The following is a 282,985-nucleotide window of genomic DNA, read 5'->3' on the forward strand; positions in this document are numbered from 1 at the left end:
AATGCTTAAAAAAACAAAACATTTGATTTTCTAACTTTGTCACAAGTTTGGGGTCTTACTGAGGTGACAGTTATTCTTCGTGGGATCCATAACAAACATGAACACCATTACAACTCACAGAGTCCAAATAAAGATGAAGACTTCAACATAATCCTGTACATAATATACAGAATACAGTCGTTTTACATCTTAAAAGTCTGTTTATGCAACCTCACTGTTTCAGTGCTGCCCCCTGCTGACTGTGGGTGGAAATTGCAGCTCACTTCACTCAGAAATGAACTGACTGAACAGAAATATCAGGGATTATAAAACAGAAAAATGAAGAGGGATGAAGAGGCAAAAGACGAATGTTATGTGATCGGAAAAACACAGAAAAGAAAAGTCGCCTCCATTCAGTGATGAACATGAAACAAAAATCCATTCTACATTCAACAAAGCATCGATTTATGCTTTCCCCCTTACTTTTATACTATTTACTAGGATTTATACCGTGAATAAACACAGTAAAGATTTATGTCAGCTCTAAAAAGGTTACGATTACATATATCACTGATTTCACTCTACACACACTCTCTGCTCACAGGATCCTTTTTATTCCCTACAGCTGAAAGAAAACCAGAAAACAAGAAATCTCTTTACCTTTGTGACAATGTTTGCTAAAACCTCGCTATAAATACACCTGACAGTTACTGTGGCTCCTGTTAGAGCTGAATACGAGTGGCTTGTCCTCAAAATAATGAAAATACCTGAAAGAAATCTCCTCGCTGCGGGATATTGTGTGGTTTGATTGGATGTGACAGCGGTGTTGAAGTGTTTTCTGTGTTTTCGAACCCTCAGACGATGATTCGGAGTCCGACCCGCTGGCTCCCATGATCACCTGGAAGGACTTCCAGAGGCTGATGCCGTGGGAGATCGTCATCCTGGTGGGAGGAGGCTACGCCCTGGCTGCTGGCTGCAAGGTGTGTGTGTGTGTGTGTGTGTGTGTGTGTGTGTGTCTCATGATGCACCTATACTCTTGTTTTTATCCTATTAAAACCATATTGCATTGAAAAGTCCTAGATATTTAGTTTTCTTTAAGATATTAAATTGATACTGGACTCTTGATTTGTTCTGACTTGACTTGCTGTTCTACATTTAGACTTGAGACTTGGCTTGAGACTTGTGCTTCAAGACTTGAGACTTGTGCTTCAAGACTTGAGACTGACTTGGGACTCGAGCGAAGTTGACTTAGTCTCACCTCTGTCTGTCAAAACCTCCTGCACTGGAATGAATGACTTCCGATTTACACCAAACCAGCGAAGCGTAACCAATGAAGATCCTGACGTGTATCGTAATACCAGTGTGTGTGTGTGTGTGTGTGTGTGTGTGTGTGTGTGTGTGTGTGTGTGTGTGTGTGTGCAGGTGTCGGGTCTGTCGGTGTGGATCGGCAGGCAGCTGGAGCCGATGAGCGGTCTCCCTCCCTGGGCCGTCACCCTGCTGGCCTGCTTGCTGGTGTCAGCCGTCACCGAGTTCGCCTCCAACCCGGCGACTCTCACCGTCTTCCTGCCCATCCTGTCTGCACTGGTACCACACACACACACACACACACACACACACACACACACACACACACACACACACACTCCTTCACACTCTTATTCTCTCTCTATTTACCTGCTTCTTGTTATTAATGATGATGAGAAATAGTTAATGATAAGGAGAGATGGAAGAGAGACCAACTGGTGTATTAACATTGAATACAGTGAATTATGATCTACTGTGCGATGTTGAAACATTTGATTATTTAAGTACATAATAAGTAAATAATTTGATTATTTAAAGTCCCCATGAAATGAACTCCCATTACTTTTACTACTTGGATCTTTAACAGCGACCTCATGCTGCACCAGGAGGCGTAAATGAAAAATTCCAACCAATAAAACATCACAGATTTTTGAACAGTCCCGCCCCTCCGCCCCTCCCATCCAATAAAACTGCCTCTCTCTCTCCCAGACTGATCTCCCATTGGTTTAGACTTTTGAATGATCCCTGACTGTGTTATGTCCCGCCCCAACATCCTTTTCCAACAGGAAACACATCAAATCAAGGAAGTAAAGATGCTGTTTCATGGGGTCTTTAAGTAATAATTTGCGACATTTTCACATAAATAAATGTGTTGCTCCCCCCAAAGAAAGAGTTTGGAAATAAGAGTTTGTTTGGAATAAACAGAAGAAGAAGAACCGGGTAGTTAGCATGAGCAGCGATAGCCGCCATGGCTGAACAGACAGAGAGAAGAGAAACTCAAACTGCATCAACACTCCCTCTTTTCCTAACCTCTCTCTCTCTCTCTCTCTCTCTCTCTCTCTCTCTCTCTCTCTCCTCCCTCCTCCAGTCAGAGACGCTCCACATCAACCCCCTCCACACTCTCATTCCCTCCACCATGTGTGTGTCGTTTGGGGTCATGCTTCCAGTGGGGAACCCCCCCAACGCCATCGTCTTCAGTTACGGCCACGTGCAGATCAGCGACATGGTACCACACACACACACACACACACACACACACAGACAAAGAGTCATCATAACACAACACACACTCTCTCCCTGCACCTGCAGCATCAAAGGGCTTGTGGGTACAGTGTGTCAAAGACCTGTTGTGTAATAGCGAACGCAGAATAGGCAGTTTTCATTTCTTAACTCTTGACATTCAGACTTAAAGCTGCAAAATTTTCCTGTGTTATCAGTGTAAATCACAAAGTGGAAGAAGTGGAAGAAGAGAGTCCCATCCTCTCTAATTGTGACTCCGTACATTCGCCATGTTTGCCCAAATTATTATTATTATTAGCTCATTGTTTGGGTGTCAGGTATGGTCAGGGGTGGGAAGTGGAAGTGGCAAATTGAAACTTGAAGGAACTTAAACTTAAACGTATAGGAACCTAAACTTAAACTTAAAGGAACTTAAACGTAAAGTACCAAGTTTTGGAAGATTGTCCCGTTGGGTCAACTTTCCCATTAAGTGATGAGAACATAGACATCAAAATCATCCATGTGTTTCTAGTAGATCATTGGCTCCAGTGCTCCATGCTAACACTTTAGCATACACTATGTTGAGTGCTATGCTAACACGCTCCATGCTAAGAATCATGTGTGTTTGTGTGACTTGTGTGACTTTAACCCGAGGTCTCTACAGAACACCTGACCGTATTTCCATTTGTCTATTCTGATGAATTTACATCACTCTATCCCCCCCCTTACCCCTGCTCCTCTCCGGTGTCGCCGTCTCCAGGTGAAAGCCGGTTTCGGGGTGAACCTGATTGGCGTGGCGGTGGTGATGTTGGCCATCACCACGTGGGGCGTCCCGCTCTTCAACCTCACCGAGTTCCCCGCCTGGGCGCTGGCCAGGAACGCCACCGGGAGCTTATAACCACCGAGAAGCCAGCGGCACGAAGAGAGGGGAATAATCACTGAGAGAGAGAGAGCGAGAGAGAGAGAGCGAGAGAGAGAGAGAGAGAGAGAGAGAGAGAGAGAGAGAGGGATGGGGGAGTGTGTGTGTGGAAAGACAGCAAAAAACGACAAATGGCGTCTCAAGAGGGAGACTTTGCTCAGAAATCAGCCCTTATGTAGACCGATTACCTGTAGACCTGATGGAGGAAGAGGGAAGGATGGAGGGAAGAGGAGGGAGAAGAGAGAGAGAGAGAGAGAGAGAGAGAGAGAGAGAGGGAGAGGGGGGGAGACCCACTACCTGTTGCATAAATATAAGAGCTATAGAGTTGTATTTTCATCTGCCACAAGGAGGCGCTGCTGCGTATCCGATGCAGCCAGCCCAGCGCTGCCCCGGTGCTCAGAGCGTTTGGTTCATTTTGCTTCCTTGGTAAAAGTTAATTCTCACTAGGAGGGATGCAAAATGCCTTCCTCAAAACATCCACAGGGGGGCGCTCTGACCTCAAACAAAAGCATATTTAAGCATATTTAAAAGCATATTTTCTTTTCATTCCTGTTTGTCTGTAAGATATCTGAGAAATTCACAAACAGATTTGTCTGAAACTGGCGGACAGATTGCTCTCTGCCCAAAGATCTGTTGATTAGATTTTGGTTATGATCTGGATTTCTGCCATTAGAGGATTATCGTTTTGGTTTTTTTTGCCTTAACTATTATGCTGTGTTCATGTGCTGGTGGGAACGTCCAACATCCAAGCATCCAAGTCAGCTGCTAAACAGCGCTGCTTTCACGTGCTATTTTGTCAGAAAATCAATCCTGGAAGACAAACAATAAACAAAAAGAAACCGTTACAGAGGCTGCAGCTTTGAATTTGGAGAATTGTTCGCTCTACTGAGTGACTTCTGTGAAATGAGTCGTATCTATCCAATACTTTGAGAATCACCCAATCAAAGGTGCTGATATGACAGGATTTATGATAAATTATGAAGTTTTTATAAGCTGCTTGAAATCGGTGATATCGACCCAATCGGTGCTTTCAGAGAGACATCATGCCTTCCTAAGCTAATGAGCGTATGTGGCTGCTGGCACATAACATGTTACTGCATGCTTGCTAAACTAAAGCTGCAGTTATGCTATGTAACTAGTTGGTTGAGAGAGGTTTGTTTATTTAATATAGTACTGTAGTTCCACTGTGCAACGTTCAGGAAAGAATTGATTGCTGTATTAATGCAGGATAGATCCATGAATACAACGGCTGCTAATGTACTGTAGACATTACTCAACACTACTCTCTTACTGAAAATACCAAACATCTCGTTGTCTTGTATATATATGAATGTATATGTGCCTTGTTCAGTGTTGGTGGAGGTTTGAGATCTACTGAGTGACTTCTAGTTTGATGGACTATCAGTGAAATGAGTTGTAGCTATCCAATACTTAGAGAATTGGCCAATCAAAGGTGCTGATATGACAGGATAGAAAAGACAGGATGTTACAGAAAGCAGTTAGAACCAGGGAGGGGCGATTTTTAACAGGGGAGAATGCCTTATGTTTTGGTGAGAAATACACAGAAGAAGAATAAAATCACCTAATGGCCTAACGGCGAAAATTGCCGATGTCAATATGACGGCCTGCATCAACGTTGAAAATCCGTGTAAATGCAGCACCAAAATCAAAGTTGAGACGACGTCGAGCTGCGATCTGCATCGTGAATCAGGACCTAAATACTGTATCTTTCTGTCAGTTCAGAACAGTTTCCAAAGCTGATTTAATATGAATTTTTACCAGTGATACTGTGCCATAATATACTGTGAGAACGTTTTTGCTTAGGTTGGGTTGCCATCTGTCAAATTCTTGCTGGGCATTTTTATCCAAAGCGCCTTGCAGTACCATGAGTGCCTATTTTTTAGCATAGGAGGTCCCAGTGGGAATCGAACCGCCAATCCTGGCAGTGTTAGTGCCTTGCTGTACCTGTTGAGCAGTGCAGGATGTTTCACCACAAAACTCCCTGAGTGACTGGACTCTCAAAATCAACAGATTATATAATGGATTCAATGCTGTGCTGTAACTGGAAACGATCCCTCTGTGTTTTGTTTTATGTTTTTTTTTTTTTTTTCGCTGTTTCTCTTCCACGTCCTTGTACCCCAGACTCAATTAGCAAATCAAGAATGTAACTGTACTGCAAGATGAAGTACTGTACAATGTGCAATGTATAGAAAGTCCCAGGTTTAAGCCTGACAACCACACACATAGTACGTTTTTTTTTTTTTATTCAAAGGATGCTCATATCCGCTGTATTCTGGCTGAAACTAAACTTTCATGCTGAATTGTCTGTTTTATGGTAACTGGAATTCTGAGGTCAAAAGCTGCTCTCACATCATCTAAAATGCTTTGTTTTCTTGTAGCCTTTTTTTTTTCATCAATTTTGACTTTGAAGACTTGTAGAATTGAGTGAGACCCGCTCCTGCACTTCTGATGACTAATTTTCTGTGTACGCCACCAGGTAAAATCAGATATGATCGTAAGACTTTTCTATAAATGAGGTCCCGGACTGTCCGCTCTTTATTTACTCACTTGACTTTGGCTTGGAGGTCCGACGCTGCATTCACGTGCTTTCAGATATATTGTAAAAATGGAATTTGAAGTTCGGGAAATTAGCTGGTTAAGTTGCAGGACGTTCCTTGTTTGTGTATCATTTGTTTTCCGGGTTTGATTTTCTGACAAAATAGCATGTGAAAGCAACGCTGTTTAACAGCCGACTTGGAAGTCCCGGATGTCGGACTTTCCCACTAGCATGTGAACGCATCAAGAAAGCTCCATTTGGAAGGTTGCAGAGGTGCAGAAAACTCAAGACCCCTCTCTGTTCTGAGTTGTTTTGAACGCAGCACCCAAAGCATTTAGTAGAAACTACAGAGAGAGAGAGAGAGAAAGAGATAGAGAGAGAGAGAGACATATATATATATATATAGAGAGAGAGCAGGGTTTGTATGGTAGTTTGTTCAATCAACTGTCAAATCACGATAGCTGTTTGCTGGCGGCGACTGGGCTCACGCAAAACATTCACAGTACTGTGCGACTATGTAAAAGATATGCTTTATATTTTTACACAAATTCAAAATGTAATTTGTGCCTTTTTTTTTTATATCACATCTTAATGTAGGACAGAATCTGAAGCCTGCATTTTCCGTTGTTTTGTTTTTGTAATTTATTCAGTTCTGCTCAAGTTTTCATACGTCTTGATGGTGCTCCGGCGGTGACCTTTGACCCCGGAGCCACACACCTTTGTAAATACATGCAGATTTGTAATATAAAAATAATGTGCCTTCACATGTTTTCAAATGAGCTGTAATATTCAGAAATGATGTGTGTTTACCTTGATGTTTCATTCATATCCAACTCAGCCACAGAATAGGGTTAAGATGATAAAACATAACAATACATGTATGATAATAAAACCACTAAAACATCAAAACTGGGTTTGGTTTATTTGCAAACAACATCAAAAAACAGTCACGTCCTGAGATTTATGGAAGACTGAGAGTGCCACAATGATAAGTAAATGAATAAAAGAATAAATGTGGAAGTATAAAGAGGAATAAAAAAAAATTGGAAAATATATACAGAAAAAGATTGATAAAAATGAATATAGAAATATGAATTGGTGTGAATCAGAATTTATTTAATGCTTTAATTTTTCCACATTAATTTTTTTGTATATTTATTGTCACATTATTTGTTAATTTATTTCCATATATATTGATTTTAATATATTTTTTAAAATGTATTTCCATATACATTTATTTTTATATATGTTTTTATATGTATTTATTCATTTATTTCCATATATATTTCTCTGTTCATTTCTGCTTTTTCTGAGGAGCCCAAACTGTCAATCAACTTGTTTTGGTCCGCCCACTAAGTCCGAGTAATCATGGTGCGTTCAAGACAACTGGGAACTGGGAAACTCCCCACTCGGAATTCCCACTTTCCACCAAGTGGTGGCGCTCTGCTCTCATAGGAGAACAGTGGTGTAGTCTGTTGTTTAATGGACAGCTGACAAGACGGGCACATTTTTCGCTACTTCTGCTACAAATTTGATCCCATCTTAAAAATACGAAAATGCATTAGTTGATAATAATGACAATATGTAAAATATACAATGACTAAAACTAGGTTTGCTTAAAAAGAAGATCAAACAATGTACATTTATTTCTGGGAAACAAATGTAGAAAACAAAATAGATGTTTAGTTTAGAGTGGTGAGATTAATAAAATACCAAATGAAACAAAGGTCAATAATCAACAAAAGACTTTCAGATAAACAACAATAACTCGATTCTGTCTAGTTAAATGTCTCATTCACTTCATTTTCCAAATAAAATGTCCACGTTCTTATACATGTGTGATGATGAAAACCATGGTCAGTCTTTCCTACACATAGAATACACTATTTACCGTGAGATTAGTAAACCTATATGAAAATCCAAACATTAATATGCTCACTTTAAGGTGTGTGTGTGTGTGTGTGTGTGTGTGATCCTGAACAGAGTGAACTATCATTTCAGCAGCTGTCTTTGGGCAGCGGTGTGAATGTTTCTCTACACAGGAGGCGACTCTCCCTCCTCTACCTGACACAGAGATGCTGAGGAACCAAACAAACCAAACCCAGACCCAGACCCAAACCCAAGCCCAAACCCAAACCCAAACCCAGGGTAGAGGGGTTCAGTGAAGGTAGAGTGGAAGGTGTGGAGGTGGATCAGTGTGTCAGAGGAGACTCTGTAGAAGGACAGAGTGCCAGCAGCCCAGTCCAGATACACTGCTACTCTGTTAGAGTCAGAGGAGGGGAAGATTCGTGTGTCTGTTTCTCTGTTATCGTGAAAGGCAGAGTAACTTTTACGAGAGCAGTACAGATTCCAGGTCTTGTCATTCCCTCCAAGCCAGCAGTCAGCACCCCTTCCTCTCCGTCTGATTCCTCTGTATGCCACTCCTATATCAACCTTTCCTTTCCACTCAACCTCCCAGTAACAGCGCCCGGTCAGACCATCTTTACACAGCACCTGTTGATAGTTGTAAAATCTCTCGGGGTGATTGCGATATCGGCACTTCTCTCTCACCAGTGTCGCCTTTTTGTTGCCCTCAGACAGAGCTAGGTTGCTGTTTACTGTGTTTGGGTCCAGTGTAAGTTCACAGGTATCTGATGGGGAGACACAGACACAAAAACATAATTCACAGTAGGAACTGCAACTACACCATCTTAATAGTTGAGTGTCTGTTGCTTTGTTTTAAGAATAAAACTAAATACAAACTTACACTTCCTCAGACCTGATTTCAACCACTGCGCTCCACCATGGTCCACACTGGGGGTAAGGGGATAAACAAAGTCAGACCAGCATATTCTCTTTGATAATGGAAACATGGCCAACAGTATTACACAGCTTTACAGTATTACTGAGAAAATGGCTGCCGACTCTAATTAGACATTGCCACTGCCTGTCAGCAAGCCTCTCCAGACCTGAGAGAGTCCAGTCTCCAGTGTGGATCCTCCAGTCCAGCAGAGAGCAGCTTCATTCCTGAGGCTCCTGGATGATTGTAGCTCAGGTCCAGCTCTCTCAGATGGGAGGGGTTGGAGCTCAGAGCTGAGGCCAGAGAAGCACAGCCTTCCTCTGTGAGCAGACAGCCTGATAACCTACACACAAACACACACACACACACACACACACACACACACACACACACACACACACACACACACACACAAAGCAGCAACAAATAGCAGCACATAGTTGGGTTTTCTTCCACCAATGTATAGTTTGTTACTTATAGTTTATTATTAAGGATTGCTTTTGTCTGCCTTTGTCCACAGGAGTTTTCTATTAAAGAGTCCCTAGCCCTTATTGTAATGCAGTCAGATGCTAGCAAAACTGTAATTGTCTTGAATATCAACAGTTGACCCAGTGATTTGCTTTGTGTTTTCATTTGGTCCAGTTTAAGAGTTTCCAACTCAATTTGTGACAGAATCTTCAAAGTCCTTTCTGGTATTTTAGGTCTCAACAACAGGGACAATAAGGAGAGGGAATAATGAAAATATCCTCATGGAAATTAATTCACAGGGGCCAGAAAGTAGTGCTAAATGTTGCTATCCTGGCTAGTTTGAAATTCCATTGAGCAGAGAAAATGATACAGAGGTTAGGTGCTGTATCTTCACTGACATTAACCTGAAAGTAAACCAACATTTTAATGTTCAGTAATACTGACCTGAGAGTCTCCAGTCTACAGTGCGGACTCCCCAGTCCAGCAGAGAGCAGCTTCACTCCTGAATCCTGCAGGTCGTTGTTACTCAGGTCCAGCTCTTTCAGACTAGAGGACTGGGAGCTGAGAACTGAGGCCAGAGCTTCACAGCTTCTCTCTGACAGCTTGCAGACACTCAGCCTCAATGGAGATGAAAAGATATGAAAATGTTATTCTTTTATAGGGCTGTCAAATCAAATTCCAAGATAAGATAAGGTCTTCTATATCCTGGGCTGACCTTGAAAAAGTTGTCCATGCCTTTATCTCTTCACATTTATAGTAACAGTAATTTGCTCCAAAACCAGTCCTTGTTGGACTGGTTTGGGACCACTGGAAGGACACTCAGCTTATGCTCCATCTCATAGGGAACTAAGAGGTCTGCAATGTAACTCAGGGCAAAACCTACCCATACTTTAAACATGCTCAGTGAAATCTTAAATGTACAACCTTTGATTCATGGAATTGCGCCCCCCACTGACATTGCATTGCCCCATTTCTGTACTTGTTTTGTTAATATTGTGTTGGAGAGGGTGGTGGGGTCAAGTGCAACAGTGCCATCTCTAGCTGAGAATATAAGCAAGGGTGGGGGCAGGACAGACTGACCTCTTGAAAGTTTGTGAAATGAGTGCAAATACGCATTCCGTGCATGAAAAGTGGCAGAAATACTTTTTCGCTCCACAAAAGGATTAGGTGAACGAGACACAACGGAAAACAGGTATGTAGTCTGACATTGCAATAGCATGGTGGAAAGTAAGGGTGTTGTGGTTAGGGAGAGCACAGAGATCTGGTGGGATACAGATCTACTTGATTCTGGCAGTATTGTCACCCTGGTATGACCTGATTTGGCTCCCAAGCCCTATGGCCGCCCTATCCAGATCTCCTGTGTCTGTGGGGATTCCCAAAGTTACCCCACCGCCCTCCTTTGTGTCCAGAATATGCAAGGTAGGTTTGTAGTCACTTGGTTGGTAGTAGATGAACTGCCTGTCCCCGTCCTGGTTGGCCTGGGCTGCCCAATCTTTGACCGACTCTGGACCCCGCGACCTTTGATTCATACGCCCTGGAGACGGACCCACCAGAGGAAGGTATCTGGGCTGAGCTCAATCTCCCCAGCAAATGAGGAAGAGTAGGTTGCATCTCAGGACGAAGCCCCAGTGGAGGTCTTCTCTGAGTTTCCTCCTGCTGATAACTCCATGGACCCACACAGAGGTCAAGCCAGTGGTGGACGATTATTGCCAGGCATGTAGCATCAGCCAGAAGACAGCACCCAAGGTAGTCTACCAACACTCCTTGATACCGCTACCCATTATTGACGTACCATTTAAGAGAAAAGCAATGGATATAGTGGGCCCCCTCCTTAAGTCCAGCCAGGGCCACCGCTATATGGTAGTCTAGTAGATTACACTACCTGCTACCCAGAGGCCTTATCTCTACGAGCTGCGAGCGCCAAAGCAGTTGCCTGAGAGATGTTCCTTGTCTTCAGTAGGGTAAGCGTAGGTTTGTGTCAAACACAATCGGCAGTGTTTGCAGGTGGGAAGCCAGCAAGGGAACCTGTCCTCGTCGTTGCAGGAGTGACTCCTATTGGTTAGGGTGGCTGTTCAGCGGGGGGTATGGTCCGATTTGCGCGAACACATGAGACAAGCACAACTAGCTCAGGAGAGGATATATAACCGAGGGGCTCAAATCTGGGAATGCCACCCTAGCGAGGTAGTTATGGTACTCATCCCATTTTCAGAGTATGAATTCCTAGCCAGGTAGCAGGACCCCTATGAAGTGATTGAGCTCCTACGTGAAGTCAACTACAAAGTGAGACAATGGACGTAAACCCACCCAGATCTACCATATAAATCTGTTAAGGAAGTTGAAAACCTGGTGCAGGAGACATGCCTCGCTCTGTCCACTAACGTTCACTTAGAGAGCTTGTGAACTGGTACCGGGATGTGTTCTCCAACCCCCCCAGATGCACAACAGTCATACAACACGAGATAATCACCAAACCGAGAAAGAAAGTCAGGCTGCGGCACTATAGCACACCACAGGCAAAACGAGGTTCATCTCCACCCTCGACCTGACAAAAGGCTACTGGCAGGTTCCACTGACAAAGGAATCCAGGGAGAAAACAGTCTTCTCGACCACTGGCGGCTTATACCAGTACAATGTCCTGCCATTTGGAGTCCACGGAGAGCCCGCCACATTCCAGAGAATGATGGACTGGATTCTGAGACCACACCCAGAATATGCAGCAGCTTATCTGGACGATATTGTTATTCACAGCCCCGATTGGAAGACTCATTTCCACCATCTGACAGCCGTCCTGCACACCCTGAGAAGCAGCAGCTTGATGGCCAAACCCACAATTCCGACTCAGCCTGGAAGAGGTGGAGTACCTCAGTTTCGTCATCAGAAGAGGTGCAGTCAACCCCAAGTACCTGAAGATGGAAGCCATTGCCAATTGGCCAAGGCCAACCACAAAAAAACACAGGTAAAAACATTCCTTGGTCTAGTAGGATACTACCAACACTTTATTCCATATTTTGCTTCCACATTCAGTTAAGTTTTAATTTTTAGCATAAGTTTTCCTTATTTAGCCATGACCAAAGCCTTTCCCTAACCTTAACCAAATTGTTTTTCGTTGCTTAAACCTAACTGTAACCGTAACCCTAAACTTAAATCCAGTTGTTTTAGTTGCCTAACCTTAACCTTAACCATAACCGTAACCCAAACCTTAACCAAAGTTGTTTTACTTGCCTAAACGGTTAGCTAACCTTTTCACATGACGAACAGGTGAAAATGGTGTCTCCAATTGGTGTTATTGTCACAGAATCCAATTCTTGCTGTTGTCACATTATCCAATTTGTGAGGAACGTAATCTTCACATAATTCATGTCCACAACATGTAGTCTGCATTTCAGACTTTGTGCTCATTTCACAAAGTTTTATGAGGTCACTTTGGGGCAGGATGGCTATGGTGGCAGAGATTGGAGCTGGACTGCAGACGGATAAGTTGAAGTTGGCAACTGACCATCTAAAATTATACCATAATGATAATGATGTCAGACTCTACATCTACTGATCCTCCAACAACTAAGAAACGCTGCAGGGAGAAGAAACTTGTTCATGAGCGTTCCTGCCACCAGATCAGTATTGGCTCAGCATTCATCAAATGGAAAGCACTAAAAACTAAACTAAAAAAAAGCTGTTCACATTCTGGGGCGTATATTTTTATAATTCCTCTCACAGCCATGAGAAAGTGCATAAGAGCACAAATCAAGCATACATCTAACTGGTAACCAGTGGAGAGATGCTAAACTTGGGGATATATAATCTCTTCCTAGCACTAGTTCAAATCTTAGCTGCTCTATTCTGAACAAGCTGGAAATTCCTTTTCCAATTAAATTGAACATTACTAAATGGCTCTTAAATCCAGATGTTAAATTAGCAGGTTCGCCTTTCACATGTTCAGGAATACTGACCTGAGAGTTTCCAGTCTACAGTGTGGACTCTCCAGTCCAGCAGAGAGCAGCTTCATTCCTGAGTCTCCTGGATGATTGTAGCTCAGGTCCAGCTCTCTCAGATGGGAGGGGTTGGAGTTCAGAGCTGAGGCCAGAGAAGCACAGCCTTCCTCTGTGACCAGACAACCTGATAACCTACACACACACACTCCAATATCAACAGCTGATCCAGTGATCTACTTTGTGTTTTCATTTGGTCCAGCTTGAGAGTTCCCAACTCAATTTGTGACAGAATCTTCAAAGTCCTTTCTGGTATTTTAGGTCTCACCGACAGAGGCAGTAAGGAGAGGGAATAATGAAAATATCCTCATGGAAAGTAATTCACAGGGGCCAGAAAGTAGTGCTAAATGTTGCTATCCTGGCTGGCTTGAAAATCAAATAAGCAGACAAAGTCATGTAGAGGTTAGGTAGATATTGTATCTTCACTGACACTAACCTGCATGTAAACCAAAATTTAAATGTTCATGTGTTGAACAGGTTCAGTAATACTGACCTGAGAGTTTCCAGTCTACAGTGTGGACTCCCCAGTCCAGCAGAGAGCAGCTTCAGTCCTGAATCCTGCAGCTCGTTGTTACTCAGATCCAGATTTCTCAGACTAGAGGACTGGGAGCTGAGAACTGAGGCCAGAGCTTCACAGCTTCTCTCTGACAGCTTACAGACACTCAGCCTCAATGGAGATGAAAACATATGAAAATGTCATTCTCTTATTTAATGTGACTGATATCTGTTTTGTTAAGCACTGCTTTGTGTATATGTAAAGCTGGATGAGAAGAATACTGATTTTGGAAATTTTCAAGATTTCCTTTCCATTGAAATTCAACATTACTAAATGGCTCTTAAATCTCAATGTTAAACTTGCAGGATCACCATTCACATGTTCTGCAATACTGACCTGAGAGTTTCCAGTCTACAGTGTGGACTCTCCAGTCCAGCAGAGAGCAGCTTCACTGCTGAATCCTGCAGCTCGTTGTTACTCAGGTCCAGATCTCTCAGACTAGAGGACTGGGAGCTGAGAACTGACGACAACGTCTTACAGCATTTCTCTGTGAGCATGTTTTGATTCAACCTGAGAAAGTGGGTAGAAACATTTTCCTTTCATTTTTTAGGCGTTGAGCTGAACACCTACAAAAAGTAACTCGCTGTCCGTGAGCAGGAAGGGGTTCAGTTTCTTATTCAAGAACATTTTGGCAGGGAACATTCGGTGTTTCAGAGATCAAACATGTCACACTCTAACCCTGCAAACCCTTTTAATAGCATTAAAGTAACAGAGTAGAAAAGAAGAGAAAGGCAACACATTTTTATCGTACATTGTTTATACCATACAAAATGATTAAAGCACAACATTTATATGACTACAAATAAAACAAAAACACAAAACACAGATGTAAAAGACATAATGCAATGGTACAGTTACAACATATTGTTACACAAAAGCATTATAATCTGATCTCACCTGAGAGTCTCCAGTCTACAGTGTGGACTCCCCAGTCCAGCAGAGAGCAGCTTCACTCCTGAATCCTGCAGGTCGTTGTTACTCAGGTCCAGCTCTCTCAGACTAGAGGACTGGGAGCTGAGAACTGAGGCCAGAGCTTCACAGCTTCTCTCTGACAGCTTACAGCCACTCAGCCTGAAGAAATATAATAACTTATTACGATAAATAACTTTAAAATGCTTCTACTTTTTCTTATGCAAAAATGATCACATTTAATATATTTAATCTATCCAGTTTTCTAAGCACCTACAAAGATTTGCTGTAGGCTTTGACCACTGGCAGCAGCCTCAGAAGACCCTCCTCTGAAGCAGAGTATTTCTTCAGGTCAAACACGTCCAGCTCTTTTTGTGATGACAGTAACATGAAGACCAGAGCCGACCACTGAGCAGGGGAGAGTTTGTTTGTGGAGAGACTTCCTGATCTCAGGTACTGTTGGATCTCCTTCACTAGAGAACGGTCATTCAGCTCATTCAGACAGTGGAAGAGATTGATGCTTCTCTCTGGAGATGTATTCTCCCTGATCTTCTTCTTGATGTATTGCACTGTTTCGTGTTTGGTCTGTGAGCTACTTCCTGTCTCTTTCAGCAGGTCTCGTAGGAGAGTCTGATTGGTCTCCAGTGAAAGGCCCAGGAGGAAGCGGAGGAACAAGTCCAGGTGTCCATTTGGACTCTGTAAGGCCTTGTCCACAGCACTCTGGTAGAAATGTTTCATATTTCTTAATGGTTGGTAGGTTAGCTGTTTTTCTCTTAGTAGATTGACACCAGTGTTGATGAATGACAGAAAGACATAAACAGCAGCCAGAAACTCCTGAATGCTCAGATGGACAAAGCAGAACACCTTGTCCTGGTTCAGCCCACTCTCCTCTTTAAAGATCTGTGTGAACACTCCTGAGTACACTGAGGCTGCTCTGATATCAATGCCACACTCTGTCAGGTCGGCTTCATAGAAGATCAGGTTGCCTTTCTCCAGCTGCTCAAAAGCCAGTTTTCCCAGAGAGAGAATCATCTTCCTGGTCTCTGTATTCCAGAGAGAGAGATCTGTCTCAGCTCTCCCATGATACTTGACGTTCCCCTGTATGGACTGAACCACCAGGAAGTGGATGTACATCTCAGTCAGGGTCTTGGGCAGGTCTCCTCTCTCACTGGTTTTCAACACATGCTCCAGAACTGCAGCAGTGATCCAGCAGAAGACTGGGATGTGGCACATGATGTAGAGGCTTTGTGAAGTCTTGATGTGGGAGATGATTCTGTTGGCCTGCTCCTCATCTTTGAATCTCTTCCTGAAGTACTCTTCCTTCTGTGGGTCAGTGAACCCTCTCACCTCTGTCACCATGTCAATGCACTCAGGAGGGATCTGATTGGCTGCTGCAGGTCGTGTGGTTATCCAGAGGCAAGCAGAGGGCAGCAGTTTCCCCTTGATGAGGTTTGTCAGCAGCACGTCCACTGAGGTTGACTCTGTAACATCAGTCAGGATCTCGTTGTTCTGGAAGTCTAGAGGAAGTCGGCACTCATCCAGACCGTCAAAGATGAACACAACCTGGAACTCGTCAAACCTGCAGATTCCTGCTTCTTTGGTCTCAGTATAGAAGTGATGAAGAAGTTCCACCAAGCTGCACTTTTTCCCTTTCAGCAGATTCAGCTCTCGGAAAGTGAATGGAAATGTGAACTGAATATCCTGGTTGGCTTTGTCTTCAGCCCAGTCCAGAGCGAACTTCTGTGTTAAGACTGTTTTACCAATGCCAGCCACTCCCTTTGTCATCACTGTTCTGATTGGTTTGTCTCTTCCTGGTAAGGGTTTAAAGATGTCTTCACATTTGATTGTTGTTTCTGGTGTTGCTGGTGTCCTGCATGCTGTTTCAATCTGTCTGACCTCATGTTCATCATTGACCCCTCCACTCCCTCCCTCTGTGATGAAGAGCTCTGTGTAGATCTGATTCAGGAGTGTTGGGTATCCTGCTTTAGCAATTCCCTCAAACAAACACTGAAACGTCTGCTTCAGATTAGATTTGAGTTTACACTGGCACACTGCAGCAGGAGTTTCTAAATGAACAAAAAACAAAGAACATCAATGAATGGATGTTACACTAAATGTGAGAAATGTAAACATTTATGAGTGAATGTATATTTTTCCCAACTCCATTGTATCTGTTCAGCTCATCAATGATGGGTGTGTATTTAACTCATCACTGATGGGTAGTCAAACAGGTCCTGACTTTGTGCACAGCTCAGTGTGGAAGCTAACTGTTGTGGAAGTCTTTATTAATGTGCACCACTGTGTTCAGCAATTCAAATCCAAATTACCAAATCAACTGCTCACTGCTATGCTGATGATACCCAACTTTACATACCTATTAATCCTAACGACTGCTCACAAATTGCAAAACTAGAAGCATGCATACAAACCCTTGTACATTTCGTCAAGAATCAATGACTCTAATGTCCTGTTTTCTGGCCAACCAAACTCCCTTGTCCTCCCTTCACTGGCTCCCATTTCAAGCCATATCTGACTTCAAAGTGCTCCTGCTAATCGTTACAAGGGCTCATGCTGTCATATTTTTCTGACCTTATCGTCCCTTATGTACCCCCTCATGTCCTGCAATTGCAGGATGCTGGTTTTCTTACTGTCCCCAGCAGAGTTAAGTAATGTAAACATCTCCCATTTGTTAAACCTGTTAAAAGCCTCTTACTGCTCTGCAGAGAGTCAGCCAGCTCCTCCTGCTTCATTCTCCTCAGGAAGTGCAGTGTGATCTGCAGAAAAGCCTCTCTGCTGCTCCTCCTCCGGTCTTCCTCCTCACCGTCCACCACCTCCTCATCCTCACTCTGCCTCTCTAAGCATTGTGGGTAAGGTGGACTCAGAACCCTCTGGAACTTCTTCAGCTCGTTCTTCACAAAAGTGACAATGTTCTCCTCAAGCAGCTGGAACAGATGAATTAAACTTTCATATAACATACAATCCATCCTACTTTGGTCTTTGGAGTGTAGCGTGGAGACTACTATGACCAGCATGGTTGTTTTTCATTTAATTTGAAGCTGAAGTAAATGGTGTTATTGTACATTTACACACCTTAAATATGGGGTCCAGGTCTGTTTGATGCTCCTGGTCAGACTGACCACTGGGAAGATCTGACCTCTCCTGGTGGACACTGTGGAGAAAACATGATGTAGGTCTACAGATAACAACACACACACACACACACACACACACACACTCACTTCTGCTCAGTAGACTTGGAGAATAACAAACATAACAAAACAATAACAAAGTGTGCTACTTAAATTGCCATCTGCTATTGGCTGATCTTTGGTGCCAGGTAATGTCACCACCTATTGTACTCAAAGGAAGGTGACATCACCTGGAACCAAAGACCTTTAGGTGTCATGCTTTTCACAGATTTGGGTTTGGGGTTTAGTTACTCTTTAAAGTCTTGCCTTTGCTCAGTAGAGTGGTGTCCATGTTTGAACTCAATAGGTTCCTCAATAGACCGGTCACTCTTCATGGACACACAGCTGGGTTCAGGGGAGTCTGGTCTCTCCTGCTGGATCCTGGAAGACAGAGAGGAAGAAATTATCTTTTAGTCAACCAGCCATAGTAGCTGGTGGATACACAGATATTATTTCCACCCAGTCACAGTTACACATATAGAGATAAATCCTAGAAATGCATGCTGTCATAGGCTTTCATGAATGTGTTTTCAAATTTACTCAGGATGTTTTACAATTAAATATGACATAAGACAGAGAGATAATAACAAATAATAACAAAACAATAACAAAGCATGCTACTGAAATTGCCACCTGCTATTGACTGATCATTGGTGCGAAGTGATGTCATCACCTGTTGCAGTCTATAGAAGGTGACATCACCTGACTCCAAAGATCAGCCAATAGCAGATGGCAATTTCAGTAGCATGTGTTTTACCTTTAGGTGTCATGCTTTTCACAGATTTGGGTTTGGGGTTTAGTTACTCTTTAAATTCTTGCCTTTGCTCAGTAGAGTGGTGTCCATGTTTGAACTCAATAGGTTCCTCAATAGACCGGTCACTCTTCATGGACACACAGCTGGGTTCAGGAGAGTCTGGTCTCTCCTGCTGGATCCTGGAAGACAGAGAGGAAGAAATTAACTTTCAGGCAACCAGCCACAGTAGCTGGTGGATACACAGCAAACCAGTCACATTTACACATATAGAAATAAATCTTAGAAATGTATGCTGTCATATTAAAGGTTCAATATTATTCATTTTTCATGAACATGTTTCATGAACTTGTTTCTGATATTATATAATTTAATTATTATTATTGCAGAATGTACTTCTAGTTGTTTTACATACATAAAGTCTTGTTAACAGGGTATTTCTCAAATAAATTTGAAGAACATATTATCACACGTAGAACATCCGCAACACTGGGCCCTGACTGGTGCAGTAGCCCCCCACCCCCACCCCACCTTCTTTATCAATACATGAACATTTTAATTCCTGTCATACAGCCCTTGTGTGCCCTTACTACTGTTTACTTGCAATGTGGGTAATCTAGGAACTAAAGCATAGGTCATTGTTACACTGATTAAAAGTCACTGAATAAGAGAGTCAGATAAATGAAAATGCAAAGTCATGTTAAGCTTCCACAGTCTGACAGTGGAAATTTGTCCTCAATGCAATGACATGAATGGAAACTTCTCTGTTGTTTTCAGGCAGACACAGACTACACAGACTAAATACAACCAAACCTCTTACTTCTCCTCAGTAGAGCTAGATAATAACAAACTCATCTGTTTTAAAGTCTTGCCTTTGCTCAGTAGAGTGGCGTCCATGTTTGAACTCAATAGGTTCCTCAATAGACCGGTCACTCTTCATGGACACACAGCTGGGTTCAGGGGAGTCTGGTCTCTCCTGCTGGATCCTGGAAGACAGAGAGGAAGAAATTATCTTTTAGTCAACCAGCCACAGTAGCTGGTGGATACACAGATATTATTTCCAACCAGTCACAGTTACACATATAGAGATAAATCCTAGAAATTCATGCTGTCATAGGTTTTCATGAATGTGTTTTCAAATTTACTCAGGATGTTTTACAATTAAATAAGATTTTGCTAACAGGGCATTTCTCAAATAAATTTGAAGAATAAATGATTACACATAGAACATTCACAACACTGGGCCTGGCGGACAGCCCCCCCACCCCTACCGGCCCCAACGGCACCTTTATCAATACATGAAAATTTAAATTCCTGTCATACGGCACCTTTACTGGCAACTGGTTGCGTCTCCTGTTGGTTAGGCCTACGTTTAATGTGGGTACTCAACTGAAGCGTACGCTATTGTTACACTGATTAAAAGTCACTTTGAATAACCCTAACCCAAACCCCTAACCCTAACCCTAACCCTAACCCTAACCTCAGATAAATGAAAATGCAAAGTCATGTTAAACTCCCACAGTCTGACAGTGGAAATTTGTCCTCAATCCAATGACATGAATGCAAACTTGTTTTCAGGCAGGCGGCATGTACACAGACTAAATCCAACCAAATCTAATGTAGACAATCAACATGCTGTGAAAGTGCTGTGTCTAAAACTTCTGTAAATCTAACAAACCACTAGGGGGCGCTCAGCAGTTAATTAGAAAACCACACATAATATACAGTACATTCTAGTCACCCTAACTTCAACCACAGTGATTCATTTTATCAAAATATAACAAAAGTGGAATTAAGGATGATCAGAAATCTTTCAAAGCAGTTTTGATAAATAGAGCTATTGACCTGAATAAACATGAATAAACAGCCCACATAAAATAAATTAGGTATCAAAGTCCCGATCAATATCAGTTATCAAGCCAATATAAAATATAAAACATTAAACCAATGTCCGATATTTGAGTCCAATCCAAAGTCTGTGGCGAGAGAAATCAGATATCAGGAAGTAGTTTTATTATGAGTCTATTAATATGGTGAAATTTACATCATCACCTACTGTGAGCTGATTAAAACGTTACAGCAAATAAAGTTCATGACTGTAACGTTAACACACAAACACTGATGTGTACAGCAAACTGAAATCCACAGAAGTGTTTTTATGTTTTGAACCTAAACAGTGAGTTTCCTCACATACCTTCACCCCCTAATCACAAATGGAGGCTTTTATTGTCTCAATACCGTCAAATCAATCAACAGTAAACATGAATAGGCTGAAGAACAATACACTATAAACTGTAATGTAAAGTGTTGGCTATACATTACCTTTTCATGATGGAAATAACCTGCCGCCACAATGAGGGTTTAAAGTGAAAGTAGACTAGTGACTTGATACTGAGAGAGAGAGAGAGAGAGAGAGAGAGAGAGAGAGAGAGAGAGAGGAGAGAGAGAGAGAGAGAGAGAGAGAGAGAGAAAGTAATCAGTCTCAGACAAAAACTTTTAATTTGATCTCATTCCTGTCTCATCAGGAAAAAACAAAATATTTAAATCTAATCCTGGGTTTTAAATAAAAGTTGAAAGCTGTCTACACATTTATCATTTAATTATCTGCATGATGACAATATATATAGTCTACTACTGCCATTTTTGGCAGTGTTATTGTAGAATTACTATTACTCTCATATTTGTATGCCTTTAAAAAACAGTTTGCTAAAAATAGTGGTGTTTCATGTAAGGCTGAAAGTCAATACGAGACAGCGATTAAATTATTAGCCTGTTATTATGTTATGAAGGTCAGCATACCAATACACAGAGAATAGGTTGTTTCTTATTAAGAGAAAACATTAGAAACTCAAATGAAGAGAATTCCCTAAATCACATAGGATTACACTTACTGAAGTTATTCCCATGAGTGTCAGTCCCACCAGCAGGTCTCTTGTGTCTTGGCCAGGTCTCTCTAGGAAAAGATCTTTAATTTAATCTCAGTTGGACTACCTCGTTTGCAGTCTGCAGGCTGCTGTCACATCCTCATAACTTCAGTATCAAAGTCTAATCCAGTCTAAACTTGTGTGCCAAGAAATATCAGAGCAGTTAGTGCAGTTTTATTATGACTTTATCAAAAGGTGAAAATGAGCCACATCATCTACAGAGCAGCCTTTCTGATTAAATCAGGTTGTAAAAGCCTTAGTACAATAGATAAACAATCTTTGTGCCGGCATCGTTAACACCCAAATGTTGTGTTTGAGTAGTATGATGAAAAAATGTTTACAGGCTGAAACAAGAACAGCTACAGCTTTCAGTGACAATGGCCATTCATTTCCTTTTCTAATCAGCCAATGACAAGAGTGACTCAAGCTGAAGAGTGTTCTGCAGCTCAGGACCAAAATAACACAGCACCTTTTTAGTGCGGCACCTTATTGCTTCACTAAAAGGACCAAAGCGGGCTGAGAGGCTGGCATCACTTTCCACACATCAGTACAGAGTAGAAGATAGAGGCTGGTTCATGTAGCCCAGTGGTTCTCAAACTTTTTCTGTCACTTTGACATTTGTAGAATAAAGTGGACAGTTTACCTTTCATTGTAACTGCACACGTTCTATGTCAAAACACTCCTGCAGACCTGTACTTTCACTCTCTGCACCCTAGGTCATAGCAGGTCAAAATCAGCCAAATTAAGCCACTGATTATTAACACTCATGTTTGTAAATGGATGCATGAAATGAATTGTAAATGATGCAGTTGGGCTGTGTGGCCAAGCTCTTAGCAGCTACTTGAGCTGGAGGGGTGTGTCTGCATGTGTTTAGGTGGAGTCATTGATTTGATAATTGGACATGTAAATGTTCATGAATGTGTAAATACCTGCCTTTGCCTAGCTGTGATTAAATAGAATACTCTGCTAAAATCACCCAACTTCTACTTTGTGATTCTAGAATTTACCCATAATTTTCAAGTTAATATGGAGGTATGAAATAAAAACAAGCATGATATAGCCTACAGCCCTACATCATATTAAGTGGAGTAGCACAGTATGTAGCAGTAGAGTCGTACTGTATAATGACTGCAACAAGTTGCTCTTCTACATCATCTTATCATAAATTAAAACAATATTTTGAGGCAATGTGAACCAACCACAAACCTGAAAGACACTTCTTTGTATTGCATACTATGCCTTGAAATTAATTCAGTCCCCTTCACTTCTTTCTTTGTTGTAATCATTTAGTTGAAAGTTACCTTTCCTACCTACCTGTAACAGCACAAGTTCTACACACTAACATCCTGATGGACCAAGACACATCTACCCTTTTTTCCCACTTTGCAACTTTGCTACTATAAGTATTCTATGCATTATTTATTATTTCTGTTTATATTTAATATCTAATTTGTCACATTTTCACTCACATCACACACTTTTTCAGTCATACCTGTCGTTGAAACCAGTAAAATAACAATTTTACAGTGTGAAAAAGACTTGACTTGAGACTATTGTGTGTGTTTCGAATGTGTGTCTTAGATACTTTATTCTACAAATGTCACAGTGTTCGAGTATGGCTGACTTTGAGGGCCTGCCATGATTTTTCTTAAACAGCTTGGACCTAAATGTTAGTGTAGTGAAAGTAGGCTACAGGTCTGCAGGAGTGTTTTGACATAGAACTTGTGCAGTTACAATAAAAGGTAAACTGTACAGTGTCAGTGAATTTGACGATTAAATGCAAAGTAATTGGTTTAAAACAGTATTTATACATGTTTAAAATATCGCGCTTTTATTTTGAAGGCAAAACGCCCAAACCGACGTTTTATTTTCTGTAGCTAACACATTTCCGCCAGCCTAACTTGCGGTCAGGTTTTTTCAGAATAAAAGCGTAGTTTCTACAAATCCACAATACTCAAATACTGACTAAAAATACTTTTGTACAAAAAACAAATGCTCATGTAGCAAAATGCAACTATACAATCTGTACAAAGTTTTTCCATGATAATAACCGTTGTAATGATTTAGTTGAAAGTTCCCCTCAACACTTAGACAGAGATTTCTGGACTACATAGGCTACACAGATTAAACACGACACAGGTCACCTTTCATTGTAACTGCACAAGTTCTAGCCTATGTCGAAGTATAGTTACATTTTGTTGTATTTTTTTAAATTGTTTTCTTGAGCAAAAATAAAAACATTTTTAGTTAATATTTCAGTTTAGTGGATTTGTAGAAATTACGCTTTTATTCTGAAAAAACGGACCGGAAGTGTTATTCTTATTTAAACTGACGGAACACAAGCTTCGAAACGACAACAGTCGAGAGAAGAAGTCTCTGCGTTTTTCTCCAAAGAAAACAGAACTAGAGGTGAGTACAGCAGATAATATTTACTGTGTTTAAACAGAGAGCGATAACACAGACTTGAAAACCTCCCGTGTTCAGTTTTTACCGGCAATATGTGCAATATAACGTTGTCGAAATACGTTTCGCTATTAGTAGAGAAAAAGAAGTCCAAAAAGAGACTCCACTGGCGTTTCAGGCAGTCTTCAAGTGAAAAAGAGCAGAGCTAAGGAGTGTCCAGTAATTTAAAAAGCCTTTATCAGCATGGCTAAACCAACAGGAAGATTAAAAAAGCCAACATGTTTGGAGCAGCATGGTCTTCATCAGGCCGTCAGCTGAACACAGGTGAGACCTTACCTATATAGACATCGAGACCCAGAGGAAAATACAGGCTGGATCATCTGGTAGAGAGAAACACAGGAAATGTTTGTCAAAAAACTAAAAGCACAGCAAAGCAAGATAGCAAACAAACATAATGGCACAGAGAGAAACACATGAATATAAAGAAATACAATAGACAATGTAATAGTGAGGACACAGGGTTCATAGTCTAACAAAATAGCTGAAGGTAAAATGATAAAAAAATAAATACAAAATCAGATCAACCATAAAATGAAAACTTCAGCATCATATGTTAAAGTTGTACCCTCTTTTCTAATTTCGGCCCCGATCGTACTAGCTCCTCCTGACCCATTCAGTAGCTTTTCCCTTTTTTTAAAAGTAGCTCGTCTCCTCCCTATGCTTTGGCGGATCAATGAAACGAGCGAGCAAACTTGTTCAACTAGTAAACTTGCTACCTACCTCTTGTGGGACATGTAACCTCCAGCGGGAGAAATGTGGCAAAGCAAGACTGGTAACCGACGACACTTCGCTTTATGCACGTTTAGTTTAACCATTAGCTTTTGTGTACGGTTTGTCCTTAAGGGCTTCCGTCGCCCAGTAGGTTTGCGGTGTGTGTTTACAAAATGTGTTGCGGTTTCTGTCACCCTCTAGTGGTCGGAAAATCGCTTAGTGTAGCCATAACATCATTATTATTGTAAAATAGATAATATCACAATCCAAAATTTGGTCCAAATTACTTGAATCTATTACTCACACATTTTAAGCTATAGCTTGGCTTTTGACTGGACCATTGCTACGAAACCTGCCGGGCTCCTCAGTAATCCTGTTTGGAACATTCCTACCACGTTTCGTCCCAATCTGAGGAAGTAAGTGTCACAGAACTTGAATGGACAGAACGGTTAGGCTGTTCCGATGTGAACCATTGGACTATCTTCTTACTTACAGCAAGTCACTGAGCTGAGAGGTTTTACAGCAAGAACCAACTGAAGCAGCTTCTGTCTCCTTGCTGCCATGGTTTGCTAACATGCTAATGTTGACTGAAAGAGCAAGGAGAGAGGTGCAGTCTTTGATAAAGCTACGTTAGCCGCGTTGCTAGCAACCACCTACTAACACCCCAGCAACCACTAGTAAATGCTTAGCAACCACCTAGAAACACCCTAGCAACCACTTGAAATCACTTAGCAACCACCTAGAGACACTCTAGCAACCACTAGTAAATGCTTAGCAACCACCTAGAGACAACCTAGCAAGCACTTAAAATTGCAAAAGCTCCTCTTCAGTTAAATTGGCCCGTTGAGCCCGAAACTCTATAATCGCCGCTTGCGGCTATATTTAGGGGCCGGCAGCAGCTTCGCATGAAAAGTGACCAAACTTGGCACATGGCTCCAGTCCAATGCCAAACGACACTCACTAAAGTCTGAGGCACACAGTCCAGATGGTGGCGCTACAGCAGCAGTCTAAAGTTCAAGTTCAAAGTTCTTTGTTTGCTGTAAGTCTCTTTTTCCTCTTAACGCTACATCTGGCCGGCCCCGTCTATGACTGCTTGCAGTCCTAGTTTTATGTGTGCCATTGTTCCAATAATCTACCTTTTTATATATATATATATATATATATTTATTTTTGAAGCTATTATCATTGAAGATTTCTGTATAACAATGTTGTTATTTCACACTTTCACTTTAGGTCTCGGTGTCTAGATATGTCCGCTGCCAGCAGTCTCCTATCTGAAGAGCAGTTTCTGTGCTCCATCTGTCTGGATGTGTTCACTGATCCAGTCACCATACCATGTGGACACAACTTCTGCAAAAACTGCATCACACTGCACTGGGATATTAGTGTCCAGTGCCAGTGTCCCATGTGTAATAAGCTTTTCAACAGAAGACCTGAGCTGCATGTCAATACTTTCATATCAGAGATGGCTGCTCAGTTCAGAAAGTCAGCTCAGATGAAAGCCAGCAGCTGCCCAGACCAACGATGTGCCAAACCAGGAGAAGTTCCCTGTGACGTCTGCACTGGGACCAAACTGAAGGCCCTGAAGTCCTGCCTGGTGTGTCTGGCCTCCTACTGTGAGACTCACCTGGAGCCTCATCAGAGAATGACGGGCCTGAAAAGACACAAGCTGATCGATCCTGTGGAGAACCTGGAAGGCAGGATGTGTAAGAAGCATGACAGACCGCTGGAGCTGTTCTGCAAGACGGACCAGATGTGTGTATGTCTGCTCTGCACTGTTTTAGACCACAAGTCACATCACTTTGTCCCTCTGAAGGAAGGATGTGAAGGAAAGAAGGCTGAGCTGGGGAAGACGGAGGCTGAAATTCAGCAGAAGATCCAGGAGAGACGACTGAAGATTCAGGAGATCAAACACTCAGTAGAGCTCAGCGAGGAAGATGCAGACAGAGAGATAGCAGACAGTGTGCGGGTCTTCACCGCTCTGATGCAGTCTGTGGAGAGAGGCCAGGCTGAGCTCATTGAGACGATCCAAGAGAAGCAGAAAACAACAGAGAAACAGGCTGAAGGCTTCATCAAAGAGCTGGAACAGGAAATCTCTGAGCTGATGAAGAGAACCGCTGAGGTGGAGCAGCTCTCACACACTGAAGACCACCTCCACCTCCTCCAAAGCTTCCCATCCCTGAACACTCCTCCACACACCAAGGACTGGACAGAGGTCAGTGTCCATCGCTCATCATATGAGGGGACTGTGAGGAGAGCTGTGGCTCAGCTGGAGGAGACTCTCAGGAAAGAGATGGAGAAACTGCTTGCTGTTGAGCTGAAGAGGGTCCAGCAGTATGCAGTGGATATGACTCTGGATCCTGATACAGCACAAGCCTATCTCATCCTGTCTGACAATGGGAAACAAGTAAATCATGGTGATGTAGAGAAGAATCTCCCAGACAACCCAGAGAGATTTTCTGTTTATCCCTGTGTTTTAGGAAAGCAGAGCTTCTCTTCAGGAAGATTTTACTACGAGGTTCAGGTTAAAGGGAAGACTTGGTGGGGTTTAGGAGTGGCCAGAGGGTCGATCAACAGGAAGGGACTAATCACAGTGAGTCCCAAGAATGGCTACTGGTCTGTATGGTTGAGTAATGGAAATGAGTACAAAGCTTTTGCTGGCCCTCCTGTCCTCCTCTCTGTGAAATCGAAGCCTCAGAAGGTGGGGGTGTTTGTGGATTATGAGGAGGGTCTGGTCTCCTTTTATGACGTAGATGCTGCAGCTCTTATCTACTCCTTTACTGGCTGCACCTTCACTGAGAAACTCTACCCATTCTTCAGTCCCTGTGTTAATAATGGCAGTAAAAACTCAGCCCCTATGATCATCTCTCCTGTCAATCACACAGACTAATCATTAGTTTTTCTCAGATAGGATTCATTGATATTTAAGATAAGACATTTATATATTCAAGGGAAGTATATATATGTTTTCCTATTTTTTTTCAGGTAACCTAAGTCATTTTAATGTTGGAGAATTGTAATAAAACGACAAAAAAACTTTCTATTTCTTGGCAAAATGAATGTCTTGTCATAAAGAAACAATGTTAAAGTTAAAGGCCTATTTTACTGCTGTGAATATGATGATTTATTAAAACTAGGTCACTCATCTAGTAGAAATGTGCAATCATTTTTTAAATTGGAGCCCTATTACTAGAGAAAACTGAGAAAACGGCTGTAGTTTCCCCATATCGCTCTTCAGGGGGAATCCTACAACAACCAGAATGCATTGCGCGCGTCACTGACTCTGACGGTGTGTTCACGGCCAGCGTAGCACCAAAGACAAAGTTAGCAGAGACAAAGTAGCATTATATCTTTTCACTGAGGCTTATTTTCATTTACAAAACGTTTTTCCTCATCGAGTCTGGATAAATCGCACCCGATTTCAAAGGATCCTAAAACAAACCAGCGCGCTGGCGTCAGTTGCGTTATGTGGATCAACTGACCGAGTGCTGAACGGTGCCGCTGGATGTATCCGCAAGTTACAGGTAAAGTTAACACAGTCGCTGTTCTGTATTCAGAGTTGGTAAAGTCCGATATAATATTCTGTCAGAAAACAAAGTCAGGTTCACCAAAGCACCGTGAAGTTTGTTGCAGCGCGGAGTTTTCTGTCTGTCCCCCTGACGACCATCACCGGGCGCTCACAGGTGTTCAGTCTCCCCCGGCTGCAGCGCGTCTCTCCCGGCTGACGCTGTGACAGCTCCCGCGGTCGCCCCTCTCCTCCACACTCACCCGGCGGACTTTTGCTGGCAAATGAGCGGGGAGCTCTAGGTGCAGGCAACATGGAGGGAAGATAAACATTATTCATTTGCATATACTACCCATATTGTAATGATACGCTGCTGGTTGAAAATCGGCGAAGTTGCCCTTTAAATACAGCAAACTTTTGACTACGGATTCTGGTTAAAATGGTTATTGCTCCTTTTTTATTTTTTTATTTATATCAAAATATTTGTATGTATCCTGTTACAATTTACTGCTGCAAAAGATGAATTTCTCCACAGGGATCTTTTAAGTTTAATCTAATCTATTCTAATATAATAACTGCACAGTAATGTCATATCGGAAATCAGAAGTATTTGCTAAAATCAATTAAACATGTCTTGGTGATCAATTAAAAATGTGTTATTATTGTCAGATCATTGTACATATTCTGAGCTTTGTATGTTGACACAATTACTGAAGAGCAGTTACTGACTAATAAGTAATTCTGCAGTTTGTTTCTCACATTTAAAGATTTTTGTTTTTGAATGAATAAAAACAAGTGGAACACACTTGTATGGTCACATGACTGCTATTTACCAGAATACTTAAATTATTTAACATTTGACTGATTTCAAAGCTTGAAAAAAGTTATTGTTCTAAAGGTAATTGTTCTGTTCTTTCTGTCTGGATGGGCTCAACAATTCACACAACTTGTGTAAAACCTGAATCACACACACTGGGAGAGGAGGATCACACTCTGAATGAACGACAAATCAAAGAAGCAACAACACACACACTCACACTGTAATGATGAAGATGTAATGAAGACAGAGTTCAGGTGTGTGCTGCTGTATGAACAGCTGCACAGGAAGACTGACGACAATACAGCAGACTGATGCTGTGATGACAACTGGGAAATGAAAGATGTGAATTAAATTGATCTTGTGCCAAAGGAATGTCACTACAATCATGTCTAAAACTGAATTAGATCAGATTGGGTTTAGTTGAGCTGCAGAAAGTCTGAGGAAAATTCCTTTAATGGAATTTATTTAGCCATGCTTGCTGCTGCAAAAAAGTGTAAAAACATAGAGACAAACGTTTCCACACTACATCATCATCAGTGTCTCCTTTAAAACTGAATTAGGCAACAAGAAAGAAAGTCACCCCCTGCCCCTAATGGCACACAGTGAGTTTTAAACTATAATTCAAACAAGAGATATGAATTAAATGTATCTTCTGTTAAAAGTATGTTATTGTAATCGTGATCGAAGCTGAATCTGGCAACAAAACATTACTAATGTAACTGCAGTAAAAGGCGGAGCGACACTGGAAACAGAGGAGAGTTTCAGCGTCACGTTGCGGAATAGAAAGTGAAAGAAACTCAAAACGACAACATTGCTGCAGTCGAGAAAAGTCTCTCTGTTTCTCTCCAAAGAAAACAGAACTAGAGGTGAGTACAGCAGATAATATTTACTGTGTTTAAACAGAGAGCGATAACACAAACCTGAAAACTTCCCGTTTTTCAGTTTGTACCGGCAAGATTTCAATGAAACGCAATATAACTTTGTCAAAATGATTTTTACTATTAGTAGAGAAAAAGAAGTCCAAAAAGAGACTCCACTGGCGTTTCAGGCAGTCTTAAAGTGAAAAAGAGGAGAGCTAAGGAGTGTCCAGTAATTTAAAAAGCCTTTATCAGCATGGCTAAACAGAAACAGGACAGACAAACCCCGTCTTTACCGGTCACATGCAACCATCTACAACACATGCACACGGCGGCTGGCACACACACACACACGCATTTTAATGGCGCCGTGAAATTTGTTCTCCGCATTTTCCCATCTTGGCCCGTCCTTCCTCTGCGGGGCAGGCCAGGAGCGGTGGGCAGCTTTATACAGCGCCCGGGGACCGACTTCTTAATGTTCATCGCTGGTCAGGCGACGATCTTCTTGCATGTTTTTAGTAGGGGTTCTTATCGATGTTATATGGAGGAAACCCCAAGTGAGCACGGGGAGAACATGCAAACTCCACACAGAAAGGCCCTTTTCACGAGATAACCCACCTGGGCACTAGGCACCGAAGGCGTGGGGAGAACATGCCGCCAGTGCCTTTTTAATCTTCCAACAGGAAGGACAGTGTTAATACAACATGTTTAATTCCTTGTATTCTTGTGCTGTCTTTCCTTGTGAATTAATGTATAATGTGTGTGTGTCTGTTTTGCAATAAAAAAAGAAACACAATAGACAAACTGTGGCCACATAGCAACAAACAGAAAGGCACAAAATACCTTAGTTAGACCCATTATCTTCATAATTATCATTACTGTCAGCATTAACATCATTTTCATTGTAACTATAATAGATAATATCAGCTCCTTCATTATTACTTATACTTAAAGGCAAACTGAGCAGGATTTTCCCTCTTGAAATAGCATAAACTCATCCAAAAATGATCCGACTCAATCATGACTTCGGGCCCATTGGTAGTGTGTGACAGTGTGTGTGTCTGCAGAGAGCCTGCTGCCTTCTGCCTGGATTTTATTATTTCTGAATGTTTGGGACGTTTCTGGGCGTCGAACTTTTGGCAGTGGGTGTGTCCGCCTGCAACCAAAACCACTGCTGAATCCTTTTATATCTAAACAATTTATATCTAAACAATTTGGTATGCAGGCTTCTTGGACCTTTACTTTGTTTGAAAGTAGCTGAAGAATTGTCAAAAAAAATTTTAAGCTATTATCATTGAGGAATTCTGTATAACAATGTTATTATTTCACACTTTCACTTTAGGTCTCAGTGTCTAGATATGTCCGCTGCCAGCAGTCTCCTATCTGAAGAGCAGTTCCTGTGCTCCATCTGTCTGGATGTGTTCACTGATCCAGTCTCCACACCATGTGGACACAGCTTCTGCAAAAACTGCATCACACAGCACTGGGATGTTAGTGTCCAGTGCCAGTGTCCCATGTGTAATAACCTTTTCTACAGAAGACCTGAGCTGCATGTCAACACTTTCATATCTGAGATGGCTGCTCAGTTCAGAAAGTTAGCTCAGATGAAAGCCAGCAGCTGCCCAGACCAACGATGTGCCAAACCAGGAGAAGTTTCCTGTGACGTCTGCACTGGAACCAAACTGAAGGCCCTGAAGTCCTGCCTGGTGTGTCTGGCCTCCTACTGTGAGACTCACCTGGAGCCTCATCAGAGAATGACGGGCCTGAAAAAACACAAGCTGATCGATCCTGTGGAGAACCTGGAAGGCAGGATGTGTAAGAAGCATGACAGACCGCTGGAGCTGTTCTGCAAGACGGACCAGATGTGTGTTTGTCAGTTCTGCACTGAGTCAGACCACAAGTCACATCACTTTGTCCCTCTGAAGGAAGGATGTGAAGGAAAGAAGGCTGAGCTGGGGAAGACGGAGGCTGAAATTCAGCAGAAGATCCAGGAGAGACGACTGAAGATTCAGGAGATCAAACACTCAGTAGAGCTCAGCGAGGAAGATGCAGACAGAGAGATAGCAGACAGTGTGCGGGTCTTCACCGCTCTGATGCAGTCTGTGGAGAGAGGCCAGGCTGAGCTCATTGAGACGATCCAAGAGAAGCAGAAAACAACAGAGAAACAGGCTGAAGGCTTCATCAAAGAGCTGGAACAGGAAATCTCTGAGCTGATGAAGAGAACCGCTGAGGTGGAGCAGCTCTCACGCACTGAAGACCACCTCCACCTCCTCCAAAGCTTCCCATCCCTGAACACTCCTCCACACACCAAGGACTGGACAGAGGTCAGTGTCCATCGCTCATCATATGAGGGGACTGTGAGGAGAGCTGTGGCTCAGCTGGAGGAGACTCTCAGGAAAGAGATGGAGAAACTGCTTGTTGTTGAGCTGAAGAGGGTCCAGCAGTATGCAGTGGATGTGACTCTGGATCCTGATACAGCACATCCCGTTCTCATCCTGTCTGATGATGGGAAACAAGTAAATCATGGTGATGTAAGGAAGAATCTCCCAGACAACCCAGAGAGATTTTCTCCTTGTGCCTGTGTCTTAGGAAAGCAGAGCTTCTCTTCAGGAAGATTTTACTACGAGGTTCAGGTTAAAGGGAAGACTGAGTGGGATTTAGGAGTGGTCAGAGGGTCGATCAACAGGAAGGGATACATCACAACGAGTTCCAAGATTGGCTACTGGTCTGTGTGGTTGAGTGATGGAAATGAGTACAAAGCACGTGCTGACCCTCGTGTCCTCCTCTCTGTGAAATCGAAGCCTCAGAAGGTGGGGGTGTTTGTGGATTATGAGGAGGGTCTGGTCTCCTTTTATGACGTAGATGCTGCAGCTCTTATCTACTCCTTTACTGGCTGCACCTTCACTGAGAAACTCTACCCAATCTTCTGTCCCAGTTTTAATTATGGTGGTGAAAACTCCGCCCCTCTGATCATCTCTCCTGTCAATCGCACAGATTAGACTAATCATTAGTTTTTCTCAGATAGGATTCGTTAATATTTAAGATAACACATTTACATATTTAAGGGAAGTACATATATTTTCCTAGATTTTTCAGGTAACTGTTAAGTCATTTTAATGTTGAAGAATAGTAATAAAACAACAAAAAAAACACTTTATAACTTTCTACTTCATGGCAAAATAAATGTCTTGTCATAAAAAAACAATGTGTGTTAAAGTTAAATACAGTAAACGTTTGACTACAGATTCTGGTTAAAATGGTTAATGCTCTTCTCATTTATATTTTTTTTTTCATGTATCCTATTACAATTTACTGCTGCAAAAGATTAATTTCCCTACTGGGATCATTCAAGTATAATATAATCTATTCTAATCTAATAACTCTACACAGTAATGTCATATTGGAAATCAGAAGCATTTGCTAAAATCACTTAAACATGTCTAGGTGATAAATTAAAAATGTGTTATTATTGTCAGATCATTGTACATATTCTGAGCTTTGTATGTTGACACAATTACTGAAGAGCAGTTTATGAATAAGAAGTAATTCTGCAATTTGTTTCTCACATTTAAAGATTTTTTTTTGAATGAATAAAAACAAATGGAACACACTTGTATGGTCACATGACTGCTATTTACCAGAATGCTTAAATTATTTAACATTTGACTGATATCAAAGCTTGAAAAATGTTATTGTTCTAAAGGTAATTGGCAGTTAGAGCACAGAAATGAATCTGGTCTATTCCACACTGATGAGACGCCAAATCATAAGATTAGAAACACAATCAGCTGTTGTCAGCCATTGTTGCCGTGAGCTGTGGACCTCCAATATGGCCGCCAGAGGGCAGCATCCACCAGCTGAAAGCCCTCTATCTTTGCCTTCCTCCTTCCAGAGAGGTGTTGTAAATAAAATATCTTCACGGGTGCTATGAAACTGTTTTGAACATTATAGCCTTTTTAAAGTAATAGGATTGTGTTTTATACTTGTAAGCTGTTAGTAATTAGGAATGTGGGTGCGTGTGTGATGGTAACTTTGTGTAAGGAGCTCAAGGTCAGTCAAATGCAAGATAGGCGCGCAGCTTCTCGAAAACAACTCCTTATTAAGATATGATATAGAACACAGGAAACAACCTGTCAGACACACACCCAAGGCACAGGAGAAATCACTCAAGGTATAACCAAGGTTGTGCAGGATTGTGTGTGTGTCTTATCATCCCTAAAGTTTAGGTCCACCCAAGGATGGAGTCAGACGAGGAAGAGGAGAAGGCCCGAACCAATGAGAAGAGGACAGCACCCAACTTGCACATTTCTTTGTCTGTAATAGCATAAATATACTGGATCAGGAGAAGTTAGGTTGTCAGACTGTGGACTGGCTCTGATGCTGTTATTGGTCAGGGCGAGGCACATTTGATCCAGAATTCTGTAACTGCTTTTTGCTTGCTGAAAGAATCACTAAAGTTTCACTAAAGAACTGTCATTGCGTGTAATTCCTTCCCGGGGGCGAAAAAACAAATGTTACTGGGTGCCTCTGCCAAAAACACTGCTGTTGACCTATCTGCTGACATTTATTGGGTGATGTTGAACCAAGATAACGATCCTTTATTGGAAGAATTTAGAACATGGTCTCCCTGGCTCCGAGCTCTTAATCCCTATCTTCCCCCTCCCGACCCCCTACACTGCACATTGTACTATGACAGAAATGAAGACTGGGTGTATAAAGGGGAATTTGAAGACACCCTCGAGGGTCATACACAGAGTCTGCATGTGGATGGGATATACGTGGGCCCAGGAGGTGTGGCAGCGGCTATACTCCTCCCTGAGGAGTTGAAAGATTGGTATAAAATGTCAGGTTCCGCTGCCCCCCACGTATCACTTGCTCTACATGCAGGACACCAGGCCAAGGAATTAGGGCCTATGGTAAAACAAGCACTCACACTTACTGATTGGCAAGCCACACAAATACCCAGACTCTTCATCTCTCCCTCCTCCAAAATATACAGGATTCAATATCAGACAGATGTTGCTGGGGTGTGTCAACATGACACTCTCACCAGACACCATGGGAGGGAACGCACGGATGGTGATGGCACTTCAGACATGTTACAGACACTCCCAGTCTCACTGTGGTCTACTGGTCCTTTTGATGTGGGTTATTGTCACAACATCAACCCTGTCACTTTCGAAGTAAAAAAGGATCTGAAACCTATCTGGCAACCACAGTATAAACACAGAGTGGAAGCACAACAGGGCATTAAGCCCACCATTGACGGGCTGTTACAGGCCGGGGTTTTAAGACCCACCAATTCACCATTTAACACTCCCATACTCCCGGTTAAAAAACCCTCTGGCACTTACAGGATGGCTCATGATTTGCGGGCCATAAACTCCGTCACCACCTCCCCTGTCACCCCTGTACCCAACCCCCATGCTGCTATGGCGATGCTAAATACATCTCATCGATTCTTTTCTGCTATTGACCTAGCTAATGCTTTTTTCTGTCTACCTCTTGACCCTACTCTACAAGATCTGTTTGCCTTCACTTATGGTGGTCGTAGGCTCACCTACACACGTCTGCCACAAGGTTTCCTTCTATCTCCATCTATTTTCAATGACATTCTACGCATGCAACTGGCGGACCTGGAGGTACCAGACGGCTGTCTGGTGATCCAGTACGTGGACGACATTTTACTAGCTTGTCCGTCTCCACAAACATGCTTACAGCTTACACATGCTGTTTTGTCGCGACTACACACCTGTGGTTATAAAGTCTCTAAGACTAAACTGCAGTGTTGCAGAGCCTCTGTCACTTTCCTGGGCAGAGAAGTTTCTGGCTCGGGAGCTGACATGTCCGCACTTCACAAAGACTCTATTCTTAATCATCCCAAACCTCTTACTGTCAAAGACATGCTTTCTTTTCTGGGGCTCACGGGATACTCCAGACACTTTGTTTCTGACTATGCTGGCGACACTGAATCTCTCAGAGCTATGATCAAAGAGCAAGGCAGCCGTAACACGGGTGCTACGCTTCAGTGGACTCCCCAGGCGGAGTCTGATTTCACCTGCCTTAAGCAAAAGTTATCACAGGCTACGTCACTGGTTTCTGCAGACTACACACAACCTTTCTTTCTCGATGTTTCTGAGAGAAAATCATCTGCTTATGGTGTTCTCTATCAGAAACAAAGGGGGAGTAGGAAGGTACTACTATATTGCAGCATTTTGTTTGATGTACAAGAAAAAAGAGCACCACCATGTGCCAGGTATGCTGCTGCAGTGGCTAAGCTAATTGAAAAAACAGCACACATAGTCATGCACCACCCTTTGACAATTTTGACCTCACATGCGACAGTAACATTTGTCACATCATCAGCCTTCACACTGACACCACTCAGACAAGGAAGGATTTTGAAACAATTGACACAACCACATGTTACATTTATACATGAAGGCATCAACATGGCAGATCAAATTTTAGAGGGAGCACCACACTGCTGTATAGAAGTCTCACAAGATGTGAGCAAAGTACGACCTGACTTAAGTGAAACACCATTAACACAACCAGATGTAGAACTCTTCACGGACGGGTGCTGTTTCAGACATCCATCTTCAGGGTTACAAGCAGGATTTGCTGTGGTTGAGCTCTCCTCAGATGACAAACCTAAAATAGTCAAACAGGAAAAGATGACAGGAAGTGTGTCAGCTCAAAAAGCAGAACTAAGAGCAGTGGTGATAGCCCTACAGTTGAGCGAAGGGAAAGTTGTAAATATATACACAGACTCAGCTTATGTACATAATGCAGTACACAGAGACCTGCAGGGATGGATGCAGGCAGGTTTCAAAACCAGTGGAGGAAAAACTATGGCACATGAAGCACTAATGAGGGAGTTAGCAGATGCATTGCAACTTCCAGGGAAAGTAGCCATAATGAAGGTTAATGGTCACAGTAACCTAGAGGACAGAGAAGCTAAGGGAAATGATGCTGCTGATCAGCCAGCAAAACAAGCCGCAGGATACAATGTAGATATGATAATGATGGTTTCTCACCCTCAAATGTCTGACTATGTAAATATGGAGACAGTCAGAGCAGCACAAGAAAGTGTCTATTATTTATTCTCCTTCTTCAATACTTGTACAGCACTTTGGTCAACCCTGGTTGTTTTAAATGTGCTCTGTAAACAGACTTGACTTGACTTGACTTGACTTGACTTGACTTGACTTGATCACCCCGGCTGTGTCGCCTGAGTGAGGGTGTATGATCATTGAAAGACCCGAAACACCCGATGACCCCAGATTACATCACTGATGATGTGTCCAAATTGCATCGCAAGATGTGTGACAGAACTAATTACTATAATAATAATTCTAATAATAATAATAATAATAATACATTTTATTTATAAGGGCTTTACATGGTACTTAAAGACACTTTACAACAGCTAAGGGAGAAAGAAAATAAATATATAAAATGCATGAAACAATTGATACAAGGTGATGATAATAAATGAAGATGATAAAGTGAGGACATGACTGTGCATATTAAAACAGTAGAATTGAAAAAACAGTGTTTGGCAGTGGAGAAGCAGTGGGGGTCAGATATTGTAGGCAGTTTTGAAGAGGTGGGTTTTGAGATTATTTTTGAATGTAGAGAGTTTTGGAGGACGGTGGAAGGGATGCCATATAGGACGTTGTTACAGTGATCTAGTCTGGAGGATAATCTGGATAATCATGTCCAAAAATGATTCAGGCAACAAGACAATACAAGTTTACCGGTAGTAAGAGGAGGAGCAACGCTGGAAAGACAGGAATGTTTCAGCGTCACATTGCTGAAGTGAAACCTGAAAGTAACTCAGAGAGACAGCACTGCTGCAGTCAAGAAAAGTGTCTCTCTTTCTCTCCAAAGAAAAATATAACTAGGTTCATCAGGCCTTTCTCAACAATACAGCCGAGTCTTAGACGCACACAGGTGAGTACAGCAGATGATATTTACTGTGTTTAAACAGAGAGCAGTGACACATAATTGAGCTGTATCCACATAGGATGTTTCCCTGTGTTCATTATACACTGACACTTGTCAAATTAAGTTTTTGATGAAGTGCAATTTAACAATATATCTCAAAATGACTTTTGCTAATATTCCAATAATCCAACTGTGATATGTTTAAACAGTATTACACTCGAGGGTGTGCTTTACCGTTATTAGTGGCACGACAGTGACGCGGTAAGCGCCTCTGTCCGTAAGCATCACTGAATGAAGCAATAAGCCCCGCGAGGCCGTGGTTTCCAGTGATTTTAGAACAGCTAAGGGGACAACGCCCTTAGCTGTTCTAAAATCACTGTAAACCACGGCCTCGCGGGGCTTATTGCTTTTATAAAACGGTTACTACATATACCTGGCAAGGTTTCATAAAATAAACACACAGCAACAAAAAATGCAATAATTTATTTATAACAAATAATCATTCTTTCGCCAAGCAATGTAGTTCTTCAGCGACATTTAGCGGAATCGTTGCCAAGCAACACACAGACGCAGACACAGACAATTTGTTTGGCGCAGTAATACTGATGTGATGCGGTCATAGGTGTGTGTTTATAGAGTATTTTAAAACTGCTTCGAACGCAGCTCAGCCAATCATAATCAAGGTCCGGAACTATCCGTTTTATAATAAAAGATATAACGTTAATCAAAATGTATTCATATTGTGGGGCAATTCGCTCTCAAAATAAAAAACGTTTTGCTAGTGATATCTCCGTTTCCCTGGAACTACATGGGGTCTGACTAATAACTGGAAAACAATCAGTCACGTCAGTAGACTCCTATGTAATGAAAGCTAGGTTACTACTCCAGCAAGTAGGCCGACCCTTAGCAACGACCTAGCAACAGAGACGATTTCTAGTCCCTGTTGAGTCAGCCAGCTAACTTGAGCTAATGCTTTCTAGAGATCGTGGGATTTCCCAAACTGAATAAATACCACACATATAAACACAAAACTGCCTTGCTAGCTCAATCTTGTTGTAACTAAGATATCTGCTGAAAAAAATAATTTTTCCATGGACAGATTTAGCTACTACGTCCGCGAACTTCACATGTATTTTTAAGCTAGTAGCGCCGTGTCACCGACTCACCGGCACAGCTGATGGAGGATGCCAGAGCGTCTAGTAACATCAAGGCTGAACAGAGTTATATTTAAATATATTGTATTGTATAAAAATATATGTAGTATAATAGTAATATTTTTAGTGATGAGCACGGCTAGGTGTGCTGTCATGCTGATTTGATCACGTTCTAAATGTCTAGTTGACCAATCAGATTGCTTGGTCGGAACTACCTGTTGTATAATTTATATAAATATTTCACAATTCTGTATAACAATGTTGTTATTTCACACTTTCACTTTAGGTCTCAGTGTCTAGATATGTCCGCTGCCAGCTGTCTCATATCTGAAGAGCAGTTTCTGTGCTCCATCTGTCTGGATGTGTTCACTGATCCAGTCTCCATACCATGTGGACACAGCTTCTGCAAAAACTGCATCACACAGCACTGGGATATTAATGCCCCATGCCAGTGTCCCATGTGTAAAGAGGTTTTCAACACAAGACCTGAGCTGCATGTCAGTAGTTTATTATCTGAGATAGCTGCTCAGTTCAGAAAGTCAGCTCAGATGAAAGCCAGCAGCTGCCCAGACCAACGATGTGCCAAACCAGGAGAAGTTCCCTGTGACGTCTGCACTGGGACCAAACTGAAGGCCCTGAAGTCCTGCCTGGTGTGTCTGGCCTCCTACTGTGAGACTCACCTGGAGCCTCATCAGAGAATGACGGGCCTGAAAAGACACAAGCTGATCGATCCTGTGGAGGACCTGGAAGGCAGGATGTGTAAGAAGCATGACAGACCGCTGGAGCTGTTCTGCAAGACGGACCAGATGTGTGTTTGTCAGTTCTGCACTGAGTCAGACCACAAGTCACATCACTTTGTCCCTCTGAAGGAAGGATATGAAGGAAAGAAGGCTGAGCTGGGGAAGATGATCCAGGAGAGACGACTGAAGATTCAGGAGATCAAACACTCAGTAGAGCTCAGCGAGGAAGATGCAGACAGAGAGATAGCAGACAGTGTGCGGGTCTTCACCGCTCTGATGCAGTCTGTGGAGAGAGGCCAGGCTGAGCTCATTGAGACGATCCAAGAGAAGCAGAAAACAACAGAGAAACAGGCTGAAGGCTTCATCAAAGAGCTGGAACAGGAAATCTCTGAGCTGATGAAGAGAACCGCTGAGGTGGAGCAGCTCTCACGCACTGAAGACCACCTCCACCTCCTCCAAAGCTTCCCATCCCTGAACACTCCTCCACACACCAAGGACTGGACAGAGGTCAGTGTCCATCGCTCATCATATGAGGGGACTGTGAGGAGAGCTGTGGCTCAGCTGGAGGAGACTCTCAGGAAAGAGAAGAAGAAGCTGAGTGTTGAGGCTGAGCTGAAGAGGGTCCAGCAGTATGCAGTGGATGTGACTCTGGATCCTGATACAGCACATCCCTATCTCATCCTGTCTGATGATGGGAAACAAGTAAAAGATGGTGATGTAAAGAAGAATCTCCCAGACAACCCAGAGAGATTTTCTTCTTATGCCAATGTTTTAGGAAAGCAGAGCTTCTCTTCAGGAAGATTTTACTACGAGGTTCAGGTTAAAGGGAAGACTTGGTGGGGTTTAGGAGTGGCCAGAGGGTCGATCGACAGGAAGGGAGGAATCAATCCGACTCCCAAGAATGGCTACTGGACTGTAGTGATGGCAAATGGAAATAAGTACAAAGCTCTTGCTGACCCTCCTGTCCTCCTCTCTCTGAAATCGAAGCCTCAGAAGGTGGGGGTGTTTGTGGATTATGAGGAGGGTCTGGTCTCCTTTTATGACGTAGATGCTGCAGCTCTTATCTACTCCTTTACTGGCTGCACCTTCACTGAGAAACTCTACCCAATCTTCAGACCCTGTGTTAATTATGATGGTGAAAACTCCGCCCCTCTGATCATCTCTCCTGTCAATCACACAGATTAGACTAATCATTACTTTTTCTCAGATAGGATTCATTGATATTAAGATAACACATTTATATATAATCAAGGGAAGTATATATGTTTTCCTATTTTTTTCAGGTAACTTAAGTCATTTTAATGTTGAATAATAGTAATAAAACAACAAAAAAACACTTTAGCTTTCTACTTCTTGGCAAAATGAATGTGTTGTCATAAAAAAACAATGTGTGTTAAAGTTAAATATAGTAAACGTTTGACTACAGATTCTGGTTAAAATGGTTAATGCTCTTTTCTCAGTTATATCCTTTTTTTATGTATCCTATTACAATTTAATACTGCAAATGATTAATTTCCCCACAGGGATCATTAAAGTTTAATCTAATCTATTCTGATCTAATAACTCTACACAGTAATGTCATATCAGAAATCAGAAGTATTTGCTAAAATCACTTAAACATGTCTAGGTGATAAATTAAAAATGTGTTATTATTGTCAGATCATTGTACATATTCTGAGCTTTGTATGTTGACAATTACTGAAGAGCAGTTTATGAATAATAAGTAATTCTGCAGTTTGTTTCTCACATTTAAAGATTTTTGTTTTTGAATGAATAAAAATAAATGGATTTAAATGGACCAGAATGCTTAAATTATTTAACATTTGACTGATATCAAGGCTTGAAAAATGTTATTGTTCTAAAGGTAATTGGCAGTTAGAGCACAGAAATGAATCTGGTCTATTCCACACTGATGAGACGCCAAATCATAAGATTAGAAACACAATCAGCTGTTGTCAGCCATTGTTGCCGTGAGCTGTGGACCTCCAATATGGCCGCCAGAGGGCAGCATCCACCAGCTGAAAGCCCTCTATCTTTGCCTTCCTCCTTCCAGAGAGGTCAGAGGTCAGCTACAGAGCAGCACCTCTGGAGCTGGTAGGGATGCAGTGTCTTGCTCAAGGACACTTCAGCAGGCAGATTAGGGGTGAGCGGATCAATACCAGAGTATCAATACTTGTGACACCAGTCGAGAATCAAAATGAGCGATACTGAGGATGAAGAATTTAGTATTTTTCATTATATTTATTGAGGGGTGAAATATAATAATATGCTTTTTTATGCGCTCACGCTCGTGCACATTCACACACACACACACACATACAGAACTGATTCAAATTGTTGGAACTTTTATCTCACACAATGCTATTCTGCACTATTTTTACAGTACAACAGTGATGTTTAAACACTGTTGAGTTTGACATGTTTTAAACAAAACATTAAAATGATGCTTGCATGTCTTTGGTCATCATGTGGTTTTAATTGACATTATTCATGACAAGTACTTGGTATCATAATTGATACCACCGGATCCAACTACAATACTGGATCCAAAAGTAATTGGTTTCATGTGGAATTGAAAATAGCAGTATCTCCCATCCCTAGGGCAACTGTTGTCATGGGGATTGAACCAGAATCCTCTGGTGGAAGGAAGCTCTCTCTAACCACTAGAAAACCTGCTGCCTCAAATGTGACATTTTGAGTGAAACTGGGTGACAGTTTGGGTGAAAATTAGTTTTATAATGTAATGAAAAGAAAAAGTATTAATTAAATGTATCTAGTGGCAAGAGTATGTTACGGATGAGCTTCAAGCCAGCGAAGTCCAGGTCCCTGGTTGTGAAGAGGGGAAAGGTGACTGACATGTTCAGCTTTTCCCTCGGAGGTATCCAGATCCCGTCAGTCACCGAAAAGCCCGTCAAGAGCCTGGGCAAGATTTTCGATTGCACCCTGAAGGACACTGCAGCACTCAGGCGACCAGCAGTGAGTTGGAGGCATGGCTGACAGCGGTGGACAAATCAGGGCTGCCAGAGAAGTTCAAGGCATGGATTTACCAGCATGGCCTCCTACCTCGACTCCTCTGGCCCCTGCCCGTCCTCGAGGTCCCGATGACCACTGTCGAGGGCTTCGAGAGGAAGACCAGCCACTTCCTGCACAGGTGGTTGGGCCTGCCGCGAAGCCTGAGCAGCATCGCCTTGTACGGACACAAGAACAAGCTACGGCTCCCCTTCAGCAGCCTGACAGAAGAGTTCATGGTAACCCGTGCAAGAGAGGCGCTGCTGGACAGAGACTCCACTGACGCCATAAGTCTCCTCGGCTGGCATTGTGGTGAGGACTGGGAGGAAGCGGAGGGCCCAGGCGGCGGTGGATCAGGCCGGGTAACGGCTGTGCCACAGCGTGCCGGTGGGATCTGCGGCGTCTGGACGGGCGGGGCTTGGCAGCATCCCAAGACCTCGCTACGATAAAGCACAAGGGAAAGAGAGACGCCAGCTGGTCCAGGAGGAGGTGCGAGCAGGAGTGGAAAAAGTACAGTAGGATGGTGGGGATGCAGCAGCAGGGCGTGTGGATCAGATGGGAGCAAGCGATGGACTGAACGATCTCTTGGTCAGAGCTCTGGAAGGCTGAACCACTCCGGATTAAGTTCTTGATCGAATCGGACTACAAGATGCTCCCCAGCCCAGCAGCATGCCCACTGTGAGAAGAGGATCCCTGGAGCATATACTTGGAAATGATGCACTTCATTTATTGGAAATGAAGTGCGGAGAAATGACTTGCTGGTATATCTAGATTCCTCATCCATGAAGGCAAAAAACCATGTAAAGAATCTTGGAGTAATTCTTGATGGTGACCTCAGCTTAAAAAAACCACATCAGCAATGTCTGTAAAACAGCTTTCTATCACTTACGTAATATCTCCCGTATCTTTTAGAATTGATTTTAAGATTATTTTATTAGTTTTTAAGTGTCTTCATGGTTTGGCCCCTGTATACCTTAGCAATATGATTGTAAGATATGTTCCAACGAGATGCCTCAGATCATCCAGTAGTAATACACTGGTGGTCCCTTCAACCCGGTTGAAGTGTGGGGAATCTGCTTTTAGTCACTATGGTCCCAAACTTTGGAACTCTCTCCCACAAAATCTGAGAACCATTGATACACTCTGCACTTTTAAAAAGAATCTCAAAACATATTCGTTTAATGTTGCAGCTCAAGTTCCCCGACACCATCGCAGTGACCACACTCAGGCCAGACGCGGTCCTGATGTCTGAAACAACAAGGCAAGCGGTCCTGCTGGAGCTGACCGTTCCCTGGGAAGACCAGACGGAAGAGGCATACGAAAGGAGGAGGGCCAAGTACGAGGGCCTGGCAGGCGAGCGCCGGAGCCGAGGATGGAGGGCTCGATGTCTGCCCATCGAAGTAGGCAGCAGCGGCTTCGCAAGACGGTCTCTCTGCAGGGCCCTCAAGCTCCTTGGCATCACAGGGCTGCATAGCAGAAAAGCCATCAAGACCACCATAGAGGCCGCAGAGAAGGCATCAAGATGGCTGTGGATCAAAAGAGGAGATCCTTGGACCACACAAGCTACTTGGACACAAGCAGGAGCCTGGAGCCCCCTCTATCTCCGCTTTTAAAAAACACCTTAAAACCCTCCTTTATTCCTTGGCCTTTGAATCAACTTGATACGACTGTGTTTTTATGCTTGTGCGTCGCCCTGTGTCTCACAAGTGTGTGTGCACGTGTGTATGAATTATTGTGTGTTCTACCTTTGTATTTTTAACTACATTGAATTGCCTCTGTTGCTTTTTATTACTATTATTTATTCTCCTTCTTCAATACTTGTACAGCACTTTGGTCAACCCTGGTTGTTTTAAATGTGCTCTGTAAACATATATACGTATATTAACGTATATTAAAACAGAATTGAAAAAACAGTGTTTGGCAGTGGAGAAGCAGTGGGGGTCAGATATTGTAGGCAGTTTTGAAGAGGTGGGTTTTGAGATTATTTTTGAATGTAGGGAGTTTTGGAGGACGGTGGAAGGGATGCCATATAGGACGTTGTTACAGTGATCTAGTCTGGAGGATAATCTGGATAATCATGTCCAAAAATGATTCAGGCAACAAGACAATACAAGTTTACCTGTAGTAAGAGGAGGAGCAACGCTGGAAAGACAGCAACGTTTCAGCGTCACATTGCTGAAGTGAAACCTGAAAGTAACTCAGAGAGACAGCACTGCTGCAGTCGAGAAAAGTGTCTCTCTTTCTCTCCAAAGAAAAATAAAACTAGGTTCATCAGGCCTTTCTCAGCAATACAGCCGAGTCTTAGACGCACACAGGTGAGTACAGCAGATGATATTTACTGTGTTTAAACAGAGAGCAGTGACACATAATTGAGCTGTATCCACATAGGATGTTTCCCTGTGTTCATTATACACTGACACTTGTCAAATTAAGTTTTCGATGACGTGCAATTTAACTATATACCTCAAAATGACTTTTGCTAATATTCCAATAATCCAACTGTGATATGTTTAAACAGTATTACACGAGAGGGTGTGCTTTACCGTTATTATTGGCACGACAGTGACGCGGTAAGCGCCTCGGTCCGTAAGCATCACTGAAGTGCCAATAATGACGGTAAAGCACACCCTCGAGTGTAATATTGCGATTATACAACGGTTACTAACAAAATAAAAGATATAATCAAAATGTATTCATATTGTGGGGCAATTCGCTCTCAAAATAAAAAACTTTTTGCTAGTGTTATCTCCGTTTCCCTGGAACTACATGGGGTCTGACTAATAACTGGAAAACAATCAGTCACGTCAGTAGACTCCTATGTAATGAAAGCTAGGTTACTACTCCAGCAAGTAGGCCGGCCCTTAGCAACGACCTAGCAACAGAGACGATTTCTAGTCCCTGTTGAGTCAGACAGCTAACTTGAGCTAATGCTTTCTAGAGATCGTGGGATTTCCCAAACTGAATAAATACCACACATATAAACACAAAACTGCCTTGCTAGCTCAATCTTGTTGTAACTAAGATATCTGCTGAAAAAAATATTTTTTCCATGGACAGATTTAGCTACTACGTCCGCGAACTTCACATGTATTTTTAAGCTAGTAGCGCCGTGTCACCGACTCACCGGCACAGCTGATGGAGGATGCCAGAGCGTCTAGTAACATCAAGGCTGAACAGAGTTATATTTAAATATACCGTATTGTATAATAATATATGTAGTATAATAGTAATATTTTTAGTGATGAGCACGGCTAGGTGTGCTGTCATGCTGATTTGATCACGTTCTAAATGTCTAGTTGACCAATCATATTGCTTGGTCAGAACTACCTGTTGTACGGGCCAGCGCCCTCCTCTGGGCCTGGGCGTGGCTCAAAGCAAGATCTCCCCAAAACTAAAAACTTAAACTAAACTAACAAAAAGGAAGAAAGAGGGTAAAAGGAAAGAAAAAAGGAAGAAGGAGGGTTTGGGTCCCTCCCTGACCCGCACCACCTGTCTCCCGCCGGGGCTTCCGGTTGTGTTGCTGGAGGGCTGGGTGGGGGGCCTCTCGCTCGCCTCTCCGGTGCCCCGGTCTGGCCTCTCTCCTCATTGCCATATAAATGTAATGTTAATTATTAATGGTCATTATTATATTATATTATATTATATTATATTATATTATATTATATTATATTGTATTGTATATAATGATGATAGTGGTAGTAATATTATATTATTATCATATTATTTTATTATTGTTATTATAATGACATTGCCGTTACATCATATATTTATTTTCACTATAACTTCAACATTACCTCTTTTTCTTTCTCTCCGCCCCCGGACTCTTATCATATCATCACATACATCATAAATGCTTGATGTTATTGTCTGTATGTCTGTCCATTATGTCTGTCTTGTTTATCTTCTATGTCACTCTTTTTGTTTGTAATGCTATTTCAACAATAAAAAAATAAAAAAAATAAAAAAAAGAACTACCTGTTGTATAATTTATATAAATATTTCCAAGTTATGTATAACAATGTTGTTATTTCACACTTTCACTTTAGGTCTCAGTGTCTAGATATGTCCGCTGCCAGCTGTCTCCTATCTGAAGAGCAGTTTCTGTGCTCCATCTGTCTGGATGTGTTCACTGATCCAGTCTCCATACCATGTGGACACAACTTCTGCAAAAACTGCATCACACAGCACTGGGATATTAGTGTCCAGTGCCAGTGTCCCATGTGTAAAAAGCTTTTCAACACAAGACCTGAGCTGCATGTCAATACTTTCATATCTGAGATGGCTGCTCAGTTCAGAAAGTCGGCTCAGATGAAAGCCAGCAGCTGTCCAGACCAACGATGTGCCAAACCAGGAGAAGTTCCCTGTGACGTCTGCACTGGAACCAAACTGAAGGCCCTGAAGTCCGACCACAAGTCACATCAATTCGTCCCTCTGAAGGAAGGATATGAAGGAAAGAAGGCTGAGCTGGGGAAGACGGAGGCTGAAATTCAGCAGAAGATCCAGGAGAGACGACTGAAGATTCAGGAGATCAAACACTCAGTAGAGCTCAGCAAGGAAGATGCAGACAGAGAGATAGCAGACAGTGTGCGGGTCTTCACCGCTCTGATGCAGTCTGTGGAGAGAGGCCAGGCTGAGCTCATTGAGACGATCCAAGAGAAGCAGAAAACAACAGAGAAACAGGCTGAAGGCTTCATCAAAGAGCTGGAACAGGAAATCTCTGAGCTGATGAAGAGAACCGCTGAGGTGGAGCAGCTCTCACGCACTGAAGACCACCTCCACCTCCTCCAAAGCTTCCCATCCCTGAACACTCCTCCACACACCAAGGACTGGACAGAGGTCAGTGTCCATCGCTCATCATATGAGGGGACTGTGAGGAGAGCTGTGGCTCAGCTGGAGGAGACTCTCAGGAAAGAGATGGAGAAACTGCTTGATGTTGAGCTGAAGAGGGTCCAGCAGTATGCAGTGGATGTGACTCTGGATCCTGATACAGCACACGCCAATCTCATCCTGTCTGATGATGGGAAACAAGTAAATCATGGTGATGTAGAGAAGAATCTCCCAGACAATCCAGAGAGATTTTCTTATTGTTTCCGTGTTTTAGGAAAGCAGAGCTTCTCTTCAGGAAGATTTTACTACGAGGTTCAGGTTAAAGGGAAGACTTGGTGGGGTTTAGGAGTGGCCAGAGGGTCGATCAACAGGAAGGGAGGAATCAGTCCGAGTCCCAAGAATGGCTACTGGACTGTATGGTTGAGTAATGGAAATGAGTACAAAGCTTTTGCTGACCCTCGTCTCCTCCTCTCTGTGAAATCGAAGCCTCAGAAGGTGGGGGTGTTTGTGGATTATGAGGAGGGTCTGGTCTCCTTTTATGACGTAGATGCTGCAGCTCTTATCTACTCCTTTACTGGCTGCACCTTCACTGAGAAACTCTACCCAATCTTCTGTCCCAGTACTAATGATGGTGGTAAAAACTCCGCCCCTCTGATCATCTCTCCTGCCAATCACACAGATTAGACTAATCATTAGTTTTTCACAGATAGGATTCATTAATATTTAAAATAAAACATTTACATATTCAAGGGAAATATATATGTTTTCCCCTTTTTTAAGGTAACTTAAGTCATTTTAATGATGAAGAAATGTAATAAAACAACAAAAAACAATTTAGAACTTTCTTCTTCTTGGCAAAATAAATGTCATAAAAAAACAATGTTTGTTGAAGTTAAATACAGTAAACATTTGACTACAGAGACTAGCCTAATCCTTTGTTTTTCTCAGATAGGATTCATGGATTCATTCATATTTTCTAGTTAGTTATTAGTTTTCCTAATTTTTTCAGGTAACTGTTAAGTCATTTTAATGTTGAAGAATTGTAATAAAACAACAAAAAGCACTTTATACTTCTTGGCAAAAAAAATTGTCTTGTATTAAAAAAAAACAATGTTTGTTAAAGTTAAATACAGTAAAGGTTTGACTACAGATTCTGGTTAAAATGGTTAATGCTCTTTTCTCATTTATTCACTGTATTCTGATCATTGTATATTGATACAATTACTGAAGAGCAGTTTATGAGTAAGAAGTAATTCTGCTTCTCCGTTTGTTCCTCACATTTTTTTTAATGAATGAATAAAAACAGATGAAACACACTTGTATGGTTACATGACTGCTATTTACCAGAATGCTTAAATTATTTAACATTTGACTGATATCAAAGCTTGAAAAATGTTATTGTTCTAAAGGTAATTGGCAGTTAGAGCACAGAAATGAATCTGGTCTATTCCACACTGATGAGACGCCGAATCATAAGATTAGAAACACAATCAGCTGTTGTCAGCCATTGTTGCCATGAGCTGTGGACCTCCAATATGGCCGCCAGAGGGCAGCATCCACCAGCTGAAAGCCCTCTATAGAATATGATAAGTGATGGTGACAGAAATGTCCTCTGTCAGCAGTCTGCTGTTGAGAGAGCAGTTCCTCTGTTCTTTCTGTCTGGATGGACTCAACAATTCACACAACTTGTGTAAAACCTGAATCACACACACCGGGAGAGGAGGATCACACTCTGAATGAACGACAAATCAAAGAAGCAACAACACACTCACTCACACTGTAATGATGAAGATGTGATGAAGACAGAGTTCAGGTGTGTGCTGCTGTATGAACAGCTGCACAGGAAGACTGACGACAATACAGCAGACTGATGCTGTGATGACAACTGGGAAATTCTCTGTTTGCTTCCCTCCTTCCAGAGAGGTCAGAGGTCAGCTACAGAGCAGCACCTCTGGAGCTGGTAGGGATGCAGTGTCTTGCTCAAGGACACTTCAGCAGGCAGATTAGGGGTGAGCGGATCAATACCAGAGTATCAATACTTGTGACACCAGTCGAGAATCAAAATGAGCGATACTGAGGATGAAGAATTTAGTATTTTACATTTATTGAGGGGTGAAATATAATAACAATATGCTTTTTATGTGTTCACGCTCATGCACATTCGCACACACACACACACACACACACACACACATACAGAACTGATTCAAATTGTTGGAACTTTTATCTCACACAATGCTATTCTGCACTATTTTTACAGTACAACAGTGATGTTTAAACACTGCTGAGTTTGACATGTTTTAAACAAAACATTAAAATGATGCTTGCATGTCTTTGGTCATCATGTGGTTTTAATTGACATTATTCATGACAAGTACTTGACTACAATACTGGATCCAAAAGTACTTGGTTTCATGTGGAATTGAAAATAGCAGTATCTCCCATCCCTAGGGCGGATGCTTGTTGTCATGGGGATTGAACCAGAATCCTCTGGTGGAAGGAAGCTCTCTGTAACCACTAGACAACCTGCTGCCTCACATGTGACATTTTGGGTGAAACTGGTGACAATTTGGGTGAAAATTAGTTTTATAATGTAATTAAAAGAAAATGTATTAATTAAATGTATCTACTGGCAAAAGTATGTTACGGATGAGGTTCAAGCCAGCGAAGTCCAGGTCCCTGGTTGTGAAGAGGGGAAAGGAGAGTGACATGTTCAGCTTTTCCCTCGGAGGTAGGACGAAAAGCAAGAGCCTGGGCAAGATGTTCAGGCGACCAGCAGTGAGTTGGAGGCACGGCTGACAGCGGTGGACAAATCAGGGCTGCCCAGAGAAGTTCAAGGCCTGGATTTACCAGCATGGCCTCCTACCTCGACTCCTCTGGCCCCTGCCCGTCTACGAGGTCCCGATGACCACTGTCGAGGGCTTCGAGAGGAAGACCAGCCACTTCCTGCACAGGTGGTTGGGCCTGCCGCGAAGCCTGAGCAGCATCGCCTTGTACGGACACAAGAACAAGCTACGGCTCCCCTTCAGCAGCCTGACAGAAGAGTTCACGGTAACCCGTGAACCCCTGCTGCCAGATTATTAACTCGCACCAGAATTAGAGATCGCATCACTCCAGCTCTTAAATCTCTCCACTGGCTACCCGTATCTTTTACAATTGATTTTAAGATTCTTTTATTAGTTTTTAAGTGTCTTCATGGTTTGGCCCCTGTATACCTTAGCAATATGATTGTAAGATATGTTCCAACGAGATGCCTCAGATCATCCAATAGTAATGCACTGGTGGTCCCTTCAACCCGGTTGAAGTGTGGGGAATCTGCTTTTAGTCACTATGGTCCCAAACTTTGGAACTCTCTCCCACAAAATCTGAGAACCATTGATACACTCTGCACTTTTAAAAAGAATCTCAAAACATATTCGTTTAATATTGCTTTTAATTAATCACTGTTTTATTGTTCTTCAATTTAGATATCTGCTAATGTTCTGCTTCTATCTCACTGTGTTCTAACTCTGTCTTTTTATTAAGTCTTTTTTGTTACCTGTGTTTGTTTCTCCTCTACTTACTGTAAAGCACTCTGAGCTGCGTTTCATGTCCGAAGGGTGCTATATAAATAAAGCTTATTATTATTATTATTACTGAGTTTTTGCCCGATGGCCCTGGGAGAGGGGCGCTATCACTGGCGTCATGACCAGGTGCTTAGAGCTATAGCTGATGTCATCTGCACAGGGATCTGCCGCAGCAAACATCGCCCAGCAAAGCAGGCCATCACTTTTGTCAAGGCGGGGGAGAATCCACAGCCGCAGCCAAGTCCACCAGGCGGGCTCCTCGTCGCGGCACGGGATTGGCAGCTGAAGGTCGACCTAGGGAGACAGCTCAAGTTCCCCGACACCATCGCAGTGACCACACTCAGGCCAGACGCGGTCCTGATGTCTGAAACAACAAGGCAAGCGGTCCTGCTGGAGCTGACCGTTCCCTGGGAAGACCAGATGGAAGAGGCATACGAAAGGAGGAGGGCCAAGTACGAGGGCCTGGCAGGCGAGCGCCGGAGCCGAGGATGGAGGGCTCGATGTCTGCCCATCGAAGTAGGCAGCAGCGGCTTCGCAAGACGGTCTCTCTGCAGGGCCCTCAAGCTCCTTGGCATCACAGGGCTGCATAGCAGAAAAGCCATCAAGACCACCATAGAGGCCGCAGAGAAGGCATCAAGATGGCTGTGGATCAAAAGAGGAGATCCTTGGACCACACAAGCTACTTGGACACAAGCAGGAGCCTGGAGCCCCCTCTATCTCCGCTTTTAAAAAACACCTTAAAACCCTCCTTTATTCCTTGGCCTTTGAATCAACTTGATACGACTGTGTTTTTATGCTTGTGCGTCGCCCTGTGTCTCACAAGTGTGTGTGCACGTGTGTATGAATTATTGTGTGTTCTACCTTTGTATTTTTAACTACATTGAATTGCCTCTGTTGCTTTTTATTACTATTATTTATTCTCCTTCTTCAATACTTGTACAGCACTTTGGTCAACCCTGGTTGTTTTAAATGTGCTCTGTAAACATATATACGTATATTAACGTATATTAAAACAGAATTGAAAAAACAGTGTTTGGCAGTGGAGAAGCAGTGGGGGTCAGATATTGTAGGCAGTTTTGAAGAGGTGGGTTTTGAGATTATTTTTGAATGTAGGGAGTTTTGGAGGACGGTGGAAGGGATGCCATATAGGACGTTGTTACAGTGATCTAGTCTGGAGGATAATCTGGATAATCATGTCCAAAAATGATTCAGGCAACAAGACAATACAAGTTTACCTGTAGTAAGAGGAGGAGCAACGCTGGAAAGACAGCAACGTTTCAGCGTCACATTGCTGAAGTGAAACCTGAAAGTAACTCAGAGAGACAGCACTGCTGCAGTCAAGAAAAGTGTCTCTCTTTCTCTCCAAAGACAAATAAAACTAGGTTCATCAGGCCTTTCTCAACAATACAGCCGAGTCTTAGACGCACACAGGTGAGTACAGCAGATGATATTTACTGTGTTTAAACAGAGAGCAGTGACACATAATTGAGCTGTATCCACATAGGATGTTTCCCTGTGTTCATTATACACTGACACTTGTCAAATTAAGTTTTCGATGACGTGCAATTTAACTATATACCTCAAAATGACTTTTGCTAATATTCCAATAATCCAACTGTGATATGTTTAAACAGTATTACACGAGAGGGTGTGCTTTACCGTTATTATTGGCACGACAGTGACGCGGTAAGCGCCTCGGTCCGTAAGCATCACTGAAGTGCCAATAATGACGGTAAAGCACACCCTCGAGTGTAATATTGCGATTATACAACGGTTACCAACAAAATAAAAGATATAATCAAAATGTATTCATATTGTGGGGCAATTCGCTCTCAAAATAAAAAACTTTTTGCTAGTGTTATCTCCGTTTCCCTGGAACTGAATAAATACCACACATATAAACACAAAACTGCCTTGCTAGCTCAATCTTGTTGTAACTAAGATATCTGCTGAAAAAAATAATTTTTCCATGGACAGATTTAGCTACTACGTTCGCGAACTTCACATGTATTTTTAAGCTAGTAGCGCCGTGTCACCGACTCACCGGCACAGCTGATGGAGGATGCCAGAGCGTCTAGTAACATCAAGGCTGAACAGAGTTATATTTAAATATACCGTATTGTATAATAATATATGTAGTATAATAGTAATATTTTTAGTGATGAGCACGGCTAGGTGTGCTGTCATGCTGATTTGATCACGTTCTAAATGTCTAGTTGACCAATCATATTGCTTGGTCGGAACTACCTGTTGTATAATTTATATAAATATTTCCCAGTTATGTATAACAATGTTGTTATTTCACACTTTCACTTTAGGTCTCAGTGTCTAGATATGTCCGCTGCCAGCAGTCTCCTATCTGAAGAGCAGTTTCTGTGCTCCATCTGTCTGGATGTGTTCACTGATCCAGTCTCCATACCATGTGGACACAACTTCTGCAAAAACTGCATCACACAGCACTGGGATATTAATGCCCCATGCCAGTGTCCCATGTGTAAAAAGCTTTTCAACACAAGACCTGAGCTGTATGTCAATACTTTCATATCTGAGATGGCTGCTCAGTTCAGAAAGTCAGCTCAGATGAAAGCCAGCAGCTGCCCAGACCAACGATGTGCCAAACCAGGAGAAGTTCCCTGTGACGTCTGCACTGGGACCAAACTGAAGGCCCTGAAGTCCGACCACAAGTCACATCGCTTTGTCCCTCTGAAGGAAGGATATGAAGTAAAGAAGGCTGAGCTGGGGAAGACGGAGGCTGAAATTCAGCAGAAGATCCAGGAGAGACGACTGAAGATTCAGGAGATCAAACACTCAGTAGAGCTCAGCGAGGAAGATGCAGACAGAGAGATAGCAGACAGTGTGCGGGTCTTCACCGCTCTGATGCAGTCTGTGGAGAGAGGCCAGGCTGAGCTCATTGAGACGATCCAAGAGAAGCAGAAAACAACAGAGAAACAGGCTGAAGGCTTCATCAAAGAGCTGGAACAGGAAATCTCTGAGCTGATGAAGAGAACCGCTGAGGTGGAGCAGCTCTCACACACTGAAGACCACCTCCACCTCCTCCAAAGCTTCCCATCCCTGAACACTCCTCCACACACCAAGGACTGGACAGAGGTCAGTGTCCATCGCTCATCATATGAGGGGACTGTGAGGAGAGCTGTGGCTCAGCTGGAGAAGACTCTCAGGAAAGAGATGAAAAAACTGTGTGCTGATGTTGAGCTGAAGAGGGTCCAGCAGTATGCAGTGGATGTGACTCTGGATCCTGATACAGCATATCCCGCTCTCATCCTGTCTGATGATGGGAAACAAGTAAATCATGGAGATGTAAGGAAGAATCTCCCAGACAACCCAGAGAGATTTTCTTATTGTTTCCGTGTTTTAGGAAAGCAGAGCTTCTCTTCAGGAAGATTTTACTACGAGGTTCAGGTTAAAGGGAAGACTTGGTGGGGTTTAGGAGTGGCCAGAGGGTCGATCGACAGGAAGGGAGGAATCAGTCCGAGTCCCAAGAATGGCTACTGGACTGTATGGTTGAGTAATGGAAATGAGTACAAAGCTTTTGCTGACCCTCGTCTCCTCCTCTCTGTGAAATCGAAGCCTCAGAAGGTGGGGGTGTTTGTGGATTATGAGGAGGGTCTGGTCTCCTTTTATGACGTAGATGCTGCAGCTCTTATCTACTCCTTTACTGGCTGCACCTTCACTGAGAAACTCTACCCAATCTTCTGTCCCAGTACTAATGATGGTGGTAAAAACTCCGCCCCTCTGATCATCTCTCCTGCCAATCACACAGATTAGACTAATCATTAGTTTTTCACAGATAGGATTCATTAATATTTAAAATAAAACATTTACATATTCAAGGGAAATATATATGTTTTCCCTTTTTTTAAGGTAACTTAAGTCATTTTAATGATGAAGAAATGTAATAAAACAACAAAAAACAATTTAGAACTTTCTTCTTCTTGACAAAATAAATGTCATAAAAAAACAATGTTTGTTAAAGTTAAATACAGTAAACATTTGACTACAGATTCTGGTTGAAATGGTGAATGCTCTTTTCTCATTTATATCCTGTTTTTATTTATGTAACCTATTACAATTTAATACTGAAAAAGATTAATTTCTCCACAGGAATCATTAAAGTTTAATCTAATCTATTCTAATATAATAACTCTGCACAATAATGTCATATCAGAAATCAGAAGAATTTGTTAAAATCACTTAAACATGTCTAGGTGATAAATTAAAAATGTGTTATTATTGTCAGATCATTGTACATATTCTGAGTTTTGTATGTTGACACAATTACTGAAGAGCAGTTTATGAATAAGAAGTAATTCTGCAATTTGTTTCTCACATTTAAAGATTTTTTGTTTTTGAATGAATAAAAACAAATGGAACACACTTGTATGGTCACATGACTGCTGTTTACCAGAATGCTTAAATTATTTAACATTTGACTGATATCAAAGCTTGAAAAATGTTATTATTCTAAAGGTAATTGGCAGTTAGAGCACAGAAATGAATCTGGTCTATTCCACACTGATGAGACGCCAAATCATAAGATTAGAAACACAATCAGCTGTTGTCAGCCATTGTTGCCATGAGCTGTGGACCTCCAATATGGCCGCCAGAGGGCAGCATCCACCAGCTGAAAGCCCTCTATAGAATATGATAAGTGATGGTGACAGAAATGTCCTCTGTCAGCAGTCTGCTGTTGAGAGAGCAGTTCCTCTGTTCTTTCTGTCTGGATGGACTCAACAATTCACACAACTTGTGTAAAACCTGAATCACACACACCGGGAGAGGAGGATCACACTCTGAATGAACGACAAATCAAAGAAGCAACAACACACACACTCACACTGTAATGATGAAGATGTGATGAAGACAGAGTTCAGGTGTGTGCTGCTGTATGAACAGCTGCACAGGAAGACTGACGACAATACAGCAGACTGATGCTGTGATGACAACTGGGAAATGAAAGATGTGAATTAAATTGATCTTGTGCCAAAGGAATGTCACTACAATCATGTCTAAAACTGAATTAGATCAGATTGGGTTTAGTTGAGCTGCAGAAAGTCTGAGGAAAATTCCTTTAATGGTATTTATTTAGCCATGCTTGGTGCTGCAAAAAAGTGTAAAAACATAGAGACAAACGTTTCCACACTACATCATCATCAGTGTCTTCTTTAAAACTGAATTAGGCAACAAGAAAGAAAGTCACCCGCCGCCCCTAATGGCACACAGTGAGTTTTAAACTATAATTCAAACAAGAGATATGAATTAAATGTATCTTCTGTTAAAAGTATGTTATTGTAATCGTGATCAAAACTGAATTTGGCAACAAAACATTACTAATGTAACTGCAGTAAAAGGCGGAGCGACACTGGAAACAGAGGAGAGTTTCAGCGTCACGTTGCGGAATAGAAAGTGAAAGTAACTCAAAACGACAACATTGCTGCAGTCGAGAAAAGTCTCTCTGTTTCTCTCCAAAGAAAATAGAACTAGAGGTGAGTACAGCAGATAATATTTACTGTGTTTAAACAGAGAGCGATAACACAAACCTGAAAACTTCCCGTTTTTCAGTTTGTACCGGCAAGATTTCAATGAAGCGCAATATAACTTTGTCAAAATGATTTTCGCTATTAGTAGAGAAAAAGAAGTCCAAAAAGAGACTCCACTGGCGTTTAAGGCAGTCTTCAAGTGAAAAAGAGGAGAGCTAAGGAGTGTCCAGTAATTTAAAAAGCCTTTATCAGCATGGCTAAACCAACAGGAAGATTAAAAAAGCCAACATGTTTGGAGCAGCATGGTCTTCATCAGGCCGTCAGCTGAACACAGGTGAGACCTTACCTATATAGCCATCGAGACCCAGAGGAAAATACAGGCTGGATCATCTGGTAGAGAGAAACACAGGAAATGTTTGTCAGAAACTAAAAGCACAGCAAAGCAAGATAACAATAAACATAATGGCACAGAGAAATATAGAGAAACACATGAAATACAAAGAACTACAATAGACAATGTTAATGTAACATGTTTCATTCCTTGTATTCTTGTGCTGTCTTTCCTTGTGAATTAATGTATAATGTGTGTGTGTCTGTTTTGCAAGAAAAAAAGAAACACAATAGACAAACTGTTGTCACATACCAACAACCAGAAAGGCACAAAATTGCTCATTGCTATCAGCATTAACAACATTATCATTGGAATAGATAATATCAGCACCATCATTATTACTAATTCTTAATATTTAATAATTGTCAGTGTAATCAATATAATCTCCATATTCATAAATATGAACACAGTCAACTTCATAACAAATCCACCGCACTACATTATAGTCGTGATAAAACCCTTAAAAATGGCGTTGGGCTGCAGAGAAGAGGGAATGGGAAGTTGTCAACACAGATTTGATAAACTTAGAGGAATGGCAGAGAAGAAGCTAGAGAAACTGGGAGATATTATTTATGATTACAGGGTAGCATGGTTTGGTATTCATGGGAAAAGGAAGAAAGTAGTTTCAGAACCAGTTAAGTCTAGGCGACAGCAGGAGATTGATAGACTTATCCAAGAAAGGAGGCAGCTTAGGAGGCGATGGAGGAAGGTTAGCGACAGCGAGAAAGAGCATCAGTGTCCTTCAGTCAGCACTAGGGAATCGTCTATCAGCTTTAAGGTGAGCAGAAAATCGTAGGAAAAACAGAAGAAAGAAAGAACAAGCTAGGATAGCATTTTACAAAGATTCATACAAATTTGTTAAGACCCTATTTAATAAAGACAAGAGTGGCAGGAGCCAGAAGACCACTTAGAAAAGGTGATACAGATAGATACAGATAGATACAGATAGGGAGAAGAGTAGAGAGTCAGGGCCGCCCCCAGACATCACACCCATTGGGGCAATAAACTATGAAATAGATGTCAGCCCACCAAGTGAAGTGAGGTGCAAAAGGTGGTAAGGCATGCAAGGGCTTCATCAGCCCCAGGCCTAATGGTGTCCCTTACTGAGTATAAAAGCACACCAGATGTATTGAATAACTAATGAACTAATGAAGCTAGCGTGGAAAAAGCAGTTTATTCTTAGATCATGGCATAGAGCAGGAGGGATTCTTATTCCCAAAGAGAAAAACTCTATAGATATAAATCAGTTTCGGCCTATTTGCCTCCTTAATGTTGAAGGGAACATTTTATTTAGTGTGGTGGCACAGAGGCTGTAAAATTACATGGAAAGGAATAGGTTAATTGGCACAACCATGCAAAAAGCCGGAATACCAGGTTTTTTCGGGTGCTTAGAGCATGCAACCATGATTTGGCACCAAATTCAGTCAGCTAAGCAAGAGAAGAGAGATCTTCATGTGGTATCTTTGGACCTTGCTAATGCATTTGGCTCTGTACCACATAATCTATTGTGGGAGGCTTTTGATTTCTTTAGGGTCTTTCTTTAGGTAAGAGCATACTTTCAAGATATTCAGATGTGCTTCCCAATAACAGAGCTTCCTACAGCCTGGCAGCAGCTTGAGACTGGAATTATGGCAGGGTGCACCATTTCTCCCCTAGCTTTCACTATGGCAATGGAGGTAATTATTAGGGCATCAAAGTGGGTGGAAGGGGACATGTATGGATGATATGACTACTGTAACGACTACAGCTCCTTGTACAAAAAGGCTGCTGAATAAATTGAATGATAACATAAATTGGTCTAGGATGACCCAACAAGTCAAGGAGCATATTCATTGTTAAGGGGAAGCTAGCAGGGAAAAGGTTTTACATAGATGAGGAAGCTATACCAACAGTTCTAGAGAAGCCTGTCAGAAGGTGGTATGATACAAATCTGAGTGACAGGGAGCAGGTTGAGGAGAAAAGGCAGCAGCTAGTTGGAGGTATTCAGGACATAGAGAGATCAAGGTTACCAGGACCCCCCCCCCCCCCCCACCCCGACCCCCAACTGCATTAGCTTTGAGGTCAGTCACAATCTTTCTTTGTCATTAAGGTTCAGAGCATTAGGTCACAAATTATATCCCCTGCACAAGACCTCTCTATCACGTCAGTTAATACTGCAGCCCTAAGCCACTTTGAACCCATTTCTCTTTCCTACTTAATAGAATTTGTTTCTCAGATAAGACTTACTAACTGCTCCAGTGATATTATGCTATCTAGACTCTTCAAACAAGCTCTGGACACTGTAGGCTGTATACTCTCTATTATCAATAATTCTCTGTCCCCTGGCACTAAACATGCAATGGTGCATCCGCTCCTTAAAAAGCCCAACCTTGACCCCGCAGTTCCTAACAATTTTCGTCCCATCTCCAAACTCCCATTCCTCTCTCTGTTAGACCTCACCGCAGCCTTTGACACAGTGGACCATATAATTTTGATTAACCGTCTTCAGCACATGGTCGGTATTAATAGCACAGCTCTAGATTGGTTTTCCTCCTATCTTAAAAACATTTTCAGTAAAGATGGAAAACACATCCCCAACCCAGCGTCTGTGTGAGGGAGGGGCTACAGCTTTCCAATTAAGTAAAATAAGGCGTCGTGCCAGGGAGGAAAAGGCTACGGCATCTGATTGTGCAACAGAAACCGTCACCCCAGCAGGGCCCACACTGAATGTGTCAATCATAGGATCTGGGCTGATGTCCTTATTACAAATATAAGAGAATGTCTCAAAGATGGCAGCCTAAAATGGAGCCAATGCTGGGCATGACCAGAACATATGGTATAGGGTGGCTGTGGCCTGATGACACCGGGAGCACGTTGGATCTACATCTGGATATATTCTGGCAAGCCTGCTCTTAGAGAGATGCAGTCTATGGTATACCTTGAATTGAAGTAAACCAGGTCTGATGCAAATCGAGGTTGGATGTATTCTCTCAATAGCAAGTTGCCAGGCTACATCCAAGAGCTCACAACCAAAGTCTTCCTCCCATAACACTTTGGGGTGGTTAAGGGATGGAGAGGCGATCATTTGAATAACCCCATACAGCCTGCTCACAACTCCCCAATGCTCAGGATTCCAATCCAGGCACTCCTCTATCCAGCCACCAGGTGGGAGCGATGGAAATGAAGGGAAATGTTTTCTAACAAAGGCATGGACCTGTAGATATCTGAAAAAGTGTGAGTGTGGGATATTGAATCCTCTTAATAATTGGTCAAAGGACATGAACAAATGTCCTTAAAAAGATCCTTTACCCGCTTAAGTCCATTCCGGTACCATAGCTTAAATGCAGCGTCTATGAGTGAGGGTGGAAAAAGTGCATTTGCTGTAATTGGGAGAGAGGGCAAGGCCTGTGTTCAAAATGGGTTCTGAACTGGGACCATATTCTAAGTGAGCCGTTCAAAATGGGGTTACTTGTCAGGTGTCGTTTACTAAGTGGTAGTGGGGCACACAATACAGAAGGTAAGGACACAGGGTAACAGGAATGTTGCTCCATCTCGGCCCACACTGTTCCACCTCTCTCATAGGATGCAGAGATCCAGTATAATAACTTATGAATGTTGGCTGCCCAGTAGTATTTTAGGAAATTTGGTAGCCCTGAACCTCCCTCCTCTTTCTGTCTCTCTAGATATGCTTTCCTTATCCGAGGTATAGTCTTATTCCAGATAAAGGTAGAAATACACTTATCTAACTCCTTAAAAAAGGACTTTGGGGTGAAAACAGGCACTGTTTGAAATAAAAAATAAAAACCTGGGCATGATTGTCATCTTGACAGAGTTAATTCTACCAGCTCGTGATATAGGAAGCGTTGACCAACGGGTAAGGTCCTGCTTGGCCTTTTCCAGGGCTGGCTTCAAGTTATGACTGAATAGATCTCTGTATCTACGAGTGACCAACACACCGAGATATGAAAAGGTATCACGAGTTACTTTGAATGGATATGCCTCGAATGACATCTGACGAGCCTGGTCGTTAACTGGAAAGAGTACACTCTTTGTAAGGTTGATTTTTGTCACCTGAGATCTTTCCAAAGTTAGTTATAATTTCTAATGCCCTGGGAATTGAGGTGCTAAGGTCAGATAAATAGAGTATGAGGTTGTCCACATACAAGGCTAACTTGTGGGTTTGCCCACCCCTATTTATACCTGCCAGGCCCCCAGCGCCCCTAAGGGCAACCGTGAGTGGCTCGATGGCGAGATCAAACAGAAGGGGGCTCAGTGGACAGCCCTGTCTAGTCCCTCTGTGAAGAGGGAAATATTGAGATATGTCTTATTGGTACGAACTGAGGCCTGGGGTGTAGCATAGAGAACCCTTATCCAGGAACAAAAAGTGGGGCCAAAACCAAACTTCTCTTGTGAAAAGGTACTCATATTCAATTCGATCAAATGCTTTGTGGGAAAATAGAACTTCTGCTGTAGGTGAGACTACCGAAGAGTAAAGAACATTAAATAGCCTCCGTAAATTACCAAAAAGTTGCCGTCCAGTAATAAAGCCGGTCTGATCGGGGTTTATTACTTTATGCATGACCGACTCCAGTCTATTAGCCAGAACATTAGTTATGATTTTTATTAGCAACATGTTTATTTCACAAAAGTCATTTACCACTAGAGCCCCCAGTGTTTTTCCCTTTTTTCGTTTCTTTTTGGGGTTTTTTATGTTTCCTATTGTTCCAATAATCCAACTTTAATATATTTTTAATCTATTATCATTGAAGATTTCTGTATAACAATGTTGTTATTTCACACTTTCACTTTAGGTCTCGGTGTCTAGATATGTCCGCTGCCAGCAGTCTCCTATCTGAAGAGCAGTTTCTGTGCTCCATCTGTCTGGATGTGTTCACTGATCCAGTCACCATACCATGTGGACACAACTTCTGCAAAAACTGCATCACACAGCACTGGGATATTAGTGTCCAGTGCCAGTGTCCCATGTGTAAAAAGCTTTTCAACAGAAGACCTGAGCTGCATGTCAATACTTTCATATCAGAGATGGCTGCTCAGTTCAGAAAGTCAGCTCAGATGGAAGCCAGCAGCTGCCCAGACCAACGATGTGCCAAACCAGGAGAAGTTCCCTGTGACGTCTGCACTGGGACCAAACTGAAGGCCCTGAAGTCCTGCCTGGTGTGTCTGGCCTCCTACTGTGAGACTCACCTGGAGCCTCATCAGAGAATGACGGGCCTGAAAAGACACAAGCTGATCGATCCTGTGAAGAACCTGGAAGGCAGGATGTGTAAGAAGCATGACAGACCGCTGGAGCTGTTCTGCAAGACGGACCAGATGTGTGTTTGTCAGTTCTGCACCGAGTTAGACCACAAGTCACATCAAATTATTCCTCTGATGGAAGGATATGAAGGAAAGAAGGCTGAGCTGGGGAAGATGATCCAGGAGAGACGACTGAAGATTCAGGAGATCAAACACTCAGTAGAGCTCAGCGAGGAAGATGCAGACAGAGAGATAGCAGACAGTGTGCGGGTCTTCACCGCTCTGATGCAGTCTGTGGAGAGAGGCCAGGCTGAGCTCATTGAGACGATCCAAGAGAAGCAGAAAACAACAGAGAAACAGGCTGAAGGCTTCATCAAAGAGCTGGAACAGGAAATCTCTGAGCTGATGAAGAGAACCGCTGAGGTGGAGCAGCTCTCACGCACTGAAGACCACCTCCACCTCCTCCAAAGCTTCCCATCCCTGAACACTCCTCCACACACCAAGGACTGGACAGAGGTCAGTGTCCATCGCTCATCATATGAGGGGACTGTGAGGAGAGCTGTGGCTCAGCTGGAGGAGACTCTCAGGAAAGAGATGGAGAAGCTGTGTGCTGATGTTGAGCTGAAGAGGGTCCAGCAGTATGCAGTGGATGTGACTCTGGATCCTGATACAGCACATCCTGAACTCATCCTGTCTGATGATGGGAAACAAGTAAATCATGGTGATGTAAAGAAGAATCTCCCAGACAACCCAGAGAGATTTTCTGTTTGTCCCCGTGTCTTAGGAAAGCAGAGCTTCTCTTCAGGAAGATTTTACTACGAGGTTCAGGTTAAAGGAAAGACTTGGTGGGGTTTAGGAGTGGCCAGAGGGTCGATCAACAGGAAGGGACTAATCACAGCGAGTTCCAAGAATGGCTACTGGTCTGTGTGGTTGATGAATGGTAATGAGTACAAAGCTAATACTGACCCTCCTGTCCTCCTCTCTCTGAAATCGAAGCCTCAGAAGGTGGGGGTGTTTGTGGATTATGAGGAGGGTCTGGTCTCCTTTTATGACGTAGATGCTGCAGCTCTTATCTACTCCTTTACTGGCTGCAGCTTCACTGAGAAACTCTACCCATTCTTTGGTCTTTATTCTCATGATGGTGGTAAAAACTCCACCCCTCTGATCATCTCTCCTGTCAATCACACAGAATAGACTAGTCATTAGTTTGTCTCAGGATTCATTTATTTTTAAGATAACACACTTACATATTTAATGGAAGTGGAGAAAAATAAAATTTTGGCGATGGTTCACAGAAGAACGTCTGGACTGGGATGCACATTGAAGCACAGGGATCAAGGAGCTGTTCAACAGTTTATTGTGGAATCATGATGAATACATTGGATGGATGCTTTTGTCTATGTAAAAAATCAAGCAAATCAGTAAAATATAATTGCAAGTATTTCAACAAAGGTTATCATTATCCTTCCAACTTACTTCATGTAATACATCCATAACCTTGGTAGTCTCTTCAATGCTGACTATTGATAGGGATCTAAACACAATAAGACAAATTAAACATTAAACGAAATAATGAAATATTAACTGAATATCAAATGGTGGCACTAATCAAAAGTTCAAAAGCCTCCTTTTACATTTGGGAAATACACAACACAGTTCGGAGTGAAGCCTGGAGGGAAGGGCAAGGTGGGAGCGGTGACTGGGGACGATAAGGAGGGTGATGACTTGTGATTTTTAACAGAAGTATATTTCAGTCTGCCAACTCACGTAAACAGATTACTGAGAATGAATGCAAATATATGTACAGAGTTTTGTTTGGCATCTAGGCTCTGATCCTGTCACTCCCTGCGAGTGTACACCTAGCCAAGAGAGCAGGGAGTGACGATAGGGAACTTCCCCCCCGGAGGAGACCATAGAATCAGAGCCTACAGGTGGATGCTGGGGTGGAGGTGGGGATGATGAAATGATGTATGGTTAGCAGCAGCAATGCTGAGCAGCAAAGCAGTCTGAGCAGCGTAGCAGCAGCATGGGAATGCGAAAGTGTGAGGTGCGGGAAGCTTAAATAGACCGCCTTATTGAGAGGGGGGCGCTTGATAAGAGTTGTATGAGTAGTGTGTGAATCACGTGACGGCAGCGCGACTCGAGTTGTCTGCCTGAACTAGCTTCACAGGCTTCGCTTCTTATGTTATTATGTTTATCATTATGTATTTTTTGAGGTAACCTAAGTCATTTTAGCCTTGAAGAATTGCAATAAAACAAGAAAAAAACACTTTATAACTTTCTACTTCTGGGCAAAAAAATGTCTTCTCATTACAAAAATAATGTCTGTAAAAGTTAAATACAGTAAAGGTTTGACTACAGATTCTGGTTAAATGATTAATGCTCTTTTCTCATTTATATCCTGTTTTTTTTTGTGTATCATATTACAATTTACTGCTGCAACAGATTATTTTCCCCACAGGACACATTCAAGTTTAATCTAATCTATTCTAATATAATAACTCTGCACAGTAATGTCATATCAGAAATCAGAAGCATTTGCTATAAACATGTCTAGGTGATCAATTAAAAATGTGTTATTATTGTCAGATCATTGTACATATTCTGAGCTTTGTATGTTGACACAATTACTGAAGAGCAGTTTATGAATAAGAAGTAATTCTGCAATTTGTTTCTCAAATTAAAGATTCTTTTTTTTAATGAATAAAAAGCAAATGGAACACACTTGTATGGTTACATGACTGCTATTTACCAGAATGCTTAAATTATTTAACATTTGACTGATATCAAAGCTTGAAAAATGTTATTATTCTAAAGGTAATTGGCAGTTAGAGCACAGAAATGAATCTGGTCTATTCCACACTGATGAGACGCCAAATCATAAGATTAGAAACACAATCAGCTGTTGTCAGCCATTGTTGCCATGAGCTGTGGACCTCCAATATGGCCGCCAGAGGGCAGCATCCACCAGCTGAAAGCCCTCTATAGAATATGATAAGTGATGGTGACAGAAATGTCCTCTGTCAGCAGTCTGCTGTTGAGAGAGCAGTTCCTCTGTTCTTTCTGTCTGGATGGGCTCAACAATTCACACAACTTGTGTAAAACCTGAATCACACACACTGGGAGAGGAGGATCACACTCTGAATGAACGACAAATCAAAGAAGCAACAACACACACACTCACACTGTAATGATGAAGATGTGATGAAGACAGAGTTCAGGTGTGTGCTGCTGTATGAACAGCTGCACAGGAAGACTGACGACAATACAGCAGACTGATGCTGTGATGACAACTGGGAAATTCTCTGTTTGCTTCCCTCCTTCCAGAGAGGTCAGAGGTCAGCTACAGAGCAGCACCTCTGGAGCTGGTAGGGATGCAGTGTCTTGCTCAAGGACACTTCAGCAGGCAGATTAGGGGTGAGCGGATCAATACCAGAGTATCAATACTTGTGACACCAGTCGAGAATCAAAATGAGCGATACTGAGGATGAAGAATTTAGTATTTTACATTTATTGAGGGGTGAAATATAATAACAATATGCTTTTTATGTGTTCACGCTCATGCACATTCGCACACACACACACACACACACACACACACACATACAGAACTGATTCAAATTGTTGGAACTTTTATCTCACACAATGCTATTCTGCACTATTTTTACAGTACAACAGTGATGTTTAAACACTGCTGAGTTTGACATGTTTTAAACAAAACATTAAAATGATGCTTGCATGTCTTTGGTCATCATGTGGTTTTAATTGACATTATTCATGACAAGTACTTGACTACAATACTGGATCCAAAAGTACTTGGTTTCATGTGGAATTGAAAATAGCAGTATCTCCCATCCCTAGGGCGGATGCTTGTTGTCATGGGGATTGAACCAGAATCCTCTGGTGGAAGGAAGCTCTCTGTAACCACTAGACAACCTGCTGCCTCAAATGTGACATTTTGGGTGAAACTGGTGACAATTTGGGTGAAAATTAGTTTTATAATGTAATTAAAAGAAAATGTATTAATTAAATGTATCTACTGGCAAAAGTATGTTACGGATGAGGTTCAAGCCAGCGAAGTCCAGGTCCCTGGTTGTGAAGAGGGGAAAGGAGAGTGACATGTTCAGCTTTTCCCTCGGAGGTAGGACGAAAAGCAAGAGCCTGGGCAAGATGTTCAGGGGACCAGCAGTGAGTTGGAGGCATGGCTGACAGCGGTGGACAAATCAGGGCTGCCCAGAGAAGTTCAAGTTCTGGATTTACCAGCATGGCCTCCTACCTCGACTCCTCTGGCCCCTGCCCGTCTACGAGGTCCCGATGACCACTGTCGAGGGCTTCGAGAGGAAGACCAGCCACTTCCTGCACAGGTGGTTGGGCCTGCCGCGAAGCCTGAGCAGCATCGCCTTGTACGGACACAAGAACAAGCTACGGCTCCCCTTCAGCAGCCTGACAGAAGAGTTCACGGTAACCCGTGAACCCCTGCTGCCAGATTATTAACTCGCACCAGAATTAGAGATCGCATCACTCCAGCTCTTAAATCTCTCCACTGGCTACCCGTATCTTTTAGAATTGATTTTAAGATTATTTTATTAGTTTTTAAGTGTCTTCATGGTTTGGCCCCTGTATACCTTAGCAATATGATTGTAAGATATGTTCCAACGAGATGCCTCAGATCATCCAATAGTAATGCACTGGTGGTCCCTTCAACCCGGTTGAAGTGTGGGGAATCTGCTTTTAGTCACTATGGTCCCAAACTTTGGAACTCTCTCCCACAAAATCTGAGAACCATTGATACACTCTGCACTTTTAAAAAGAATCTCAAAACATATTCGTTTAATATTGCTTTTAATTAATCGCTGTTTTATTGTTCTTCAATTTAGATATCTGCTAATGTTCTGCTTCTATCTCACTGTGTTTTAACTCTGTCTTTTTATTAAGTCTTTTTTGTTACCTGTGTTTGTTTCTCCTCTACTTACTGTAAAGCACTCTGAGCTGCGTTTCATGTACGAAGGGTGCTATATAAATAAAGCTTATTATTATTATTATTACTGAGTTTTTGCCTGATGGCCCTGGGAGAGGGGCTCTATCACTGGCGTCATGACCAGGTGCTTAGAGCTATAGCTGATGTCATCTGCACAGGGATCTGCCGCAGCAAACATCGCCCAGCAAAGCAGGCCATCACTTTTGTCAAGGCGGGGGAGAATCCACAGCCGCAGCCAAGTCCACCAGGCGGGCTCCTCGTCACGGCACGGGATTGGCAGCTGAAGGTCGACCTAGGGAGACAGCTCAAGTTCCCCGACACCATCGCAGTGACCACACTCAGGCCAGACACGGTCCTGATGTCTGAAACAACAAGGCAAGCGGTCCTGCTGGAGCTGACCGTTCCCTGGGAAGACCAGATGGAAGAGGCATACGAAAGGAGGAGGGCCAAGTACGAGGGCCTGGTAGGCGAGCGCCGGAGCCGAGGATGGAGGGCTCGATGTCTGCCCATCGAAGTAGGCAGCAGCGGCTTCGCAAGACGGTCTCTCTGCAGGGCCCTCAAGCTGCTTGGCATCACAGGGCTGCATAGCAGAAAAGCCATCAAGACCACCATAGAGGCCGCAGAGAAGGCATCAAGATGGCTGTGGATCAAAAGAGGAGATCCGTGGACCACACAAGCTACTTGGACATAAGCAGGAGCCTGGAGCCCCCTCTATCTCCGCTTTTAAAAAACACCTTAAAACCTTCCTTTATTCCTTGGCCTTTGAATCAACTTGATACGACTGTGTTTTTATGCTTGTGCGTCGCACTGTGTCTCACAAGTGTGTGTATGAATTATTGTGTGTTCTACCTTTGTATTTTTAACTACATTGAATTGCCTCTGTTGCTTTTTATTACTATTATTTATTCTCCTTCTTCAATACTTGTACAGCACTTTGGTCAACCCTGGTTGTTTTAAATGTGCTCTATAAACAAACTTGACTTGACTTGACTTGACTTGACTTGACTTGACTTGATCACCCCGGCTGTGTCGCCTGAGTGAGGGTGTATGATCATTGAAAGACCCGAAACACCCGATGACCCCAGATTACATCACTGATGATGTGTCCAAGTTGCATCACAAGATGTGTGACAGAACTAATTACTATAATAATAATTCTAATAATAATAATAATAATAATAATAATAATAATACATTTTATTTATAAGCACTTTACATGGCACTCAAAGACACTTAACAACAGCTAAGGGAGAAAGAAAATAAATATATAAAATGCATGAAACAATTGATACAAGGTGATGATAATAAATGAAGATGATAAAGTGAGGACATGACTGTGCATATTAAAACAGTAGAATTGAAAAAACAGTGTTTGGCAGTGGAGAAGCAGTGGGGGTCAGATATTGTAGGCAGTTTTGAAGAGGTGGGTTTTGAGATTATTTTTGAATGTAGGGAGTTTTGGAGGACGGTGGAAGGGATGCCATATAGGACGTTGTTACAGTGATCTAGTCTGGAGGATAATCTGGATAATCATGTCCAAAAATGATTCAGGCAACAAGACAATACAAGTTTACCTGTAGTAAGAGGAGGAGCAACGCTGGAAAGACCACAATGTTTAAGCGTCACATTGCTGAAGTGAAACCTGAAAGTAACTCAGAGAGACAGCACTGCTGCAGTCGAGAAAAGTGTCTCTCTTTCTCTCCAAAGAAAAATAAAACTAGGTTCATCAGGCCTTTCTCAACAATACAGCCGAGTCTTAGACGCACACAGGTGAGTACAGCAGATGATATTTACTGTGTTTAAACAGAGAGCAGTGACACATAATTGAGCTGTATCCACATAGGATGTTTCCCTGTGTTCATTATACACTGACACTTGTCAAATTAAGTTTTCGATGAAGTGCAATTTAACAATATATCTCAAAATGACTTTTGCTAATATTCCAATAATCCAACTGTGATATGTTTAAGCAGTATTACACTCGAGGGTGTGTTTTACCGTCATTATTGGCACGACAGTGACGCGGTAAGCGCCTCGGTCCGTAAGCATCACTGAATGAAGCAATAAGCCCCGCGAGGCCGTGGTTTACAGCTAAGGGCGTTGTCCCCTTAGCTGTTCTAAAATCACTGGAAACCACGGCCTCGCGGGGCTTATTGCTTTTATAAAACGGTTACTACATATACCTGGCAAGGTTTCATAAAATAAACACACAGCAACAAAAAATGCAATAATTTATTTATAACAAATCATTCTTTCGCCAAGCAATGTAGTTCTTCAGCGACATTTAGCGGAATCGTTGCCAAGCAACACACAGACGCAGACACAGACAATTTGTTTGGCGCAGTAATACTGATGTGATGCGGTCATAGGTGTGCGTTTATAGAGTATTTTAAAACTGCTTCGAACGCAGCTCAGCCAATCATAATCAAGGTCCGGAACTATCCGTTTTATAATAAAAGATATAACGTTAATCAAAATGTATTCATATTGTGGGGCAATTCGCTCTCAAAATAAAAAAACTTTTTGCTAGTGTTATCTCCGTTTCCCTTGAACTACATGGGGTCTGACTAATAACTGGAAAACAATCAGTCACGTCAGTAGACTCTTATGTAATGAAAGCTAGGTTACTACTCCAGCAAGTAGGCCGACCCTTAGCAACGACCTAGCAACAGAGACGATTTCTAGTCCCTGTTGAGTCAGCCAGCTAACTTGAGCTAATGCTTTCTAGAGATCGTGGGATTTCCCAAACTGAATAAATACCACACATATAAACACAAAACTGCCTTGCTAGCTCAATCTTGTTGTAACTAAGATATCTGCTGAAAAAAATATTTTTTCCATGGACAGATTTAGCTACTACGTCCGCGAACTTCACATGTATTTTTAAGCTAGTAGCGCCGTGTCACCGACTCACCGGCACAGCTGATGGAGGATGCCAGAGCGTCTAGTAACATCAAGGCTGAACAGAGTTATATTTAAATATACCGTATTGTATAATAATATATGTAGTATAATAGTAATTTTTTTAGTGATGAGCACGGCTAGGTGTGCTGTCATGCTGATTTGATCACGTTCTAAATGTCTAGTTGACCAATCAGATTGCTTGGTCGGAACTACCTGTTGTATAATTTATATAAATATTTCACAATTCTGTATAACAATGTTGTTATTTCACACTTTCACTTTAGGTCTCAGTGTCTAGATATGTCCGCTGCCAGCAGTCTCCTATCTGAAGAGCAGTTTCTGTGCTCCATCTGTCTGGATGTGTTCACTGATCCAGTCTCCATACCATGTGGACACAGCTTCTGCAAAAACTGCATCACACAGCACTGGGATGTTAGTGTCCAGTGCCAGTGTCCCATGTGTAAAGAGGTTTTTGACAGAAGACCTCTGCTGCGGGTCAATATTTTCATATCTGAGATGGCTGCTCAGTTCAGAAAGTTAGCTCAGATGAAAGCCAGCAGCTGCCCAGACCAACGATGTGCCAAACCAGGAGAAGTTCCCTGTGACGTCTGCACTGGGACCAAACTGAAGGCCCTGAAGTCCTGCCTGGTGTGTCTGGCCTCCTACTGTGAGACTCACCTGGAGCCTCATCAGAGAATGACGGGCCTGAAAAGACACAAGCTGATCGATCCTGTGGAGAACCTGGAAGGCAGGATGTGTAAGAAGCATGACAGACCGCTGGAGCTGTTCTGCAAGACGGACCAGATGTGTGTTTGTCAGTTCTGCACCGAGTTAGACCACAAGTTACATCAAATTATTCCTCTGATGGAAGGATATGAAGGAAAGAAGGCTGAGCTGGGGAAGATGATCCAGGAGAGACGACTGAAGATTCAGGAGATCAAACACTCAGTAGAGCTCAGCGAGGAAGATGCAGACAGAGAGATAGCAGACAGTGTGCGGGTCTTCACCGCTCTGATGCAGTCTGTGGAGAGAGGCCAGGCTGAGCTCATTGAGACGATCCAAGAGAAGCAGAAAACAACAGAGAAACAGGCTGAAGGCTTCATCAAAGAGCTGGAACAGGAAATCTCTGAGCTGATGAAGAGAACCGCTGAGGTGGAGCAGCTCTCACGCACTGAAGACCACCTCCACCTCCTCCAAAGCTTCCCATCCCTGAACACTCCTCCACACACCAAGGACTGGACAGAGGTCAGTGTCCATCGCTCATCATATGAGGGGACTGTGAGGAGAGCTGTGGCTCAGCTGGAGAAGACTCTCAGGAAAGAGATGAAAAAACTGTGTGCTGATGTTGAGCTGAAGAGGGTCCAGCAGTATGCAGTGGATGTGACTCTGGATCCTGATACAGCATATGCCGCTCTCATCCTGTCTGATGATGGGAAACAAGTAAAGTGTGGTGATGTATGGAAGAATCTCCCAGACAACCCAGAGAGATTTTCTTATTGTGCCAATGTTTTAGGAAAGCAGAGCTTCTCTTCAGGAAGATTTTACTACGAGGTTCAGGTTAAAGGGAAGACTGCCTGGGGTTTAGGAGTGGCCAGAGGGTCGATCGACAGGAAGGGAGAAATCACAAGGAGTCCTGAGAAAGGCTACTTGACTGTATGGTTGAGTAATGGAAATGAGTACGAAGCTAATACTGACCCTCCTGTCCTCCTCTCTGTGAAATCGAAGCCTCAGAAGGTGGGGGTGTTTGTGGATTATGAGGAGGGTCTGGTCTCCTTTTATGACGTAGATGCTGCAGCTCTTATCTACTCCTTTACTGGCTGCACCTTCACTGAGAAACTCTACCCATTCTTCAGACCCTGTCTTAATGATGGTGGTAAAAACTCCGCCCCTCTGATCATCTCTCCTGTCAATCACACAGATTAGACTAATCATTCGTTTTTCTCAGATAGGATTCATTGATATTAAGATAACACATTTATATATAATCAAGGGAAGTATATATGTTTTCCTATTTTTTTCAGGTAACTTAAGTCATTTTAATGTTGAATAATAGTAATAAAACAACAAAAAAACACTTTAGCTTTCTACTTCTTGGCAAAATGAATGTGTTGTCATAAAAAAAACAATGTGTGTTAAAGTTAAATATAGTAAACGTTTGACTAGAGATTCTGGTTAAAATGGTTAATGCTCTTTTCTCAGTTATATCCTTTTTTTTATGTATCCTATTACAATTTAATACTGCAAATGATTAATTTCCCCACAGGGATCATCAAAGGTTAATCTAATCTATTCTGATCTAATAACTCTACACAGTAATGTCATATCAGAAATCAGAAGCATTTGCTAAAATCACTTAAACATGTCTAGGTGATAAATTAAAAATGTGTTATTATTGTCAGATCATTGTACATATTCTGAGCTTTGTATGTTGACACAATTACTGAAGAGCAGTTTATGAATAAGAAGTAATTCTGTAATTTGTTTCTCACCTTTAAAGATTTTTTTTTGAATGAATAAAAACAAATGGAACACACTTGTATGGTCACATGACTGCTATTTACCAGAATGCTTAAATTATTTAACATTTGACTGATATCAAAGCTTGAAAAATGTTATTGTTCTAAAGGTAATTGGCAGTTAGAGCACAGAAATGAATCTGGTCTATTCCACACTGATGAGACGCCAAATCATAAGATTAGAAACACAATCAGCTGTTCTCAGCCATTGTTGCCATGAGCTGTGGACCTCCAATATGGCCGCCAGAGGGCAGCATCCACCAGCTGAAAGCCCTCTATAGAATATGATATGATGATATGACAGTGAGTTTTAAACTATAATTCAAACGAGAGATATGAATTAAATTTATCTCCTGTAAAAAGTATGTTACTGTAATCGTGTTCAAAACTGAATCTGGCAACAAAACATTACTAATGTAACTGCAGTAAAAGGCGGAGCGACACTGGAAACAGAGGAGAGTTTCAGCGTCACGTTGCGGAATAGAAAGTGAAAGTAACTCAAAACGACAACATTGCTGCAGTCGACAAAAGTCTCTCTGTTTCTCTCCAAAGAAAATAGAACTAGAGGTGAGTACAGCAGATAATATTTACTGTGTTTAAACAGAGAGCGATAACACAAACCTGAAAACTTCCCGTTTTTCAGTTTGTACCGGCAAGATTTCAATGAAGCGCAATATAACTTTGTCAAAATGATTTTCGCTATTAGTAGAGAAAAAGAAGTCCAAAAAGAGACTCCACTGGCTTAAAGTGAAAAAGAGGAGAGCTAAGGAGTGTCCAGTAATTTAAAAAGCCTTTATCAGCATGGCTAAACCAACAGGAAGATTAAAAAAGCCAACATGTTTGGAGCAGCATGGTCTTCATCAGGCCGTCAGCTGAACACAGGTGAGACCTTACCTATATAGCCATCGAGACCCAGAGGAAAATACAGGCTGGATCATCTGGTAGAGAGAAACACAGGAAATGTTTGTCAGAAACTAAAAGCACAGCAAAGCAAGATAACAATAAACATAATGGCACAGAGAGAAAAACACATGAAATATAAAGAAATACAATAGACAATGTTAATACAACATGTTTAATTCCTTGTATTCTTGTGCTGTCTTTCCTTGTGAATTAATGTATAATGTGTGTGTGTGTCTGTTTTGCAATAAAAAAAGAAACACAATAGACAAACTGTGGCCACATAGCAACAACCAGAAAGGCACAAAATACTATAGTTAGACCCATAATCTTCATAATTATCATATCAGCATTAACATCAATGTAAATATAATCCATAATATCAGCACCATCATTATTACTAATACTTAATAGTTAATAATTGTGATTGTAATCAATATTATCTCTACTATCTCCATGAATATGAACATAGTCAACTTGATAACAAATCCACCACACTCATCATTATAGTCTTGATAAATCACTTGTGGGAAAATGTACAAGAAATATGTGAAATGAATGTGATCATTTAGACCGGTAAAACTGACAGCATCAAAAGAATGGATCCAAAAATCTCACTGTGATGAAGTTTTTGTCGCCTATTTCCACCTCTGACAGAGGCTTCATGTGTTCGATGCCTTCGATTGTCAACAAGGAACACCAAGTCGATATTTGTGACTTTGTGGAGAAACTTCTTCCCAAGTTGTCTTGGAGAGAACGATCTTCTCATGAAAGGAAGCTCAAAGAAACTTGTTTTTAGAGTTTAAATATTTATGAAAGTCCAGTAATTTAGAATATCAAGAAAATATCATCAATGTACCGACCACAGAAAGTAATAAATACAGTAATAAAAAGGAGCATAGGAAAGACATGAGCCCATTGGAACACCAGTCTTCTGTTAGTAAATCTTGTCCCTAAAGATAAAGACATTATTGAATGATCCAGTCAGTTGAAGACAGTAAAAACTGGATATCCACCCAATCAGACAAGAAGTGTTCCAAAGCAGACACGCCCTCATGATAAACGATGTTAGTATAGGCTCTCCACGTTCATGGGAACCAGGAAGTCTGATTGGAGATTATAGAGGCCAGTGATTTTGTCCTGAATATAGGAGGGGGGGGTTTTGCACATATGGTTTAATTAAAAAGTCAATATATTGAGATGCAGGTTCGGTGAGAGTACCACTGCCAGATAAAATAGACGGGTTGTCCCTAGGTTCTTTGTGTATTTTAGGAAGTAAGTAGAATAGTGGGGTGTTCAACTTGTAAGAAGCTAAGTGCATTGTCATTAATCCAACCAGTGTCTCTAGAAATGCTAATAAAGGCTTTTATAATGATTGGAAACTCTTTAGCCTTCCTCTTTTTCACTTTAAGACCACCTTGAACGCCAGTGGAGTCCCTTCTTAGACTTCTTTTTTTCTGCTTATACTTTTCCCATTGTTGAACAACGTGTTTATTTCACATAACTCATTTACCAGTATAGCCCCCAGTGTTTTCCCTTTTTTCCTTTCTTTTTTGTGGAACCCTATTGTAATTGCTGGAATTCCTATTTTTCCCCCGGTATTTTGTGTAATAACTCGTCCATACATTGATACATTTTTGTCCTTTTTGGAATATAGATAGTCCCGTTCAACCGCTGCTGGAATACAAAAAATACCACCAATTGGCCCATAGGGGGCGATATAAGAAGGTCCCAAAGTCTAAGGATCAGCCCCACCGTTCTGTTAGTTGTAGAGATGTGTTCTGCAGATAATCATGCTGAACAATTTTCCCTCGAGGAGCCATAAAGTCTGCCTAATTCATTTTTCCCGTCATTTAGAATTTTTTAAAATACCTTCAAAAATCTTCTTTTCATCATGAACCACAAGTCAGAATGACACCAAATTTGGTATGCAGGTTTCTTATACTTCTCTTATTTTGTTTGGAAGTAGCTCAAGAATCGGTCAAAAAATGGCAGTTATTGACCGATGCAGTGGGATCAGTTTCATTGCTGCCATGCAGCTATATTTTTATGTTTGCTATTGTTCCAGTAATTCAACTTTGATATTTATTTAAGCTATTATCATTGAGGAGTTCTGTATAACAATGTTGTTATTTCACACTTTCACTTTAGGTCTCAGTGTCTAGATATGTCCGCTGCCAGCAGTCTCCTATCTGAAGAGCAGTTTCTGTGCTCCATCTGTCTGGATGTGTTCACTGATCCAGTCTCCACACCATGTGGACACAACTTCTGCAAAACCTGCATCACACAGCACTGGGATATTAGTGTCCAGTGCCAGTGTCCTATGTGTAAAGAGGTTTTCAACAGAAGACCTCTGCTGCGGGTCAATACTTTAATATCTGAGATGGCTGCTCAGTTCAGAAAGTCAGCTCAGATGAAAGCCAGCAGCTGCCCAGACCAACGATGTGCCAAACCAGGAGAAGTTCCCTGTGACGTCTGCACTGGGACCAAACTGAAGGCCCTGAAGTCCTGCCTGGTGTGTCTGGCCTCCTACTGTGAGACTCACCTGGAGCCTCATCAGAGAATGACGGGCCTGAAAAGACACAAGCTGATTGATCCTGTGGAGAACCTGGAAGGCAGGATGTGTAAGAAGCATGACAGACCGCTGGAGCTGTTCTGCAAGACGGACCAGATGTGTGTTTGTCAGTTCTGCACTGAGTCAGACCACAAGTTACATCAATTTGTCCCTCTGAAGGAAGGATATGAAGGACAGAAGGCTGAGCTGGGGAAGACGGAGGCTGAAATTCAGCAGAAGATCCAGGAGAGACGACTGAAGATTCAGGAGATCAAACACTCAGTAGAGCTCAGCAAGGAAGATGCAGACAGAGAGATAGCAGACAGTGTGCGGGTCTTCACCGCTCTGATGCAGTCTGTGGAGAGAGGCCAGGCTGAGCTCATTGAGACGATCCAAGAGAAGCAGAAAACAACAGAGAAACAGGCTGAAGGCTTCATCAAAGAGCTGGAACAGGAAATCTCTGAGCTGATGAAGAGAACCGCTGAGGTGGAACAGCTCTCACGCACTGAAGACCACCTCCACCTCCTCCAAAGCTTCCCATCCCTGAACACTCCTCCACACACCAAGGACTGGACAGAGGTCAGTGTCCATCGCTCATCATATGAGGGGACTGTGAGGAGAGCTGTGGCTCAGCTGGAGGAGACTCTCAGGAAAGAGAAGAAGAAGCTGAGTGTTGATGTTGAGCTGAAGAGGGTCCAGCAGTATGCAGTGGATGTGACTCTGGATCCTGATACAGCACATCCTGAACTCATCCTGTCTGATGATGGGAAACAAGTAAATCATGGTGATGTAAAGAAGAATCTCCCAGACAACCCAGAGAGATTTTCTCATTATGTCCGTGTCTTAGGAAAGCAGAGCTTCTCTTCAGGAAGATTTTACTACGAGGTTCAGGTTAAAGGGAAGACTAAGTGGGGTTTAGGAGTGGCCAGAGAGTCGATCAACAGGAAGGGAAAAATCACACTGAGCCCCAAGAATGGCTACTGGACTGTATGGTTGTGGGATGGGAATGAGTACAAAGCTTTTGCTGACCCTCGTCTCCTCCTCTCTGTGAAAGCGAAGCCTCAGAAGGTGGGGGTGTTTGTGGATTATGAGGAGGGTCTGGTCTCCTTTTATGACGTAGATGCTGCAGCTCTTATCTACTCCTTTACTGGCTGCAGCTTCACTGAGAAACTCTACCCATTCTTCTGTCCCAGTACTAATGATGGTGGTAGAAACTCCGCCCCTCTGATCATCTCTCCTGCCAATCACACAGATTAGACATCATTAATCATTAGTTTTTCACAGATAGGATTCATTAATATTTAAAATAAAACATTTACATATTCAAGGGAAATATATATGTTTTCCCTTTTTTTAAGGTAACTTAAGTCATTTTAATGATGAAGAAATGTAATAAAACAACAAAAAACAATTTAGAACTTTCTTCTTCTTGACAAAATAAATGTCATAAAAAAAACTATGTTTGTTAAAGTTAAATACAGTAAACATTTGACTACAGATTCTGGTTGAAATGGTTAATGCTCTTTTCTCAGTTATATCCTGTTTTTATTTATGTAACCTATTACAATTTAATACTGCAAAAGATTAATTTCCCCACAGGGATCATTAAAGTTTAATCTAATCTATTCTAATATAATAACTCTGCACAATAATGTCATATCAGAAATCAGAAGCATTTGTTAAAATCACTTAAACATGTCTAGGTGATAAATTAAAAATGTGTTATTATTGTCAGATCATTGTACATATTCTGAGCTTTGTATGTTGACACAATTACTGAAGAGCAGTTTATGAATAAGAAGTAATTCTGCAATTTGTTTCTCACATTTAAAGATTTTTTGTTTTTGAATGAATAAAAACAGATGGAACACACTTGTATGGTTACATGACTGCTATTTACCAGAATGCTTAAATTATTTAACATTTGACTGATATCAAAGCTTGAACAATGTTATTGTTCTAAAGGTAATTGGCAGTTAGAGCACAGAAATGAATCTGGTCTATTCCACACTGATGAGACGCCAAATCATAAGATTAGAAACACAATCAGCTGTTGTCAGCCATTGTTGCCATGAGCTGTGGACCTCCAATATGGCCGCCAGAGGGCAGCATCCACCAGCTGAAAGCCCTCTATAGAATATGATATGATGATATGACAGTGAGTTTTAAACTATAATTCAAACGAGAGATATGAATTAAATTTATCTCCTGTAAAAAGTATGTTACTGTAATCGTGATCAAAGCTGAATCTGGCAACAAAACATTACTAATGTAACTGCAGTAAAAGGCGGAGCGACACTGGAAACAGAGGAGAGTTTCAGCGTCACGTTGCGGAATAGAAAGTGAAAGTAACTCAAAACGACAACATTGCTGCAGTCGAGAAAAGTCTCTCTGTTTCTCTCCAAAGAAAACAGAACTAGAGGTGAGTACAGCAGATAATATTTACTGTGTTTAAACAGAGAGCGATAACACAAACCTGAAAACTTCCCGTTTTTCAGTTTGTACCGGCAAGATTTCAATGAAGCGCAATATAACTTTGTCAAAATGATTTTTGCTATTAGTAGAGAAAAAGAAGTCCAAAAAGAGACTCCACTGGCGTTTCAGGCAGTCTTAAAGTGAAAAAGAGGAGAGCTAAGGAGTGTCCAGTAATTTAAAAAGCCTTTATCAGCATGGCTAAACCAACAGGAAGATTAAAAAAGCCAACATGTTTGGAGCAGCATGGTCTTCATCAGGCCGTCAGCTGAACACAGGTGAGGCCTTACCTATATAGCCATCGAGACCCAGAGGAAAATACAGGCTGGATCATCTGGTAGAGAGAAACACAGGAAATATTTGTCAAAAAACTAAAAGCACAGCAAAGCAAGATAACAACAAACATAATGGCACAGAGAAATATAGAGAAACACATGAAATACAAAGAAATACAATAGACAATGTTAATACAGCATGTTTAATTCCTTGTATTCTTGTGCTGTCTTTCCTTGTGAATTAATGTATAATGTGTATGTGTCTGTTTTGCAATAAAAAAATTAACACTAGACAAACTGTGGCCACATAGCAACAACCAGAAAGGCACAAAATACTATAGTTAGACCCATAATCTTCATAATTATCATATCAGCATTAACATCATTGTAAATATAATCCATAATATCAGCACCATCATTAATACTAATACTTAATAGTTAATAATTGTGATTGTAATCAATATTATCTCTACTATCTCCATGAATATGAACATAGTCAACTCGATAACAAATCCACCACACTCATCATTATAGTCTTGATAAATCACTTGTGGGAAAATTTACAAGAAATATGTGAAATGAATGTGATCATTTAGACCGGTAAAACTGACAGCATCAAAAGAATGGATCCAAAAATCTCACTGTGATGAAGTTTTTGTCGCCTATTTCCACCTCTGACAGAGGCTTCATGTGTTCGATGCCTTCGATTGTCAACAAGGAACACCAAGTCGATATTTGTGACTTTGTGGAGAAACTTCTTCCCAAGTTGTCTTGGAGAGAACGATCTTCTCATGAAAGGGAGCTCAAAGAAACTTGTTTTTAGAGTTTAAATATTTATGAAAGTCCAGTAATTTAGAATATCAAGAAAATATCATCAATGTACCGACCACAGAAAGTAATAAATACGGTAATAAAAAGGAGCATAGGAAAGACATGAGCCCATTGGAACACCAGTCTTCTGTTAGTAAATCTTGTCCCTAAAGATAAAGACATTATTGAATGATCCAGTCAGTTGAAGACAGTAAAAACTGGATATCCACCCAATCAGACAAGAAGTGTTCCAAAGCAGACACGCCCTCATGATAAACGATGTTAGTATAGGCTCTCCACGTTCATGGGAACCAGGAAGTCTGATTGGAGATTATAGAGGCCAGTGATTTTGTCCTGAATATAGGAGGGGGGGTTTTGCACATATGGTTTAATTAAAAAGTCAATATATTGAGATGCAGGTTCGGTGAGAGTACCACTGCCAGATAAAATAGACGGGTTGTCCCTAGGTTCTTTGTGTATTTTAGGAAGTAAGTAGAATAGTGGGGTGTTCAACTCGTAAGAAGCTAAGTGCATTGTCATTAATCCAACCAGTGTCTCTAGAAATGCTAATAAAGGCTTTTATAATGATTGGAAACTCTTTAGCCTTCCTCTTTTTCACTTTAAGACCACCTTGAACGCCAGTGGAGTCCCTTCTTAGACTTCTTTTTTTCTGCTTATACTTTTCCCATTGTTGAACAATGTGTTTATTTCACATAACTCATTTACCAGTATAGCCCCCAGTGTTTTCCCTTTTTTCCTTTCTTTTTTGTGGAACCCTATTGTAATTGCTGGAATTCCTATTTTTCCCCCCCGTATTTTGTGTAATAACACGTCCATACATTGATACATTTTTGTCCATTTTGGAATATAGATAGTCCCGTTCAACCGCTGCTGGAATACAAAAAATACCACCAATTGGCCCATAGGGGGCGATATAAGAAGGTCCCAAAGTCTAAGGATCAGCCCCACCGTTCTGTTAGTTGTAGAGATGTGTTCTGCAGATAATCATGCTGAACAATTTTCCCTCGAGGAGCCATAAAGTCTGCCTAATTCATTTTTCCCGTCATTTAGAATTTTTTAAAATACCTTCAAAAATCTTCTTTTCATCATGAACCACAAGTCAGAATGACACCAAATTTGGTATGCAGGTTTCTTATACTTCTCTTATTTTGTTTGGAAGTAGCTCAAGAATCGGTCAAAAAATGGCAGTTATTGACCAATGCAGTGGGATCAGTTTCATTGCTGCCATGCAGCTATATTTTTATGTTTGCTATTGTTCCAGTAATTCAACTTTGATATTTTTTGAAGCTATTATCATTGAGGAGTTCTGTATAACAATGTTGTTATTTCACACTTTCACTTTAGGTCTCAGTGTCTAGATATGTCCGCTGCCAGCAGTCTCCTATCTGAAGAGCAGTTTCTGTGCTCCATCTGTCTGGATGTGTTCACTGATCCAGTCTCCATACCATGTGGACACAACTTCTGCAAAACCTGCATCACACAGCACTGGGATGTTAGTGTCCAGTGCCAGTGTCCCATGTGTAAAGAGGTTTTTGACAGAAGACCTCTGCTGCGGGTCAATACTTTAATATCTGAGATGGCTGCTCAGTCCAGAAAGTCAGCTCAGATGAAAGCCAGCAGCTGCCCAGACCAACGATGTGCCAAACCAGGAGAAGTTCCCTGTGACGTCTGCACTGGGACCAAACTGAAGGCCCTGAAGTCCTGCCTGGTGTGTCTGGCCTCCTACTGTGAGACTCACCTGGAGCCTCATCAGAGAATGACGGGCCTGAAAAGACACAAGCTGATCGATCCTGTGGAGGACCTGGAAGGCAGGATGTGTAAGAAGCATGACAGACCGCTGGAGCTGTTCTGCAAGACGGACCAGATGTGTGTGTGTCTGCTCTGCACTGTTTTAGAGCACAAGTCACATCACTTTGTCCCTCTGAAGGAAGGATATGAAGGAAAGAAGGCTGAGCTGGGGAAGACGGAGGCTGAAATTCAGCAGAAGATCCAGGAGAGACGACTGAAGATTCAGGAGATCAAACACTCAGTAGAGCTCAGCGAGGAAGATGCAGACAGAGAGATAGCAGACAGTTTGCGGGTCTTCACCGCTCTGATGCAGTCTGTGGAGAGAGGCCAGGCTGAGCTCACTGAGGCGATCCAAGAGAAGCAGAAAACAACAGAGAAACAGGCTGAAGGCTTCATCAAAGAGCTGGAACAGGAAATCTCTGAGCTGATGAAGAGAACCGCTGAGGTGGAGCAGCTCTCACGCACTGAAGACCACCTCCACCTCCTCCAAAGCTTCCCATCCCTGAACACTCCTCCACACACCAAGGACTGGACAGAGGTCAGTGTCCATCGCTCATCATATGAGGGGACTGTGAGGAGAGCTGTGGCTCAGCTGGAGGAGACTCTCAGGAAAGAGAAGAAGAAGCTGAGTGTTGATGTTGAGCTGAAGAGGGTCCAGCAGTATGCAGTGGATGTGACTCTGGATCCTGATACAGCACATCCCCATCTCATCCTGTCTGATGATGGGAAACAAGTAAAAGATGGTGATGTAAAGAAGAATCTCCCAGACAACCCAGAGAGATTCTCTCTTTATGTCAATGTCTTAGGAAAGCAGAGCTTCTCTTCAGGAAGATTTTACTATGAGGTTCAGGTTAAAGGGAAGACTGAGTGGGGTTTAGGAGTGGCCAGAGGGTCGATCGACAGGAAGGGATTAATGAGTCCGAGTCCTGATAATGGCTACTTGACTGTATGGTTGAGTAATGGAAATGACTACAGAGCTCTTGCTGACCCTCCTGTCCTCCTCTCTCTGAAATCGAAGCCTCAGAAGGTGGGGGTGTTTGTGGATTATGAGGAGGGTCTGGTCTCCTTTTATGACGTAGATGCTGCAGCTCTTATCTACTCCTTTACTGGCTGCACCTTCACTGAGAAACTCTACCCAATCTTTGGTCCCTGTGTTAATTATGGTGGTAAAAACTCCGCCCCTCTGATCATCTCTCCTGTCAATCACACAGATTAGACTAATCATTAGTTTTTTCTCAGATAGGATTCATTAATATTTAAGATAACACATTTACATATTCAAGGGAAGTATATATGTTTTCCTATTTTTTTCAGGTAACTGTTAAGTCATTTTAATGTTGAAGAATTGTAATTAAAAAAACAAAAAAACACTTTATAACTTTCTACTTCATGGCAAAACTTGTAATAAAAAAACAATGTTTGTTAAAGTTAAATACAGTTAACGTTTGATTACAGATTCTGGTTGAAATGGTGAATGCTCTTTTCTCATTTATATCCTGTTTTTATTTATGTAACCTATTACAATTTACTGCTGCAAAAGATTAATTTCCCCACAGGGATCATTCAAGTATAATATAATCTATTCTAATCTAATAACTCTGCAAAGTAATGTCATATCAGAAATCAGAAGCATTTGCTAAAATCACTTAAACATGTCTATGTGATAAATTAAAAATGTGTTATTATTGTCAGATCATTGTACATATTCTGAGCTTTGTATGTTGACACAATTATTGAAAAGCAGTTCATGAATAAGAAGTAATTCTGCAGTTTGTTTCTCACATTTAAAGATTTTTTGTTTTTGAATAAAAACAAATGAAACACACTTGTATGGTTACATGACTGCTATTTACCAGAATGCTTAAATTATTTAACATTTGACTGATATCAAAGCTTGAAAAATGTTATTGTTCTAAAGGTAATTGGCAGTTAGAGCACAGAAATGAATCTGGTCTATTCCACACTGATGAGACGCCAAATCATAAGATTAGAAACACAATCAGCTGTTGTCAGCCATTGTTGCCATGAACTGTGGACCTCCAATATGGCCGCCAGAGGGCAGCATCCACCAGCTGAAAGCCCTCTATAGCAGTGATTCTCAACCTTTTTCATATCAAGGACCCCTAAAGTCGTACACATTAGGCCCACGAACCCCCATTTGACCCAAATCTGAGAATATTGTTATTGTTAGATATGTTTTTGTCTAAAATTCAATGACTGTCTGTATTGTAGATGGAGAGATAACAGTGAAACTATGATCAAAATAGTCTACATTTATTCTACATTCTCTAACTGTTAACTTCTTGTAAAATAGCCTAAATAATGGTGAAGTCTACTGAAAGTGCCCTGAGTTTCCGGATGGCGGAGAGCCTCTGCTGACAGCATTTCCGGATGTCGGTGGAATGTGGATCGAAGCTGAGTTTATTGTCCAGGGTGACACCAAGGTATTTGAAGCTCTCCACCATCTCGACTGTTTCAGTGTTGATGGAGACGAGGCGGTGGGGGGTGCTGGAGTTCCTTTGTCTCGGAGACATTGAGGTGTAGTTGGTTATCTGCACACCACTGAGTGAAGTGGGAGATGGAGTGTCACTGAATTATTGTCCTTAAGGAGTGCAAGTATGGCTGTGTCATCTGAATATTTGAAGTATTTTGTGATGGGGGAGGGGCTGAGACAGTCATTGGTGTAAAGGGTGTACAGAAAGGGGCTCAGAACAGCCTTGGGGGGCTCCGGTGTTGATGATGATGATGATGGTTGATGATGTGGTGGTGCCCACCCTGACGGTTTGGGGTCTGTTGACTGAGGAAACTGTGAACCCAGCGGATGAGGAGAGGGGGGACAGAGAGATGGTGAAGTTTGTTTATCATCAGATGCCGTCGGATGGTATTAAAGACAGAGCTGAAGTCCATGAAGAGAACCCTGGCATTGTGGCCAGGGGAGTCCGGGTGCTGTAGGAGGGTGTGGAGGAGACATGACACAGCATCCTCCCTTCCTCGTTTGGCTTTGTATGCAAACTGGTGAGGGTCCAGTTGTGGGCTGACAACAGGAAGGATGGAGTTCAACACCAGTTTTTCAAAGCATTTCATAATTATGGAAGTGAGCGCTACTGGTCTGAAGTGGTTTAGTTCAGAGGCGCGGAGGTTTTTTTGGGGGGGGACCGGTGTGATAGTGGAAGTTTTCCAGAGAGTGGGTACAGTTGCTGTCTGGAGGGATTGGCAGAAGATGCAGTGGAGCACAGGAGAGATTTCCACGGCGCAGGTCTTCAGCGGTCGTCCTGGGATGCCGTCTGGACCCGGTGCCTTGCCCGGCTTGCACCTCGACAGCTGCCGACGGACATCTTCTTCTGTGAAAGGGGCAGAGTGTGTCTGCTCAGGGACGGGCAGGGTGCCTAGCAGTCTCTCACACTCATTAGAGCAGTTGTAGGTGTCAACGCGGGAGTAAAAAGTGTTCAGGTCTTTGGTGAATGAGGCAGGGTCTGTGGGTGATGGTATGTTTGGTTTAGTTTTGTTCCCTGTGAGTGTTCTCACCCTCTGAAAAGCCTGTTTGGTGTTCATACTGCTGAATTCTTGTTCGAGTTTGAATTAAATGTATCTTCTGTCAAAAGTATGTTATTGTAATCGTGATCAAAGCTGAATCTGGCAACAAAACATTACTAATGTAACTGCAGTAAAAGGCGGAGCGACACTGGAAACAGAGGAGAGTTTCAGCGTCACGTTGCGGAATAGAAAGTGAAAGTAACTCAAAACGACAACATTGCTGCAGTCGAGAAAAGTCTCTCTGTTTCTCTCCAAAGAAAACAGAACTAGAGGTGAGTACAGCAGATAATATTTACTGTGTTTAAACAGAGAGCGATAACACAAACCTGAAAACTTCCCGTTTTTCAGTTTGTTTTCAGTCTGAAAACTTTGTTTGTACCGGCAAGATTTCAATGAAACGCAATATAACTTTGTCAAAATGATTTTTGCTATTAGTAGAGAAAAAGAAGTCCAAAAAGAGACTCCACTGGCGTTTCAGGCAGTCTTAAAGTGAAAAAGAGGAGAGCTAAGGAGTGTCCAGTAATTTAAAAAGCCTTTATCAGCATGGCTAAACAGAAACAGGACGGACAAACCCCGTCTTTACCGGTCACATGCAACCATCTACAACACATGCACACGGCGGCTGGCACACACACACACACACATGCATTTTAATGGCGCCGTGAAATTTGTTCTCCGCATTTTCCCATCTTGGCCCTCATCCAAAAATGATCCGACTCAATCATGACTTCTGGCCCATTGGTAGTGTGTGACAGTGTGTGTGTCTGCAGAGAGCCTGCTGCCATCTGCCTGGATTTTATTATTTCTGAATGTTTGGGACGTTTCTGGGCGTCGAACTTTTGGCAGTGGGTGTGTCCGCCTGCAACCAAAACCACTGCTGAATCCTTTTATATCTAAAATTTATATCTAAACACTTTGGTATGCAGGCTTCTTGGACCTTTACTTTGTTTGAAAGTAGCTGAAGAATTGTCAAAAAAAATATTAAGCTATTATTATTGAGGAGTTCTGTATAACAATGTTGATATTTCACACTTTCACTTTAGGTCTCAGTGTCTAGATATGTCCGCTGCCAGCAGTCTCCTATCTGAAGAGCAGTTTCTGTGCTCCATCTGTCTGGATGTGTTCACTGATCCAGTCTCCATACCATGTGGACACAACTTCTGCAAAAACTGCATCACACAGCACTGGGATATTAGTGTCCAGTGCCAGTGTCCCATGTGTAAAGAGGTTTTTGACAAAAGACCTCTGCTGCGGGTCAATACTTTAATATCTGAGATGGCTGCTCAGTCCAGAAAGTCAGCTCAGATGAAAGCCAGCAGCTGCCCAGACCAACGATGTGCCAAACCAGGAGAAGTTCCCTGTGACGTCTGCACTGGGACCAAACTGAAGGCCCTGAAGTCCTGCCTGGTGTGTCTGGCCTCCTACTGTGAGACTCACCTGGAGCCTCATCAGAGAATGACGGGCCTGAAAAAACACAAGCTGATTGATCCTGTGGAGAACCTGGAAGGCAGGATGTGTAAGAAGCATGACAGACCGCTGGAGCTGTTCTGCAAGACGGACCAGATGTGTGTTTGTCTGTTCTGCACTGTTTTAGACCACAAGTTACATCACATTGTTCCTATGGAAGAAGAATATGAAGGAAAGAAGGCTGAGCTGGGGAAGACGGAGGCTGAAATTCAGCAGAAGATCCAGGAGAGACGACTGAAGATTCAGGAGATCAAACACTCAGTAGAGCTCAGCAAGGAAGATGCAGACAGAGAGATAGCAGACAGTGTGCGGGTCTTCACCGCTCTGATGCAGTCTGTGGAGAGAGGCCAGGCTGAGCTCATTGAGACGATCCAAGAGAAGCAGAAAACAACAGAGAAACAGGCTGAAGGCTTCATCAAAGAGCTGGAACAGGAAATCTCTGAGCTGATGAAGAGAACCGCTGAGGTGGAGCAGCTCTCACGCACTGAAGACCACCTCCACCTCCTCCAAAGCTTCCCATCCCTGAACACTCCTCCACACACCAAGGACTGGACAGAGGTCAGTGTCCATCGCTCATCATATGAGGGGACTGTGAGGAGAGCTGTGGCTCAGCTGGAGGAGACTCTCAGGAAAGAGATGGAGAAGCTGTCTGCTGATGTTGAGCTGAAGAGGGTCCAGCAGTATGCAGTGGATGTGACTCTGGATCCTGATACAGCACAAGCCTCTCTCATCCTGTCTGATGATGGGAAACAAGTAAATCATGGTGATGTAAGGAAGAATCTCCCAGACAACCCAGAGAGATTTTCTCCTTGTCCCTGTGTCTTAGGAAAACAGAGCTTCTCTTCAGGAAGATTTTACTACGAGGTTCAGGTTAAAGGGAAGACTGAGTGGGTTTTAGGAGTGGTCAGAGGGTCGATCAACAGGAAGGGACTAATCACGAGTCCTGAGAAAGGCTACTGGTCTGTATGGTTGAGGAATGGAAATGAGTACAAAGCTTTTGCTGACCCTCGTCTCCTCCTCTCTGTGAAATCGAAGCCTCAGAAGGTGGGGGTGTTTGTGGATTATGAGGAGGGTCTGGTCTCCTTTTATGACGTAGATGCTGCAGCTCTTATCTACTCCTTTACTGGCTACACCTTCACTGAGAAACTCTACCCATTCTTCAATCCCTGTCTTAATGATGGTGGTAGAAACTCCGCCCCTCTGATCATCTCTCCTGTCAATCACACAGATTAGACTAATCATTCGTTTTTTCTCAGATAGGATTCATTGATATTAAGATAACACATTTACATATTCAAGGGAAGTATATATGTTTTCCAATTTTTCAGGTAACTGTTAAGTCATTTAATGTTGGAGAATTGTAATAAAAGAACAACAATTTATGACAAAATTAATGTCTTGTAATAAAAAAACAATGTTTGTTAAAGTTAAATACAGTAAAGGTTTGACTACATGTTGTTAAAATGGTTAATGCTCCTTTTTCATTTCATTTTACGTTTAATTTCTCATTTTCAATATAATAATACTATGCTTTTTTATGACAAAACATGTTTTTCAATTGTATGCTCATGCACGTGCACATACACACACACGCACAAACACACACACACACACACACACACACACACACAGACACCACTGATTCAAATTGTTGGAACTTTTATCTCACACAATGCTATTCTTATGAAGAGGGGAAAGGAGACTGACAAAATAAATGTCTTGTCTCTAATAAAAAAACAATGTTTGTTAAAGTTAAATACAGTAAACGTTTGACTACAGATTAAAATGGTTAATGCTCTTTTCTCATTTATATCCTGTTTCTTGATGTATCCTATTACAATTTACTGCTGCAAAAGATTAATTTCCCCACAGGGATCATTAAAGTTTAATATAATCAATTCTAATCTAATAACTCTGCAAAGTAATGTCAAATTGGAAATCAGAGTCATTTACTAAAATCACTTAAACATGTCTAGGTGATAAATTAAAAATGTGTTATTATTGTCAGATCATTGTACATATTCTGAGCTTTGTATGTTGACACAATTACTTTATGAATAAGAAGTAATTCTGCAGTTTGTTTCTCACATTTAAAGATTATTTTTTTGAATGAATAAAAACAAATGGAACACACTTGTATGGTTACATGACTGCTATTTACCAGAATGCTTAAATTATTTAACATTTGACTGATTTCAAAGCTTGAAAAAAGTTATTATTCTAAAGGTAATTGTTCTGTTCTTTCTGTCTGGATGGGCTCAACAATTCACACAACTTGTGTAAAACCTGAATCACACACACCGGGAGAGGAGGATCACACTCTGAATGAACGACAAATCAAAGAAGCAACAACACACACACTCACACTGTAATGATGAAGATGTGATGAAGACAGAGTTCAGGTGTGTGCTGCTGTATGAACAGCTGCACAGGAAGACTGACGACAATACAGCAGACTGATGCTGTGATGACAACTGGGAAATTCTCTGTTTGCTTCCCTCCTTCCAGAGAGGTCAGAGGTCAGCTACAGAGCAGCACCTCTGGAGCTGGTAGGGATGCAGTGTCTTGCTCAAGGACACTTCAGCAGGCAGATTAGGGGTGAGCGGATCAATACCAGAGTATCAATACTTGTGACACCAGTCGAGAATCAAAATGAGCGATACTGAGGATGAAGAATTTAGTATTTTACATTTATTGAGGGGTGAAATATAATAACAATATGCTTTTTATGTGTTCACGCTCATGCACATTCGCACACACACACACACACACACACACACACATACAGAACTGATTCAAATTGTTGGAACTTTTATCTCACACAATGCTATTCTGCACTATTTTTTACAGTACAACAGTGATGTTTAAACACTGTTGAGTTTGACATGTTTTAAACAAAACATTACAATGATGCTTGCATGTCTTTGGTCATCATGTGGTTTTAATTGACATTATTCATGACAAGTACTTGACTACAATACTGGATCCAAAAGTACTTGGTTTCATGTGGAATTGAAAATAGCAGTATCTCCCATCCCTAGGGCGGATACTTGTTGCCATGGGGATTGAACCAGAATCCTCTGGTGGAAGGAAGCTCTCTGTAACCACTAGACAACCTGCTGCCTCAAATGTGACATTTTGGGTGAAACTGGTGACAATTTGGGTGAAAATTAGTTTTATAATGTAATTAAAAGAAAATGTATTAATTAAATGTATCTACTGGCAAAAGTATGTTACGGATGAGGTTCAAGCCAGCGAAGTCCAGGTCCCTGGTTGTGAAGAGGGGAAAGGAGAGTGACATGTTCAGCTTTTCCCTCGGAGGTAGGACGAAAAGCAAGAGCCTGGGCAAGATTTTCAGGGGACCAGCAGTGAGTTGGAGGCATGGCTGACAGCGGTGGACAAATCAGGGCTGCCCAGAGAAGTTCAAGGCCTGGATTTACCAGCATGGCCTCCTACCTCGACTCCTCTGGCCCCTGCCCGTCTACGAGGTCCCGATGACCACTGTCGAGGGCTTCGAGAGGAAGACCAGCCACTTCCTGCACAGGTGGTTGGGCCTGCCGCGAAGCCTGAGCAGCATCGCCTTGTACGGACACAAGAACAAGCTACGGCTCCCCTTCAGCAGCCTGACAGAAGAGTTCACGGTAACCCGTGAACCCCTGCTGCCAGATTATTAACTCGCACCAGAATTAGAGATCGCATCACTCCAGCTCTTAAATCTCTCCACTGGCTACCCGTATCTTTTAGAATTGATTTTAAGATTCTTTTATTAGTTTTTAAGTGTCTTCATGGTTTGGCCCCTGTATACCTTAGCAATATGATTGTAAGATATGTTCCAACGAGATGCCTCAGATCATCCAATAGTAATGCACTGGTGGTCCCTTCAACCCGGTTGAAGTGTGGGGAATCTGCTTTTAGTCACTATGGTCCCAAACTTTGGAACTCTCTCCCACAAAATCTGAGAACCATTGATACACTCTGCACTTTTAAAAAGAATCTCAAAACATATTCGTTTAATATTGCTTTTAATTAATCACTGTTTTATTGTTCTTCAATTTAGATATCTGCTAATGTTCTGCTTCTATCTCACTGTGTTCTAACTCTGTCTTTTTATTAAGTCTTTTTTGTTACCTGTGTTTGTTTCTCCTCTACTTACTGTAAAGCACTCTGAGCTGCGTTTCATGTCCGAAGGGTGCTATATAAATAAAGCTTATTATTATTATTATTACTGAGTTTTTGCCCGATGGCCCTGGGAGAGGGGCGCTATCACTGGCGTCATGACCAGGTGCTTAGAGCTATAGCTGATGTCATCTGCACAGGGATCTGCCGCAGCAAACATCGCCCAGCAAAGCAGGCCATCACTTTTGTCAAGGCGGGGGAGAATCCACAGCCGCAGCCAAGTCCACCAGGCGGGCTCCTCGTCGCGGCACGGGATTGGCAGCTGAAGGTCGACCTAGGGAGACAGCTCAAGTTCCCCGACACCATCGCAGTGACCACACTCAGGCCAGACGCGGTCCTGATGTCTGAAACAACAAGGCAAGCGGTCCTGCTGGAGCTGACCGTTCCCTGGGAAGACCAGACGGAAGAGGCATACGAAAGGAGGAGGGCCAAGTACGAGGGCCTGGTAGGCGAGCGCCGGAGCCGAGGATGGAGGGCTCGATGTCTGCCCATCGAAGTAGGCAGCAGCGGCTTCGCAAGACGGTCTCTCTGCAGGGCCCTCAAGCTGCTTGGCATCACAGGGCTGCATAGCAGAAAAGCCATCAAGACCACCATAGAGGCCGCAGAGAAGGCATCAAGATGGCTGTGGATCAAAAGAGGAGATCCGTGGACCACACAAGCTACTTGGACACAAGCAGGAGCCTGGAGCCCCCTCTATCTCCGCTTTTAAAAAACACCTTAAAACCCTCCTTTATTCCTTGGCCTTTGAATCAACTTGATATACGACTGTGTTTTTATGCTTGTGCGTCGCCCTGTGTCTCACAAGTGTGTGTATGAATTATTGTGTGTTCTACCTTTGTATTTTTAACTACATTGAATTGCCTCTGTTGCTTTTTATTACTATTATTTATTCTCCTTCTTCAATACTTGTACAGCACTTTGGTCAACCCTGGTTGTTTTAAATGTGCTCTATAAACAAACTTGACTTGACTTGACTTGACTTGACTTGACTTGACTTGACTTGACTTGATCACCCCGGCTGTGTCGCCTGAGTGAGGCTGTATGATCATTGAAAGACCCGAAACACCCGATGACCCCAGATTACATCACTGATGTTGTGTCCAAGTTGCATCACAAGATGTGTGACAGAACTAATTACTATAATAATAATTCTAATAATAATAATAATAATAATAATAATAATAATACATTTTATTTATAAGCACTTTACATGGTACTCAAAGACACTTTACAACAGCTAAGGGAAAAAGAAAATAAATATATAAAATGCATGAAACAATTGATACAAGGTGATGATAATAAATGAAGATGATAAAGTGAGGACATGACTGTGCATGTTAAAACAGTAGAATTGAAAAAACAGTGTTTGGCAGTGGAGAAGCAGTGGGGGTCAGATATTGTAGGCAGTTTTGAAGAGGTGGGTTTTGAGATTATTTTTGAATGTAGGGAGTTTTGGAGGACGGTGGAAGGGATGCCACATAGGACGTTGTTACAGTGATCTAGTCTGGAGGATAATCTGGATAATCATGTCCAAAAATGATTCATGCAACAAGACAATACAAGTTTACCTGTAGTAAGAGGAGGAGCAACGCTGGAAAGACCACAATGTTTAAGCGTCACATTGCTGAAGTGAAACCTGAAAGTAACTCAGAGAGACAGCACTGCTGCAGTCAAGAAAAGTGTCTCTCTTTCTCTCCAAAGAAAAATAAAACTAGGTTCATCAGGCCTTTCTCAACAATACAGCCGAGTCTTAGACGCACACAGGTGAGTACAGCAGATGATATTTACTGTGTTTAAACAGAGAGCAGTGACACATAATTGAGCTGTATCCACATAGGATGTTTCCCTGTGTTCATTATACACTGACACTTGTCAAATTAAGTTTTCGATGAAGTGCAATTTAACAATATATCTCAAAATGACTTTTGCTAATATTCCAATAATCCAACTGTGATATGTTTAAGCAGTATTACACTCGAGGGTGTGTTTTACCGTCATTATTGGCACGACAGTGACGCGGTAAGCGCCTCGGTCCGTAAGCATCACTGAATGAAGCAATAAGCCCCGCGAGGCCGTGGTTTCCAGTGATTTTAGAACAGCTAAGGGGACAACGCCCTTAGCTGTTCTAAAATCACTGGAAACCACGGCCTCGCGGGGCTTATTGCTTTTATAAAACGGTTACTACATATACCTGGCAAGGTTTCATAAAATAAACACACAGCAACAAAAAATGCAATAATTTATTTATAACAAATAATCATTCTTTCGCCAAGCAATGTAGTTCTTCAGCGACATTTAGCGGAATCGTTGCCAAGCAACACACAGACGCAGACACAGACAATTTGTTTGGCGCAGTAATACTGATGTGATGCGGTCATAGGTGTGCGTTTATAGAGTATTTTAAAACTGCTTCGAACGCAGCTCAGCCAATCATAATCAAGGTCCGGAACTATCCGTTTTATAATAAAAGATATAACGTTAATCAAAATGTATTCATATTGTGGGGCAATTCGCTCTCAAAATAAAAAAACTTTTTGCTAGTGTTATCTCCGTTTCCCTTGAACTACATGGGGTCTGACTAATAACTGGAAAACAATCAGTCACGTCAGTAGACTCTTATGTAATGAAAGCTAGGTTACTACTCCAGCAAGTAGGCCGACCCTTAGCAACGACCTAGCAACAGAGACGATTTCTAGTCCCTGTTGAGTCAGCCAGCTAACTTGAGCTAATGCTTTCTAGAGATCGTGGGATTTCCCAAACTGAATAAATACCACACATATAAACACAAAACTGCCTTGCTAGCTCAATCTTGTTGTAACTAAGATATCTGCTGAAAAAAATATTTTTTCCATGGACAGATTTAGCTACTACGTCCGCGAACTTCACATGTATTTTTAAGCTAGTAGCGCCGTGTCACCGACTCACCGGCACAGCTGATGGAGGATGCCAGAGCGTCTAGTAACATCAAGGCTGAACAGAGTTATATTTAAATATATTATATTGTATAAAAATATATGTAGTATAATAGTAATATTTTTAGTGATGAGCACGGCTAGGTGTGCTGTCATGCTGATTTGATCACGTTCTAAATGTCTAGTTGACCAATCAGATTGCTTGGTCGGAACTACCTGTTGTATAATTTATATAAATATTTCACAATTCTGTATAACAATGTTGTTATTTCACACTTTCACTTTAGGTCTCAGTGTCTAGATATGTCCGCTGCCAGCAGTCTCCTATCTGAAGAGCAGTTTCTGTGCTCCATCTGTCTGGATGTGTTCACTGATCCAGTCTCCACACCATGTGGACACAGCTTCTGCAAAAACTGCATCACACAGCACTGGGATGTTAGTGTCCAGTGCCAGTGTCCCATGTGTAAAGAGGTTTTTGACAGAAGACCTCTGCTGCGGGTCAATATTTTCATATCTGAGATGGCTGCTCAGTTCAGAAAGTTAGCTCAGATGAAAGCCAGCAGCTGCCCAGACCAACGATGTGCCAAACCAGGAGAAGTTCCCTGTGACGTCTGCACTGGGACCAAACTGAAGGCCCTGAAGTCCTGCCTGGTGTGTCTGGCCTCCTACTGTGAGACTCACCTGGAGCCTCATCAGAGAATGACGGGCCTGAAAAGACACAAGCTGATCGATCCTGTGGAGAACCTGGAAGGCAGGATGTGTAAGAAGCATGACAGACCGCTGGAGCTGTTCTGCAAGACGGACCAGATGTGTGTTTGTCAGTTCTGCACCGAGTTAGACCACAAGTTACATCAAATTATTCCTCTGATGGAAGGATATGAAGGAAAGAAGGCTGAGCTGGGGAAGATGATCCAGGAGAGACGACTGAAGATTCAGGAGATCAAACTCTCAGTAGAGCTCAGCGAGGAAGATGCAGACAGAGAGATAGCAGACAGTGTGCGGGTCTTCACCGCTCTGATGCAGTCTGTGGAGAGAGGCCAGGCTGAGCTCATTGAGACGATCCAAGAGAAGCAGAAAACAACAGAGAAACAGGCTGAAGGCTTCATCAAAGAGCTGGAACAGGAAATCTCTGAGCTGATGAAGAGAACCGCTGAGGTGGAGCAGCTCTCACGCACTGAAGACCACCTCCACCTCCTCCAAAGCTTCCCATCCCTGAACACTCCTCCACACACCAAGGACTGGACAGAGGTCAGTGTCCATCGCTCATCATATGAGGGGACTGTGAGGAGAGCTGTGGCTCAGCTGGAGAAGACTCTCAGGAAAGAGATGAAAAAACTGTGTGCTGATGTTGAGCTGAAGAGGGTCCAGCAGTATGCAGTGGATGTGACTCTGGATCCTGATACAGCATATGCCGCTCTCATCCTGTCTGATGATGGGAAACAAGTAAAGTGTGGTGATGTATGGAAGAATCTCCCAGACAACCCAGAGAGATTTTCTTATTGTGCCAATGTTTTAGGAAAGCAGAGCTTCTCTTCAGGAAGATTTTACTACGAGGTTCAGGTTAAAGGGAAGACTGCCTGGGGTTTAGGAGTGGCCAGAGGGTCGATCGACAGGAAGGGAGAAATCACAAGGAGTCCTGAGAAAGGCTGCTGGACTGTATGGTTGAGTAATGGAAATGAGTACGAAGCTAATACTGACCCTCCTGTCCTCCTCTCTGTGAAATCGAAGCCTCAGAAGGTGGGGGTGTTTGTGGATTATGAGGAGGGTCTGGTCTCCTTTTATGACGTAGATGCTGCAGCTCTTATCTACTCCTTTACTGGCTGCACCTTCACTGAGAAACTCTACCCATTCTTCAGACCATGTCTTAATGATGGTGGTAAAAACTCCGCCCCTCTGATCATCTCTCCTGTCAATCACACAGATTAGACTAATCATTCGTTTTTCTCAGATAGGATTCATTGATATTAAGATAACACATTTATATATAATCAAGGGAAGTATATATGTTTTCCTATTTTTTTCAGGTAACTTAAGTCATTTTAATGTTGAATAATAGTAATAAAACAACAAAAAAACACTTTAGCTTTCTACTTCTTGGCAAAATGAATGTGTTGTCATAAAAAAAACAATGTGTGTTAAAGTTAAATATAGTAAACGTTTGACTAGAGATTCTGGTTAAAATGGTTAATGCTCTTTTCTCAGTTATATCCTTTTTTTTATGTATCCTATTACAATTTAATACTGCAAATGATTAATTTCCCCACAGGGATCATCAAAGGTTAATCTAATCTATTCTGATCTAATAACTCTACACAGTAATGTCATATCAGAAATCAGAAGCATTTGCTAAAATCACTTAAACATGTCTAGGTGATAAATTAAAAATGTGTTATTATTGTCAGATCATTGTACATATTCTGAGCTTTGTATGTTGACACAATTACTGAAGAGCAGTTTATGAATAAGAAGTAATTCTGTAATTTGTTTCTCACCTTTAAAGATTTTTTTTTGAATGAATAAAAACAAATGGAACACACTTGTATGGTCACATGACTGCTATTTACCAGAATGCTTAAATTATTTAACATTTGACTGATATCAAAGCTTGAAAAATGTTATTGTTCTAAAGGTAATTGGCAGTTAGAGCACAGAAATGAATCTGGTCTATTCCACACTGATGAGACGCCAAATCATAAGATTAGAAACACAATCAGCTGTTCTCAGCCATTGTTGCCATGAGCTGTGGACCTCCAATATGGCCGCCAGAGGGCAGCATCCACCAGCTGAAAGCCCTCTATAGAATATGATATGATGATATGACAGTGAGTTTTAAACTATAATTCAAACGAGAGACATGAATTAAATGTATCTTCTGTCAAAAGTATGTTACTGTAATCATGATCAAAACTGAATCTGGCAACAAAACATTACTAATGTAACTGCAGTAAAAGGCGGAGCGACACTGGAAACAGAGGAGAGTTTCAGCGTCACGTTGCGGAATAGAAAGTGAAAGTAACTCAAAACGACAACATTGCTGCAGTCGAGAAAAGTCTCTCTGTTTCTCTCCAAAGAAAACAGAACTAGAGGTGAGTACAGCAGATAATATTTACTGTGTTTAAACAGAGAGCGATAACACAAACCTGAAAACTTCCCGTTTTTCAGTTTGTACCGGCAAGATTTCAATGAAGCGCAATATAACTTTGTCAAAATGATTTTCGCTATTAGTAGAGAAAAAGAAGTCCAAAAAGAGACTCCACTGGCTTAAAGTGAAAAAGAGGAGAGCTAAGGAGTGTCCAGTAATTTAAAAAGCCTTTATCAGCATGGCTAAACCAACAGGAAGATTAAAAAAGCCAACATGTTTGGAGCAGCATGGTCTTCATCAGGCCGTCAGCTGAACACAGGTGAGACCTTACCTATATAGCCATCGAGACCCAGAGGAAAATACAGGCTGGATCATCTGGTAGAGAGAAACACAGGAAATGTTTGTCAGAAACTAAAAGCACAGCAAAGCAAGATAACAATAAACATAATGGCACAGAGAAATATAGAGAAACACATGAAATACAAAGAACTACAATAGACAATGTTAATGTAACATGTTTCATTCCTTGTATTCTTGTGCTGTCTTTCCTTGTGAATTAATGTATAATGTGTGTGTGTCTGTTTTGCAAGAAAAAAAGAAACACAATAGACAAACTGTCGTCACATACCAACAACCAGAAAGGCACAAAATTGCTCATTGCTATCAGCATTAACAACATTATCATTGGAATAGATAATATCAGCACCATCATTATTACTAATTCTTAATATTTAATAATTGTCAGTGTAATCAATATAATCTCCATATTCATAAATATGAACACAGTCAACTTCATAACAAATCCACCGCACTCATCATTATAGTCGTGATAAAACCCTTAAAGATGGCGTTGGGCTGCAGAGAAGAGGGAATGGGAAGTTGTCAACACAGATTTGATAAACTTAGAGGAATGGCAGAGAAGAAGCTAGAGAAACTGGGCGATATTATTTATGATTACAGGGTAGCATGGTTTGGTATTCATGGGAAAAGGAAGAAAGTAGTTTCAGAACCAGTTAAGTCTAGGCGACAGCAGGAGATTGATAGACTTATCCAAGAAAGGAGGCAGCTTAGGAGGCGATGGAGGAAGGTTAGCGACAGCGAGAAAGAGCATCAGTGTCCTTCAGTCAGCACTAGGGAATCATTTAGCAGCTTTAAGGAGAGCAGAAAATCGTAGGAAAAACAGAAGAAAGAAAGAACAAGCTAGGATAGCATTTTACAAAGATTCATACAAATTTGTTAAGACCCTATTTAATAAAGACAAGAGTGGCAGGAGCCAGAAGACCACTTAGAAAAGGTGATACAGATAGATACAGATAGGGAGAAGAGTAGAGAGTCAGGGCCGCCCCCAGACATCACACCCATTGGGGCAATAAACTATGAAATAGATGTCAGCCCACCAAGTGAAGTGAGGTGCAAAAGGTGGTAAGGCATGCAAGGGCTTCATCAGCCCCAGGCCTAATGGTGTCCCTTACTGAGTATAAAAGCACACCAGATGTATTGAATAACTAATGAACTAATGAAGCTAGCGTGGAAAAAGCAGTTTATTCTTAGATCATGGCATAGAGCAGGAGGGATTCTTATTCCCAAAGAGAAAAACTCTATAGATATAAATCAGTTTCGGCCTATTTGCCTCCTTAATGTTGAAGGGAACATTTTATTTAGTGTGGTGGCACAGAGGCTGTAAAATTACATGGAAAGGAATAGGTTAATTGGCACAACCATGCAAAAAGCCGGAATACCAGGTTTTTTCGGGTGCTTAGAGCATGCAACCATGATTTGGCACCAAATTCAGTCAGCTAAGTAAGAGAAGAGAGATCTTCATGTGGTATCTTTGGACCTTGCTAATGCATTGCAGGCTCTGTACCACATAATCTATTGTGGGAGGCTTTTGATTTCTTTAGGGTCTTTCTTTAGGTAAGAGCATACTTTCAAGATATTCAGATGTGCTTCCCAATAACAGAGCTTCCTACAGCCTGGCAGCAGCTTGAGACTGGAATTATGGCAGGGTGCACCATTTCTCCCCTAGCTTTCACTATGGCAATGGAGGTAATTATTAGGGCATCAAAGTGGGTGGAAGGGGACATGTATGGATGATATGACTACTGTAACGACTACAGCTCCTTGTACAAAAAGGCTGCTGAATAAATTGAATGATAACATAAATTGGTCTAGGATGACCCAACAAGTCAAGGAGCATATTCATTGTTAAGGGGAAGCTAGCAGGGAAAAGGTTTCACATAGATGAGGAAGCTATACCAACAGTTCTAGAGAAGCCTGTCAGAAGGTGGTATGATACAAATCTGAGTGACAGGGAGCAGGTTGAGGAGAAAAGGCAGCAGCTAGTTGGAGGTATTCAGGACATAGAGAGATCAAGGTTACCAGGACCCCCCCCCCCCCCCACCCCGACCCCCAACTGCATTAGCTTTGAGGTCAGTCACAATCTTTCTTTGTCATTAAGGTTCAGAGCATTAGGTCACAAATTATATCCCCTGCACAAGACCTCTCTATCACGTCAGTTAATACTGCAGCCCTAAGCCACTTTGAACCCATTTCTCTTTCCTACTTAATAGAATTTGTTTCTCAGATGAGACTTACTAACTGCTCCAGTGATATTATGCTATCTAGACTCTTCAAACAAGCTCTGGACACTGTAGGCTGTATACTCTCTATTATCAATAATTCTCTGTCCCCTGGCACTAAACATGCAATGGTGCATCCGCTCCTTAAAAAGCCCAACCTTGACCCCGCAGTTCCTAACAATTTTCGTCCCATCTCCAAACTCCCATTCCTCTCTCTGTTAGACCTCACCGCAGCCTTTGACACAGTGGACCATATAATTTTGATTAACCGTCTTCAGCACATGGTCGGTATTAATAGCACAGCTCTAGATTGGTTTTCCTCCTATCTTAAAAACATTTTCAGTAAAGATGGAAAACACATCCCCAACCCAGCGTCTGTGTGAGGGAGGGGCTACAGCTTTCCAATTAAGTAAAATAAGGCGTCGTGCCAGGGAGGAAAAGGCTACGGCATCTGATTGTGCAACAGAAACCGTCACCCCAGCAGGGCCCACACTGAATGTGTCAATCATAGGATCTGGGCTGATGTCCTTATTACAAATATAAGAGAATGTCTCAAAGATGGCAGCCTAAAATGGAGCCAATGCTGGGCATGACCAGAACATATGGTATAGGGTGGCTGTGGCCTGATGACACCGGGAGCACGTTGGATCTACATCTGGATATATTCTGGCAAGCCTGCTCTTAGAGAGATGCAGTCTATGGTATACCTTGAATTGAAGTAAACCAGGTCTGATGCAAATCGAGGTTGGATGTATTCTCTCAATAGCAAGTTGCCAGGCTACATCCAAGAGCTCACAACCAAAGTCTTCCTCCCATAACACTTTGGGGTGGTTAAGGGATGGAGAGGCGATCATTTGAATAACCCCATACAGCCTGCTCACAACTCCCCAATGCTCAGGATTCCAATCCAGGCACTCCTCTATCCAGCCACCAGGTGGGAGCGATGGAAATGAAGGGAAATGTTTTCTAACAAAGGCATGGACCTGTAGATATCTGAAAAAGTGTGAGTGTGGGATATTGAATCCTCTTAATAATTGGTCAAAGGACATGAACAAATGTCCTTAAAAAGATCCTTTACCCGCTTAAGTCCATTCCGGTACCATAGCTTAAATGCAGCGTCTATGAGTGAGGGTGGAAAAAGTGCATTTGCTGTAATTGGGAGAGAGGGCAAGGCCTGTGTTCAAAATGAATTCTGAACTGGGACCATATTCTAAGTGAGCCGTTCAAAATGGGGTTACTTGTCAGGTGTCGTTTACTAAGTGGTAGTGGGGCACACAATACAGAAGGTAAGGACACAGGGTAACAGGAATGTTGCTCCATCTCGGCCCACACTGTTCCACCTCTCTCATAGGATGCAGAGATCCAGTATAATAACTTATGAATGTTGGCTGCCCAGTAGTATTTTAGGAAATTTGGTAGCCCTGAACCTCCCTCCTCTTTCTGTCTCTCTAGATATGCTTTCCTTATCCGAGGTATAGTCTTATTCCAGATAAAGGTAGAAATACACTTATCTAACTCCTTAAAAAAGGACTTTGGGGTGAAAACAGGCACTGTTTGAAATAAAAAATAAAAACCTGGGCATGATTGTCATCTTGACAGAGTTAATTCTACCAGCTAGTGATATAGGAAGCGTTGACCAACGGGTCCTGCTTGGCCTTTTCCAGGGCTGGCTTCAAGTTATGACTGAATAGATCTCTGTATCTACGAGTGACCAACACACCGAGATATGAAAAGGTATCACGAGTTACTTTGAATGGATATGCCTCGAATGACATCTGACGAGCCTGGTCGTTAACTGGAAAGAGTACACTCTTTATAAGGTTGATTTTTGTCACCTGAGATCTTTCCAAAGTTAGTTATAATTTCTAATGCCCTGGGAATTGAGGTGCTAGGGTCAGATAAATAGAGTATGAGGTTGTCCACATACAAGGCTAACTTGTGGGTTTGCCCACCCCTATTTATACCTGCCAGGCCCCCAGCGCCCCTAAGGGCAACCGTGAGTGGCTCGATGGCGAGATCAAACAGAAGGGGGCTCAGTGGACAGCCCTGTCTAGTCCCTCTGTGAAGAGGGAAATATTGAGATATGTCTTATTGGTACGAACTGAGGCCTGGGGTGTAGCATAGAGAACCCTTATCCAGGAACAAAAAGTGGGGCCAAAACCAAACTTCTCTTGTGAAAAGGTACTCATATTCAATTCGATCAAATGCTTTGTGGGAAAATAGAACTTCTGCTGTAGGTGAGACTACCGAAGAGTAAAGAACATTAAATAGCCTCCGTAAATTACCAAAAAGTTGCCGTCCAGTAATAAAGCCGGTCTGATCGGGGTTTATTACTTTATGCATGACCGACTCCAGTCTATTAGCCAGAACATTAGTTATGATTTTTATTAGCAACATGTTTATTTCACAAAAGTCATTTACCACTAGAGCCCCCAGTGTTTTTCCCTTTTTTCGTTTCTTTTTGGGGTTTTTTATGTTTCCTATTGTTCCAATAATCCAACTTTAATATATTTTTAATCTATTATCATTGAAGATTTCTGTATAACAATGTTGTTATTTCACACTTTCACTTTAGGTCTCGGTGTCTAGATATGTCCGCTGCCAGCAGTCTCCTATCTGAAGAGCAGTTTCTGTGCTCCATCTGTCTGGATGTGTTCACTGATCCAGTCTCCATACCATGTGGACACAACTTCTGCAAAAACTGCATCACACAGCACTGGGATATTAGTGTCCAGTGCCAGTGTCCCATGTGTAAAAAGCTTCTCAACAGAAGACCTGAGCTGTATGTCAATACTTTCATATCAGAGATGGCTGCTCAGTTCAGAAAGTCAGCTCAGATGGAAGCCAGCAGCTGCCCAGACCAACGATGTGCCAAACCAGGAGAAGTTCCCTGTGACGTCTGCACTGGGACCAAACTGAAGGCCCTGAAGTCCTGCCTGGTGTGTCTGGCCTCCTACTGTGAGACTCACCTGGAGCCTCATCAGAGAATGACGGGCCTGAAAAGACACAAGCTGATCGATCCTGTGAAGAACCTGGAAGGCAGGATGTGTGAGAAGCATGACAGACCGCTGGAGCTGTTCTGCAAGACGGACCAGATGTGTGTTTGTCAGTTCTGCACCGAGTTAGACCACAAGTCACATCAAATTATTCCTCTGATGGAAGGATATGAAGGAAAGAAGGCTGAGCTGGGGAAGATGATCCAGGAGAGACGACTGAAGATTCAGGAGATCAAACACTCAGTAGAGCTCAGCGAGGAAGATGCAGACAGAGAGATAGCAGACAGTGTGCGGGTCTTCACCGCTCTGATGCAGTCTGTGGAGAGAGGCCAGGCTGAGCTCATTGAGACGATCCAAGAGAAGCAGAAAACAACAGAGAAACAGGCTGAAGGCTTCATCAAAGAGCTGGAACAGGAAATCTCTGAGCTGATGAAGAGAACCGCTGAGGTGGAGCAGCTCTCACACACTGAAGACCACCTCCACCTCCTCCAAAGCTTCCCATCCCTGAACACTCCTCCACACACCAAGGACTGGACAGAGGTCAGTGTCCATCGCTCATCATATGAGGGGACTGTGAGGAGAGCTGTGGCTCAGCTGGAGGAGACTCTCAGGAAAGAGATGGAGAAGCTGTGTGCTGATGTTGAGCTGAAGAGGGTCCAGCAGTATGCAGTGGATGTGACTCTGGATCCTGATACAGCACATCCTGAACTCATCCTGTCTGATGATGGGAAACAAGTAAATCATGGTGATGTAAAGAATCTCCCAGACAACCCAGAGAGATTTTCTGTTTGTCCCCGTGTCTTAGGAAAGCAGAGCTTCTCTTCAGGAAGATTTTACTACGAGATTCAGGTTAAAGGAAAGACTTGGTGGGGTTTAGGAGTGGCCAGAGGGTCGATCAACAGGAAGGGACTAATCACAGCGAGTTCCAAGAATGGCTACTGGTCTGTATGGTTGATGAATGGTAATGAGTACAAAGCTAATACTGACCCTCCTGTCCTCCTCTCTGTGAAATCGAAGCCTCAGAAGGTGGGGGTGTTTGTGGATTATGAGGAGGGTCTGGTCTCCTTTTATGACGTAGATGCTGCAGCTCTTATCTACTCCTTTACTGGCTGCACCTTCACTGAGAAACTCTACCCATTCTTTGGACTTTATTCTCATGATGGTGGTAAAAACTCCACCCCTCTGATCATCATCTCTCCTGTCAATCACACAGAATAGACTAGTCATTAGTTTGTCTCAGGATTCATTTATTTTTAAGATAACACACTTACATATTTAATGGAAGTGGAGAAAAATAAAATTTTGGCGATGGTTCACAGAAGAACGTCTGGACTGGGATGCACATTGAAGCACAGGGATCAAGGAGCTGTTCAACAGTTTATTGTGGAATCATGATGAATACATTGGATGGATGCTTTTGTCTATGTAAAAAATCAAGCAAATTCAAGTAGTCTCTTCAATGCTGACTATTGATAGGGATCTAAACACAATAACACAAATTAAACATTAAACCAAATAATGAAATATTAACTGAATATCACATGGTGGCACTAATCAAAAGTTCAAAATCCTCCTCTTACATTTGGGAAATACACAACACAGTTCGGAGTGAAGCCTGGAGGGAAAGGCATCTCAGGCTACCAGGTGGGAGTTATATAACTTCTTGGGAGTGGCTTCACCTCCCAGGACACCAAGAGAGGTGAAACATGGAGGTGGGAGCGGTGACTGGGGACGATAAGGAGGGTGATGACTTGTGATTTTTAACAGAAGTATATTTCAGTCTGCCAACTCACGTAAACAGATTACTGAGAATGAATGCAAATATATGTACAGAGTTTTGTTTGGCATCTAGGCTCTGATCCTGTCACTCCCTGCGAGTGTACACCTAGCCAAGAGAGCAGGGAGTGACGATAGGGAACTTCCCCCCCGGAGGAGACCATAGAATCAGAGCCTACAGGTGGATGCTGGGGTGGAGGTGGGGATGATGAAATGATGTATGGTTAGCAGCAGCAAAGCTGAGCAGCATAGCAGCAGCATGGGAATGCAAAAGTGTGAGGTGCGGGAAGCTTAAATAGACCGCCTTATTGAGAGGGGGGCGCTTGATAAGAGTTGTATGAGTAGTGTGTGAATCACGTGACGGCAGCGCGACTCGAGTTGTCTGCCTGAACTAGCTTCGCAGGCTTCGCTTCTTATGTTATTATGTTTATCATTATGTATTTTTTGAGGTAACCTAAGTCATTTTAGTCTTGAAGAATTGTAATCAAACAAGAAAAAAACACTTTATAACTTTCTACTTCTGGGCAAAAAAATGTCTTGTCATTACAAAAACAAGGTCTGTAAAAGTTAAATACAGTAAAGGTTTGACTACAGATTCTGGTTAAAATGGTTAATGCTCTTTTATCATTTATATCCTGTTTTTTTTTTGTGTATCATATTACAGTTTACTGCTGCAACAGATTATTTTCCCCACAGGACACATTCAAGTTTAATGTAATCTATTCTAATATAATAACTCTGCACAGTAATGTCATATCAGAAATCAGAAGCATTTGTTATAAACATGTCTAGGTGATCAATTAAAAATGTGTTATTATTGTCAGATCATTGTACATATTCTGAGCTTTGTATATTGACACAATTACTGAAGAGCAGTTTATGAATAAGAAGTAATTCTGCAATTTGTTTGTCACATTTAAAGATTCTTTTTTTTAATGAATAAAAAACAAATGGAACACACTTGTATGGTCACATGACTGCTATTTACCAGAATGCTTTAATTATTTAACATTTGACTGATATCAAAGCTTGAAAAATGTTATTATTCTAAAGGTAATTGGCAGTTAGAGCACAGAAATGAATCTGGTCTATTCCACACTGATGAGACGCCAAATCATAAGATTAGAAACACAATCAGCTGTTGTCAGCCATTGTTGCCGTGAGCTGTGGACCTCCAATATGGCCGCCAGAGGGCAGCATCCACCAGCTGAAAGCCCTCTATAGAATATGATAAGTGATGGTGACAGAAATGTCCTCTGTCAGCAGTCTGCTGTTGAGAGAGCAGTTCCTCTGTTCTTTCTGTCTGGATGGGCTCAACAATTCACACAACTTGTGTAAAACCTGAATCACACACACCGGGAGAGGAGGATCACACTCTGAATGAACGACAAATCAAAGAAGCAACAACACACACACTCACACTGTAATGATGAAGATGTGATGAAGACAGAGTTCAGGTGTGTGCTGCTGTATGAACAGCTGCACAGGAAGACTGACGACAATACAGCAGACTGATGCTGTGATGACAACTGGGAAATTCTCTGTTTGCTTCCCTCCTTCCAGAGAGGTCAGAGGTCAGCTACAGAGCAGCACCTCTGGAGCTGGTAGGGATGCAGTGTCTTGCTCAAGGACACTTCAGCAGGCAGATTAGGGGTGAGCGGATCAATACCAGAGTATCAATACTTGTGACACCAGTCGAGAATCAAAATGAGCGATACTGAGGATGAAGAATTTAGTATTTTACATTTATTGAGGGGTGAAATATAATAACAATATGCTTTTTATGTGTTCACGCTCATGCACATTCGCACACACACACACACACACACACACACACACATACAGAACTGATTCAAATTGTTGGAACTTTTATCTCACACAATGCTATTCTGCACTATTTTTTACAGTACAACAGTGATGTTTAAACACTGCTGAGTTTGACATGTTTTAAACAAAACATTAAAATGATGCTTGCATGTCTTTGGTCATCATGTGGTTTTAATTGACATTATTCATGACAAGTACTTGACTACAATACTGGATCCAAAAGTACTTGGTTTCATGTGGAATTGAAAATAGCAGTATCTCCCATCCCTAGGGCGGATGCTTGTTGTCATGGGGATTGAACCAGAATCCTCTGGTGGAAGGAAGCTCTCTGTAACCACTAGACAACCCTGCTGCCTCAAATGTGACATTTTGGGTGAAACTGGTGACAATTTGGGTGAAAATTAGTTTTATAATGTAATTAAAAGAAAATGTATTAATTAAATGTATCTACTGGCAAAAGTATGTTACGGATGAGGTTCAAGCCAGCGAAGTCCAGGTCCCTGGTTGTGAAGAGGGGAAAGGAGACTGACATGTTCAGCTTTTCCCTCGGAGGTAGGACGAAAAGCAAGAGCCTGGGCAAGATGTTCAGGCGACCAGCAGTGAGTTGGAGGCATGGCTGACAGCGGTGGACAAATCAGGGCTGCCAGAGAAGTTCAAGGCCTGGATTTACCAGCATGGCCTCCTACCTCGACTCCTCTGGCCCCTGCCCGTCTACGAGGTCCCGATGACCACTGTCGAGGGCTTCGAGAGGAAGACCAGCCACTTCCTGCACAGGTGGTTGGGCCTGCCGCGAAGCCTGAGCAGCATCGCCTTGTACGGACACAAGAACAAGCTACGGCTCCCCTTCAGCAGCCTGACAGAAGAGTTCACGGTAACCCGTGAACCCCTGCTGCCAGATTATTAACTCGCACCAGAATTAGAGATCGCATCACTCCAGCTCTTAAATCTCTCCACTGGCTACCCGTATCTTTTAGAATTGATTTTAAGATTCTTTTATTAGTTTTTAAGTGTCTTCATGGTTTGGCCCCTGTATACCTTAGCAATATGATTGTAAGATATGTTCCAACGAGATGCCTCAGATCATCCAATAGTAATGCACTGGTGGTCCCTTCAACCCGGTTGAAGTGTGGGGAATCTGCTTTTAGTCACTATGGTCCCAAACTTTGGAACTCTCTCCCACAAAATCTGAGAACCATTGATACACTCTGCACTTTTAAAAAGAATCTCAAAACATATTCGTTTAATATTGCTTTTAATTAATCACTGTTTTATTGTTCTTCAATTTAGATATCTGCTAATGTTCTGCTTCTATCTCACTGTGTTCTAACTCTGTCTTTTTATTAAGTCTTTTTTGTTACCTGTGTTTGTTTCTCCTCTACTTACTGTAAAGCACTCTGAGCTGCGTTTCATGTACGAAGGGTGCTATATAAATAAAGCTTATTATTATTATTATTACTGAGTTTTTGCCCGATGGCCCTGGGAGAGGGGCGCTATCACTGGCGTCATGACCAGGTGCTTAGAGCTATAGCTGATGTCATCTGCACAGGGATCTGCCGCAGCAAACATCGCCCAGCAAAGCAGGCCATCACTTTTGTCAAGGCGGGGGAGAATCCACAGCCGCAGCCAAGTCCACCAGGCGGGCTCCTCGTCGCGGCACGGGATTGGCAGCTGAAGGTCGACCTAGGGAGACAGCTCAAGTTCCCCGACACCATCGCAGTGACCACACTCAGGCCAGACACGGTCCTGATGTCTGAAACAACAAGGCAAGCGGTCCTGCTGGAGCTGACCGTTCCCTGGGAAGACCAGATGGAAGAGGCATACGAAAGGAGGAGGGCCAAGTACGAGGGCCTGGTAGGCGAGCGCCGGAGTCGAGGATGGAGGGCTCGATGTCTGCCCATCGAAGTAGGCAGCAGCGGCTTCGCAAGACGGTCTCTCTGCAGGGCCCTCAAGCTGCTTGGCATCACAGGGCTGCATAGCAGAAAAGCCATCAAGACCACCATAGAGGCCGCAGAGAAGGCATCAAGATGGCTGTGGATCAAAAGAGGCGATCCGTGGACCACACAAGCTACTTGGACACAAGCAGGAGCCGGGAGCCCCCTCTATCTCCGCTTTTAAAAAACACCTTAAAACCCTCCTTTATTCCTTGGCCTTTGAATCAACTTGATACGACTGTGTTTTTATGCTTGTGCGTCGCACTGTGTCTCACAAGTGTGTGTATGAATTATTGTGTGTTCTACCTTTGTATTTTTAACTACATTGAATTGCCTCTGTTGCTTTTTATTACTATTATTTATTCTCCTTCTTCAATACTTGTACAGCACTTTGGTCAACCCTGGTTGTTTTAAATGTGCTCTATAAACAAACTTGACTTGACTTGACTTGACTTGACTTGACTTGACTTGATCACCCCGGCTGTGTCGCCTGAGTGAGGGTGTATGATCATTGAAAGACCCGAAACACCCGATGACCCCAGATTACATCACTGATGATGTGTCCAAGTTGCATCACAAGATGTGTGACAGAACTAATTACTATAATAATAATTCTAATAATAATAATAATAATAATAATAATAATACATTTTATTTATAAGCACTTTACATGGTACTCAAAGACACTTTACAACAGCTAAGGGAAAAAGAAAATAAATATATAAAATGCATGAAACAATTGATACAAGGTGATGATAATAAATGAAGATGATAAAGTGAGGACATGACTGTGCATATTAAAACAGAATTGAAAAAACAGTGTTTGGCAGTGGAGAAGCAGTGGGGGTCAGATATTGTAGGCAGTTTTGAAGAGGTGGGTTTTGAGATTATTTTTGAATGTAGGGAGTTTTGGAGGACGGTGGAAGGGATGCCATATAGGACGTTGTTACAGTGATCTAGTCTGGAGGATAATCTGGATAATCATGTCCAAAAATGATTCATGCAACAAGACAATACAAGTTTACCTGTAGTAAGAGGAGGAGCAACGCTGGAAAGACCACAATGTTTAAGCGTCACATTGCTGAAGTGAAACCTGAAAGTAACTCAGAGAGACAGCACTGCTGCAGTCGAGAAAAGTGTCTCTCTTTCTCTCCAAAGAAAAATAAAACTAGGTTCATCAGGCCTTTCTCAACAATACAGCCGAGTCTTAGACGCACACAGGTGAGTACAGCAGATGATATTTACTGTGTTTAAACAGAGAGCAGTGACACATAATTGAGCTGTATCCACATAGGATGTTTCCCTGTGTTCATTATACACTGACACTTGTCAAATTAAGTTTTCGATGAAGTGCTATTTAACTATATACCTCAAAATGACTTTTGCTAATATTCCAATAATCCAACTGTGATATGTTTAAACAGTATTACACTCGAGGGTGTGCTTTACCGTCATTATTGGCACGACAGTGACGCGGTAAGCGCCTCGGTCCGTAAGCATCACTGAATGAAGCAATAAGCCCCGCGAGGCCGTGGTTTCCAGTGATTTTAGAACAGCTAAGGGGACAACGCCCTTAGCTGTTCTAAAATCACTGGAAACCACGGCCTCGCGGGGCTTATTGCTTTTATAAAACGGTTACTACATATACCTGGCAAGGTTTCATAAAATAAACACACAGCAACAAAAAATGCAATAATTTATTTATAACAAATAATCATTCTTTCGCCAAGCAATGTAGTTCTTCAGCGACATTTAGCGGAATCGTTGCCAAGCAACACACAGACGCAGACACAGACAATTTGTTTGGCGCAGTAATACTGATGTGATGCGGTCATAGGTGTGTGTTTATAGAGTATTTTAAAACTGCTTCGAACGCAGCTCAGCCAATCATAATCAAGGTCCGGAACTATCCGTTTTATAATAAAAGATATAACGTTAATCAAAATGTATTCATATTGTGGGGCAATTCGCTCTCAAAATAAAAAACTTTTTGCTAGTGATATCTCCGTTTCCCTGGAACTACATGGGGTCTGACTAATAACTGGAAAACAATCAGTCACGTCAGTAGACTCCTATGTAATGAAACCTAGGTTACTACTCCAGCAAGTAGGCCGACCCTTAGTAACGACCTAGCAACAGAGACGATTTCTAGTCCCTGTTGAGTGAGTCAGCCAACTTGAGCTAATGCTTTCTAGAGATCGTGGGATTTCCCAAACTGAATAAATACCACACATATAAACACAAAACTGCCTTGCTAGCTCAATCTTGTTGTAACTAAGATATCTGCTGAAAAAAATAATTTTTCCATCGACAGATTTAGCTACTACGTCCGCGAACTTCACATGTATTTTTAAGCTAGTAGCGCCGTGTCACCGACTCACCGGCACAGCTGATGGAGGATGCCAGAGCGTCTAGTAACATCAAGGCTGAACAGAGTTATATTTAAATATATTATATTGTATAAAAATATATGTAGTATAATAGTAATATTTTGAGTGATGAGCACGGCTAGGTGTGCTGTCATGCTGATTTGATCACGTTCTAAATGTCTAGTTGACCAATCAGATTGCTTGGTCGGAACTACCTGTTGTATAATTTATATAAATATTTCACAATTCTGTATAACAATGTTGTTATTTCACACTTTCACTTTAGGTCTCAGTGTCTAGATATGTCCGCTGCCAGCTGTCTCCTATCTGAAGAGCAGTTTCTGTGCTCCATCTGTCTGGATGTGTTCACTGATCCAGTCTCCATACCATGTGGACACAGCTTCTGCAAAAACTGCATCACACAGCACTGGGATATTAGTGTCCAGTGCCAGTGTCTCATGTGTAAAGAGGTTTTCAACACAAGACCTGAGCTGCATGTCAGTAGTTTATTATCTGAGATAGCTGCTCAGTTCAGAAAGTCAGCTCAGATGAAAGCCAGCAGCTGCCCAGACCAGCGATGTGCCAAACCAGGAGAAGTTCCCTGTGACGTCTGCACTGGGACCAAACTGAAGGCCCTGAAGTCCTGCCTGGTGTGTCTGGCCTCCTACTGTGAGACTCACCTGGAGCCTCATCAGAGAATGACGGGCCTGAAAAGACACAAGCTGATCGATCCTGTGGAGAACCTGGAAGGCAGGATGTGTAAGAAGCATGACAGACCGCTGGAGCTGTTCTGCAAGACGGACCAGATGTGTGTTTGTCAGTTCTGCACTGAGTCAGACCACAAGTCACATCACTTTGTCTCTCTGAAGGAAGGATATGAAGGAAAGAAGGCTGAGCTGGGGAAGAAGATCCAGGAGAGACGACTGAAGATTCAGGAGATCAAACACTCAGTAGAGCTCAGCGAGGAAGATGCAGACAGAGAGATAGCAGACAGTGTGCGGGTCTTCACCGCTCTGATGCAGTCTGTGGAGAGAGGCCAGGCTGAGCTCATTGAGACGATCCAAGAGAAGCAGAAAACAACAGAGAAACAGGCTGAAGGCTTCATCAAAGAGCTGGAACAGGAAATCTCTGAGCTGATGAAGAGAACCGCTGAGGTGGAGCAGCTCTCACGCACTGAAGACCACCTCCACCTCCTCCAAAGCTTCCCATCCCTGAACACTCCTCCACACACCAAGGACTGGACAGAGGTCAGTGTCCATCGCTCATCATATGAGGGGACTGTGAGGAGAGCTGTGGCTCAGCTGGAGGAGACTCTCAGGAAAGAGATGGAGAAGCTGCTTGATGTTGAGCTGAAGAGGGTCCAGCAGTATGCAGTGGATGTGACTCTGGATCCTGATACAGCACATCCCCATCTCATCCTGTCTGATGATGGGAAACAAGTAAAAGATGGTGATGTAAGGAAGAATCTCCCAGACAACCCAGAGAGATTCTCTCTTTATGTCAATGTCTTAGGAAAGAGCTTCTCTTCAGGAAGATTTTACTATGAGGTTCAGGTTAAAGGGAAGACTGAGTGGGGTTTAGGAGTGGCCAGAGGGTCGATCGACAGGAAGGGACTAATGAGTCCGAGTCCTGATAATGGCTACTTGACTGTATGGTTGAGTAATGGAAATGAGTACAAAGCTCCTGCTGACCCTCCTGTCCTCCTCTCTGTGAAATCGAAGCCTCAGAAGGTGGGGGTGTTTGTGGATTATGAGGAGGGTCTGGTCTCCTTTTATGACGTAGATGCTGCAGCTCTTATCTACTCCTTTACTGGCTGCAGCTTCACTGAGAAACTCTACCCATTCTTCAGACCCTGTGTTAATTATGATGGTGAAAACTCCGCCCCTCTGATCATCTCTCCTGTCAATCACACAGATTAGACTAATCATTACTTTTTCTCAGATAGGATTCATTGATATTAAGATAACACATTTATATATAATCAAGGGAAGTATATATGTTTTCCTATTTTTTTCAGGTAACTTAAGTCATTTTAATGTTGAATAATAGTAATAAAACAACAAAAAAACACTTTAGCTTTCTACTTCTTGGCAAAATGAATGTGTTGTCATAAAAAAACAATGTGTGTTAAAGTTAAATATAGTAAACGTTTGACTACAGATTCTGGTTAAAATGGTTAATGCTCTTTTCTCAGTTATATCCTTTTTTTATGTATCCTATTACAATTTAATACTGCAAATGATTAATTTCCCCACAGGGATCATTAAAGTTTAATCTAATCTATTCTGATCTAATAACTCTACACAGTAATGTCATATCAGAAATCAGAAGTATTTGCTAAAATCACTTAAACATGTCTAGGTGATAAATTAAAAATGTGTTATTATTGTCAGATCATTGTACATATTCTGAGCTTTGTATGTTGACAATTACTGAAGAGCAGTTTATGAATAATAAGTAATTCTGCAGTTTGTTTCTCACATTTAAAGATTTTTGTTTTTGAATGAATAAAAATAAATGGATTTAAATGGACCAGAATGCTTAAATTATTTAACATTTGACTGATATCAAGGCTTGAAAAATGTTATTGTTCTAAAGGTAATTGGCAGTTAGAGCACAGAAATGAATCTGGTCTATTCCACACTGATGAGACGCCAAATCATAAGATTAGAAACACAATCAGCTGTTGTCAGCCATTGTTGCCGTGAGCTGTGGACCTCCAATATGGCCGCCAGAGGGCAGCATCCACCAGCTGAAAGCCCTCTATCTTTGCCTTCCTCCTTCCAGAGAGGTCAGAGGTCAGCTACAGAGCAGCACCTCTGGAGCTGGTAGGGATGCAGTGTCTTGCTCAAGGACACTTCAGCAGGCAGATTAGGGGTGAGCGGATCAATACCAGAGTATCAATACTTGTGACACCAGTCGAGAATCAAAATGAGCGATACTGAGGATGAAGAATTTAGTATTTTTCATTATATTTATTGAGGGGTGAAATATGATAATATGCTTTTTTATGCGCTCACGCTCGTGCACATTCACACACACACACACACACATACAGAACTGATTCAAATTGTTGGAACTTTTATCTCACACAATGCTATTCTGCACTATTTTTACAGTACAACAGTGATGTTTAAACACTGTTGAGTTTGACATGTTTTAAACAAAACATTAAAATGATGCTTGCATGTCTTTGGTCATCATGTGGTTTTAATTGACATTATTCATGACAAGTACTTGGTATCATAATTGATACCACCGGATCCAACTACAATACTGGATCCAAAAGTACTTGGTTTCATGTGGAATTGAAAATAGCAGTATCTCCCATCCCTAGGGCGGATGCTTGTTGCCATGGGGATTGAACCAGAATCCTCTGGTGGAAGGAAGCTCTCTGTAACCACTAGACAACCTGCTGCCTCACATGGGACAATTTGAGTGAAACTGGGTGACAATTTGGGTGAAAATTAGTTTTATAATGTAATTAAAACAAAATGTATTAATTAAATGTATCTAGTGGCAAAAGTATGTTACGGATGAGCTTCAAGCCAGCGAAGTCCAGGTCCCTGGTTGTGAAGAGGGGAAAGGAGACTGACATGTTCAGCTTTTCCCTCGGAGGTATCCAGATCCCGTCAGTCACCGAAAAGCCCGTCAAGAGCCTGGGCAACATTTTCGATTGCACCCTGAAGGACACTGCAGCACTCAGGCGACCAGCAGTGAGTTGGAGGCATGGCTGACAGCGGTGGACAAATCAGGGCTGCCAGAGAAGTTCAAGGCCTGGATTTACCAGCATGGCCTCCTACCTCGACTCCTCTGGCCCCTGCCCGTCTACGAGGTCCCGATGACCACTGTCGAGGGCTTCGAGAGGAAGACCAGCCACTTTCTGCACAGGTGGTTGGGCCTGCCGCGAAGCCTGAGCAGCATCGCCTTGTACGGACACAAGAACAAGCTACGGCTCCCCTTCAGCAGCCTGACAGAAGAGTTCACGGTAACCCGTGCAAGAGAGATGCTGCTGGACAGAGACTCCACTGACGCCATAAGTCTCCTCGGCTGGCATTGTGGTGAGGACTGGGAGGAAGCGGAAGGCCCAGGCGGCGGTGGATCAGGCCGGGTAACGGCTGCGCCACAGCGTGCCGGTGGGATCTGCGGCGTCTGGACGGGCGGGGCTTGGCAGCATCCCGAGACCTCGCTACGATAAAGCACAAGGGAAAGAGAGACGCCAGCTGGTCCAGGAGGAGGTGCGAGCAGGAGTGGAAAAAGTACAGTATTATGGTGGGGATGCAGCAGCAGGGCGTGTGGATCAGATGGGAGCAAGCGATGGACTGAACCATCTCTCGGTCAGAGCTCTGGAAGGCTGAACCACTCCGGATTAAGTTCTTGATCGAATCGGACTACAACATGCTCCCCAGCCCAGCAGCATGCCCACTGTGAGAAGAGGATCCCTGGAGCATATACTTGGAAATGATGCACTTCATTTATTGGAAATGAAGTGCGGAGAAATGACTTGCTGGTATATCTAGATTCCTCATCCATGAAGGCAAAAAACCATGTAAAGAATCTTGGAGTAATTCTTGATGGTGACCTCAGCTTAAAAAAACCACATCAGCAATGTCTGTAAAACAGCTTTCTATCACTTACGTAATATCTCCCGTATCTTTTAGAATTGATTTTAAGATTCTTTTATGAGTTTTTAAGTGTCTTCATGGTTTGGCCCCTGTATACCTTAGCAATATGATTGTAAGATATGTTCCAACGAGATGCCTCAGATCATCCAATAGTAATGCACTGGTGGTCCCTTCAACCCGGTTGAAGTGTGGGGAATCTGCTTTTAGTCACTATGGTCCCAAACTTTGGAACTCTCTCCCACAAAATCTGAGAACCATTGATACACTCTGCACTTTTAAAAAGAATCTCAAAACATATTCGTTTAATATTGCTTTTAATTAATCGCTGTTTTATTGTTCTTCAATTTAGATATCTGCTAATGTTCTGCTTCTATCTCACTGTGTTCTAACTCTGTCTTTTTATTAAGTCTTTTTTGTTACCTGTATTTGTTTCTCCTCTACTTACTGTAAAGCACTCTGAGCTGCGTTTCATGTACGAAGGGTGCTATATAAATAAAGCTTATTATTATTATTATTACTGAGTTTTTGCCCGATGGCCCTGGGAGAGGGGCGCTATCACTGGCGTCATGACCAGGTGCTTAGAGCTATAGCTGATGTCATCTGCACAGGGATCTGCCGCAGCAAACATCGCCCAGCAAAGCAGGCCATCACTTTTGTCAAGGCGGGGGAGAATCCACAGCCGCAGCCAAGTCCACCAGGCGGGCTCCTCGTCGCGGCACGGGATTGGCAGCTGAAGGTCGACCTAGGGAGACAGCTCAAGTTCCCCGACACCATCGCAGTGACCACACTCAGGCCAGACGCGGTCCTGATGTCTGAAACAACAAGGCAAGCGGTCCTGCTGGAGCTGACCGTTCCCTGGGAAGACCAGACGGAAGAGGCATACGAAAGGAGGAGGGCCAAGTACGAGGGCCTGGCAGGCGAGCGCCAGAGCCGAGGATGGAGGGCTCGATGTCTGCCCATCGAAGTAGGCAGCAGCGGCTTCGCAAGACGGTCTCTCTGCAGGGCCCTCAAGCTGCTTGGCATCACAGGGCTGCATAGCAGAAAAGCCATCAAGACCACCATAGAGGCCGCAGAGAAGGCATCAAGATGGCTGTGGATCAAAAGAGGCGATCCGTGGACCACACAAGCTACTTGGACACAAGCAGGAGCCTGGAGCCCCCTCTATCTCCGCTTTTAAAAAACACCTTAAAACCCTCCTTTATTCCTTGGCCTTTGAATCAACTTGATACGACTGTGTTTTTATGCTTGTGCGTCGCCCTGTGTCTCACAAGTGTGTGTATGAATTATTGTGTGTTCTACCTTTGTATTTTTAACTACATTGAATTGCCTCTGTTGCTTTTTATTACTATTATTTATTCTCCTTCTTCAATACTTGTACAGCACTTTGGTCAACCCTGGTTGTTTTAAATGTGCTCTATAAACAAACTTGACTTGACTTGACTTGGCTTGACTTGACTTGACTTGACTTGACTTGACTTGGCTTGGCTTGACTTGACTTGACTTGACTTGACTTGACTTGACTTGACTTGACTTGACTTGACTTGATCACCCCGGCTGTGTCGCCTGAGTGAGGGTGTATGATCATTGAAAGACCCGAAACACCCGATGACCCCAGATTACATCACTGATGATGTGTCCAAGTTGCATCACAAGATGTGTGACAGAACTAATTACTATAATAATAATTCTAATAATAATAATAATAATAATAATAATAATACATTTTATTTATAAGCACTTTACATGGTACTCAAAGACACTTTACAACAGCTAAGGGAAAAAGAAAATAAATATATAAAATGCATGAAACAATTGATACAAGGTGATGATAATAAATGAAGATGATAAAGTGAGGACATGACTGTGCATATTAAAACAGAATTGAAAAAACAGTGTTTGGCAGTGGAGAAGCAGTGGGGGTCAGATATTGTAGGCAGTTTTGAAGAGGTGGGTTTTGAGATTATTTTTGAATGTAGGGAGTTTTGGAGGACGGTGGAAGGGATGCCATATAGGACGTTGTTACAGTGATCTAGTCTGGAGGATAATCTGGATAATCATGTCCAAAAATGATTCAGGCAACAAGACAATACAAGTTTACCTGTAGTAAGAGGAGGAGCAACGCTGGAAAGACAGCAACGTTTCAGCGTCACATTGCTGAAGTGAAACCTGAAAGTAACTCAGAGAGACAGCACTGCTGCAGTCAAGAAAAGTGTCTCTCTTTCTCTCCAAAGAAAAATAAAACTAGGTTCATCAGGCCTTTCTCAACAATACAGCCGAGTCTTAGACGCACACAGGTGAGTACAGCAGATGATATTTACTGTGTTTAAACAGAGAGCAGTGACACATAATTGAGCTGTATCCACATAGGATGTTTCCCTGTGTTCATTATACACTGACACTTGTCAAATTAAGTTTTCGATGAAGTGCAATTTAACAATATATCTCAAAATGACTTTTGCTAATATTCCAATAATCCAACTGTGATATGTTTAAACAGTATTACACTCGAGGGTGTGCTTTACCGTCATTATTGGCACGACAGTGACGCGGTAAGCGCCTCGGTCCGTAAGCATCACTGAATGAAGCAATAAGCCCCGCGAGGCCGTGGTTTCCAGTGATTTTAGAACAGCTAAGGGGACAACGCCCTTAGCTGTTCTAAAATCACTGTAAACCACGGCCTCGCGGGGCTTATTGCTTTTATAAAACGGTTACTACATATACCTGGCAAGGTTTCATAAAATAAACACACAGCAACAAAAAATGCAATAATTTATTTATAACAAATAATCATTCTTTCGCCAAGCAATGTAGTTCTTCAGCGACATTTAGCGGAATCGTTGCCAAGCAACACACAGACGCAGACACAGACAATTTGTTTGGCGCAGTAATACTGATGTGATGCGGTCATAGGTGTGCGTTTATAGAGTATTTTAAAACTGCTTCGAACGCAGCTCAGCCAATCATAATCAAGGTCCGGAACTATCCGTTTTCTAATAAAAGATATAACGTTAATCAAAATGTATTCATATTGTGGGGCAATTCGCTCTCAAAATAAAAAACTTTTTGCTAGTGATATCTCCGTTTCCCTGGAACTACATGGGGTCTGACTAATAACTGGAAACCAATCAGTCACGTCAGTAGACTCCTATGTAATGAAAGCTAGGTTACTACTCCAGCAAGTAGGCCGGCCCTTAGCAACGACCTAGCAACAGAGACGATTTCTAGTCCCTGTTGAGTCAGCCAGCTAACTTGAGCTAATGCTTTCTAGAGATCGTGGGATTTCCCAAACTGAATAAATACCACACATATAAACACAAAACTTTCTTGCTAGCTCAATCTTGTTGTAACTAAGATATCTGCTGAAAAAAATATTTTTTCCATGGACAGATTTAGCTACTACGTCCGCGAACTTCACATGTATTTTTAAGCTAGTAGCGCCGTGTCACCGACTCACCGGCACAGCTGATGGAGGATGCCAGAGCGTCTAGTAACATCAAGGCTGAACAGAGTTATATTTAAATATATTGTATTGTATAAAAATATATGTAGTATAATAGTAATATTTTTAGTGATGAGCACGGCTAGGTGTGCTGTCATGCTGATTTGATCACGTTCTAAATGTCTAGTTGACCAATCAGATTGCTTGGTCGGAACTACCTGTTGTATAATTTATATAAATATTTCACAATTCTGTATAACAATGTTGTTATTTCACACTTTCACTTTAGGTCTCAGTGTCTAGATATGTCCGCTGCCAGCTGTCTCATATCTGAAGAGCAGTTTCTGTGCTCCATCTGTCTGGATGTGTTCACTGATCCAGTCTCCATACCATGTGGACACAGCTTCTGCAAAAACTGCATCACACAGCACTGGGATATTAGTGTCCAGTGCCAGTGTCCCATGTGTAAAGAGGTTTTCAACACAAGACCTGAGCTGCATGTCAGTAGTTTATTATCTGAGATAGCTGCTCAGTTCAGAAAGTCAGCTCAGATGAAAGCCAGCAGCTGCCCAGACCAACGATGTGCCAAACCAGGAGAAGTTCCCTGTGACGTCTGCACTGGGACCAAACTGAAGGCCCTGAAGTCCTGCCTGGTGTGTCTGGCCTCCTACTGTGAGACTCACCTGGAACCTCATCAGAGAATGACGGGCCTGAAAAGACACAAGCTGATCGATCCTGTGGAGAACCTGGAAGGCAGGATGTGTAAGAAGCATGACAGACCGCTGGAGCTGTTCTGCAAGACGGACCAGATGTGTGTTTGTCAGTTCTGCACTGAGTCAGACCACAAGTCACATCACTTTGTCCCTCTGAAGGAAGGATATGAAGGAAAGAAGGCTGAGCTGGAGAAGATGATCCAGGAGAGACGACTGAAGATTCAGGAGATCAAACACTCAGTAGAGCTCAGCGAGGAAGATGCAGACAGAGAGATAGCAGACAGTGTGCGGGTCTTCACCGCTCTGATGCAGTCTGTGGAGAGAGGCCAGGCTGAGCTCATTGAGACGATCCAAGAGAAGCAGAAAACAACAGAGAAACAGGCTGAAGGCTTCATCAAAGAGCTGGAACAGGAAATCTCTGAGCTGATGAAGAGAACCGCTGAGGTGGAGCAGCTCTCACGCACTGAAGACCACCTCCACCTCCTCCAAAGCTTCCCATCCCTGAACACTCCTCCACACACCAAGGACTGGACAGAGGTCAGTGTCCATCGCTCATCATATGAGGGGACTGTGAGGAGAGCTGTGGCTCAGCTGGAGGAGACTCTCAGGAAAGAGAAGAAGAAGCTGAGTGTTGAGGCTGAGCTGAAGAGGGTCCAGCAGTATGCAGTGGATGTGACTCTGGATCCTGATACAGCACATCCCTATCTCATCCTGTCTGATGATGGGAAACAAGTAAAAGATGGTGATGTAAAGAAGAATCTCCCAGACAACCCAGAGAGATTTTCTTGTTATGCCAATGTTTTAGGAAAGCAGAGCTTCTCTTCAGGAAGATTTTACTACGAGGTTCAGGTTAAAGGGAAGACTTGGTGGGGTTTAGGAGTGGCCAGAGGGTCGATCGACAGGAAGGGAGGAATCAATCCGACTCCCAAGAATGGCTACTGGACTGTAGTGATGGTAAATGGAAATAAGTACAAAGCTCTTGCTGACCCTCCTGTCCTCCTCTCTGTGAAATCGAAGCCTCAGAAGGTGGGGGTGTTTGTGGATTATGAGGAGGGTCTGGTCTCCTTTCATGACGTAGATGCTGCAGCTCTTATCTACTCCTTTACTGGCTGCACCTTCACTGAGAAACTCTACCCAATCTTCAGACCCTGTGTTAATTATGATGGTGAAAACTCCGCCCCTCTGATCATCCCTCCTGTCAATCACACAGATTAGACTAATCATTACTTTTTCTCAGATAGGATTCATTGATATTAAGATAACACATTTATATATAATCAAGGGAAGTATATATGTTTTCCTATTTTTTTCAGGTAACTTAAGTCATTTTAATGTTGAATAATAGTAATAAAACAACAAAAAAACACTTTAGCTTTCTACTTCTTGGCAAAATGAATGTGTTGTCATAAAAAAACAATGTGTGTTAAAGTTAAATATAGTAAACGTTTGACTACAGATTCTGGTTAAAATGGTTAATGCTCTTTTCTCAGTTATATCCTTTTTTTATGTATCCTATTACAATTTAATACTGCAAATGATTAATTTCCCCACAGGGATCATTAAAGTTTAATCTAATCTATTCTGATCTAATAACTCTACACAGTAATGTCATATCAGAAATCAGAAGTATTTGCTAAAATCACTTAAACATGTCTAGGTGATAAATTAAAAATGTGTTATTATTGTCAGATCATTGTACATATTCTGAGCTTTGTATGTTGACAATTACTGAAGAGCAGTTTATGAATAATAAGTAATTCTGCAGTTTGTTTCTCACATTTAAAGATTTTTGTTTTTGAATGAATAAAAATAAATGGATTTAAATGGACCAGAATGCTTAAATTATTTAACATTTGACTGATATCAAGGCTTGAAAAATGTTATTGTTCTAAAGGTAATTGGCAGTTAGAGCACAGAAATGAATCTGGTCTATTCCACACTGATGAGACGCCAAATCATAAGATTAGAAACACAATCAGCTGTTGTCAGCCATTGTTGCCGTGAGCTGTGGACCTCCAATATGGCCGCCAGAGGGCAGCATCCACCAGCTGAAAGCCCTCTATCTTTGCCTTCCTCCTTCCAGAGAGGTCAGAGGTCAGCTACAGAGCAGCACCTCTGGAGCTGGTAGGGATGCAGTGTCTTGCTCAAGGACACTTCAGCAGGCAGATTAGGGGTGAGCGGATCAATACCAGAGTATCAATACTTGTGACACCAGTCGAGAATCAAAATGAGCGATACTGAGGATGAAGAATTTAGTATTTTTCATTATATTTATTGAGGGGTGAAATATAATAATATGCTTTTTTATGCGCTCACGCTCGTGCACATTCACACACACACACACATACAGAACTGATTCAAATTGTTGGAACTTTTATCTCACACAATGCTATTCTGCACTATTTTTACAGTACAACAGTGATGTTTAAACACTGTTGAGTTTGACATGTTTTAAACAAAACATTAAAATGATGCTTGCATGTCTTTGGTCATCATGTGGTTTTAATTGACATTATTCATGACAAGTACTTGGTATCATAATTGATACCACCGGATCCAACTACAATACTGGATCCAAAAGTAATTGGTTTCATGTGGAATTGAAAATAGCAGTATCTCCCATCCCTAGGGCAACTGTTGTCATGGGGATTGAACCAGAATCCTCTGGTGGAAGGAAGCTCTCTCTAACCACTAGAAAACCTGCTGCCTCAAATGTGACATTTTGAGTGAAACTGGGTGACAGTTTGGGTGAAAATTAGTTTTATAATGTAATGAAAAGAAAAAGTATTAATTAAATGTATCTAGTGGCAAGAGTATGTTACGGATGAGCTTCAAGCCAGCGAAGTCCAGGTCCCTGGTTGTGAAGAGGGGAAAGGTGACTGACATGTTCAGCTTTTCCCTCGGAGGTATCCAGATCCCGTCAGTCACCGAAAAGCCCGTCAAGAGCCTGGGCAAGATTTTCGATTGCACCCTGAAGGACACTGCAGCACTCAGGCGACCAGCAGTGAGTTGGAGGCATGGCTGACAGCGGTGGACAAATCAGGGCTGCCAGAGAAGTTCAAGGCATGGATTTACCAGCATGGCCTCCTACCTCGACTCCTCTGGCCCCTGCCCGTCCTCGAGGTCCCGATGACCACTGTCGAGGGCTTCGAGAGGAAGACCAGCCACTTCCTGCACAGGTGGTTGGGCCTGCCGCGAAGCCTGAGCAGCATCGCCTTGTACGGACACAAGAACAAGCTACGGCTCCCCTTCAGCAGCCTGACAGAAGAGTTCATGGTAACCCGTGCAAGAGAGGCGCTGCTGGACAGAGACTCCACTGACGCCATAAGTCTCCTCGGCTGGCATTGTGGTGAGGACTGGGAGGAAGCGGAGGGCCCAGGCGGCGGTGGATCAGGCCGGGTAACGGCTGTGCCACAGCGTGCCGGTGGGATCTGCGGCGTCTGGACGGGCGGGGCTTGGCAGCATCCCAAGACCTCGCTACGATAAAGCACAAGGGAAAGAGAGACGCCAGCTGGTCCAGGAGGAGGTGCGAGCAGGAGTGGAAAAAGTACAGTAGGATGGTGGGGATGCAGCAGCAGGGCGTGTGGATCAGATGGGAGCAAGCGATGGACTGAACGATCTCTTGGTCAGAGCTCTGGAAGGCTGAACCACTCCGGATTAAGTTCTTGATCGAATCGGACTACAAGATGCTCCCCAGCCCAGCAGCATGCCCACTGTGAGAAGAGGATCCCTGGAGCATATACTTGGAAATGATGCACTTCATTTATTGGAAATGAAGTGCGGAGAAATGACTTGCTGGTATATCTAGATTCCTCATCCATGAAGGCAAAAAACCATGTAAAGAATCTTGGAGTAATTCTTGATGGTGACCTCAGCTTAAAAAAACCACATCAGCAATGTCTGTAAAACAGCTTTCTATCACTTACGTAATATCTCCCGTATCTTTTAGAATTGATTTTAAGATTATTTTATGAGTTTTTAAGTGTCTTCATGGTTTGGCCCCTGTATACCTTAGCAATATGATTGTAAGATATGTTCCAACGAGATGCCTCAGATCATCCAGTAGTAATACACTGGTGGTCCCTTCAACCCGGTTGAAGTGTGGGGAATCTGCTTTTAGTCACTATGGTCCCAAACTTTGGAACTCTCTCCCACAAAATCTGAGAACCATTGATACACTCTGCACTTTTAAAAAGAATCTCAAAACATATTCGTTTAATGTTGCAGCTCAAGTTCCCCGACACCATCGCAGTGACCACACTCAGGCCAGACGCGGTCCTGATGTCTGAAACAACAAGGCAAGCGGTCCTGCTGGAGCTGACCGTTCCCTGGGAAGACCAGATGGAAGAGGCATACGAAAGGAGGAGGGCCAAGTACGAGGGCCTGGCAGGCGAGCGCCGGAGCCGAGGATGGAGGGCTCGATGTCTGCCCATCGAAGTAGGCAGCAGCGGCTTCGCAAGACGGTCTCTCTGCAGGGCCCTCAAGCTCCTTGGCATCACAGGGCTGCATAGCAGAAAAGCCATCAAGACCACCATAGAGGCCGCAGAGAAGGCATCAAGATGGCTGTGGATCAAAAGAGGAGATCCTTGGACCACACAAGCTACTTGGACACAAGCAGGAGCCTGGAGCCCCCTCTATCTCCGCTTTTAAAAAACACCTTAAAACCCTCCTTTATTCCTTGGCCTTTGAATCAACTTGATACGACTGTGTTTTTATGCTTGTGCGTCGCCCTGTGTCTCACAAGTGTGTGTGCACGTGTGTATGAATTATTGTGTGTTCTACCTTTGTATTTTTAACTACATTGAATTGCCTCTGTTGCTTTTTATTACTATTATTTATTCTCCTTCTTCAATACTTGTACAGCACTTTGGTCAACCCTGGTTGTTTTAAATGTGCTCTGTAAACATATATACGTATATTAACGTATATTAAAACAGAATTGAAAAAACAGTGTTTGGCAGTGGAGAAGCAGTGGGGGTCAGATATTGTAGGCAGTTTTGAAGAGGTGGGTTTTGAGATTATTTTTGAATGTAGGGAGTTTTGGAGGACGGTGGAAGGGATGCCATATAGGACGTTGTTACAGTGATCTAGTCTGGAGGATAATCTGGATAATCATGTCCAAAAATGATTCAGGCAACAAGACAATACAAGTTTACCTGTAGTAAGAGGAGGAGCAACGCTGGAAAGACAGCAACGTTTCAGCGTCACATTGCTGAAGTGAAACCTGAAAGTAACTCAGAGAGACAGCACTGCTGCAGTCGAGAAAAGTGTCTCTCTTTCTCTCCAAAGACAAATAAAACTAGGTTCATCAGGCCTTTCTCAGCAATACAGCCGAGTCTTAGACGCACACAGGTGAGTACAGCAGATGATATTTACTGTGTTTAAACAGAGAGCAGTGACACATAATTGAGCTGTATCCACATAGGATGTTTCCCTGTGTTCATTATACACTGACACTTGTCAAATTAAGTTTTCGATGACGTGCAATTTAACTATATACCTCAAAATGACTTTTGCTAATATTCCAATAATCCAACTGTGATATGTTTAAACAGTATTACACGAGAGGGTGTGCTTTACCGTTATTATTGGCACGACAGTGACGCGGTAAGCGCCTCGGTCCGTAAGCATCACTGAAGTGCCAATAATGACGGTAAAGCACACCCTCGAGTGTAATATTGCGATTATACAACGGTTACTAACAAAATAAAAGATATAATCAAAATGTATTCATATTGTGGGGCAATTCGCTCTCAAAATAAAAAACTTTTTGCTAGTGTTATCTCCGTTTCCCTGGAACTACATGGGGTCTGACTAATAACTGGAAAACAATCAGTCACGTCAGTAGACTCCTATGTAATGAAAGCTAGGTTACTACTCCAGCAAGTAGGCCGGCCCTTAGCAACGACCTAGCAACAGAGACGATTTCTAGTCCCTGTTGAGTCAGACAGCTAACTTGAGCTAATGCTTTCTAGAGATCGTGGGATTTCCCAAACTGAATAAATACCACACATATAAACACAAAACTGCCTTGCTAGCTCAATCTTGTTGTAACTAAGATATCTGCTGAAAAAAATATTTTTTCCATGGACAGATTTAGCTACTACGTCCGCGAACTTCACATGTATTTTTAAGCTAGTAGCGCCGTGTCACCGACTCACCGGCACAGCTGATGGAGGATGCCAGAGCGTCTAGTAACATCAAGGCTGAACAGAGTTATATTTAAATATACCGTATTGTATAATAATATATGTAGTATAATAGTAATATTTTTAGTGATGAGCACGGCTAGGTGTGCTGTCATGCTGATTTGATCACGTTCTAAATGTCTAGTTGACCAATCAGATTGCTTGGTCGGAACTACCTGTTGTATAATTTATATAAATATTTCCCAGTTATGTATAACAATGTTGTTATTTCACACTTTCACTTTAGGTCTCAGTGTCTAGATATGTCCGCTGCCAGCTGTCTCCTATCTGAAGAGCAGTTTCTGTGCTCCATCTGTCTGGATGTGTTCACTGATCCAGTCTCCATACCATGTGGACACAACTTCTGCAAAAACTGCATCACACAGCACTGGGATATTAATGCCCCATGCCAGTGTCCCATGTGTAAAAAGCTTTTCAACACAAGACCTGAGCTGTATGTCAATACTTTCATATCTGAGATGGCTGCTCAGTTCAGAAAGTCAGCTCAGATGAAAGCCAGCAGCTGCCCAGACCAACGATGTGCCAAACCAGGAGAAGTTCCCTGTGACGTCTGCACTGGGACCAAACTGAAGGCCCTGAAGTCCGACCACAAGTCACATCGATTCGTCCCTCTGAAGGAAGGATATGAAGGAAAGAAGGCTGAGCTGGGGAAGATGATCCAGGAGAGACGACTGAAGATTCAGGAGATCAAACACTCAGTAGAGCTCAGCGAGGAAGATGCAGACAGAGAGATAGCAGACAGTGTGCGGGTCTTCACCGCTCTGATGCAGTCTGTGGAGAGAGGCCAGGCTGAGCTCATTGAGACGATCCAAGAGAAGCAGAAAACAACAGAGAAACAGGCTGAAGGCTTCATCAAAGAGCTGGAACAGGAAATCTCTGAGCTGATGAAGAGAACCGCTGAGGTGGAGCAGCTCTCACGCACTGAAGACCACCTCCACCTCCTCCAAAGCTTCCCATCCCTGAACACTCCTCCACACACCAAGGACTGGACAGAGGTCAGTGTCCATCGCTCATCATATGAGGGGACTGTGAGGAGAGCTGTGGCTCAGCTGGAGGAGACTCTCAGGAAAGAGATGGAGAAACTGCTTGCTGTTGAGCTGAAGAGGGTCCAGCAGTATGCAGTGGATGTGACTCTGGATCCTGATACAGCAAATCCCGCTCTCATCCTGTCTGATGATGGGAAACAAGTAAATCATGGAGATGTAAGGAAGAATCTCCCAGACAACCCAGAGAGATTTTCTTATTGTTTCCGTGTTTTAGGAAAGCAGAGCTTCTCTTCAGGAAGATTTTACTACGAGGTTCAGGTTAAAGGGAAGACTTGGTGGGGTTTAGGAGTGGCCAGAGGGTCGATCGACAGGAAGGGAGGAATCAGTCCGAGTCCCAAGAAAGGCTACTGGTCTGTATGGTTGAGTAATGGAAATGAGTACAAAGCTTTTGCTGACCCTCGTCTCCTCCTCTCTGTGAAATCGAGGCCTCAGAAGGTGGGGGTGTTTGTGGATTATGAGGAGGGTCTGGTCTCCTTTTATGACGTAGATGCTGCAGCTCTTATCTACTCCTTTACTGGCTGCACCTTCACTGAGAAACTCTACCCATTCTTCTGTCCCAGTACTAATGATGGTGGTAGAAACTCCGCCCCTCTGATCATCTCTCCTGCCAATCACACAGATTAGACATCATTAATCATTAGTTTTTCACAGATAGGATTCATTAATATTTAAAATAAAACATTTACATATTCAAGGGAAATATATATGTTTTCCCTTTTTTTAAGGTAACTTAAGTCATTTTAATGATGAAGAAATGTAATAAAACAACAAAAAACAATTTAGAACTTTCTTCTTCTTGACAAAATAAATGTCATAAAAAAACTATGTGTGTTAAAGTTAAATACAGTAAACATTTGACTACAGATTCTGGTTGAAATGGTGAATGCTCTTTTCTCATTTATATCCTGTTTTTATTTATGTAACCTATTACAATTTAATACTGCAAAAGATTAATTTCTCCACAGGAATCATTAAAGTTTAATCTAATCTATTCTAATATAATAACTCTGCACAATAATGTCATATCAGAAATCAGAAGAATTTGTTAAAATCACTTAAACATGTCTAGGTGATAAATTAAAAATGTGTTATTATTGTCAGATCATTGTACATATTCTGAGTTTTGTATGTTGACACAATTACTGAAGAGCAGTTTATGAATAAGAAGTAATTCTGCAATTTGTTTCTCACATTTAAAGATTTTTTGTTTTTGAATGAATAAAAACAAATGGAACACACTTGTATGGTCACATGACTGCTGTTTACCAGAATGCTTAAATTATTTAACATTTGACTGATATCAAAGCTTGAAAAATGTTATTGTTCTAAAGGTAATTGGCAGTTAGAGCACAGAAATGAATCTGGTCTATTCCACACTGATGAGACGCCAAATCATAAGATTAGAAACACAATCAGCTGTTGTCAGCCATTGTTGCCATGAGCTGTGGACCTCCAATATGGCCGCCAGAGGGCAGCATCCACCAGCTGAAAGCCCTCTATAGAATATGATAAGTGATGGTGACAGAAATGTCCTCTGTCAGCAGTCTGCTGTTGAGAGAGCAGTTCCTCTGTTCTTTCTGTCTGGATGGACTCAACAATTCACACAACTTGTGTAAAACCTGAATCACACACACCGGGAGAGGAGGATCACACTCTGAATGAACGACAAATCAAAGAAGCAACAACACACACACTCACACTGTAATGATGAAGATGTGATGAAGACAGAGTTCAGGTGTGTGCTGCTGTATGAACAGCTGCACAGGAAGACTGACGACAATACAGCAGACTGATGCTGTGATGACAACTGGGAAATGAAAGATGTGAATTAAATTGATCTTGTGCCAAAGGAATGTCACTACAATCATGTCTAAAACTGAATTAGATCAGATTGGGTTTAGTTGAGCTGCAGAAAGTCTGAGGAAAATTCCTTTAATGGTATTTATTTAGCCATGCTTGGTGCTGCAAAAAAGTGTAAAAACATAGAGACAAACGTTTCCACACTACATCATCATCAGTGTCTTCTTTAAAACTGAATTAGGCAACAAGAAAGAAAGTCACCCGCCGCCCCTAATGGCACACAGTGAGTTTTAAACTATAATTCAAACAAGAGATATGAATTAAATGTATCTTCTGTTAAAAGTATGTTATTGTAATCGTGATCAAAACTGAATTTGGCAACAAAACATTACTAATGTAACTGCAGTAAAAGGCGGAGCGACACTGGAAACAGAGGAGAGTTTCAGCGTCACGTTGCGGAATAGAAAGTGAAAGTAACTCAAAACGACAACATTGCTGCAGTCGAGAAAAGTCTCTCTGTTTCTCTCCAAAGAAAACAGAACTAGAGGTGAGTACAGCAGATAATATTTACTGTGTTTAAACAGAGAGCGATAACACAAACCTGAAAACTTCCCGTTTTTCAGTTTGTACCGGCAAGATTTCAATGAAACGCAATATAACTTTGTCAAAATGATTTTCGCTATTAGTAGAGAAAAAGAAGTCCAAAAAGAGACTCCACTGGCGTTTCAGGCAGTCTTCAAGTGAAAAAGAGGAGCGCTAAGGTGTTATGTATTTGGAAAAAGAATACATTATTTCAGTATTTAGAATAGGCATTTGGCACTACTTTTGTTAAGTGATACAATGGTCAGTATACTATAAATAGGTTAAGTGATACGTCAGCGTAGGGATACCTGTTGTGATTGAATTTGCACTTGAACAGTAAAGACCCTAAACTGTATCTCGTGGTTCAACTCATCATTTTATTGCTGTTAGTGTAAGAGAAGAAACACAACATAAGGAGTGTCCAGTAATTTAAAAAGCCTTTATCAGCATGGCTAAACCAACAGGAAGATTAAAAAAGCCAACATGTTTGGAGCAGCATGGTCTTCATCAGGCCGTCAGCTGAACACAGGTGAGGCCTTACCTATATAGCCATCGAGACCCAGAGGAAAATACAGGCTGGATCATCTGGTAGAGAGAAACACAGGAAATGTTTGTCAGAAACTAAAAGCACAGCAAAGCAAGATAACAATAAACATAATGGCACAGAGAAATATACAGAAACACATGAAATACAAAGATAGACAATGTTGATGCAACATGTTTAATTCCTTGTATTCTTGTGCTGTCTTTCCTTGTGAATTAATGTATAATGTGTGTGTGTCTGTTTTGCCATAAAATAAAAGAAACACAATAGACAAACTGTGGCCACATACCAACAACCAGAAAGGCACAAAATACTATAGTTAGACCCATAATCTTCATAATTATCATTGCTATCAGCATTAACAACATTATCATTGGAATAGATAATATCAGCACCATCATTATTACTAATTCTTAATATTTAATAATTGTCAGTGTAATCAATCTCATCTCCATATTCATAAATATGAACACAGTCAACTTCATAACAAATCCACCGCACTCATCATTATAGTCGTGATAAAACCCTTAAAGATGGCGTTGGGCTGCAGAGAAGAGGGAATGGGAAGTTGTCAACACAGATTTGATAAACTTAGAGGAACAGCAGAGAAGAAGCTAGAGAAACTGGGAGATATTATTTATGATTACAGGGTAGCATGGTTTGGTATTCATGGGAAAAGGAAGAAAGTAGTTTCAGAACCAGTTAAGTCTAGGCGACAGCAGGAGATTGATAGACTTATCCAAGAAAGGAGGCAGCTTAGGAGGCGATGGAGGAAGGTTAGCAACAGCGAGAAAGAGCATCAGTGTCCTTCAGTCAGCACTAGGGAATCATTTAGCAGCTTTAAAGAGAGCAGAAAATCATAGGAAAAACAGAAGAAAGAAAGAACAAGCTAGGATAGCATTTTATAAAGATTCATACAAATTTGTTAAGACCCTATTTAATAAAGACAAGAGTGGCAGGAGCCAGAAGACCACTTAGAAAAGGTGATACAGATAGATACAGATAGGGAGAAGGGTAGAGAGTCAGGGCCGCCCCCAGACATCACACCCATTGGGGCAATAGATGATCAAGTAGATGTCAGCCCACCAAGTGAAGTGAGGTGCAAAAGGTGGTAAGGCATGCAAGGGCTTCATCAGCCCCAGGCCTAATGGTGTCCCTTACTGAGTATAAAAGCACACCAGATGTATTGAATAACTAATGAACTAATGAAGCTAGCATGGAAAAAGCAGTTTATTCCTAGATCATGGCATAGAGCAGGATGGATTCTTATTCCCAAAGAGAAAAACGATAGATATAAATCAGTTTCGGCCTATTTGCCTCCTTAATGTAAAAGGGAACATTTTATTTAGTGTGGTGGCACAGAGGCTGTAAAATTACTTGGAAAGGAAGAGGTTAATTGGCACAACCGTGCAAAAAGCCGGAATACCAGGTTTTTTCGGGTGCTTAGAGCATGCAACCATGATTTGGCACCAAATTCAGTCAGCTAAGCAAGAGAAGAGAGATCTTCATGTGGTATCTTTGGACCTTGCTAATGCATTTGGCTCTGTACCACATAATCTATTGTGGGAGGCTTTTGATTTCTTTAGGGTCTTTCTTTAGGTAAGAGCATACTTTCAAGGTTTCACATAGATGAGGAAGCTATACCAACAGTTCTAGAGAAGCCTGTCAGAAGGTGGTATGATACAAATCTGAGTGACAGGGAGCAGGTTGAGGAGAAAAGGCAGCAGCTAGTTGGAGGTACTCAGGACATAGAGAGATCAAGGTTACCAGGATGATGTCCTTATTACAAATATAAGAGAATGTCTCAAAGATGGCAGCCTAAAATGGAGCCAATGCTGGGCATGACCAGAACATATGGTATAGGGTGGCTGTGGCCTGATGACACCGGGAGCACGTTGGATCTACATCTGGATATATTCTGGCAAGCCTGCTCTTAGAGAGATGCAGTCTATGGTATACCTTGAATTGAAGTAAACCATGTCTGATGCAAATCGAGGTTGGATGTATTCTCTCAATAGCAAGTTGCCAGGCTACATCCAAGAGCTCACAACCAAAGTCTTCCTCCCATAACACTTTGGGGTGGTTAAGGGATGGAGAGGCGATCATTTGAATAACCCCATACAGCCTGCTCACAACTCCCCAATGCTCAGGAGTCCAATCCAGGCACTCCTCTATCCAGCCACCAGGTGGGAGCGATGGAAATGAAGGGAAATGTTTTCTAACAAAGGCATGGACCTGTAGATATCTGAAAAAATGTGAGCGTGGGATATTGAATCCTCTTAATAATTGGTCAAAGGACATGAACAAATGTCCTTAAAAAGATCCTTTACCCGCTTAAGTCCATTCCGGTACCATAGCTTAAATGCAGCGTCTATGAGTGAGGATGGAAAAAGTGCATTTGCTGTAATTGGGAGAGAGGGCAAGGCCTGTGTTCAAAATGGATTCTGAACTGGGACCATATTCTAAGTGAGCCGTTCAAAATGGGGTTACTTGTCAGGTGTCGTTTACTAAGTGGTAGTGGGGCACACAATACAGAAGGTAAGGACACAGGGTAACAGGAATGTTGCTCCATCTCGGCCCACACTGTTCCACCCCCCTCATAGGATGCAGAGATCCAGTATAATAACTTATGAATGTTGGCTGCCCAATAGTATTTTAGGAAATTTGGTAGCCCTGAACCTCCCTCCTCTTTCTGTCTCTCTAGATATGCTTTCCTTATCCGAGGTATAGTCTTATTCCAGATAAAGGTAGAAATACACTTATCTAACTCCTTAAAAAACGACTTTGGGGTGAAAACAGGCACTGTTTGAAATAAAAAATAAAACCCTGGGCATGATTGTCATCTTGACAGAGTTAATTCTACCAGCTAGTGATATAGGAAGCGTTGACCAACGGGTAAGGTCCTGCTTGGCCTTTTCCAGGGCTGGCTTCAAGTTATGACTGAATAGATCTCTGTATCTACGAGTGACCAACACACCGAGATATGAAAAGGTATCACGAGTTACTTTGAATGGATATGCCTCGAATGACATCTGATGAGCCTGGTCGTTAACTGGAAAGAGTACACTCTTTGTAAGGTTGATTTTTGTCACCTGAGATCTTTCCAAAGTTAGTTATAATTTCTAATGCCCTGGGAATTGAGGTGCTAAGGTCAGATAAATAGAGTATGAGGTTGTCCACATACAAGGATAACTTGTGGTTTTGCCCACCCCTATTTATACCTGCCAGGCCCCCAGCGCCCCTAAGGGCAACCGTGAGTGGCTCGATGGTGAGATCAAACAGAAGGGGGCTCAGTGGACAGCCCTGTCTAGTCCCTCTGTGTAGAGGGAAATATTGAGATATGTCTTATTGGTACGAACTGAGGCCTGGGGTGTAGCATAGAGAACCCTTATCCAGGAACAAAAAGTGGGGCCAAAACCAAACTTCTCCAGAGTTGTGAAAAGGTACTCATATTCAATTCGATCAAATGCTTTGTGGGCATCTATGGAAACTAGAACTTCTGCTGTAGGTGAGACTACCGAAGAGTAAAGAACAGTAAATAGCCTCCGTAAATTACGAAAAAGTTGCCGTCTAGTAATAAAGCCGGTCTGATCGGGGTTTATTACTTTATGCATGACTGACTCCAGTCTATTAGCCAGAACATTAGTTATGATTTTTATTAGCAACATGTTCATTTCACAAAAGTCATTTACCACTAGAGCCCCCAGTGTTTTTCCCTTTTTCGTTTCCTATTGTTCCAATAATCCAACTTTAATATATTTTTAATCTATTATCATTTAAGATTTCTGTATAACAATGTTGTTATTTCACACTTTCACTTTAGGTCTCAGTATCTAGATATGTCTGCTGCCAGCAGTCTCCTGTCTGAAGAGCAGTTTCTGTGCTCCATCTGTCTGGATATGTTCACTGATCCAGTCTCCATACCATGTGGACACAACTTCTGCAAAAACTGCATCACACTACACTGGGATGTTAGTGTCCAGTGCCAGTGTCCCATGTGTAAAAAGCTTTTCAACACAAGACCTGAGCTGTATGTCAATACTTTCATATCTGAGATGGCTGCTCAGTTCAGAAAGTCAGCTCAGATGAAAGCCAGCAGCTGCCCAGACCAACGATGTGCCAAACCAGGAGAAGTTCCCTGTGACGTCTGCACTGGGACCAAACTGAAGGCCCTGAAGTCCTGCCTGGTGTGTCTGGCCTCCTACTGTGAGACTCACCTGGAGCCTCATCAGAGAATGACTGGCCTGAAAAAACATAAGCTGATCGATCCTGTGGAGGACCTGGAAGGCAGGATGTGTAAGAAGCATGACAGACCGCTGGAGCTGTTCTGCAAGACGGACCAGATATATGTATGTCAGTTCTGCACCGAGTTAGACCACAAGTCACATCAAATTATTCCTCTGATGGAAGAATATGAAGGAAAGAAGGCTGAGCTGGGGAAGATGATCCAGGAGAGACGACTGAAGATTCAGGAGATCAAACACTCAGTAGAGCTCAGCGAGGAAGATGCAGACAGAGAGATAGCAGACAGTGTGCGGGTCTTCACCGCTCTGATGCAGTCTGTGGAGAGAGGCCAGGCTGAGCTCATTGAGACGATCCAAGAGAAGCAGAAAACAACAGAGAAACAGGCTGAAGGCTTCATCAAAGAGCTGGAACAGGAAATCTCTGAGCTGATGAAGAGAACCGCTGAGGTGGAGCAGCTCTCACGCACTGAAGACCACCTCCACCTCCTCCAAAGCTTCCCATCCCTGAACACTCCTCCACACACCAAGGACTGGACAGAGGTCAGTGTCCATCGCTCATCATATGAGGGGACTGTGAGGAGAGCTGTGGCTCAGCTGGAGGAGACTCTCAGGAAAGAGATGGAGAAGCTGTGTGCTGATGTTGAGCTGAAGAGGGTCCAGCAGTATGCAGTGGATATGACTCTGGATCCTGATACAGCACATCCTGAACTCATCCTGTCTGATGATGGGAAACAAGTAAATCATGGTGATGTAAAGAAGAATCTCCCAGACAACCCAGAGAGATTTTCTGTTTGTCCCCGTGTTTTAGGAAAGCAGAGCTTCTCTTCAGGAAGATTTTACTACGAGGTTCAGGTTAAAGGGAAGACTTGGTGGGGTTTAGGAGTGGCCAGAGGGTCGATCAACAGGAAGGGACTAATCACAGTGAGTCCCAAGAATGGCTACTGGTCTGTATGGTTGAGGAATGGCAATAAATATGAAGCTAATACTGACCCTCCTGTCCTCCTCTCTGTGAAATCGAAGCTTCAGAAGGTGGGGGTGTTTGTGGATTATGAGGAGGGTCTGGTCTCCTTTCATGACGTAGATGCTGCAGCTCTTATCTACTCCTTTACTGGCTGCACCTTCACTGAGAAACTCTACCCATTCTTTGGACTTTATTCTCATGATGGTGGTAAAAACTCCACCCCTCTGATCATCTCTCCTGTCAATCACAAAGAATAGACTAGTCATTAGTTTGTCTCAGGATTCATTTATTTTTAAGATAACATATTTACATATTCAATGGAAGTGGAAAAAAATACAATTTTGGCGCTAGTTCACAGAAGAACGTCTGGACTGGGATGCACATTGAAGCACAGGGATCAAGGAGCTGTTCAACAGTTTATTGTGGAATCATGATGAATACATTGGATGGATGCTTTTGTCTATGTAAAAAATCAAGCAAATTCAAGTAGTCTCTTCAATGCTGACTATTGATAGGGATCTAAACACAATAACACAAATTAAACATTAAACCAAATAATGAAATATTAACTGAATATCACATGGTGGCACTAATCAAAAGTTCATAATCCTCCTCTTACATTTGTGAAATACACAACACAGTTCGGAGTGAAGCCTGGAGGGAAAGGCATCTCAGGCTACCAGGTGGGAGTTATATAACTTCTTGGGAGTGGCTTCACATCCCAGGACACCAAGAGAGGTGAAACATGGAGGTGGGAGCGGTGATTGGGGACGATAAGGAGGGTGATGACTTGTGATTCTTAACAGAAGTATTCCTATTTTTTCAGGTGACCTAAGTCATTTTAGTCTTGAAGAATTGTAATAAAACAAGAAAAAAACACTTTATAACTTTCTACTTCTGGGCAAAAAAATGTCTTGTCATTACAAAAACAAGGTCTGTAAAAGTTAAATACAGTAAAGGTTTGACTACATATTCTCGTTAAAATGGTTAATGCTCTTTTCTCATTTATATCCTGTTTTTTTTGTGTATCCTATTACAATTTACTGCTGCAACAGATTATTTTCCCCACAGGGCACATTCAAGTTTAATGTAATCTATTCTAATATAATAACTCTGCACAGTAATGTCATATCAGAAATATCAGAAGCATTTGCTACAAACATGTCTAGGTGATAAATTAAAAAATGTGTTATTATTGTCAGATCATTGTACATATTCTGAGCTTTGTATGTTGACACAATTACTGAAAAGCAGTTTATGAATAAGAAGTAATTCTGCAATTTGTTTCTCACATTTAAAAATTTTATTTGTTTAAATGAATAAAAACAGATGGAACAAACTTGTATGGTCACATGACTGCTATTTACCAGAATGCTTAAATTATTTAACATTTGACTGATATCAAAGCTTGAAAAATGTTATTGTTCTAAAGGTAATTGGCAGTTAGAGCACAGAAATGAATCTGGTCTATTCCACACTGATGAGACGCCAAATCATAAGATTAGAAACACAATCAGCTGTTGTCAGCCATTGTTGCCATGAACTGTGGACCTCCAATATGGCCGCCAGAGGGCAGCATCCACCAGCTGAAAGCCCTCTATAGAATATGATATGATGATATGACAGTGAGTTTTAAACTATAATTCAAACGAGAGATATGAATTAAATTTATCTCCTGTAAAAAGTATATTATTGTAATCGTGATCAAAACTGAATCTGGCAACAAAACATTACTAATGTAACTGCAGTAAAAGGCGGAGCGACACTGGAAACAGAGGAGAGTTTCAGCGTCACGTTGCGGAATAGAAAGTGAAAGTAACTCAAAACGACAACGTTGCTGCAGTCGAGAAAAGTCTCTCTGTTTCTCTCCAAAGAAAACAGAACTAGAGGTGAGTACAGCAGATAATATTTACTGTGTTTAAACAGAGAGCGATAACACAAACTTGAAAACTTCCCGTTTTTCAGTTTGTACCGGCAAGATTTCAATGAAACGCAATATAACTTTGAAAATGATTTTCGCTATTAGTAGAGAAAAAGAAGTCCAAAAAGAGACTCCACTGGCTTAAAGTGAAAAAGAGGAGAGCTAAGGAGTGTCCAGTAATTTAAAAAGCCTTTATCAGCATGGCTAAACCAACAGGAAGATTAAAAAAGCCAACATGTTTGGAGCAGCATGGTCTTCATCAGGCCGTCAGCTGAACACAGGTGAGGCCTTACCTATATAGCCATCGAGACCCAGAGGAAAATACAGGCTGGATCATCTGGTAGAGAGAAACACAGGAAATGTTTGTCAGAAACTAAAAGCACAGCAAAGCAAGATAACAATAAACATAATGGCACAGACAAATATACACATGAAACACATGAAATATAAGGAAATACAATAGACATTGTTAATACAACATGTTTAATTCCTTGTATTCTTGTGCTGTCTTTCCTTGTGAATTAATGTATAATGTGTATGTGTCTGTTTTGCAATAAAAAAAGAAACACAATAGACAAACTGTGGCCACATAGCAACAACCAGAAAGGCACAAAATACCTTAGACCCATAATCTTCATAATTATCATATCAGAATTAACATCATTGTAAATATAATCCATAATATCAGCACCATCATTATTACTAATACTTAATAAGTAATAATTGTGATTGTAATCAATATTGTCTCTACTATCTCCATGAATATGAACATAGTCAACTTGATAACAAATCCACCACACTCATCATTATAGTCTTGATAAATCACTTGTGGGAAAATTGACAAGAAATATGTGAAATGAATGTGATCATTTAGACCGGTAAAACTGACAGCATCAAAAAGAATGGATCCAAAAATCTCACTGTGATGAAGTTTTTGTCGCCTATTTCCACCTCTGACAGAGGCTTCATGTGTTCGATGCCTTCGATTGTCAACAAGGAACACCAAGTCGATATTTGTGACTTTGTGGAGAAACTTCTTCCCAAGTTGTCTTGGAGAGAACGATCTTCTCATGAAAGGAAGCTCAAAGAAACTTGTTTTTAGAGTTTAAATATTTATGAAAGTCCAGTAATTTAGAATATCAAGAAAGTATCATCAATGTACCGACCACAGAAAGTAATAAATACAGTAATAAAAAGTATTCCTAAGAGGATTTCAAACTGATACAAACAAGCATAGGAAAGACATGAGCCCATTGGAACACCAGTCTTCTGTTAGTAAATCTTGTCCCTAAAGATAAAGACATTATTGAATGATCCAGTCAGTTGAAGACAGTAAAAACTGGATATCTACCCAATCAGACAAGAAGTGTTCCAAAGCAGACACGCCCTCATGATAAACGATGTTAGTATAGGCTCTCCACGTTCATGGGAACCAGGAAGTCTGATTGGAGATTATAGAGGCCAGTGATTTTGTCCTGAATATAGGAGGGGGGGTTTTGCACATATGGTTTAATTAAAAAGTCAATATATTGAGATGCAGGTTCGGTGAGAGTACCACTGCCAGATAAAATAGACGGGTTGTCCCTAGGTTCTTTGTGTATTTTAGGAAGTAAGTAGAATAGTGGGGTGTTCAACTCGTAAGAAGCTAAGTGCATTGTCATTAATCCAACCAGTGTCTCTAGAAATGCTAATAAAGGCTTTTATAATGATTGGAAACTCTTTAGCCTTCCTCTTTTTCACTTTAAGACCACCTTGAACGCCAGTGGAGTCCCTTCTTAGACTTCTTTTTTTCTGCTTATACTTTTCCCATTGTTGAACAATGTGTTTATTTCACATAACTCATTTACCAGTATAGCCCCCAGTGTTTTCCCTTTTTTCCTTTCTTTTTTGTGGAACCCTATTGTAATTGCTGGAATTCCTATTTTTCCCCCGGTATTTTGTGTAATAACTCGTCCATACATTGATACATTTTTGTCCTTTTTGGAATATAGATAGTCCCGTTCAACCGCTGCTGGAATACAAAAAATACCACCAATTGGCCCATAGGGGGCGATATAAGAAGGTCCCAAAGTCTAAGGATCAGCCCCACCGTTCTGTTAGTTGTAGAGATGTGTTCTGCAGATAATCATGCTGAACAATTTTCCCTCGAGGAGCCATAAAGTCTGCCTAATTCATTTTTCCCGTCATTTAGAATTTTTTAAAATACCTTCAAAAATCTTCTTTTCATCATGAACCACAAGTCAGAATGACACCAAATTTGGTATGCAGGTTTCTTATACTTCTCTTATTTTGTTTGGAAGTAGCTCAAGAATCGGTCAAAAAATGGCAGTTATTGACCAATGCAGTGGGATCAGTTTCATTGCTGCCATGCAGCTATATTTTTATGTTTGCTATAGTTCCAGTAATTCAACTTTGATATTTATTTAAGCTATTATCATTGAGGAGTTCTGTATAACAATGTTGTTATTTCACACTTTCACTTTAGGTCTCGGTGTCTAGATATGTCCGCTGCCAGCAGTCTCCTATCTGAAGAGCAGTTTCTGTGCTCCATCTGTCTGGATGTGTTCACTGATCCAGTCTCCATACCATGTGGACACAGCTTCTGCAAAACCTGCATCACACAGCACTGGGATATTAGTGTCCAGTGCCAGTGTCCCATGTGTAAAGAGGTTTTTGACAGAAGACCTCTGCTGCGGGTCAATACTTTCATATCTGAGATGGCTGCTCAGTTCAGAAAGTCAGCTCAGATGAAAGCCAGCAGCTGCCCAGACCAACGATGTGCCAAACCAGGAGAAGTTCCCTGTGACGTCTGCACTGGGACCAAACTGAAGGCCCTGAAGTCCGACCACAAGTCACATCAATTTGTCCCTCTGATGGAAGAATATGAAGGAAAGAAGGCTGAGCTGGGGAAGATGATCCAGGAGAGACGACTGAAGATTCAGGAGATCAAAGACTCAGTAGAGCTCAGCGAGGAAGATGCAGACAGAGAGATAGCAGACAGTGTGCGGGTCTTCACCGCTCTGATGCAGTCTGTGGAGAGAGGCCAGGCTGAGCTCATTGAGACGATCCAAGAGAAGCAGAAAACAACAGAGAAACAGGCTGAAGGCTTCATCAAAGAGCTGGAACAGGAAATCTCTGAGCTGATGAAGAGAACCGCTGAGGTGGAGCAGCTCTCACGCACTGAAGACCACCTCCACCTCCTCCAAAGCCTCCCATCCCTGAACACTCCTCCACACACCAAGGACTGGACAGAGGTCAGTGTCCATCGCTCATCATATGAGGGGACTGTGAGGAGAGCTGTGGCTCAGCTGGAGGAGACTCTCAGGAAAGAGAAGAAGAAGCTGAGTGCTGATGTTGAGCTGAAGAGGGTCCAGCAGTATGCAGTGGATGTGACTCTGGATCCTGATACAGCAAATCCCGCTCTCATCCTGTCTGATGATGGGAAACAAGTAAATCATGGTGATGTAAAGAAGAATCTCCCAGACAACCCAGAGAGATTTTCTTCTTGGACCTGTGTCTTAGGAAAGCAGAGCTTCTCTTCAGGAAGATTTTACTACGAGGTTCAGGTTAAAGGGAAGACTTGGTGGGGTTTAGGAGTGGCCAGAGGGTCGATCAACAGGAAGGGAGGAATCACAGTGAGTCCCAAGAATGGCTACTGGATTGTATGTTTGAGGAATGGAAATAAGTACGAAGCTCTTGCTGGCCCTCGTCTCCTCCTGTCTGTGAAATCGAAGCCTCAGAAGGTGGGGGTGTTTGTGGATTATGAGGAGGGTCTGGTCTCCTTTTTTGACGTAGATGCTGCAGCTCTTATCTACTCCTTTACTGGCTGCACCTTCACTGAGAAACTCTACCCAATCTTCGATCCCGGTCTTAATGATGGTGGTAAAAACTCCGCCCCTCTGATCATCTCTCCTGTCAGTCACACAGATTAGACTAATCATTAGTTTTTTCTCAGATAGGATTCCTTAATATTTAAGATAACACATTTATATATTCAAGAGAAGTATATATGTTTTCCTATTTTTTCAGGTAACTGTAAAGTCATTTTAATGTTGAAGAACTGTAATAAAAAAACACTATAACTTTCTACTTCTTGACAAAATTAATGTTGTCCTAAAAAAACAATGTTTGTTAAAGTTAAATACAGTAAAGGTTTGACTACAGATTCTGGATAAAACAGCTAATCTTTTCTCATTTATATTCTGAATTTTTTTTTTCCATGTATCCTATAATTTACTGCTGCAAAAGATTTATTTCCCCACAAGGATCGTTGAAATGTAATCTAATCTATTCTAATATAATAACTCTACACAGTAATGTCATATCAGAAATCAGAGTCATTTGCTAAAATCACTTAAAAATGTCTAGGTGATAAATTAAAAATGTGTTATTATTGTCAGATCATTGTACATATTCTGAGCTTTGTATGTTGACACAATTACTGAAGAGCAGTTTATGAATAAGAAGTAATTCTGCAATTTGTTTCTCACATTTAAAGATTCTTTTTGAATGAATAAAAACAAATGGAACACACTTGTATGGTCACATGACTGCTATTTACCAGAATGCTTAAATTATTTAACATTTGACTGATATCAAAGCTTGAAAAATGTTATTGTTCTAAAGGTAATTGGCAGTTAGAGCACAGAAATGAATCTGGTCTATTCCACACTGATGAGACGCCAAATCATAAGATTAGAAACACAATCAGCTATTCTCAGCCATTGTTGCCATGAGCTGTGGACCTCCAATATGGCCGCCAGAGGGCAGCATCCACCAGCTGAAAGCCCTCTATAGAATATGATATGATGATATGACAGTGAGTTTTAAACTATAATTCAAACGAGAGATATGAATTAAATTTATCTCCTGTAAAAAGTATGTTATTGTAATCGTGATCAAAGCTGAATCTGGCAACAAAACATTACTAATGTAACTGCAGTAAAAGGCGGAGCGACACTGGAAACAGAGGAGAGTTTCAGCGTCACGTTGCGGAATAGAAAGTGAAAGTAACTCAAAACGACAACATTGCTGCAGTCGAGAAAAGTCTCTCTGTTTCTCTCCAAAGAAAACAGAACTAGAGGTGAGTACAGCAGATAATATTTACTGTGTTTAAACAGAGAGCGATAACACAAACTTGAAAACTTCCCGTTTTTCAGTTTGTACCGGCAAGATTTCAATATGTGCAATATAACTTGATTTTCGCTATTAGTAGAGAAAAAGAAGTCCAAAAAGAGACTCCACTGGCGTTTCAGGCAGTCTTAAAGTGAAAAAGAGGAGAGCTAAGGAGTGTCCAGTAATTTAAAAAGCCTTTATCAGCATGGCTAAACCAACAGGAAGATTAAACAAGCCAACATGTTTGGAGCAGCATGGTCTTCATCAGGCCGTCAGCTGAACACAGGTGAGACCTTACCTATATAGCCATCGAGACCCAGAGGAAAATACAGGCTGGATCATCTGGTAGAGAGAAACACAGGAAATGTTTGTCAGAAACTAAAAGCACAGCAAAGCAAGATAGCAAACAATAAACATAATGGCACAGAGAAATATAGAGAAACACATGAAATACAAAGATAGACAATGTTGATGCAACATCTTTCATTCCTTGTATTTTTGTGCTGTCTTTCCTTGTGAATTAATGTATAATGTGTGTGTGTCTGTTTTGCAAAAATAAAAGAAACTGTCGCCACATACCAACAACCAGAAAGGCACAAAATACTATAGTTAGACCCATAATCTTCATAATTATCATTGCTATCAGCATTAACAACATTATCATTGGAATAGATAATATCAGCACCATCATTATTACTAATTCTTAATATTTAATAATTGTCAGTGTAATCAATCTCATCTCCATATTCATAAATATGAACACAGTCAACTTCATAACAAATCCACCGCACTCATCATTATAGTCGTGATAAAACCCTTAAAGATGGCGTTGGGCTGCAGAGAAGAGGGAATGGGAAGTTGTCAACACAGATTTGATAAACTTAGAGGAACAGCAGAGAAGAAGCTAGAGAAACTGGGAGATATTATTTATGATTACAGGGTAGCATGGTTTGGTATTCATGGGAAAAGGAAGAAAGTAGTTTCAGAACCAGTTAAGTCTAGGCGACAGCAGGAGATTGATAGACTTATCCAAGAAAGGAGGCAGCTTAGGAGGCGATGGAGGAAGGTTAGCAACAGCGAGAAAGAGCATCAGTGTCCTTCAGTCAGCACTAGGGAATCATTTAGCAGCTTTAAAGAGAGCAGAAAATCATAGGAAAAACAGAAGAAAGAAAGAACAAGCTAGGATAGCATTTTATAAAGATTCATACAAATTTGTTAAGACCCTATTTAATAAAGACAAGAGTGGCAGGAGCCAGAAGACCACTTAGAAAAGGTGATACAGATAGATACAGATAGGGAGAAGGGTAGAGAGTCAGGGCCGCCCCCAGACATCACACCCATTGGGGCAATAGATGATCAAGTAGATGTCAGCCCACCAAGTGAAGTGAGGTGCAAAAGGTGGTAAGGCATGCAAGGGCTTCATCAGCCCCAGGCCTAATGGTGTCCCTTACTGAGTATAAAAGCACACCAGATGTATTGAGATATCTATGGAAATGAATCAAGCTAGCGTGGAAAAAGCAGTTTATTTCTAGATCATGGCATAGAGCAGGAGGGATTCTTATTCCCAAAGAGAAAAGCAATAGATATAAATCAGTTTCGGCCTATTTGCCTCCTTAATGTAAAAGGGAACATTTTATTTAGTGTGGTGGCACAGAGGCTGTAAAATTACTTGGAAAGGAAGAGGTTAATTGGCACAACCGTGCAAAAAGCCGGAATACCAGGTTTTTTCGGGTGCTTAGAGCATGCAACCATGATTTGGCACCAAATTCAGTCAGCTAAGCAAGAGAAGAGAGATCTTCATGTGGTATCTTTGGACCTTGCTAATGCATTTGGCTCTGTACCACATAATCTATTGTGGGAGGCTTTTGATTTCTTTAGGGTCTTTCTTTAGGTAAGAGCATACTTTCAAGATATTCAGATGTGCTTCCCAATAACAGAGCTTCCTACAGCCTGGCAGCAGCTTGAGACTGGAATTATGGCAGAGTGCACCATTTCTCCCCTAGCTTTCACTATGGCAATGGAGGTAATTATTAGGGCATCAAAGTGGGTGGAAGGGGACATGTATGGATGATATGACTACTGTAACGACTACAGCTCCTTGTACAAAAAGGCTGCTGAATAAATTGAATGATAACATAAATTGGTCTAGGATGACCCAACAAGTCAAGGAGCATATTCATTGTTAAGGGGAAGCTAGCAGGGAAAAGGTTTCACATAGATGAGGAAGCTATACCAACAGTTCTAGAGAAGCCTGTCAGAAGGTGGTATGATACAAATCTGAGTGACAGGGAGCAGGTTGAGGAGAAAAGGCAGCAGCTAGTTGGAGGTATTCAGGACATAGAGAGATCAAGGTTACCAGGATGATGTCCTTATTACAAATATAAGAGAATGTCTCAAAGATGGCAGCCTAAAATGGAGCCAATGCTGGGCATGACTAGAACATATGGTGTAGGGTGGCTGTGGCCTGATGACACGTTGGATCTACATCTGGATATATTCTGGCAAGCCTGCTCTTAGAGAGATGCAGTCTATGGTATACCTTGAATTGAAGTAAACCATGTCTGATGCAAATCGAGGTTGGATGTATTCTCTCAATAGCAAGTTGCCAGGCTACATCCAAGAGCTCACAACCAAAGTCTTCCTCCCATAACACTTTGGGGTGATTAAGGGATGGAGAGGCGATCATTTGAATAACCCCATACAGCCTGCTCACAACTCCCCAATGCTCAGGAGTCCAATCCAGGCACTCCTCTATCCAGCCACCAGGTGGGAGCGATGGAAATGAAGGGAAATGTTTTCTAACAAAGGCATGGACCTGTAGATATCTGAAAAAGTGTGAGCGTGGGATATTGAATCCTCTTAATAATTGGTCAAAGGACATGAACAAATGTCCTTAAAAAGATCCTTTACCCGCTTAAGTCCATTCCGGTACCATAGCTTAAATGCAGCGTCTATGAGTGAGGGTGGAAAAAGTGCATTTGCTGTAATTGGGAGAGAGGGCAAGGCCTGTGTTCAAAATGGATTCTGAACTGGGACCATATTCTAAGTGAGCCGTTCACAATGGGGTTACTTGTCAGGTGTCGTTTACTAAGTGGTAGTGGGGCACACAATACAGAAGATAAGGACACAGGGTAACAGGAATGTTGCTCCATCTCGGCCCACACTGTTCCACCCCTCTCATAGGATGCAGAGATCCAGTATAATAACTTATGAATGTTGGCTGCCCAATAGTATTTTAGGAAATTTGGTAGCCCTATACCTCCCTCCTCTTTCTGTCTCTCTAGATATGCTTTCCTTATCCGAGGTATAGTCTTATTCCAGATAAAGGTAGAAATACACTTATCTAACTCCTTAAAAAAGGACTTTGGGTTGAAAACAGGCACTGTTTGAAATAAAAATAAAAACCTGGGCATGATTGTCATCTTGACAGAGTTAATTCTACCAGCTAGTGATATAGGAAGCGTTGACCAACGGGTAAGGTCCTGCTTGGCCTTTTCCAGGGCTGGCTTCAAGTTATGACTGAATAGATCTCTGTATCTACGAGTGACCAACACACCGAGATATGAAAAGGTATCACGAGTTACTTTGAATGGATATGCCTCGAATGACATCTGACGAGCCTGGTCGTTAACTGGAAAGAGTACACTCTTTGTAAGGTTGATTTTTGTCACCTGAGATCTTTCCAAAGTTAGTTATAATTTCTAATGCCCTGGGAATTGAGGTGCTAGGGTCAGATAAATAGAGTATGAGGTTGTCCGCATACAAGGCTAACTTGTGGGTTTGCCCACCCCTATTTATACCTGCCAGGCCCCCAGCGCCCCTAAGGGCAACCGTGAGTGGCTCGATGGCGAGATCAAACAGAAGGGGGCTCAGTGGACAGCCCTGTCTAGTCCCTCTGTGAAGAGGGAAATATTGAGATATGTCTTATTGGTACGAACTGAGGCCTGGGGTGTAGCATATAGAACCCTTATCCAGGAACAAAAAGTGGGGCCAAAACCAAACTTCTCCAGAGTTGTGAAAAGGTACTCATATTCAATTCGATCAAATGCTTTGTGGGCATCTATGGAAACTAGAACTTCTGCTGTAGGTGAGACTACCGAAGAGTAAAGAACATTAAATAGCCTCCGTAAATTACCAAAAAGTTGCCGTCCAGTAATAAAGCCGGTCTGATCGGGCTTTATTACTTTATGCATGACCGACTCCAGTCTATTAGCCAGAACATTAGTTATGATTTTTATTAGCAACATGTTTATTTCACAAAAGTCATTTACCACTAGAGCCCCCAGTGTTTTTCCCTTTTTTCGTTTCCTATTGTTCCAATAATCCAACTTTAATATATTTTTAATCTATTATCATTGAAGATTTCTGTATAACAATGTTGTTATTTCACACTTTCACTTTAGGTCTCAGTGTCTAGATATGTCCGCTGCCAGCAGTCTCCTATCTGAAGAGCAGTTTCTGTGCTCCATCTGTCTGGATGTGTTCACTGATCCAGTCGCCATACCATGTGGACACAACTTCTGCAAAAACTGCATCACACAGCACTGGGATATTAGTGTCCAGTGCCAGTGTCCCATGTGTAAAGAGGTTTTCAACACAAGACCTCTGCTGCGGGTCAATACTTTAATATCTGAGATGGCTGCTCAGTCCAGAAAGTCAGCTCAGATGAAAGCCAGCAGCTGCCCAGACCAACGATGTGCCAAACCAGGAGAAGTTCCCTGTGACGTCTGCACTGGGACCAAACTGAAGGCCCTGAAATCCTGCCTGGTGTGTCTGGCCTCCTACTGTGAGACTCACCTGGAGCCTCATCAGAGAATGACGGGCCTGAAAAGACATAAGCTGATCGATCCTGTGGAGGACCTGGAAGGCAGGATGTGTAAGAAGCATGACAGACCGCTGGAGCTGTTCTGCAAGACGGACCAGATGTGTGTTTGTCAGTTCTGCACTGAGTCAGACCACAAGTTACATCAATTTGTCCCTCTGAAGGAAGGATATGAAGGAAAGAAGGCTGAGCTGGGGAAGACGGAGGCTGAAATTCAGCAGAAGATCCAGGAGAGACGACTGAAGATTCAGGAGATCAAACACTCAGTAGAGCTCAGCGAGGAAGATGCAGACAGAGAGATAGCAGACAGTGTGCGGGTCTTCACTGCTCTGATGCAGTCTGTGGAGAGAGGCCAGGCTGAGCTCATTGAGACGATCCAAGAGAAGCAGAAAACAACAGAGAAACAGGCTGAAGGCTTCATCAAAGAGCTGGAACAAGAAATCTCTGAGCTGATGAAGAGAACCGCTGAGGTGGAGCAGCTCTCACGCACTGAAGACCACCTCCACCTCCTCCAAAGCTTCCCATCCCTGAACACTCCTCCACACACCAAGGACTGGACAGAGGTCAGTGTCCATCGCTCATCATATGAGGGGACTGTGAGGAGAGCTGTGGCTCAGCTGGAGGAGACTCTCAGGAAAGAGATGGAGAAACTGCTTGATGTTGAGCTGAAGAGGGTCCAGCAGTATGCAGTGGATGTGACTCTGGATCCTGATACAGCAAATCCCGCTCTTATCCTGTCTGATGATGGGAAACAAGTAAAAGATGGTGATGTAGAGAAGAATCTCCCAGACAACCCAGAGAGATTTTCTTTTTGTACCTGTGTCTTAGGAAAGCAGAGCTTCTCTTCAGGAAGATTTTACTACGAGGTTCAGGTTAAAGGGAAGACTGGGTGGGATTTAGGAGTGGCCAGAGGGTCGATCAACAGGAAGGGAGAAATTACAGCAAGTCCTGAGGATGGCTACTGGACTGTATGTTTGAGGAATAGAAATAAGTACAAAGCTCTTGCTGACCCTCCTGTCCTCCTCTCTGTGAAATCGAAGCCTCAGAAGGTGGGGGTGTTTGTGGATTATGAGGAGGGTCTGGTCTCCTTTTATGACGTAGATGCTGCAGCTCTTATCTACTCCTTTACTGGCTGCACCTTCACTGAGAAACTCTACCCATACTTCAGTCCCAGTCTTTATTATGGTGGTAAAAACTCCGCCCCTCTGATCATCTCTCCTGTCAATCACACAGATTAGACTAATCATTCGTTTTTCTCAGATAGGATTCCTTAATATTTAAGATAACACATTTACATATTTAAGGGAAGTACATATATTTTCCTAGATTTTTCAGGTAACTGTTAAGTCATTTTAATGTTGAAGAATTGTAATAAAACAACAAAAAAACACTTTATAACTTTCTACTTCATGGCAAAATAAATGTCTTGTAATAAAAAAACAATCTGTGTTAAAGTTAAATACAGTAAACGTTTGACTACAGATTCTGGTTAAAATGGTTCATGCTCTTCTCATTTATATTCTTTTTTCCATGTATCCTATTACAATTTACTGCTGCAAAAGATTAATTTCCCTACTGGGATCATTCAAGTATAATATAAACCATTCTAATGTAATAACTCTGGAAATCAGAAGCATTTGCTAAAATCACTTAAACATGTCTAGGTGATAAATTAAAAATGTGTTATTATTGTCAGATCATTGTACATATTCTGAGCTTTGTATGTTGACAATTCCTGAAGAACAGTTTATGTATAAGAAGTAATTCTGCAGTTTGTTTCTCATATTTAAAGATTTTTGTTTTTGAATAAATAAAAACAAATGGAACACACTTGTATGGTCACATGACTGCTATTTACCAGAATGCTTAAATTATTTAACATTTGACTGATATCAAAGCTTGAAAAATGTTATTGTTCTAAAGGTAATTGGCAGTTAGAGCACAGAAATGAATCTGGTCTATTCCACACTGATGAGACGCCAAATCATAAGATTAGAAACACAATCAGCTGTTGTCAGCCATTGTTGCCGTGAGCTGTGGACCTCCAATATGGCCGCCAGAGGGCAGCATCCACCAGCTGAAAGCCCTCTATCTTTTCCTTCCTCCTTCCAGAGAGGTCAGAGGTCAGCTACAGAGCAGCACCTCTGGAGCTGGTAGGGATGCAGTGTCTTGCTCAAGGACACTTCAGTAGGCAGATTAGGGGTGAGCGGATCAATACCAGAGTATCAATACTTGTGACACCAGTCGAGAATCAAAATGAGCGATACTGAGGATGAAGAATTTAGTATTTTTCATTACATTTATTGAGGAGTGAAATATAATAACAATATGCTTTTTTATGCGCTCACGCTCGTGCACATTCACACACACACACACACACACACACACATACAGAACTGATTCAAATTGTTGGAACTTTTATCTCACACAATGCTATTCTGCACTATTTTTACAGTACAACAGTGATGTTAAAACACTGTTGAGTTTGACATGTTTTAAACAAAACATTAAAATGATGCTTGCATGTCTTTGGTCATCATGTGGTTTTAATTGACATTATTCATGACAAGTACTTGACTACAATACTGGATCCAAAAGTACTTGGTTTCATGTGGAATTGAAAATAGCAGTATCTCCCATCCCTAGGGCGGATGCTTGTTGCCATGGGGATTGAACCAGAATCCTCTGGTGGAAGGAAGCTCTCTGTAACCACTAGACAACCCTGCTGCCTCACATGTGACATTTTGGGTGAAACTAGGTGACAGTTTGGGTGAAAATTAGTTTTATAATGTAACTAAAAGAAAATGTATTAATTAAATGTATCTAGTGGCAAAAGTATGCTACGGATGAGGTTCAAGCCAGCGAAGTCCAGGTCCCTGGTTGTGAAGAGGGGAAAGGTGACTGACATGTTCAGCTTTTCCCTCGGAGGTATCCAGATCCCGTCAGTCACCGAAAAGCCCGTCAAGAGCCTGGGCAAGATTTTCGATTGCACCCTGAAGGACACTGCAGCACTCAGGCGACCAGCAGTGAGTTGGAGGCATGGCTGACAGCGGTGGACAAATCAGGGCTGCTAGAGAAGTTCAAGGCCTGGATTTACCAGCATGGCCTCCTACCTCGACTCCTCTGGCCCCTGCCCGTCTACGAGGTCCCGATGACCACTGTCGAGGGCTTCGAGAGGAAGACCAGCCACTTCCTGCATGTTGAGGAAAAAGTTCTGGAGTCAGAGGTTCGTCTTACTTGAGTATATATTTATTAGAAGGAGTCTTCGAAGAGGAAGAGATGCACACAGCACGTAGGCTACATACACTTCTTCGAAAGAGAATAGATTTGAGCTGGTCTTTATGTATCTTTCAAGGACGCACAGAATGTGCTGACATGGGAACAGGTCATAGAAAAGAGTTACAAACACATATGTTATGTCTTAGTTTAGAGAATCTACAGATAGTCTGGGACATCCAGGAGCCACTTGTGTCAAGAGACCTCTGGCCTAGTAAGTTATGGCACAAGGGTTATCAGTGAGGTGAACCTTCATCATGCAACCGTACATTCTCTGAGGGGGCCCCAGTTCAGTTGTTCATACATGTATGTTAATTTTTCTTCCACACTGCACAGGTGGTTGGGCCTGCCGCGAAGCCTGAGCAGCATCGCCTTGTACGGACACAAGAACAAGCTACGGCTCCCCTTCAGCAGCCTGACAGAAGAGTTCATGGTAACCCGTGCAAGAGAGGCGCTGCTGGACAGAGACTCCACTGACGCCATAAGTCTCCTCAGCTGGCATTGTGGTGAGGACTGGGAGGAAGCGGAGGGCCCAGGCGGCGGTGGATCAGGCCGGGTAACGGCTGCGCCACAGCGTGCCGGTGGGATCTGCGGCGTCTGGACGGGCGGGGCTTGGCAGCATCCCAAGACCTCGCTACGATAAAGCACAAGGGAAAGAGAGACGCCAGCTGGTCCAGGAGGAGGTGCGAGCAGGAGTGGAAAAAGTACAGTAGGATGGTGGGGATGCAGCAGCAGGGCGTGTGGATCAGATGGGAGCAAGCGATGGACTGAACCATCTCTCGGTCAGAGCTCTGGAAGGCTGAACCACTCCGGATTAAGTTCTTGATCGAATCGGACTACAACATGCTCCCCAGCCCAGCAGCATGCCCACTGTGAGAAGAGGATCCCTGGAGCATATACTTGGAAATGATGCACTTCATTTATTGGAAATGAAGTGCGGAGAAATGACTTGCTGGTATATCTAGATTCCTCATCCATGAAGGCAAAAAACCATGTAAAGAATCTTGGAGTAATTCTTGATGGTGACCTCAGCTTAAAAAAACCACATCAGTAATGTCTGTAAAACAGCTTTCTATCACTTACGTAATATCTCCCGTATCTTTTAGAATTGATTTTAAGATTATTTTATGAGTTTTTAAGTGTCTTCATGGTTTGGCCCCTGTATACCTTAGCAATATGATTGTAAGATATGTTCCAACGAGATGCCTCAGATCATCCAATAGTAATGCACTGGTGGTCCCTTCAACCCGGTTGAAGTGTGGGGAATCTGCTTTTAGTCACTATGATCCCAAACTTTGGAACTCTCTCCCACAAAATCTGAGAACCATTGATACACTCTGCACTTTTAAAAAGAATCTCAAAACATATTTGTTTAATGTTGCAGCTCAAGTTCCCCGACACCATCGCAGTGACCACACTCAGGCCAAACGCGGTCCTGATGTCTGAAACAAGGCAAGCGGTCCTGCTGGAGCTGACCGTTCCCTGGGAAGACCAGACGGAAGAGGCATATGAAAGGAGGAGGGCCAAGTACGAGGGCCTGGTAGGCGAGCGCCGGAGCCGAGGATGGAGGGCTCGATGTCTGCCCATCGAAGTAGGCAGCAACGGCTTCGCAAGACGGTCTCTCTGCAGGGCCCTCAAGCTCCTTGGCATCACAGGGCTGCATAGCAGAAAAGCCATCAAGACCACCATAGAGGCCGCAGAGAAGGCATCAAGATGGCTGTGGATCAAAAGAGGCGATCCGTGGACCACACAAGCTACTTGGACACAAGCAGGAGCCTGGAGCCCCCTCTATCTCCGCTTTTAAAAAACACCTTAAAACCCTCCTTTATTCCTTGGCCTTTGAATCAACTTGATACGACTGTGTTTTTATGCTTGTGCGTCGCCCTGTGTCTCACAAGTGTGTGTGCACGTGTGTATGAATTATTGTGTGTTCTACCTTTGTATTTTTAACTACATTGAATTGCCTCTGTTGCTTTTTATTACTATTATTTATTCTCCTTCTTCAATACTTGTACAGCACTTTGGTCAACCCTGGTTGTTTTAAATGTGCTCTATAAACAAACTTGACTTGACTTGACTTGACTTGACTTGATCACCCCGGCTGTGTCGCCTGAGTGAGGGTGTATGATCATTGAAAGACCCGAAACACCCGATGACCCCAGATTACATCACTGATGATGTGTCCAAGTTGCATCACAAGATGTGTGACAGAACTAATTACTATAATAATAATTCTAATAATAATAATAATAATAATAATAATACATTTTATTTATAAGCACTTTACATGGTACTCAAAGACACTTTACAACAGCTAAGGGAAAAAGAAAATAAATATATAAAATGCATGAAACAATTGATACAAGGTGATGATAATAAATGAAGATGATAAAGTGAGGACATGACTGTGCATATTAAAACAGAATTGAAAAAACAGTGTTTGGCAGTGGAGAAGCAGTGGGGGTCAGATATTGTAGGCAGTTTTGAAGAGGTGGGTTTTGAGATTATTTTTGAATGTAGGGAGTTTTGGAGGACGGTGGAAGGGATGCCATATAGGACGTTGTTACAGTGATCTAGTCTGGAGGATAATCTGGATAATCATGTCCAAAAATGATTCATGCAACAAGACAATACAAGTTTACCTGTAGTAACAGGAGGAGCAACGCTGGAAAGACAGCAACGTTTCAGCGTCACATTGCTGAAGTGAAACCTGAAAGTAACTCAGAGAGACAGCACTGCTGCAGTCGAGAAAAGTGTCTCTCTTTCTCTCCAAAGAAAAATAAAACTAGGTTCATCAGGCCTTTCTCAACAATACAGCCGAGTCTTAGACGCACACAGGTGAGTACAGCAGATGATATTTACTGTGTTTAAACAGAGAGCAGTGACACATAATTGAGCTGTATCCACATAGGATGTTTCCCTGTGTTCATTATACACTGACACTTGTCAAATTAAGTTTTCGATGAAGTGCAATTTAACTATATACCTCAAAATGACTTTTGCTAATATTCCAATAATCCAACTGTGATATGTTTAAACAGTATTACACGAGAGGGTGTGCTTTACCGTTATTATTGGCACGACAGTGACGCGGTAAGCGCCTCGGTCCGTAAGCACCACTGAAGTGCCAATAATGACGGTAAAGCACACCCTCGAGTGTAATATTGCGATTATACAACGGTTACCAACAAAATAAAAGATATAATCAAAATGTATTCATATTGTGGGGCAATTCGCTCTCAAAATAAAAAACTTTTTGCTAGTGTTATCTCCGTTTCCCTGGAACTACATGGGGTCTAACTAATAACTGGAAAACAATCAGTCACGTCAGTAGACTCCTATGTAATGAAAGCTAGGTTACTACTCCAGCAAGTAGGCCGACCCTTAGCAACGACCTAGCAACAGAGACGATTTCTAGTCCCTGTTGAGTCAGACAGCTAACTTGAGCTAATGCTTTCTAGAGATCGTGGGATTTCCCAAACTGAATAAATACCACACATATAAACACAAAACTGCCTTGCTAGCTCAATCTTGTTGTAACTAAGATATCTGCTGAAAAAAATAATTTTTCCATGGACAGATTTAGCTACTACGTCCGCGAACTTCACATGTATTTTTAAGCTAGTAGCGCCGTGTCACCGACTCACCGGCACAGCTGATGGAGGATGCCAGAGCGTCTAGTAACATCAAGGCTGAACAGAGTTATATTTAAATATACCGTATTGTATAATAATATATGTAGTATAATAGTAATATTTTTAGTGATGAGCACGGCTAGGTGTGCTGTCATGCTGATTTGATCACGTTCTAAATGTCTAGTTGACCAATCAGATTGCTTGGTCGGAACTACCTGTTGTATAATTTATATAAATATTTCCCAGTTATGTATAACAATGTTGTTATTTCACACTTTCACTTTAGGTCTCAGTGTCTAGATATGTCCGCTGCCAGCTGTCTCCTATCTGAAGAGCAGTTTCTGTGCTCCATCTGTCTGGATGTGTTCACTGATCCAGTCTCCATACCATGTGGACACAACTTCTGCAAAAACTGCATCACACAGCACTGGGATATTAATGCCCCATGCCAGTGTCCCATGTGTAAAAAGCTTTTCAACACAAGACCTGAGCTGTATGTCAATACTTTCATATCTGAGATGGCTGCTCAGTTCAGAAAGTCAGCTCAGATGAAAGCCAGCAGCTGCCCAGACCAACGATGTGCCAAACCAGGAGAAGTTCCCTGTGACGTCTGCACTGGGACCAAACTGAAGGCCCTGAAGTCCGACCACAAGTCACATCACTTTGTCCCTCTGAAGGAAGGATATGAAGGAAAGAAGGCTGAGCTGGGGAAGATGATCCAGGAGAGACGACTGAAGATTCAGGAGATCAAACACTCAGTAGAGCTCAGCGAGGAAGATGCAGACAGAGAGATAGCAGACAGTGTGCGGGTCTTCACCGCTCTGATGCAGTCTGTGGAGAGAGGCCAGGCTGAGCTCATTGAGACGATCCAAGAGAAGCAGAAAACAACAGAGAAACAGGCTGAAGGCTTCATCAAAGAGCTGGAACAGGAAATCTCTGAGCTGATGAAGAGAACCGCTGAGGTGGAGCAGCTCTCACGCACTGAAGACCACCTCCACCTCCTCCAAAGCTTCCCATCCCTGAACACTCCTCCACACACCAAGGACTGGACAGAGGTCAGTGTCCATCGCTCATCATATGAGGGGACTGTGAGGAGAGCTGTGGCTCAGCTGGAGGAGACTCTCAGGAAAGAGATGGAGAAACTGCTTGCTGTTGAGCTGAAGAGGGTCCAGCAGTATGCAGTGGATGTGACTCTGGATCCTGATACAGCAAATCCCGCTCTCATCCTGTCTGATGATGGGAAACAAGTAAATCATGGAGATGTAAGGAAGAATCTCCCAGACAACCCAGAGAGATTTTCTTATTGTTTCCGTGTTTTAGGAAAGCAGAGCTTCTCTTCAGGAAGATTTTACTACGAGGTTCAGGTTAAAGGGAAGACTTGGTGGGGTTTAGGAGTGGCCAGAGGGTCGATCGACAGGAAGGGAGGAATCAGTCCGAGTCCCAAGAATGGCTACTGGACTGTATGGTTGAGTAATGGAAATGAGTACAAAGCTTTTGCTGACCCTCGTCTCCTCCTCTCTGTGAAATCGAAGCCTCAGAAGGTGGGGGTGTTTGTGGATTATGAGGAGGGTCTGGTCTCCTTTTATGACGTAGATGCTGCAGCTCTTATCTACTCCTTTACTGGCTGCACCTTCACTGAGAAACTCTACCCATTCTTCTGTCCCAGTACTAATGATGGTGGTAGAAACTCCGCCCCTCTGATCATCTCTCCTGCCAATCACACAGATTAGACATCATTAATCATTAGTTTTTCACAGATAGGATTCATTAATATTTAAAATAAAACATTTACATATTCAAGGGAAATATATATGTTTTCCCCTTTTTAAAGGTAACTTAAGTCATTTTAATGATGAAGAAATGTAATAAAACAACAAAAAACAATTTAGAACTTTCTTCTTCTTGGCAAAATAAATGTCATAAAAAAACAATGTTTGTTGAAGTTAAATACAGTAAACATTTGACTACAGAGACTAGCCTAATCCTTTGTTTTTCTCAGATAGGATTCATGGATATTAAGATAACACATTTACATATTCAAGGGAATTATATATTTTCTAGTTAGTTATTAGTTTTCCTAATTTTTTCAGGTAACTGTTAAGTCATTTTAATGTTGAAGAATTGTAATAAAACAACAAAAAGCACTTTATACTTCTTGGCAAAAAAAATTGTCTTGTATTAAAAAAAAACAATGTTTGTTAAAGTTAAATACAGTAAAGGTTTGACTAGAGATTCTGGTTAAAATGGTTAATGCTCTTTTCTCATTTATTCACTGTATTCTGATCATTGTATATTGATACAATTACTGAAGAGCAGTTTATGAGTAAGAAGTAATTCTGCTTCTCCGTTTGTTCCTCACATTTTTTTTAATGAATGAATAAAAACAGATGAAACACACTTGTATGGTTACATGACTGCTATTTACCAGAATGCTTAAATTATTTAACATTTGACTGATATCAAAGCTTGAAAAATGTTATTGTTCTAAAGGTAATTGGCAGTTAGAGCACAGAAATGAATCTGGTCTATTCCACACTGATGAGACGCCAAATCATAAGATTAGAAACACAATCAGCTGTTGTCAGCCATTGTTGCCATGAGCTGTGGACCTCCAATATGGCCGCCAGAGGGCAGCATCCACCAGCTGAAAGCCCTCTATAGAATATGATAAGTGATGGTGACAGAAATGTCCTCTGTCAGCAGTCTGCTGTTGAGAGAGCAGTTCCTCTGTTCTTTCTGTCTGGATGGGCTCAACAATTCACACAACTTGTGTAAAACCTGAATCACACACACCGGGAGAGGAGGATCACACTCTGAATGAACGACAAATCAAAGAAGCAACAACACACACACTCACACTGTAATGATGAAGATGTGATGAAGACAGAGTTCAGGTGTGTGCTGCTGTATGAACAGCTGCACAGGAAGACTGACGACAATACAGCAGACTGATGCTGTGATGACAACTGGGAAATGAAAGATAGGAATTAAATTGATCTTGTGCCAAAGGAATGTCACTACAATCATGTCTAAAACTGAATTAGATCAGATTGGGTTTAGTTGAGCTGCAGAAAGTCTGAGGAAAATTCCTTTAATGGAATTTATTTAGCCATGCTTGGTGCCGCAAAAACGTGTAAAAACATAGAGACAAACGTTTCCACACTACATCATCATCAGTGTCTTCTTTAAAACTGAATTAGGCAACAAGAAAGAAAGTCACCCGCCGCCCCTAATGGGACACAGTGAGTTTTAAACTATAATTCAAACGAGAGATATGAATTAAATTTATCTCCTGTAAAAAGTATGTTACTGTAATCGTGTTCAAAGCTGAATCTGGCAACAAAACATTACTAATGTAACTGCAGTAAAAGGCGGAGCGACACAGGAAACAGAGGAGAGTTTCAGCGTCACGTTGCGGAATAGAAAGTGAAAGTAACTCAAAACGACAACATTGCTGCAGTCGAGAAAAGTCTCTCTGTTTCTCTCCAAAGAAAACAGAACTAGAGGTGAGTACAGCAGATAATATTTACTGTGTTTAAACAGAGAGCGATAACACAAACCTGAAAACTTCCCGTTTTTCAGTTTGTACCGGCAAGATTTCAATGAAACGCAATATAACTTTGTCAAAATGATTTTCGCTATTAGTAGAGAAAAAGAAGTCCAAAAAGAGACTCCACTGGCGTTTCAGGCAGTCTTAAAGTGAAAAAGAGGAGAGCTAAGGAGTGTCCAGTAATTTAAAAAGCCTTTATCAGCATGGCTAAACCAACAGGAAGATTAAAAAAGCCAACATGTTTGGAGCAGCATGGTCTTCATCAGGCCGTCAGCTGAACACAGGTGAGGCCTTACCTATATAGCCATCGAGACCCAGAGGAAAATACAGGCTGGATCATCTGGTAGAGAGAAACACAGGAAATGTTTGTCAGAAACTAAAAGCACAGCAAAGCAAGATAGCAAACAAAAAACATAATGGCACAGAGAGAAAAACACATGAAATATAAAGAAATACAATAGACAATTTTGATGCAACATGTTTAATTCCTTGTATTCTTGTGCTGTCTTTCCTTGTGAATTAATGTATAATGTGTGTGACTGTTTTGCAATAAAAAAAGAAATACAATAGACAAACTGTGGCCACATAGCAACAACCAGAAAGGCACAAAATACTATAGTTAGACCCATAATCTTCATAATTATCATATCAGCATTAACATCATTGTAAATATAATCCATAATATCAGCACCATCATTATTACTAATACTTAATAGTTAATAATTGTGATTGTAATCAATATTATCTCTACTATCTCCATGAATATGAACATAGTCAACTTGATAACAAATCCACCACACTCATCATTATAGTCTTGATAAATCACTTGTGGGAAAATTGACAAGAAATATGTGAAATGAATGTGATCATTTAGACCGGTAAAACTGACAGCATCAAAAGAATGGATCCAAAAATCTCACTGTGATGAAGTTTTTGTCGCCTATTTCCACCTCTGACAGAGGCTTCATGTGTTCGATGCCTTCGATTGTCAACAAGGAACACCAAGTCGATATTTGTGACTTTGTGGAGAAACTTCTTCCCAAGTTGTCTTGGAGAGAACGATCTTCTCATGAAAGGGAGCTCAAAGAAACTTGTTTTTAGAGTTTAAATATTTATGAAAGTCCAGTAATTTAGAATATCAAGAAAATATCATCAATGTACCGACCACAGAAAGTAATAAATACAGTAATAAAAAGTATTCCTAAGAGGATTTCAAACTGATACAAACAAGCATAGGAAAGACATGAGCCCATTGGAACACCAGTCTTCTGTTAGTAAATCTTGTCCCTAAAGATAAAGACATTATTGAATGATCCAGTCAGTTGAAGACAGTAAAAACTGGATATCTACCCAATCAGACAAGAAGTGTTCCAAAGCAGACACGCCCTCATGATAAACGATGTTAGTATAGGCTCTCCACGTTCATGGGAACCAGGAAGTCTGATTGGAGATTATAGAGGCCAGTGATTTTGTCCTGAATATAGGAGGGGGGGTTTTGCACATATGGTTTAATTAAAAAGTCAATATATTGAGATGCAGGTTCGGTGAGAGTACCACTGCCAGATAAAATAGACGGGTTGTCCCTAGGTTCTTTGTGTATTTTAGGAAGTAAGTAGAATAGTGGGGTGTTCAACTCGTAAGAAGCTAAGTGCATTGTCATTAATCCAACCAGTGTCTCTAGAAATGCTAATAAAGGCTTTTATAATGATTGGAAACTCTTTAGCCTTCCTCTCTTTCACTTTAAGACCACCTTGAACGCCAGTGGAGTCCCTTCTTAGACTTCTTTTTTTCTGCTTATACTTTTCCCATTGTTGAACAACGTGTTTATTTCACATAACTCATTTACCAGTATAGCCCCCAGTGTTTTCCCTTTTTTCCTTTCTTTTTTGTGGAACCCTATTGTAATTGCTGGAATTCCTATTTTCCCCCCCCGTATTTTGTGTAATAACTCGTCCATACATTGATACATTTTTGTCCATTTTGGAATATAGATAGTCCCGTTCAACCGCTGCTGGAATACAAAAAAATATCACCAATTGGCCCATAGGGGGCGATATAAGAAGGTCCCAAAGTCTAAGGATCAGCCCCACCGTTCTGTTAGTTGTAGAGATGTGTTCTGCAGATAATCATGCTGAACAATTTTCCCTCGAGGAGCCATAAAGTCTGCCTAATTCATTTTTCCCGTGATTTAGAATTTTTTAAAATACCTTCAAAAATCTTCTTTTCATCATGAACCACAAGTCAGAATGACACCAAATTTGGTATGCAGGTTTCTTATACTTCTCTTATTTTGTTTGGAAGTAGCTCAAGAATCGGTCAAAAAATGGCAGTTATTGACCAATGCAGTGGGATCAGTTTCATTGCTGCCATGCAGCTATATTTTTATGTTTGCTATAGTTCCAGTAATTCAACTTTGATATTTATTTAAGCTATTATCATTGAGGAGTTCTGTATAACAATGTTGTTATTTCACACTTTCACTTTAGGTCTCAGTGTCTAGATATGTCTGCTGCCAGCAGTCTCCTATCTGAAGAGCAGTTTCTGTGCTCCATCTGTCTGGATGTGTTCACTGATCCAGTCTCCACACCATGTGGACACAACTTCTGCAAAACCTGCATCACACAGCACTGGGATATTAGTGTCCAGTGCCAGTGTCCCATGTGTAAAGAGGTTTTTGACAGAAGACCTCTGCTGCGGGTCAATACTTTCATATCTGAGATGGCTGCTCAGTTCAGAAAGTCAGCTCAGATGAAAGCCAGCAGCTGCCCAGACCAACGATGTGCCAAACCAGGAGAAGTTCCCTGTGACGTCTGCACTGGGACCAAACTGAAGGCCCTGAAGTCCTGCCTGGTGTGTCTGGCCTCCTACTGTGAGACTCACCTGGAGCCTCATCAGAGAATGACGGGCCTGAAAAGACACAAGCTGATCGATCCTGTGGAGAACCTGGAAGGCAGGATGTGTAAGAAGCATGACAGACCGCTGGAGCTGTTCTGCAAGACGGACCAGATGTGTGTTTGTCAGTTCTGCACTGAGTCAGACCACAAGTCACATCACTTTGTCCCTCTGAAGGAAGGATATGAAGTAAAGAAGGCTGAGCTGGGGAAGATGATCCAGGAGAGACGACTGAAGATTCAGGAGATCAAACACTCAGTAGAGCTCAGCGAGGAAGATGCAGACAGAGAGATAGCAGACAGTGTGCGGGTCTTCACCGCTCTGATGCAGTCTGTGGAGAGAGGCCAGGCTGAGCTCATTGAGACGATCCAAGAGAAGCAGAAAACAACAGAGAAACAGGCTGAAGGCTTCATCAAAGAGCTGGAACAGGAAATCTCTGAGCTGATGAAGAGAACCGCTGAGGTGGAGCAGCTCTCACGCACTGAAGACCACCTCCACCTCCTCCAAAGCTTCCCATCCCTGAACACTCCTCCACACACCAAGGACTGGACAGAGGTCAGTGTCCATCGCTCATCATATGAGGGGACTGTGAGGAGAGCTGTGGCTCAGCTGGAGGAGACTCTCAGGAAAGAGAAGAAGAAGCTGAGTGTTGATGTTGAGCTGAAGAGGGTCCAGCAGTATGCAGTGGATGTGACTCTGGATCCTGATACAGCAAGTCCCTCTCTCATCCTGTCTGATGATGGGAAACAAGTAAATCATGGTCATGTAAAGAAGAATCTCCCAGACAACCCAGAGAGATTTTCTTATAGAACCCGTGTCTTAGGAAAGCAGAGCTTCTCTTCAGGAAGATTTTACTACGAGGTTCAGGTTAAAGGGAAGACTGCCTGGGATTTAGGAGTGGCCAGAGGGTCGATCAACAGGAAGGGAAAAATCACATTGAGTCCCAAGAATGGCTACTGGTCTGTATGTTTGAGGAATGGCAATAAATATGAAGCTAATACTGGCCCTCCTGTCCTCCTCTCTGTGAAATCGAAGCCTCAGAAGGTGGGGGTGTTTGTGGATTATGAGGAGGGTCTGGTCTCCTTTCATGACGTAGATGCTGCAGCTCTTATCTACTCCTTTACTGGCTGCACCTTCACTGAGAAACTCTACCCATTCTTTGGTCCCTGTGTTAATGATGGTGGTAAAAACTCCGCCCCTCTGATCATCTCTCCTGTCAATCACACAGATTAGACTAATCATTAGTTTTTTCTCAGATAGGATTCATTGATAATAAAGATAACACATTTACATATTCAAGGGAAGTATATATGTTTTCCTGTTTTTTCAGGTAACTGTAAAGTAATTTTAATGTTGAAGAATTGTACTAAAACAAAAAAACTCTATACCATTCTTCTTGGCAAAATGAATGTCTTGTCATGAAAAAAAACAATGTTTGTTAGAGTTAAATACAGTAAAGGTTTGGTTAATGCTCTTTTCTCATTTATATTCTTTTTTTTATGTATCTATTACAATTTAATACTGCAAAAGATTATTTTCCCCACAGGGATCATTGAAGTTTAATTTAATCTATTCTAATATAATAACTCTGAACAGTAATGTCATATCAGAAATCAGAGTAATTTGCTAAAATCACTTAAAAATGTCTAGGTGATAAATTAAAAATGTGTTATTATTGTCAGATCATTGTACATATTCTGAGCTTTGTATGTTGACACAATTACTGAAGAGCAGTTTATGAATAAGAAGTTATTCTGCAATTTGTTTCTCACATTTAAAGATTTTTTGTTTTTGAATGAATAAAAACAAATGGAACACACTTGTATGGTCACATGACTGCTATTTACCAGAATGCTTAAATTATTTAACATTTGACTGATATCAAAGCTTGAAAAATGTTATTGTTCTAAAGGTAATTGGCAGTTAGAGCACAGAAATGAATCTGGTCTATTCCACACTGATGAGACGCCAAATCATAAGATTAGAAACACAATCAGCTGTTGTCAGCCATTGTTGCCATGAGCTGTGGACCTCCAATATGGCCGCCAGAGGGCAGCATCCACCAGCTGAAAGCCCTCTATAGCAGTGATTCTCAACCTTTTTCATATCAAGGACCCCTAAAGTCGTACACATTAGGCCCACGAACCCCCATTTGACCCAAATCTGAGAATATTGTTATTGTTAGATATGTTTTTGTCTGTCTGTATTGTAGATGGAGAGATAACAGTGAAACTATGATCAAAATAGTCTACATTTATTCTACATTCTGTAACTGTTAACTTCTTGTAAAATAGCCTAAATAATGGTGAAGCTTAACAATTCATAATTTTGCTGTGGACCCTCTGAAAATCCCTCACGGACCCCTGGTGGTCCCTGGACCCCACATTGAGAACCAGTGCTCTATAGAATATGATAAGTGATTCTCTGTTTGCTTCCCTCCTTCCAGAGAGGTCAGAGGTCAGCTACAGAGCAGCACCTCTGGAGCTGGTAGGGATGCAGTGTCTTGCTCAAGGACACTTCAGCAGGCAGATTAGGGGTGAGCGGATCAATACCAGAGTATCAATACTTGTGACACCAGTCGAGAATCAAAATGAGCGATACTGAGGATGAAGAATTTAGTATTTTTCATTACATTTATTGAGGGGTGAAATATAATAACAATATGCTTTTTTATGTGTTCATACTCATGCACATTCACACACACACACACACACACACATACAGAACTGATTCAAATTGTTGGAACTTTTATCTCACACAATGCTATTCTGCACTATTTTTACAGTACAACAGTGATGTTAAAACACTGTTGAGTTTGACATGTTTTAAACAAAACATTAAAATGATGCTTGCATGTCTTTGGTCATCATGTGGTTTTAATTGACATTATTCATGACAAGAACTTGACTACAATACTGGATCCAAAAGTACTTGGTTTCATGTGGAATTGAAAATAGCAGTATCTCCCATCCCTAGGGTGGATGCTTGTTGCCATGGGGATTGAACCAGAATCCTCTGGTGGAAGGAAGCTCTCTGTAACCACTAGACAACCTGCTGCCTCACATGGGACAATTTGAGTGAAACTGGGTGACAATTTGGGTGAAAATTAGTTTTATAATGTAATTAAAACAAAATGTATTAATTAAATGTATCTAGTGGCAAAAGTATGTTACGGATGAGCTTCAAGCCAGCGAAGTCCAGGTCCCTGGTTGTGAAGAGGGGAAAGGAGACTGACATGTTCAGCTTTTCCCTCGGAGGTAGGACGAAAAGCAAGAGCCTGGGCAACATTTTCGATTGCACCCTGAAGGACACTGCAGCACTCAGGCGACCAGCAGTGAGTTGGAGGCATGGCTGACAGCGGTGGACAAATCAGGGCTGCCAGAGAAGTTCAAGGCCTGGATTTACCAGCATGGCCTCCTACCTCGACTCCTCTGGCCCCTGCCCGTCTACGAGGTCCCGATGACCACTGTCGAGGGCTTCGAGAGGAAGACCAGCCACTTTCTGCACAGGTGGTTGGGCCTGCCGCGAAGCCTGAGCAGCATCGCCTTGTACGGACACAAGAACAAGCTACGGCTCCCCTTCAGCAGCCTGACAGAAGAGTTCACGGTAACCCGTGCAAGAGAGATGCTGCTGGACAGAGACTCCACTGACGCCATAAGTCTCCTTATGAGGACTGGGAGGAAGTGGAGGGCCCAGGCGGCGGTGGATCAGGCCGGGTAACGGCTGTGCCACAGCGTGCCGGTGGGATCTGCGGCGTCTGGACGGGCGGGGCTTGGCAGCATCCCAAGACCTCGCTACGATAAAGCACAAGGGAAAGAGAGACGCCAGCTGGTCCAGGAGGAGGTGCGAGCAGGAGTGGAAAAAGTACAGTAGGATGGTGGGGATGCAGCAGCAGGGCGTGTGGATCAGATGGGAGCAAGCGATGGACTGAACGATCTCTCGGTCAGAGCTCTGGAAGGCTGAACCACTCCGGATTAAGTTCTTGATCGAATCGGACTACAACATGCTCCCCAGCCCAGCAGCATGCCCACTGTGAGAAGAGGATCCCTGGAGCATATATTTGGAAATGATGCACTTCATTTATTGGAAATGAAGTGCGGAGAAATGACTTGCTGGTATATCTAGATTCCTCATCCATGAAGGCAAAAAACCATGTAAAGAATCTTGGAGTAATTCTTGATGGTGACCTCAGCTTAAAAAAATCACATCAGTAATGTCTGTAAAACAGCTTTCTATCACTTACGTAATATCTCCCGTATCTTTTAGAATTGATTTTAAGATTATTTTATTAGTTTTTAAGTGTCTTCATGGTTTGGCCCCTGTATACCTTAGCAATATGATTGTAAGATATGTTCCAACGAGATGCCTTAGATCATCCAATAGTAATGCACTGGTGGTCCCTTCAACCCGGTTGAAGTGTGGGGAATCTGCTTTTAGTCACTATGGTCCCAAACTTTGGAACTCTCTCCCACAAAATCTGAGAACCATTGATACACTCTGCACTTTTAAAAAGAATCTCAAAACATATTAGTTTAATGTTGCAGCTCAAGTTCCCCGACACCATCGTAGTGACCATCACTTTTGTCAAGGCGGGGGAGAATCCACAGCCGCAGCCAAGTCCACCAGGCGGGCTCCTCGTCGCGGCACGGGATTGGCAGCTGAAGGTCGACCTAGGGAGACAGCTCAAGTTCCCCGACACCATCGCAGTGACCACACTCAGGCCAGACGCGGTCCTGATGTCTGAAACAACAAGGCAAGCGGTCCTGCTGGAGCTGACCGTTCCCTGGGAAGACCAGATGGAAGAGGCATACGAAAGGAGGAGGGCCAAGTACGAGGGCCTGGCAGGCGAGCGCCGGAGCCGAGGATGGAGGGCTCGATGTCTGCCCATCGAAGTAGGCAGCAGCGGCTTCGCAAGACGGTCTCTCTGCAGGGCCCTCAAGCTCCTTGGCATCACAGGGCTGCATAGCAGAAAAGCCATCAAGACCACCATAGAGGCCGCAGAGAAGGCATCAAGATGGCTGTGGATCAAAAGAGGAGATCCTTGGACCACACAAGCTACTTGGACACAAGCAGGAGCCTGGAGCCCCCTCTATCTCCGCTTTTAAAAAACACCTTAAAACCCTCCTTTATTCCTTGGCCTTTGAATCAACTTGATACGACTGTGTTTTTATGCTTGTGCGTCGCCCTGTGTCTCACAAGTGTGTGTATGAATTATTGTGTGTTCTACCTTTGTATTTTTAACTACATTGAATTGCCTCTGTTGCTTTTTATTACTATTATTTATTCTCCTTCTTCAATACTTGTACAGCACTTTGGTCAACCCTGGTTGTTTTAAATGTGCTCTATAAACAAACTTGACTTGACTTGACTTGACTTGACTTGACTTGACTTGATCACCCCGGCTGTGTCGCCTGAGTGAGGGTGTATGATCATTGAAAGACCCGAAACACCCGATGACCCCAGATTACATCACTGATGATGTGTCCAAGTTGGACTCAAAGACACTTAACAACAGCTAAGGGAAAAAGAAAATAAATATATAAAATGCATGAAACAATTGATACAAGGTGATGATAATAAATGAAGATGATAAAGTGAGGACATGACTGTGCATATTAAAACAGAATTGAAAAAACAGTGTTTGGCAGTGGAGAAGCAGTGGGGGTCAGATATTGTAGGCAGTTTTGAAGAGGTGGGTTTTGAGATTATTTTTGAATGTAGGGAGTTTTGGAGGACGGTGGAAGGGATGCCATACAGGACGTTGTTACAGTGATCTAGTCTGGAGGATAATCTAGATAATAATGTCCAAAAATGATTCAGACAACAAGACAATACAAGTTTACCTGTAGTAAGAGGAGGAGCAACGCTGGAAAGACAGGAATGTTTCAGCGTCACATTGCTGAAGTGAAACCTGAAAGTAACTCAGAGAGACAGCACTGCTGCAGTCGAGAAAAGTGTCTCTCTTTCTCTCCAAAGAAAAATAAAACTAGGTTCATCAGGCCTTTCTCAACAATACAGCCGAGTCTTAGACGCACACAGGTGAGTACAGCAGATGATATTTACTGTGTTTAAACAGAGAGCAGTGACACATAATTGAGCTGTATCCACATAGGATGTTTCCCTGTGTTCATTATACACTGACACTTGTCAAATTAAGTTTTCGATGAAGTGCAGTTTAACAATATATCTCAAAATGACTTTTGCTAATATTTCAATAATCCAACTGTGATATGTTTAAGCAGTATTACACTCGAGGGTGTGCTTTACCGTTATTATTGGCACGACAGTGACGCGGTAAGCGCCTCGGGTCCGTAAGCATCACTGAAGTGCCAATAATGACGGTAAAGCACACCCTCGAGTGTAATATTGCGATTATACAACGGTTACCAACAAAATAAAAGATATAATCAAAATGTATTCATATTGTGGGGCAATTCGCTCTCAAAATAAAAAACTTTTTTGCTAGTGTTATCTCCGTTTCCCTGGAACTACATGGGGTCTGACTAATAACTGGAAAACAATCAGTCACCTAAGTAGACTCCTATGTAATGAAACCTAGGTTACTACTCCAGCAAGTAGGCCGACCCTTAGCAACGACCTAGCAACAGAGACGATTTCTAGTCCCTGTTGAGTCAGCCAGCTAACTTGAGCTAATGCTTTCTAGAGATCGTGGGATTTCCCAAACTGAATAAATACCACACATATAAACACAAAACTGCCTTGCTAGCTCAATCTTGTTGTAACTAAGATATCTGCTGAAAAAAATAATTTTTCCATGGACAGATTTAGCTACTACGTCCGCGAACTTCACATGTATTTTTAAGCTAGTAGCGCCGTGTCACCGACTCACCGGCACAGCTGATGGAGGATGCCAGAGCGTCTAGTAACATCAAGGCTGAACAGAGTTATATTTAAATATACCGTATTGTATAAAAATATATGTAGTATAATAGTAATATTTTTAGTGATGAGCACGGCTAGGTGTGCTGTCATGCTGATTTGATCACGTTCTAAATGTCTAGTTGACCAATCAGATTGCTTGGTCAGAACTACCTGTTGTATAATTTATATAAATATTTCACAGTTATGTATAACAATGTTGTTATTTCACACTTTCACTTTAGGTCTCAGTGTCTAGATATGTCCGCTGCCAGCTGTCTCCTATCTGAAGAGCAGTTTCTGTGCTCCATCTGTCTGGATGTGTTCACTGATCCAGTCTCCATACCATGTGGACACAGCTTCTGCAAAAACTGCATCACACAGCACTGGGATATTAGTGTCCAGTGCCAGTGTCCCATGTGTAAAAAGCTTTTCGACACAAGACCTCTGCTGCAGGTCAATATTTTCATATCAGAGATGGCTGCTCAGTTCAGAAAGTCAGCTCAGATGAAAGCCAGCAGCTGCCCAGACCAACGATGTGCCAAACCAGGAGAAGTTCCCTGTGACGTCTGCACTGGGACCAAACTGAAGGCCCTGAAGTCCTGCCTGGTGTGTCTGGCCTCCTACTGTGAGACTCACCTGGAGCCTCATCAGAGAATGACGGGCCTGAAAAGACACAAGCTGATGGATCCTGTGGAGAACCTGGAAGGCAGGATGTGTAAGAAGCATGACAGACCGCTGGAGCTGTTCTGCAAGACGGACCAGATGTGTGTTTGTCTGCTCTGCACTGTTTTAGACCACAAGTCACATCACATTGTTCCTCTGAAGGAAGGATGTGAAGGAAAGAAGGCTGAGCTGGGGAAGATGATCCAGGAGAGACGACTGAAGATTCAGGAGATCAAACACTCAGTAGAGCTCAGCGAGGAAGATGCAGACAGAGAGATAGCAGACAGTGTGCGGGTCTTCACCGCTCTGATGCAGTCTGTGGAGAGAGGCCAGGCTGAGCTCATTGAGACGATCCAAGAGAAGCAGAAAACAACAGAGAAACAGGCTGAAGGCTTCATCAAAGAGCTGGAACAGGAAATCTCTGAGCTGATGAAGAGAACCGCTGAGGTGGAGCAGCTCTCACGCACTGAAGACCACCTCCACCTCCTCCAAAGCTTCCCATCCCTGAACACTCCTCCACACACCAAGGACTGGACAGAGGTCAGTGTCCATCGCTCATCATATGAGGGGACTGTGAGGAGAGCTGTGGCTCAGCTGGAGGAGACTCTCAGGACAGAGATGGAGAAGCTGCTTGATGCTGAGCTGAAGAGGGTCCAGCAGTATGCAGTGGATGTGACTCTGGATCCTGATACAGCACATCCTGAACTCATCCTGTCTGATGATGGGAAACAAGTAAATCATGGTGATGTAAAGAAGAATCTCCCAGACAACCCAAAGAGATTTTCTTCTTGGACCTGTGTCTTAGGAAAGCAGAGCTTCTCTTCAGGAAGATTTTACTACGAGGTTCAGGTTAAAGGGAAGACTTGGTGGGTTTTAGGAGTGGCCAGAGGGTCGATCAACAGGAAGGGACGAATCAGTCCGAGTCCCAAGAATGGCTACTGGACTGTATGGTTGAGGAATGGAAATGAGTACGAAGCTTTTGCTGACCCTCGTCTCCTCCTCTCTGTGAAATCGAAGCCTCAGAAGGTGGGGGTGTTTGTGGATTATGAGGAGGGTCTGGTCTCCTTTTATGACGTAGATGCTGCAGCTCTTATCTACTCCTTTACTGGCTGCACCTTCACTGAGAAACTCTACCCATTCTTCAATCCCTGTCTTAATGATGGTGGTAGAAACTCCGCCCCTCTGATCATCTCTCCTGTCAATCACACAGATTAGACTAATCATTAGTTTTTCTCAGATAGGATTCATTGATATTTAAGATAACACATTTACATATTCAAGGGAAGTATATATGTTTTCCAATTTTTCTGGTAACTGTTAAGTCATTTAATGTTGAAGAATTGTAATAAAACAACAAAAATTAATGACAAAATTAATGTCTTGTAATAAAAAAACAATGTTTGTTAAAGTTAAACACAGTAAAGGTTTGACTACATGTGGTTAAAATGGTTAATGTTCCTTTCTCAGTTCATTTTACGTTTAATTTCTCATTTTCAATATAATAATACTATGCTTTTTTATGACAAAACATGTTTTTCAATTGTATGCTCACGCACACGCACACACACAAATACACACACACACACACACACACACACACACACACACACACACACACACACCACTGATTCAAATTGTTGGAACTTTTATCTCACACAATGCTATTCTTATGAAGAGGGGAAAGGAGACTGACAAAATAAATGTCTTGTCTCTAATAAAAAAACAATGTTTGTTAAAGTTAAATACAGTAAACGTTTGACAACAGATTAAAATGGTTAATGCTGTTTTCTCATTTATATCCTGTTTCTTTATGTATCCTATTACAATTTACTGCTGCAAAAGATTAATTTCCCCACAGGGATCATTAAAGTTTAATATAATCAATTCTAATCTAATAACTCTGCACAGTAAAGTCATATCAGAAATCAGAAGTATTTGCTAAAATCAATTAAACATGTCTAGGTGATCAATTAAAAATGTGTTATTATTGTCAGATCATTGTACATATTCTGAGCTTTGTATGTTCACAATTACTGAAGAGCAGTTTATGAATAAGAAGTAATTCTGCAATTTGTTTCTCACATTTAAAGATTTTTTGTTTTTGAATAAATAAAAACAAATGGAACACACTTGTATGGTCACATGACTGCTATTTACCAGAATGCTTAAATTATTTAACATTTGACTGATATCAAAGCTTGAAAAATGTTATTGTTCTAAAGGTAATTGGCACTTAGAGCACAGAAATGAATCTGGTCTATTCCACACTGATGAGACGCCAAATCATAAGATTAGAAACACAATCAGCTGTTGTCAGCCATTGTTGCCATGAGCTGTGGACCTCCAATATGGCCGCCAGAGGGCAGCATCCACCAGCTGAAAGCCCTCTATAGAATATGATAAGTGATGGTGACAGAAATGTCCTCTGTCAGCAGTCTGCTGTTGAGAGAGCAGTACCTCTGTTCTTTCTGTCTGGATGGGCTCAACAATTCACACAACTTGTGTAAAACCTGAATCACACACACTGGGAGAGGAGGATCACACTCTGAATGAACGACAAATCAAAGAAGCAACAACACACACACTCACACTGTAATGATGAAGATGTGATGAAGACAGAGTTCAGGTGTGTGCTGCTGTATGAACAGCTGCACAGGAAGGCTGACGACAATACAGCAGACTGATGCTGTGATGACAACTGGGAAATGAAAGATATGAATTAAATTGATCTTGTGCCAAAGGAATGTCACTACAATCATGTCTAAAACTGAATTAGATCAGATTGGGTTTAGTTGAGCTGCAGAAAGTCTGAGGAAAATTCCTTTAATGGTATTTATTTAGCCATGCTTGGTGCCGCAAAAACGTGTAAAAACATAGAGACAAACGTTTCCACACTACATCATCATCAGTGTCTTCTTTAAAACTGAATTAGGCAACAAGAAAGAAAGTCACCCGCCGCCCCTAATGGCACACAGTGAGTTTTAAACTATAATTCAAACGAGAGATATCAATTAAATGTATCTTCTGTCAAAAGTATGTTATTGTAATCGTGATCAAAACTGAATCTGGCAACAAAACATTACTAATGTAACTGCAGTAAAAGGCGGAGCGACACAGGAAACAGAGGAGAGTTTCAGCGTCACGTTGCGGAATAGAAAGTGAAAGTAACTCAAAACGACAACATTGCTGCAGTCGAGAAAAGTCTCTCTGTTTCTCTCCAAAGAAAACAGAACTAGAGGTGAGTACAGCAGATAATATTTACTGTGTTTAAACAGAGAGCGATAACACAAACCTGAAAACTTCCCGTTTTTCAGTTTGTACCGGCAAGATTTCAATGAAACGCAATATAACTTTGTCAAAATGATTTTCGCTATTAGTAGAGAAAAAGAAGTCCAAAAAGAGACTCCACTGGCGTTTCAGGCAGTCTTAAAGTGAAAAAGAGGAGAGCTAAGGAGTGTCCAGTAATTTAAAAAGCCTTTATCAGCATGGCTAAACCAACAGGAAGATTAAAAAAGCCAACATGTTTGGAGCAGCATGGTCTTCATCAGGCCGTCAGCTGAACACAGGTGAGGCCTTACCTATATAGCCATCGAGACCCAGAGGAAAATACAGGCTGGATCATCTGGTAGAGAGAAACACAGGAAATGTTTGTCAGAAACTAAAAGCACAGCAAAGCAAGATAGCAAACAAAAAACATAATGGCACAGAGAGAAAAACACATGAATATAAAGAAATACAATAGACAATGTTAATACAACATGTTTAATTCCTTGTATTCTTGTGCTGTCTTTCCTTGTGAATTAATGTATAATGTGTGTGACTGTTTTGCAATAAAAAAAGAAATACAATAGACAAACTGTGGCCACATAGCAACAACCAGAAAGGCACAAAATACTATAGTTAGACCCATAATCTTCATAATTATCATATCAGCATTAACATCATTGTAAATATAATCCATAATATCAGCACCATCATTATTACTAATACTTAATAGTTAATAATTGTGATTGTAATCAATATTATCTCTACTATCTCCATGAATATGAACATAGTCAACTTGATAACAAATCCACCACACTCATCATTATAGTCTTGATAAATCACTTGTGGGAAAATTGACAAGAAATATGTGAAATGAATGTGATCATTTAGACCGGTAAAACTGACAGCATCAAAAGAATGGATCCAAAAATCTCACTGTGATGAAGTTTTTGTCGCCTATTTCCACCTCTGACAGAGGCTTCATGTGTTCGATGCCTTCGATTGTCAACAAGGAACACCAAGTCGATATTTGTGACTTTGTGGAGAAACTTCTTCCCAAGTTGTCTTGGAGAGAACGATCTTCTCATGAAAGGGAGCTCAAAGAAACTTGTTTTTAGAGTTTAAATATTTATGAAAGTCCAGTAATTTAGAATATCAAGAAAATATCATCAATGTACCGACCACAGAAAGTAATAAATACAGTAATAAAAAGTATTCCTAAGAGGATTTCAAACTGATACAAACAAGCATAGGAAAGACATGAGCCCATTGGAACACCAGTCTTCTGTTAGTAAATCTTGTCCCTAAAGATAAAGACATTATTGAATGATCCAGTCAGTTGAAGACAGTAAAAACTGGATATCCACCCAATCAGACAAGAAGTGTTCCAAAGCAGACACGCCCTCATGATAAACGATGTTAGTATAGGCTCTCCACGTTCATGGGAACCAGGAAGTCTGATTGGAGATTATAGAGGCCAGTGATTTTGTCCTGAATATAGGAGGGGGGGTTTTGCACATATGGTTTAATTAAAAAGTCAATATATTGAGATGCAGGTTCGGTGAGAGTACCACTGCCAGATAAAATAGACGGGTTGTCCCTAGGTTCTTTGTGTATTTTAGGAAGTAAGTAGAATAGTGGGGTGTTCAACTCGTAAGAAGCTAAGTGCATTGTCATTAATCCAACCAGTGTCTCTAGAAATGCTAATAAAGGCTTTTATAATGATTGGAAACTCTTTAGCCTTCCTCTTTTTCACTTTAAGACCACCTTGAACGCCAGTGGAGTCCCTTCTTAGACTTCTTTTTTTCTGCTTATACTTTTCCCATTGTTGAACAATGTGTTTATTTCACATAACTCATTTACCAGTATAGCCCCCAGTGTTTTCCCTTTTTTCCTTTCTTTTTTGTGGAACCCTATTGTAATTGCTGGAATTCCTATTTTTCCCCCCCGTATTTTGTGTAATAACACGTCCATACATTGATACATTTTTGTCCATTTTGGAATATAGATAGTCCCGTTCAACCGCTGCTGGAATACAAAAAATACCACCAATTGGCCCATAGGGGGCGATATAAGAAGGTCCCAAAGTCTAAGGATCAGCCCCACCGTTCTGTTAGTTGTAGAGATGTGTTCTGCAGATAATCATGCTGAACAATTTTCCCTCGAGGAGCCATAAAGTCTGCCTAATTCATTTTTCCCGTCATTTAGAATTTTTTAAAATACCTTCAAAAATCTTCTTTTCATCATGAACCACAAGTCAGAATGACACCAAATTTGGTATGCAGGTTTCTTATACTTCTCTTATTTTGTTTGGAAGTAGCTCAAGAATCGGTCAAAAAATGGCAGTTATTGACCGATGCAGTGGGATCAGTTTCATTGCTGCCATGCAGCTATATTTTTATGTTTGCTATTGTTCCAGTAATTCAACTTTGATATTTTTTTAAGCTATTATCATTGGGGAGTTCTGTATAGCAATGTTGTTATTTCACACTTTCACTTTAGGTCTCAGTGTCTAGATATGTCTGCTGCCAGCTGTCTCCTATCTGAAGAGCAGTTTCTGTGCTCCATCTGTCTGGATGTGTTCACTGATCCAGTCTCCATACCATGTGGACACAGCTTCTGCAAAACCTGCATCACACAGCACTGGGATGTTAGTGTCCAGTGCCAGTGTCCCATGTGTAAAGAGGTTTTTGACAGAAGACCTCTGCTGCGGGTCAATATTTTCATATCTGAGATGGCCGCTCAGTTCAGAAAGTCAGCTCAGATGAAAGCCAGCAGCTGCCCAGACCAACGATGTGCCAAACCAGGAGAAGTTCCCTGTGACGTCTGCACTGGGACCAAACTGAAGGCCCTGAAGTCCTGCCTGGTGTGTCTGGCCTCCTACTGTGAGACTCACCTGGAGCCTCATCAGAGAATGACGGGCCTGAAAAGACACAAGCTGATCGATCCTGTGGAGGACCTGGAAGGCAGGATGTGTAAGAAGCATGACAGACCGCTGGAGCTGTTCTGCAAGACTGACCAGATGTGTGTGTGTCTGCTCTGCACTGTTTTAGACCACAAGTCACATCACATTGTTCCTATGGCAGAAGCATATGAAGGAAAGAAGGCTGAGCTGGGGAAGACGGAGGCTGAAATTCAGCAGAAGATCCAGGAGAGACGACTGAAGATTCAGGAGATCAAACACTCAGTAGAGCTCAGCGAGGAAGATGCAGACAGAGAGATAGCAGACAGTGTGCGGGTCTTCACCGCTCTGATGCAGTCTGTGGAGAGAGGCCAGGCTGAGCTCATTGAGACGATCCAAGAGAAGCAGAAAACAACAGAGAAACAGGCTGAAGGCTTCATCAAAGAGCTGGAACAGGAAATCTCTGAGCTGATGAAGAGAACCGCTGAGGTGGAGCAGCTCTCACGCACTGAAGACCACCTCCACCTCCTCCAAAGCTTCCCATCCCTGAACACTCCTCCACACACCAAGGACTGGACAGAGGTCAGTGTCCATCGCTCATCATATGAGGGGACTGTGAGGAGAGCTGTGGCTCAGCTGGAGGAGACTCTCAGGACAGAGATGGAGAAGCTGAGTGTTGATGTTGAGCTGAAGAGGGTCCAGCAGTATGCAGTGGATGTGACTCTCAATCCTGGCATCCGAGAGCCGACCTACAGCGATGCTTTGGAGGCTGTGGTTTGTGTAGACCCGCAAAAGACCCACCTGAAAGGTAAATGATAAGGATATTTATTATATTTTGGGGATGGAGGGAGACAATACTATTTAGTTTCATACAAAATTATTAGACTGTCATGTCTTTATTAGCCGATAGAAATTAAGTGTAATCAACTCTTCACTGATCTTTTTCAGCATATTCCCAAGGTAGTGGACACCCATTGGCTCCCCTCTATCCCACACGTCGGAGGCGACAACGCGCTTCGGGTGGAGGTAGAAAGATTTGGCATCTGATGGTCGATGAACAGGAAGGAAAAAATCAGGTGTCCCAAGAATGGCCAGTGGACTCTGTGTTTGGTTTATGGAAATGAGTACAAAGCTCTTGCTGACCCTCCTGTCCTCCTCTCTGTGAAATCGAAGCCTCAGAAGGTGGGGGTGTTTGTGGATTATGAGGAGGGTCTGGTCTCCTTTTATGACGTAGATGCTGCAGCTCTTATCTGCTCCTTTACTGGCTGCACCTTCACTGAGAAACTCTACCCATTCTTCAATCCCGGTCTTAATGATGGTGGTAGAAACTCCGCCCCTCTGATCATCTCTCCTGTCAATCACACAGATTAGACTAATCATTAGTTTTTCTCAGATAGGATTCCTTAATATTAAGATAACACATTTACATATTCAAGAGAAGTATATATGTTTTCCTATTTTTTTCAGGTAACTGTTAAGTCATTTTAATGTTGAAGAATTTTAATTAAAAAAACAAAAAAACACTTTATAACTTTCTACTTCATGGCAAAACTTGTAATAAATAAACAATGTGTGTTAAAGTTAAATACAGTAAACGTTTGACTACAGATTCTGTTTAAAATGGTTAATGCTCTTTTCTCACTTATATCCTTTTTTTAATGTATGCTATTACAATTTACTGCTGCAAAAGATTAATTTCTCCACAGGAATCATTCAAGTATAATATAATCTATTCTAATATAATAACTCTGCACAGTAATGTCACATTGGAAATCAGAAGTATTTGTTAAAATCACTTAAACATGTCTAGGTGATAAATTAAAAATGTGTTATTATTGTCAGATCATTGTACATATTCTGAGCTTTGTATGTTGACAATTACTGGAGAGCAGTTTATGAATAAGAAGTTATTCTACAGTTTGTTTCTTACATTTAAAGATTTTTTTTGTTTGAATAAATAAAAACAAATGGAACAAACTTGTATGGTCACATGACTGCTATTTACCAGAATGCTTAAATTATTTAACATTTGACTGATATCAAAGCTTGAAAAATGTTATTGTTCTAAAGGTAATTGGCAGTTAGAGCACAGAAATGAATCTGGTCTATTCCACACTGATGAGACGCCAAATCATAAGATTAGAAACACAATCAGCTGTTCTCAGCCATTGTTGCCATGAGCTGTGGACCTCCAATATGGCCGCCAGAGGGCAGCATCCACCAGCTGAAAGCCCTCTATCTTTGCCTTCCTCCTTCCAGAGAGGTCAGAGGTCAGCTACAGAGCAGCACCTCTGGAGCTGGTAGGGATGCAGTGTCTTGCTCAAGGACACTTCAGCAGGCAGATTAGGGGTGAGCGGATCAATACCAGAGTATCAATACTTTTGACACCAGTCGAGAATCAAAATGAGCGATACTGAGGATGAAGAATTTAGTATTTTTCATTATATTTATTGAGGGGTGAATTTTAATAACAATATGCTTTAGTTTAGTTTTTTTTTTTTTACAACAAAACATGTTGGCAAAGAACAACCAGCTAACAAGGAAGTACAGCTCCAAACTTTTTAATATTTACAGGGAGAAAGACTTCAGAGTGGGTACACAGACAAAATAATAAACAAAATTAAACTAAGCCCAATCAACCTATACTTACCTATCAGAAATAAAACAACAACAATTACTTCTTACCTAAACTGCTAAACAAGAAAAAAAAAAAAAAAAAAACAGGAGAAAACAGGCTTTCAACAAAAAATGGCTACCCACCCCTACAACTCCCACGGCTGCTAAAAGCTACAATCCATTAGCTTACTCAGACAAAACAAAGTTACAGAATCAACTACAAGGTGCCGGTGTTGGGAACTGGAAAAGAAGAGAGCTTTATATCCTGGGAGCAGCCACGGGGAACCAATCACCAGCCAGGACACACCTACACAAATCACACTCACCGGCCAATCGTAGCACACCACCTGTTTCTCATCAAACACACCCACACTACAGAGACAGAGAGGGAGAGAGAGAGAGGAACACAACTCAAAGCAAAGCAGAACACAGAAAGACAATTCACATATGACCATGGGTCATAACACACACACATACACACATACACACACACATACACACATACATACACAACTTATTCAAATTGTTGGAACTTTTTTCTCTCACAATGCTATTCTGCACTATTTTTACAGTACAAAAGTGATGTTTAAACACAGTTGAGTTGGAAAAGTTTGAAATTGTTGTTGTAAATGTTGTAAATTGTTGTTGTAGTAAATGTTTTTCAGTACTGGATCCAAAAGTATTGCAGCTATATTAGCTGAGGTTCGGGAGCAGGACCACACCTCAGTCACTCCCCTTCCTGTCATTTCCCTTTAAATGCCGACCTGCCCAGCATACCTGTTTGTTCTCGTTTTACGTGCCCCACCCTCCCTTCCCTTTCTCTCTCCATCTCTCCCTCTCTCTCACTCTCTCTCCCTCTCTTTCCACTCCTCCTCTCTACTACAGGGCCCCCTGGGGGTCTGCCACCATGCCTGGGAGAAAGGGCGGATCCGTCGCCGAAAGCTTCCCCAGACCGCAAATGTTTGGCCTACACCTCTCCATCCTCCATTCATCGCAGTCTCCACTTCATCATTCATGGCTGTTAAATAAACATTCTCACATTTGATGGTGTCGTCCTCGGCTTGTGAACTCGGTTTCATGTGGAATTGAAAATAGCAGTATCTCCCATCCCGAGGGCGGATGCTTGTTGCCATGGGGATTGAACCAGAATCCTCTGGTGGAAGGAAGCTCTCTGTAACCACTAGACAACCTGCTGCCTCACATGGGACAATTTGGGTGAAACTGGGTGACAGTTTGGGTGACAATTAGTTTTATAATGTAATTAAAAGAAAAGATATTAATTAAATGTATCTAGTGGCAAAAGTATGTATTAATAATAATAATAATAATGATAATGATAATACATTTTATTTATACGCCCTTTACATGGTACTCAAAGACACTTTACAACAGCTAAGGGAAAAAGAAAATAAATATATAAAATACATAAAAGAATTGATAAAAAGTGATGATAATAAATGAAGATTATAAAATAATGACATGACATACTATATTGTGCATATTAAAACAGTAGAATTTTAAAAAACAGTGTTTGGTTTCCAGTTGTCATTTTGTTCATTTCTGGAGAGGCAGTGAGAGTCAGGTATTGTAGGCAGGTTTGAAGAGGTGGGTTTTGAGATTATTTTTGAATGTAGGGAGTGAGTCTGAGTTTCTGACGTGTGAAGGGAGGGAGGTCAGAGGGTCGGGGCAGCGATGACAAAGGCTCTGTCCCCCAAGGTGCGGGGCTTGGTCCCGGTGACGGGGGTCAGGAGGTTGGGATCAGCTGATCTGAGGTGGCGGGTGGAGGTGTGGCGATGGAGAAGGTTTGTCAGGTATGAAGGGGCAAGGTTACTGAGAGCTTTGTATGCGATGAGGAGGATCTTGAAGTGGATTCTGTGCTGTATTGGGAGCCAATGAAGGTGTTGAAGGATGGGTGTGATGTGTTCTCTGGAGCGGGAGTGGGTGAGCAACCGGGCAGCTGAGTTTTAAACGTATTGTAATGTTTGGAGGACGGTGGAAGGGATGCCATATAGGATGCTATTACAGTAGTCTAGTCTGGAGGATAATCTGGATAATCATGTCCAAAAATGATTCAGGCAACAAGACAATACCAGTTTACCTGTAGTAAGAGGAGGAGCAACGCTGGAAAGACAGGAATGTTTCAGCGTCACATTGCTGAAGTGAAACCTGAAAGTAACTCAGAGAGACAGCACTGCTGCAGTCGAGAAAAGTGTCTCTCTTTCTCTCCAAAGAAAAATAAAACTAGGTTCATCAGGCCTTTCTCAACAATACAGCCGAGTCTTAGACGCACACAGGTGAGGACAGCAGATGATATTTACTGTGTTTAAACAGAGAGCAGTGACACATAATTGAGCTGTATCCACATAGGATGTTTCCCTGTGTTCATTATACACTGACACTTGTCAAATTAAGTTTTCAATGAAGTGCAATTTAACTATATAACTCAAAATGACTTTTGCTAATATTCCAAATATCTAACTTTGATATTTTTTATACAAATATTCAAGAATACTGTATAACAACGTTGTTATTTCACACTTTCACTTTAGGTCTCAGTGTCTAGATATGTCCGCTGCCAGCAGTCTCCTATCTGAAGAGCAGTTTCTGTGCTCCATCTGTCTGGATGTGTTCACTGATCCAGTCTCCATACCATGTGGACACAACTTCTGCAAAACCTGCATCACACAGCACTGGGATATTAGTGTCCAGTGCCAGTGTCCCATGTGTAAAGAGGTTTTCAACACAAGACCTGAGCTGCATGTCAGTAGTTTATTATCTGAGATGGCTGCTCAGTTCAGAAAGTCAGCTCAGATGAAAGCCAGCAGCTGCCCAGACCAACGATGTGCCAAACCAGGAGAAGTTCCCTGTGACGTCTGCACTGGGACCAAACTGAAGGCCCTGAAGTCCTGCCTGGTGTGTCTGGCCTCCTACTGTGAGACTCACCTGGAGCCTCATCAGAGCATGACGGGCCTGAAAAGACACAAGCTGATCGATCCTGTGGAGGACCTGGAAGGCAGGATGTGTAAGAAGCATGACAGACCGCTGGAGCTGTTCTGCAAGACGGACCAGATGTGTGTTTGTCAGTTCTGCACTGAGTCAGACCACAAGTCACATCACTTTGTCTCTCTGAAGGAAGGATATGAAGGAAAGAAGGCTGAGCTGGGGAAGACGGAGGCTGAAATTCAGCAGAAGATCCAGGAGAGACGACTGAAGATTCAGGAGATCAAACACTCAGTAGAGCTCAGCGAGGAAGATGCAGACAGAGAGATAGCAGACAGTGTGCGGGTCTTCACCGCTCTGATGCAGTCTGTGGAGAGAGGCCAGGCTGAGCTCATTGAGACGATCCAAGAGAAGCAGAAAACAACAGAGAAACAGGCTGAAGGCTTCATCAAAGAGCTGGAACAGGAAATCTCTGAGCTGATGAAGAGAACCGCTGAGGTGGAGCAGCTCTCACGCACTGAAGACCACCTCCACCTCCTCCAAAGCTTCCCATCCCTGAACACTCCTCCACACACCAAGGACTGGACAGAGGTCAGTGTCCATCACTCATCATATGAGGGGACTGTGAGGAGAGCTGTGGCTCAGCTGGAGGAGACTCTCAGGAAAGAGATGGAGAAACTGAGTGCTGATGTTGAGCTGAAGAGGGTCCAGCAGTATGCAGTGGATGTGACTCTGGATCCTGATACAGCACATCCTGAACTCATCCTGTCTGATGATGGGAAACAAGTAAAGTGTGGTGATGTAAAGAAGAATCTCCCAGACAACCCAAAGAGATTTTCTTATTGTGCCAATGTTTTAGGAAAGCAGAGCTTCTCTTCAGGAAGATTTTACTACGAGGTTCAGGTTAAAGGGAAGACTGAGTGGGGTTTAGGAGTGGTCAGAGGGTCGATCCACAGGAAGGGAGGAATCAGTCTGAGTCCCAAGAATGGCTACTGGACTGTATGGTTGAGGAATGGAAATAAGTACAAAGCTCCTGCTGACCCTCCTGTCCTCCTCTCTGTGAAATCGAAGCCTCAGAAGGTGGGGGTGTTTGTGGATTATGAGGAGGGTCTGGTCTCCTTTTATGACGTAGATGCTGCAGCTCTTATCTACTCCTTTACTGGCTGCACCTTCACTGAGAAACTCTACCCATTCTTCAGACCCTGTGTTAATGATGGTGGTAAAAACTCCGCCCCTCTGATCATCTCTCCTGTCAATCATACAGATTAGACTAATCATTAGTTTTTCTCAGATAGGATTCATTGATATTAAGATAACACATTTATATATAATCAAGGGAAGTATATATGTTTTCCTATTTTTTTCAGGTAACTTAAGTCATTTTAATGTTGAATAATAGTAATAAAACAACAAAAAAACACTTTAGCTTTCTACTTCTTGGCAAAATGAATGTGTTGTCATAAAAAAAACAATGTGTGTTAAAGTTAAATATAGTAAACGTTTGACTAGAGATTCTGGTTAAAATGGTTAATGCTCTTTTCTCAGTTATATCCTTTTTTTTATGTATCCTATTACAATTTAATACTGCAAATGATTAATTTCCCCACAGGGATCATCAAAGGTTAATCTAATCTATTCTGATCTAATAACTCTACACAGTAATGTCATATCAGAAATCAGAAGCATTTGCTAAAATCACTTAAACATGTCTAGGTGATAAATTAAAAATGTGTTATTATTGTCAGATCATTGTACATATTCTGAGCTTTGTATGTTGACACAATTACTGAAGAGCAGTTTATGAATAAGAAGTAATTCTGCAATTTGTTTCTCACCTTTAAAGATTTTTTTTTGAATGAATAAAAACAAATGGAACACACTTGTATGGTTACATGACTGCTATTTACCAGAATGCTTAAATTATTTAACATTTGACTGATATCAAAGCTTGAAAAAAGTTATTGTTCTAAAGTTAATTGGCAGTTAGAGCACAGAAATGAATCTGGTCTATTCCACACTGATGAGACGCCAAATCATAAGATTAGAAACACAATCAGCTGTTGTCAGCCATTGTTGCCGTGAGCTGTGGACCTCCAATATGGCCGCCAGAGGGCAGCATCCACCAGCTGAAAGCCCTCTATCTTTGCTTCCCTCCTTCCAGAGAGGTCAGAGGTCAGCTACAGAGCAGCACCTCTGGAGCTGGTAGGGATGCAGTGTCTTGCTCAAGGACACTTCAGCAGGCAGATTAGGGGTGAGCGGATCAATACCAGAGTATCAATACTTGTGACACCAGTCGAGAATCAAAATGAGCGATACTGAGGATGAAGAATTGAGTATTTTTCATTACATTTATTGAGGGGTGAAATATAATAACAATATGCTTTTTTATGTGTTCATGCTCATGCACATTCACACACACACACACACACACACACACACACACACACACACACACACATACATAACTGATTCAAATTGTTGGAACTTTTATCTCACACAATGCTGAAAGCCCTCTATCTTTGCTTCCCTCCTTCCAGAGAGGTCAGAGGTCAGCTACAGAGCAGCACCTCTGGAGCTGGTAGGGATGCAGTGTCTTGCTCAAGGACACTTCAGCAGGCAGATTAGGGGTGAGCGGATCAATACCAGAGTATCAATACTTGTGACACCAGTCGAGAATCAAAATGAGCGATACTGAGGATGAAGAATTGAGTATTTTTCATTACATTTATTGAGGGGTGAAATATAATAACAATATGCTTTTTTATGTGTTCATGCTCATGCACATTCACACACACACACACACACACACACACACACACACACACACACATACATAACTGATTCAAATTGTTGGAACTTTTATCTCACACAATGCTATTCTGCACTATTTTTACAGTATACAGTTTTACAGTTTCAACAGTGATGTTTAAACACTGTTGAGTTTGACATGTTTTAAACAAAACATTAAAATGATGCTTGCATGTCTTTGGTCATCATGTGGTTTTAATTGACATTATTCATGACAAGTACTTGGTATCATAATTGATACCACCGGATCCAACTACAATACTGGATCCAAAAGTACTTGGTTTCATGTGGAATTGAAAATAGCAGTATCTCCCATCCCTAGGGCGGATGCTTGTTGCCATGGGGATTGAACCAGAATCCTCTGGTGGAAGGAAGCTCTCTGTAACCACTAGACAACCTGCTGCCTCACATGTGACATTTTGGGTGAAACTGGGTGACAGTTTGGGTGAAAATTAGTTTCATAATGTAACTAAAAGAAAATGTATTAATTAAATGTATCTAGTGGCAAAAGTATGTTACGGATGAGCTTCAAGCCAGCGAAGTCCAGGTCCCTGGTTGTGAAGAGGGGAAAGGAGACTGACATGTTCAGCTTTTCCCTCGGAGGTAGGACGAAAAGCAAGAGCCTGGGCAACATTTTCGATTGCACCCTGAAGGACACTGCAGCACTCAGGCGACCAGCAGTGAGTTGGAGGCATGGCTGACAGCGGTGGACAAATCAGGGCTGCTAGAGAAGTTCAAGGCCTGGATTTACCAGCATGGCCTCCTACCTCGACTCCTCTGGCCCCTGCCCGTCTACGAGGTCCCGATGACCACTGTCGAGGGCTTCGAGAGGAAGACCAGCCACTTTCTGCACAGGTGGTTGGGCCTGCCGCGAAGCCTGAGCAGCATCGCCTTGTACGGACACAAGAACAAGCTACGGCTCCCCTTCAGCAGCCTGACAGAAGAGTTCACGGTAACCCGTGCAAGAGAGATGCTGCTGGACAGAGACTCCACTGACGCCATAAGTCTCCTTATGAGGACTGGGAGGAAGTGGAGGGCCCAGGCGGCGGTGGATCAGGCCGGGTAACGGCTGTGCCACAGCGTGCCGGTGGGATCTGTGGCGTCTGGACGGGCGGGGCTTGGCAGCATCCCAAGACCTCGCTACGATAAAGCACAAGGGAAAGAGAGACGCCAGCTGGTCCAGGAGGAGGTGCGAGCAGGAGTGGAAAAAGTACAGTAGGATGGTGGGGATGCAGCAGCAGGGCGTGTGGATCAGATGGGAGCAAGCGATGGACTGAACGATCTCTCGGTCAGAGCTCTGGAAGGCTGAACCACTCCGGATTAAGTTCTTGATCGAATCGGACTACAAGATGCTCCCCAGCCCAGCAGCATGCCCACTGTGAGAAGAGGATCCCTGGAGCATATATTTGGAAATGATGCACTTCATTTATTGGAAATGAAGTGCGGAGAAATGACTTGCTGGTATATCTAGATTCCTCATCCATGAAGGCAAAAAACCATGTAAAGAATCTTGGAGTAATTCTTGATGGTGACCTCAGCTTAAAAAAATCACATCAGTAATGTCTGTAAAACAGCTTTCTATCACTTACGTAATATCTCCCGTATCTTTTAGAATTGATTTTAAGATTATTTTATTAGTTTTTAAGTGTCTTCATGGTTTGGCCCCTGTATACCTTAGCAATATGATTGTAAGATATGTTCCAACGAGATGCCTCAGATCATCCAATAGTAATGCACTGGTGGTCCCTTCAACCCGGTTGAAGTGTGGGGAATCTGCTTTTAGTCACTATGGTCCCAAACTTTGGAACTCTCTCCCACAAAATCTGAGAACCATTGATACACTCTGCACTTTTAAAAAGAATCTCAAAACATATTCGTTTAATGTTGCAGCTCAAGTTCCCCGACACCATCGTAGTGACCATCACTTTTGTCAAGGCGGGGGAGAATCCACAGCCGCAGCCAAGTCCACCAGGCGGGCTCCTCGTCGCGGCACGGGATTGGCAGCTGAAGGTCGACCTAGGGAGACAGCTCAAGTTCCCCGACACCATCGCAGTGACCACACTCAGGCCAGACACGGTCCTGATGTCTGAAACAACAAGGCAAGCGGTCCTGCTGGAGCTGACCGTTCCCTGGGAAGACCAGATGGAAGAGGCATACGAAAGGAGGAGGGCCAAGTACGAGGGCCTGGTAGGCGAGCGCCGGAGCCGAGGATGGAGGGCTCGATGTCTGCCCATCGAAGTAGGCAGCAGCGGCTTCGCAAGACGGTCTCTCTGCAGGGCCCTCAAGCTGCTTGGCATCACAGGGCTGCATAGCAGAAAAGCCATCAAGACCACCATAGAGGCCGCAGAGAAGGCATCAAGATGGCTGTGCATCAAAAGAGGCGATCCGTGGACCACACAAGCTACTTGGACACAAGCAGGAGCCTGGAGCCCCCTCTATCTCCGCTTTTTAAAAACACCTTAAAACCCTCCTTTATTCCTTGGCCTTTGAATCAACTTGATACGACTGTGTTTTTATGCTTGTGCGTCGCACTGTGTCTCACAAGTGTGTGTATGAATTATTGTGTGTTCTACCTTTGTATTTTTAACTACATTGAATTGCCTCTGTTGCTTTTTATTACTATTATTTATTCTCCTTCTTCAATACTTGTACAGCACTTTGGTCAACCCTGGTTGTTTTAAATGTGCTCTATAAACAAACTTGACTTGACTTGACTTGGCTTGACTTGACTTGACTTGACTTGACTTGACTTGACTTGACTTGATCACCCCGGCTGTGTTGCCTGAGTGAGGGTGTATGATCATTGAAAGACCCGAAACACCCGATGACCCCAGATTACATCACTGATGATGTGTCCAAGTTGCATCACAAGATGTGTGACAGAACTAATTACTATAATAATAATTCTAATAATAATAATAATAATAATAATAATAATACATTTTATTTATAAGCACTTTACATGGTACTCAAAGACACTTTACAACAGCTAAGGGAAAAAGAAAATAAATATATAAAATGCATGAAACAATTGATACAAGGTGATGATAATAAATGAAGATGATAAAATGAGGACATGACTGTGCATATTAAAACAGAATTGAAAAAACAGTGTTTGGCAGTGGAGAAGCAGTGGGGGTCAGATATTGTGGGCAGTTTTGAAGAGGTGGGTTTTGAGATTATTTTTTAATGTAGGGAGTTTTGGAGGACGGTGGAAGGGATGCCATATAGGACGTTGTTACAGTGATCTAGTCTGGAGGATAATCTGGATAATCATGTCCAAAAATGATTCAGGCAACAAGACAATACAAGTTTACCTGTAGTAAGAGGAGGAGCAACGCTGGAAAGACAGCAACGTTTCAGCGTCACATTGCTGAAGTGAAACCTGAAAGTAACTCAGAGAGACAGCACTGCTGCAGTCGAGAAAAGTGTCTCTCTTTCTCTCCAAAGAAAAATAAAACTAGGTTCATCAGGCCTTTCTCAACAATACAGCCGAGTCTTAGACGCACACAGGTGAGTACAGCAGATGATATTTACTGTGTTTAAACAGAGAGCAGTGACACATAATTGAGCTGTATCCACATAGGATGTTTCCCTGTGTTCATTATACACTGACACTTGTCAAATTAAGTTTTCAATGAAGTGCAATTTAACTATATACCTCAAAATGACTTTTGCTAATATTCCAATAATCCAACTGTGATATGTTTAAACAGTATTACACTCGAGGGTGTGCTTTACCGTTATTATTGGCACGACAGTGACGCGGTAAGCGCCTCGGTCCGTAAGCATCACTGAAGTGCCAATAATGACGGTAAAGCACACCCTCGAGTGTAATATTGCGATTATACAACGGTTACCAACAAAATAAAAGATATAATCAAAATGTATTCATATTGTGGGGCAATTCGCTCTCAAAATAAAAAACTTTTTGCTAGTGTTATCTCCGTTTCCCTGGAACTACATGGGATCTGACTAATAACTGGAAAACAATCAGTCACGTCAGTAGACTCTTATGTAATGAAATCTAGGTTACTACTCCAGCAAGTAGGCCGACCCTTAGCAACGACCTAGCAACAGAGACGATTTCTAGTCCCTGTTGAGTCAGACAGCTAACTTGAGCTAATGCTTTCTAGAGATCGTGGGATTTCCCAAACTGAATAAATACCACACATATAAACACAAAACTGCCTTGCTAGCTCAATCTTGTTGTAACTAAGATATCTGCTGAAAAAAATATTTTTTCCATGGACAGATTTAGCTACTACGTCCGCGAACTTCACATGTATTTTTAAGCTAGTAGCGCCGTGTCACCGACTCACCGGCACAGCTGATGGAGGATGCCAGAGCGTCTAGTAACATCAAGGCTGAACAGAGTTATATTTAAATATACCGTATTGTATAATAATATATGTAGTATAATAGTAATATTTTTAGTGATGAGCACGGCTAGGTGTGCTGTCATGCTGATTTGATCACGTTCTAAATGTCTAGTTGACCAATCATATTGCTTGGTCAGAACTACCTGTTGTACGGGCCAGCGCCCTCCTCTGGGCCTGGGCGTGGCTCAAAGCAAGATCTCCCCAAAACTAAAAACTTAAACTAAACTAACAAAAAGGAAGAAAGAGGGTAAAAGGAAAGAAAAAAGGAAGAAGGAGGGTTTGGGTCCCTCCCTGACCCGCACCACCTGTCTCCCGCCGGGGCTTCCGGTTGTGTTGCTGGAGGGCAGGGTGGGGGGCCTCTCGCTCGCCTCTCCGGTGCCCCGGTCTGGCCTCTCTCCTCATTGCCATATAAATGTAATGTTAATTATTAATGGTCATTATTATATTATATTATATTATATTATATTATATTATATTATATTATATTGTATTGTATATAATGATGATAGTGGTAGTAATATTATATTATTATCATATTATTTTATTATTGTTATTATAATGATATTGCCGTTACATCATATATTTATTTTCACTATAACTTCAACATTACCTCTTTTTCTTTCTCTCCGCCCCCGGACTCTTATCATATCATCACATACATCATAAATGCTTGATGTTATTGTCTGTATGTCTGTCCATTATGTCTGTCTTGTTTATCTTCTATGTCACTCTTTTTGTTTGTAATGCTATTTCAACAATAAAAAAATAAAAAAAATAAAAAAAAGAACTACCTGTTGTATAATTTATATAAATATTTCCAAGTTATGTATAACAATGTTGTTATTTCACACTTTCACTTTAGGTCTCAGTGTCTAGATATGTCCGCTGCCAGCTGTCTCCTATCTGAAGAGCAGTTTCTGTGCTCCATCTGTCTGGATGTGTTCACTGATCCAGTCTCCATACCATGTGGACACAGCTTCTGCAAAAACTGCATCACACAGCACTGGGATATTAGTGTCCAGTGCCAGTGTCCCATGTGTAAAAAGCTTTTCAACACAAGACCTGAGCTGCATGTCAATACTTTCATATCTGAGATGGCTGCTCAGTTCAGAAAGTCGGCTCAGATGAAAGCCAGCAGCTGTCCAGACCAACGATGTGCCAAACCAGGAGAAGTTCCCTGTGACGTCTGCACTGGAACCAAACTGAAGGCCCTGAAGTCCGACCACAAGTCACATCGCTTTGTCCCTCTGAAGGAAGGATATGAAGTAAAGAAGGCTGAGCTGGGGAAGACGGAGGCTGAAATTCAGCAGAAGATCCAGGAGAGACGACTGAAGATTCAGGAGATCAAACACTCAGTAGAGCTCAGCGAGGAAGATGCAGACAGAGAGATAGCAGACAGTGTGCGGGTCTTCACCGCTCTGATGCAGTCTGTGGAGAGAGGCCAGGCTGAGCTCATTGAGACGATCCAAGAGAAGCAGAAAACAACAGAGAAACAGGCTGAAGGCTTCATCAAAGAGCTGGAACAGGAAATCTCTGAGCTGATGAAGAGAACCGCTGAGGTGGAGCAGCTCTCACGCGCTGAAGACCACCTCCACCTCCTCCAAAGCTTCCCATCCCTGAACACTCCTCCACACACCAAGGACTGGACAGAGGTCAGTGTCCATCGCTCATCATATGAGGGGACTGTGAGGAGAGCTGTGGCTCAGCTGGAGGAGACTCTCAGGAAAGAGATGGAGAAACTGCTTGATGTTGAGCTGAAGAGGGTCCAGCAGTATGCAGTGGATGTGACTCTGGATCCTGATACAGCACACGCCAATCTCATCCTGTCTGATGATGGGAAACAAGTAAATCATGGTGATGTAGAGAAGAATCTCCCAGACAATCCAGAGAGATTTTCTTATTGTTTCCGTGTTTTAGGAAAGCAGAGCTTCTCTTCAGGAAGATTTTACTACGAGGTTCAGGTTAAAGGGAAGACTTGGTGGGGTTTAGGAGTGGCCAGAGGGTCGATCAACAGGAAGGGAGGAATCAGTCCGAGTCCCAAGAATGGCTACTGGACTGTATGGTTGAGTAATGGAAATGAGTACAAAGCTTTTGCTGACCCTCGTCTCCTCCTCTCTGTGAAATCGAAGCCTCAGAAGGTGGGGGTGTTTGTGGATTATGAGGAGGGTCTGGTCTCCTTTTATGACGTAGATGCTGCAGCTCTTATCTACTCCTTTACTGGCTGCACCTTCACTGAGAAACTCTACCCAATCTTCTGTCCCAGTACTAATGATGGTGGTAAAAACTCCGCCCCTCTGATCATCTCTCCTGCCAATCACACAGATTAGACTAATCATTAGTTTTTCACAGATAGGATTCATTAATATTTAAAATAAAACATTTACATATTCAAGGGAAATATATATGTTTTCCCCTTTTTAAAGGTAACTTAAGTCATTTTAATGATGAAGAAATGTAATAAAACAACAAAAAACAATTTAGAACTTTCTTCTTCTTTGCAAAATAAATGTCATAAAAAACAATGTTTGTTGAAGTTAAATACAGTAAACATTTGACTACAGAGACTAGCCTAATCCTTTGTTTTTCTCAGATAGGATTCATGGATTCATTCATATTTTCTAGTTAGTTATTAGTTTTCCTAATTTTTTCAGGTAACTGTTAAGTCATTTTAATGTTGAAGAATTGTAATAAAACAACAAAAAGCACTTTATACTTCTTGGCAAAAAAAATTGTCTTGTATTAAAAAAAAACAATGTTTGTTAAAGTTAAATACAGTAAAGGTTTGACTACAGATTCTGGTTAAAATGGTTAATGCTCTTTTCTCATTTATTCACTGTATTCTGATCATTGTATATTGATACAATTACTGAAGAGCAGTTTATGAGTAAGAAGTAATTCTGCTTCTCCGTTTGTTCCTCACATTTTTTTTAATGAATGAATAAAAACAGATGAAACACACTTGTATGGTTACATGACTGCTATTTACCAGAATGCTTAAATTATTTAACATTTGACTGATATCAAAGCTTGAAAAATGTTATTGTTCTAAAGGTAATTGGCAGTTAGAGCACAGAAATGAATCTGGTCTATTCCACACTGATGAGACGCCAAATCATAAGATTAGAAACACAATCAGCTGTTGTCAGCCATTGTTGCCGTGAGCTGTGGACCTCCAATATGGCCGCCAGAGGGCAGCATCCACCAGCTGAAAGCCCTCTATAGAATATGATAAGTGATGGTGACAGAAATGTCCTCTGTCAGCAGTCTGCTGTTGAGAGAGCAGTTCCTCTGTTCTTTCTGTCTGGATGGGCTCAACAATTCACACAACTTGTGTAAAATCTGAATCACACACACCGGGAGAGGAGGATCACACTCTGAATGAACGACAAATCAAAGAAGCAACAACACACACACTCACACTGTAATGATGAAGATGTGATGAAGACAGAGTTCAGGTGTGTGCTGCTGTATGAACAGCTGCACAGGAAGACTGACGACAATACAGCAGACTGATGCTGTGATGACAACTGGGAAATGAAAGATAGGAATTAAATTGATCTTGTGCCAAAGGAATGTCACTACAATCATGTCTAAAACTGAATTAGATCAGATTGGGTTTAGTTGAGCTGCAGAAAGTCTGAGGAAAATTCCTTTAATGGTATTTATTTAGCCATGCTTGCTGCCGAAAAAAAGTGTAAAAACATAGAGACAAACGTTTCCACACTACATCATCATCAGTGTCTTCTTTAAAACTGGCACACAGTGAGTTTTAAACTATAATTCAAACGAGAGATATGAATTAAATGTATCTTCTGTCAAAAGTATGTTACTGTAATCGTGTTCAAAGCTGAATCTGGCAACAAAACATTACTAATGTAACTGCAGTAAAAGGCGGAGCGACACTGGAAACAGAGGAGAGTTTCAGCGTCACGTTGCGGAATAGAAAGTGAAAGTAACTCAAAACGACAACATTGCTGCAGTCGAGAAAAGTCTCTCTGTTTCTCTCCAAAGAAAACAGAACTAGAGGTGAGTACAGCAGATAATATTTACTGTGTTTAAACAGAGAGCGATAACACAAACCTGAAAAATTCCCGTTTTTCAGTTTGTACCGGCAAGATTTCAATGAAACGCAATATAACTTTGTCAAAATGATTTTCGCTATTAGTAGAGAAAAAGAAGTCCAAAAAGAGACTCCACTGGCTTAAAGTGAAAAAGAGGAGAGCTAAGGAGTGTCCAGTAATTTAAAAAGCCTTTATCAGCATGGCTAAACCAACAGGAAGATTAAAAAAGCCAACATGTTTGGAGCAGCATGGTCTTCATCAGGCCGTCAGCTGAACACAGGTGAGGCCTTACCTATATAGCCATCGAGACCCAGAGGAAAATACAGGCTGGATCATCTGGTAGAGAGAAACACAGGAAATGTTTGTCAGAAACTAAAAGCACAGCAAAGCAAGATAGCAAACAAAAAACATAATGGCACAGAGAGAAAAACACATGAAATATAAAGAAATACAATAGACAATGTTAATACAACATGTTTAATTCCTTGTATTCTTGTGCTGTCTTTCCTTGTGAATTAATGTATAATGTGTGTGTGTGTCTGTTTTGCAATAAAAAAAGAAACACAATAGACAAACTGTGGCCACATAGCAACAACCAGAAAGGCACAAAATACTATAGTTAGACCCATAATCTTCATAATTATCATATCAGCATTAACATCAATGTAAATATAATCCATAATATCAGCACCATCATTATTACTAATACTTAATAGTTAATAATTGTGATTGTAATCAATATTATCTCTACTATCTCCATGAATATGAACATAGTCAACTTGATAACAAATCCACCACACTCATCATTATAGTCTTGATAAATCACTTGTGGGAAATGACAAGAAATATGTGAAATGAATGTGATCATTTAGACCGGTAAAACTGACAGCATCAAAAGAATGGATCCAAAAATCTCACTGTGATGAAGTTTTTGTCGCCTATTTCCACCTCTGACAGAGGCTTCATGTGTTCGATGCCTTCGATTGTCAACAAGGAACACCAAGTCGATATTTGTGACTTTGTGGAGAAACTTCTTCCCAAGTTGTCTTGGAGAGAAGGATCTTCTCATGAAAGGAAGCTCAAAGAAACTTGTTTTTAGAGTTTAAATATTTATGAAAGTCCAGTAATTTAGAATATCAAGAAAATATCATCAATGTACCGACCACAGAAAGTAATAAATACAGTAATAAAAAGTATTCCTAAGAGGATTTCAAACTGATACAAACAAGCATAGGAAAGACATGAGCCCATTGGAACACCAGTCTTCTGTTAGTAAATCTTGTCCCTAAAGATAAAGACATTATTGAATGATCCAGTCAGTTGAAGACAGTAAAAACTGGATATCCACCCAATCAGACAAGAAGTGTTCCAAAGCAGACACGCCCTCATGATAAACGATGTTAGTATAGGCTCTCCACGTTCATGGGAACCAGGAAGTCTGATTGGAGATTATAGAGGCCAGTGATTTTGTCCTGAATATAGGAGGGGGGGTTTTGCACATATGGTTTAATTAAAAAGTCAATATATTGAGATGCAGGTTCGGTGAGAGTACCACTGCCAGATAAAATAGACGGGTTGTCCCTAGGTTCTTTGTGTATTTTAGGAAGTAAGTAGAATAGTGGGGTGTTCAACTCGTAAGAAGCTAAGTGCATTGTCATTAATCCAACCAGTGTCTCTAGAAATGCTAATAAAGGCTTTTATAATGATTGGAAACTCTTTAGCCTTCCTCTTTTTCACTTTAAGACCACCTTGAACGCCAGTGGAGTCCCTTCTTAGACTTCTTTTTTTCTGCTTATACTTTTCCCATTGTTGAACAATGTGTTTATTTCACATAACTCATTTACCAGTATAGCCCCCAGTGTTTTCCCTTTTTTCCTTTCTTTTTTGTGGAACCCTATTGTAATTGCTGGAATTCCTATTTCCCCCCCCCGTATTTTGTGTAATAACTCATCCATACATTGATACATTTTTGTCCTTTTTGGAATATAGATAGTCCCGTTCAACCGCTGCTGGAATACAATAAATACCACCAATTGGCCCATAGGGGGCGATATAAGAAGGTCCCAAAGTCTAAGGATCAGCCCCACCGTTCTGTTAGTTGTAGAGATGTGTTCTGCAGATAATCATGCTGAACAATTTTCCCTCGAGGAGCCATAAAGTCTGCCTAATTCATTTTTCCCATCATTTAGAATTTTTTTAAATACCTTCAAAAATCTTCTTTTCATCATGAACCACAAGTCAGAATGACACCAAATTTGGTATGCAGGTTTCTTATACTTCTCTTATTTTGTTTGGAAGTAGCTCAAGAATCGGTCAAAAAATGGCAGTTATTGACCAATGCAGTGGGATCAGTTTCATTGCTGCCATGCAGCTATATTTTTATGTTTGCTATTGTTCCAGTAATTCAACTTTGATATTTTTTTAAGCTATTATCATTGAGGAGTTCTGTATAACAATGTTGTTATTTCACACTTTCACTTTAGGTCTCAGTGTCTAGATATGTCCGCTGCCAGCAGTCTCCTATCTGAAGAGCAGTTTCTGTGCTGCATCTGTCTGGATGTGTTCACTGATCCAGTCTCCACACCATGTGGACACAACTTCTGCAAAAACTGCATCACACAGCACTGGGATATTAATGCCCCATGCCGGTGTCCCATGTGTAAAGAGGCTTTTGACAGAAGACCTCTGCTGCGGGTCAATACTTTAATATCTGAGATGGCTGCTCAGTCCAGAAAGTCAGCTCAGATGAAAGCCAGCAGCTGCCCAGACCAACGATGTGCCAAACCAGGAGAAGTTCCCTGTGACGTCTGCACTGGGACCAAACTGAAGGCCCTGAAGTCCTGCCTGGTGTGTCTGGCCTCCTACTGTGAGACTCACCTGGAGCCTCATCAGAGAATGACGGGCCTGAAAAGACACAAGCTGATCGATCCTGTGGAGAACCTGGAAGGCAGGATGTGTAAGAAGCATGACAGACCGCTGGAGCTGTTCTGCAAGACGGACCAGATGTGTGTTTGTCAGTTCTGCACTGAGTCAGACCACAAGTCACATCACTTTGTCCCTCTGAAGGAAGGATATGAAGGAAAGAAGGCTGAGCTGGGGAAGACGGAGGCTGAAATTCAGCAGAAGATCCAGGAGAGACAACTGAAGATTCAGGAGATCAAACACTCAGTAGAGCTCAGCGAGGAAGATGCAGACAGAGAGATAGCAGACAGTGTGCGGGTCTTCACCGCTCTGATGCAGTCTGTGGAGAGAGGCCAGGCTGAGCTCACTGAGGCGATCGAAGAGAAGCAGAAAACAACAGAGAAACAGGCTGAAGGCTTCATCAAAGAGCTGGAACAGGAAATCTCTGAGCTGATGAAGAGAACCGCTGAGGTGGAGCAGCTCTCACGCACTGAAGACCACCTCCACCTCCTCCAAAGCTTCCCATCCCTGAACACTCCTCCACACACCAAGGACTGGACAGAGGTCAGTGTCCATCGCTCATCATATGAGGGGACTGTGAGGAGAGCTGTGGCTCAGCTGGAGGAGACTCTCAGGACAGAGAAGAAGAAGCTGAGTGTTGATGTTGAGCTGAAGAGGGTCCAGCAGTATGCAGTGGATGTGACTCTGGATCCTGATACAGCACATCCCCATCTCATCCTGTCTGATGATGGGAAACAAGTAAAAGATGGTGATGTAAAGAAGAATCTCCCAGACAACCCAGAGAGATTCTCTCTTTATGTCAATGTCTTAGGAAAGCAGAGCTTCTCTTCAGGAAGATTTTACTATGAGGTTCAGGTTAAAGGGAAGACTGAGTGGGGTTTAGGAGTGGCCAGAGGGTCGATCGACAGGAAGGGATTAATGAGTCCGAGTCCTGATAATGGCTACTGGACTGTATGGTTGAGTAATGGAAATGACTACAGAGCTCTTGCTGACCCTCCTGTCCTCCTCTCTGTGAAATCGAAGCCTCAGAAGGTGGGGGTGTTTGTGGATTATGAGGAGGGTCTGGTCTCCTTTCATGACGTAGATGCTGCAGCTCTTATCTACTCCTTTACTGGCTGCACCTTCACTGAGAAACTCTACCCATTCTTCAATCCCGGTCTTAATGATGGTGGTACAAACTCCGCCCCTCTGATCATCTCTCCTGTCAATCACACAGATTAGACTAATCATTAGTTTTTCTCAGATAGGATTCATTAATATTTAAGATAACACATTTACATATTCAAGGGAAGTATATATGTTTTCCTATTTTTTTCAGGTAACTGTTAAGTCATTTTAATGTTGAAGAATTGTAATTAAAAAAACAAAAAAACACTTTATAACTTTCTACTTCATGGCAAAACTTGTAATAAAAAAACAATGTTTGTTAAAGTTAAATACAGTAAACGTTTGATTACAGATTCTGGTTGAAATGGTGAATGCTCTTTTCTCATTTATATCCTGTTTTTATTTATGTAACCTATTACAATTTACTGCTGCAAAAGATTAATTTCCCCACAGGGATCATTCAAGTATAATATAATCTATTCTAATCTAATAACTCTGCAAAGTAATGTCATATCAGAAATCAGAAGCATTTGCTAAAATCACTTAAACATGTCTATGTGATAAATTAAAAATGTGTTATTATTGTCAGATCATTGTACATATTCTGAGCTTTGTATGTTGACACAATTATTGAAAAGCAGTTCATGAATAAGAAGTAATTCTGCAGTTTGTTTCTCACATTTAAAGATTTTTTGTTTTTGAATAAAAACAAATGAAACACACTTGTATGGTTACATGACTGCTATTTACCAGAATGCTTAAATTATTTAACATTTGACTGATATCAAAGCTTGAAAAATGTTATTGTTCTAAAGGTAATTGGCAGTTAGAGCACAGAAATGAATCTGGTCTATTCCACACTGATGAGACGCCAAATCATAAGATTAGAAACACAATCAGCTGTTGTCAGCCATTGTTGCCATGAGCTGTGGACCTCCAATATGGCCGCCAGAGGGCAGCATCCACCAGCTGAAAGCCCTCTATAGCAGTGATTCTCAACCTTTTTCATATCAAGGACCCCTAAAGTCGTACACACTAGGCCCACGAACCCCCATTTGACCCAAATCTGAGAATATTGTTATTGTTAGATATGTTTTTGTCTAAAATTCAATGACTGTCTGTATTGTAGATGGAGAGATAACAGTGAAGCTATGATCAAAATAGTCTACATTTATTCTACATTCTCTAACTGTTAACTTCTTGTAAAATAGCCTAAATAATGGTGAAGTTTACTGAAAGAGCCCTGAGTTTCCGGATGGCGGAGAGCCTCTGCTGACAGTGTTTCCGGATGTCGGTGGAATGTGGATCGAAGCTGAGTTTATTGTCCAGGGTGACACCAAGGTATTTGAAGCTCTCCACCATCTCGACTGTTTCAGTGTTGATGGAGACGAGGCGGTGGGGGGTGCTGGAGTTCCTTTGTCTCGGAGACATTGAGGTGTAGTTGGTTATCTGTACACCACTGAGTGAAGTGGGAGATGGAGTGTCACTGAATTATTGTCCTTAAGGAGTGCAAGTATGGCTGTGTCATCTGAATATTTGAAGTATTTTGTGATGGGGGAGGGGCTGAGACAGTCATTGGTGTAAAGGGTGTACAGAAAGGGGCTCAGAACAGCCTTGGGGGGCTCCGGTGTTGATGATGATGATGGTTGATGATGTGGTGGTGCCCACCCTGACGGTTTGGGGTCTGTTGACTGAGGAAACTGTGAACCCAGCGGATGAGGAGAGGGGGGACAGAGAGATGGTGAAGTCTGTTTATCATCAGATGCCGTTGGATGGTATTAAAGACAGAGCTGAAGTCCATGAAGAGAACCCTGGCATTGTGGCCAGGGGAGTCCGGGTGCTGTAGGAGGGTGTGGAGGAGACATGACACAGCATCCTCCCTTCCTCGTTTGGCTTTGTATGCAAACTGGTGAGGGTCCAGTTGTGGGCTGACAACAGGAAGGATGGAGTTCAACACCAGTTTTTCAAAGCATTTCATAATTATGGAAGTGAGCGCTACTGGTCTGAAGTGGTTTAGTTCAGAGGCGCGGAGGTTTTTTTTGGGGGGGACCGGTGTGATAGTGGAAGTTTTCCAGAGAGTGGGTACAGTTGCTGTCTGGAGGGATTGGCAGAAGATGCAGTGGAGCACAGGAGAGATTTCCACGGCGCAGGTCTTCAGCGGTCGTCCTGGGATGCCGTCTGGACCCGGTGCCTTGCCCGGCTTGCACCTCGACAGCTGCCGACGGACATCTTCTTCTGTGAAAGGGGCAGAGTGTGTCTGCTCAGGGACGGGCAGGGTGCCTAGCAGTCTCTCACACTCATTAGAGCAGTTGTAGGTGTCAAAGCGGGCGTAAAAAGTGTTCAGGTCTTTGGTGAATGAGGCAGGGTCTGTGGGTGATGGTATGTTTGGTTTAGTTTTGTTCCCTGTGAGTGTTCTCACCCTCTGAAAAGCCTGTTTGGTGTTCATACTGCTGAATTCTTGTTCGAGTTTGAATTAAATGTATCTTAAATGTATCTTCTGTCAAAAGTATGTTACTGTAATCGTGATCAAAGCTGAATCTGGCAACAAAACATTACTAATGTAACTGCAGTAAAAGGCGGAGCGACACTGGAAACAGAGGAGAGTTTCAGCGTCACGTTGCGGAATAGAAAGTGAAAGTAACTCAAAACGACAACATTGCTGCAGGCGAGAAAAGTCTCTCTGTTTCTCTCCAAAGAAAACAGAACTAGAGGTGAGTACAGCAGATAATATTTACTGTGTTTAAACAGAGAGCGATAACACAAACCTGAAAACTTCCCGTTTTTCAGTTTGTACCGGCAAGATTTCAATGAAACGCAATATAACTTTGTCAAAATGATTTTCGCTATTAGTAGAGAAAAAGAAGTCCAAAAAGAGACTCCACTGGCGTTTCAGGCAGTCTTAAAGTGAAAAAGAGGAGAGCTAAGGAGTGTCCAGTAATTTAAAAAGCCTTTATCAGCATGACTAAACAGAAACAGGACAGACAAACCCCGTCTTTACCGGTCACATGCAACCATCTACAACACATGCACACGGCGGCTGGCACACACACACACACGCATTTTAATGGCGCCGTGAAATTTGTTCTCCGCATTTTCCCATCTTGGCCCGTCCTTCCTCTGCGGGGCAGGCCAGGAGCGGTGGGCAGCTTTATACAGCGCCCGGGGACCGACTTCTTAATGTTCATCGCTGGTCAGGCGACGATCTTCTTGCATGTTTTTAGTAGGGGTTCTTATCGATGTTATATGGAGGAAACCCCAAGTGAGCACGGGGAGAACATGCAAACTCCACACAGAAAGGCCCTTTTCACGAGATAACCCACCTGGGCACTAGGCACCGAAGGCGTGGGGAGAACATGCCGCCAGTGCCTTTTTAATCTTCCAACAGGAAGGACAGTGTTAATACAACATGTTTAATTCCTTGTATTCTTGTGCTGTCTTTCCTTGTGAATTAATGTATAATGTGTGTGTGTCTGTTTTGCAATAAAAAAAGAAACACAATAGACAAACTGTGGCCACATAGCAACAAACAGAAAGGCACAAAATACCTTAGTTAGACCCATTATCTTCATAATTATCATTACTGTCAGCATTAACATCATTTTCATTGTAACTATAATAGATAATATCAGCTCCTTCATTATTACTTATACTTAAAGGCAAACTGAGCAGGATTTTCCCTCTTGAAATAGCATAAACTCATCCAAAAATGATCCGACTCAATCATGACTTCGGGCCCATTGGTAGTGTGTGACAGTGTGTGTGTCTGCAGAGAGAGAGCCTGCTGCCTTCTGCCTGGATTTTATTATTTCTGAATGTTTGGGACGTTTCTGGGCGTCGAACTTTTGGCAGTGGGTGTGTCCGCCTGCAACCAAAACCACTGCTGAATCCTTTTATATCTAAACAATTTATATCTAAACAATTTGGTATGCAGGCTTCTTGGACCTTTACTTTGTTTGAAAGTAGCTGAAGAATTGTCAAAAAAAATTTTAAGCTATTATCATTGAGGAATTCTGTATAACAATGTTATTATTTCACACTTTCACTTTAGGTCTCAGTGTCTAGATATGTCCGCTGCCAGCAGTCTCCTATCTGAAGAGCAGTTCCTGTGCTCCATCTGTCTGGATGTGTTCACTGATCCAGTCTCCACACCATGTGGACACAGCTTCTGCAAAAACTGCATCACACAGCACTGGGATGTTAGTGTCCAGTGCCAGTGTCCCATGTGTAATAACCTTTTCTACAGAAGACCTGAGCTGCATGTCAACACTTTCATATCTGAGATGGCTGCTCAGTTCAGAAAGTCAGCTCAGATGAAAGCCAGCAGCTGCCCAGACCAACGATGTGCCAAACCAGGAGAAGTTCCCTGTGACGTCTGCACTGGGACCAAACTGAAGGCCCTGAAGTCCTGCCTGGTGTGTCTGGCCTCCTACTGTGAGACTCACCTGGAGCCTCATCAGAGAATGACGGGCCTGAAAAAACACAAGCTGATCGATCCTGTGGAGAACCTGGAAGGCAGGATGTGTAAGAAGCATGACAGACCGCTGGAGCTGTTCTGCAAGACGGACCAGATGTGTGTTTGTCAGTTCTGCACTGAGTCAGACCACAAGTCACATCACTTTGTCCCTCTGAAGGAAGGATGTGAAGGAAAGAAGGCTGAGCTGGGGAAGACGGAGGCTGAAATTCAGCAGAAGATCCAGGAGAGACGACTGAAGATTGAGGAGATCAAACACTCAGTAGAGCTCAGCGAGGAAGATGCAGACAGAGAGATAGCAGACAGTGTGCGGGTCTTCACCGCTCTGATGCAGTCTGTGGAGAGAGGCCAGGCTGAGCTCATTGAGACGATCCAAGAGAAGCAGAAAACAACAGAGAAACAGGCTGAAGGCTTCATCAAAGAGCTGGAACAGGAAATCTCTGAGCTGATGAAGAGAACCGCTGAGGTGGAGCAGCTCTCACGCACTGAAGACCACCTCCACCTCCTCCAAAGCTTCCCATCCCTGAACACTCCTCCACACACCAAGGACTGGACAGAGGTCAGTGTCCATCGCTCATCATATGAGGGGACTGTGAGGAGAGCTGTGGCTCAGCTGGAGGAGACTCTCAGGAAAGAGATGGAGAAACTGCTTGTTGTTGAGCTGAAGAGGGTCCAGCAGTATGCAGTGGATGTGACTCTGGATCCTGATACAGCACATCCCGTTCTCATCCTGTCTGATGATGGGAAACAAGTAAATCATGGTGATGTAAGGAAGAATCTCCCAGACAACCCAGAGAGATTTTCTCCTTGTGCCTGTGTCTTAGGAAAGCAGAGCTTCTCTTCAGGAAGATTTTACTACGAGGTTCAGGTTAAAGGGAAGACTGAGTGGGATTTAGGAGTGGCCAGAGGGTCGATCAACAGGAAGGGAGGAATCACAGTGAGTCCCAAGAATGGCTACTGGATTGTATGTTTGAGGAATGGAAATAAGTACAAAGCACGTGCTGACCCTCGTGTCCTCCTCTCTGTGAAATCGAAGCCTCAGAAGGTGGGGGTGTTTGTGGATTATGAGGAGGGTCTGGTCTCCTTTTATGACGTAGATGCTGCAGCTCTTATCTACTCCTTTACTGGCTGCACCTTCACTGAGAAACTCTACCCAATCTTCTGTCCCAGTTTTAATTATGGTGGTGAAAACTCCGCCCCTCTGATCATCTCTCCTGTCAATCACACAGATTAGACTAATCATTAGTTTTTCTCAGATAGGATTCGTTAATATTTAAGATAACACATTTACATATTTAAGGGAAGTACATATATTTTCCTAGATTTTTCAGGTAACTGTTAAGTCATTTTAATGTTGAAGAATAGTAATAAAACAACAAAAAAAACACTTTATAACTTTCTACTTCATGGCAAAATAAATGTCTTGTCATAAAAAAACAATGTGTGTTAAAGTTAAATACAGTAAACGTTTGACTACAGATTCTGGTTAAAATGGTTAATGCTCTTCTCATTTATATATTTTTTTTCATGTATCCTATTACAATTTACTGCTGCAAAAGATTAATTTCCCTACTGGGATCATTCAAGTATAATATAATCTATTCTAATCTAATAACTCTACACAGTAATGTCATATTGGAAATCAGAAGCATTTGCTAAAATCACTTAAACATGTCTAGGTGATAAATTAAAAATGTGTTATTATTGTCAGATCATTGTACATATTCTGAGCTTTGTATGTTGACACAATTACTGAAGAGCAGTTTATGAATAAGAAGTAATTCTGCAATTTGTTTCTCACATTTAAAGATTTTTTTTTGAATGAATAAAAACAAATGGAACACACTTGTATGGTCACATGACTGCTATTTACCAGAATGCTTAAATTATTTAACATTTGACTGATATCAAAGCTTGAAAAATGTTATTGTTCTAAAGGTAATTGGCAGTTAGAGCACAGAAATGAATCTGGTCTATTCCACACTGATGAGACGCCAAATCATAAGATTAGAAACACAATCAGCTGTTCTCAGCCATTGTTGCCGTGAGCTGTGGACCTCCAATATGGCCGCCAGAGGGCAGCATCCACCAGCTGAAAGCCCTCTATCTTTGCCTTCCTCCTTCCAGAGAGGTGTTGTAAATAAAATATCTTCACGGGTGCTATGAAACTGTTTTGAACATTATAGCCTTTTTAAAGTAATAGGATTGTGTTTTATACTTGTAAGCTGTTAGTAATTAGGAATGTGGGTGCGTGTGTGATGGTAACTTTGTGTAAGGAGCTCAAGGTCAGTCAAATGCAAGATAGGCGCGCAGCTTCTCGAAAACAACTCCTTATTAAGATATGATATAGAACACAGGAAACAACCTGTCAGACACACACCCAAGGCACAGGAGAAATCACTCAAGGTATAACCAAGGTTGTGCAGGATTGTGTGTGTGTCTTATCATCCCTAAAGTTTAGGTCCACCCAAGGATGGAGTCAGACGAGGAAGAGGAGAAGGCCCGAACCAATGAGAAGAGGACAGCACCCAACTTGCACATTTCTTTGTCTGTAATAGCATAAATATACTGGATCAGGAGAAGTTAGGTTGTCAGACTGTGGACTGGCTCTGATGCTGTTATTGGTCAGGGCGAGGCACATTTGATCCAGAATTCTGTAACTGCTTTTTGCTTGCTGAAAGAATCACTAAAGTTTCACTAAAGAACTGTCATTGCGTGTAATTCCTTCCCGGGGGCGAAAAAACAAATGTTACTGGGTGCCTCTGCCAAAAACACTGCTGTTGACCTATCTGCTGACATTTATTGGGTGATGTTGAACCAAGATAACGATCCTTTATTGGAAGAATTTAGAACATGGTCTCCCTGGCTCCGAGCTCTTAATCCCTATCTTCCCCCTCCCGACCCCCCACACTGCACATTGTACTATGACAGAAATGAAGACTGGGTGTATAAAGGGGAATTTGAAGACACCCTCGAGGGTCATACACAGAGTCTGCATGTGGATGGGATATACGTGGGCCCAGGAGGTGTGGCAGCGGCTATACTCCTCCCTGAGGAGTTGAAAGATTGGTATAAAATGTCAGGTTCCGCTGCCCCCCACGTATCACTTGCTCTACATGCAGGACACCAGGCCAAGGAATTAGGGCCTATGGTAAAACAAGCACTCACACTTACTGATTGGCAAGCCACACAAATACCCAGACTCTTCATCTCTCCCTCCTCCAAAATATACAGGATTCAATATCAGACAGATGTTGCTGGGGTGTGTCAACATGACACTCTCACCAGACACCATGGGAGGGAACGCACGGATGGTGATGGCACTTCAGACATGTTACAGACACTCCCAGTCTCACTGTGGTCTACTGGTCCTTTTGATGTGGGTTATTGTCACAACATCAACCCTGTCACTTTCGAAGTAAAAAAGGATCTGAAACCTATCTGGCAACCACAGTATAAACACAGAGTGGAAGCACAACAGGGCATTAAGCCCACCATTGACGGGCTGTTACAGGCCGGGGTTTTAAGACCCACCAATTCACCATTTAACACTCCCATACTCCCGGTTAAAAAACCCTCTGGCACTTACAGGATGGCTCATGATTTGCGGGCCATAAACTCCGTCACCACCTCCCCTGTCACCCCTGTACCCAACCCCCATGCTGCTATGGCGATGCTAAATACATCTCATCGATTCTTTTCTGCTATTGACCTAGCTAATGCTTTTTTCTGTCTACCTCTTGACCCTACTCTACAAGATCTGTTTGCCTTCACTTATGGTGGTCGTAGGCTCACCTACACACGTCTGCCACAAGGTTTCCTTCTATCTCCATCTATTTTCAATGACATTCTACGCATGCAACTGGCGGACCTGGAGGTACCAGACGGCTGTCTGGTGATCCAGTACGTGGACGACATTTTACTAGCTTGTCCGTCTCCACAAACATGCTTACAACTTACACATGCTGTTTTGTCGCGACTACACACCTGTGGTTATAAAGTCTCTAAGACTAAACTGCAGTGTTGCAGAGCCTCTGTCACCTTCCTGGGCAGAGAAGTTTCTGGCTCGGGAGCTGACATGTCCGCACTTCACAAAGACTCTATTCTTAATCATCCCAAACCTCTTACTGTCAAAGACATGCTTTCTTTTCTGGGGCTCACGGGATACTCCAGACACTTTGTTTCTGACTATGCTGGCAACACTGAATCTCTCAGAGCTATGATCAAAGAGCAAGGCAGCCGTAACACGGGTGCTACGCTTCAGTGGACTCCCCAGGCGGAGTCTGATTTCACCTGCCTTAAGCAAAAGTTATCACAGGCTACGTCACTGGTTTCTGCAGACTACACACAACCTTTCTTTCTCGATGTTTCTGAGAGAAAATCATCTGCTTATGGTGTTCTCTATCAGAAACAAAGGGGGAGTAGGAAGGTACTACTATATTGCAGCATTTTGTTTGATGTACAAGAAAAAAGAGCACCACCATGTGCCAGGTATGCTGCTGCAGTGGCTAAGCTAATTGAAAAAACAGCACACATAGTCATGCACCACCCTTTGACAATTTTGACCTCACATGCGACAGTAACATTTGTCACATCATCAGCCTTCACACTGACACCACTCAGACAAGGAAGGATTTTGAAACAATTGACACAACCACATGTTACATTTATACATGAAGGCATCAACATGGCAGATCAAATTTTAGAGGGAGCACCACACTGCTGTATAGAAGTCTCACAAGATGTGAGCAAAGTACGACCTGACTTAAGTGAAACACCATTAACACAACCAGATGTAGAACTCTTCACGGACGGGTGCTGTTTCAGACATCCATCTTCAGGGTTACAAGCAGGATATGCTGTGGTTGAGCTCTCCTCAGATGACAAACCTAAAATAGTCAAACAGGAAAAGATGACAGGAAGTGTGTCAGCTCAAAAAGCAGAACTAAGAGCAGTGGTGATAGCCCTACAGTTGAGCGAAGGGAAAGTTGTAAATATATACACAGACTCAGCTTATGTACATAATGCAGTACACAGAGACCTGCAGGGATGGATGCAGGCAGGTTTCAAAACCAGTGGAGGAAAAACTATGGCACATGAAGCACTAATGAGGGAGTTAGCAGATGCATTGCAACTTCCAGGGAAAGTAGCCATAATGAAGGTTAATGGTCACAGTAACCTAGAGGACAGAGAAGCTAAGGGAAATGATGCTGCTGATCAGCCAGCAAAACAAGCCGCAGGATACAATGTAGATATGATAATGATGGTTTCTCACCCTCAAATGTCTGACTATGTAAATATGGAGACAGTCAGAGCAGCACAAGAAAGTGTCTATTATTTATTCTCCTTCTTCAATACTTGTACAGCACTTTGGTCAACCCTGGTTGTTTTAAATGTGCTCTGTAAACAGACTTGACTTGACTTGACTTGACTTGACTTGACTTGACTTGATCACCGGCTGTGTTGCCTGAGTGAGGGTGTATGATCATTGAAAAACCCGAAACACCCGATGACCCCAGATTACATCACTGATGATGTGTCCAAATTGCATCGCAAGATGTGTGACAGAACTAATTACTATAATAATAATTCTAATAATAATAATAATAATAATACATTTTATTTATAAGGGCTTTACATGGTACTTAAAGACACTTTACAACAGCTAAGGGAGAAAGAAAATAAATATATAAAATGCATGAAACAATTGATACAAGGTGATGATAATAAATGAAGATGATAAAGTGAGGACATGACTGTGCATATTAAAACAGTAGAATTGAAAAAACAGTGTTTGGCAGTGGAGAAGCAGTGGGGGTCAGATATTATAGGCAGTTTTGAAGAGGTGGGTTTTGAGATTATTTTTGAATGTAGGGAGTTTTGGAGGACGGTGGAAGGGATGCCATATAGGACGTTGTTACAGTGATCTAGTCTGGAGGATAATCTGGATAATCATGTCCAAAAATGATTCAGGCAACAAGACAATACAAGTTTACCTGTAGTAAGAGGAGGAGCAACGCTGGAAAGACAGGAATGTTTCAGCGTCACATTGCTGAAGTGAAACCTGAAAGTAACTCAGAGAGACAGCACTGCTGCAGTCAAGAAAAGTGTCTCTCTTTCTCTCCAAAGAAAAATAAAACTAGGTTCATCAGGCCTTTCTCAACAATACAGCCGAGTCTTAGACGCACACAGGTGAGTACAGCAGATGATATTTACTGTGTTTAAACAGAGAGCAGTGACACATAATTGAGCTGTATCCACATAGGATGTTTCCCTGTGTTCATTATACACTGACACTTGTCAAATTAAGTTTTTGATGAAGTGCAATTTAACAATATATCTCAAAATGACTTTTGCTAATATTCCAATAATCCAACTGTGATATGTTTAAACAGTATTACACTCGAGGGTGTGTTTTACCGTTATTATTGGCACGACAGTGACGCGGTAAGCGCCTCGGTCCGTAAGCATCACTGAATGAAGCAATAAGCCCCGCGAGGCCGTGGTTTCCAGTGATTTTAGAACAGCTAAGGGGACAACGCCCTTAGCTGTTCTAAAATCACTGGAAACCACGGCCTCGCGGGGCTTATTGCTTTTATAAAACGGTTACTACATATACCTGGCAAGGTTTCATAAAATAAACACACAGCAACAAAAAATGCAATAATTTATTTATAACAAATAATCATTCTTTCGCCAAGCAATGTAGTTCTTCAGCGACATTTAGCGGAATCGTTGCCAAGCAACACACAGACGCAGACACAGACAATTTGTTTGGCGCAGTAATACTGATGTGATGCGGTCATAGGTGTGCGTTTATAGAGTATTTTAAAACTGCTTCGAACGCAGCTCAGCCAATCATAATCAAGGTCCGGAACTATCCGTTTTATAATAAAAGATATAACGTTAATCAAAATGTATTCATATTGTGGGGCAATTCGCTCTCAAAATAAAAAACTTTTTGCTAGTGATATCTCCGTTTCCCTGGAACTACATGGAGTCTGACTAATAACTGGAAAACAATCAGTCACGTCAGTAGACTCCTATGTAATGAAAGCTAGGTTACTACTCCAGCAAGTAGGCCGACCCTTAGCAACGACCTAGCAACAGAGACGATTTCTAGTCCCTGTTGAGTCAGACAGCTAACTTGAGCTAATGCTTTCTAGAGATCGTGGGATTTCCCAAACTGAATAAATACCACACATATAAACACAAAACTGCCTTGCTAGCTCAATCTTGTTGTAACTAAGATATCTGCTGAAAAAAATATTTTTTCCATGGACAGATTTAGCTACTACGTTCGCGAACTTCACATGTATTTTTAAGCTAGTAGCGCCGTGTCACCGACTCACCGGCACAGCTGATGGAGGATGCCAGAGCGTCTAGTAACATCAAGGCTGAACAGAGTTATATTTAAATATATTGTATTGTATAAAAATATATGTAGTATAATAGTAATATTTTTAGTGATGAGCACGGCTAGGTGTGCTGTCATGCTGATTTGATCACGTTCTAAATGTCTAGTTGACCAATCAGATTGCTTGGTCGGAACTACCTGTTGTATAATTTATATAAATATTTCACAATTCTGTATAACAATGTTGTTATTTCACACTTTCACTTTAGGTCTCAGTGTCTAGATATGTCTGCTGCCAGCTGTCTCCTATCTGAAGAGCAGTTTCTGTGCTCCATCTGTCTGGATGTGTTCACTGATCCAGTCTCCATACCATGTGGACACAGCTTCTGCAAAAACTGCATCACACAGCACTGGGATATTAGTGTCCAGTGCCAGTGTCCCATGTGTAAAGAGGTTTTCAACACAAGACCTGAGCTGCATGTCAGTAGTTTATTATCTGAGATAGCTGCTCAGTTCAGAAAGTCAGCTCAGATGAAAGCCAGCAGCTGCCCAGACCAGCGATGTGCCAAACCAGGAGAAGTTCCCTGTGACGTCTGCACTGGGACCAAACTGAAGGCCCTGAAGTCCTGCCTGGTGTGTCTGGCCTCCTACTGTGAGACTCACCTGGAGCCTCATCAGAGAATGACGGGCCTGAAAAGACACAAGCTGATCGATCCTGTGGAGGACCTGGAAGGCAGGATGTGTAAGAAGCATGACAGACCGCTGGAGCTGTTCTGCAAGACGGACCAGATGTGTGTTTGTCAGTTCTGCACTGAGTCAGACCACAAGTCACATCACTTTGTCCCTCTGAAGGAAGGATATGAAGGAAAGAAGGCTGAGCTGGGGAAGATGATCCAGGAGAGACGACTGAAGATTCAGGAGATCAAACACTCAGTAGAGCTCAGCGAGGAAGATGCAGACAGAGAGATAGCAGACAGTGTGCGGGTCTTCACCGCTCTGATGCAGTCTGTGGAGAGAGGCCAGGCTGAGCTCATTGAGACGATCCAAGAGAAGCAGAAAACAACAGAGAAACAGGCTGAAGGCTTCATCAAAGAGCTGGAACAGGAAATCTCTGAGCTGATGAAGAGAACCGCTGAGGTGGAGCAGCTCTCACGCACTGAAGACCACCTCCACCTCCTCCAAAGCTTCCCATCCCTGAACACTCCTCCACACACCAAGGACTGGACAGAGGTCAGTGTCCATCGCTCATCATATGAGGGGACTGTGAGGAGAGCTGTGGCTCAGCTGGAGGAGACTCTCAGGAAAGAGATGGAGAAGCTGCTTGATGTTGAGCTGAAGAGGGTCCAGCAGTATGCAGTGGATGTGACTCTGGATCCTGATACAGCACATCCCCATCTCATCCTGTCTGATGATGGGAAACAAGTAAAAGATGGTGATGTAAGGAAGAATCTCCCAGACAACCCAGAGAGATTCTCTCTTTATGTCAATGTCTTAGGAAAGAGCTTCTCTTCAGGAAGATTTTACTATGAGGTTCAGGTTAAAGGGAAGACTGAGTGGGGTTTAGGAGTGGCCAGAGGGTCGATCGACAGGAAGGGACTAATGAGTCCGAGTCCTGATAATGGCTACTTGACTGTATGGTTGAGTAATGGAAATGAGTACAAAGCTCTTGCTGACCCTCCTGTCCTCCTCTCTGTGAAATCGAAGCCTCAGAAGGTGGGGGTGTTTGTGGATTATGAGGAGGGTCTGGTCTCCTTTTATGACGTAGATGCTGCAGCTCTTATCTACTCCTTTACTGGCTGCACCTTCACTGAGAAACTCTACCCAATCTTCAGACCCTGTGTTAATTATGATGGTGAAAACTCCGCCCCTCTGATCATCTCTCCTGTCAATCACACAGATTAGACTAATCATTACTTTTTCTCAGATAGGATTCATTGATATTAAGATAACACATTTATATATAATCAAGGGAAGTATATATGTTTTCCTATTTTTTTCAGGTAACTTAAGTCATTTTAATGTTGAATAATAGTAATAAAACAACAAAAAAACACTTTAGCTTTCTACTTCTTGGCAAAATGAATGTGTTGTCATAAAAAAACAATGTGTGTTAAAGTTAAATATAGTAAACGTTTGACTACAGATTCTGGTTAAAATGGTTAATGCTCTTTTCTCAGTTATATCCTTTTTTTATGTATCCTATTACAATTTAATACTGCAAATGATTAATTTCCCCACAGGGATCATTAAAGTTTAATCTAATCTATTCTGATCTAATAACTCTACACAGTAATGTCATATCAGAAATCAGAAGTATTTGCTAAAATCACTTAAACATGTCTAGGTGATAAATTAAAAATGTGTTATTATTGTCAGATCATTGTACATATTCTGAGCTTTGTATGTTGACAATTACTGAAGAGCAGTTTATGAATAATAAGTAATTCTGCAGTTTGTTTCTCACATTTAAAGATTTTTGTTTTTGAATGAATAAAAATAAATGGATTTAAATGGACCAGAATGCTTAAATTATTTAACATTTGACTGATATCAAGGCTTGAAAAATGTTATTGTTCTAAAGGTAATTGGCAGTTAGAGCACAGAAATGAATCTGGTCTATTCCACACTGATGAGACGCCAAATCATAAGATTAGAAACACAATCAGCTGTTGTCAGCCATTGTTGCCGTGAGCTGTGGACCTCCAATATGGCCGCCAGAGGGCAGCATCCACCAGCTGAAAGCCCTCTATCTTTGCCTTCCTCCTTCCAGAGAGGTCAGAGGTCAGCTACAGAGCAGCACCTCTGGAGCTGGTAGGGATGCAGTGTCTTGCTCAAGGACACTTCAGCAGGCAGATTAGGGGTGAGCGGATCAATACCAGAGTATCAATACTTGTGACACCAGTCGAGAATCAAAATGAGCGATACTGAGGATGAAGAATTTAGTATTTTTCATTATATTTATTGAGGGGTGAAATATAATAATATGCTTTTTTATGCGCTCACGCTCGTGCACATTCACACACACACACACACATACAGAACTGATTCAAATTGTTGGAACTTTTATCTCACACAATGCTATTCTGCACTATTTTTACAGTACAACAGTGATGTTTAAACACTGTTGAGTTTGACATGTTTTAAACAAAACATTAAAATGATGCTTGCATGTCTTTGGTCATCATGTGGTTTTAATTGACATTATTCATGACAAGTACTTGGTATCATAATTGATACCACCGGATCCAACTACAATACTGGATCCAAAAGTAATTGGTTTCATGTGGAATTGAAAATAGCAGTATCTCCCATCCCTAGGGCAACTGTTGTCATGGGGATTGAACCAGAATCCTCTGGTGGAAGGAAGCGCTCTCTAACCACTAGAAAACCCTGCTGCCTCAAATGTGACATTTTGGGTGAAACTGGGTGACAGTTTGGGTGAAAATTAGTTTTATAATGTAATGAAAAGAAAAAGTATTAATTAAATGTATCTAGTGGCAAGAGTATGTTACGGATGAGCTTCAAGCCAGCGAAGTCCAGGTCCCTGGTTGTGAAGAGGGGAAAGGAGACTGACATGTTCAGCTTTTCCCTCGGAGGTATCCAGATCCCGTCAGTCACCGAAAAGCCCGTCAAGAGCCTGGGCAAGATTTTCAGGGGACCAGCAGTGAGTTGGAGGCATGGCTGACAGCGGTGGACAAATCAGGGCTGCCAGAGAAGTTCAAGGCATGGATTTACCAGCATGGCCTCCTACCTCGACTCCTCTGGCCCCTGCCCGTCCTCGAGGTCCCGATGACCACTGTCGAGGGCTTCGAGAGGAAGACCAGCCACTTCCTGCACAGGTGGTTGGGCCTGCCGCGAAGCCTGAGCAGCATCGCCTTGTACGGACACAAGAACAAGCTACGGCTCCCCTTCAGCAGCCTGACAGAAGAGTTCACGGTAACCCGTGCAAGAGAGGCGCTGCTGGACAGAGACTCCACTGACGCCATAAGTCTCCTCGGCTGGCATTGTGGTGAGGACTGGGAGGAAGCGGAGGGCCCAGGCGGCGGTGGATCAGGCCGGGTAACGGCTGCGCCACAGCGTGCCGGTGGGATCTGCGGCGTCTGGACGGGCGGGGCTTGGCAGCATCCCAAGACCTCGCTACGATAAAGCACAAGGGAAAGAGAGACGCCAGCTGGTCCAGGAGGAGGTGCGAGCAGGAGTGGAAAAAGTACAGTAGGATGGTGGGGATGCAGCAGCAGGGCGTGTGGATCAGATGGGAGCAAGCGATGGACTGAACGATCTCTCGGTCAGAGCTCTGGAAGGCTGAACCACTCCGGATTAAGTTCTTGATCGAATCGGACTACAAGATGCTCCCCAGCCCAGCAGCATGCCCACTGTGAGAAGAGGATCCCTGGAGCATATACTTGGAAATGATGCACTTCATTTATTGGAAATGAAGTGCGGAGAAATGACTTGCTGGTATATCTAGATTCCTCATCCATGAAGGCAAAAAACCATGTAAAGAATCTTGGAGTAATTCTTGATGGTGACCTCAGCTTAAAAAAACCACATCAGCAATGTCTGTAAAACAGCTTTCTATCACTTACGTAATATCTCCCGTATCTTTTAGAATTGATTTTAAGATTATTTTATGAGTTTTTAAGTGTCTTCATGGTTTGGCCCCTGTATACCTTAGCAATATGATTGTAAGATATGTTCCAACGAGATGCCTCAGATCATCCAGTAGTAATGCACTGGTGGTCCCTTCAACCCGGTTGAAGTGTGGGTAATCTGCTTTTAGTCACTATGGTCCCAAACTTTGGAACTCTCTCCCACAAAATCTGAGAACCATTGATACACTCTGCACTTTTAAAAAGAATCTCAAAACATATTCGTTTAATGTTGCAGCTCAAGTTCCCCGACACCATCGCAGTGACCACACTCAGGCCAGACGCGGTCCTGATGTCTGAAACAACAAGGCAAGCGGTCCTGCTGGAGCTGACCGTTCCCTGGGAAGACCAGATGGAAGAGGCATATGAAAGGAGGAGGGCCAAGTACGAGGGCCTGGCAGGCGAGCGCCGGAGCCGAGGATGGAGGGCTCGATGTCTGCCCATCGAAGTAGGCAGCAGCGGCTTCGCAAGACGGTCTCTCTGCAGGGCCCTCAAGCTGCTTGGCATCACAGGGCTGCATAGCAGAAAAGCCATCAAGACCACCATAGAGGCCGCAGAGAAGGCATCAAGATGGCTGTGGATCAAAAGAGGAGATCCTTGGACCACACAAGCTACTTGGACACAAGCAGGAGCCTGGAGCCCCCTCTATCTCCGCTTTTAAAAAACACCTTAAAACCCTCCTTTATTCCTTGGCCTTTGAATCAACTTGATACGACTGTGTTTTTATGCTTGTGCGTCGCCCTGTGTCTCACAAGTGTGTGTGCACGTGTGTATGAATTATTGTGTGTTCTACCTTTGTATTTTTAACTACATTGAATTGCCTCTGTTGCTTTTTATTACTATTATTTATTCTCCTTCTTCAATACTTGTACAGCACTTTGGTCAACCCTGGTTGTTTTAAATGTGCTCTGTAAACATATATACGTATATTAACGTATATTAAAACAGAATTGAAAAAACAGTGTTTGGCAGTGGAGAAGCAGTGGGGGTCAGATATTGTAGGCAGTTTTGAAGAGGTGGGTTTTGAGATTATTTTTGAATGTAGGGAGTTTTGGAGGACGGTGGAAGGGATGCCATATAGGACGTTGTTACAGTGATCTAGTCTGGAGGATAATCTGGATAATCATGTCCAAAAATGATTCAGGCAACAAGACAATACAAGTTTACCTGTAGTAAGAGGAGGAGCAACGCTGGAAAGACAGCAACGTTTCAGCGTCACATTGCTGAAGTGAAACCTGAAAGTAACTCAGAGAGACAGCACTGCTGCAGTCAAGAAAAGTGTCTCTCTTTCTCTCCAAAGACAAATAAAACTAGGTTCATCAGGCCTTTCTCAGCAATACAGCCGAGTCTTAGACGCACACAGGTGAGTACAGCAGATGATATTTACTGTGTTTAAACAGAGAGCAGTGACACATAATTGAGCTGTATCCACATAGGATGTTTCCCTGTGTTCATTATACACTGACACTTGTCAAATTAAGTTTTCGATGACGTGCAATTTAACTATATACCTCAAAATGACTTTTGCTAATATTCCAATAATCCAACTGTGATATGTTTAAACAGTATTACACGAGAGGGTGTGCTTTACCGTTATTATTGGCACGACAGTGACGCGGTAAGCGCCTCGGTCCGTAAGCATCACTGAAGTGCCAATAATGACGGTAAAGCACACCCTCGAGTGTAATATTGCGATTATACAACGGTTACCAACAAAATAAAAGATATAATCAAAATGTATTCATATTGTGGGGCAATTCGCTCTCAAAATAAAAAAACTTTTTGCTAGTGTTATCTCCGTTTCCCTTGAACTACATGGGGTCTGACTAATAACTGGAAAACAATCAGTCACGTCAGTAGACTCCTATGTAATGAAAGCTAGGTTACTACTCCAGCAAGTAAGCTGTCAGTCGAGCTAATGCTTTCTAGAGATCGTGGGATTTCCCAAACTGAATAAATACCACACATATAAACACAAAACTGTCTTGCTAGCTCAATCTTGTTGTAACTAAGATATCTGCTGAAAAAAATAATTTTTCCATGGACAGATTTAGCTACTACGTCCGCGAACTTCACATGTATTTTTAAGCTAGTAGCGCCGTGTCACCGACTCACCGGCACAGCTGATGGAGGATGCCAGAGCGTCTAGTAACATCAAGGCTGAACAGAGTTATATTTAAATATATTATATTGTATAAAAATATATGTAGTATAATAGTAATATTTTTAGTGATGAGCACGGCTAGGTGTGCTGTCATGCTGATTTGATCACGTTCTAAATGTCTAGTTGACCAATCAGATTGCTTGGTCAGAACTACCTGTTGTATAATTTATATAAATATTTCCCAGTTATGTATAACAATGTTGTTATTTCACACTTTCACTTTAGGTCTCAGTGTCTAGATATGTCCGCTGCCAGCAGTCTCCTATCTGAAGAGCAGTTTCTGTGCTCCATCTGTCTGGATGTGTTCACTGATCCAGTCTCCATACCATGTGGACACAGCTTCTGCAAAAACTGCATCACACAGCACTGGGATATTAGTGTCCAGTGCCAGTGTCCCATGTGTAAAAAGCTTTTCGACACAAGACCTCTGCTGCAGGTCAATATTTTCATATCTGAGATGGCTGCTCAGTCCAGAAAGTCAGCTCAGATGAAAGCCAGCAGCTGCCCAGACCAACGATGTGCCAAACCAGGAGAAGTTCCCTGTGACGTCTGCACTGGGACCAAACTGAAGGCCCTGAAGTCCTGCCTGGTGTGTCTGGCCTCCTACTGTGAGACTCACCTGGAGCCTCATCAGAGAATGACGGGCCTGAAAAGACACAAGCTGATCGATCCTGTGGAGGACCTGGAAGGCAGGATGTGTAAGAAGCATGACAGACCGCTGGAGTCAGACCACAAGTTACATCAAATTGTTCCTATGGAAGAAGAATATGATGGAAAGAAGGCTGAGCTGGGGACGATGATCCAGGAGAGACGACTGAAGATTGAGGAGATCAAACACTCAGTAGAGCTCAGCGAGGAAGATGCAGACAGAGAGATAGCAGACAGTGTGCGGGTCTTCACCGCTCTGATGCAGTCTGTGGAGAGAGGCCAGGCTGAGCTCATTGAGACGATCCAAGAGAAGCAGAAAACAACAGAGAAACAGGCTGAAGGCTTCATCAAAGAGCTGGAACAGGAAATCTCTGAGCTGATGAAGAGAACCGCTGAGGTGGAGCAGCTCTCACGCACTGAAGACCACCTCCACCTCCTCCAAAGCCTCCCATCCCTGAACACTCCTCCACACACCAAGGACTGGACAGAGGTCAGTGTCCATCGCTCATCATGTGGGGAGACTGTGAGGAGAGCTGTGGCTCAGCTGGAGGAGACTCTCAGGAAAGAGATGGAGAAATTGCTTGCTGTTGAGCTGAAGAGGGTCCAGCAGTATGCAGAAGATGTGACTCTCAATCCTGGCATCCGAGAGCCGACCTACAGCGATGCTTTGGAGGCTGTGGTTTGTGTAGACCTGCAAAAGACCCACCTGAAAGGTAAATGATAAGGATATTTATTATATTTTGGGGATGGAGGGAGACAATACTATTTAGTTTCATACAAAATTATTAGACTGTCATGTCTTTATTAGCCGATAGAAATTAAGTGTAATCAACTCTTCGCTGATCTTTTTCAGCATATTCCCAAGGTAGTGGACACCCATCGGCTCCCCTCTATCCCACACGTCGGAGGCGACAACGCGCTTCGGGTGGAGGTAGAAAGATTTGGCATCTGATTGTCGATGAACAGGAAGGAAAAAATCAGGAGTCCCAAGAATGGCCAGTGGACTCTGTGTTTGGTTTATGGAAATGAGTACAAAGCTAATACTGACCCTCCTGTCCTCCTCTCTGTGAAATCGAAGCCTCAGAAGGTGGGGGTGTTTGTGGATTATGAGGAGGGTCTGGTCTCCTTTTATGACGTAGATGCTGCAGCTCTTATCTACTCCTTTACTGGCTGCACCTTCACTGAGAAACTCTACCCAATCTTCAGACCCTGTGTTAATGATGGTGGTAAAAACTCCGCCCCTCTGATCATCTCTCCTGTCAATCACACAGATTAGACTAATCATTAGTTTTTCTCAGATAGGATTCATTAATATTTAAGATAACACATTTACATATTCAAGGGAAGAATATATGTTTTCCTATTTTTTTCAGGTAACTGTTAAGTCATTTTAATGTTGAAGAATTGTAATTAAAAAAACAAAAAAACACTTTATAACTTTCTACTTCATGGCAAAACTTGTAATAAAAAAACAATGTTTGTTAAAGTTGAATACAGTAAACGTTTGATTACAGATTCTGGTTGAAATGGTGAATGCTCTTTTCTCATTTATATCCTGTTTTTATTTATGTAACCTATTACAATTTAATACTGCAAAAGATTAATTTCCCCACAGGGATCATTAAAGTTTAATCTAATCTATTCTGATCTAATAACTCTGCACAATAATGTCATATCAGAAACCAGAAGCATTTGTTAAAATCACTTAAACATGTCTAGCTGATGAATTAAAAATGTATTATTATTGTCAGATCATTGTACATATTCTGAGCTTTGTATGTTGACACAATTACTGAAGAGCAGTTCATGAAAAAGAAGTAATTCTGCAATTTCTTCCTCAGATATAAAGATTTTTTGTTTTTGAATGAATAAAAACAGATGGAACACACTTGTATGGTTACATGACTGCTATTTACCAGAATGCTTAAATTATTTAATATTTGATTGATATCAAAGCTTAAAAAATGTTATTGTTCTAAAGGTAATTGGCAGTTAGAGCACAGAAATGAATCTGGTCTATTCCACACTGATGAGACGCCAAATCATAAGATTAGAAACACAATCAGCTGTTGTCAGCCATTGTTGCCGTGAGCTGTGGACCTCCAATATGGCCGCCAGAGGGCAGCATCCACCAGCTGAAAGCCCTCTATAGAATATGATAAGTGATGGTGACAGAAATGTCCTCTGTCAGCAGTCTGCTGTTGAGAGAGCAGTTCCTCTGTTCTTTCTGTCTGGATGGGCTCAACAATTCACACAACTTGTGTAAAACCTGAATCACACACACCGGGAGAGGAGGATCACACTCTGAATGAACGACAAATCAAAGAAGCAACAACACACACACTCACACTGTAATGATGAAGATGTGATGAAGACAGAGTTCAGGTGTGTGCTGCTGTATGAACAGCTGCACAGGAAGACTGACGACAATACAGCAGACTGATGCTGTGATGACAACTGGGAAATTCTCTGTTTGCTTCCCTCCTTCCAGAGAGGTCAGAGGTCAGCTACAGAGCAGCACCTCTGGAGCTGGTAGGGATGCAGTGTCTTGCTCAAGGACACTTCAGCAGGCAGATTAGGAGTGAGCGGATCAATACCAGAGTATCAATACTTGTGACACCAGTCCAGAATCAAAATGAGCGATACTGAGGATGAAGAATTTAGTATTTTCCATTACATTTATTGAATGGTGAATTTTAATAACAATATGCTTTAGTTTAGTTTTTTTTTTACAACAAAACATGTTGGCAAAGAACAACCAGCAAACAAGGAAGTACAGCCCCAAACTTTTTAATATTTACAGGGAGAAAGACTTCAGAGTGGGTACACAGACAAAATAATAAACAAAATTAAACTAAGCCCAATCAACCTATACTTACCTATCAGACATAAAACAACAAAAAATACTTCTTACCTAAACTCCTAAACAAGAAAAAAAAAAAAAAAAAAAAACAGGAGAAAACAGGCTTTCAACAAAAAATGGCCACCCACCCCTACAACTCCCACGGCTGCTAAAAGCTACAATCCATTAGCTTACTCAGACAACACAAAGTTACAGAATCAACTACAAGGTGCTGGTGTTGGGAACTGGAAAAGAAGAGAGCTTTATATCCTGGGAGCAGCCACGGGGAACCAATCACCAGCCAGGACACACCTACACAAATCACACTCACCGGCCAATCGTAGCACACCACCTGTTTCTCATCAAACACACCCACACTACAGAGACAGAGAGAGAGAGGGAGAGAGGAACACAACTCAAAGCAAAGCAGAACACAGAAAGACAATTCACATATGACCATGGGTCATAACACACACACACACACATACACACATATACACACACACACACACACACATATACACATACACAGCTTACTCAAATTTGTTGGAACTTTTTTCTCTCACAATGCTATTCTGCACTATTTTTACAGTACAAAAGTGATGTTTAAACACTGTTGAGTTGGAAATGTTTGAAGTTGTTGTTGTAAATGTTGTAAATTGTTGTTGTTGTAAATGTTTTTCAGTACTGGATCCAAAAGTATTGCAGCTATATTAGCTGAGGTTCGGGAGCAGGACCACACCTCAGTCACTCCCCTTCCTGTCATTTCCCTTTAAATGCCGACCTGCCCAGCATACCTGTTTGTTCTCGTTTTACGTGCCCCACCCTCCCTTCCCTTTCTCTCTCCATCTCTCCCTCTCTCTCCCTCTCTTTCCACTCCTCCTCTCTACTACAGGGCCCCCTGGGGGTCTGCCACCATGCCTGGGAGAAAGGGCGGATCCGTCGCCGAAAGCTTCCCCAGACCGCAAATGTTTGGCCTACACCTCTCCATCCTCCATTCATCGCAGTCTCCACTTCATCATTCATGGCTGTTAAATAAACATTCTCACATTTGATGGTGTCGTCCTCGGCTTGTGAACTCGGTTTCATGTGGAATTGAAAATAGCAGTATCTCCCATCCCTAGGGCGGATGCTTGTTGCCATGGGGATTGAACCAGAATCCTCTGGTGGAAGGAAGCTCTCTGTAACCACTAGACAACCTGCTGCCTCACATGGGACAATTTGGGGGAAACTGGGTGACAGTTTGGGTAACAATTAGTTTTATAATGTAATTAAAAGAAAAGATATTCATTAAATGTATCTAGTGGCAAAAGTATGCATTAATAATAATAATAATGATAATGATAATACATTTTATTTATACGCCCTTTACATGGTACTCAAAGACACTTTACAACAGTTAAGGGAAAAAGAAAATAAATATATAAAATACATAAAAGAATTGATAAAAAGTGATGATAATAAATGAATATGATAAAATAATGACATGACATACTCTATTGTGCATATTAAAACAGTAGAATTTAAAAAACAGTGTTTGGTTTCCAGTTGTCATTTTGTTCATTTCTGGAGAGGCAGTGAGAGTCAGGTATTGTAGGCAGGTTTGAAGAGGTGGGTTTTGAGATTATTTTTGAATGTAGGGAGTGAGTCTGAGTTTCTGACGTGTGAAGGGAGGGAGGTCAGAGGGTCGGGGCAGCGATGACAAAGGCTCTGTCCCCCAAGGTGCGGGGCTTGGTCCCGGTGACGGGGGTCAGGAGGTCGGTATCAGCTGATCTGAGGTGGCGGGTGGGGGTGTGGCGATGAAGGTTTGTCAGGTATGAAGGGGCAAGGTTACTGAGAGCTTTGTATGTGATGAAGAGGATCTTGAAGTGGATTCTGTGCTGTATTGGGAGCCAATGAAGGTGTTGAAGGATGGGTGTGATGTGTTCTCTGGAGCGGGAGTGGGTGAGCAACCGGGCAGCTGAGTTTTAAACGTATTGTAATGTTTGGAGGACGGTGGAAGGGATGCCATATAGGATGCTATTACAGTAGTCTAGTCTGGAGGATAATCTGGATAATCATGTCCAAAAATGATTCAGGCAACAAGACAATACCAGTTTACCTGTAGTAAGAGGAGGAGCAACGCTGGAAAGACAGGAATGTTTCAGCGTCACATTGCTGAAGTGAAACCTGAAAGTAACTCAGAGAGACAGCACTGCTGCAGTCGAGAAAAGTGTCTCTCTTTCTCTCCAAAGAAAAATAAAACTAGGTTCATCAGGCCTTTCTCAACAATACAGCCGAGTCTTAGACGCACACAGGTGAGTACAGCAGATGATATTTACTGTGTTTAAACAGAGAGCAGTGACACATAATTGAGCTGTATCCACATAGGATGTTTCCCTGTGTTCATTATACACTGACACTTGTCAAATTAAGTTTTCAATGAAGTGCTATTTAACTATATAACTCAAAATGACTTTTGCTAATATTCCAAATATCTAACTTTGGTATTTTTTATACAAATCTTCAAGATTTCTGTATAACAATGTTGTTATTTCACACTTTCACTTTAGGTCTCAGTGTCTAGATATGTCCGCTGCCAGCAGTCTCCTATCTGAAGAGCAGTTTCTGTGCTCCATCTGTCTGGATGTGTTCACTGATCCAGTCTCCATACCATGTGGACACAGCTTCTGCAAAAACTGTATCACACAGCACTGGGATATTAGTGGCCAGTGCCAGTGTCCCATGTGTAAAGAGGTTTTTGACAGAAGACCTCTGCTGTGGGTCAATATTTTAATATCTGAAATGGCTGCTCAGTCCAGAAAGTCAGCTCAGATGAAAGCCAGCAGCTGCCCAGACCAACGATGTGCCAAACCAGGAGAAGTTCCCTGTGACGTCTGCACTGGGACCAAACTGAAGGCCCTGAAGTCCTGCCTGGTGTGTCTGGCCTCCTACTGTGAGACTCACCTGGAGCCTCATCAGAGAATGACGGGCCTGAAAAGACACAAGCTGATCGATCCTGTGGAGGACCTGGAAGGCAGGATGTGTAAGAAGCATGACAGACCGCTGGAGCTGTTCTGCAAGACGGACCAGATGTGTGTTTGTCAGTTCTGCACTGAGTCAGACCACAAGTCACATCAATTCGTCCCTCTGAAGGAAGGATATGAAGGAAAGAAGGCTGAGCTGGGGAAGACGGAGGCTGAAATTCAGCAGAAGATCCAGGAGAGACGACTGAAGATTCAGGAGATCAAACACTCAGTAGAGCTCAGCGAGGAAGATGCAGACAGAGAGATAGCAGACAGTGTGCGGGTCTTCACCGCTCTGATGCAGTCTGTGGAGAGAGGCCAGGCTGAGCTCATTGAGACGATCCAAGAGAAGCAGAAAACAACAGAGAAACAGGCTGAAGGCTTCATCAAAGAGCTGGAACAGGAAATCTCTGAGCTGATGAAGAGAACCGCTGAGGTGGAGCAGCTCTCACGCACTGAAGACCACCTCCACCTCCTCCAAAGCTTCCCATCCCTGAACACTCCTCCACACACCAAGGACTGGACAGAGGTCAGTGTCCATCGCTCATCATATAAGGGGACTGTGAGGAGAGCTGTGGCTCAGCTGGAGAAGACTCTCAGGAAAGAGAAGAAGAAGCTGAGTGTTGATGTTGAGCTGAAGAGGGTCCAGCAGTATGCAGTGGATGTGACTCTGGATCCTGATACAGCACATCCCGCTCTCATCCTGTCTGATGATGGGAAACAAGTAAAAGATGGTGATGTAGAGAAGAATCTCCCAGACAACCCAGAGAGATTTTCTGTTTATGTCAATGTCTTAGGAAAGCAGAGCTTCTCTTCAGGAAGATTTTACTACGAGGTTCAGGTTAAAGGGAAGACTTGGTGGGGTTTAGGAGTGGCCAGATGGTCGATCGACAGGAAGGGAGAAATCACAGCGAGTCCCAAGAAAGGCTACTGGACTGTATGGTTGTGTGAGGGAAATAAGTACATAGCTCTTGCTGACCCTCCTGTCCTCCTCTCTGTGAAATCGAAGCCTCAGAAGGTGGGGGTGTTTGTGGATTATGAGGAGGGTCTGGTCTCCTTTCATGACGTAGATGCTGCAGCTCTTATCTACTCCTTTACTGGCTGCACCTTCACTGAGAAACTCTACCCATTCTTCAATCCCGGTCTTAATGATGGTGGTACAAACTCCGCCCCTCTGATCATCTCTCCTGTCAATCACACAGATTAGACTAATCATTAGTTTTTCTCAGATAGGATTCATTGATATTTAAGATAACACATTTACATATTCAAGGGAAGTATATATGTTTTCCAATTTTTCTGGTAACTGTTAAGTCATTTAATGTTGAAGAATTGTAATAAAACAACAAAAATTAATGACAAAATTAATGTCTTGTAATAAAAAAACAATGTTTGTTAAAGTTAAATACAGTAAAGGTTTGACTACATGTGGTTAAAATGGTTAATGTTCCTTTCTCAGTTCATTTTACGTTTAATTTCTCATTTTCAATATAATAATACTATGCTTTTTTATGACAAAACATGTTTTTCAATTGTATGCTCACGCACACGCACACACACAAATACACACACACACACACACACACACACACACACACACACACACACACACACACACGCACACGCACACGCACAAACACACACACACACACCACTGATTCAAATTGTTGGAACTTTTATCTCACACAATGCTATTCTTATGAAGAGGGGAAAGGAGACTGACAAAATAAATGTCTTGTCTCTAATAAAAAAACAATGTTTGTTAAAGTTAAATACAGTAAACGTTTGACTACAGATTAAAATGGTTAATGCTGTTTTCTCATTCATATCCTGTTTCTTTATGTATCCTATTACAGTTTACTGCTGCAAAAGATCCCCACAGGGATCATTAAAGTTTAATATAATTTATTCTAATCTAATAACTCTGCACAGTAATGTCATATTGGAAATCAGAGTCATTTACTAAAATCACTTAAACATGTCTAGGTGATAAATTAAAAATGTGTTATTATTGTCAGATCATTGTACATATTCTGAGCTTTGTATGTTGACACAATTACTTTATGAATAAGAAGTAATTCTGCAATTTGTTTCTCACATTTAAAGATTTTTTTTGTTTGAATGAATAAAAACAAATGGAACAAACTTGTATGGTTACATGACTGCTATTTACCAGAATGCTTAAATTATTTAACATTTGACTGATATCAAAGCTTGAAAAATGTTATTGTTCTAAAGGTAATTGGCAGTTAGAGCACAGAAATGAATCTGGTCTATTCCACACTGATGAGACGCCAAATCATAAGATTAGAAACACAATCAGCTGTTCTCAGCCATTGTTGCCATGAGCTGTGGACCTCCAATATGGCCGCCAGAGGGCAGCATCCACCAGCTGAAAGCCCTCTATCTTTGCCTTCCTCCTTCCAGAGAGGTCAGAGGTCAGCTACAGAGCAGCACCTCTGGAGCTGGTAGGGATGCAGTGTCTTGCTCAAGGACACTTCAGCAGGCAGATTAGGGGTGAGCGGATCAATACCAGAGTATCAATACTTGTGACACCAGTCGAGAATCAAAATGAGCGATACTTAGGATGAAGAATTGAATATTTTTCATTACATTTATTGAGGGGTGAAATATAATAACAATATGCTTTGTTTTAGTTGTTTTTTGATGACAAAACATGTTTTTGAATTGTGTGCTCACTCACGTGCACCCACACACACACACACACACATACACACACACACACACACACACACACACACATACAATACATACACAACTGATTCAAATTGTTGGAACTTTTATCTCACACAATACAGTAGTTTTACAGTACAAAAGTGTTGTGTTGGAAATATTTTAATTAAAACATTAAAATGATGCTTGCATGTCTTTCGTAATTATGTGGTTTTAATTGTCATTATTCATGAAAAGTACTTGGTACCATAATCGATACCAGCGGATACAATACTGGATCCAAAAGTACTTGGTTTCATGTGGAATTGAAAATAGCAGTATCTCCCATCCCTAGGGCGGATGCTTGTTGCCATGGGGATTGAACGAGAATCCTCTGGTGGAAGGAAGCTCTCTGTAACCACTAGACAACCTGCTGCCTCAAATGTGACATTTTGGGTGAAACTGGTGACAGTTTGGGTGAAAATTAGTTTTATAATGTAATGAAAAGAAAAGATATTCATTAAATGTATCTACTGGCAAAAGTATGTTACGGATGAGCTTCAAGCCAGCGAAGTACAGGTCCCTGGTTGTGAAGAGGGGAAAGGAGACTGACATGTTCAGCTTTTCCCTCGGAGGTAGGACGAAAAGCAAGAGCCTGGGCAAGATGTTCAGGGGACCAGCAGTGAGTTGGAGGCATGGCTGACAGCGGTGGACAAACCAGGGCTGCTAGAGAAGTTCAAGGCCTGGATTTACCAGCATGGCCTCCTACCTCGACTCCTCTGGCCCCTGCCCGTCTACGAGGTCCCGATGACCACTGTCAAGGACTTCGAGAGGAAGACCAGCCACTTCCTGCATGTTGAGGAAAAAGTTCTGGAGTCAGAGGTTCGTCTTACTTGAGTATATATTTATTAGAAGGAGTCTTCGAAGAGGAAGAGATGCACACAGCACGTAGGCTACATACACTTCTTCGAAAGAGAATAGATTTGAGCTGGTCTTTATGTATCTTTCAAGGACGCAAAGAATGTGCTGACATGGGAACAGGTCATAGAAAAGAGTTACAAACACATATGTTATGTCTTAGTTTAGAGAATCTACAGATAGTCTGGGACATCCAGGAGCCACTTGTGTCAAGAGACCTCTGGCCTAGTAAGTTATGGCACAAGGGTTATCAGTGAGGTGAACCTTCATCATGCAACCGTACATTCTCTGAGGGGGCCCCAGTTCAGTTGTTCATACATGTATGTTAATTTTTCTTCCACACTGCACAGGTGGTTGGGCCTGCCGCGAAGCCTGAGCAGCATCGCCTTGTACGGACACAAGAACAAGCTACGGCTCCCCTTCAGCAGCCTGACAGAAGAGTTCACGGTAACCCGTGCAAGAGAGGCGCTGCTGGACAGAGACTCCACTGACGCCATAAGTCTCCTCGGCTGGCGTTGCGGTGAGGACTGGGAGGAAGCGGAGGGCCCAGGCGGCGGTGGATCAGGCCGGGTAACGGCTGCGCCACAGCGTGCCGGTGGGATCTGCGGCGTCTGGACGGGCGGGGCTCGGCAGCATCCCAAGACCTCGCTACGATAAAGCACAAGGGAAAGAGAGACGCCAGCTGGTCCAGGAGGAGGTGCGAGCAGGAGTGGAAAAAGTACAGTAGGATGGTGGGGATGCAGCAGCAGGGCGTGTGGATCAGATGGGAGCAAGCGATGGACTGAACGATCTCTCGGTCAGAGCTCTGGAAGGCTGAACCACTCCGGATTAAGTTCTTGATCGAATCGGACTACAACATGCTCCCCAGCCCAGCAGCATGCCCACTGTGAGAAGAGGATCCCTGGAGCATATACTTGGAAATGATGCACTTCATTTATTGGAAATGAAGTGCAGAGAAATGACTTGCTGGTATATCTAGATTCCTCATCCATGAAGGCAAAAAACCATGTAAAGAATCTTGGAGTAATTCTTGATGGTGACCTCAGCTTAAAAAAATCACATCAGTAATGTCTGTAAAACAGCTTTCTATCACTTACGTAATATCTCCAAAATCCGTAATATGCTCTCCACTAGCAACAGCGAGACACTGATTCATGCTTTTGTGTCATCTAGACTGGACTACTGCAATGTGCTTTTATCCGGCTTATCCAAGAGCAACATTGCAAATCTACAACGAGTTCAAAACGCTGCTGCCAGATTATTAACTCGCACCAGAATTAGAGATCACATCACTCCAGCTCTTAAATCTCTCCACTGGCTACCCGTATCTTTTAGAATTGATTTTAAGATTCTTTTATTAGTTTTTAAGTGTCTTCATGGCTTGGCCCCTGTATACCTTAGCAATATGATTGTAAGATATGTTCCAACGAGATGCCTCAGATCATCCAATAGTAATGCACTGGTGGTCCCTTCAACCCGGTTGAAGTGTGGGGAATCTGCTTTTAGTCACTATGGTCCCAAACTTTGGAACTCTCTCCCACAAAATCTGAGAACCATTGATACACTCTGCACTTTTAAAAAGAATCTCAAAACATATTCGTTTAATGTTGCTTTTAATTAATCACTGTTTTATTGTTCTTCAATTTAGATATCTGCTAATGTTCTGCTTCTATCTCACTGTGTTTTAACTCTGTCTTTTTATTAAGTCTTTTTTGTTACCTGTGCTTGTTTCTCCTCTACTTACTGTAAAGCACTCTGAGCTGCATTTCATGTCCGAAGGGTGCTATATAAATAAAGCTTATTATTATTATTATTACTGAGTTTTTGCCCGATGGCCCTGGGAGAGGGGCGCTATCACTGGTGTCATGACCAGGTGCTTAGAGCTATAGCTGATGTCATCTGCACAGGGATCTGCCGCAGCAAACATCGCCCAGCAAAGCAGGCCATCACTTTTGTCAAGGCGGGGGAGAATCCACAGCCGCAGCCAAGTCCACCAGGCGGGCTCCTCGTCACGGCACGGGATTGGCAGCTGAAGGTCGACCTAGGGAGACAGCTCAAGTTCCCCGACACCATCGCAGTGACCACACTCAGGCCAGACGCGGTCCTGATGTCTGAAACAACAAGGCAAGCGGTCCTGCTAGAGCTGACTGTTCCCTGGGAAGACCAGACGGAAGAGGCATATGAAAGGAGGAGGGCCAAGTACGAGGGCCTGCTAGGCGAGCGCCGGAGCCGAGGATGGAGGGCTCGATGTCTGCCCATCGAAGTAGGCAGCAGCGGCTTCGCAAGACGGTCTCTCTGCAGGGCCCTCAAGCTGCTTGGCATCACAGGGCTGCATAGCAGAAAAGCCATCAAGACCACCATAGAGGCCGCAGAGAAGGCATCAAGATGGCTCTGGATCAAAAGAGGAGATCCGTGGACCACACAAGCTACTTGGACACAAGCAGGAGCCGGGAGCCCCCTCTATCTCCGCTTTTAAAAAACACCTTAAAACCTTCCTTTATTCCTTGGCCTTTGAATCAACTTGATACGACTGTGTTTTTATGCTTGTGCGTCGCACTGTGTCTCACAAGTGTGTGTGCACGTGTGTATGAATTATTGTGTGTTCTACCTTTGTATTTTTAACTACATTGAATTGCCTCTGTTGCTTTTTATTACTATTATTTATTCTCCTTCTTCAATACTTGTACAGCACTTTGGTCAACCCTGGTTGTTTTAAATGTGCTCTATAAACAAACTTGACTTGACTTGACTTGACTTGACTTGACTTGACTTGATCACCCCGGCTGTGTCGCCTGAGTGAGGGTGTATGATCATTGAAAGACCCGAAACACCCGATGACCCCAGATTACATCACTGATGATGTGTCCAAGTTGCATCACAAGATGTGTGACAGAACTAATTACTATAATAATAATTCTAATAATAATAATAATAATAATAATAATACATTTTATTTATAAGCACTTTACATGGCACTCAAAGACACTTTACAACAGCTAAGGGAGAAAGAAAATAAATATATAAAATGCATGAAACAATTGATACAAGGTGATGATAATAAATGAAGATGATAAAGTGAGGACATGACTGTGCATATTAAAACAGTAGAATTGAAAAAACAGTGTTTGGCAGTGGAGAAGCAGTGGGGGTCAGATATTGTAGGCAGTTTTGAAGAGGTGGGTTTTGAGATTATTTTTGAATGTAGAGAGTTTTGGAGGACGGTGGAAGGGATGCCATATAGGACGTTGTTACAGTGATCTAGTCTGGAGGATAATCTGGATAATCATGTCCAAAAATGATTCATGCAACAAGACAATACAAGTTTACCTGTAGTAAGAGGAGGAGCAACGCTGGAAAGACCACAATGTTTAAGCGTCACATTGCTGAAGTGAAACCTGAAAGTAACTCAGAGAGACAGCACTGCTGCAGTCAAGAAAAGTGTCTCTCTTTCTCTCCAAAGACAAATAAAACTAGGTTCATCAGGCCTTTCTCAACAATACAGCCGAGTCTTAGACGCACACAGGTGAGTACAGCAGATGATATTTACTGTGTTTAAACAGAGAGCAGTGACACATAATTGAGCTGTATCCACATAGGATGTTTCCCTGTGTTCATTATACACTGACACTTGTCAAATTAAGTTTTCGATGAAGTGCAATTTAACAATATATCTCAAAATGACTTTTGCTAATATTCCAATAATCCAACTGTGATATGTTTAAGCAGTATTACACTCGAGGGTGTGCTTTACCGTCATTATTGGCACGACAGTGACGCGGTAAGCGCCTCGGTCCGTAAGCATCACTGAATGAAGCAATAAGCCCCGCGAGGCCGTGGTTTACAGCTAAGGGCGTTGTCCCCTTAGCTGTTCTAAAATCACTGGAAACCACGGCCTCGCGGGGCTTATTGCTTTTATAAAACGGTTACTACATATACCTGGCAAGGTTTCATAAAATAAACACACAGCAACAAAAAATGCAATAATTTATTTATAACAAATAATCATTCTTTCGCCAAGCAATGTAGTTCTTCAGCGACATTTAGCGGAATCGTTGCCAAGCAACACACAGACGCAGACACAGACAATTTGTTTGGCGCAGTAATACTGATGTGATGCGGTCATAGGTGTGCGTTTATAGAGTATTTTAAAACTGCTTCGAACGCAGCTCAGCCAATCATAATCAAGGTCCGGAACTATCCGTTTTATAATAAAAGATATAACGTTAATCAAAATGTATTCATATTGTGGGGCAATTCGCTCTCAAAATAAAAAAACTTTTTGCTAGTGTTATCTCCGTTTCCCTTGAACTACATGGGGTCTGACTAATAACTGGAAAACAATCAGTCACGTCAGTAGACTCTTATGTAATGAAAGCTAGGTTACTACTCCAGCAAGTAGGCCGACCCTTAGCAACGACCTAGCAACAGAGACGATTTCTAGTCCCTGTTGAGTCAGCCAGCTAACTTGAGCTAATGCTTTCTAGAGATCGTGGGATTTCCCAAACTGAATAAATACCACACATATAAACACAAAACTGCCTTGCTAGCTCAATCTTGTTGTAACTAAGATATCTGCTGAAAAAAATATTTTTTCCATGGACAGATTTAGCTACTACGTCCGCGAACTTCACATGTATTTTTAAGCTAGTAGCGCCGTGTCACCGACTCACCGGCACAGCTGATGGAGGATGCCAGAGCGTCTAGTAACATCAAGGCTGAACAGAGTTATATTTAAATATATTGTATTGTATAATAATATATGTAGTATAATAGTAATATTTTTAGTGATGAGCACGGCTAGGTGTGCTGTCATGCTGATTTGATCACGTTCTAAATGTCTAGTTGACCAATCAGATTGCTTGGTCGGAACTACCTGTTGTATAATTTATATAAATATTTCACAATTCTGTATAACAATGTTGTTATTTCACACTTTCACTTTAGGTCTCAGTGTCTAGATATGTCCGCTGCCAGCAGTCTCCTATCTGAAGAGCAGTTTCTGTGCTCCATCTGTCTGGATGTGTTCACTGATCCAGTCTCCATACCATGTGGACACAGCTTTTGCAAAAACTGCATCACACAGCACTGGGATGTTAGTGTCCAGTGCCAGTGTCCCATGTGTAAAGAGGTTTTTGACAGAAGACCTCTGCTGCGGGTCAATATTTTCATATCTGAGATGGCTGCTCAGTTCAGAAAGTCAGCTCAGATGAAAGCCAGCAGCTGCCCAGACCAACGATGTGCCAAACCAGGAGAAGTTCCCTGTGACGTCTGCACTGGGACCAAACTGAAGGCCCTGAAGTCCTGCCTGGTGTGTCTGGCCTCCTACTGTGAGACTCACCTGGAGCCTCATCAGAGCATGACGGGCCTGAAAAGACACAAGCTGATCGATCCTGTGGAGAACCTGGAAGGCAGGATGTGTAAGAAGCATGACAGACCGCTGGAGCTGTTCTGCAAGACGGACCAGATGTGTGTTTGTCAGTTCTGCACCGAGTTAGACCACAAGTTACATCAAATTATTCCTCTGATGGAAGGATATGAAGGAAAGAAGGCTGAGCTGGGGAAGATGATCCAGGAGAGACGACTGAAGATTCAGGAGATCAAACACTCAGTAGAGCTCAGCGAGGAAGATGCAGACAGAGAGATAGCAGACAGTGTGCGGGTCTTCACCGCTCTGATGCAGTCTGTGGAGAGAGGCCAGGCTGAGCTCATTGAGACGATCCAAGAGAAGCAGAAAACAACAGAGAAACAGGCTGAAGGCTTCATCAAAGAGCTGGAACAGGAAATCTCTGAGCTGATGAAGAGAACCGCTGAGGTGGAGCAGCTCTCACGCACTGAAGACCACCTCCACCTCCTCCAAAGCTTCCCATCCCTGAACACTCCTCCACACACCAAGGACTGGACAGAGGTCAGTGTCCATCGCTCATCATATGAGGGGACTGTGAGGAGAGCTGTGGCTCAGCTGGAGAAGACTCTCAGGAAAGAGATGAAAAAACTGTGTGCTGATGTTGAGCTGAAGAGGGTCCAGCAGTATGCAGTGGATGTGACTCTGGATCCTGATACAGCATATGCCGCTCTCATCCTGTCTGATGATGGGAAACAAGTAAAGTGTGGTGATGTATGGAAGAATCTCCCAGACAACCCAGAGAGATTTTCTTATTGTGCCAATGTTTTAGGAAAGCAGAGCTTCTCTTCAGGAAGATTTTACTACGAGGTTCAGGTTAAAGGGAAGACTGCCTGGGGTTTAGGAGTGGCCAGAGGGTCGATCGACAGGAAGGGAGAAATCACAAGGAGTCCTGAGAAAGGCTGCTGGACTGTATGGTTGAGTAATGGAAATGAGTACGAAGCTAATACTGACCCTCCTGTCCTCCTCTCTGTGAAATCGAAGCCTCAGAAGGTGGGGGTGTTTGTGGATTATGAGGAGGGTCTGGTCTCCTTTTATGACGTAGATGCTGCAGCTCTTATCTACTCCTTTACTGGCTGCACCTTCACTGAGAAACTCTACCCATTCTTCAGACCCTGTCTTAATGATGGTGGTAAAAACTCCGCCCCTCTGATCATCTCTCCTGTCAATCACACAGATTAGACTAATCATTCGTTTTTCTCAGATAGGATTCATTGATATTAAGATAACACATTTATATATAATCAAGGGAAGTATATATGTTTTCCTATTTTTTTCAGGTAACTTAAGTCATTTTAATGTTGAATAATAGTAATAAAACAACAAAAAAACACTTTAGCTTTCTACTTCTTGGCAAAATGAATGTGTTGTCATAAAAAAAACAATGTGTGTTAAAGTTAAATATAGTAAACGTTTGACTAGAGATTCTGGTTAAAATGGTTAATGCTCTTTTCTCAGTTATATCCTTTTTTTTATGTATCCTATTACAATTTAATACTGCAAATGATTAATTTCCCCACAGGGATCATCAAAGGTTAATCTAATCTATTCTGATCTAATAACTCTACACAGTAATGTCATATCAGAAATCAGAAGCATTTGCTAAAATCACTTAAACATGTCTAGGTGATAAATTAAAAATGTGTTATTATTGTCAGATCATTGTACATATTCTGAGCTTTGTATGTTGACACAATTACTGAAGAGCAGTTTATGAATAAGAAGTAATTCTGTAATTTGTTTCTCACCTTTAAAGATTTTTTTTTGAATGAATAAAAACAAATGGAACACACTTGTATGGTCACATGACTGCTATTTACCAGAATGCTTAAATTATTTAACATTTGACTGATATCAAAGCTTGAAAAATGTTATTGTTCTAAAGGTAATTGGCAGTTAGAGCACAGAAATGAATCTGGTCTATTCCACACTGATGAGACGCCAAATCATAAGATTAGAAACACAATCAGCTGTTCTCAGCCATTGTTGCCATGAGCTGTGGACCTCCAATATGGCCGCCAGAGGGCAGCATCCACCAGCTGAAAGCCCTCTATAGAATATGATATGATGATATGACAGTGAGTTTTAAACTATAATTCAAACGAGAGATATGAATTAAATTTATCTCCTGTAAAAAGTATGTTATTGTAATCGTGTTCAAAACTGAATCTGGCAACAAAACATTACTAATGTAACTGCAGTAAAAGGCGGAGCGACACTGGAAACAGAGGAGAGTTTCAGCGTCACGTTGCGGAATAGAAAGTGAAAGTAACTCAAAACGACAACGTTGCTGCAGTCGAGAAAAGTCTCTCTGTTTCTCTCCAAAGAAAACAGAACTAGAGGTGAGTACAGCAGATAATATTTACTGTGTTTAAACAGAGAGCGATAACACAAACTTGAAAACTTCCCGTTTTTCAGTTTGTACCGGCAAGATTTCAATATGTGCAATATAACTTGATTTTCGCTATTAGTAGAGAAAAAGAAGTCCAAAAAGAGACTCCACTGGCGTTTCAGGCAGTCTTAAAGTGAAAAAGAGGAGAGCTAAGGAGTGTCCAGTAATTTAAAAAGCCTTTATCAGCATGGCTAAACCAACAGGAAGATTAAAAAAGCCAACATGTTTGGAGCAGCATGGTCTTCATCAGGCCGTCAGCTGAACACAGGTGAGACCTTACCTATATAGCCATCGAGACCCAGAGGAAAATACAGGCTGGATCATCTGGTAGAGAGAAACACAGGAAATGTTTGTCAGAAACTAAAAGCACAGCAAAGCAAGATAACAATAAACATAATGGCACAGAGAAATATAGAGAAACACATGAAATACAAGGAACTACAATAGACAATGTTGATGCAACATGTTTAATTCCTTGTATTCTTGTGCTGTCTTTCCTTGTGAATTAATGTATAATGTGTGTGTGTCTGTTTTGCAATAAAAAAGAAACACAATAGACAAACTGTGGCCACATAGCAACAACCAGAAAGGCACAAAATACCTTAGTTAGACCCATAATCTTCATAATTATCATTACTGTCAGCATTAACATCATTATCATTGTACCTATAATCGATAATTTCAGTACCTTCATTATTACTAATACTTAAAGGCAGACTGAGCAGGATTTTCCCTCTTGAAATAGCATAAACTCATCCAAAAATGATCCGACTCAATCATGACTTCTGGCCCATTGGTAGTGTGTGACAGTGTGTGTGTCTGCAGAGAGCCTGCTGCCATCTGCCTGGATTTTATTATTTCTGAATGTTTGGGACGTTTCTGGGCGTCGACCTTTTGGCAGTGGGTGTGTCCGCCTGCAACCAAAACCACTGCTGAATCCTTTTATATCTAAAATGTATGTCATAAAAATTTGGTATGCAGGCTTCTTGGACTTGACTTCACTTTGTTTGAAAGTAGCTGAAGAATTGGTCAAAAATGGCCATGATGCAGCTATATTTTTATGTTTGCTGTTATTCCAGTAATCCAACTTTAATATATTTTTTGAAGATGTTATCATTCAAGAATTCTGTATAACAATGTTGTTATTTCACACTTTCACTTTAGGTCTCAGTGTCTAGATATGTCCGCTGCCAGCAGTCTCCTATCTGAAGAGCAGTTTCTGTGCTCCATCTGTCTGGATGTGTTCACTGATCCAGTCTCCACACCATGTGGACACAACTTCTGCAAAAACTGCATCACACAGCACTGGGATATTAGTGTCCAGTGCCAGTGTCCCATGTGTAAAGAGTTTTTTGACAGAAGACCTCTGCTGCGGGTCAATACTTTAATATCTGAGATGGCTGCTCAGTCCAGAAAGTCAGCTCAGATGAAAGCCAGCAGCTGCCCAGACCAACGATGTGCCAAACCAGGAGAAGTTCCCTGTGACGTCTGCACTGGGACCAAACTGAAGGCCCTGAAGTCCTGCCTGGTGTGTCTGGCCTCCTACTGTGAGACTCACCTGGAGCCTCATCAGAGAATGACGGGCCTGAAAAGACACAAGCTGATCGATCCTGTGGAGGACCTGGAAGGCAGGATGTGTAAGAAGCATGACAGACCGCTGGAGCTGTTCTGCAAGACGGACCAGATGTGTGTTTGTCAGTTCTGCACTGAGTCAGACCACAAGTCACATCACTTTGTCCCTCTGAAGGAAGGATGTGAAGGAAAGAAGGCTGAGCTGGGGAAGATGATCCAGGAGAGACGACTGAAGATTCAGGAGATCAAACACTCAGTAGAGCTCAGCGAGGAAGATGCAGACAGAGAGATAGCAGACAGTGTGCGGGTCTTCACCGCTCTGATGCAGTCTGTGGAGAGAGGCCAGGCTGAGCTCATTGAGACGATCCAAGAGAAGCAGAAAACAACAGAGAAACAGGCTGAAGGCTTCATCAAAGAGCTGGAACAGGAAATCTCTGAGCTGATGAAGAGAACCGCTGAGGTGGAGCAGCTCTCACGCACTGAAGACCACCTCCACCTCCTCCAAAGCTTCCCATCCCTGAACACTCCTCCACACACCAAGGACTGGACAGAGGTCAGTGTCCATCGCTCATCATATGAGGGGACTGTGAGGAGAGCTGTGGCTCAGCTGGAGGAGACTCTCAGGAAAGAGATGGAGAAACTGCTTGATGTTGAGCTGAAGAGGGTCCAGCAGTATGCAGTGGATGTGACTCTGGATCCTGATACAGCACATCCCTATCTCAACCTGTCTGATGATGGGAAACAAGTAAATCATGGTGATGTAAAGAAGAATCTCCCAGACAACCCAGAGAGATTTTCTCCTTGGACCTGTGTCTTAGGAAAGCAGAGCTTCTCTTCAGGAAGATTTTACTACGAGGTTCAGGTTAAAGGGAAGACTGCCTGGGATTTAGGAGTGGCCAGAGGGTCGATCAACAGGAAGGGAGAAATCACAGCGAGTTCCCAGAATGGCTGCTGGATTGTAGTGATGACAAATGGAAAGAAGTACAAAGTTTCTGCTGACCCTCCTGTCCTCCTCTCTGTGAAATCGAAGCCTCAGAAGGTGGGGGTGTTTGTGGATTATGAGGAGGGTCTGGTCTCCTTTTATGACGTAGATGCTGCAGCTCTTATCTACTCCTTTACTGGCTGCACCTTCACTGAGAAACTCTACCCATTCTTTGGCGTTTATCATAATCATGGTGGTAGAAACTCCGCCCCTCTGATCATCTCTCCTGTCAATCACACAGATTAGACATCATTAATCATTCGTTTTTCACAGATAGGATTCATTAATATTTAAAATAAAACATTTACATATTCAAGGGAAATATATATGTTTTCCCTTTTTTAAGGTAACTTAAGTCATTTAAAACAACAACAAAAAACAATTTAGAACTTTCTTCTTCTTGGCAAAATAAATGTCATAAAAAAACAATGTCTGTTGAAGTTAAATATAGTAAACATTTGACTACAGATTCTGGTTGAAATGGTGAATGCTCTTTTCTCATTTATATCCTGTTTTTATTTATGTATCCTATTACAATTTAATACTGCAAAAGATTAATTTCTCCACAGGAATCATTAAAGTTTAATCTGATCTATTCTGATCTAATAACTCTACACAGTAATGTCATATTGGAAATCAGAGTCATTTGCTAAAACCACTTAAAAATGTCTAGTTGATAAATTAAAAATGTGTTATTATTGTCAGATCATTGTACATATTCTGAGCTTTGTGTGTTGACACAATTACTGAAGAGCAGTTTATGAATAAGAAGTAATTCTGCAATTTGTTTCTCACATTTAAAGATTCTTTTTTTTAATGAATAAAAACAAATGGAACACACTTGTATGGTCACATGACTGCTATTTACCAGAATGCTTAAATTATTTAACATTTGACTGATATCAAAGCTTGAAAAATGTTATTGTTCTAAAGGTAATTGGCAGTTAGAGCACAGAAATGAATCTGGTCTATTCCACACTGATGAGACGCCAAATCATAAGATTAGAAACACAATCAGCTGTTGTCAGCCATTGTTGCCATGAGCTGTGGACCTCCAATATGGCCGCCAGAGGGCAGCATCCACCAGCTGAAAGCCCTCTATAGAATATGATAAGTGATGGTGACAGAAATGTCCTCTGTCAGCAGTCTGCTGTTGAGAGAGCAGTTCCTCTGTTCTTTCTGTCTGGATGGGCTCAACAATTCACACAACTTGTGTAAAACCTGAATCACACACACTGGGAGAGGAGGATCACACTCTGAATGAACGACAAATCAAAGAAGCAACAACTCACACACAGAGAAACAGAAACAGAAACAGAAAAGAGTAACAGTATATATATATATTGTTTATATATATATATATATAATAGTATATAAACAACCCAAAAACAAATAGAAACAGTAGAAGAAAGATGAGATCAGAAACAATACAGAATATTATTGTACTGTAAGTAATTCACTGTAAGTAATTGAACTGTTTGAATATTGCACTATGTTGGAATAATAATAAATAAATAAATAATAAAATAAATAAATAATAAATAAATAGATAACAGTGAGTGGTAGTGATGGGGGCGGGGTGGGGCGAAGGTGCCTGGAAGTATAGAGGTACTGAAGGGTGGATAGGTCACAGCCAATGATCCTCTCTGCTGCTCTGGTGACCCGTTGCAGTCTGGCCTTATCCCGGGCGTTGGCCGACCCAGACCAGACAGTTATTGAGGAGGAGAGGATGGACTCGATGATGGCGGTGTAAAACTGGACCGTCGTTGTCACTGGCAGGTTGAATTTTCTCATTTTTCTGAAGTCTACTATCATCTCTACAGTCCTTAGGGCATTTAGCTCCAGGTTGTTTAGACTGCACCATGAAGTCAACTGTTCAATCTCCTGTCTGTATGCTGACTCATCGTCCCTGGAGAGTCGAGATGTTGCGGCAGGAAGTGCAGGACCATGCTGATGGCATCATCTACAGATCTGTTTGCTCTGTAGGCAAACTGCAGGGGATCCAGTAGTTTGTCTGTAGTGGCTTGTACCAGTCTCTCGAAGGTCTTCATGACTACAGAGGTCAAGGCGACAGGCCTGTAGTCATTAAGGCCTGTTATCTTGGGTTTTTTCGGGACAGGGATGATGGTGGACATCTTGAAACATGCAGGGACAGTGCAGAGGTCCAGCGACTGGTTGAAAACCTCTGTGAGTTCAGGTGCTAGCTGATTCGCACAGTGCTTCAGGCAAGTGGGGGAGACCCCGTCTGGGCCGGGGGCTTTCCTCACTTTCTGTCATTCAAGGAGCTTCCTGACACCTTGCTCCTTGATTATCAGTGCGGGAGCAGTGGGGGCGGGGTGGGAGGACAATTTGGCTGGACTGCTGGTAGATGTGGATTCTGGGGGGTGGTGAGGTGATCCAGGTTAAGCTGTGGCCTTTCAAACCTGCAGTAAAACCTATTCAGGTCCTCTGCTAGATGGGGGTTGTCCGTGGGATGGGGCTCTCTTCCTCTTGTAGTTAGTGGTGTCCTGCAGGCCCCTCCAAACTGTTGATGGGTCGTTGGCTGAAAACTGGTTTTCCAGCTTTGCAGTTAAGTCCCATTTAGCAGTTTTGAGTTTCCTTTCCAGTCTGTATTTGGCCTGCTTGAAGAGAATTTTATTCCCACTCCTATATGCTGCCTCCTTTTCCTTGCGTAGCCTCGCCAGCTCAGCTGTGAACCAGGGTTTGTTGTTGTTGTATTTAATCCTGGTCTTTGTTGGAATACAGCTGTTCTCCCAGAAGCTAATGTAGGAAATCACAGTGTCCGTATAGTCATCCAGGTTGCTGGAAGTATCTCTAAAGACATTTCAATCAGTACAGTCAAAGAAGCTCTGTAGATCTTCAATGGCTGCATCGGTCCATCTTTTTGTTGTGCTGCCAACAGGCTTTGCACTTTTTAGCTTCGACCTGTATGTCGGAATGAGATGTAGTATACTGTGGTCAGAAAGTCAGAGAGCTGCACGGGGGACAGAGCGATAGGAGTCCTTTAGTGTGGTGTAGCAGTGATGTGTCCTCTCTTCCCTGGTAGTGCAAGTAATGTGCGGTCTGTATTTACGAAGTTAATCTCTCAGGTTGAAGACTGATGCTGTGATGACAACTGGGAAATGAAAGCTAGGAATTAAATGTATCTTGTGCCAAAGGAATGTCACTACAATCATTCATACAATCAAAACTGAATTAGATCAGATTGGGTTTAGTTGAGCTGCAGAAAGTCTGAGGCAAATTCCTTTAATGGTATTTATTTAGCCATGCTTGGTGCCGCAAAAAAGTGTAAAAACATAGAGACAAACGTTTCCACACTACATCATCATCAGTGTCTTCTTTAAAACTGAATTAGGCAACAAGAAAGAAAGCCACCCGCCACTCCTAATGGGACATTTAGTGTCAAACTGGGTGACAATTTGACAGTGAGTTTTAAACTATAATTCAAACGAATGATATGAATTAAACGTATCTTCTGTCAAAAGTATGTTACTGTAATCATGATCAAAACTGATTGTGCACCAAAACATCCTACTAATCTAACTGCAGCCAAAGGCGGAGCGACACAGGAAACAGAGGGCTTGTGTGCCGCCAGCGAGATGCGTTACGCAAGTTCTACGTCAAAACACTCCTGCAGACCTGTAGGCTACTTTCACTACACAGTAACATTTGGACCCAAGTGGTTTGAGAAAAGTCATGGCAGGCCCTCAAAGTCAGCCACACTCTAACACTGTGACATTTGTAGAATAAAGTGGACAGTTTACCTTTCATTGTAACTGCACACGTTCTATGTCAAAACACTCCTGCAGACCTGTACTTTCACTCTCTGCACCCTAGGTCATAGCAGGTCAAAATCAGCCAAATTAAGCCACTGTCACCATTCATGTTTGTAAATGGATGCATGAAATGAATTGTAAATGATGCAGTTGGGCTGTGTGGCCAAGCTCTTAGCAGCTACTTGAGCTAGAGGGGTGTGTCTGCATGTGTTTAGGTGGAGTCATTGATTTGATAATTGGACATGTAAATGTTCATGAATGTGTAAATACCTGCCTTTGCCTAGCTGTGATTAAATAGAATACTCTGCTAAAATCACCCAACTTCTACTTTGTGATTCTAGAATTTACCCACATTTTCAAGTTAATATGGAGGTATGAAATAAAAACAAGCATGATATAGCCTACAGCCCTACATCATATTAAGTGGAGTAGCACAGTATGTAGCAGTAGAGTCGTACTGTATAATGACTGCAACAAGTTGCTCTTCTACATCATCTTATCATAAATGAAAACAATATTTTGAGGCAATGTGAACCAACCACAAACCTGAAAGACACTTCTTTGTATTGCATACTATGCCTTGAAATTAATTCAGTCCCCTTCACCCAAAAAGACTTGACTTGAGACTACTGTGTGTGTTTCGAATGTGTGTCTTAGATACTTTATTCTACAAATGTCACAGTGTTAAACAGCTTGGACCTAAATGTTAGTGTAGTGAAAGTACACGTCTGCAGGAGTGTTTTGACACAGAACTTGTGCAGTTACAATAAAAGGTAAACTGTACAGTGTCAGTGAATTTGACGATTAAATGCAAAGTAATTGGTTTAAAACAGTATTTATACATGTTTAAAATATCGCGCTTTTATTTTGAAGGCAAAACGCCCAAACCGACGTCTTATTTTCTGTAGTGTGACGCATTTCCGCCAGCCTAACTTGCGGTCAGGTTTTTTCAGAATAAAAGCGTAGTTTCTACCAATCCACAATACTCAAATTTTGACTAAAAATACTTTTGTACAAAAAACAAATGCTCATGTAGCAAAATGCAACTATACAATCTGTACAAAGTTTTTCCATGATAATAACCGTTGTAATGATTTAGTTGAAAGTTCCCCTCAACACTTAGACAGAGATTTCTGGACCACATAGGCTACACAGATTAAACACGACACAGGTCACCTTTCATTGTAACTGCACAAGTTCTAGCCTATGTCGAGGTATAGTTACATTTTGTTGTATTTTTTAAAAATGTTTTCTTGAGCAAAAATTTTTAAAAAAAAGTTAATATTTCAGTTTAGTGGATTTGTAGAAATTACTCTTTTATTCTGAAAAAACGGACCGGAAGTGTTATTCTTATTTAAACTGACGGAACACAAGCTTCGAAACGACAACAGTCGAGAGAAGAAGTCTCTGCGTTTTTCTCCAAAGAAAACAGAACTAGAGGTGAGTACAGCAGATAATATTTACTGTGTTTAAACAGAGAGCGATAACACAGACTTGAAAACCTCCCGTGTTCAGTTTTTACCGGCAATATGTGCAATATAACGTTGTCGAAATACGTTTCGCTATTAGTAGAGAAAAAGAAGTCCAAAAAGAGACTCCACTGGCGTTTCAGGCAGTCTTCAAGTGAAAAAGAGGAGAGCTAAGGAGTGTCCAGTAATTTAAAAAGCCTTTATCAGCATGGCTAAACAAACAGGAAGATTAAAAAAGCCAACATGTTTAGAGCAGCATGGTCTTCATCAGGCCGTCAGCTGAACACAGGTGAGGCCTTACCTATATAGCCATCGAGACCCAGAGGAAAATACAGGCTACCATGTAAGTTCACCAGGTGAGCACCTAAAGCAAACCTTCCCCAGTAGTTTCACAGTAACTTCATGCCTATAACTGATAACTTACCATGTCCTGTGGAAAAAGCCCCCAGTGTATCCATGTTGATCCATGTTGTGGTGATGGACTATTGCCAGCAGTTTACCAGACATTGTCCAGTAATTTCGGCCTTTGAGCACCGTGTACTGAAGCGAAGTCGTTCGGCATATTTCCAAGTTAAAACGACATAACCTCCACACATTTTCAACGCTTAAGTTTGAATGTATAATCATGGAATAATGGTCAAGTTTGCACACAGTGTTAGGTTCAATTATTTTACTTTTTACTTAAAACATGAAAAAATAGTGAGGACACAGGGTTCATATTCTAACAAAATAGCTGAAGGTAAAATGATAAAAAATAAATACAAAATCAGATCAACCATAAAATGAAAAATTCAGCATCATATGTTAAAGTTGTACCCTCTTTTCTAATTTCGGCCCCGATCGTACTAGCTCCTCCTGACCCATTCAGTAGCTTTTCTTTTTTGTAAAGTAGCTCGTCTCCTCCCTCGGTGTTTGAAAGCGGCGCTCTCCCCCTCCCGTCCCTGAAAAAAATGCTTTGGCGGATCAATGAAACGAGCGAGTCAACTTGTTCAACTAGTAAACTTGCTACCTACCTCTTGTGGGACATGTAACCTCCAGCGGGAGACATCTGGCAAAGCAAGACTGGTAACCGACGACACTTCGCTTTATGTACGTTTATTGTAGCCATTAGCCTTTGTGTACGGTTTGTCCTTAAGGGCTTCCGTCGCCCAGTAGGTTTGCGGTGTGTGTTTACAAAATGTGTTGCGGTTTCTGTCACCCTCTAGTGGTCGGAAAATCGCTTAGTGTAGCCATAACATCACTATTATTGTAAAATAGATAATATCATAATCCCAAATTTGGTCCAAATTACTTGAATCTATTACTCACACATTTTAAGCTATAGCTTGGCTTTTGACTGGACCATTGCTCCGAAACCTGCCGGGCTCCTCAGTAATCCTGTTTGGAACATTCCTACCACGTTTCGTCCCAATCTGAGGAAGTAAGTGTCACAGAACTTGAATGGATAGAAAGGTTAGGCTGTTCCGATGTGAACCATTGGACTATCTTCTTACTTACAGCAAGTCACTGAGCTGAGAGGTTTTACAGCAAGAACCAACTGAAGCAGCTTCTGTCTCCTTGCTGCCATGGATTGCTAACATGCTAATGTTGACTGAAAGAGCAAGGAGAGAGGTGCAGTCTTTGATAAAGCTACGTTAGCCTCGTTGCTAACGTTAGCTTTCAGTTGAGTTTTGACAGTTTGCTAACAGACTCATCTGCACAGTTCTGAAGCAAGTGTGACAGACTTGCGTTGTCACCATAGCAACTAACCCTTAAAATTCCATAATCGCCATTTTATGGTGTACTTGCCAAATAACCATGGAAAACAGTGGAAGGACCGTTCTCCATTCAAGTTCTGTGGGCAGTTTGATGCAACATTAAAAGGACTAGGCTGTGACCGGAATGGATAACTGTCAGCCATTTTTTGTTTGTTCATTATCTTGTATGACTAGCTCTAGATATAGTTTGTCTCTCCCACATGACAAGACGAAGGAGCGAGCTCTGTAATTGGGGGACTTTGATGGCGCAATTATCTCTGGGATGAGTAGTTTCTTTACGCTCTAACACCCAGATGTACACAGTCTTGTACCTTAGCCTTTTTTCCAACAATGCTAGTTTTCCCGACGCAGCTGCTACTCGCGGGCTCACTCTGTAGCGGTTTAGGTCATTCAACTGTTGCAACTCTCTAAATGGCGCGTCACGTGACCATGTGTACGCGAAAAATGACACGAGACATGCCCACGCCCATGTCTTCACATCTCAACTCTATTGACCTAGAAACCACTTGCAAACACCCTAGCAACGACTTGAAATCACCTAGCAACCACCTACTAACACCCCAGCAACCACTAGTAAATGCTTAGCAACCACCTAGAAACATCCTAGCAACCACTTGAAATCACTTAGCAACCACCTAGAGACACTCTAGCAACCACTAGTAAATGCTTAGCAACCACCTAGAGACAACCTAGCAAGCACTTAAAATTGCAAAAACTTGTTGAGCCCGAAACTCTATAATCGCCGCTTGCGGCTATATTTAGGGGCCGGCAGCAGCTCCGCATGAAAAGTCACCAAACTTGGCACATGGCTCCAGTCCAATGCCAAACGACACTCACTAAAGTCTGAGGCACACAGTCCAGATGGTGGCGCTACAGCAGCAGTCTAAAGTTCAAAACTTTAAAAAATCAACAATCCATGCTACAGCTCTGTAATTTCCTGAGGTTATCAGCCCAAACAAGACAAAATGTTCATACACCGGTACTATATATACTAAACTACTACTATTGCTATACTAAATTATGAAGTCCACCACTCTGTTTTTATTAAAAACTGTAAAATTTATTAAATCTAACTAGTCCCACATACTTTGCACAAATTACATGAAAATCACTACAGAGCATCATTAGATGTGCCCAAATGAAACTATCGTTGGGTTTTTCATTTAATCAAAAATTGAGCCCACAGCTCATCAAAATGTCTGACTGTAAATGGTACTGTACACAGCCATGGTGAATTGCTGCTTATTCAGTGTCCAATCTTCATGTAAAAAAAAAGGGAAAATATGTTCCTGCCTTGGTAGATGAAACGTACAAAATTTCAGACTAAAACTAAAAACTAAAACTAAATTTTCAGACTTTCTAAAAAACTGAATTTTTAAAAATGATTTGAATTCTGCCCTTATGGAAACCATTGTAGTCAATGAGCATCTTTCAACATCAGTTTTTCGCTCATGGAGCATTCCATACTTGTACAAATAAATTACAGACATCTCTATGTTGTCCAGATAAAGTACGCAAATTCTCAGAATTTTATCTTGAAAACGGAATATTTTACACTAGTTTGAAATCTGCATTAATATGGATGGACAGATCTTATCATGCACCCTGCTGGTTACCTCAGTCATAACGTGACGCCTCCTCTCCTCAAACCACCAACAGATAGCTCAACAAGATCATGACTTGCCCTTGGTGTCAAAGGTTTTGAGTTCAAGTCCTGGGTGATGCTGAGTAAATGCGCTTTGTTTGCTGTAACTCTTTTTCCTCTTAACGCTACATCTGGCCGGCCTCATCCATGACTGCTTGCAGTCCTAGTTTTATGTGTGCTATTGTTCCAATAATCTACCTTTTTTTATATATATATGTATATATTTTTTTGAAGCTATTATAATTGAAGAGTTGTATAACAATGTTGTTATTTCACACTTTCACTTTAGGTCTCGGTGTCTAGATATGTCCGCTGCCAGCAGTCTCCTATCTGAAGAGCAGTTTCTGTGCTCCATCTGTCTGGATGTGTTCACTGATCCAGTCTCCATACCATGTGGACACAACTTCTGCAAAAACTGCATCACACAGCACTGGGATATTAATGCCCCATGCCGGTGTCCCTTGTGTAATAAGCTTTTCAACAGAAGACCTGAGCTGCATGTCAATACTTTCATATCTGAGATGGCTGCTCAGTTCAGAAAGTTAGCTCAGATGAAAGCCAGCAGCTGCCCAGACCAACGATGTGCCAAACCAGGAGAAGTTTCCTGTGACGTCTGCACTGGGACCAAACTGAAGGCCCTGAAGTCCTGCCTGGTGTGTCTGGCCTCCTACTGTGAGACTCACCTGGAGCCTCATCAGAGAATGACGGGCCTGAAAAGACACAAGCTGATCGATCCTGTGGAGAACCTGGAAGGCAGGATGTGTAAGAAGCATGACAGACCGCTGGAGCTATTCTGCAAGACGGACCAGATGTGTGTATGTCTGCTCTGCACTGTTTTAGACCACAAGTCGCATCGCTTTGTCCCCCTGAAGGAAGGATGTGAAGGAAAGAAGACTGAGCTGGGGAAGACGGAGGCTGAAATTCAGCAGAAGATCCAGGAGAGACGACTGAAGATTCAGGAGATCAAACACTCAGTAGAGCTCAGCGAGGAAGATGCAGACAGAGAGATAGCAGACAGTGTGCGGGTCTTCACCGCTCTGATGCAGTCTGTGGAGAGAGGCCAGGCTGAGCTCATTGAGACGATCCAAGAGAAGCAGAAAACAACAGAGAAACAGGCTGAAGGCTTCATCAAAGAGCTGGAACAGGAAATCTCTGAGCTGATGAAGAGAACCGCTGAGATGGAGCAGCTCTCACGCACTGAAGACCACCTCCACCTCCTCCAAAGCTTCCCATCCCTGAACACTCCTCCACACACCAAGGACTGGACAGAGGTCAGTGTCCATTGCTCATCATATGAGGGGACTGTGAGGAGAGCTGTGGCTCAGCTGGAGGAGACTCTCAGGAAAGAGATGGAGAAACTGCTTGATGTTGAGCTGAAGAGGGTCCAGCAGTATGCAGTGGATGTGACTCTGGATCCTGATACAGCAAATCCCACTCTCATCCTGTCTGATGATGGGAAACAAGTAAAAGATGGTGATGTAAAGAAGAATCTCCCAGACAACCCAGAGAGATTTTCTGTTTATCCCTGTGTTTTAGGAAAGCAGAGTTTCTCTTCAGGAAGATTTTACTACGAGGTTCAGGTTCAATGGAAGACTTGGTGGGGTTTAGGAGTGACCAGAGGGTCGGTCAACAGGAAGGAAAAAATCCCAATGAGTCCCAAGAAAGGCTCCTGGACTATATGGTTTTGGAAGGGAAATGAGTATGCTGCTTTTGCTGACTCTCCTGTCCAACTGTTTCTGAAATCGAAGCCTCAGAAGGTGGGGGTGTTTGTGGATTATGAGGAGGGTCTGGTCTCCTTTTATGACGTACATGCTGCAGGTCTTATCTACTCCTTTACTGGCTGCACCTTCACTGAGAAACTCTACCCGTTCTTCAGTCCTAGTCTTGATCGTGGTGGTGACAACTCCGCCCCTCTGATCATCACTCCTGTCAATCACACAGATCAGACTGATGATTTGTTTGAGATGGATGGTGTAACCTTTTCATAATCAGGTCGATGGATAAAATGTTGTAATTTAAACACTCATTCTGATCACTTTCTTTGGTTGGAATATCTCGACTCTTTCTGCACATGCTCGCACATTTGACGTCAATTACGTAAACTTTTTTCCGGCAGAATTTGAATGGGTGTGCTTGTTGTTAACCCCGGGGCGCTCGGGCTTGATGTAGGCGGAGCAGCCCATCTTTATATCAAGTGCTGACTCCGCCTAGCCGGGCCGGTTTCAGTGTACTGCGGCGAAAATTACAAATGGAGCCAGTCATTGCGAGGGCAAAACAAAACGTCTTTTTCTGACAGTGTTGGAGTCGTATGTTGTGATTAAAGGAATAGTTCACCCAAAAATGAAAATTCTGTCATCATCGACACTCAGGGAGGGTGAGTGTCGAGGGTGAGAGAATTTTCATTTTTGGGTGAACTATTCCTTTAAACTGTTGCTTCATCAGAAAGAACAGCAGTAAAGCAATAACCGTGCCAAGCACCCGACGCAGGTCCATCTTTTAAAAACAAGCCATGTTAGAGTGCTGGATTCTGAGTTTTGCACGTCGGAAACTTTTATTATGATTACATGCGTACATTGGAGCACGTAAACGCACACCATGCGATCCTTTTAGCGCTCATTGCGGGTGAATAGACCCTTTTCACAGCAGCCACTTTGACAGACGGGTGTAACCAATAACATTAATGAAGGTTCCATTCCGTTTGGTGTTCCAGTGCCAGTATTGTGCATGCTGGTTTGTTGCAATTGCTGTGGAACACCTAAATGGAATGTAACCATCATTAATGTTACATCTGTTTACCTACTATGACACGTCAAAATGGCTGCTGTGAAAAGGGTCCATCCTCAATCTGAATTAATTCTTTCAGAATTAAAAAAAATAACGCTCATGTAACTGCAGCTATTGATATTTAAGATAAGACATTTACATATTCGAGGGAAGTATGTTTTCCTTTTTTTTTTTTTAAGATAACGCAAGTCGTTTTAATGTTGGAGATTTGTAATAGAACAACAAAAAATGCTACAATTTATACTTTTTGGCAAAATAAATGTCTTGCCATTTAAAAAAAAAAAAAAAACACCATGTTCAAATTAAATACAGTAAAGACTACAGATTGTAGTCAAAATGGTTAATGCTCTTTTCTCATTTATATCCTGTTTTTTTTTTGACTTATCCTATTACAATTTACTGCTGCAAAAGATTAATTTCCCCACAGAAATCATTACAGTGTAATGTAATCTATTCTAATATAAGAACTCTGCACAGTCATGTCATATCAGAAATCAGAAGCTTTTGCTAAAATCACTTAAACATGTCTAGGTGAGGTAAAAATGTTTTATTATTGTCAGATCATAATTTGTACATATTCTGAACATTGTATGTTGACACAATTATTTCTGCAATTTATTTCTCAGATTTAAAAAAAAAAAAAAAAAGTTCTTTTGAATGAATAAAAACAAATGGAACACACTTGTATGGTGAAAAATATTTGTTGTTCTAAAGGTAATTGGATCATTTCATCATCACATTCCTGAAGTGAAACCTGAAAATAACTCAAAAGAAAAAAAATATATAACTAGGTTCATCAGGCCTTTCTCAACAATACAGCAGTTAGACGTACACAGGTGAATCCTGCAGATAATATCTCGTCTTTAGTCGAGTGTGTTCCTGTTTGTCATTTTGCACCGATACATCTGATCACTCATACAACAGCACACAAGTGACAAACATAAAGCAAAGAAATGTAAAACATTAAATCACAATAAAGCCTATGAAGTAGCACATAGTGTAGTATGATGAAAATAAATGTACAGCCTGGATATCAGTGACAATGCCCATTAATTTCCTAAATCAACCAATGACAAGAGTGTGTTCTGCAGCTCAGAAAACTCTTCTTGTTCTTGTATGACACTTGGTATGTCACTTGGTATCTGCTATTATTAATTTGATTAGACCAGTGATTCTCAACCTTTTTCATATCAAGGACTCCTAATTTATTCCACATTAGACCCCCAGACCCCCATTTGATGAGATTTTGTCTCTCGGACCCAAATCTGAGAATATTTTTATTGTCAAATTTGATTTTGTCCAGAACTCCATGACTGTCTGTATTGTAGGTAGAGAGATAACAGAGAAACTATGATCAGAACAGTCATTCTTCTACATCCTCTAATTGTGTTAACTTAAATAAAAAAAAGTTTAACAATTCATCAATTTGCTGTGGACCCCCTGGAACCCCCTCAAGTTCCCCTGGTGGTCCCCGGACCCCATGTTGAGAACCACTGGACTAGACCCCGTAATTGTCAGATGTATGTTTGTGTCCATCCATCATCCGACAAGCTGGGATGCTTTTACCATTCCCTTCATTTGTCTTGTTTATTTCTTATAATTCTTATAACTTAAAGCTTATAACTTTAAAGCTACTCAAGACGTGATTTTTATGTAAAAATCCACCTGTCTTATCAGCCTTAAAGCAATATTCCACTCAGTTTTATCATATATAACATACTGTATAATCTACTCACCAAGATCAGATGCAGCTGGACGAGTTTGTACCATTTGGATTTTTACTTTCCATTCATTTGAATGAAAACTGACATTTAACAGATTCAACATCAGATCTGCTGCTGTGATTTTCAATTTCCAACGTTTTAGAACATTATTTCGCTCAAATAGCATTTTTATTGACAGAAGAGAACACAGTGGAGGGATACCATTTAGGAGAGATGGTTCCTGTTTGGGAGACCGGATCTACTTTTAATTTTAAATACTAATTTTAGTGTAAACCAAGAATAGAAATGCAAAATGAGGATGGACACAGGATGCTTTGTTGTCTTAAAAGCAGGATCTGTTGTTAAATCTGTTCACCAACGTGTTCGATGTCAGTTTTCAGTCTATTTTCGTGGCTCATTCAAATGAATGGGAAGTAAAAAATAGAGTAATTGAGTAGTTTATATTCTGGTTTTTGATGGCGGTCAAGAGCTGAATAACCCCCATGTTAAAACTGAGTGGAATATTGCTTTAAAGACATATTGATGCTGCAACAGAGAAGATGCTGTAGATTCACTCTGTTTACCCAAATTAAATTCTGGTCGTGTTATGGTCACTGGTGGGAATTTTTGGGGCATTTTCGCCTTTATTAATCAGTTCCAAGTACAGAGAGAGACAGGAAAGATTGGGAGAGAGAGAGAGAGGACTGACACGCGTCAAAGATCCCGGGCCGGACTTCAACCCAGAATGTCACGTTCACATGGCGCGCGCCTTAGACCACTGAGCCGCCGGGACGCCCCGTGACGAATCGACACTTAAAAAGTGAGAAATCCAAACCGTCTCCCGAACAGCAGCAGAGAAAGCTGGACTCTCCAGCGTTAGATCTTCTCCTCTCTCGTCTCTTGGGTTTCCGTTGGTATAAAGCATCACAGACCGGCCGGGTCGGTAAACATGAGCGCGCCGTGTGACGTTTACTGACCTCACTGCACAGGATTTCTGGGTATTGACATTTTTCAAACAATCACCTCTCGCTGCCAACATGCAAACTTTCCTAGTGCAGCTTTAATCAACGTACAATAAATAAAACAAACTAAAACTCAGTGTGAATGTGGGCTGATGAAGGATGATGCAGCATGAGTACAGCCACTCTGTCCACAGGATAGTCACAAAACTCCTCGTCTCAGGCCGTCGCCCCAAAATCCTCCACTCCCGTCCTCAGTCTGAAATCAGTCGGGCGTCCAGGAGAAACTCGAGTCTCCGGTCTGTTCCGGTCTGCTGTCCGGAGGTTAGGAGGGCTGCTGCGGGCCTTCAGCAGGCGTGAAGCCCTCCGTCTGCATTCTCTCCTTGTACTTCAGGAAGTCTCTCCTCTTGGTGAAGTACTTCACCTGCAGGGGAAGATGGGAAAGATGAGGAACAATCCCTGCGGCATTTCATTCAGTCGGCCTGAAGCCATGGCAGAGTAAGACTCAGAAGGCAGGAGCTGGAGACGCACACCCAAAAACTTTTGCCGAGGTGCAGACTTTCTGAAGAAAGACTTTTTTATCAGTTGCACACTCTATTATGAGTCTTCTAATAGTTGAGACATGATGACCATGTCATAACTTTATTAAAAATATGGATAATGCAGCATAATTCTCTCCATTTTTTCATCAGTCTAAGACTCAGAGCCAGCAACATCATAAAAAAAGGGATTTTCTGGTCAAAGCAAGTCAGCTGCTTCTTCACTACAGTATCCAAAATCAACTTGTTTCGGCTCACCTGTCAAGAGTTGGTAAACTAAAAAATTACCTGCAAAAAGTATTTATTACCAGCCAAAATAACCAGACAGTTTTCATAGAAATATGTCATTCTACCTGTTTTCAATGCTATTTTGTGTACAGAAGCGGTGCAGCGTGAAACATTAAAGAGACAAGAGCAGGTTTAGAATTTGAATTTAAAACTTGCTCAGTAACTCAGTAACAAGTTTGGAATTAATCATGAAGTGTAACATAATTCAAATTAATCAATTGATCGCACACTGTATTCACATGTTATCGTCTCAAAAAGTTACTGGCCAGTGTGGCAGGAGATCTTTACTGATCTATCCACCAAAGGCAAATCTTACTCACTGTTTCTCCTTCACTGTTTAAAACCTATGAGTAGGCGGGACCTCACTTGTCAATCATCCCTGAAACACCTGTTATAGGGTTGATTGAAAAGTAGAGAAACATCCCTGCGATACACAGGGTGCCCACACTCACTTTTGACATCAAATTGAAAGTAGCTTTCAATGTTCGGGGAAATTCAGGGACTCAAAATTGGCATTTCTGGGGTGAAACATGCCACTGGTCAAAATTAGACATGATAGAAGTCTCATAATCTTGTCAAATGAAGAAATCCTGGTGATATCGTTCATTTTCAACCTGCTGTTGTTTCAGCACTAAACTCCATCACAGGGTTTTCCTCAGGATCTGAAGCGTTGATCCCAGGATGGCGAGAGGCGAGGCATACTGATGAATTTAGGTGTTAAATTTTAATTTTAAAAAATCTATTACTTTCAAGGCCAATCATTCACTTTCAAAAACTTTTATGGTATTATTTTATCTTTTACCAAATCCACAAACTTTCAAGGATTTTCCAGGCCTATGGGAAGCCTGTTGATAGTGCCGAAATCTGCAGTTCTGACACAACAGTCTCTCCCAGACACAGACACAGACATCAGACTCGGCTCAGGACAGCATCAGCCTACACGGGTTACAGCGAGGATCCCAAAGGTGAAAAGAGACGGACTCTTTACCCACTGAGCCGGGCAGTTCGCCTCAAACTCCTTCTGGAAGCTCTGGCAGGGCGAAGCCTGGTCGTCGCTGTCGTCCAGACACTTCCAGAGCCGGTCCCTGGCGCTCCAGCAGGCCTTCCTCTCCGCCGAGCTCGGAGCCGTCATCGCTGCTCTGCTGCAGGGGGAAACAACCGGGCAGGGCTGGGTTAGATGACAGAAACTGCGATGGAGTGGTAAATAAGCAGCTGGGTAAACTGAGACCTCCAGTCGGTGAACATCATGAGGCAAACAGCCATCACTAGGAACAAACATCCAATATTCTTTCAGAAAAGCATCAATTTATGCCTATCCTCACATAACTTACATCTATTTTACATTACATACTATAAGTAAAAGTTTATTTATATAGCACATTTCCTACACAGGGAAACTCAATGTTTATGTCAGCCTAAAATGACCAATATCCTCACATGCATACAGAATTATAAATTTAGGATTTAAAACAAAAAAAAAACAAGATTATGGAAGCCTAAAAAGAATATCCTCATATAACAGTTTGACACCACTTACTATAGGGAATTTGCTACCATGATCCTACTGTTACTGTCTATTATGAATTCACATCCTAAAAAGACCCTATCTTCACATGACTGACATTACTTTGATGCTACTTCCTATTCTGTAGACCTGTATTGTGAATTCACATCGGAAAGATTTACATCAACCTAAAAAGACCAACATCCTCCTATACATACATCAGTGTGACACCACTCACTATAGTCAATTTAACACTGTGATACTACCTGCTGTGAATTTACATCCTAAAGGTTTGTCAGTTTAAAACAGACCAATATCCTCATACTATGATACAAGCAGTGCTATGAATTTAGATTAAACATAGTTATGCAAGCCTAAAAAGACCAATATCCTCATATACATACATCAGTTTGACACCAGTCACTATAGTCAGTTTGATACTGTGATACTACCTGCTGTGAATTTACACCGTAAAGGTTTATCAGCCTAAAAGACCCTTACACTTACTATGATGTACACAGTAGCCTACTATGAATTTAGATCAAAAAGATGTGTCAGCCATACCTTCACAGTTAAAACTATTTACTATGATACATACTATGAATTCACGTTATAAAGTTCTCTGTCAGCCTAAAAAAAAAAAGTGATTTTAAACTCAAATCGGCTAATAAAATGCTGGGTTCACCCTCCACATCCCTCCTGTTCTCTATCGTTTCTGGATATTAAATCGACTTGTCACTCACTGAACGAAAAGTTAAAACCTTCCAGTTGGAGTTATTTGTCCCGACGACAGCTCCCGTTAACCCGTTAATACATAAAGGCCGAAAAATCAACGTAAACGTGTATTTGAACTATATAAACATGACTTTTGTAACGTTACCCGGAAATCTGAAGGACGCGCACACACACACCTGACTATTTCCTCGTCGCTTACCGATGACGTCGGAGCGCGATTAACGTAACGGACCGGGTGATGGCGCCGTTTGGCTAGAAAACGAGCAGAAGCGAGGCGTTTGGGTTGAAATTTTGGACTTGTGGATGAAAATAACTGTGAGTAAAGTAACTACAAAACCAATAGAGGGATAGTTTTAACATTCAAAATAAATAATTACTGAAAAATGAATTGAAAAGGTGATGGCGCTGTTTATTTTTCGATCAGTAGAAGACACGTAAGGCCCAAACACATGCCGTACAAATCTGAATTTTACAATCTGGAACTGATTTGGAAGAATTAGAACTACAAATTGGGACTACATTCAATCATTACGGAGTTAGGGAGCAATTTGAATGCATAAAAACAGTCTTTATGCTTTAATAGTGATTAAATAGGGTGTCTGTGAATACTGTTACTTGAGTTTATAAGGCATAAGGTCTTGTACACTTACTGCTGGATCACTTTGCTCCAAAATGTTAGGTTTTTTGACAATTAGATAGAAAAAAAAGTTGTACTCATTTGCAAATAATTGCCATTTTGTCTTCCCAAAACTAGATGCAGAAGCTTTAAGTTCCCATGAGCAGATTTGTGTGTGTGTGTGTGTGTGTGTGTGTGTCTGTGTGTCTGTGTGTGCTTACATGTTGTAAATACGAACTTGAAAGGCACAGTACTCCTGAGGTATAGTGAACTTATCTATGGGAAAAACAAATCTTGCTTTCGTTGTCACACACAAAAAAAATGATGCATTCAAATCAACTTGAAAAACTAAATCTTTTGTTGTTTTGTTTTGTTTGTTTTTTCCAAAAGCTCCAGTCTCTTCATCCACAACACAACTAGGTTTTGTCACAGAGCTACGTGGACGTATAAAGTGTGTGTGTATGTAGTTTGGCAGTGAGTGAAGGCAGAATAAAAATGTGTGTTGATGAACTCTCTCTCTCTCTCTCTCTCTCTCTCTCTCTCTCTCTCTCTCTCTCTCTCTCTCTCGGCCCCAGCGTCGGTTGCCATGGCGCCCAGCAACAATCCGTCTAGGTTCGGCTGATTCTGGGAACTGAAGGGGAAAAAACAACAACTCTGATTCAGAGGCGAGCTGCTCAGCCTCTTAGGAAGTAGGTGTTTGTCGACTTGTGTGTGTGTATGTGTGTGTGTGTGTGTGTGACTGAGTGTGTGTTTCTCAAGCTGCTTCAGAAACTCATCCACTGTTTATGTGACACACCACTTACACTCCAAGTTTGTTTCCCCCACTTTCAAAGAGTCTTTTCCTTTTTCTTTTTTTTTTTGGACGAGCCTGGTTTGACGCTTCCATGGCTCGCTGTAGTTTGGAGATTTAAAGATAAAAGACAAAAAAGATAGACCCACACACTTTAGTCCCACGGCAGTCATTTTGAATTTACACTTTAAATCACACTTGGGGTGGGAAACTCTACTTGGACGAACAAGTACAGCCCAGCTCCGTCCTGCTGTTATGTACCAAGACCCACATCACCGGACAAAGATTTGTCATTACAGATTCCCCACTAAAAAACGTATTTAAAATGAATGAATCTCAAGAATCTGGAGGGAAATAGGTTCAGATTTATATATTTGACCCTCCAGCTACCGGAATCTAGCGTAGGCAGCTAGTTAGTGGCTAACTAGCTTGTAAGTTAGCTAACGTCCCTGCTAACGTGAAGCAGTTGTTGTAGCTGTTGTTCCCGAGATTTCTATCTAATTTGATAACAGGTCTATCTGAAGTCCTCACTAATGTGCTGTAACGCTAGCTTACATGCCAATCTGCCATATAGAGTTTTTCACAGCGAGTGTGATGTAAGTTAAAAATGGCCTCCATGGGAATATGATCAATGGCCTGCTCTACAGCCAGGATTGTTTGGAATCAACAGAAGAAGAAGAACTGGGTAGTTAGCATGAGCAGTGATAGCCACCATGGCTGAACAGACAAAGAAGAGAGAAACTCAAACTGCATCAACAGAAAATCCAAGCTCCGCCCACACTGTTTGATTGACAGGTGATCTGTGGGAAGTGCAGTGCAGAAACACCACAGTGATGAGGCTGAGGGACAAAGATGGAGACCGAATAATAGGCCAAAACCAGGAACTGGAGGATTACCTCTTTAAGTCATGTTCTAGGCCAGAGATTCTCAACCTTTTTCATATCAAGGACCCTAATTTAGTCCACATTAGAGCCACATTACGACCCCCATTTGATGAGATTTTGTCTCTCGGACCCAAATCTGAGAATATTTTTATTGTTAGATATGATTTATTTTCTGCCTGTAGATATGCATGGCAAAATTAAACTGTGAAATTTCAGCCTGCAGATTTACATGATGTTCTCTCCCATGCAAAGAGAGCATTGAATTTATCAGGGCAGCAACATGGAAATCACACTTGCACCTGGTCAAACTCTATAAATGGCTCCGATTGGACCGATGCAAACCTCTCAGCATGATTTTACTAAACACTAATTGTGAATTAATTTCCATCTGTTTCATGCCTGGGATTTCACGTTAATGATTGAACGGTATTATAACCAAGGAGTCTGGTGGCTTTTGAATTCACGGTGACCTTCGACCCCTGGAAGTGGCTGTTGCCTGGAAACCCAGGAACTCCAGTTGAGGTAGACGGCGACTCCTCTTCACTCCTCTCCTTCCCTCTCCTCTCCACTTCTCTCCACTTCTCTCAGCTATCCCTTACCGCAGAAACGCTCTCTAGTTTCCATTAACGATGCAAATCCTGCTCAAATGTTTCATTACATCCACTGACTCTGCAGAGTCAAGCCAACATAATTTTCGGAGGTATTAGTGGGAAGGGATTAGCCTATCACCCAATCAGGAAAACTAACAGGAGCTTGGGGTGTAACATTCATAAAATATCCCTGAAATTTGAATTACAGGGCAAAATATGCCTGTGAAAATCCAGGAGCAGAATATGGAAAGAAGGGCTGGACTCTCCAAACAGCATGCAGCGTGTTTTTTCATAGCTCTCATAGCTCTTGAAAAGTTATTTTCCTATCCTGTCTGACAATCTTTTTATTTTCCTTTGATTTTAAAAAGTGAACTAGAGAGGCAGCTGATTCAGAATGCCGGTTTCAGACTATTAAAAGCTACAAAACATTTTTCATAGCGTCAGTTTCATCCCTCTCCAGTATTTTCAACAGCTGCTGGCAAGTGCTACAAGTTCTCATTTTCTCACTTTTAGGATAACTAGTGCAGTGCTCGTTCGCCCCGCTGCTGCACAGAGCGCTGTTGGCTTGTTTATTCAAAGTTTATTAATATTGGACACACAGACAGACAGACAGACAGAGATTCCTTGCTTTATAGTATGATGATGCTGTGTTGCCTACAATCCAGGCTTTATGCAGTCTCAGACATCGGGAGGTTTTCAAACATGTTTGATTTTGTCTGCCACACTCTTGTAGTGTGAGACATGTAAAGATAAGCTCCCATATTCTCCACTCCCAGTGTTTCCATTCAAAGCTGTGTGTGTGGTGTCATGAACCAAAAACACTCTCAATCCATTTCTCCACGTTCATTTTCCAGCATCTCTCTGAGCCTTACCAAGAACAGGCCGTTTCTGTCGCCGTGTCTTTAAGGCTCATTAATATTAACGACCCCTCCGTTCCGATTGGCTAACCGTTTCGAGAGTGAAACGTGAGACGCCGCGGCCCGGCGGCTACAGGTAGGGAAAACTCTCCGGTAATAAACGATGACGACCGCTCGACCGCTTTGAAAAAAACACTTTGTTAGTCTATTATTTCTTACAGAAATGATAATGAGCGAACCTTTGTGACGCCACAAAGTTACGGAAGTCCAAACGGCTCGTTTAGAGGCTCGCTTTTCTAATATGGATTGTGTGGATTTAGTTTTGATACTTTCACCATGTTTAGATAGACCATCCAACTCCTTTATCATCACAGAGGAGAGGGGAGTCCTGCTTTACACCAGATGGGACCTTTAAGGACGGTGAGCAGCAAGAGCCAATGAGAGCTCGCTCAGCAGCAGTATGAACATCAAACAAGTTCACGCTCTAGCAAGCCGTTTTGACTGGATTTCATTTATTGTACTTTTCTAATTCACCTCTAACTCTCTCCTCGAACATTCCCTCCTCCCAATTCAGCATCTAGCCCTCTTTCTCTTTTCTTTTTCACCACAAATGAGTGCGCACACAGTTACTGATTGAAGCCGCTCTTCCTCCTCAAGCTCCATTTTAGCACCGTCAGCTGAAAAACAGTCATGTTTCGCGTTTGTTTTGGCGAGACAGCGGGGTATCGATCCTCTCTCAGCTGCATCCAAGTGTAGCGTGTCGCCAATATGTCAACGAGACAAGAAACTACAGGAGAGAGAGAGTCATTTTGTGTGAGCGGTGCAGAGATCTCAGTGTTCGGCGGTCATGTAGTGTGCGCCCGGCTTCAGGCTGAACTGACAGTCCAGCAGAGAAGAAGCTTCAGTGCACTTTCTCATTTCCTGCCCTCGGATATTAAGAGAAACCTTAAGGTGTCTGTGTATGTGTGTGTGTGTATGTGTGTGTGTGTGTGTACATGCAACCGGGTCTGAATGTGTGTGTGTGCATGCACCAGTGCTCTCTGTCTATCCACCTGCATCTACGTATGTGTGTGCTTGTGTGTATTTTGGTGTGTGACAGACATATCAGGGTGTTTACGAATGCATGTCCCTGTTCCTGAGTTGCTGAGGCTGGACTGCGGTGTCAGTGGTGTGTGTGTGTGTGTGTGTGTGTGTATGTGTGTGTGTGAGATGTGTCAGGCTTTGTCTGAATCCCTGAGGGAGGCAGAGATGGAGAGGTGGACTTACGGTCTGCCTCGAGGTTAAAAGACTGGTCTACCTCTTTGTCTCTATTTCTCTCTCTCTCTCTCTTTCTCAATCTCTCAGTCACTTTTTATGTCTCTCTATCGCTCTCCATTTCTCTCCCGGTCTTATAAATTGTGTTAACACCTTAATCTGAGTATCTTAATTGGAGTAAGGTGATAATCAGAGGGAGTAGAACCCAGTTAACACTCCTAGATTTCTGCTCAGTGTTTCGAGTTATTTGGGGCGTGTAAACGTCTCAGTCAGACTTCTTCTGATTTGTGAAACCGTGCACGTCAAACATCACCAGTGATCCGGACGTTGTATTTACAAGCAAGTGCATGACGACGTCTTCTTCTCCGACATGTTTGCATGCAGACATGAAAGGAGAGGAAGTGTTGGGAAAACTGGCTCTTACGTAAGTTCCTTTACATCTTTAGTATTTAATATAAAATGAATTCATTCAACTTATTAGACAAGTTATATTACTTTGAACCATGAAAATGTGTAAAATGTAAAATGTGTTGCAATCTGTGGTAATCTTCATTCCTCGCATGGCAAAGGGAGAGTGTGCGTGTGTGTGTGTGTGTGTGTGTGTGTGTGTGTGTGTGTGTGTGTGTGTGTGTGTGTGTGTGTGTGTGAGAGAGATGAGTCACATGACTTGAGAGATCTGTGGTTGAAGGTAACATCCCAGCAACCTTTAGCATGCTAGGGAACTAAATGTCAGATCACAGTTAGACACACACACACACACACACACAGATCACGGTCAGAGATTTCTCTTACACGCACACACACACACACACACACACACACACACACACACACACACACACACATTTTTCTGTCATGGTTTCTGTGTTTGACTATAAAACAGAAGGTAGGCCGACACACACACTTAAACCTATGCTCTCGCTCATACTCTATTTCTCTCTCACACACACACACACACACACACTCTCACACACACACATACACTCACACAGATGCAGGCAGGCAGCTCTTACAGTTTTCTGAAGCTGCTTGATGCCAATTAAAGATGACAGCCATGACATTACTCTTCTCTCCATGACACGTCGGAGTCTCTGCTTTCTGCTTTCTGCCTTTGGGAAACAGTTTATCTTTAAATACTGATTGGACTGCTCTAATCAGAATATATTGATTCTTATATGGAGCAGTTTTTTGCCTTGAAGGAAAACATTTTGGGAGATTAGCTCGTTGGCCAACGTAACCGTCAAGTGATGAAAACATAAACACCAAAATCATCCATGTGTCCCTGATAGATCGTTTGCACTGATGCTCCATGCTAACACTTTAGCATACACTATGTTGAGTGATAGTAGCTCCATGCTAACGCTTTAGCATACACTATGTTGAGTGATAGTAGCTCCATGCTAACGCTTTAGCATACACTATGTTGAGTGATAGTAGCTCCATGCTAACGCTTTAGCATACACTATGTTGAGTGATAGTAGCTCCATGCTAACGCTTTAGCATACACTATGTTGAGTGATAGTAGCTCCATGCTAACGCTTTAGCATACACTATGTTGAGTGATAGTAGCTCCATGCTAACGCTTTAGCATACACTATGTTGAGTGATAGTAGCTCCATGCTAACACTTTAGCATACACTATGTTGAGTGATAGTAGCTCCATGCTAACACTTTAGCATACACTATGTTGAGTGATAGTAGCTCCATTAGCGTACACTGTAGCTCCTTTCACACATGAAACCCGTAAAATTGCCGGATTAATTTTTCCGGTAAAGGTAGCAGTTTCTGTTGTTCACACATGCCTTTTCGCTTTTTTTAAAGGATAAGGCCAGTGTTTTTTAATGCATTTCTTACCGTGAACAAATCCTGTGAAAATAACAAAATCAACAATGAATTTGTTTCGCTAACAAGTCTCGTCCATGTAGCCGGTGCCCAGTGCAGCCTCATGTCCCAGCAGCCATAGAACTGCATTGTATTAAAAACTATTAAAACCCGTCACAGAGCCATGCTGCTGCTCTGCAGCATATTTCATCATCACGAGGCACCGGGCCGGCCGACTTTTTCCTCAAACGACTTAATAAGCCGACCGTAAACACGCTTTCCATCTCAGGAAAGTAGTTCCGTGGCACAGAAAATAGTCCCCGGCGTAATGAAGAATTTGTTCCCATTTGAATTTGATTTGGTAATAACTACAACAGCCTGACTTTTCATGGTAACAGTTAGCGATTTTTAAAATGTAAACTATGTCTTTGTGAGCTGTATTTAAAGGTTTTTATCTTACAATTGGAGCCAATGACTTCCGGGTTGACGGCTAAAAAGGGAACGTAGGAAGTCTGAAAGTAATGAGAGTAAAGCAAACGCATTGTTCATTTTGTTATTTTCATAGGATTTGTTAACGATAAGAAATTTATTTGAAAACACCAGCCGAATCCTTTAACATAATGCTACCATTCACACAATACTGGCAATACCGTTAAATTCCTCTGTTGTCATTTCCCGGAAATTAGGTTTATCCTTTGCACCGGAGTCACTGCAGTTTGAAAACATGGCGGGTGAAGCTTCTCTTATTGCCGCGTCTGTCCAATTCGACATTTTTGCCAATCCTTCATCCGTAGTGGTTTGTATTTCCCTCCTTCATGCGTCTTTAAAAATAAACTCGTCTCCTCCTTGAGAGCTTTGTGATTGGCTCACAGAGTCGGACAGCAGAGCGTCCTAACGTTGTGCGGCTCGTCCCGTTAATATTACGGCAAAAAAAATAAAAATAAAAAAAATATTACGGCATCGTTCACACATACGATCGAAACAGAAGAAATGGATATGGGTTGGATCACTGTTGAGTTAGAGCAGTGATAGTAGCAAAACAGACATTTATGTATATGAAAATGTTGCAGGTTATTACTTTAAATATATGACGGATCACACTCTGTCCTGCTGTTTGAAAGTTACATAACTCAGTCAGACTCTGTAGCCTGAGAGCGTCAGTGTTTCCAGCGCTCACACACTCGGACACACACACACACGCACACACACACACACACATGCACACCTACACAGTCATGTCTGGCAGGCGTCAACTAATTTCGTCAGTATTCACCCAAACACCGTTCACGCACAGCCTGCAAAGCCACACACACAGAGAGCTGTGTTGCTCTGTGGTAGGCATCGACCACTGTTAGCATCACACACACACACACACACACACACACACACACACGCATCGACCAGTGTTCGTCAGCCCAGTGGTGTCCAGGATACTGGCCTCCAGTTGCCACCGCTGGACGTCAATAACTCTGTCACTCGGAAACGGCATCCACTGTCATGGCAACGGGGGTTCAGGCTGTGGGGAGGCAGTTATACCGCACGCACACACACACACACACACACACACACACACACGGGATGAGAAAGTGAGCTGGAGACAGGGATATGGAGAACGAGAGAGGAAGGTTTTAATCTCACTGCATTTTCAGGTCTCTGTTTTCCTGGAGTAGAACGTGAAATTACATTTTCTTTGAATATTGCACTTCTGCTGTCTCACCTGAAGCTGCAACCTGCTGCAGGCCTCTGAGTCCACATAGTGCTGAAACATTGAATGTATAAATATAGAGAGATATGTGCGATCTGTTTTATGTCCCCTGGCACTAAATCTAAGGTTTTGTCCCTGTGCCGTGTGTCAGGGTGGACTTTGCTGTCAGAATGTTCCTGCACCGATGACACCAAGACAAATTCTTGTACATTTTAGTGTATTTGGTGAATGAAGTGATTCTGATTGTCATGTTTGGCATGAGAAAATTGGGTGACAGTTTACCTGAAGTGCACTGTGAAGCATTACAAACAGATTATAAACCCATCAGAAGCACAGATTAACTTTCTCACAATATAGTCATCAGACAAACATCAGAAAATTAATTTCAATTTGTCATTAAATATACCGTTGCCCCGTGAAGTTTTCAACCCTCTTCAGACTTTTTTACATTGTCTTTAATATATCATGCTCTGATTAGAATAATTATCATGCATTCATAATGTGCTTGTGATGCCTTATGATCACTACCTTGAACACTGTTTGGTCCAACTGTGTTCATAATTGCTCGGCTAGTGTGGTAAGAAGGAAGCTAGTTTGCATTGTGTCCTGTTATTAACAATTTGTATTAATCGCTTTATACTTGTATAAAACGATGATGTTCTTTAAAGATGCTGTGTGTAGCATTACAGCATTAGCATTTTTTTAAACACCAATAAATCATCACCATATTAATGTTGAGACTTTAGTATAATTTCCGTAAAACAAACCAGAGCATCAGTGTCAGCCTGTCAGCCTCTATCAGCCTCTACTCTGCATCCTCCATAGTTTCTCCACCTGGTGGATCTGGAGGGAAATCTGCTGGATCGCTTTACGGCACAAAACCGGACACCACAATGAAAGACAGGGGGGAAAAATGACCAAAAACATCTAAAAACCTTTTACTTAGTTGACTTAGTTGATGTGTCGCTCTATTCACACCAAGTGGCCGAAACCGCGGGTGAATTTTGAAGCCAATAAGGAAGTGTCTGAAAGCTGCAGTTCCTCTAACGTCCACTAGGGTCGGCTCCAAAAAGACTCTAAATCCCGCCCAACTCCGTTCATGTCTATGGGACCACAGCCCATCTTCTCACTCAAAATATAAAGATTATGGTCTCAGTAGTTAATTTCACTTCTTCTAATATGTGTCCGTATGGCGATTTTCAAAATAATTGCGTCATTAACGGGATATAACGGTTATAAATCGGGGTTGTCGATCACGGACCAATAGCAGGCGGAGCTGCGGCTCTGTGTCGACCCTCGGCTTCGCTCCGGCTGCTCCGGCTCCAAAAAATGTCAACATGGCGGCGCTCGTGAACCCAATCTTTAGGCTTCAAAACGGCCCTTCAGAAACCTGTGGGTGACGTCACACTCACTGCGTCTATCTTCTTTACTCACTCTATTTCACACTCTATTCATGACAATTGTGGGCGGGGCCAGAGGCTCAGATTGTATAGTATGTAGCGGTCTACAACATTTTGAATAAGCAAATCATGTATTTTATACTGCTACCTTTCATAACGTTACATTATATTGAACACTAGCTAGCAAGTGCTAATTAGGTATCATTAATTGAAAATAAACAGAATAAAACTCACTAGACTTCAGAGCTTTCTATTCACCCCAACCATGGATCAACTGTTCTCCAAGCTTCGATTTTGAGACGTTTACTCCTTTCATCTTTCAAATAAAAGCTGTAGAGAAGTGGGAAGCTTTGGACGGCTGGAATAATAAACTTCTCGTTCCTTTTGTACTTAACCAGGTAAAATCTCATCGGTAGGGAAACGAGGAGGTGCAGAAATCTGATTGGCTGTTGACGGAAGCGTGATGGAGGAGAGAGAGAAAACATCTGGATCAGCTGTCTACTGTAACAGGATTTTTTTTTAAAAAGCTTGAGATGCGGTGCAGGAGACCGTTCATCACACCACTCGTGTTTTGATAACACCTCTCAGAGTAGTCAGTAACTGTGTGTGTGTGTGTGTGTGTGTGTGTGTGTGTGTGTGTGGCGATGTTCCTTTAGCTTGGACATTTTCCCTCTTTTCATCTTTCTGCTAATTGCTCCAACAGGCACTCAAGCTGTATCGATCAGCTTCAGCTCAAAACAAGCTGTGTGTGTGTGTGTGTGTGTGTGTGTGTGTGTGTGTGTGTGTGTGTGTGTGTGTGTGTGTGTTGACTAAAACAAAGCATCTGAAAGAAAATCAAAGACTGTGTGTGTGTGTGTTCTGTAAGAGTAAATGGGTGACTTCAGTTTCTGTGTAGCATTCATCTTCTTTTATTGTCTTTCCCTCTGTTATTCTCTGTAATTACATACATGCACACACACGCACACACACACACACACACTTTCGCAAATGAACCCACACAGCCACACACACACACACGCTCACATGCTCACACACACACACCAACCAACCTCTTTCCCTATTCTCTCTGTGGTTCTCTGGTGCTACAATCAACAGGTTGTTTTTCACAAAGATCTAGGCTTACTCACAAGACACACACACACACACACACACACACACACACACACACACACACACACAGGCCTATACACCGGAACTACAGAGGCAGAGAGCATATTGTAACGAGCAGCCGAAAAAATGTTGGTCCAACAAGTGAGACGAGGGTCCTGCCTGAATTAAGGAGGATTATCTCTCTTAATTTATGCTAATTTATGCACAGAGGGTAACGAGAACAGCCCAGCAGCATGTCTCTCACACACACACACACACACACACGTATAAACTCACACAATTGCATTTCATTGTACCATTGAAGCATGTTGCTAGTGGAAGTACACACACATACACACACACACACACACACACACACAATCCCATGTTATTGTGTCACTGAAGCCTGCCGCTGGTGTGGAAACACACACACACAGAAGCTAAATGAACTCCCCCATTCACTCTTACAGAACACACACACACACACACACTCTTAATACTATGCTATTGAATGCCTGAGGCGGTGGGAAGCCTCTAGTCTGACCGCTGCCAAATCTCACCATCATTGCACACACACACACACACACACTAATTCCACTGTGGGACAGTCCTGGCTGGAGTGGATCCACATTCCTGTTTCATTATGCGATGCCCCTTAAGTTCAGCGGACCAAAGCCCTCTCACCCTGCAGCAGGATCCACCCTCTGGTTCTTTAAAGCCCCCGGTGTTCCTCACAATAACTTCAACCCCGGTGGAAACACTCTAATATCTAATAAAACATCTCTAATATTCCTGCAGGGACTAACAGAGTGTCTGTGATACCCAGTAGTGAGTTTATAGTGACCGTATCCTGCTTTATGGCATTTTATCTCCTATGGTATCACTATAATATTGCATTTCTATAAGGAACTCCCTATCGTATTTCTTATTTTTGTTTCCTATTTCCAATGCAGCCATCTTGAAGAAAACGTTCAGTAACATTTAATAACATCATAGCAGAACTTCAACTGCCTGTAGAAATGTTACAGGAATATTATAGTGATTCCATAGAAGCTACAAATACCAAAAGGTGTGATAAGGTCACTATAAACTCACTATTGTGTTCTACAAACATAATAAGTGTCTATAGTAATATTATAGAAATATTACAGTTACATATACTAGGTGATAAAAATACCATGCTCACAATACACTCACTACACTATGCGTCTCGAAAGGAATATTATACTTGTATATAGGAGATAAAAAAACACATAAAGTGTGATAGGCTATAGGTGATAGAAATAGCCTACCATAATACCATGAAGTCGCAATACACTCCCATGTTGTAACACACTATGCATCCCGAAAGGAATATTATAAGAATACATATATATCCTATAGGAGATTAAAAAAAATACCATTAGGTGCAATTAGACCACTTAAAAACTGAATATTGTGTAGGCTACTACAGACATACTATAAGTCGCTATAGGAATATTATAGTGATACCATAGAAGATAAAAAAATACTTAAGTACGATAAGGTCACTATAAACTTATTATTGAGCGCCGTGCGCCCCGAAAGTAATATTAAAGGAATATTATAGTTATATATAGGAGATAAAAATACCATTAGGTGCGATTAGGTCACTTAAAACTCACTATTGTGTACTGCAGGCACGCTACACGTCCCTGTATAGAGGGAAATTACAGCAGTAGTATAGTGATTTTCATTAGGGGCAGTGGGCGGCGCGCACACCCAACCCCTCTCCTGTTGCGAGATACGTGAGTGCGCGTCCACAGCCAGCCAGCCAGCCCGCCAGCCGTCTCCAAACCAAACCAAACCAAACCGAGCCGTGCCGGGACCTGACGCCCCACAGAGAGGCAGGAGAGGGGGAACGATGCCCTGGTAGCGCATCTTTACGCATCCAACCCGCCGTCCGTCTCTTATAAAACCCACATTCTGCCTCTTTGCAGTTAATTTTTCCCTGTTCTGGCGCCGAGAACATGGAGACGACAGTTCCCAGGATCAATATTTTCATCTCCCAGCTGCTCGTTTTCAGCCACATAGGTAAGAAACTGGGAGAAATGATGGTTTAAACGGCGGTGGTGGATGACACGTGATGCTGTGGATGTTTTATGTGTCTGAGATACAGCGGTGCGTCTGCTTTATTCCCCATACATTTCACATACTGTGTGTACAGGTATGTTTCAACACATGCCCAAAAAAAAAAGGCCAAAAAATGGATTTATACCAGTAGATGACATTCATTTGAGATGTATTTCGGACGCTGGAAATTTGCTGTTACAACATCTATCTGCAAATATTTCTGTCCGCTCAAATTTTGTTTTCATCTACAGCGCATGCATGATTTTTTTTTTTTGTGCCATTTTTGGTCCATTTTGAAACGCTTCTCCAATCACATTCATAAGTATGCGTGAAATGTATTTTTTGGTCTCCACTTTGTCTGTTTTTGCTGTGCGGGAGTGAAGCTCTGTGGTTTCTGTCCATCATTTGTAAACCGCGGCTTGGGGGAAGATGCCCCACTTTGCTCTCATAGCGTCTTTAAAACTTATTTTCCTTTTGATCCAGACGGTTTAATGTTGCTTTTCATGATTTCAGTGACAAGCTGCAGTCTCACTTAAAAACTTTGCTTGCATTCCTCCCTATGTGGTGTAAATCCCTTTAATATTCCTGTACAGAGAATTCCCCATAGGGATTAATGATGTGTTTGTGGTCCTCAGTAGTGAGTTTATAGTGACCTTATTGTGCTTTCTGATACTTTTTTTAATCTCCTATAGTATCACGATACTATTATATTACTATAGGGACATATGGTGTGTCTGTGATGCTAAATAGTGAGTTTATAGTGACCATTATGGTAGTTTTTAATCTGCTATGGTATTACTATAGGGTTTTCTGTGTTATAATTTTCGACCTACAATAGCTGCATGATTTTTTTAGTTGTGGAATTTATCCTTCTAAAATGTATTATAGGATTAGCAAAGCTATTTTTCATATAGGGAAGTGCATAGTGGCATCATTGCACCACAGATTTCGCCCATCTCTAAAACTTTTCAGAAATTAACTGATTGATTTTCCCATAGACGGTCATTTTAGGCTATTTTAGATCAAGAAAGACAATACTCAAGTTGTAATTTGGGGTTTGGTAAAACACCGCATTTAGATAAGATGTTTAAGTGTTTTTAGAAAAGTTCCCAAACCCCAGAGCCCATTTGATAAGATTTTGTCCTGAGGAATGATTTTTTTGTTGTCAGATGTGACTTGGAGCAGAGTTGCATAATTGTCTCCACTGGAAACGGTCATTCCTGTACATTTAACTTCTAAGGAGTAAAACAAATGCGAAACAAGTAAACATGTCTTCCTCTACGAATGATGCAGGCAGCTCTTGGGCCAATCACTAACAAGATCCATTGTCTCTCCAAGTTTCGGCAAAATCGGACTGGTGGCGTAGCAGTTATTTCAAAGTTTGACATTTTGACCTTTAATCACAGCGCCCCCATCAGGCCAATCATTGCATTTTTTTAAAATACCACATCACAGTGCCAGTATGCGTCATCCCTCCAAATATTTGCACCAGTGTGATGAGATATCACATTTGAGATTTTAAAAAAATTGACTTTAAATTATAGCGCCCTCATTAGGCCAGTCAGTGTAATTTGTAAGTATTGCTGGGTGTGTGTGTAGCAAGTTTCCTGCCAGTCGGGCTTGTGGTGTAGGAGTTAGGGCATTCAAATTAATTATAGCGCCCCCATCAGGCCAATTAATTGTTCTAAACGCCACAACACGGTGACAAAATGCATCATCCCTCCACATTTTTTCAAAGTTTGACCAGTGGAGTCTAATGACATCATGTTTGAATTAAAAATATATGACCTTTAATTATAGCGCCCCCATTAGGTCAATCAGTGTAATTTTTTAAACGCTGGGAAACACTGCAAAGATACATCATTGGTCCAAGTTTTGATGTCCAAGTGATGTCCGACATTACACCTGAGTTTTCACGTTTGACGGACGGGCACAGCCCGATCCATTTCCACTGTTGACAATTGCATTTTACCTAAATTTTAAAGTTAAACTGCTTCTCATTTTGCTGAGGACCCACTTGAACCCTCTGAAGGCCCCCTGGTGGTCCGCGGACCCCACCCAGGCTTCGATAATGCTTTACATGGAGATGAAACAACGGGAGATTTCGGCTGACATTTAGAGTTGCCATTTGGAAAGTCTTTAATAGGATGCTGAAAGGTTTAGCATTGATTCTTTATAAGGTTATCTTGCTGCTGCTGTTCCCATCATTTGTTGTTTCCAGTGAAGTGCAGATACGACACGAGACGCGACCCGTGACATTCACCCCAGGAAGTCTAGATCAGAGGGTCCCAAATGTTTTCATGTCGAAGACCCCAAACAGACGCGTGTTGAAGCAGCGGGACGCCGTCTGATGAGATTTTGTCTGAGGAAATCCATCTGAGAAGCTTTTTATTGTTGATTTGGCACAGAAATGGTGATACTGTGGGATGGGAGAGTGAAACCTCTGTCGTTCCTATAGTCACAGTCCTATCTTAAAGGTGCTACATGTAGCATTTTAAACATCAGTATATCATTGTGAAATTAATTGTGATACCTTGGTATAATTACTGTAAACCATTGAGAGCATGTTGGAGCTGATTGTTCTCCTCTATCTCACACCACTAGTATTGTTGGTGCTAGAGTTTCTCCACATTAAGACTACATTTCCCATCAGCCCCGTTGCTTCCTGCCCCCCCCCCCCCCCCTCCCTGAAGAGGATCAACATGTTGGAAGTGATTTCTCCATCTTCCTTTCCCTCCTTCCACCATCTGCTGCCAGAAACTCTTTCAGCTTTAGCTCCGTTTGCTCTGGAAGAACAGAACCTCTTCCTGTTTTGTGCCATAAAGCAGTCCGCAGTTTATGGTAATTATATGAGGTAATGACGTTAAAATTTTACATGTAGCACTTTTAAGGTGGATGCACAGTAGTGGATTTTGACTAGATTTAGCTCCAATTAGGCCATCCTGAAGTACCTATAATCACAGAAAAGAACGCATTTGCAAGTCTTCCTGTTTTGTGCCGTAAAGCGATCCAGCAGATTTCCCTCTGGTGGAGAAACAATGGAGGATGCAGAGTAGAGGCTGATAGAGGCTGACAGGCTTCTCACTGATGGACTGATTTGTTTAATGTAGTCATTCTTTATTAATGCTAAAATGCTACATTTTTAAAGAATAAATACATATTCCTCATTTTGCTGGGGATCTCCTGGAGTCCCTCAGGGATTTCTGGACAGTTTGGGCACAACTGGCCTAGATAGCTTTCTAGATATTTAAAGCTCTCAGTCCTCTCTGCTCTCTGGACATGTGGCTGCTTTTTTGAGGTTTGCCTTTGCACAGTCGAAGTTTGGGTACGATCTGAAGTTGCAGCAGTCGAGTCACTTTAACCATTTGAACCTTGGGTGGATGGGTTTACTGAACGGTGGCGAACTTAACGCTGTTCCTGCACTCTGCGATAGCCGGCAGTTTACATGCATGTAATCGTCTGCAGCAAGTCGATTCATTTTCTTTTAAGTGTTTATGTAAAAGAATATTCCTTTTCTGTTTAGTCGCAAGTTTAGAGAGTGAGATGGAGAGAGAGAGAGAGGGAGTTTGTTTCCTTGAGGGAAATGAAAGAGAGCAACCTCCAGCCATCTGTCCCTCAATATGCCTGGACACCAATCAAAAACACACATGCATGCGTTCGAACGCGCGCACACACACACACACGCTTTCTGTGAGTTTGCTTGGCCTCTTCCGCTCTCTCTCACTCTCTCACACACACACACACACACACACACGCGCACAAAACACTCCTATGTTGGTGTGTAGTGTCTCATTATGGCCTCGTTTCTCCAACCAGTCTTGCCAGTAAACCCAGTCTGCTTGCTGGAGTCCTTGACCGTACCATATGCTTTACAACAGCATGTTCCCCGTCTACACCATACATCTGACTTCCTCAGTGTTCGTTACACCAGCTGCTTGTGTTTTCATATGTGCACTTCAGTGAGAGAATGTGTGCATGCATTCTCGTTCGTATGCATCCCAGCAAACATTTTGACGTTGAATAGATGTCGATACGACGGCCTGCACCAATATATAGCGTCAAAATATAGTGTCAAAGTGAAAGTTGAGACGACATCCGCAGTCGTCCATCGCTGCTGCTTGCATCGTTTGGTGAAATCGAGATCTAAATCTTCGTTTTAGTGCTTAAGAAATGTAAAAAAAAAAACGTGTGGAGGAGAGAAAGTGTAGAATATGTTTAGTTTGAATGAAAGAAAAGATTTGCAACATGCAACATTATTTGTGCATACTAGGGATTCTCCACAGCAGCAGAACACCAGAGTGGAAAAGTTGAGTTTGTTGCATTTTTGTATTTGGTTCATTTAGGTTCACACCGACTAATTACAAGCCAACCAGGGCTTGTAAACAAAAGTCACATGACTGAGCTTTGGTGACCTGTCATCCTGCCAGATTAGAGATTTTGGCGTTGATGGGGAGTCAGAGCAAATCTGACTTCAGATTCCTGTAACTTTATCTCAGCATGACGGACTTGTCTGTCTCTTCTTCTGTGGTGTTCATACCAGTTAAGAACACATGAAGAAACAGCTGAATATGAGCATCAGTCCAGACTTCATTTTGTTCTGCTAGGCTTTCCATCTCCTTATACCCATAATCCCTTGCGTCCTCTAACAGTTCTCTTGTTAGAGGACTGAGACTCTCGCTGCCGTTATTTGGTGCCACCAGAGGTCAAAGGTCATCGTTCTCACCTGGACAAACCAACTAAAGGAGGAAACATTGCAGAGTTCAGATAAATGGATCAGCTTGGTTTGAGAAGCTTTCTGAAACTGAAAGAACTGAAAAATACTGCATCCTTTTCCAGCAGTCCAAATTACAATTTTGATAGTTTTTCAATCAATTTTACAGCTCTAGTGTACACGTAGTGTTTATGAATTTGCAGTGGTTGGAAAGAACAGTGAAGCAGTGCATTGTGGGATTGATGGATTGGTGGTGAAGGATGATTGGTAGGATGTAGGATTTGATGGAGTGGCACAACAACAGCTTGCATACTATTGATCAGAGTCAGCAGCTCAATAGGATCTATACTGTAGTTTGGGCCGCATTCATTGTGTATACAGAGAGAGTGTGTGTGTACTGTAGTGTGTGTGTGTGTGTGTGAGAGAGAGAGAGAGAGCAAAAGAGAGAGAAAGGAGGAGACAGAAAGAGAAAGAGAGCTTGTGTGAGAGAGACAGAATGAAAGAGAGAGAAAGCGAGAGAGAAAGAGAAAGAATTTGTGTATACATATGTGAATGTGTATATGCATGTGTGTGTGAGAGAGTGTGTGTTGCATAGGTGTGAGGTAGAGTGACTATGTGTTTATATGTACGGATTTGCATATCAGTTACAACACTTTTTCTCAGTGGATGAAGTGATAAAGAGTAATTTTCATTCTGATTAGTAATTAATTGGTGATTTACATTGAATTGAAACTGGGATATGGGGGCTGGTTCTGAACTTTTGGTACCTATCGATATTGTGACAACCTTACTGCTTACATAACAAGACACGTTTCTCTTCCCTCTGGGAAATCCACTGATCAATCCGTCTGGCACTGGCGAACACACACACACACACACACACAACCCCGGCTCTCATTTAATCACATCCAGTTTATTCTCTGCTCTGGTTCTGTTTCCCTGCTAACTGAGTTTAGATTGGAATATAAAAGATGGATGAGTAGAGTTGTTTGCACTTTGTTACCTTTCTATGGCTGGTTGACATGACAGTAGATACAAGAGCGGTTTGTTTGGAGAAGAAGAACTGGGTAGTTAGCATGAGCAGTGATAGCCACCATGGCTGAACAGACGAAGAAGAGAGAAACTCAAACTGCATCGACAGGAAACAATGTCACAGTGTGCCAGTGTAAGCTAAAATGTTAGCATTGAGCCTACTATCACTCAGCATAGTATACGCTAAAGTGTTAGCATGGAGACACTATCACTCAACATAGTGTATGCTAAAGTGTTAGCATGGAGCTACTATCACTCAACATAGTATACGCTAAAGTGTTAGCATTGAGCCTACTATCACTCAACATAGTGTATGCTAAAGTGTTAGCATGGAGCTACTATCACTCAACATAGTGTATGCTAAAGCGTTAGCATGGAGCTACTATCACTCAACATAGTATACGCTAAAGCGTTAGCATGGAGCTACTATCACTCAACATAGTGTATGCTAAAGTGTTAGCATGGAGCTACTATCACTCAACATAGTATACGCTAAAGCGTTAGCATGGAGCTACTATCACTCAACATAGTGTATGCTAAAGTGTTAGCATGGAGCTACTATCACTCAACATAGTATACGCTAAAGCGTTAGCATGGAGCTACTATCACTCAACATAGTGTATGCTCAAGCGTTAGCATGGAGCTACTATCACTCAACATAGTGTATGCTAAAGCGTTAGCATGGAGCTACTATCACTCAACATCGTTTATGCTAAAGCGTTAGCATGGAGCCTATCACTCAACATAGTGTATGCTAAAGTGTTATTTATTGACATGTATGATCTCAATCAATCAATCAAATCAATTAAATTCTCTGTATTCCCCGTTCTTTTATTTATGTGACTATATAATTTATAATTTTGTAGCTCCCTCTACTATTCCCTTTCCCTACTGTAGCTCCAACTCTGTGCTAAGGATGAGATTATGTCTGGAATAACCACACACACACACACACACACACACACACACACACACACACACACAGTGGAGGCGAGCTCTACAGCACCTCTAGCCAAATAAAAATCTTCACTGAGGGAAATAAATCTTGTTACAAAGATTTTCTAAAGCCTTCTTAACTGTCTGGTTTTGAGCTGTGGGAGAAAATATCATTGGATTATTATTCTTTTTTTTTTTGTGCCATAAAAAGTTGGGAGATGAAGAAGATGAAGAGATGAGTTTCATTCCAAAATATTGCGGATATTCATCACTCCAAAATACAGACTGTTGAAATCCTCAAAACCAGGCAAATTATTTCATCAGAGTAAATATATCGATTTTTCATTGGAAATCTCATTTTGGAACCAAAGTCAAATGTATCCAGAGCGTTCTGATAGAAATGGGTTATAGTGTTACAGTAACCGCCTCGTCGGTGTTGCACAGATGCTACGCTGAATAATTGATTCCCTACTTCCTACTCTGATACTTTGTCTTCCTCCTTTCTCTCTCCCTCCCTGTTTTTCATTTGGCGTCTCTGTCTGCAGCAAGTTATTCATAAGTGCTCTTATTCTTTAATCCACTTAGCCGCAGCGCGCTCTCCGCGGCAGCGTGCGGTCACAGTTAGTTAAAAGCCGGTCCGTGTCACGATGACAACTTGATCTCTTTGATGCTGAGCCGCCCGGACAGGAAGCTCCGCTCAGTCAGATAGTTCCTTCAGCCGAAAGTTTAGTTTAATTTGGTTGCTGTGGTCGCTATCGTCGGCAGCGATGGGGAAAAGTACGTCGTTTCTCAGCGGCCAGACACAACACACGCTAATGTAAATCTAAGGCCGTGGCCGTTGTGTCTGTCCGTCTGTTGCTGTCTGTTGTCCGGACAAGACTGATGACGCTCCGTCTGTCAGATTTCCATCCGTTTCGACGGACAGAAAGTTCAACCCAGCTGAACTTTTTCTGGACAGAGGGATTGGTCACCGTCCGTTCAGCCAATCAGACGCGTTCCAACATTTGTAGAAACTAGCGGCGAACACAGAGACGACGGTCCGACCGAAACAAAGAGAAACCAGAGGAAGTGTGGTGGAGCGTTCGGATGACTGGAGGTTTTCCAGCTCAGTTTCTGATTGAATTTATACAGTAGAGTCTGTTTCTTCTTGTTTCTATCAAGTAGCTCCTGTTCTTCTGCCTCGCCGCCATGTTGACGCTCCAAAACAAACCAAAGGGTGTCTCTGTCAGCACATCCATCAGCAATAATTCTGTCCATTCTCCCAACGGATCAGTGTGGCCACCTAATGCTGGGAAAACTGCAAATTAGTGAGTTCATCACCTCGATTGTAGGTTTTAAAATCTGTAATATGTAGACGTGATCCTTTGGGGGGTTTTAAAGATGCAATTAGTAAGCTTTTCCCTGCCCCGTAGCACAAAATGACCACAGTATATCTGATGGGGCTGATGGGGTTGTTGATCAATACCAGTGACTCAATGATTACTTCACCGGCTGCTGAGATTTGTAGCTTTCAAAACTCACTTTTCACACACTGGGAGTTTCAAGACACTCCCAGTGTGCTCCATCAAACGTTTATTATACAAACAACGTTTCTACCTGACCTGAACTTTGTCAGGTGTGTTAATCATTACCTGTATGTATGCTGAATGAATTGTGTATAGATGGCACCGTCCCAACCAGTGTGTGACGATGTTTTGGAATGGCATTTAAATGGCATTGTGGGTAACGATTAACACACCCGACGAAGACCAGTTCAGTTTGTATAATAAACTTTTGGTGGAGCAGAATTCTTCCTGCAAACCTACTTTTAAATTATTGAGACATTGAAGAGGATTTGCGTATCTCAAGACATCTGAGTCAGGGGTTCAACGTTCCCTGGAAATTTATTTTAATTTTTTCTGTATGCAATATTCCAAGTGATTTTTCCTGCCCAAAGAGTTCGCCACCATGATATGGTCACAGTGGATTAAGAGGAATATAATGGCCCTGAAATGACCATCGCTTCACAACATAATCCTTCAAGATGCAGCGTCAATGTCTACAGAGGACCGGAGAGAACAGGAGGCGGGTAGAGCAGGAGGGAGGAGAAGAAGAAGAAGAAGAAGGAAAGGAAGGACTTAGCAGAGGAAGAAAGCGAGAGGAAGTATCCCGGGACAAACAGGAGAGGAGCGGAGAGCGGACCGGACGAGAGGACGGCAGGACGGCAGAGGACAAAAGGTGAAAAGGAGAGGAAGAGTGAAACCAAGTCAGTGAAACTAAAAAAGGCCAATGCTTTCTCTGCGGTCTCTCGAGCCGAGGAAGTCTGTCTGAAGTTACGGCGGGCGACAATGGCCGTCTGTCTCCGTCGGTGCCGCGCGGACAAAAGCCGCTGTTGTTTTTAAAAGGCTGGCACAAGGGAGCGAGGCTACCGGAGAGGGAGAGAGTCTTGCCGGTCGGCTGGCCGGCTGACGGGCGTGTGAGAACGAAACGCACATAAACACCAATACACACATGCAAACACACACACACACTTCAGACTTCAGTGGACTGCTACAGTGCAGGTAGATTAGACTAATGTTTCTTTCCTGCACAACTCTTGACTAGATGTTTTGGGAAGTTTTCAAGACCGGTTTTCAAGTTTTCTAGTTATCTTGCTTGTACATAACGTCCAATATAACATCCAATGGTCACAGCTTACTCATCTCCACTGCATTTTAAAGGTCCCATCTGGTGTAAAGCAGGACTCCCCTTGCCTCTGTGATGATAAAGGAGTTGGATGGTCTATCTAAACATGGTGAAAGTATCAAAACTAAATCCACACAATCCATATTAGAAAAGCGAGCCTCTAAACGAGCCGTTTGGACTTCCGTAACTTTGTGGCGTCACAAAGGTTCGCTCATTATCATTTCTGTAAGAAATAATAGACTAACAAAGTGTTTTTTTCAAAGCGGTCGAGCGGTCGTCATCGTTTATTACCGGAGAGTTTTCCCTACCTGTAGCCGCCGGGCCGCGGCGTCTCACGTTTCGCTCTCGAAACGGTTAGCCGATCGGAACGGAGGGTCGTTAATATTAATGAGCCTTAAAGACACGGCGACAGAAACGGCCTGTTCTTGGTAAGGCTCAGAGAGATGCTGGAAAATGAACGTGGAGAAATGGATTGAGAGTGTTTTTGGTTCATGACACCACACACACAGCTTTGAATGGACCTCAAGACACAAAATAAAACTCTGGAGAGTGGAGGATATGGACCTTTAAACACACCTGGTATGCCTGCTGGGTTACAAACATGCTTCCAGGAAGGAGCTTTTCTACCAAATTCTCTACAACTTCAGGCTTCTGCTGTACAATTCTGGAAAGTTGCATTGCTTGCTACCAGATACATCAGAAGTTTTTGCATTCTGTCAAGAATGTCTGACTGGGCTGAGTATTTGTTGAAGTTTACTGAACTTCCCAAATGAAAGAGTGTTTTTTTTTTTTTTCCTCTCAGGCTTTGTTAAATGTAAGAACCCGCTGTGAAAGGCAGCGTGAATGAAGGTTAGAGAGGGAGAGACACAGCGAGTATCAGAAGCCGCTTCCTTTGAAGCGTTGAAGAATATTCCTTTTGTTGCTCAGCGGAGATTTGAGACAGAGACAGGCGGGGAAAACCCAAAATCTGAAATGATTCAGTTTTTGCAGCCTATACTTCTATAATTGCTGCAAAAAAAAAAAGTTGACTTTTTTTCAGATGTAAGGCGTCTCTTTCATCTGACACGCTGAAAGGAGTTTGTTTTTTCAGGCGGTGATGAAGTTAAGTGGGGGCCGAAACAAATTGGTTTGGTGGAAGTTAATGGAAGCTCAAGCGAAGCATCGGGAGACGAGGTGCGGGGTGGAAGTTAACTGGACCTCCAAACAGGAAGCGTTTTGTTCTCCCAGTGAGAAAGTTCATCGGGGGCTGCCGCTGTGACCAATCAGTGGTTTGAAAGTTGATTAACGCCCCCCCACCCCCACCCCCACCCCCCACCCCCCCCCACACACACACACACACACAGACACACCCCCCACCCAGAGAGAAAGCAGAGGACTGATAGACAAGGCGTCTAAAAAGTTGAACCCCCCTCCCCTCTTCTTCAATAGAAAGCTTTGGGTGGGAACTGAAAGCAATTTGAGTTATGTTCCCCTTATAACCCCTCCTCCTCCCCTCCACACACCACACACACACACACACACACACATACACACACACACACACAGCTCTAAAACATCACTCTGTGTGTGTGTTTGTGTGCATGCAAATATATGTGTCTGCATGGGTTTATTTGTGTATGTGGGTATGTGTCTATGAGTGCAAATGTTACTTTGCATGCGTGTGTGCCTGTTTTATCTGTGTGTGTGTGTGTGTGTGTGTGTGTGTGTGTGTGTGTGTGTGTGTGTGTGGTGCCTGCCTGCCAGACAAGTGAGGAATTGGGGGCCTGACCCTCCATTGAAAGATAGAGAGGAGAGGGGATGGCTTGGTATCCATGGCGACAGAGAGAGTCGGAGCAGGAAGCCGACAGGAAGTCAGGGTGTTCCACACGCCACCGGGAGCTCTTCCGTTGTCATGACGCCACGGGCTCTGCTGTTGTCATGGAAACTCCGCTGATGCCGACTGCATGCTGATGGAAAACTTGTGCAGACGGATCACAACAGATTCACCTGATGTGCCTTTTTCTTTCTTTTACGTTTGCATCTTTTCGGCTTTGCTCGCTATGAAGTTAATGTTGCTGTGGGATGGAAAGCTTGTGTCTGTCAAGAAATTCAACTTTACAGAAATAACCTGCCTCATATCGATGGTCATGGAGTTTTACATTTTTGGATGGGTCTGGAATCGTTTCCACATCCGAGTTCAGATTTGAGCTTCAATGGAGAATGTGGAAACTTTCAAGTAAGCATGAAAAACGAAGTAATTCTAGAATTGGAGTTAGAAGGAAGAACAGCATGTGCTTTTCAGTGCGGCAGCTATAATTGGCATGCATAGATAAGCCAGAAATGGTTTTAGTGAGTTTCCTTTGGTTGCATAGCAACACTCAGGTAGCCAACTCACTCTGTCAGAAAATTATGAATCTTATGAATCTGTGTCCTTAAAGGTGCTGCGTGTCGTATTTCTAAATATCAATGTTTCTTTGTCAAATTAATAGCGATATCTTGTTCTAATGACTGTAAACCAGTGAGATCATGTTGGAGCTGATTGTTCTCCTCTATCTCACTCCAGTAGTATTGTTAGTTCTAGTGTTTCTCCACATTAAGACTACATTTCCCATCAGCCCCGTTGCTTCCTGCCCCCCTCCTCCCCCTCCCTGAAGAGGATCAACATGTCGGAAGTGATTTCTCCATCTTCCTTTCCCTCCTTCCACCATCTGCTGCCAGAAACTCTTTCAGCTTTAGCTCCGTTTGCTCTGGAAGAACAGAACCTCTTCCTGTTTTGTGCCGTAAAGCGATCCAGCAGATTTCCCTCCAGATCCACCAGGTGGAGAAACTATGGAGGATGCAGAGTAGAGGCTGATAGAGGCTGACAGGCTGACACTGATGCTCTGGTTTGTTTACAGTAATTATACTAATGTGCATCCACCTTAAAGTGGATGCACATTAAAGGATTTTGACTAGATATAGCTCCAGTAAGGCCATCCTGAAGTACCTGGAGAAACAGAAAAGAACGCATTTGCAAGTGTTAAGGCTTGCTGTGTGTGTTTAGTTCTGCTCCGTTCCACAGAAAACCTTAAATATAAAACAAAACATAGAACAGAAAATCTTTAGGAAAAGTTGTTTCTTTGACCCCTTGAAGAACCCAGCTGTCAAAATCTTGTACTTTTGTATTCGCCCTCATTTTCGTTTTTATTCCTTCCTGCGTTCATTCATGTCTTCTTTCTGTCCTCCTTGTTTCCTTTCTTCTTCTATCATTTAAAACAGCAGCTGATTTCCTTCCTGCTTTCCTCGATAAGGAATGATCAATCCTTTCAAATACTAAAAAAAGTTGTTTTTTATACCGGAGGCTTCTATATTTGCAGTCCTGCTCCACTGAACTATTACAGGATTACTAATCACACACGTGCATGTGCACACACACACATACACTTTAGACACACACACACAAACAAACACACACACACGCAGTGCAGTATTTTCTCAATTTGTGCCGAGCAGATGGAAACGGTGCATCTCACTGCTGTAACTAGGCAGGCAAATTAGCAGGCCACAGACACACACACACACACACACACACACACACACACACTTACAACTGAACTGGACATGTGCAATCATACACGCTCAGTGGATAAACCAGAACTCACTGCCTGCGTGCACAAAAAACAGACGAGGACCAATGGGGAGTGAGCAATGGGATGTAACATTACACACACACACACACACACACACACACACACACACATGCCAACTGGCTGGCTTCCTTTAGTCCCATGTGTTTGTGTGTGTGTGCCACAAATGTCATCTGACATCACACACTCCTTACTGTTTACACATGTATCATGTTTTGATTTATCGTCTTGTATGATGGTGTTTCCAACTGAGTTGTAAGAGACTTGGATCTGTGTATGTGTCTGTCTGTATCCATGTGTGTGTGTGTGTGTGTGTGTGTGTGCTTATTTCTCTGTGACTCTATGCGTCATTTATTCATAACCTCTGATGGGAGATGTCCTGCCTGCCTGGTTTGTTTTTAGCTTGAAGCAGAGATTCGAGGCCGGTGCTCAGCAGGGAGCTCAGAGCTCATCAGAAATAGCTCACCTCATGGATAATATGTGGAGGAAACACTCACTGAGACTCCATTACACCCGCTTTTAACATCAGTCACGAGTGGTCGGACTGTAATCACATTAAAATCCAGGTGTAGATGCACTGGAGACGCATTAGAGAAAAATGTGATCGCATTCACAACAAAGTAACTTACAACACATTTTTAAAATGCAATAAAAACCAAGCTGTGCGTACTGTTTCTTCTTATTGATCCAGATGCTTTTCATGCACACAAAATCAACAAATGATGCAGCGGAAACTCGGAGGCAGAGTTGCTCTGGAGGCAGAAACAATCTGATTGGTTGAGTTAAACCTCAGTGGGCGGAGCCAGGAGAGGAGGAAGCTAATATTATGAAGCCTAGCACTCTGCCGCTAACTGGAAAAATACAATCTACTACGGTAAATCCTCTAATAGTGGCCTGTAGTCAATTAAAAGCCGGGTCTCCGATAATGGCCGGGGCCGTCGTCGACACAAACAAATAAAGGCCGGCCTCAAATACAGGCCGGGGGAAAAAACAAAGGAAACAAGACTAAGTCAAAACCTAGTATATGGCTGGACCGTGTCCGTCTCCTCTCTCCGCCGCTGTCCTCTCCACCGCGCCCACAGCCCGCATTGATCCTCCCGATCCGAGCCCCGGACCCCCGCCGAAATCTCAGCCGGATCACCGGGAACACATCGGCGCCCAGGTTCAGTTAGCTTCAGTTAGCTTCAGCTTACATGCAAACAACGGTGGATACCGGTAAACTCCTGCTGCCTGTTTGTAACTGTAGTTTGTAGTAACGTACAAGTGCCACAAGACGGCTCGGCCGGCGGAAGTCTCTGGAGCGTGCCGTCGTCGATTACCGTAATTATCGTAATGCATTGCAGTAACAAAAAAACGGCTACCTAACGAACCCCGACAGAAGCAGATCAGAAAACAAGGAGGCTTCGTACTAAAATATGAGCAAATATACTTATCAAACAGAGGGAATTAGAAATAAAGGCCTGTCTCTAATATAAGCCTGCTTCCAATAAAGGCCTGGTGCCCTCTGCAGTCGAGGTAAATAAAGGCCTGGGCCAATATTAGAGGAATTACGGTATACTAAGTTATCTAGGTTAGCTAGTTAGCTAGCTGACCTTCAAGTTCAAACTAGCCATACTAGCCTGTAGCTAGCTAGGTAAGCTAGTTAGCTAGCTGCTGACCTTCAACATCATGATGGTCATCAATCAATGTCATTGCCATTGTTTTTTAAATATTTTGACCAGAGTTTCTTCTTTGCAAATCAAGTTTGCCAGTTAGCTAACTTGCGCTCTGGAAAAGTGTGGTTCTTTGGCTCCGCCCACTGAGGTTTAACTCAACCAATCACATTATTTTTGCTTCCAGAGCAGCTCTGCCTCTGAGAAATGATTGAGTAACTAAAACTTAATCAGTCTGCGACATTGAAACAATGCTACGCCTTTAGTCGTGTGGAGACCCAGCAGAAACTGACCTGCGATCAGTTTTGTGTCCCGACTCGCTGTTTAAGAAACGATTGAAGGATTTACTGCTGTCTGGTTAAAGCTGAGCGGAGTCTCAAATATCAGAATCGTTTTTTATGAGGCTGCTGTGGAGCTGAAGGACTGGAGTGAAGGAATCTGTGATCCCCCATCTGGCTGGAGGCACGAGTGGGCACTGGTGGGGTGTTACCTTACACTGTGTGTGTGTGTGGGGGGGGGTGGTGTGTGTGCATGTAAGAGTGTGTATGTGTGTGTGATTTTTAACCCCCAGCTGTTCGTCTGTATTACCACCTCCAACACAGGGCCCCAGATTCTCACGGTCACCTCTTCACACACACACACACACAAATGCTCACACTCCATTGACCTCACCAGAACAGCTGGAGTGCGACACATATATGCGATCATTGTTACACACACACACACACACACACACAGATTCCAGTGATAGGCTTCTCCGATAAGGTTTTATGTTCCTGCTTTAGTGCTGCTGAGTCTCTGTGGAACAATGCGCGGTTTGTTAGCGCTCAGAAACAATATCCTCCGTTTAATATGAAGCCTAATCTCATTAACTCATAACCTCTGCTGCCGGACTTCACTGTGACGCTCCGTTCATTCAGCGCCGGCACAACGAGCCCCGAAACGCCACGGTTTCATATCTAGACGAGTTTGTCATTTAATTAAAGCTGCAGTGAGGAAAACCTTTTATGTAAGAAAATCCACCGGAGACACTGAAGATTCACTCTGTCCAAATTAAAGTCTTGTGTCGGCTGCCAACGTGAAATGTTGCCTAGTGCACCTTTAAAGTCATAATATGCCAAATCCATGGTTTTTCTTATTTTAGTCTCCATCTTTGTCCCTCAGCCTCACTGTGGTGTTTCTGCTCTGCACTTCCCACAGATCACCTGTCAATCAAACAGTGTGGGCGGAGCTTGGGTTTTCTTTTCGATGCAGTTTGAGTTTCTCTTTTCTTTCTTCTTATCGCTGCTCATGCTAACTACCCAGTTCTTCTTCTTCTTCTGTTGAAGAAGGTTGGATCACTGTTGTGTGTTTTAACAATCAGTTAGAGAGGAGCAGAACGGACATTTAGGCCTATTTATATGAAAATGTTGTGGATTATTACTTTAAGCAATAATCCACAAGAGGGCAATTCCACTTCCCATCATACCAAACAACCTCTCTCTCTCTCTCTCTCTCTCCCTCCCTTTCTCTCTTTCTATCCTATCCTGTCGATTTCCTCTGTATAGTATCTAGTAAGCGAGAGAGAGACAGACAGAGAGAGAGAGAGACTGAGAGTGAAAGAGAAAGAGAGAGAGAGTGAAACAGTGAGACAGTGAAAGAGAGAGAGGTCAAGTCTACTAATTTAACCATCTGACACTCAACACAGCTGAACGCTATATAAGTTATAGCCCGGCCCCTGGAGGTATGTGCTTGTAAGTGTGTGTGTGTGAGTGTGTGTGTGTGTGTGTGTGTGTGTGTGTGTGTGTGAGAGACACTGAGGTCAACAGGTGTCATGCGGCATGTGACTCTGTCATGTTCATCAGTGATCAGTTATGACAGTTGTCGGGTCTGAGCCCTTTCCCTTGGCAAAATATATTTAATAGTAGTTAATTTAATCAATTAGCAGTTCATTTTAGGAATGCTATTCATTATGTGTTAACAGTGCGCCCCATAAAAAGATGTTGATAATTGCTTTAAGAGGGGAAACAACACATCGTCGCTGTCCAGTGAAAACCTCGTATCTCCAAATTGTCGACTTTTCAGGAACCAGCTTTGATTTCAGACGGGCCACCATGTATTTTCACAGTTTATCCAATGGGGTTTAGAAAGAGTTTCATAAGACCAAACATGGTAGAATGTTCTCAACCCATAAGAGGAACATGTAATCCTTAAACGTGAAAATCACCAAAGTTAGAGTTACAAGGCTTTCACATGACGACGGCGACATGCAAATCCCCCATTCAGACAGAAGACCGTTAATTTCCAGCCTGTTAATGAATCCAACTACAGGATTACAGGACCGCTGGGGAAGAGAGACTGTAATGCAGAGAGGAAGGATTCACTCTCTTTTAATGGGTGGATTTCTATATTCTTTTCCACCCTGACGAGGACAATTCTGGAGCAATTAATATTTTTGGAAAATTGGGATTTTTAGATATAAAATACTTGGCTATTGGCAGTTTCAATCCAAAAGTATCGGCCTTGAAACCAAACCCTTCAGAGGCATAAATCCATATAACTCTATGAGAAACACTGACAGCAAGACTTCTCTCCTGTGGTTTGAACACAGAAACACACGGCTCCGTTTAATAGGTCAGCTCTCCGCACGCCAAGCATCAGTGCGCTGTTTAAACCAGACAACAGTAATCACATCTGGGTCGCCTCTCGTCCAGAATCAGTTTGTGTCGGTGTAAACGCGGCCGAGGAACGATTCCCTCGTCTCGGGGTTTTGGGGCTAAATCGGCCCCGGGGGGCCCGGTAATCCGACCCAGTGCCGTTCATTAACATTCAGCTGGGGGCCGCTCGCTTATCCCAACGCTAATAACACAGGACAGGCTTCAGTGAATCCTCTCTGCATCCCAAAACTGCCATCCAGGCCTGTTGCTGAATGTCAGGAGAGGGGTGAAAGGATAAGTTCATTGATTTTGTTCCTATAGATAATGAGTCTCTTCAGTATTTGGACCCACAGACAGTATTGGCTCCAGTCGGCTGTCAGTTGAAACGGCGAGCTCCGCTGCCTCTTGACCGACGTGTTTCTCTCCACAGCAGGAAAGCAGCAGCACCGTTTCCACTCTGCGGATCGTCTTCTACTGAACTCTACTGTTTACAATCTGACCCGACCGTCCAGAACTAGATCACTCCTCCAGGAACCGCCTTTCACCCCACAGCGCTCTGTGCTGCGGCAGAGGAAAATAGTTCTGTGATTTCCTGATTAGTGAAAGTTGCGTAACGGAGGAAGTGAGTCATGAAATCAGAGCTAATTTTAATTTATGTTTTTTGCAACTTTTCTGTTTCCTCTCGACTCTCCTGTGGAGCCACAAATGGCTTTTTTGGAGATATTCTGACAAACAGTTTGGACTCGTTGTTGCAGCAAGAGGCAGCGGAGCTCGCTGTTTCAACTGACAGCTGACTGGAGACAATACTGTCTGTGGGTCCAACAGCTACAGACAATACTGTCTGTGGGTCCAAGTACTGCAGGTATGGAGGAGACTAATTATATGTAGGTCCAAAATCGCCAAACTTATCCTTTAAAAGAACAATCCACCCTAAAACATTGTGGAAAAGCGCTGCCTATAATGCTTCTTGTGAGGAGAAATAAAAAGCAGATCATGATAACGTTATCTGATGTTAGCTGAGCAGCTGCTAGCTCACCAACTAACTTAACTGGTTAGTACTTCTAGCAGATAATACAGTGTTGAGCAACAAGCAAATGCTTAACAGGTATTCCCAGTAGATGTCTAATTTGATCCCACGCTGCATCTTTATTATCGGAGTTGTGGTACGGTAGCTGTGTGGTAAAAAGTCTACATATTCACTTACTACAACAGCCAATTTCTCCATCTGCACTTTCTCCATCTTTGTTTTTGTTATGGGAAACCTTGCCTCTCCTTAAAAAAAGAAAAAAGTGTTTTGTGTCCCCCGGCAGTTTTCTGAAAAGTTGAATATTTTGCAACTTGTGAAAGCGCTCCACTCTGCCAAAAAAGCTGCCGGGTGCAGCGTTTTTTTTTTGAGAGCGACCGCCTTTTGTGCGCCTTACAGCCGCTCCGCTTCTGTTTTAATATAAAAAGGCAGTTTTGGAAAAAAAAAAGCTACATGTGAACACAGCCTAACTAAAAAAAAAACAGTGATGAGTGATGTACGTTGCATTTGTGGGTCCATCTACAGTGGAGTTTGGAGGAGAATGCCAGTGCCATTTAGAGTTAGAACTCATTTATTTTTGTCTACGTCTAGTTTGCATTTCCTGTAATCATTCTACTAGCTTCTACTTGTTTTTCAAATACATGGATTTTAAAAATACAACGGTACATCCACCTGATTGAGAAACGTCAAAGAATAAATGAATGGTTTAATTTCCAAATGCTGCACATCCCATTTGGAGAAAAAAAACATCTGAAGTTCTCCATCAATCGCTCTAAAAATATAGAGAATCCCATAAAACCAAAGACTTAAATTAACCACCATCCATTATTTGATTGAATTCTGTGCTATTTGATTCTGTGTGTGTGTGTGTGTGTGTGTGTGTGCTTTTGTAAGAATATGTGTCACTTTTTTTAAAATGGTGTATATCTCATTTTGGAAAGAAATATTGTCAACTCATTTGGCGTGAGAGGAATTTAATATCCACCTGAGTGAAAAGTGAGAACTGCTCTGTCCTCAGCTAATGATTTGCGGTTCCCTCTCCCGTCTGCAGCGCCTCTGCATGTTTCTGAGTGGCTTCCTTTGAGTAAATGAGCCTCTGTGACTGATGCTTTTGTACCAGAGAGGCTTTTAGTGGCAGTGTCAGGTGTTTGGCTGACACGCATCCTCAATTAGCTTTTCATTTCGCTTCATTATTCTGTCTAAAACTGACAGCCGTGGAGTCGTCCTCAGTCATGCTAATGCAGAGGGCATCGTTCAAATCGGGTTTAACCGTGACTTTACTACCCAGCTAGAAAATCAGAGCTGCTGAACGACAAGAAATGTGGTTTCGCCTCCAGGA

General features: G+C 42.2%; 35 protein-coding genes and 7 pseudogenes across 59 annotated transcripts in view; 40 read left to right on the forward strand and 2 right to left on the reverse strand.

The window, feature by feature from the left end:
* Positions 1–3,400, forward strand: part of slc13a4 (solute carrier family 13 member 4) — a 36,868-nt gene extending 33,468 nt beyond the window's left edge. Inside the window, exons 12-15 of the mRNA XM_078281918.1 lie at positions 838–959; positions 1,402–1,563; positions 2,372–2,509; positions 3,263–3,400. Of these exons, the coding sequence (XP_078138044.1) occupies positions 838–959; positions 1,402–1,563; positions 2,372–2,509; positions 3,263–3,400 (560 nt within the window). The remainder of the gene's footprint in view (positions 1–837; positions 960–1,401; positions 1,564–2,371; positions 2,510–3,262) is intronic.
* Positions 3,401–8,012: 4,612 nt separating this feature from the next.
* Positions 8,013–24,736, reverse strand: LOC139918857 (uncharacterized). The gene is made up of 15 exons (XM_078281919.1): positions 24,723–24,736; positions 19,463–19,601; positions 18,684–18,766; positions 18,538–18,547; positions 18,117–18,214; positions 17,767–17,830; positions 17,390–17,618; positions 14,954–16,742; positions 14,665–14,838; positions 14,104–14,277; positions 13,705–13,878; positions 13,173–13,346; positions 9,670–9,843; positions 8,725–8,771; positions 8,013–8,608 (listed from the first exon to the last, which is right to left on the reverse strand). The coding sequence occupies exons 1-15, from the start codon at positions 24,734–24,736 to the stop codon at positions 8,013–8,015; spliced, it is 3,939 nt and encodes a 1,312-aa protein (XP_078138045.1).
* A 1,223-nt stretch (positions 24,737–25,959) lies between these two features.
* On the forward strand, positions 25,960–135,159 carry LOC144538098 (E3 ubiquitin-protein ligase TRIM39-like). Its single transcript, XM_078281968.1, has 2 exons — positions 25,960–27,668; positions 134,623–135,159. Exon 1 carries the CDS (start codon positions 25,963–25,965, stop codon positions 27,601–27,603), a length of 1,641 nt encoding a protein of 546 aa, XP_078138094.1. The 5' UTR covers positions 25,960–25,962; the 3' UTR covers positions 27,604–27,668; positions 134,623–135,159.
* Positions 31,251–32,958, forward strand: LOC144538105 (E3 ubiquitin-protein ligase TRIM21-like). Of its 4 annotated transcripts, none has more exons than XM_078282057.1 (2): positions 31,254–31,967; positions 32,019–32,958. In XM_078282057.1, the coding sequence occupies exons 1-2, from the start codon at positions 31,254–31,256 to the stop codon at positions 32,892–32,894; spliced, it is 1,590 nt and encodes a 529-aa protein (XP_078138183.1). In that variant the 3' UTR covers positions 32,895–32,958. The 4 variants fall into 4 exon arrangements, with proteins under 4 accessions (XP_078138185.1, XP_078138183.1, XP_078138184.1 ...); XM_078282058.1 differs by having other exon boundaries at positions 31,254–31,932; positions 32,056–32,958; XM_078282056.1 differs by having other exon boundaries at positions 31,254–31,480; positions 31,514–32,958.
* Positions 39,305–41,370, forward strand: LOC144538116 (E3 ubiquitin-protein ligase TRIM39-like). The gene has a single exon (XM_078282139.1). The coding sequence runs from the start codon at positions 39,305–39,307 to the stop codon at positions 40,925–40,927; it is 1,623 nt and encodes a 540-aa protein (XP_078138265.1). The 3' UTR covers positions 40,928–41,370.
* Positions 42,539–43,433, forward strand: LOC144538076 (uncharacterized; annotated as a pseudogene).
* On the forward strand, positions 46,814–48,262 carry LOC144538077 (zinc-binding protein A33-like). Its single transcript, XM_078281920.1, has 2 exons — positions 46,814–47,065; positions 47,144–48,262. The coding sequence occupies exons 1-2, from the start codon at positions 46,814–46,816 to the stop codon at positions 48,260–48,262; spliced, it is 1,371 nt and encodes a 456-aa protein (XP_078138046.1).
* Positions 52,538–63,700, forward strand: LOC139931873 (E3 ubiquitin-protein ligase TRIM21-like). 2 transcript variants are annotated; one of them, XM_078281880.1, is made up of 2 exons: positions 52,538–52,575; positions 61,824–63,700. In XM_078281880.1, the coding sequence occupies exon 2, from the start codon at positions 61,840–61,842 to the stop codon at positions 63,460–63,462; it is 1,623 nt and encodes a 540-aa protein (XP_078138006.1). In that variant the 5' UTR covers positions 52,538–52,575; positions 61,824–61,839; the 3' UTR covers positions 63,463–63,700. The 2 variants fall into 2 exon arrangements, with proteins under 2 accessions (XP_078138006.1, XP_078138005.1); XM_078281879.1 differs by lacking the exon at positions 52,538–52,575 and adding an exon at positions 56,943–56,976.
* Positions 53,479–54,930, forward strand: LOC144538078 (E3 ubiquitin-protein ligase TRIM21-like). The gene has a single exon (XM_078281921.1). It carries the CDS (start codon positions 53,479–53,481, stop codon positions 54,928–54,930), a length of 1,452 nt encoding a protein of 483 aa, XP_078138047.1.
* Positions 66,328–67,973, forward strand: LOC139931874 (uncharacterized; annotated as a pseudogene).
* Positions 70,448–72,073, forward strand: LOC144538071 (E3 ubiquitin-protein ligase TRIM21-like). The gene has a single exon (XM_078281889.1). It carries the CDS (start codon positions 70,451–70,453, stop codon positions 72,071–72,073), a length of 1,623 nt encoding a protein of 540 aa, XP_078138015.1. The 5' UTR covers positions 70,448–70,450.
* Positions 75,731–77,516, forward strand: LOC139915520 (E3 ubiquitin-protein ligase TRIM21-like). Of its 3 annotated transcripts, none has more exons than XM_078281884.1 (2): positions 75,734–76,423; positions 76,538–77,516. In XM_078281884.1, exons 1-2 carry the CDS (start codon positions 75,734–75,736, stop codon positions 77,375–77,377), a joined length of 1,530 nt encoding a protein of 509 aa, XP_078138010.1. In that variant the 3' UTR covers positions 77,378–77,516. The 3 variants fall into 3 exon arrangements, with proteins under 3 accessions (XP_071760265.2, XP_078138010.1, XP_071760273.2); XM_071904172.2 differs by having other exon boundaries at positions 75,734–75,960; positions 75,994–77,516; XM_071904164.2 differs by having other exon boundaries at positions 75,731–77,516.
* On the forward strand, positions 81,059–82,702 carry LOC144538069 (E3 ubiquitin-protein ligase TRIM39-like). 3 transcript variants are annotated; one of them, XM_078281883.1, is made up of 2 exons: positions 81,059–81,778; positions 81,833–82,702. In XM_078281883.1, the coding sequence occupies exons 1-2, from the start codon at positions 81,059–81,061 to the stop codon at positions 82,700–82,702; spliced, it is 1,590 nt and encodes a 529-aa protein (XP_078138009.1). The 3 variants fall into 3 exon arrangements, with proteins under 3 accessions (XP_078138009.1, XP_078138008.1, XP_078138007.1); XM_078281882.1 differs by having other exon boundaries at positions 81,059–81,285; positions 81,319–82,702; XM_078281881.1 differs by having other exon boundaries at positions 81,059–82,702.
* Positions 86,077–87,720, forward strand: LOC144538070 (E3 ubiquitin-protein ligase TRIM39-like). Of its 4 annotated transcripts, none has more exons than XM_078281887.1 (2): positions 86,080–86,769; positions 86,884–87,720. In XM_078281887.1, exons 1-2 carry the CDS (start codon positions 86,080–86,082, stop codon positions 87,718–87,720), a joined length of 1,527 nt encoding a protein of 508 aa, XP_078138013.1. The 4 variants fall into 4 exon arrangements, with proteins under 4 accessions (XP_078138014.1, XP_078138013.1, XP_078138012.1 ...); XM_078281886.1 differs by having other exon boundaries at positions 86,080–86,335; positions 86,375–87,720; XM_078281885.1 differs by having other exon boundaries at positions 86,080–86,306; positions 86,340–87,720.
* LOC144537849 (E3 ubiquitin-protein ligase TRIM21-like) lies at positions 93,876–95,501 on the forward strand. The gene has a single exon (XM_071904104.2). It carries the CDS (start codon positions 93,879–93,881, stop codon positions 95,499–95,501), a length of 1,623 nt encoding a protein of 540 aa, XP_071760205.2. The 5' UTR covers positions 93,876–93,878.
* LOC144537845 (zinc-binding protein A33-like) lies at positions 101,828–103,450 on the forward strand. The gene is made up of 2 exons (XM_071925504.2): positions 101,828–102,485; positions 102,609–103,450. The coding sequence occupies exons 1-2, from the start codon at positions 101,828–101,830 to the stop codon at positions 103,448–103,450; spliced, it is 1,500 nt and encodes a 499-aa protein (XP_071781605.2).
* Positions 103,939–115,937, forward strand: LOC144538079 (uncharacterized; annotated as a pseudogene).
* On the forward strand, positions 110,438–112,497 carry LOC144538138 (E3 ubiquitin-protein ligase TRIM21-like). The gene is made up of 2 exons (XM_078282226.1): positions 110,438–111,130; positions 111,182–112,497. Exons 1-2 carry the CDS (start codon positions 110,438–110,440, stop codon positions 112,052–112,054), a joined length of 1,566 nt encoding a protein of 521 aa, XP_078138352.1. The 3' UTR covers positions 112,055–112,497.
* LOC144538131 (E3 ubiquitin-protein ligase TRIM39-like) lies at positions 118,505–120,181 on the forward strand. The gene has a single exon (XM_078282197.1). The coding sequence runs from the start codon at positions 118,505–118,507 to the stop codon at positions 120,125–120,127; it is 1,623 nt and encodes a 540-aa protein (XP_078138323.1). The 3' UTR covers positions 120,128–120,181.
* On the forward strand, positions 125,364–126,791 carry LOC144538080 (E3 ubiquitin-protein ligase TRIM21-like). The gene is made up of 2 exons (XM_078281922.1): positions 125,364–125,980; positions 126,158–126,791. The coding sequence occupies exons 1-2, from the start codon at positions 125,364–125,366 to the stop codon at positions 126,789–126,791; spliced, it is 1,251 nt and encodes a 416-aa protein (XP_078138048.1).
* Positions 132,933–134,624, forward strand: LOC144538097 (E3 ubiquitin-protein ligase TRIM21-like). Its single transcript, XM_078281967.1, has one exon. The coding sequence runs from the start codon at positions 132,933–132,935 to the stop codon at positions 134,553–134,555; it is 1,623 nt and encodes a 540-aa protein (XP_078138093.1). The 3' UTR covers positions 134,556–134,624.
* Positions 135,160–138,720: 3,561 nt separating the features above from the next.
* Positions 138,721–140,151, forward strand: LOC144538081 (E3 ubiquitin-protein ligase TRIM21-like). The gene has a single exon (XM_078281923.1). It carries the CDS (start codon positions 138,721–138,723, stop codon positions 140,149–140,151), a length of 1,431 nt encoding a protein of 476 aa, XP_078138049.1.
* Positions 140,152–145,750: 5,599 nt separating this feature from the next.
* On the forward strand, positions 145,751–147,456 carry LOC144538075 (E3 ubiquitin-protein ligase TRIM39-like). 4 transcript variants are annotated; one of them, XM_078281901.1, is made up of 2 exons: positions 145,754–146,467; positions 146,519–147,456. In XM_078281901.1, exons 1-2 carry the CDS (start codon positions 145,754–145,756, stop codon positions 147,392–147,394), a joined length of 1,590 nt encoding a protein of 529 aa, XP_078138027.1. In that variant the 3' UTR covers positions 147,395–147,456. The 4 variants fall into 4 exon arrangements, with proteins under 4 accessions (XP_078138029.1, XP_078138027.1, XP_078138028.1 ...); XM_078281902.1 differs by having other exon boundaries at positions 145,754–146,432; positions 146,556–147,456; XM_078281900.1 differs by having other exon boundaries at positions 145,754–145,980; positions 146,014–147,456.
* A 1,537-nt stretch (positions 147,457–148,993) lies between these two features.
* Positions 148,994–151,236, forward strand: LOC144538082 (uncharacterized; annotated as a pseudogene).
* Positions 151,237–152,158: 922 nt separating this feature from the next.
* LOC144538073 (E3 ubiquitin-protein ligase TRIM21-like) lies at positions 152,159–160,787 on the forward strand. The gene is made up of 2 exons (XM_078281897.1): positions 152,159–152,270; positions 159,104–160,787. Exon 2 carries the CDS (start codon positions 159,120–159,122, stop codon positions 160,740–160,742), a length of 1,623 nt encoding a protein of 540 aa, XP_078138023.1. The 5' UTR covers positions 152,159–152,270; positions 159,104–159,119; the 3' UTR covers positions 160,743–160,787.
* On the forward strand, positions 153,370–154,797 carry LOC144538083 (E3 ubiquitin-protein ligase TRIM21-like). The gene has a single exon (XM_078281924.1). The coding sequence runs from the start codon at positions 153,370–153,372 to the stop codon at positions 154,795–154,797; it is 1,428 nt and encodes a 475-aa protein (XP_078138050.1).
* A 1,897-nt stretch (positions 160,788–162,684) lies between the features above and the next one.
* LOC144538084 (uncharacterized) lies at positions 162,685–164,614 on the forward strand (annotated as a pseudogene).
* Positions 164,615–165,458: 844 nt separating this feature from the next.
* LOC144538085 (E3 ubiquitin-protein ligase TRIM47-like) lies at positions 165,459–173,658 on the forward strand (the record flags this gene model as incomplete). The annotated part of the gene is made up of 2 exons (XM_078281925.1): positions 165,459–165,548; positions 172,821–173,658. A coding segment is annotated over exon 2 (822 nt), but the record flags the coding sequence as incomplete, so codon positions are not given.
* On the forward strand, positions 166,650–168,335 carry LOC144538074 (E3 ubiquitin-protein ligase TRIM21-like). 2 transcript variants are annotated; one of them, XM_078281899.1, is made up of 2 exons: positions 166,650–166,876; positions 166,910–168,335. In XM_078281899.1, exons 1-2 carry the CDS (start codon positions 166,650–166,652, stop codon positions 168,267–168,269), a joined length of 1,587 nt encoding a protein of 528 aa, XP_078138025.1. In that variant the 3' UTR covers positions 168,270–168,335. The 2 variants fall into 2 exon arrangements, with proteins under 2 accessions (XP_078138025.1, XP_078138024.1); XM_078281898.1 differs by having other exon boundaries at positions 166,650–168,335.
* A 4,740-nt stretch (positions 173,659–178,398) lies between the features above and the next one.
* Positions 178,399–180,102, forward strand: LOC144538096 (E3 ubiquitin-protein ligase TRIM21-like). 4 transcript variants are annotated; one of them, XM_078281964.1, is made up of 2 exons: positions 178,402–179,115; positions 179,167–180,102. In XM_078281964.1, exons 1-2 carry the CDS (start codon positions 178,402–178,404, stop codon positions 180,043–180,045), a joined length of 1,593 nt encoding a protein of 530 aa, XP_078138090.1. In that variant the 3' UTR covers positions 180,046–180,102. The 4 variants fall into 4 exon arrangements, with proteins under 4 accessions (XP_078138092.1, XP_078138090.1, XP_078138091.1 ...); XM_078281965.1 differs by having other exon boundaries at positions 178,402–179,080; positions 179,204–180,102; XM_078281963.1 differs by having other exon boundaries at positions 178,402–178,628; positions 178,662–180,102.
* Positions 180,103–182,105: 2,003 nt separating this feature from the next.
* On the forward strand, positions 182,106–184,047 carry LOC144538086 (uncharacterized; annotated as a pseudogene).
* Positions 184,048–186,844: 2,797 nt separating this feature from the next.
* LOC144538087 (nuclear factor 7, ovary-like) lies at positions 186,845–188,293 on the forward strand. Its single transcript, XM_078281926.1, has one exon. It carries the CDS (start codon positions 186,845–186,847, stop codon positions 188,291–188,293), a length of 1,449 nt encoding a protein of 482 aa, XP_078138052.1.
* Positions 188,294–192,523: 4,230 nt separating this feature from the next.
* Positions 192,524–194,376, forward strand: LOC144538104 (E3 ubiquitin-protein ligase TRIM39-like). 2 transcript variants are annotated; one of them, XM_078282042.1, is made up of 2 exons: positions 192,527–192,753; positions 192,787–194,376. In XM_078282042.1, exons 1-2 carry the CDS (start codon positions 192,527–192,529, stop codon positions 194,168–194,170), a joined length of 1,611 nt encoding a protein of 536 aa, XP_078138168.1. In that variant the 3' UTR covers positions 194,171–194,376. The 2 variants fall into 2 exon arrangements, with proteins under 2 accessions (XP_078138169.1, XP_078138168.1); XM_078282043.1 differs by having other exon boundaries at positions 192,524–194,376.
* Positions 194,377–198,117: 3,741 nt separating this feature from the next.
* LOC139921585 (E3 ubiquitin-protein ligase TRIM21-like) lies at positions 198,118–199,818 on the forward strand. 4 transcript variants are annotated; one of them, XM_078281970.1, is made up of 2 exons: positions 198,121–198,834; positions 198,886–199,818. In XM_078281970.1, exons 1-2 carry the CDS (start codon positions 198,121–198,123, stop codon positions 199,759–199,761), a joined length of 1,590 nt encoding a protein of 529 aa, XP_078138096.1. In that variant the 3' UTR covers positions 199,762–199,818. The 4 variants fall into 4 exon arrangements, with proteins under 4 accessions (XP_078138098.1, XP_078138096.1, XP_078138097.1 ...); XM_078281971.1 differs by having other exon boundaries at positions 198,121–198,799; positions 198,923–199,818; XM_078281969.1 differs by having other exon boundaries at positions 198,121–198,347; positions 198,381–199,818.
* Positions 199,819–204,603: 4,785 nt separating this feature from the next.
* LOC144538130 (E3 ubiquitin-protein ligase TRIM39-like) lies at positions 204,604–208,229 on the forward strand. The gene is made up of 2 exons (XM_078282196.1): positions 204,604–204,719; positions 206,154–208,229. The coding sequence occupies exon 2, from the start codon at positions 206,170–206,172 to the stop codon at positions 207,784–207,786; it is 1,617 nt and encodes a 538-aa protein (XP_078138322.1). The 5' UTR covers positions 204,604–204,719; positions 206,154–206,169; the 3' UTR covers positions 207,787–208,229.
* A 4,709-nt stretch (positions 208,230–212,938) lies between these two features.
* Positions 212,939–214,297, forward strand: LOC144538088 (E3 ubiquitin-protein ligase TRIM47-like). The gene is made up of 3 exons (XM_078281927.1): positions 212,939–213,699; positions 213,907–214,024; positions 214,199–214,297. Exons 1-3 carry the CDS (start codon positions 212,939–212,941, stop codon positions 214,295–214,297), a joined length of 978 nt encoding a protein of 325 aa, XP_078138053.1.
* Positions 214,298–218,752: 4,455 nt separating this feature from the next.
* Positions 218,753–220,464, forward strand: LOC144538112 (E3 ubiquitin-protein ligase TRIM21-like). 2 transcript variants are annotated; one of them, XM_078282122.1, is made up of 2 exons: positions 218,756–218,982; positions 219,016–220,464. In XM_078282122.1, the coding sequence occupies exons 1-2, from the start codon at positions 218,756–218,758 to the stop codon at positions 220,397–220,399; spliced, it is 1,611 nt and encodes a 536-aa protein (XP_078138248.1). In that variant the 3' UTR covers positions 220,400–220,464. The 2 variants fall into 2 exon arrangements, with proteins under 2 accessions (XP_078138249.1, XP_078138248.1); XM_078282123.1 differs by having other exon boundaries at positions 218,753–220,464.
* A 1,954-nt stretch (positions 220,465–222,418) lies between these two features.
* On the forward strand, positions 222,419–225,259 carry LOC144538089 (uncharacterized; annotated as a pseudogene).
* Positions 225,260–227,740: 2,481 nt separating this feature from the next.
* LOC139915469 (E3 ubiquitin-protein ligase TRIM21-like) lies at positions 227,741–229,366 on the forward strand. The gene has a single exon (XM_078282194.1). It carries the CDS (start codon positions 227,744–227,746, stop codon positions 229,364–229,366), a length of 1,623 nt encoding a protein of 540 aa, XP_078138320.1. The 5' UTR covers positions 227,741–227,743.
* A 2,390-nt stretch (positions 229,367–231,756) lies between these two features.
* Positions 231,757–233,734, forward strand: LOC144537824 (E3 ubiquitin-protein ligase TRIM21-like). Its single transcript, XM_078282195.1, has one exon. It carries the CDS (start codon positions 231,757–231,759, stop codon positions 233,374–233,376), a length of 1,620 nt encoding a protein of 539 aa, XP_078138321.1. The 3' UTR covers positions 233,377–233,734.
* Positions 233,735–242,082: 8,348 nt separating this feature from the next.
* On the forward strand, positions 242,083–243,765 carry LOC139915475 (E3 ubiquitin-protein ligase TRIM21-like). Its single transcript, XM_071904116.2, has one exon. It carries the CDS (start codon positions 242,083–242,085, stop codon positions 243,763–243,765), a length of 1,683 nt encoding a protein of 560 aa, XP_071760217.2.
* A 3,075-nt stretch (positions 243,766–246,840) lies between these two features.
* On the reverse strand, positions 246,841–250,465 carry coa6 (cytochrome c oxidase assembly factor 6). Of its 2 annotated transcripts, none has more exons than XM_071904122.2 (3): positions 250,435–250,459; positions 249,039–249,192; positions 246,841–247,647 (listed from the first exon to the last, which is right to left on the reverse strand). In XM_071904122.2, the coding sequence occupies exons 2-3, from the start codon at positions 249,180–249,182 to the stop codon at positions 247,549–247,551; spliced, it is 243 nt and encodes an 80-aa protein (XP_071760223.1). In that variant the 5' UTR covers positions 249,183–249,192; positions 250,435–250,459; the 3' UTR covers positions 246,841–247,548. The 2 variants fall into 2 exon arrangements, with proteins under 2 accessions (XP_071760223.1, XP_071760222.1); XM_071904121.2 differs by having other exon boundaries at positions 246,843–247,647; positions 250,298–250,465.
* Between the last annotated feature and the right edge of the window lie 32,520 nt (positions 250,466–282,985).

Source organism: Centroberyx gerrardi, chromosome 24 (assembly GCF_048128805.1).
Source record: "Centroberyx gerrardi isolate f3 chromosome 24, fCenGer3.hap1.cur.20231027, whole genome shotgun sequence".
NCBI lineage: Eukaryota > Metazoa > Chordata > Actinopteri > Beryciformes > Berycidae > Centroberyx > Centroberyx gerrardi.

Excerpts from the sequence above, each read along its gene's own strand:
- LOC139918857 (XM_078281919.1), bottom strand. Across the intron at positions 16,743-17,389 it reads GGCTGACTCTCTGCAGAGCA|AAACTCCTGCTGCAGTGTGC; the intron begins GTAAGAGGCTTT and ends TTGTTCATTTAG. Across the intron at positions 13,347-13,704 it reads TGTAGACTGGAAACTCTCAG|GTTATCAGGTTGTCTGGTCA; the intron begins GTCAGTATTACT and ends GTGTGTGTGTAG.
- LOC144538098 (XM_078281968.1), top strand. The coding sequence starts at position 25,963 with ATGTCCGCTGCCAGCAGTCTCCTATCTGAAGAGCAGTTTCTGTGCTCC.
- LOC144538105 (XM_078282059.1), top strand. The coding sequence starts at position 31,254 with ATGTCCGCTGCCAGCAGTCTCCTATCTGAAGAGCAGTTCCTGTGCTCC.
- LOC144538116 (XM_078282139.1), top strand. The coding sequence starts at position 39,305 with ATGTCCGCTGCCAGCTGTCTCATATCTGAAGAGCAGTTTCTGTGCTCC.
- LOC144538077 (XM_078281920.1), top strand. The coding sequence starts at position 46,814 with ATGTCCGCTGCCAGCTGTCTCCTATCTGAAGAGCAGTTTCTGTGCTCC. Across the intron at positions 47,066-47,143 it reads GAAAGTCGGCTCAGATGAAA|GCCCTGAAGTCCGACCACAA; the intron begins GCCAGCAGCTGT and ends ACCAAACTGAAG.
- LOC144538078 (XM_078281921.1), top strand. The coding sequence starts at position 53,479 with ATGTCCGCTGCCAGCAGTCTCCTATCTGAAGAGCAGTTTCTGTGCTCC.
- LOC139931873 (XM_078281879.1), top strand. The coding sequence starts at position 56,945 with ATGGTCTTCATCAGGCCGTCAGCTGAACACAG. Across the intron at positions 56,977-61,823 it reads AGGCCGTCAGCTGAACACAG|GTCTCGGTGTCTAGATATGT; the intron begins GTGAGACCTTAC and ends CTTTCACTTTAG.
- LOC144538071 (XM_078281889.1), top strand. The coding sequence starts at position 70,451 with ATGTCCGCTGCCAGCAGTCTCCTATCTGAAGAGCAGTTTCTGTGCTCC.
- LOC139915520 (XM_071904164.2), top strand. The coding sequence starts at position 75,734 with ATGTCCGCTGCCAGCAGTCTCCTATCTGAAGAGCAGTTTCTGTGCTCC.
- LOC144538069 (XM_078281881.1), top strand. The coding sequence starts at position 81,059 with ATGTCCGCTGCCAGCAGTCTCCTATCTGAAGAGCAGTTTCTGTGCTCC.
- LOC144538070 (XM_078281888.1), top strand. The coding sequence starts at position 86,080 with ATGTCCGCTGCCAGCAGTCTCCTATCTGAAGAGCAGTTTCTGTGCTCC.
- LOC144537849 (XM_071904104.2), top strand. The coding sequence starts at position 93,879 with ATGTCCGCTGCCAGCAGTCTCCTATCTGAAGAGCAGTTTCTGTGCTCC.
- LOC144537845 (XM_071925504.2), top strand. The coding sequence starts at position 101,828 with ATGTCCGCTGCCAGCAGTCTCCTATCTGAAGAGCAGTTTCTGTGCTCC. Across the intron at positions 102,486-102,608 it reads CAAACACTCAGTAGAGCTCA|AGAAACAGGCTGAAGGCTTC; the intron begins GCGAGGAAGATG and ends AGAAAACAACAG.
- LOC144538138 (XM_078282226.1), top strand. The coding sequence starts at position 110,438 with ATGTCCGCTGCCAGCTGTCTCCTATCTGAAGAGCAGTTTCTGTGCTCC. Across the intron at positions 111,131-111,181 it reads ACAGAGAGATAGCAGACAGT|CTCATTGAGACGATCCAAGA; the intron begins GTGCGGGTCTTC and ends GGCCAGGCTGAG.
- LOC144538131 (XM_078282197.1), top strand. The coding sequence starts at position 118,505 with ATGTCCGCTGCCAGCTGTCTCATATCTGAAGAGCAGTTTCTGTGCTCC.
- LOC144538080 (XM_078281922.1), top strand. The coding sequence starts at position 125,364 with ATGTCCGCTGCCAGCTGTCTCCTATCTGAAGAGCAGTTTCTGTGCTCC. Across the intron at positions 125,981-126,157 it reads GCTGAAGGCTTCATCAAAGA|AGCTGTGGCTCAGCTGGAGG; the intron begins GCTGGAACAGGA and ends GACTGTGAGGAG.
- LOC144538097 (XM_078281967.1), top strand. The coding sequence starts at position 132,933 with ATGTCTGCTGCCAGCAGTCTCCTGTCTGAAGAGCAGTTTCTGTGCTCC.
- LOC144538081 (XM_078281923.1), top strand. The coding sequence starts at position 138,721 with ATGTCCGCTGCCAGCAGTCTCCTATCTGAAGAGCAGTTTCTGTGCTCC.
- LOC144538075 (XM_078281903.1), top strand. The coding sequence starts at position 145,754 with ATGTCCGCTGCCAGCAGTCTCCTATCTGAAGAGCAGTTTCTGTGCTCC.
- LOC144538083 (XM_078281924.1), top strand. The coding sequence starts at position 153,370 with ATGTCCGCTGCCAGCTGTCTCCTATCTGAAGAGCAGTTTCTGTGCTCC.
- LOC144538073 (XM_078281897.1), top strand. The coding sequence starts at position 159,120 with ATGTCTGCTGCCAGCAGTCTCCTATCTGAAGAGCAGTTTCTGTGCTCC.
- LOC144538074 (XM_078281898.1), top strand. The coding sequence starts at position 166,650 with ATGTCCGCTGCCAGCTGTCTCCTATCTGAAGAGCAGTTTCTGTGCTCC.
- LOC144538096 (XM_078281966.1), top strand. The coding sequence starts at position 178,402 with ATGTCCGCTGCCAGCAGTCTCCTATCTGAAGAGCAGTTTCTGTGCTCC.
- LOC144538087 (XM_078281926.1), top strand. The coding sequence starts at position 186,845 with ATGTCCGCTGCCAGCTGTCTCCTATCTGAAGAGCAGTTTCTGTGCTCC.
- LOC144538104 (XM_078282043.1), top strand. The coding sequence starts at position 192,527 with ATGTCCGCTGCCAGCAGTCTCCTATCTGAAGAGCAGTTTCTGTGCTGC.
- LOC139921585 (XM_078281972.1), top strand. The coding sequence starts at position 198,121 with ATGTCCGCTGCCAGCAGTCTCCTATCTGAAGAGCAGTTCCTGTGCTCC.
- LOC144538130 (XM_078282196.1), top strand. The coding sequence starts at position 206,170 with ATGTCTGCTGCCAGCTGTCTCCTATCTGAAGAGCAGTTTCTGTGCTCC.
- LOC144538088 (XM_078281927.1), top strand. The coding sequence starts at position 212,939 with ATGTCCGCTGCCAGCAGTCTCCTATCTGAAGAGCAGTTTCTGTGCTCC. Across the intron at positions 213,700-213,906 it reads GCTGAAGGCTTCATCAAAGA|GAAAGAGATGGAGAAATTGC; the intron begins GCTGGAACAGGA and ends GGAGACTCTCAG. Across the intron at positions 214,025-214,198 it reads GCGATGCTTTGGAGGCTGTG|CATATTCCCAAGGTAGTGGA; the intron begins GTTTGTGTAGAC and ends GATCTTTTTCAG.
- LOC144538112 (XM_078282123.1), top strand. The coding sequence starts at position 218,756 with ATGTCCGCTGCCAGCAGTCTCCTATCTGAAGAGCAGTTTCTGTGCTCC.
- LOC139915469 (XM_078282194.1), top strand. The coding sequence starts at position 227,744 with ATGTCCGCTGCCAGCAGTCTCCTATCTGAAGAGCAGTTTCTGTGCTCC.
- LOC144537824 (XM_078282195.1), top strand. The coding sequence starts at position 231,757 with ATGTCCGCTGCCAGCAGTCTCCTATCTGAAGAGCAGTTTCTGTGCTCC.
- LOC139915475 (XM_071904116.2), top strand. The coding sequence starts at position 242,083 with ATGTCCGCTGCCAGCAGTCTCCTATCTGAAGAGCAGTTTCTGTGCTCC.
- coa6 (XM_071904122.2), bottom strand. The coding sequence starts at position 249,182 with ATGACGGCTCCGAGCTCGGCGGAGAGGAAGGCCTGCTGGAGCGCCAGG. Across the intron at positions 247,648-249,038 it reads CGAACTGCCCGGCTCAGTGG|GTGAAGTACTTCACCAAGAG; the intron begins GTAAAGAGTCCG and ends CTTCCCCTGCAG.